Genomic DNA, 243,793 nt, shown 5'->3' on the forward strand with positions numbered 1-243,793 from the left:
CCTTCAGCCCACAATGTTGTGCTGATCATGTAACCTACTCTAGAAACTGCCTAGAATTTTCCTACCACATAGCCCTCTATTTTTCTAAGCTCCACGTACCTATCTAAGAGTCTCTTAAAAGACCCTATTGTGTCCACTTCTACCACCGTCATTGGCAATGCATTCCATACACCCACCACTCTCTGAGTGAAAAACGTACCTCTGACATCCCCCTTGTACCTACTTCCAAGCACCTTAAAACTATGCCCCCTCATGTTAGCCTTTTAAGCCCTGGGAAAAAGCCTCTGGCTATCCACACAATCAATGCTTCTCATCATCTTATACACCTCTATCAGGTCACCTCTTATCCTCTGCCGCTCCAAGGAGAAAAGGCCAAGTTCACTCAACCTAATCTCATAAGGTTCACCCTTCAATCCAGGCAACATCTTTGTAAATCTCCTCTGCACTCTCTATGGTATCCCCATTCTTCTTGTAGTGAGGGGACCAGAACTGAACACAGTATACCAAGTGGGGTCTAACTAAGGTTATAGCTTTAACATTACCCCATGGCTCGTGAACTCAGTCCCATGGTTGATCAAGGCCAACACACCAAACGCCTTCTTAACAACACTGTCAACTTGCGCAGCAGCTTTGAGAGTTCTATGGACACGACCCCAAGATCTCTCAGCTCCTCCCCACTGCCAAGAGTCTTACCATTAATATTATATTCTGTCTTCTGATTTGACCCACCGAAATGAACCACTTCACACTTATCTGGGTTGAAGTCCATCTGCCACTCCTCAGCCCAGTTCTGCATCCTATCGATATCCCACTGTAACCGCTGACAACCCTCCAGACTATTCACAACACATTCAATTTTTGTGTCATCAGCAAACTTAGTAACCCACCCTTCTACTTCTTCATCCAGGTCATTTATAAAAATCACGAAGAGAAGGGGTCCCAGAACAGATTCCTGCGGAACACCACTGGCCACTGTCCTCCAAGGAGGATACAAACCATGTGCAACTACCTTTTGCCTTCTTTGGGCAAGCCAATTCTGGATCCACAAAGCAAGCTCTCCTTGGATCCTATGCCTCATTACTTTCTGAATCAGCCTGGCATGGGGAACCTTATCAAATCCCTTACTGAAATCCATATACACTACATCCACTGCTCTACCTTCATCATTGTGCTTTGTTACATCCTAAAAGTGGGTGAGTGGGCAAATTCATGGCAGATGCAATTTAATGTGGATAAATGTGAAGTTATCCACTTTGGTGGCAAAAATAGGAAAACAGATTATTATCTGAATGGTGGCCGATTAGGAAAAGGGGAGGTGCAACGAGACCTGGGTGTCATTATACACCAGTTATTGAAAGTGGGCATGCAGGTACAGCAGGCGGTGAAAAAGGCGAATGGTATGCTGGCATTTATAGCGAGAGGATTCGAGTACAGGAGCAGGGAGGTACTACTGCAGTTGTACAAGGCCTTGGTGAGACCACACCTGGAGTATTGTGCGCAGTTTTGGTCCCCTAATCTGAGGAAAGACATCCTTGCCATAGAGGGAGTACAGAGAAGGTTCACCAGATTGATTCCTGGGATGGCAGGACTTTCATATGAAGAAAGACTGGATGAACTGGGCTTGTACTCGTTGGAATTTAGAAGATTGAGGGGGGATCTGATTGAAACGTATAAGATCCTAAAGGGATTGGACAGGCTAGATGCAGGAAGATTGTTCCCAATGTTGGGGAAGTCCAGAACGAGGGGTCACAGTTTGAGGATACAGGGGAAGCCTTTTAGGACCAAGATTAGGAAAAACTTCTTCACACAGAGAGTGGTGAATCTGTGGAATTTTCTGCCACAGGAAACAGTTGAGGCCAGTTCATTGGCTATATTTAAGAGGGAGTTAGATATGGCCCTTGTGGCTACGGGGATCAGAGGGTATGGAGGGAAGGCTGGGGCAGGGTTCTGAGTTGGATGATCAGCCATGATCATAATAAATGGCGTTGCAGGCTCAAAGGGCCGAATGGCCTACTCCTGCACCTATTTTCTATGTTTCTATGTTTCTAAAAGAATTCAATCAGACTCGTAAGGCACAGCCTGCCCTTGAGAAAGCCATGTGACTATCAGAGTTTTCCTTCTCCTAGATAAGCTGCCAACCGTGACTGACGAGCCCCACCTGCATGAACCAACTAGTCTCAAGTCACCAGTAGACCACCTTTCCTCCTTCTCCTGTCAGTAGAAACGGTTCCACTGGGATTAGTAGCTTGGCCACATGTGAAGGCCAGGAGTCGGACCTGGTTCACAAAGATTACTTGAGATGCACACCATTGGGAGCATTTAATAGGTAGTGGGAGCTTACCACCCAACATCTCCCTAGGCTATGACAACCTTAAGGAACCATGGGCATTGAATGTTGCACTCCTAATCCTGCTCTTACCCAATGAGACCTGATCAGGCTCTGGCTCCACAGGTGAAGGGCTGTGGACAGCAGGTGCTTAAACTCCAGTCCTTTGATAAAGGACCTGTTTCCATGCTGTTTGACTCAATGAACTCTAAATCACAATCGTCAAAACTCTATGAGGAATAAATCATGACTCATGTATCTACTTCTTCAGGGGGCTAAAGTAATTCAGCAAGTCCCTATCGAGTCTGACCGATTTTTATCGATGCCCATAGAAAGCGTTCCGCCTGGATGCGTACTGACACAGAATGGCAATGGCTCTACCCATGACCGCAAGAAACTGCAGAGAGATGTGGACACAGCACATCACAGAAGCTAGCCTCCCCTCCATGGACTCTGTCTACACTTCTCACTGCCTCAGTAAAGCAGTCAGCTTAATCAAAGACCCCACCCACCTTGGGACAATAAAAAGTGACTTGACTTGACTTGACTTCCCCTCTCTCCCACCAAGCAGAAGATACAAAAGCCTGAAGGCACGGACCACCAGGCTGAAAGAGTTCAAGTTCAAGTTTATTGTAAATGAACCTTGTATGCTACCAAGCTAACAAAGTTCCTCCAGACCAAGGTGTAATTCACAGACAACACATAAAGTAATATTACCGCAAATAAATTAACAAATAATAAAGTGCATATAGAATAAAAGTTAAAAATAAGCAGTGTAACTCTACTGATGCTTCATATGTTGTGAGACCTGGGCGGTGGCAGGGAGTTCAGTCGTCTCACAGCCTGGGGGAAGAAGTTGTTTCCCATCCGAACAGTTCCTGTCCTAATGCTACGCTACGTCCTGCCTGATGGTTGGGGATCAAAGAGATTGTTGGATGGGTGGGAGGGATCACTGACAATGCTAAGGGTCCTGCAATTCCCATACCAGACGGTGATGCAGGTGGTTAGGACACTCTCAAAGGTGTAAAAATTGGTTAAAATAGTGAGGGGGGAAGTCTCACCCGCCACACTCTCCTCAGGAAGTTGAGACTTTCTTGACCAAAGAGGTGGTGTTGAGGGACCAGGGAGATCATCTTTTACATGCACTTCCAGATGCTAGGTACTGCTAACTCTCTCCACAGAGGAGCCGAGTGTGCGCAGTGAGGAGTGGTGGCCTGCACCTTCCTAAACTCCACAATCTTCTCTTTGGTCTTGTCCACATTGAGACTCAGATGAAGTGTCCTGACGAAAGGTCTCGGACTGAATGGCCTGAAACGTCGACTGTACCTCTTCCTATAGATGCTGCCTGTCCTGCTGCGTTCACCAGCAATTTTTATGTGTGTTGCTTGAGACTCAGATTGTTATTCTCACACCATTCCACCAGCTTCTATTCCACTGTTATCAGACTGTTTGAACAGATCTCCTGTATGTTAAGATGAACTTTTGCCCTTACAATCTGGCAGCATCCTGGTATCACAATTAGTTCTGCTGATGCTGGAAATCCTGAACAACACAGACAAAATGCTGGAGAAACTCAGCAGCTCAGGCAGCAACTATGGAAATGGATAAACAGTCGACTTTTCGGGCTGGGACCCTTCATCAGGACTGGAACGGAAAGGGGAAGACGCCAGAATGGAAAGGAGGGTAGCTTGGAAGGTGATAGGTGAAGCCAGGTGGGTGAGAAAGAGAAAGGGCTGGTAGGAGAGGAGAGTGGACCATAGCAGAAAGGAAAGGAGGAGGGCACCCAGGGCAAAGTGATGGGCAGGTGAGAGTTGAAAGGCCAGAGTGGGAAATAGAGGAAGAGGGGAGAAGGAGGGAATTTTTTTTTACATGAAGTTGAAATCGATATTCATGCCATCATGTTGGAAGCTGCCCAGATGGAATATAAGGTGTTGCTTCTTCACCCTGAGGGTGGCCTCGTCTTAGCACGTGTGCGAACCAAAATGGGAATTGGAGTTAAAATGTTTAGCCGCCAGGAAGCTCTGCTTGTGGCAGATAGTGCGGAGGTGCTCGACGAAGCTGTCCCCCAGTTTACGACGGGTCTCACCAGTGTAGAGGAGGCCATGTCAGGTGCACCGGACACAATAGGTTCGCAGGTGAAGTGTTGCCTCACCTGGAAGGACTGTCTGGGGCCCTGAACGAGGGCGAGGGTGTAGTACTTAGGCCGCTTGCAAGGAAAAGTGCTGAGAGGGAGGTTAATGGGGGGGTGGGGGATGAATGGACAAGGGAATCGCAGCCAGGGGTTTAGGAGGGAAGGGTGGAGGGAGGGGAGAGGGAAGGGTGGAGGGAGGGGAGAGGGAAGAAGGGGATGGGAAGGAAAAGAAAGGAAGGAATGGAATGGGAAGGAAAGGGATTTTTTTTATTTACTTATTGAGATAACAGCATGGAATAGGCACTTCCGGCCCTCTGAGCCACGTCATCTAGCAATTCCCTAATTTAATCCTAGCCTAATTACAGGACTGTTTATAATGAACAATTAACCTACTAACCGCTACATCTTTGGACTCTGGGAGGAAACCAGTGGACCGAGAGGAAGCCCATGCAGCCACGGGGAGAACGTACAGACTCCTTACAGACAGGGACAGGAATTGAACCCAGGTCACCTGGACTATAAAGTGTTGAGCTAACCGTGCCGATCCAAGATTCAAAATTATTTATGACATATATATCGAAACATTCAGTGCAAGGCGCTGTTTGCGTTCACAGCCAGTGCATCTAAGAGCTTGCTGGGGCGGCCCGCGAGCAGCGACACTTGCAGGTAGGAAGGAAAAGGAAGGGAGCAGTTTTGAAGAAGCGCCGAAAGTTGCAGGAAGACAAAGGGAGAAGGTTGAGGGGGTCGAGAAAGGACAGTGTGGGAAAGGGAAAAAGGAGGAATGGAAGGGAACTGAGGTCATAGAAGGGCAGAAGAGGATGGAGAGTGGGTGAGGGGAGCTGGAGGTATGAGGTTTCAGGAAGAGAATATTTGCTGACATTCTAAAGTTATGCTTCTTTGCTCTTCTGACTGAGATATGATCCTGACTGGCTTAATTGCACAGTGACTGGTTCTGCGCAATGGAATGTCACAGTTAATCTCTGCTCAATAAAGAAACTCTTGTTATCTTGGAGAGAATTAATTATTTTTTTTTCCTTCTTTAAATCTCTTACCACATTCTTTACAGATAAATCCATTGGTTCCATTACCCAGTGAATAATCGGCATGTCACAGTATTACAGGACTGAAGTTGGCCGGAGACCAGTTTATATTTGAATTAAAGTCAAAGACTCCAAAAGTGTAAACAGCAAGTTCTTTTCAACATCTTATCAACTCACAGGGTGTCTCAGAACTCTATATTTAAGAACCTTTCAGTTGGTGCGCTCTGAACAAGCTCTTTCATCAGCTGGGTTCTTTTCCTGACCTTGGACTTGGATTCAGCTCCCAGATCCCATTGTTGAGTCCTAATCATAGAACATAGAACACTACCCCACAGTTCAGCCCCTAAAGGCCACAATGTTGTGCTGACCTTTGAACATGCTCTAAGATCAACCTAACCCTTCCGTCTCACTTTGCCCTCCATTTTTCTATCTAAGTCTCATAAATCACACTAATGTATTTGCCTAGCAGGGTGTTCCATGCAGCACCAAATCACTGTATAAAAAACCTACCTCTGACACCAGCCACTCCCCACAATTTTTTCCACTCACCTTAAAATTATGCCCCTTTGTATTAGCCATCTCCACCCTGAGAAGAAGCCTCTGCCTGTCTACTCAATCTACACCTCCTATACTCTATCAAGGCACCTCTCATCCTTCTTCGTTCCAGAGAGAAAAGCCCTAGCTCGTTTAACATAGGGAAAGGTTGAATAGCTAAAGATGTTATCCCTGGAGTGGGAATAAAGGAGATGAGGTGAGAGAGGGAAAAGGGGATGGGAAATGGTGAAGTGGGGGGAGGGGTTGGGGGGGCATCACCAGAAGTTTGAGAAATTGATGCTCATGACATCAGGTTGGAGGTGTTGTTCCTCCAACCTAGATGTGGCCTCGTCACAACAGTGGAGGAGGCCATGGATGGACAGATCAGAATGGGAATGGGAAGTGGAATTAAAATGGGTGGCCACTGGGAGATCCTGCTTGTTCTGGTGGACGTAGATGCTTGGTGAAGCAGTCTCCCAACCTATGTCAGCTTTTTCCACTGAGGTTGGGTGAGACTAGAACTGGAGGCCATAGGATAAGGGTGAAAGGTGAAACGTTTAAGAGGAACGTGAGGGGGAACTTCTTCACTCAGAGGGTGGCGCGAGTGTAGAATGAGCTGACAGTGGATGCAGTTTCGATTTGCACGAGCACATGGAAGGGAGGGGTATGGAGTGTTCTGATCCAGGTACAGGTCAATGGGTCTAGACATTGTAATAGTTTGGTACAGACTAGATGGGCCAAAGGGCCTGTTTCTGTACTATAGTGCTATGACTCTATGACTATCCTCGTAAAACATGCTCTCTAATCCAGGCAGCACCCTAGCAAATCTCCTCTGCACCCTCTCTAAAGCTTCCACATTCTTCCTGTAATGAGGTGACCAAAACTGAACACAATACTCCAAGTGTCTAACCAGGATTTTTTATAGAGCTGCAACACTAGCTTGGGGCTCTTGAACTCAATCCCCAACTAATGAAGGCCAACACACCATTCAACGACTTAACCAGTACAGCAGCTTTGAGGTATGTATGAACATGGACCCCAAGAGCCCTCTGTTCCTACACACTGCTAAGAATCCTGTATTCTGTCTTCAAATTTAACCTTCCAAAGTGAATCACTTCAAACTTTCCCAGATTGAACTCCATCTGCCTCTTTCCAGTCCGGTTCTGCATCCTGACAATGTCCTGTTGTAAACTTCTACACCATCTAGGACTCCACCAACCTTTGTGTAATCTACAAATTTACTTACCCACACTTCCGCTTCCTCAAGCAAGCCTTTTACCCTGGCTTAATAACTGGGTCCTATTCCTGGAAATTGTCACTGGTCCCAGCTCCGGGCACCTATTCCAGCATCCTGTTCTTGGAATTCAGCATCTGGTATTGGAATTGGTTTATTATTGTCACATGTACAGACATACAGTGAAAATCTTGTCTTGCATACTGTTCATAGAGGTCAGATTATTACCCAGTACATTGAGATAGAACAAGGTTCCTTAAGTTTGTTATAGCCAGGGATAGTAATGGGGATAAGCTCCCACTCCCACCTCATCAGCTGTGATTGGCAGCTCATCTAGAAGAAGGAAAACTCTGATCTCCAACCCCTTCTGCCTTGCGACTATACCCACTCATGGAGAAGGCTTTGGGAGTAAACCTTGAGGGAAAAATCTGGACCTGGAGTCCCTGAGGAAGTCCTATGTTGAGTTCAATGCTGACCGGCAACTCATGCAACATTGCTGGTGCCAGACTGTATTGGTCTCTGCTGTTCGTTTGGGTTCATCAGATGTGTGGAGAGGAGGAGCCTGCTGCATGGGCAACAGCTTGCTCTCCATATCGCACTGCCCTGGCTTGTGTATCTAGAGAGCTAGGATGCAACGCCTGTGGTCAACCCTGACCAACAGAGGCCTCCGAGATGAGGTAGAATAAGGTTAAAGACAATTACAATGCAGAATAAAGTGTAGCAGCTGCAGGGAAAGTGCAGTGCAGGTAGACAATAAGGTTGTCTACCTTATTATTATATATATTAGATAGTTAAGTAAGTAGTACAAAAATAGAAATGAAAAAAGTAGTGAGGTTGTGTTCATGGGTTCAATGTTCATTCAGAAATTGGATGGCGGAGGGGAGGAAGCTGTTCCTGAATCGTTGAGTGTGTGCCTTCAGGCTCCTGTACCTCCTTCCTGATGGTAGCAATGAGGACCGGGAATGACCTGGATGATGGAGGTCCTTAATGGTGGGCACAGCCTTGAAGATGTCCTGGAAACTACAGAGGTTAGTGCTCATGGTGGAGCTGGCTGAGTTCACAACTCCCTGCAGCTTACTTCGATCTTGTGCAGTAGACCACCACCACCCCACCCCCATCCCCATACCAGATGGTGATGCAGCCAGTTCGAATGCTCTCCACAGAACATCTGTAGAAATTGTTGATTGTTTTTGGTAACATTCCAAATCTTCTCAAACTCCGAATGAAATATAGCTGCAGCTGTGCCTTCTTTGTAGCTGCATCGATATGTTGGGTCCAGGTTAGATCCTGAGAAATATTGACACCTAGGAACTTGACATTGCTCACTCTCTCCACTTCTGGTCTCTCTTTGAGGACCAGTGTGTGTTCCCTCATCTTACCCTTTCTGAAGTCCACAATCAGCTTTTTGGTCTTGCTGACATTGAGGGCAACTAGCTGATAAATCGCTCTCCTGTACGCCCTCTTGTCATTGTCTGAAATTCTGCTAATAATGGCTGTATCATCAGCAAATTTTTAGATGGCATTTGAGCTATGCCTAGCTGTTAAAAAAAGTAGAGCAGTGGGCTAAGCACACACCCCTGAGGTGTACCAGTGGTGATTGTCAGTGAGTTGGAGATGTTATTTCCAATCCGCACAGATTGTGGTCTTCCAGTTAGGAAGTTAAGGATCCAGTTGCAGAGGGAGGTACGAGGCTTAGGTTCTGTAATTTTTCAATCAGAACCGTAGGAATTATTGTGTTAAATGCTGACCTGTAGTCATTAAACAGCATCCTGACATACAGTAGGTATTTGTATTGTCCAGGTGATCCAAACCCACATGAAGAGCCAATGAGAATGCATCTGCCATTGACCTATTGTGGCGACAGGCAAACTGCAGTGGGTCCAGGTCCTTGCTGAGGCAGGAGTTGCTTCTAGCCATAACTAATCTCCCAAAGCACCTCATCACCGTAGACATGAGTGCTACTGGGTGATAGTTGTTAAGGCAGCTCACCCAGCTCTTCTTGGGCACAGGTATAATTGTTGCCCTTATGATTCCTAATTGCCCTTGTAAGGCGCTAAAGAGGAAAGTAGGTTATTGTGTCACATGTGCCAAGGTGCAGTGAAAATCTTTTTATTGCTTACTGTCCGCACATATCATTTCATCACATCAGAACATTGAGGTGAGGCCTCTGTCGGTCAGGGTCGACCATGGATACTGCGCCCTAGCTGTCATATGCAAGCCAGGGCAGTACAATCTCCACCCACCTGATGAATCCAAAGGAACAGCAGGTACCAATACAGGTTGGCACCAGTATCAACTCAGGAGTTGCCAGTCAGAGTTGAACTCAATGTAGGATTGCCTTAGGGACTCCAGCTCCAGAATTTTCCTTCAGGGTTTACTCCCAAAGCCTTCCCCATGAGTGGGTATAGCCGCAAGACAGCAGAGATTTGAGATCAGAGTTTTCCTTCTCCTAGATGAGATGCCAATGAGTCCCATCTGCCCAAAGTGACTGGTTTTAAGGTGCCAGTAACCCACCTTTGCCCCTTCTCCTGTTAGTAGAAACAGTTTCACCTAGCGGCACATGAAGGCCAGGAGCTGGACTTGGTTGTCAGAGCCACATGCCATGGGGATCATTTAATAGATAATGAGAAGTTATCCCTACTACCTCCCCCGGCTATGACAACCATAAGGATCCAAACTGAAGTCACTACAAGAGAATAGTAACAGAATGCAGAATAAAGTGTTACAGTCACAGAGTAAGTGCAGTGCAGGCTGACAATAAGGTGTAAGGCCAAAACAAGGTAGACTGTGAGGACAAGAGTCCATCTCATTGTACTAGGGAGACACTCAATGGTCTTACAAAGCGTAGAAACTGTTATCTCATTCTCTCAAGAGAGAGGGAGAGAAAGAGATTGGTCTGGGCAAGTAACACATCATAACAAATGATTAAAATATTCCTATATACACCAATGAGAGAGACTCGGCCTGGATTATTCAAATCCAGACCAGGCCTGATAGTCTTTACACCCTGAGCCTCTTCAAAGAAGCTTTGGATAAAAAGTCACCCCTGCAAAGGCAGAAAGTAAGTTAGCTTAGGAGAGACATCAGAGGAAGGTTTGTACGCGAAGCACAAATGCACTGTGGGGAACAGTGGCAGAAGCAGATACATACGGGACATTTAAGAGACTCTTGGATAGGCACATGGATGAGAGTAAAAATGGGGGGGTTATAGTTTGTGCAGAAGAGATTTTTAGATTGATTTTGGAGTAAGTTTATACAGATCGGCACAACATCATGGGCTGAGGAGGACATTCTAAACAGACGATACCTCAAGAAGGTGGATTCCATCCACATCACTATCCAGGACATGCCCTCTTGTCATTGCTACCATCAGGGAGGAGGTACAGGAGACTGAAGACACACATTCACATTTCAGGAACAGCTTCTTCCCCTCTGCCATCAGATTCCTGAATGGACATTGAACCCATGAACACTCCCTCAATATCTTCCCTCTCTTTTTGCAGTACTTATTTTTTTATTTCTTATTGTAACTTAGTGATTTTTAAAATTATTTATTGCACTGTACTGCTGCAAAACAGTAAATTTCACAACGTACAGTATGTCAGTGATGATTCTGATTGTCATTCAGCCTATTTGACACTTTAAATCACGCTCTGGGAGAGAATGATACCCGAGTCAGATTGCTGTGATCCAAAATCCTATCAGAAACAAAACTTTGGGGGCGACATTACCATGGAGAAGATGGGAATCAATAATCTATGCTAGCGTAAGCAAAATCTCTCATTAAAATGGGACTAGTTTGGTCAGTTGTCCAGTTGAGCTGTATAGCTCTGTGACGCTATCTAGCCTCCCGTAATGATGTTAATATGTCCTCTTGATCCAGAACCTCCCAAGCACATTCCCAACTCCCATTCATTTTAGAAACATAGAAACATAGAAAAAATAGGTGCAGGAGTAGGCCATTTGGCCCTTCGAGCCTGCACCGCCATTTATTATGATCATGGCTGATCATCCAACTCAGAACACCGCCCCAGCCTTCCCTCCATACCCCCTGATCCCCGTAGCCACAAGGGCCATATCTAACTCCCTCTTAAATATAGCCAATGAACTGGCCTCAACTGTTTCCTGTGGCAGAGAATTCCACAGATTCACCACTCTCTGTGTGAAGAAGTTTTTCCTATTCTCGGTCCTAAAAGGCTTCCCCTTTATTCTCAAACTGTGACCCCTCGTTCTGGACTTCCCCAACATCGGGAACAATCTTCCTGCATCTAGCCTGTCCAATCCCTTTAGGATTTTATACGTTTCAATCAGATCCCCCCTCAATCTTCTAAATTCCAACGAGTACAAGCCCAGTTCATCCAGTCTTTCTTCATATGAAAGTCCTGCCATCCCAGGAATCAATCTGGTGAACCTTCTTTGTACTCCATCTATGGCAAGGATGTCTTTCCTCAGATTAGGGGACCAAAACTGCACACAATACTCCAGGTGTGGTCTCACCAAGGCCTTGTACAACTGCAGTAGTACCTCCCTGCTCCTGTACTCGAATCCTCTCGCTATAAATGCCAGCATACCATTCGCCTTTTTCATCGCCTGCTGTGCCTGCATGCCCACTTTCAATGACTGGTGTATAATGACACCCAGGTCTCGTTGCACCTCCCCTTTTCCTAATCGGCCACCATTCAGATAATAATCTGTTTTCCTATTTTGCCACCAAAGTGGATAACTTCATGTCATCCGCAAACTTGGAGATGCTGCATTTAATTCCCTCATCCAAGTCATTAATATATATTGTAAACAACTGGGGTCCCAGCACTAAGCCTTGCGGTACCCCACTAGTCACCGCCTGCCATTCTGAAAAGGTCCCGTTTATTCCCACTCTTTGCTTCCTGTCTGCTAACCAATTCTCTATCTACATCAATACCTTACCCCCAATACTGTGTGCTTTAAGTTTGCACACTAATCTCCTGTGTGGGACCTTGTCAAAAGCCTTTTGAAAATCCAAATATACCACATCCACTGGTTCTCCCCTATCCACTCTACTAGTTACATCCTCAAAAAATTCTATGAGATTCATCAGACATGATTTTCCTTTCACAAATCCATGCTCACTTTGTCCGATGATTTCACCGCTTTCCAAATGTGCTGTTATCACATCTTTGATAACTGACTCCAGCAGTTTCCCCACCACCGACGTTAGGCTAACCGGTCTATAATTCCCCGGTTTCTCTCTCCCTCCTTTTTTAAAAAGTGGGGTTACATTAGCCACCCTCCAATCCTCAGGAACTAGTCCAGAATCTAACGAGTTTTGAAAAATTATCACTAATGCATCCACTATTTCTTGGGCTACTTCCTTAAGCACTCTAGGATGCAGACCATCTGGCCCTGGGGATTTATCTGCCTTCAATCCCTTCAATTTACCTAACACCACTTCCCTACTAACATGTATTTCGCTCAGTTCCTCCATCTCACTGGACCCTCTGTCCCCTACTATTTCTGGAAGATTATTTATGTCCTCCTTAGTGAAGACAGAACCAAAGTAATTATTCAATTGGTCTGCCATGTCCTTGCTCCCCATAATCAATTCACCTGTTTCTGTCTGTAGGGGACCTAAATTTGTCTTTACCAGTCTTTTCCTTTCTACGTATCTATAAAAGCTTTTACAGTCAGTTTTTATGTTCCTTGCCAGTTTTCTCTCATAACCTTTTTTTCCCTTCCTAATTAAGCCCTTTGTCCTCCTCTGCTGAACACTGAATTTCTCCCAGTCCTCAGGTGAGCCACTTTCTCTGGCTAATTTGTATGCTTCTTCTTTGGAATTGATACTATCCCTAATTTCTCTTGTCAGCCACGGGTGCACTACCTTCCTTGATTTATTATTTTGCCAAACTGGGATGAACAATTGTTGTAGTTCATCCATGCAACCTTTAAATGCTTGCCATTGCATATCCACCGTCAATCCTTTAAGTGTCATTTGCCAGTCTATCTTAGCTAATTCACGTCTCATACCTTCAAAGTTACCCCTCTTTAAGTTCAGAACCTTTGTTTCTGAATTAACTATGTCGCTCTCCATCTTAATGAAGAATTCCACCATATTATGGTTACTCTTACCCAAGGGGCCTCTCACGACAAGATTGCTAATTAACCCTTCCTCATTGCTCAAAACCCAGTCCAGAATAGCCTGCTCTCTAGTTGGTTCCTCAACATGTTGGTTCAAAAAACCATCCCGCATACATTCCAAGAAATCCTCTTCCTCAGCACCTTTACCAATTTGGTTCACCCAATCTACATGTAGATTGAAGTCACCCATTATAACTGCTGTTCCTTTATTGCACACATTTCTAATTTCCTGTTTAATACCATCTCCGACCTCACTACTACTGTTAGGTGGCCTGTACACAACTCCCACCAGCGTCTTCTGCCCCTTAGTGTTACGCAGCTCTACCCATATCGATTCCACATCTTCCCGGCTTATGTCCTTCCTTTCTATTGCGTTAATCTCTTCTTTAACCAGCAACGCCACCCAACCTCCCCTTCCTTCATGTCTATCCCGCCTGAATATTGAATATCCCTGAACGTTGAGCTGCCATCCTTGGTCACCCTGGAGCCATGTCTCTGTGATCCCAACTATATCATAATCATTAGTAACAATCTGCACTTTCAATTCGTCCACCTTATTACGAATGCTCCTTGCATTGACACACAAAGTTGCCTCACAAAGTTGCCATCCATCATGAAGGACACGCCTAGAATCAGAATCAGCTTTAATTTCACTGACACATGTTGTAAACTTTGTTGTTTTGCGGTAGCTGTACAGTGCAATACATGAAAAATCATAAGTTACAACAAGAAATATATACTGTGTATATAAATTAAATTTAACAGTAGTGCAAAAAGAGAGAGAAAAAAGTGAGGCATTGTATATGGGTTCATTGCCGTTCAGTAATCTGATGGCAGAGGGGAAGAAGCTGTTCCTAAAACATTGAGTGTGTGTCTTCAGGCTCCTGGACCTCCTCCTTGATGGTAGCAATGAGAAGAGAGCATGTAGTTCACCACCCAGGACATACACTCTTCTTATTCTTACAGATATAGAATAAACGCATGAACACCAGCATGCATTTACAATGTAAACAGCATTATAAAAGGTGGTTTGCTGTGCAGTGTAGTCAGTGACAGGTGTAATAGATAGAGAAGGGTGGTGCGTCTAAACAGAGTGGTTGATCAGATTAATTGCCTGAGGAAGAAACTGTTAAGGTGGCGTGAGGTTTTTCATTTAACAGCCCCATAGCACTTCCGAGAGGGGAGCATTTGGAAAAGGCAGTTTGCAGGGTGGGTTGTGTCCGCAGCTTCTTTGCCCTGGACCTGTAGTGATGGCAGACTGCAGCCAGTGCCCTTCTCTGCTGGCCTGACGGGCGGCTGTAGTTTCTATATACTGTGAGAGGATGCTGCACCAAACCAATCATGTCTGGTGTGAGGATGCTGGCTATCTGCACTCAACATTCTCAGTCCTAATACAGGCTCTCGGCCATCCCTCTGCCTCCACACATAAGGCCACAAGACATAGGAGCAAATTAGACTATTCAGCCCATCGAGTCTATTCCACCATTCCGTCATGACTGATCCCCGATCCCACTCAACCCCATACACTGGCCTTCTCGCCATATCCTTGATGCCCTGACTGATCAGGAAACGATCAACTTCCACTTTAAATATACCCATGGATTGCAGTCTGTGGCAGAGCATTCCACAAACTTACTGCTCTTTGGCTAAAAGAATTCCTCCTTACTTCTGTTCAAAAGGTCACCCTCAATTTTGAGGCTGCGCCCTCTAGTTCTGATAGCCTCCACCATAGGAAACATCCTCTCCACATCCACCCTAACTAGTCCTTTCAACATTTGGTAGGTTTCAATGAGATCCTCACGCATTCTTCTAAATTTCAGATAGTACTGGCCCAAAGCTGCCAAATGCTCCTCATATGTTAACCCCTTCATTCCCAGGATCATCCTCATGAACTTCCTCTGGACTCTCTCCAATGACAACACATCCTTTCTGAGATATGGGGCCCAAAACTGTTGACAATACTCCATGTGTGGCCTAACTAGTGTCTTATAAAGCTTCAGCATTATCTCCTTGCTTTTATATTCTATTCCCCTTGAAATAAATGCCAACATTGCATTTGCCTTCTTGACCACAGACTCAACCTGTAAATTAACCTTCTGGGAGTCTTGCACAAGGACTCCTAAGTCCCTCTGCACCTCTGATGTTTGCATTTTCTCCCTGTTTAGATAATTGTCTGCACCTTCTCCCCATTTAGATAATAGTCTGCACTATTGTTCCTTTTACCAAAATGCATTATCATACATCTCCCAACACTATATTCCATCTGCCACTTTTTTGCCCATTCTTCCCATTTGTTTAAGTCCTGCTGCAATCACATTGTTTCCTCAGCACTACCTACCCCTCCACCTATCTTCGTATCATCCACAAACATTGCCACAAAGCCATCAACTCCATGATCTTAAATCATTGACCAACAATGAGAAAATCAGTAGTGTCATGGTCCGGTCTGTGAAGTCCGCATTCCAGTTCACGGTCCGGTCTGTGGACTCAGGACGCTGGGTCTTCCAGCTGTCCCTTGTTTTGGTTGAGTTAACCTGATTCCCATCTTGGGGCTTGGAATATAAGTAGCCTTGGGGGCGAGTGTGAGCTGTTGGTTTGACTTGTCAAGATTTCCTGGGAGGAACCTGCCAGTGGAAGGCTAGAGTGGCCACTTGCCATCTTTAGGCCGTGTTGGAGAACCATCGCTTCATGGAGCCTTGCTGTCAGTAGTCAGAGCTGTCTTTGCGGTATGGATTCGGCTGTTTCCTGGGCCAGCTGAGGTTGCTGGCTGAACTGTGACTCGGAGCAACCCGGATGCAGAGATGGAACTGTCTGTTGTTCTTTGGTGTTTGTCTCTTCTTGTCCTCGCCTCCGTGGGGCAAGTCAGGCCGTTCTGCTGTTGCCCTGTGGGGGGATCTGTCTTTCCTTGTCCTTGCCTCTGTGGGGTAAGTCAGGCCATTCTGCCGTTGCCCTGCAGGGGATCTGTCTTTTCTTGTCCTTGCCTCCGTGGGGTAAGTCAGTCCGTCCTGCCATTGCCCTGCGGGAGGACCTGTCCCACCTTGGTGTAGAGATAAAGTTGAGTCCTGGCTTGTCTAAGCATAAGTTCTGGCTCTATGTCTACGTACTGTCCAGTCTCATGTTAGTGTTGTGTTAAAGATGAGTCCCAGCTTTTTGAAGGATAGTCCCAGCTCTATGTTGATGTACAGTTCCAAGTCTGTCTCCAAGCTCCAACCTCAAGAGCCAAGACCGCAGCCTCAAGCCTGAAGCCTCTAGACCCCAGCCACGTCCTGTCCTGTAGTCATATCATGTCCTTGCCTGGTTCCGGGGCCCAAGCCTGAGGCAAGACCCAGGTTCTGGGTCCTTGTCCAGTCTCTGGCTTGGAGCCCAAGCCCAGGCTCCTAGTGCATAATTCCTTGTCCGGGTTCCCTGTCTTGTCCATGTCCTAGCCCAAGTCTGCGTTCTTGTCCCTGCTCCTTGTCTTTATCCTGTCACGTCCCTACTCTAGTCAAGTCCTGTTCCTTGTACTTTAGTGTCTGTGTCTTGCATTTGGGTCTGTTCCCAATGCCCCCATTGTGACAAGTGGTCCCAATACTGACTGCTGAGGAACACTAGTAGTCACTGGCACCCAACCAGAAAAGGCCCCTTTTATTCCCACTTGCTGTCTCCTGCCTGTCAGCCATTCTTCTATCCATGCCAGTATTTTTCCTGTAATGCCATAGGATTTTATCTTGTTAAGCAGCCTCATGTGGCACCTTATCAAATGCCTTCTGAAAATCCAAGTAAATGACATCCACTGCCTCTCCTTTGTCCACCCTGCATGTTACTTCCTCGTAGAACTCTAACAGATTTGTCAGACAAGATTTCCCTTTACAGAAATAATGCTGACTTGGACTTATTTTATCTGGGTTGTAGTCCATCTGGCATAGGAGACTTATCCACCTTCAGATCTTTGAGTTTGCATCGCACTTTTTCCTTTGTAATAGCAATGGCACTCACTCCTGCTCCCTGATGCTCACAGACTTCTGGCTCACTGCTAGTGTCTTCCACAGTGAAGACAGTGAAGTTCATCTCCGATTTCTTGGTCCCATTACTACCTCACCAGCACCATTTTCCAGTGGTCCAATATCAATTCTCACCTCTCTTTTATTCTTTCTATAACTGAGAAAACTATTGGTATTCTGCATTATATTAGTGGCTAGTTTGCCCCCGTATTTCATCTTTTCCCTTCTTATAACTTTTTTAGTTGCCTTTTTGTTGGACTTTAAAAGTTACTTAATCATCAAGCTTCCCACTCACTTTTGCTACCTTATATGCCCTTTCCTTGACTTTTATACAGTCCTTAATTTCCCTTGTCAGCCATGGTTGCCTACTTTTGCCATTTGAGAACAACTTCCTCTGTGGGACATATCTATCCTGCGCCTTGTGAACTATTCCCAGAAACTTCAGCCATCTCTGGTCTGCCGTCATCCCCGCCGGTATCCTCCTCCAATCCACCTTGGCAAGCTCCTCTCTCATGCTTCTGTAATTCCCTTTATTCCATTGCAATACTGATACATGTGAGTTATGCTTCTTCCCCTCAAACTGCAGTACGAATTCAATCATATTATGATCACTTTCTGCCAAGGCTTTCTTTACGTTAAGCTCCCTAATAAGATCTGGGTTATTACGCAACACCCAATCTAAGATAGCCTTTTCCGAGTAGGCTCAAGCACAAGGTGCTCAAAAGCACCTTGTTAGCATTCAACAAATTCCTTCTCTTGCGATCCAACACCAACCTGATTTTCCCAATGCCCTTGCATACTGAAGTCCCCCATTACAATTGTGTCATTACCCTTATTACATGCCTTTTCCAGCTCCCTTTGCAAACTCAACCCCACATCTTGGCTACTATTTGGAGGCTATATATGATTCTCATAATGGTATTTTTACCCTTGCAATTTCTTAACTCCATCCTTTGATGATAAGTTCTCATCTATGGCCTTTTTTCAGCCATGAATCAGTGATGCCCACAATGTTATATCGACCAATCTCTAATTGCGCCACAAGTGTGTCCACCTTATTTCGAATGCTATGCGCAATTAAATACAGCACCTTCAGTCCTGCATTCTTTGCCCTTTTGAATTTTGCCTCTGTGGTACAGTTTAACTCTTTGCTCTGTCTGCATTTGTACCCAGTCATTGACTTGTCCTTCCTTACATTCATGTTACACCCGTCATCTACTTGTAAACCCACTGGCTCATCCTCAGTTCTATCATACTGGTTCCCATCCTCCTGACATATTAGTTTAAACCACTCCCAACAGCTCTGGTAAACCTGACCGTAAGAATATTGGTTCCCCCTCAGATTCAAGTACAAACTGTCCCTTCTGTACAGGTCCCACTTGCCCCAGAAGAGGTCCCAATTATCCAGAAATCTGAATCCCTGCCCTCTGCTCCAATTCTTCAGCCACTCATTTATCAGCCACCTCATTCTATTCCTGTCCTTGCTGTAGAGATTACTACCCTTGAGGTCCTACTTCTCAGCTTCCTTCCTAACTTCCTGTATTCTTTTTTTCAGGACCTCCTCCCTTTTTCTACCTACGTCATTGGTACCAATATGTACTTCTGGCTGATCATGCTCCCTTTTCAGGATATTGTGGACACCTTCAGAAACATTGCAGACCCTGGCACCTGGGAGGCAAACTACCATCCGTGTTTTCTTTTTGTGTCCACTGAATCGCCTATCTGTCCCCTGACTATAGAGCTGCTCTTCAGTATTGATTACCGCTATTACTGCTGCCATCCTCTTCCATTCCCTACCATTCTGAGTCATAAGGTGAGACTCAACACCAGAGGTATTTACCAGAATACTGCTTAGAATAGAGAGCATGTCTTATGAGAATTGTAACATTTTTTTTTAATGTTTTGCACTGTACTGCTGCCACAAAAACAACAAATTTCATGATACATATCGGTGATAATAATCCTGATTCTGATTCTCTTCCAGCATCCATTGCTCTTTCCATCCCATCCTATCCTTTCGTCCTCACGTCTCGTTGACTTCCACTTCTTGTAGCTACCACAGCCAGCAACACCTCCCCCCCACCCCCCAGCGATGATGATGCGTTTCCTGGATGCTCGGCAACAAACGCCGGTAGGGGAGAACAGTCGGAATGTGGGTTGTCGTTCCATGCCAGGAGGAGAGCAGTCATTCAGAATCAGACCCAGATTTACTTATCAGACATACATCGAAACATACAGTGGAATGCGTCGTTTGCGTTAGCAACCACGGGTGTGCTGGGGGTAGCCTGCAAGCTCATTTTTAACAGGCTCTATCCTCCTGTGGCCAAGGCTCTCTGGAGCAGAGCTGGGACTTTGTTTGTGCAGTTCTTGCAGTCAAAGTTGGAATATATCAAAGGTTGCATGGCGTGGCGCCAAGTTAATCTCCTTTAATCTCAGTGTTATGGAGGATGGCTCTCTCTCCACTGGCCGAGGCAGGCTAGGTGCCAATTACATCTAAAAATACCAGCACCATTGCCTGGGGGCCTCAAGTTTTGAAGTCTGTGGTCTTTCAAGGTTGGCTGGGTGCACTAACGTTTTAGCATGCTCTCTCGCTGCTAGTGGCATACAGAAGAATGGAGGAACTCACTGGTCAGGTAACATCAGTGGACAGCATGAACAGTCGACGTTTCCTATCGAGACCCTTCATCTGGTCTGAAAGAGAGAGGGGAGATATCCAGTATAAAGTGGTGAAGGGGAGGGGGTGGATCAAGAATTTTCATACCGGCCATCTCCCCCTCCATTTTTTAGGATCACTTGTCCACTTCCCTCCAGAGATGCTGCCTGACCCATTGAGGGTGGGGAGGGTGGGGTCAGTACTGAAGAGCGAAGCCAGAAGGTCGATCGGAAGTCTGGAAGGAGGTAAAGCGCGAAGGCCGAAGCTGAAGACTGGAGGCCTTGAGGCCTCTCCTAGAGTTGGAGGATTCTCCGTGTGTGTGTGTGGGAGGTTGGGAGGAAGGAATGGGCCTTGTTTAGCCGCTGTTGTTTTGATGCTTGTTGTGCTCTGTGTTGTTCTGCCGGGTATTGTGGGTATTGTGGACATGCTCTGTTGGCGCCGGAATGTGTGGTGACACTTGCAGGACATTGGCTGTTTACAGAAATTATGCATCTCTCCATAAGTTTCAAAGTACATATGATAAATAAAAGAATCTGAATCAAAATCTGTTCCTCCAGCAATTTTGTGTTTGCTCCAGATATCAGCATCTGCTGAATCTTGTTTCTCCCTTGTTGCAAGCCCATTCATTCTGAGGGCTTTTGATTTGCTCTGATTTTCCACCTTTCTCCATCAGTGGTGACACCGCCTGACAGCAGTGATTAAGGGACTAAGTTATACTGAGGGGCTGGACCTTATTCTTTAGGCCACAGGAGACTGAAAGGCAATCTTATAGAGGAGTATAAAATCACAAGGGACGTAGAAGTTCAAAGTACATTTATTATCAAATTACATATATGTCAGCACATACAACCCTGAGATTCACTGTCTTGTGGGCATTCACAGTAAATATAAAGAAACACAACAGCAATAAAGATAAGCAATAAATATTGAGAACATGAGATGAAGAGTTCTTGAAAGTGAGTCCATAGGTTCTGAGTATAATTCAAAGATGGGGAGAGTGAAGTTATCTTCTCTGGTTTAAGAGCCTAATTATTCAGGGGTAATAACTGTTCCTGAACCTGGTGGTATGAGTCCTGAGGCTCCTGTACCTCCTCCTGATGCAGCAATAAGAAGAGAGCAAGGCCCAGCAACTTTTAATTTCTGAGGTCTGAGTCGACCATGGATATCGTGTCCTAGCTGTCTAGATACACAAGCCAGGGCAGTACGATATGAAGAGCAAGCTGTTGCCTATGTGGCAATCTCCCTCTCTCCACACATCTGATGAACCCAAAGGAACAGCAGAGACTGGTACAGTTTGGTACCAGCAGCATCACAGGAGTTGCCAGTCAAATTTGAACTCAATCTAGAACTGCCTTAGGGACTCTGGCTCCAGAATTAATCCTAGCCTAATCATGGGACAACTTACAATGACCAATCAACCTACTAACAAGCATGTCTTTGGACTGCAGGAGGAAACCGGAGCACCCGGAGGAAACCCACATAGTCACAGGGAGAACGTATAAACTCCTTACAGACAGCAGCGGGAATTGAACCCAGGCCACAGGTACTGTAAAGATTTGTGCTCGCCACTTTGCTATGGTTCTTGTGGGCCTACACAGTAAATCCAGGAAGCACAGTGGAATCGATGGAAGACCACACCCCCCAGGACAGACAAACAATCAATGTGAAAAAGACAACAAACTTTGCAAATACAGAAGAAATAATAATAATAATAATAAATAAGCAATGAATATCAAGAAAATGAGATGAAGAGTCTCAATCTTTTTCTTTGAGTTAGGATATCAAGAAATAGAGAGCATATGTAGTTTTGGGGGGAGGGGGGAATATTCAATAGGAACTTGAGGGATAACCTGTTCCACAAAGGATGGTATCGATGTGGAATGAGCTGCCAGATAAAATAGTTGAGCTAGATACAATAACAGCCCTTAAAAGACGGTTGGTCAGATACGTGGATTGGAAAGGTTTAGAAAGCCATGGGCCAAATACTGGCAAATGGGGTTAGTTTAGATGAGGCATCTTGGTCAGCATGGGCCAGATGGGCTGAAGGGCTTGTGCTTTATGACTCCAAAGGGGATAATATAGTCCAGGTAGCTAGGGCTTTTCTCACTGGAGCAAAGGAGGAAGAGGGGTGACTTCACAAAGATGTACAAAATGTTAAGAGGCATATATTGATTGGACAGCCAGAAACTTCTTCCCAGGAAGGAAATGACTAATTTTAAGGCAATTGGAGGAAAGTATAGGGGGTGACAGGGTGAAGATACATCTCTACCAAAGGAGGTGTAAGGCACTCCTTCCCTCCGCTAGCCTGCAGGTCACCATTGGACAAGGTGTAGCACCTGCTTGGCCCCCGATCAGGGTCACATAAAGGCATGGGAGCAGATGGTGGATGGTCATATGAGCAGCTGGTGCAGATCACAAATCCTGGTAATTTGACCACTGACGTCAGGCAGACGCTCTCTGAAGAGTATTGATAATAGCTGGGGTCATCCATCATGTAAGGACACTGTACAGAAGAAGGCAAAGATAAACCATTCCTGTAGAAAATTTTTTCAAGAAAAATCATATTTATGGATAGAAAAGGAAGACCATGATTGCCGATGTCGCACGACACGGCACATAATGACGATGAAGATGACGTCTATAGGGGTGATGTCAGATGTACGTTTCTACACAGAGAGTGGTGTGTGCATGGAATGCACCTGGTGGTGTTAGGGGCAGATACTCTGAGCACATTTCAGAAACTCTTAGACAGGCAACCGGATGAAAGAAAAATGGAGGGCTATGTAGGAAGAAAGGGTTAGATTGATCTTAAGAGTAGTTAAACAGTCGGTGCAACATCGTGGGCTGAAAGGCCTGTACTGTGCTGTAATATTCTATGTCCTACAATCAAAACCCCACCCACCCTGGTTATTCTCTCATCACCGCCACACCCCTTCGATTAGGCAAAAGATGCAAAAGATTGAAAACATGCACTATCAGGCTCAAGACAATTAAACGGACCTCTTGTCGGTTGAAGATGGACTCTTGACCTCATAATCTAGTTGTCATAGCCCTTGCAGCTTAATGTCGGCCTGTGCTGCACTTTCTCTGCAACTGTAACACTTTATTCTACAATCTGTTACTGCTTTTCCCTTGTATTACCCTAATGTACTTACTGTACATTGGTTCCTTCAGAATGTTAAACCAGTCACTTCGGGCAGTTGGGACTCGCCAGCCATGGTTGGCAGCTCATCTAGGAGAAGGAAAATGCTGATCTCAAACCTCCGCTGCCTTGCAACTACACCTACTCATGGGGAAGGCTTCGAGAGTAAACCCCCAAGAGAAAAACCCAGGGCTGGAGTCCCTAAGGCAGTCCTATGTTGAGTTCAACGCTGACTGGCAGCTCCCGCGAGTCTGATGCCAAACTGCCGTTCCTTTGAATTCATCAGATGCATGGGGAGGGGGAGTTTGTACTGCCTTGGCTTGCATATCTAGACAGCTAGGACGTAACATCCATGGTCAACCCTGAAGAACGGAGGCTTCAGAACTTCTGTATGTTTTGAACTGGTCTGGCTGGATGGCACTGTATTTCAGTACACGTTCCAATTCAAATTCCAGTCCCTCGAGCTATTGACTTTCCAACCAGTGCAAACAATTTCTCCTCAATTTATCCATTTAAGCTGCTTTTGTTACCTCTATCAAATTTCCTCTTAATTGTCCCAGTGCCAGGGAAAACATTCCCTGTTTCTCTGCAAGGCATGAACACAAGGGATTCGGCCGAGGCTGAAAATCCAGAGTAACACATTCAAAATGCTGGAGGAACTCAGCAAGTCAGCCAGCCTCTATGGAGAGGAATAAAGAGTCAATGTTTCGGGTGAGAAACTTCATCAGCCGTACATCTCTGGAATGTGTGAGCACCCAGTGAATATCCACATGATCATGGGGTGAACATACAAATGACTTACAGGCAGCATGGGCTTTGAACCCTGATCTCTGGAACTGTAAACCATTACACTAACTATTACACTAACCATTACACTAACCATTACACTACCATGCCACTCATGTGACTTTGTCTTTGCACTGTACTACTGCTGCATAACAACAAATTCCACAATATACCTCAGTGTCCAGGAGTGGAACTCATTGTGGTCTTCTGCTGCTGTAGCCCATTTACTTCAAGGTCTGACACGTGTGCTCAGAGATGATCTTCTGCACACCATTGTTGTAATGCGTGGTTATCTGAGTTACTGTCACCTTCCTTGAACCAGTCTGGACGTCCTCTTCTGACCTCTCTCATTAACAAGGCATTTTCACTCACAGAACTACCACTCACTAGATGTCTTTTAGTTTTTCGCACCATTCTCTGTAAACTCTAGAGACTATTATACATGAAAATCCCAGGCGACCAGCAGTTTCTGAGATACTCAAACCACCCCATCTGGCACCAAGAATTGTTCCATGATGAAAGTCACTTAGATCACATTTAGAACATAGAACATAGAAAATCTACAACACATTACGGGCCCTTCAGCCCACAATGTTGTGCTTACCATGTAACCTACTCTAAAAGCTGCCTAGAATTTCATTACTGCATAGCCCTCTATTTTCCTAAGCTCCATGTACCTATCTAAGAGTCCCCTAAAAGACCCAATGCATCCGCCTCTACCACCATTACTGGCAGTGCATTCCACGCACCCAGCACTCCCTGTGTGAAAAACTTACCTCTTGACAGCCCCCTTGTACCTACTTCCAAGCATCTTAAAACTATGCCCCCTCGTGTTAGCCATTTCAGCCCTGGGAAAAAGCCTCTGGCTATCCACATGATCAATGCCTCTCATCATCTTATACGCCTCTATCAGGTCACCTCTCATCCTCCGTCACTCCAAAGAGAAAAGGCCAAGTTCACTCAACCTGTTTTCATAAGGCATGCTCCCCAATCCAGGCAACATCCTTGTAAATCTCCTCTGCACCCTTTCTATGGTTTCCACATCCTTCCTGTAGTGAGGTGACCAGAACTGAGCACAGTACTCCAAGTGGGGTCTGACTAAGGTTATCATTTTAACATTACCTCACGGCTCTTGAACTCAGTCACATGGTTGATCAAGGCAAACACACCATACACCTTCTTAACAACACTGTTGACCTGCACAGCAGCTTTGAGGGTCCTATGGACATGGACCCCAAGATTCCACTGCTCCTCCACACTGCCAAGAGTCTTACCATTAATATTATATTCTGTCTTCAAATTTGACCTACTGAAGTGAACCACTTCACACTTATCTGGGTTGAACTGCAGCCCAGTTCTGCATCCTATCGATGTCCTGTTGACTATCCACGACTATTTCTTCCCCATTCCGATGTTTGGTCTGAACAACAACTAAACCTCCTGACCATGCCTAAATGTTTGTATGCACTCAGTTGCTGCCACACGGTTGGCTGTTTAGATATTTGCATTAACGAGCAGGTGTACAGGTGGCCACTGAGTGCATGTTAGTAACAATAAACCCGATTCTGATTCATCACCTTTAAAACGGTCAGATCCCAGGATTGGGCCTGATGATCCAGCCCAGGCCTGAACAGTATTTCCAAAATATTTGGAGCAATTCTTTGCCTTTTCCTCTATTTCAGTTAATAAATCCAAGGAGCCAGTGGCCTAGGAATTCAACCACATCCTCCTGCTTGGAAATTGATCTTGCCCAAAGCAAAAATATTTCCAGCTTAAACTGCATCATTCTAGAAATTTGAGCTTCGCTGAGGAAATATTTTTCTAATTCTTGCATTTATTTTGGGGACATGGATCAGCGTTTCCTGCCCTCCAGTGGTACAGCAAGACGAGGAAAAAAACTAGAGACCATAAGACCATAAGATTTAGGAGCAGAAGTAGGCCATTTAACCCTTCAAGTCTGCTCCATCATTCAATCATGGGCTGATCCACTTCATCCAGTCTTCCCCACTCCCCTGCTTTCACCCCATACCCTTTGATGCCCTGGCTAATCAAGAACCTATCTATCTCTGCTTTAAATACACCCAATGACTTGGCCTCCACAGATGCTTGTGGCAAAATTCCACAGATTTACCTCTGACTAAGATGATTTCTCGGCATCTCAGTTCTAAAAGGACGTCCTTCAATCCTGAAGTCATGCCCTCTTGTCCTAGACTCCCCTACCATGGGAAATAACTTTGCCACATCTAATCTGTTCAGGCCTTTTAACATTTGGACTGTTTCTATGAGATCTCCCCTCATTCTCCTGAAATCCAGGGAATACAGCCCAAGAGCTGCCAGACATTCCTCATACGGTAACCCTCTCATTCCTGGAATCACTCTCGTGAATCTTCTCTGAACCCTCTCCAATGTCGGTATATCCTTTCTAAAATAAGGAGCTCAAAACTGCACAGAATACTCCAAGTGTGGTCTCACGAGTGCCTTATAGAGCCTCAACAACACATCCCTGCTCTTATATTCTATACCTTTAGAAATGAATGCCAACATTGCATTCGCCTTCTTAACAACCAACTCAACCTGGAGATTAACCTTTTGGGTATCTTGCACAAGGACTCCCAATTCTCTTTGCATCTCTGCATTTTGAATTCTCTCGCCATCTAAATAATTGTCTGCCCGTTTATTTCTTCTACCAAAGTGCATGATCATACATTTTCCAGCATTGTATTTCATTTGCCACTTCTTTGCCCATTCCCTAGCTATCAAAGTCTCTCTGCAGGCTCTGTTTCCTCAACACTACCCTCTCCTCCACCTATCTTTGTATCATCGGCAAATTTAGCCACAAATCCCTTAACACCATAGTCCAAATCATTGACATACAGGACATGGGTTTAAGGTGAGATGGGAAAGCTTTCATAGGGAGTTAACAGATAACTTCATCATGTAGAGAGTGGTCAGTGCATGGAACAAATTGCCAGAGGAGGTGGCTGAGGCAGGTATGGTAACAGCATTTCACAATCCAAATCAGAATCAGGTTTATTATGCAATGAAGTTAGTTGTTTTGCAGCATCAGTACGTAGGAAAATTACTATAAATTACAATTAGAACATATATTCAAAATAGTACAATATAGAGAAAAATAGTGAGATAATGTTCATGGGTTCATGGACCATTCAGAAATCTGACTGTCCAGGGGGAGAAACATGCTGCGTGTGTGTCTTCAAGCTCCGGAAGCTCCTATCAGATGCTCGTAATGAGACCATAAGACCATAAGACATGGGAGCAGGATTAGACCATCTGGCCGATCGAGTCTGCTCTGCCATTCAATCCTTTTTTCTTCCTCCTCCTCAACCCCAGTTCCCGACCTTCTACCCGTAACATTTGATGCCATGTCCAATCAAGAACCTATCAAGCTCTGCCTTAAATACACCCAACAACCTGGCCTCCACAGCCGCACATGGCAACAAATTCCACAAATTCACCACCCTTTGGCTAAACAAATTTCTTCGCATCTCCTTTTTGAAAGGGCACCTCTCTATCCTGAGGCTGTACCCTCTTGTCCTAGACTCTCCCACCATGGGAAACATCCTTTCCACATCTACTCTGTCCAGGCCTTTCAACATTTGAAAGGTTTCAATGAGATCCCCCCCCTCCTCCTCCTGAATTCCAGCAAGTACAGACCCAGAGCCATCAAACGTTTCTCGTATGATAAAACATTCATTCCTGGACTCATCCTTGTGAAACTCCTCTGGACCCTCTCCAATGCCAGCACATCTTTTCTAAGATGAGGGGCCCAAAACTGTTCACAATACTCAAGGTGAGGCCTCACCAGTGCCTTATAAAGCCTCAGCATCACATCCTTGCCCTGATAATTCTAGACCTCTTGAAATGAATGCTAACATGGCATTTGCCTTCCTCACCACTAACTCATCCTGCAAGTTAACCTTTAGAGTGTTCTGCACAAGGACTCCCAAGTCCCTTTGCATCTCAATTTTTTTGGATTTTCTCCCCATTTAGAAAATAGTCCATGCATTTATTTCTACTACCAAACTGCATGACCATGCATTTTCCAGTATTATATTTCATTTGCCACTTTCTTGTCCATTCTCCTACTCTAAGTCCTTCCACATCCTACCTGTTGCCTGAACATTACCTTCCCCTCCACCAATCTTCATATCATCTGCAAACTTGGCAACAAAGCCATCTATCCCATCATCTAAATCATTTATATACAGCATAAAAAGAAGTGGTCTCAACATCGATCCCTGTGGAACACCTCTAGTCACTGGCAGCCAACCAGAAAAGGATCCTTTTATTCCCAGTTGCTGCCTCCTACCAATCAGCCAATGCTCTAACTATGTTAATAAATTTCCTGTAATACTATAACTTGGTAAGCAGCTTCATGTGTGGCACCTTGTCAAAGGCCTTCTGAAAATCCAAATATACAACATCCACTACATCTCCTTTATCTATCCTACTTGTAATCTCCTCAAAGAATTCCACCAGGCTCGTCAGGCAGGATCTTCCCTGAAGGAAACCATGCTGACTTTGTACTGTCTTGTATTATCTGAGAATAAGGCATGTCCTGGGTGATGGAGATTCTTAATGCTTGATGATGCCTTTTTGAGGCATCGCCTTGCGGAGGTGTCCTCTATGGTGGTAAAGCTAATGCCCATGATGGAGCTTCCTGAGTTTACAACTCTCTTCAGCTGTTTCTGATCCTACGCAATGGCTCCCCGGTACGGCTGTTCTTCAGCCTGGTGGAACGTGCTTTCAGGCTTTTGTATCTTCTGCCCAATGACGGTAGGATAGGGGAGAAGAGAGAATGTTCAGGAGGATTCCACACACAGCAATGACTTGGGTGTGGCATGAGGGGTATATTTGTGGGTTTACTGCCCGTGGAGAGGGGCCTGGGGCCTCATTTTAGCAGGTCACTGAGCAAGGGAAAGAGATCCCTCTCTCAGGACCACACTGGAGAGTGTGTGTCTCATCCGCAGTGTAAGTCTGAAGGAGACACACAACACAAGAGCTTCCACCTTCGATCAGAGGAACCATACCAACAACCATCCACCTCAGTATGGTGTATCTCCTACCTGTGATGCACTGGGATGGACCTCACTTGGGAAGGAGTAAAGGAGGATAAGAAAAGACTTGATAGAGGTATAGACATAGATAGAGTGGACAGCCAGAGACCTTTTCCCAAGATGGAAATAGCTATTAGGAGTGGACATAATTTTAAGGTGATTGGAGGAATGTATAGGGGAGATATCAGAAGTAGTTTTTCGACACAGAGAGTGGTTGGTGCATGGACGCAGATGCATTAAGGATATTTCAGAGACTCCTAGATGGGCACATGGATGAAAGGAAACTGCAGTGTTATGTAGGAGGGAAGGATTGGATTGATCTTGGATTAGGTTAAAAGCTCAGCACAACATTATGGACCAAACAGTAATGTTCTATGTATTCCTTGTACTACTGCCTTAAAACAACAAATTTCATGACATATGTCAGTGATACTAAACCTGATTCTGATTCTGATTCGGTTATAAGACTATTCAATGATCCCTCAATACAATAAGATAAATTCTTGACTTCAACTACCTTGTTACAACCTTACAGCTTATTTCTCTGTAATTGTAGCACTCTGTTCTGTATTATTGTACCTTGTACTACCTCAACTTCATGATTTGATCTGTATGAACAGGAGCTTCTTCCCCTTTGCCATCCGATTTCTGAGTGGACATTCAACCCATGAATATTTTTAGATTTCTGCTTTTGCACTATTCATTTAATTTAGATATTAAATATATATACAGTATGTGTTTATTGTAATTCAGTTTTTTTTCTATATTGTCATGTATTGCATTGTACTGGTGCTGCAAAGTTGTCAAATTTCATGACCTATGCCAACAGTATTAAACCTGATTCTGATTCTGAACAGCATGCAAGACAAGCTTTTCATGTACCGCGGTACCTGTGACAATTATAAACTAGTTTACCAATTAATCATGTTGAGTACCTATTAACCACAGAGTCGGCCACATCTCAGCCGTATCTTCTTGGTTGTGAAGCCCTCGTCCTTGTTGAGACCTTCGGGGAGGCCCGTGACCGAGGGCTCACACACCTTGACCATAAGAAAAACAGCACAATGTAAGAAGACAAAGGGTTTCCTTTCCCCCGCCACGGACGTTAGTCACAGCCCTGTATCATGTTTAAATTGAGAGGCATCCAAATCAGTAATCTCCGCTTGAAAGGACTGGAGCCAGAAACAGATCTTGATTGCAACTAATATTGGTTCCAAGGCATTAAGTCTTTCCAGTGCAGGTTGCTAAGTTTCCACAGCTGTTGCTCTTGACTGCTGCTGTTAGTAATGATCCAGAATCACAATCACTGGCATACAGAACTGTACAAAAGTCTCAGCACAGCGTGGGGATCTCATCAAAACCTACCGAATGTTGAAAGGACTAAATAGGGCAGATGTGGAGAGGATGTTTCCTCTAGTGAGGGTATCCAGAACTAGAGGGAACAGCCTCAAAATTGAGGGGCGACCTTTTACAACAGAGTTAAGGAGGAAATTTTTAGCCAGAGACTACTGAATGTGTGGAATGCTCTGCCACAGACTGCGGTGGAGGCCAAGTCCGTGGGTATATTTAAGGCGGAAGTTAATCGTTCCCTGATCGGTCAGGGCATCAAAGGATATGGTGAGAAGCCAGGTGTATGGGGTTGAGGGGGATCCAGGATCAGCCATGATGGAATGGCAGAGCAGACTCGATGGGCTGAATGGCCAAATTCTGCTCAATTGTCTTATGGTCTTATATATATAGCTAGAGTGCCTAAGACTTTTGCACAGTACTGCATTTGTCGACGTAGAGTGGTGAGTGAGTTTGTAAATCTGGCAGGAGCAATGGATGATGGGAATGGTGAGGGTGGAGCGCCTTGGGAGGGGTGTGGGATAGGTGGCAGAGAAGGAGTGCCAGGGGTTGGGGTGGCGTAGATGCAGAAACGCCCAGTCCTGAGATGACAGGCAAGGTCATTTGAATCTGAACAATTGGTTTATTGATCATTAAAGGATGTCTCTCTGGTGCTTCCGCTCCCTCCCCTCTCCCCTCTCCATTACCTTTTTCCCCAAACATGATTCCCCTCTCCCTGTTCCTCTCCTACTCTCAGTCCACAACAGAGTCACCTATCAAAATCAGGTTTCTGATCACTCACATATGGCATTAATATTTTTTTTGCAACCCATCTATCCGAAGCGACTGGTTTTAAGGCGCCAGTAATCTGCCTTTGCCCCTTCTCCTGTCAGTAGTAACAGTTCTGCCGGGCTTAGGAGCTAAGCCACACGTGAAGGCCAGGAGCTGGACTCAGTTGTCAGAGGTTTTTGAGATGCATGCTATTTGGTGCATTTAATAGATAGCGGGAGCTTATCCCCACTATCACCCCCAGATATAACAACTTTAAGGAACCATTAAAAATATATTATTAAAATTAAATTAAGTAAATCATACAAAAAGAAAGAAAAAAAATACAAAATAATGGTATGTGGTTCATTGTACATTCTTAAATTGGATGGCAGAGGGGAAGAAGCTGTTCCTGAATCATTGAGTCTGTTATTTCAGGCTCATGTACCTCTTCCTGATGATAGCAATGAGAAGACGGCATGTCCTGGGTGTTGGGGGTCCTTAATGATGGATGTCACCTCTTTGAGGCATCGCCTTTTGAAGGTGTCCTCGATGCTGGGGAGGCCAGTGCCCATGATGGAGCTGGCTGAGCTTGCAACTTTCTGCAGCTTTTTCCAATCCTGTGCAGTGGCCCCGCCGTAGCAGACGGTGATGCAACCAGTTAGAATGCTCTCCATGGTGTGTCAAACGTCACAAGCACTATAGTTTGACCAATGATTCCTCTTCTGCTCTCTGTCCATGCTGGGCTCCAACAAGCCTCATACTGAGAGCAGCCTCGAGCATTTGTTGTATTGAACACTTCATCATTGAGTGGAGACACCCAAGGCTGCAGATGATGTAATCTTATGAATCTAATCATCACCTTCCAGCCTCTGTCTCATTCTCCGCTGTCTCTTTTCCTCCACCTCACTCCATCTGTCCGTCATCCCCCCACCTCACCTGGGCCCACCTACCACCTCCTACTTCACCCCCCCCTCTCACTTCATTTTCCATTAAGTCAAGTCAAGTCACTTTTTATTGTCATTTCAACCATAACTGCTGGTACAGAGCATAGTAAAAATGAGACAATGTTTTCCAGGACCATGGTGCTACATGAAACAATACAAAAACTACACTGAACTACGTAAGAAAAAACACAAAAACTACACTAGACTACAGACCTATCCAGGGCTGCATAAAGTGCACAAAACAGTGCAGGCACTACAATAAATAATAATAAATAATAAACAAGACAATAGGCACAGTAGGGGGCAGTAGGTTGGTTTCAGTCCAGGGTCTGGGTATTGAGGAGTCTGATGGCTTGGGGGAAGAAACTGTTACATAGTCTGGTCGTGAGAGCCCGAATGCTTCGGTGCCTTTTCCAGATGGCAGGAGGGAGAAGAGTTTATATGAGGGGTGCGTGGGGTCCTTCATAATGCTGTTGGCTTTGCAGATGCAGCGTGTGGTGTAAATGTCTGTGATGGCGGGAAGAGAGACCCTGATGATCTTCTCAGCTGACCTCACTATCCACTGCAGGGTCTTGCAATCCGAGTTGGTGCAATTTTCGAACCAGGCCGTGACGCAGCTGCTCAGGATGCTCTCAATACGACCTTTGTAGAATGTGGTAACGGTGGAGTGCTCTGTCTCTAAGTCCAAACAAAGGTGTAACTACATAGAATACGGAACATTGAACAGTACAGCACAGGAACAGACTATTCAATGCACAATATTGTACTGAACCAGCTGAAAATCAAATCAAAAGCATCTCTCTCTCTCTCTCTCTCTCTCTCTATCTCTCTATCTCTCTCTGTATCTCTCCATCTCTCTGTCTCCCCCCCCTCCCTCCCTCCCTCCCTCTCCATTTTTGGCGACTTTGAATTGGGGCATCCATAAAATAACAAACACTGAGGTGGACTTAATGTATGCCTCGACTATTTCGATTTTGTGTTTTATATACTGTGTTATTTGTTGACATTTGCAAGATTCATTTTTCTTTGAATGGTTTCCATGGTGTTTCTTTGTTTCAAGGCTGTCTGTGGGAAGAAAAATCTCAGAGTTGTATACTTAATGCAGACTGGACTTCTATAATAACCATATAACCATTACAGCACGGAAACAGGCCATTTTGGCCCTTCTAGTCCGTGCCAAACTCTTACTCTTACCTAGTCCCACCGACCTGCACTCAACCGATAACCTTCCATTCCTTTCCTGTCCATATAGCTGTCCAATTTACCTTTAATCAACAACATAGAACCTGCCTCAACCACTTCTGCTGGAGCTAGCTCGTTCCACACAGCTACCACTCTCTGAGTAAAGAAGTTCCCCCTCATGTTACCCCAAGTACTTCGCAACTTGAAATTGTCATTCAACCATACAGTTGTGTGCATCTAAATGAAACAGTGGCCCTCCAGGGTCAAGGTACAAAACACAGTATATACAGTCATAAACACCAGGAAATCTGCAGATGCTGGAAATTCAAGCAACACACACACACACACGCACAAAATAAATGCTGGTGGTGAGCGCAGCAGGCCAGGCAGCATCTGTAGCAAGAGGTACAGTCGACGTTTCAGGCCGAGACCCTTCGTCAGGACTAACTGAAGGAAGGGATAGTAAGAGATTTGAAAGTGGGAGGTGAAGTGATAGGAGAAGACAGGAGGACCCTCTGTTCTCTCCCACACCACCTCTGATGAATCCTTAGTCAAGGATCGATTTTATTTGCTATATACATTTACATGTATTAAGAATTCATAGCAGTGTGAATAATGAAGGGGGATCTCATTGAAATCTATTAAATATTGAAAGGACTGAAAGAGTGGAGGAAGAGGGCATGTTTCATACGGTGGGGGAGTCTGGAACCAGAGGGCATAGCCTCAGAATAGAGGGATATCCATTTTGAACAGCGATAAGGATGAATTTCTGTAGCCAAAGGGTAGAAGCCAAGTTGTTTTTTAAGGAAGAGGTTGAGAGGGTCTTGATTACCAGAGGTGTCAAAGATTACGGGGAGAAGGCAGGAGAATGAGGTTGAGAAGGATAGTAAATCAGCCATGATGGAATGGCAGAGCAGATTCGATGGGCTGAATGGCCTAATTCTGTTCCTATATCTTATGCTCTTAAACCTTTCCTATCCACGCACTTGTCCAAATGTCAATTCAATATTATAATTGTACCTGCCTCAACCACTTCCTCTGGAAGCTCGTTCCACATTCCCACCACCTTCTGTGTGAAAATCTTGCCCCCTCAGTTCCTCTTTAAATCTTTCCCATCTCACCTTAAACCCATGCCCCTGGTATTCGACTCCCAAGATCGGATTCAGATTCAGATTGATATATCATGTGTGCATCGAGGTATACTGTACAGTGAAATGTGTCACTCGTGTTGCCTACCAGCACATCCAAAGATGTGCTGTGGGTAGCCCACAAGTATCACCACCCATTCATACCAACAATGCATGCCCACAATACTCCAGAGAACAACAGAAGCAGCCCCTTCCCTGGGGAAGTATCTGTGACCATCCATCTCATTTACACACATCATGATTAATATACTTCGAGAAAGTCACCTCTCAACCTCCTACTCTCCAGGGAAAACAGTCCCAACTTATCCAGTCTCTCTTCGTAACTCCCGTCCATAATTCACCAAGAGAACTTTTGGCATTCTAGACCCAAGAGGGCTGAACAGACTCAAAGGCTGTGATTATTAGATAGAGTCATAGTCATAGAGCAATACAGGACAGGTACAAACCCTTCAGCCCAACCAGTTCATGCTGACCATAGTGTTAACCCAGTTTGCTAACTTTTGCAAATCTCTATACACGTACACACAATATTAATTTCAAGTCTTCAAAGCCTTGAGCACATAAGACATAGAAGCAGAATTAGGCTATCTGGCCCATCGGGTCTGCTCTGCCATTATATCATGGCTGATTCAATTTTCCTCTCAGCCCCAATCTTCTGCCTCTTTCCAATCAAGAATCGATCAACCTCTACCTTAAATATACATAAAGGCTTGGCCTCCATGGCTGCCTGTGGCAAAGAATTTCACAGACCCTCTGGCTAAAGAAATAAGAAATTATTGAAAATTGACAACAAAGAAAAATACATTAGAGTAATCAAGTCAATATATCAATATGTATAATAAGAGTCAAACTATTAACCAAACTAACAGTATATCAATAATAATAATTCAAAAGAAATGTTAAAGCTATTTTTTTTGAAAAAAGAAAGAAGGAAAAAAGAACCCCTACTAACTAAAACAAAAAAAAAGCTAACAAACAAAAAAAAACAAGAAAAAAAACCATTTGGAGCACAAATCCGGAGCTATATGCCGTACAAGCTTCTATATATAAAAAAAGACATCAATCCGCCAACCAAATCCATTTACCCAAGAATCAGAAGGGAACCATCTTAATTAACTCAAATCAAATGACAGTAGCAGGCAAAGGAGCCCCACCGTTTCTCAAATTCAAATCGAGGATCAAAAGTTCGACTTCTGATTTTTTCCAAACTAAGATGTAACATCACCTGAGGGAACCATTGTATCAAAATGGGAGCAGAAGCATCTTTCCATTTTAATAAAATAGCCCTTCTAGCCAATAATCTAACAAATGCAATTACATATTGGTCTGATATAGAAATACCATGAATATATTGAGGAAAAACAAAACTGTCAATTTATTAGGTTGTAAATTAATTTTTAAAGCTTTAGAAATTGTAGAAAAAATAGACTTCCAAAACCATTTCAGTACAGAACACGACCAAAACATATGTGTCAATGTAGCTATCTCAGTTTTACATCTATCACACTGACTATTAACATTAGGAAATATTTTAGACAGTCTCTCCTTTGTCAAATGATAATGATGTACAATTTTAAATTGAATCAAAGAATGACTGGTGCAAATTGAAGAAGAGTTAACCAACTTCAAAATTCTCAACCAATCCTCTGTTATCAAGGTCATGTTAAGCTCTCTTTCCCAATCTTAACCTTAAATAGAGGATAATTATCTTGTTGTAATAGTAAATTATAAAGTTTCCCAATAAAACCTTTCACTAAAGGGTTGATTTTTAAAATAGTGTCTAACAGGTCGGACCTGAAATGTCTGACCTGAAGATATTGCAAAAACTGTGAGTATGAAAGAGAGTATTTAGTTACTAATTTCTCAAAGGACATCAATCGGCCTTCTTGAAACAAATCCATAAAGGAATAAATTCTTTTATTCCTCCAAAGAGAAAAGGTAGGATCACTAAGTGAAGGTTTAAATAAATAGTTTTGATAAATTAAACTAAGAAGTTAAATTTTTTAAGATTAAAAAACTTACAAAACTGGTACCAAATTCGTAATGACTGCTTAATCATAGGATTAATATTTAAAATAGAAATTTTGGCTAGTTGTACAGGTAAGGAAGCTCCTAATAACAAACTTAAGGAAAATTGTTTCACAGCTTTCGATTCCAAGTCACCCATGGTGGGCGTTCATTTTTATCGGTCCAATATAACCAAGAACACACATAGCGTATATTAACCGCTCAATAATACATTCCTAAATTAGGCAAAGCAAGACCTCCATCCTTTTTTAATTTTTGTAAATGACATTTTCCAATTCTTGGTCTTTTATTATTCCAAACAAAAGATGAAATAATAGAGTCAACCTGATCAAAAAACTTCTTAGTTAAAAAAAAGGAATATTTTGAAATACATATAAAAATTTTGGTAAGATCATCATTTTAACTGCATGAATTTAACCAACTAACAAAAGTGTAAGAGGATTCTATCTAGAAAATAATTGCTTCATAAAATCCACTAAAGGAACTAAATTAGCTCTATAAAGGTCTCCTGTGCTGGCATTGCATTTTCCTTCCTCATCACAGACTCACTACAAATTAACTTTTAGGAAATCCCACACATGAACTCCCAAGTCCCTTTGCACCTCTTTTTGTAGCTTCTCTCCACTTAGAAAATAGTCAACCCTTTCATTTCTATGAAAGTGCATGACCATACACTTCCCGACACTGTATTCCGTCTGCCATTTCTTTGCCCATTCTCCTAATCTAAGTACCTTCTGTAGCCTCTTTACTTCCTCAAAACTACCTGCCCCTCCACCAATCTTCATATCTTCTGCACAATGTGCAACAAAGCCATCAATTCCATCATCCAAATCATTGACATAGAACGTAGAAGGAATCGGTCCCAACTCAGAACCCTGTGGAAAACCACTAGTCACCGGCAGCCAACAGAAAAGGTACCCTTTATTTCCACACTTTTCCTCCTGCCAATCAGCCACTACTTTATCCATGCTAGTATCTTTCTTGTAATACCATGGGCTGGTAGCTTGTTAAGCAGTCTCACGTGAGGCACCTTCTCAAACATAACATCAGCCGATTCTCTTTTGTCTATCCTGCTTGTTACTTCTTCAAAAAATTCCAACAGATTTGTCAGGCAAGATTTTCCCTTGAAAAACCATGCTGAATATAGCTTATTTTATCATGTGCCTTCAAATACCCTGTGGTCTTACCCTTGACTCCAACATCTTCCCAACCACAGAGGTCAGACTAACTGGCCTATAGTTTCCTTCCTTCTGCCTCTCTCCCTTTTTGCAGAATGAAGTGACAATTGCAATTATCCACTCTTCTGGAACCATTCCAGAATCTAGATCATTACTAATGCCTCCACAATCTCTTCAGCCTCCTCTTTCAGATCCCTGGGGTATACACCATTCAGGTGACTTATCGACCTTCAAACCTTTCAGTTTCCCAAGAACCTTCCCTCTAGTAATGGTAACTTCACACATTTCATGACCCCTGACGCCTGGAACTTCCACCATACTGCTAGTGAAGACTGATGCAAAATACTTATTCAGTTTGTCCGCCATTTCCTTGTCCCCCATGACTACCTCTCCAGCATCATTTTCCAGCCGTCTGATATCCACTCTCGCCTCTCTTTTACACTTCATACATCTGAAGATATAGTCAAGATGGCACCTGTGAACAACACTCCTTTGGTTGATATCTTCTGGATAGATCATGAAACCAGCTTTTTCACTTCCGTTATGTCTTTTACATTTGTTTCTTGGAGGTGATTCTGGAACTGTTGGAGCCCGTGTTTTCCTGTCTGGAGATCGTTTGGGTGTTTGAGTGCTCTGCAGTCTCCAAGAGGTTTCTGAGAAGCAGAGGTAACATGAGCGAACCCCGTGGTGAGAAGGCTGCAGGATGGCAAGCTGATGTTTGACCTCATTTTGCTGGTTACAGCTTCCATTGTTCACCGATTAAAGCATCGAGGGCAATTGAAACATCAAGGCGAGGGCAGAAATTCGGAGATCGTTCGGGTGTTGCAGCGCTCTGCATTCTCCGAGAGGATTCCAGGAGGCAGAGACAGTGTGCGCAAACCTCGTAGTGGGCAGGCTGCAGGACAGGGTGCAAGCCATTGTTTGGCTCCATTTCAGTGATTATACCTTCCATAGAAACATAGAAAACCTACAGCACTATAACAGGCCCTTTGATCCACAATGCTGTGCCGAACATGTACTTACTTTAGAAATTACTATGGTTACCCATAGCCCTCTATTTTTCTAAGCTCCATGTATCTATCCAGGAGTCTCTTAAAAGACCTGATTGTACCTGCCTCCACCACCGTCACCGGCAGCTCATTCCACACACTCATCGCTCTTTGTGTAAAAAACTTACCCCTGACATTTCCTCTGTACCTACTTCCAAGCACCTTAAAGCTGTGCCCTCTTGTGCTAGCCATTTCAGCCATTTCAGCCCTGGGAAAAGGCCTCTCCAGAATTACACCTTTCCAGAATCCGTTTCCCTATCTGCTCCTCGATCTCCCTGTTACTATTGGATGGTCTATTAAAAACACCCAGTAGAGTTATTGACCCCTTCCTGTTTCTAACATTCACCCATAGAGACTCCATAGACAATCCCTCCATGACTAGCTCCTTTTCTGCAGCCATGACACGATCTCTGATCAGCAAGTGCCATGCCCCCACCTCTTTTGCCTTCCTCCCTGTCCTTTCTGAAAAAAAGCCTGGAACTCCAAGTAGCCATTCCTGCCCCTGAGCGATCCAATTCCCTGTAATGGCCACAACATCACAGCTCCAAGTACTGATCCACGCTCTAAGCTCATCTGCTTTGTTCATGATGCTTCTTGCATTAAAATAAACACATCTCAAACCATCGGTCTGAGCGTATCCCTTCTCTATCATCTGCCTACCCTCCCTCTCGCACTGGCTCCAAGCTTTCTCTATTTGTGAGCCAACCACCCCTTCCTCCGTCACTTCAGTTTGGTTTCCACCCCCCAGCCATTCTAGTGTAGACTCTCCCCAATAGCCTTAGCGAAACTCCCTGCCAAGATATTGGTCCCCCAGGATTCAAGTGCAACCCGTCCTTTTTGTACAGGTCACTCCTGCCCCAAAAGAGGCCCCAATGATCCAGAAATCGGAATCTCTGCCCCCTGCTCTAATCCCTCAGCCATGCATTTATCCTCCACCTCACTCTATTCCTATACTCACTGTCGCGTGGCACAGGCAGTAATCCCGAGATTACTATCTTCGAGGTCCTGCTTCTCAACTTCAATCCTAACTCCCTGTAGTCTCTTTTCAAGACCTCCTCCCTTTTCCTGCGTATGTTGTTGGTACCAATATGTACCATGACCTCTGGCTGTTCACCTTCCCACTTCAGGATAACGTGGACACGATCTGAAACATCCTGGACCCTGGCACCTGGGGAGGCAAACTTCCATCCGTGTTTCTTTCCTGCATCCACAGAATTGCCTGTTTGACCCCCTAACTATAGAGTCCCCTATTACCGCTGCCTTCTTCCTTTCCCTACCCTTCTGAGCCACAGGGCCAGATTCTGTGCCAGAGGCGCGACCACAGTTACTACCCCCAGCTAGGACCTCCCCCCACAACAGTACTCAAACAGGAGTACTTATTGTTAAAGGGGACAGCCACAGGGGTACTCTATAGTATCTGACTCTTGCCCTTCCTTCTCCTGACTGTTACCCACTTATCTGTCTCCCCTGGCCCCGGCATGACTACTTGCTTATAGTTCCTCTCTTTCACCTCCTCACTATCACCTCCTAACCAGGCGAAGGTCACCGAGCTGCATCTCCAATTCCCTAACGCGGTCCCCAAGGAGCTGCAGCTCAATGAACCTGGCGCAGATGTGGCCGTTCCGGGAGGCTGGGTGTCTCCCAAACTTCCCACATCTGACACCCAGTACAGAACACCGGCCTCACAGACATACGTCCTGTTTCTATTCCTCACAGGTAACTTACCTCACCTCGACCCGTTATCACCGAAGCCCAAATGAGCCAAAGCCCTACCACTCTGATTCAGATCACTCTGTCGATGACCGCTCAGCTAAGTAATGTCTCCCTTTTATGCCTGAACCTTCTCTGCTATCTAACTCACTATTGATGCTCCAGTTATAGCCACTGATAGGCCAAGTACAACGGACAAACGATCTTGAGGCTCCCTTTTGGAATAACCACCACCAACCTGATAAAGCTCTGTCGACACCGCTGATAGGCCATGTACAATGGACAAACGGTCCATTGTATGTTTTATTCACTAATTAAAGCAACGAAGGAGATTGAAGCATCAAAGCGAGTGCCAACTACTTTTCTTTTCGTCGGTTGCTCTGTACCAGAGAGGGCAGAGCCTGCTCTGAAGAGTGTTGCCCAGGTTTTGTCTGCGTTTTGGATGTGGACTTGGACTATCGACTCTTTTTTTTTCAGATTTATAGTTTTTATGTTCTGTGTTTTTTCGCCCGATCTTCTCGGTATTTTTTGTGCAGGGAGGGGAATTTGGGGGTTGATGTGCTGATGCATTTTGTTAGTTTTTTTTGTGCAGGAGGAAGGATTTGGGGGTTGAGGTGCCTGATCTGTTTTGTTCGGTTTTTTTGTGTGGGGGGAGGGGGAGGGAGTTGGGAGTCGATTGGCCTGATCTGTTCTGCTCGGTTGTTGTGCAGGAGGAGGAATCAGGTGGGTGGCGTGCATGTTCCGTTTTTGTTTGTTTTTTTTTGCAGGGAGGTGGGATTTGGGGGTTAATGACCGTGCTGACATCCTTTTCTTTCTTGGTTTCATGGCTACGCGGAGAATTGAAGAATTTCAGAGTTGTATGCTTTGATAATAAATGAACCTTTTAACCTTTGAAAAAAAATCATTTGGTATCCTCTTTAATATTATTGGCTAGCTTACTTTCATACTCCATCTCAGCTTTCTTAATTACTTTTTTACTTGTTTTTTATTGATTTTTAAAAGCTTCACAATCCTCTAATTTCCCATTAATTCCCATCTATTATATGCCCAATCTTTGGCTTTTATCTTGGCTTTGACTTTTCCAGTTAGCCATGGTTGTGTCATCTTGCCTTTAGAATACTTCTTCCTCTTTGGGATGCATGTATCCTGTGCCTTCCAGATTGGTTCCAGAAATTCCAGACTTGCCGCTCTGCTGTTATCCCTGCCAGTTTTCTTTTCCAATCAATTCTGGCCAACTCCTTCCTCATGTCTCTGTAATTCTCATTGCTCCACTGTAACACTGATACATCTGTCTTTAGCTTCTCCTTCTCATATTTTAGGGTGAATTCAATCACACTCCTAAGGGATGATTGAATTACACTAACCCCTAAGGGTTCTTTTACCTTAAGCTCTCTAATCAATTCTGGTTCACTGCACAACACCCAATGAATTCCCTCGTGAGCTCAACCACGAGCTGCTCTAAAAAGCCATCTTATAGGCTCTAGAAATTCTCCCTCCTGGAATTAAGCACCAACCTGATTTTCCCAATCTACCTGCATATTGAAATCCACCATGACTATTGTAACATTGCCCTTCTGGCATGTATTTTTGAATTCCTGTTGTAATTTGTAGACCACATCCTTATTACTGTTTGGGAGTCTCATCAAGGTCTTTTTACCCTTGCAGTTCCTTAGCTCCATCAACAATGATTCAACACCTTCCAACCCTATGTCAGAATCGCCAAGTATGTGGACACATACAGGGAATTTGATGTCAGTTTCCCTGAGCTCTCACTGTACAGAATCAAAAAGCAAACAAAACAATAGTGCAAATAATTGTGAACTATATACAATGAGGTGTACCTGTGTATGTACAGGTGGCACACATCAAAGTTACTGGTGAACGCAGCAGGCCAGGCAGCATCTCTAGGAAGAGGTACAGTCGACCGAGACCCTTCGTCAGGACTAACTGAAGGAAGAGCGAGTAGGAGATTTGAAAGTGGGAGGGGGAGGGGGAGATCCAAAATGATAGGAGAAGACAGGAGGGGGAGGGATGGAGCCAAGAGCTGCACAGTTGATTGGCAAAAGGGATATGAGAGGATCCTGGGACAGGAGGCCCAGGGAGAAGGAAAAGGGGCGGTGGGGGGAAACCCAGAGGATGGGCAGGGGGTAGAGTCAGAGGGACACTACTTGCCCATCCTCTGGGTTTCCCCCCCCCCTCCATCTTTTCCTTCTCCCTGGGCCTCCTGTCTTTATTCCCTGAAATGTAGGAAATTGAGGGGTGACCTGATTGAGAGGCATAGATTTCTTTGAGGAAATAATATGCAGGATAGACAAAAGAAAGGCACTGGATGTTGTTTACCTGGATTTTCAGAAGGCCTTTGACAAGGTGCCACTCATGAGGCTGCTTAACAAGATAAGAGCCCCTAGTATTACAGGAAAGATAGTACCATGGCAAGAAAATTGGCTGACTGGCAGGAAGCAAAGAATGGCAATAAAGGGGGCCTGTTCCGGTTGGCTGCCAGAAGAGGTGTTCCACAGGGGTCAGTGTTGGAAATGTTTCTTTTTACTTTATATGTCAATGACTTGGATGATGGAATTGATGGGTTTGTGGCCAGTTTCGTGGATGATTTGAAAATAGATGGAGAGGCAGGTTGTGCTGGGGAACCTTTGACAGATTAGGAGAATGGGCAAAGAAGTGGCAAAATGGAATATAGTTTCAGGAAGTGTATGTCATGCACTTGGTAGAAGGAATAAAAGTTAAGACTATTCAAAAATCAGAGGTGCAGAGGGACTTGGAAATTCTCGTGCAGGATTCCTGAAAAGTTGTGGATGATACAAAGATAGGTGGTAGGGTAGTTAGTGCTGAGGAAGCAATGCGACTCCAGCAGGACTTAGACAAATTGGAAAAATGGGCAAAAAGGTGGCAAATGGAATACAATTTTGGGAAATGTATGATAATGAATTTTGGAAAAGGAACAATAGTACAGTCTATTACCTAAATAGGGAGAAGGTTCAAACATCAGAGGTGCAGAGGGACTTAGGAGTCCTCATGCAAGACTCCCAGAAGGTTAATTTATAGGTTGAGTCTATGGTAATGAAGGCAAGTGCAATGCTGGCATTTATTTCAAGGGGAATAGAATATAAAAGCAAGGAGATAATGCTAAGGCTTTATAAGACACAAGTCATGACGCATTTGGAGTATTGTCAACAGTTTTGGGCCCCATATCTCAAAAAGGATGTGTTGTCATTGGAGAGAGTCTTGAGGAGGTTCACAAGGATGATTCTGGGAATAAAGAGGTTAGCATATGGGCAGGGCCGGGGCCCCTGGGCTGGAGGCCCTGATGGGCCCCTGCCGACACCGTAAAATGCTGCTGTTCAAGCAAAAAAAGGCAAGAACAAGACCAAAGGTCGTACTGGTCTAAATATCAACGCTGTGGACCAAGACATTGGTTCAGTACAATGTGTGGGCTATAAACTTACAGGCCTTAAGAGGGAGGACAGAAAGTAATGCAGATTCTTAGCTTGAAGGACAGCATCTAAAGCACTCAAAAATTGACCTGGGCTTAGTTGGCTTAGTAAAGTTATGAGGGAGATGAAGTATGATGTGCCCAGTCTTAAATTTTCATTTAGCTATTGCTGCACATACCATAGGCCTTATTTCTCAAACAATGCCAAAGCATTTCTATCTAGGTATTTTTCTCAACTGTGTGTTCTGAGAAAGTAAAATGGAAATGAGAGACAAAAAGGCAAAGAGATATGGCACTATAGCAAACTAGGAAACTTGACAATACTCCAACAATCTTTTTGAAAAATAAGATCTAGCACATACTAACCTATTGCTGTACTGTGTGGCTTGCAGAGTAAAGACCACTTATTACTTACTAAGTTTGTAAACAGTCAACTATTAGCCTCTTGCCACAAAAACAGGAACAGCACTGACACACAAGCCTAGATATTTACAAAGTCAGATGCTTGTTTTTGAAAATTAAAGCCTAGTTCTTCTGGATTTCTTCGCAGCAAAGTCCTTGATCAGATCCCTAAAATCCAGTTTCCGAACAAGTTCACTTTCGAGTGACATCAGAGTGAGATGACTCAGCCTGCCCTGTCCCATTGTGGATCTGAGCCTATGTAGTTGCCGTTATCAGGCCTGCCAAATGTGTCACTGGAGCCAGGCCCCTCTCGACCAAAACGTTCACAACATCACCACTCTTCTCAATACGTTGGTCCAGTAGACACACTCTGACTGGAACTGTTTTTGCAGTTCTGTATCTATTCTTCCGCTGTCAGACGCTAACGTAACGTAGATCAGTATCGTTTTCCTGTGGTGTTCGCTATTTTCATGCTCTCCTATGCGCTCAGTGGCATGTTTCCAGTGGCTAAAGCCAGTTTCGAAGATGGACTGACAGTTACCATCACTGAAGATGCGGCAAAACAAAACACACAGCCGGTGGGAGGGGAATACAAGAGTCATTGCCTTGATATGTTCTCTCCATTTACCAGCATGCGTTTGAAGTGAAATTTGGAGAAAAAACGTCTCTGCTGTTTGTATACTCATTCCAAAGCTTTGATAGCCACATCCTTAATCTGGCAGGACTCCGGCCCTTTCTTAGCCCAGTATGCTCGGACTGAATCATCTAACGTTTCCTTTCCCCAGCGAGCAGGATCAGTGCTGTAAGGATCCTCAGTAGCGGTAACGTTAACATTAATGGCGGCCCGACTTGGTTGTTCGGAGGCCTCTGTGGTCGGGAATCCCAAAGTCATGTTCCCTGCCTCTTCAACGTTAGCTGCTGACTGTGGCAAGGACGGTGGTCCTGTGCTAACGCTGGTGCTAGTGCTAGATGTTGAACAAGTCTCCGTTTGTCCACCAGTCCCAGACTGTGACAAGAGCGATGGTACTGCTGCACCATCGAGAACAGGTTTAAAAAATTCTGTCAATTTCATTGTCTTTTTTAATGCTTCTTTCTCACGGTCCTCTTGTTCTTGTTTCTTTTTTCTTCTCTGTGCTCCACTCTCGTATTTTTTTTGTTCACCATGATGATAGCTACCTATTTTGGGCCGCTCTGCAGCTTGGGACCCTGGGCTGCAGCCCAGCCTAGCCCTGCCTAAAGTCTGGCCCTGCATATGAGGAGGGTTTGGCAGCTTTGGGCCTGTGCTCACTGGAATTTAGAAGAATGGGTGGAGATCTCATTGAAACCTACCGAATATTGAAAGGACTAGATAGGGTGGACGTGGAGAGGATGTTTCCTATGGTGAGGTATCCAGAACTAGAGGGCACAGCCTCAAAATTGAGGGGTGGCCTTTTAGAACATGGGTAAGGAGGAATCATTTTAGCCAGAGAGTAGTCAATCTGTGGACTGCTCTGCCACAGACTGCAGTATACTTAAAGCAGAATTGGATCATTTCCTGATCGGTCAGGGCATCGAAGGATATGGCGAGAGGGCAGGTGTATGCGGTTGAGTGGGATCCGGGATTAGCCATGATGGAATGGCGTAGAAGACTCGATGGGCTGAATGGCCTAATTCTGCTCCTATGTCTTATGGTCTTAACTTGCAGGCTGAGTCAGTGGTGAAAAAGACAAATACAATGCTAGCATCCATTTCAAGAGGACCAGAATGAAAAAGCAAGGATATGCTGCTGAGGCTTTATAAGGCACTGGTGGGGCTTCATTTGGAGTACGGTGAGAAGCTTTGGGCCCCTTATCTAAGAAAAGGTGTGCTGGCATTGGAGAGAGTCCAGAGGAGGTGCAGGAGAATGAAAGTGTTAACATATGCGAAGTATTTGATAGTTCTGGACTTGTACTTGATGGAGTTTAGAAGAATGAGGGAAGGTCTCTTTGCAACCTATTGAATATTGAACAATCTGGATAAAGTGGATGTGAAGAGGATGTTTTCTATAGAGGGAAAGTCTAGCACCAGAAGGCACAGGATCAGAACTGAGGAACGTCCATTAAGAATAGAGATGAGGAGGAATTTCTTTAGCCAGAGGATGGTAATCTGAAGAACTCACTGCCATAGACGGCTGTGGAGGCCAAGTCATTGGATATATTTAAGGTTGATAGGTTCTTTATTAGTCAGGGCATCAAAGGTTATGGGGAGAAGGCAGGAGAATAGGTTGAGCGGGATAATAATGGTGGAATGTCAGAGCAGACCTGATGGGCCGAATGTCCTCATTTATAGATGAAGTTGTCAAAAGCACATTAAAACGTACAGAGAAACGCATCATTTGCTTCAAATCAAATCAGCGATGACTGTGCTGGGACACAGCCCACAAGTGTTGTCGTGCTTCCAGCGCTAACATACCATGCCCACACAACTCATTAACCCTAACCCGAAAGCTATCATGGTGCCCCTTAGGGCTTACCAATATTTCACCAGCCTGGTCCATAAACTAGAGTCATAGTCAGAATGATTACAGCACAGAATCAGGCCCTTTGGCCCATCTAGTCCTTACCAAACTGTTACTCTACCTTGTCCCATTGACCTGCACCCGAACCATATTACTCCATACCCATGCCATCCACGTACTTACCTCAACTTCTCTTAAATGTTGAAATCTATTCATATAGCATAGAACACTACAGCACAGAACCAGGCCCTTCAGCCCATCTAGTCCATGCCAAACTATTATTCTGCCCTCTCCCGTCAACATCTACCTGGACCATAGCTGTCCAAAACACTCTATTTTTTTGAAATGTTGAAATTGACCCCACATCCACCATTTGCACTGGCAGCTCATTCCACACTCTCTGAGCGAGAAAAGTTCCCCTCATGTTCCTCTCAAACGTTTCACCTTTCACCCTTAACCCATGACTTCAGGCAAGCTCAGTGGGAAAAGCCTCTTTGCACTTACCTATCTGTACCCCTCATAATTTTGTGTACCTCTGTCAAATCTCTCCTAATTCTTCTGCGCTCCAGGGAATATAGTCTTAAAGTATTCAACTTTCCCCTATAGCTCAGGCCCTCAAGTCTCAGCAACATCATATGTTCTTCTAATTACAAGGAATCCACCTTACCCACCAAATTTTTTTTAAACCACATAATCGGTGTTGTTATTTGCTTTATATTTTGAATTATTCATACAGCTGCCTTCCCAGGGACGAAATAAAAAACTGCTAACTTTTAAATGTCACCTTATGAGCACTTTGCACAATGCTTGTTTGATTTAACTCACATTCCGCTGACTTTGTGTGCCTGAGCCCTGGCAACGGATGAATAGAGCCAGTTACAAGATTGTTTTTAATTCTTCCCCAAGTTTCTTTTGATGGCGGGCCTCTCGAGGCCTTGCGCTGAACTAACTTGGCCCAGTTCGCTGCCCACTTTCAGACTGCCAGTTCTGGCTTGGCTCATTTCTCTCACCCCACCCTCCAACCTCCTCGCCTCCATCCCTGATATTTTTGTCACAAATAAAACACGAGCTTCAGGGAAGTTATATTTTCATACTTCCTTACTGCACTGAAGACCAATCAGCCCATCAAGTCCTCCCAATCCTTCTCCCCCTTCCCACTGCAACTTAATCTCTCTTTCAAGACTGACGATTATTCGATGTCATTCCCGTTACACGAGTGTAAAGGAAACCAAAATAATTGTTACTCCGGATCCGATGCAGCACAAAAAAAATAAGGCAAATAAGGCAATAAAATTATTGCAGCACGATATGATAAAGAACACAATAATAATTAAAGAAATAAATGTAAGTATGTAAGATAGCTTATAGGCATAGATTGATTGTATGTCCGTAAAGTGACGCTAGACACAGGAGTCTGTATATAAGGTGACTGACAGGAAATGATTAAGTGCTAATAAAGGGCCTCGGCCCAGAACATCAACTATTTATTCAATTCTATCGATGCTGCCTGCCCTGCTGAGTTCCTCCAGCATTTTGCGTGTGTTGCTCTGGGTTTCCAGCATCTGCAGAATCTCTTGTGTTAGTGACAAAGTAAGGCTGGTGGGGGAATATGGAAGGGTGGGTTAGTGGATAGAGACATTGATTAGCCTTACTGCTTAGGGGAATTAAATACCCACCCTCATACCATTTACATGAGGGGCAATTTACAATTAACTCACCAACCAATGTGCCCTTGAACTGTAAGTGAAAAGAAAATAAAAATGTCGAATTTTTCCTCCTCGACCCGAGGAGCTGGAGTTGAATGTTGGTGTTGATTTGCCAACGTAAATCACAAGACCGGGATGATCACTGACCAGCACTTTCTGAAGGGTTTACACTGGCTTCCTTCCACCTTTCATAAAAAAAACAATTGCCCCCCCGGAGCCCTCTTAGTCTACACCCAGAAGCAGCAACAGGAGTAGGCCATTCATCCCATCTGCCTCTACCTTTCAACTGAGTCAACATGGAACATAGAACAGTACAGCACAGGGACAGGCCAATAACCAGCTAAAAAATAAATCAAAACACCCAAACACTAATTCCTCCTACCTACACAATGTCCATATCCCTCCACCTTCCTCATATTCATGTGCCTATCCAAACTTCTCTTAAAAGCTTCTAATGTATTTGCCTCTACCAACATGCCAGGTAGCTCATTCCAGGCATCCATCACACTGAGAAAAGAAACTTACCCCTCACATCCCCCTTTTGAACCTACCCCCTCCCACCTTCAAAGCATGCCCTCTGATATTAGACATTTCAACCCTGGGAAACAGATACTCCCTGTCCACTCTATCTATGCTTCTCATGATCTTGTAAACCTCGATCAGATCTCCCCTCAGCCTCCAGCACTCCAGAGAAAACAACCCAAGTTTATCCAGCCTCCAGTGATAGCAGTCAGTCAGTGGGTGCTGTCCCGAATCTGGGATTGGCGGCTATGCACCTCCATCTTCGATCTTACAACAGCACCGAGTACAGCCTCTCCTCCAGTTTGTTCTCGCTGGCCACCTTGGCACCGCCCACCGCCGCCCCCACCGAACTCGAGCCCGAGGCCGTATTGGCCTCCAGCCGTGGCCACTTCTTCGAGCTTGGCCCTTCCTTAGGCGGAGGCCTTGGGCAGGTCCAGGCACACGGTGCAGCGCCCAAGTTCATCATGTCTCTTCTAACTAGGTGCATAGCATACGATTCGTAGATACGTGGTGAGGCTTTAATCTCTTCCACGGAAGATGGCCCTTGGCTCACAAGGAGCCCATCCACCCTTTGTCAGGTCTTGTTTTTTTCTCAGTCCTGCTGGCTGTCCTCACACCTTCCTCACCAGACTAAGTCCAGTGGGGGAGCCGGCCCAAGTCGCCGACCACTTGACCATGGCCCCCGCCTGAGCGCCGGGCGCCCACTCCTCACCAAATTGCTCGGAGCATCCGGCGCCCAATCGAAAACCATGGTCGAGCGGCCGGCGACCAAACCTAGTGATAACACATGCCTTCTAAACCATGCAGCATCCTGGTAAACCTCTTCTGCACCCGCTCTGAAGCCTCAACATCCTTTCAATAGTGAGCAACTGGAACTGTGCGCAATACTCCAGATGTGGCCTAACAAGAGTTTCATAAAGTCGCAACATAACCTCTTGACTTTTGAACTCAGTGCCTCGATAAATAAAAGCAAGCATTCCATGGACACGTTGATGTCATTGAGGTCATCTTCAACAGGCTGTGCCTCAAGACGGCGCATCCATCATTCAGGATCCTCACCATCCAGGACAAGCCCCTTTCTCATTACTACTGTCAGGGAGGAGGTACACGAGCTTGAAGAGACACACTCAATGTTTTAGGAACAGCTACTTCCTCTCCACCACCAAATTTCTGAACAGTCCACGAACCCACGAATATGACCTATTTGCACTACTTGTTTAATTTTATATTTATCGTAATTTATTGCACTGCACCGCTGCCACACAGCAACAAATTTCACAGCATATAAACCCGGTTCTGAGTCTGAGACGGGTACAGAGTGGTCTGCATGGTCATGCTGGATTGACTGGCCTGCTTCTGCCCTGTGCAATTTTGTGACCGGGCATTCACTGAACAGACCACTAGAATGAACTGGTCACCTACACTTCCCACCCCACTCTCTCTGCCCTGTCTCCATCCCGGCAAAGTACCCTCAAGTTTGTTTGTTTATTTATTGAGAAGTACGGCATGGTATCCGACCCTTCTAGCCCAACGAGCCCGCACCACCCAATCACACCCTTGTGACCAATTAACCCACCAACCAGTACGTCTTTGGACTGTGGGAGGAAACTGGGGCACCCAGTGGAAACCCACATACTCACGGGTAAAACATATAAACACCTTACAGGCAGCGACGGGAATTGAACCCGTGTCGCTGGCGCTGTAAACCATTACGCTAACTGCTGCGCTACCGTGCCGCCCCACCATTCACTTTTCTCCCACAGAGTCCTTTCATTCCCTTTGGAAAACAACTGAACCATTTCATTCAAATGTTTTCTGTAGAGTCACATTCCACGTTCGCCCCACTCACTGAGCAAAGAAGTCGCTCCTTATTTCCGAAAGAAATCACTCCTTATTTCCCCGTTACATTTTTTTTTGTGTGCACTTTCAGCCACAGGTTGTAGAGGCTCCCACGAGAGGAAACACGTTCACCACATCCACCCTGGCCAACGCCACCTTGATCCTAACAACCCCTGTTTGTCTCCTCTTCTCTGTAAACAACCTCCAGCCTAGGTGACCTTTCTCAAATGGCCGTGACCTTTCCAATCTGGCAGCCGCCTCGCAAATCTTTCTTACATTTCCTTCAACATTCTTTCATTAGTGAAGAAAAATATGCAGGGCACAGAGTTCATGCCATCAGAACCTTACACGGGTTAAATGGGACTTCTGTTCCACCAGAAATACGTCCCAATGATTCAAAACTTGGAATTTCCTTTATTCTCTATTTATTATTATTATTAATCTTTTTCTCTATTGTACCTGCACAGTTTGTTGTCTTTGCCTGTCCTGTTAGGTGGAGTCTTTCACTGATTCTATTGCGTTTCTTGGATTTACTGTGTATGCGCACAAGTAACAAATCTCAGGATGACATATATGCACAGTGCTTTAATAATAAATTTATTTGTTTATTTATTGAGATACAGAGCAGAATAGGCTTTCCGGCCCTCTGAGCTGTACAGCCCAGCAATCTCCCAATTTAAAATCACCAGACAATTTACAATGACGAATAAATCTCCCAATCGGTATGTCTTTGGAATGTAGGAGGAAACCAGAGCACCTGCGGAGCCCACGCAGTCACAGGGAGAACACACTAACCCCTTACAGAGAGCGGCCGGAATTGAACCTGGGCCGTTACCACTGTGAAGCATTGTGCTGACCACTGTCTTGCACTTTGTAACTTCCTCTTATTCCCCTGAGAGTAGGGAAAATGGCAAACATTAACAGGACAGATCAGCGGCTCAGCTGGACTCACAGCTCGTGTGACCTAAGTTCGATCCTGACCTTGGGCGCTCTCTGGATGGGATTTTGCACATTCTCCCTGCAACACCTTTGGCCAAAGAGGAACTGGTTGGTAGTCTAAGTCAAAGTCAAGTTTATTGTCACCTGCACAAGTCCATGTGTGCACAGGTGCAATGAAAATCTTACTTGCAGCAACATCACAGGCACGTGGTATCAGATAATCAGCGTTCACAAGAAAAACATAAATACAATTTTTTACATGATTGGAACAAAAATAACATTTTAGTGAAAAGTGGTCATTGTGTTGCTAAACTGCAGTGATTAGGCTGGTTCCAGACCAAATTCAAGAACACGAGTGGCACAATAGGGAGGGGGAGAGCTTGTACGTTCTCCTTGTAACTGCGAGAGATCCCTCCGGATACTCCGGTTACCGTCCACATTCTAAAGATGTAAGGGTTAGGCTTAGTAAGTTTCGGGCATGCTGTGTTGGTACCGAAAGCTCGGCGACACTTGCGGGCTGCCCCCAGCACATCCTCAGACTGTGCTGGTTGTTGATGCAAACGACGCATTTCACGGTCGGTTTCGATGATTCACTGGACAGGTGACAAATAAAGCTAATCTTTCTTTTTGAATAGAATAGCTGTTCTTGAACCAGTTTTTTTTCATGACGTTCGGGCTTCTATACATCCCACCCAGTGGTAGTTGTGAGAAGATGTCATGGCCTGGACGGTGGGGAACAGCTTCTTCCCCTCTAAAATCTGATTTCTGAGTGGGCATTGAACCCGTGAACACTATCTCACTATTATTATGTATTGCATTGAACTGCTGCTGCAAAGTTAACAAATTTCACGTCACATGCCGGTGATAATAAACCAGATTCTGATTCTGCCTCCTGCAGATACTGCCGATGGTGATAGACTCAAGTACTGCTATCGGCTGAAATGGTGAAAAATAATGATGTTGTTAAATTGAAAAATGATGTTAAGTTGGAAATTAGTTCAAAAATAGGAGAGGCTTCTGTGATGTAGCCAGTGGACACGGTAAAGGGGCCAGTACAAAGGTACAGTGTTGCTTCCGACACATCACATGGTAATCTAAACATCCCTCCACACATATGGACTGAAAGCATCAAGATGCTTTAAACGTTCAAAGCACTGTTTTATTTAATTCATTGAAAAGCCCCATTGATGAGGCCTTGCCTCATAGCCAAAAAACATTTAGCATCCTTTCAAAAGCATGGCAAGGTATATTTTGGGAGTCTTTGATTACGAACTGACACAAAAAATGGCTCAGTTATGAACCAGCCTTTGTAAGTGAGCCCAGAACATAGTAATATGGGTTAATTTTAACCCAGAGTCCAAACTAATTCCCTGGTAGTTGATGTGTCCTGCGAAGACAGAACAGGAAGGATCCTTGGGGTTCTGACGTTCTCTGTCATTCATTCTTTTTTTCTGTGTCTCTCTGTTTTGTGGATGTCTGCAAAGAGTCAGGATTTTAGGTTCTATACAGCATACATTCTCTGATGTGAAATCAAACCCCTTGAACCATATTGTGAAGGGGCGGATAGAGTCTGAAGAAGATATGATTTCCTTGGAGATGATCTCTGTTTTGACCAGAACAAAGCAGAAACCAATGATAGTCCTCATAACCAAAAATTATTCTGATTTTCTTTATTTTTATGGGCAAAGGCAGATGAGAAGTGACTTGATAGAGAGGTATAAGATTACAAGAGGAATAGATTGATTGGACAGTCAGTGCCTTTTTCCCAGGGTAGCAATGCTCATACGAGAGGACATAATTTTAAGGTGATTAGAGGAAAGTTTGGTGGGGGGGATGTCCAAACTAAGTTTTTTTACATAGAGAGTGATGGGTGTGCGGAACACACTGCTACGGTTGGCGGTAGAGGCAGATACATTAGGGTTATTTAAGAAACTCATAGATAGGCACATGGATGATAGAAAAATGGATGGTTATGTGGGAGAGAAGGGTTAGATTGACCTTAAATAAGGCTAAAAGGTCGGCACCATATCATGGGCTGAAGGGCCTGTATGGTGCTGTACAGATCACAGACCCATGGCATCATTTGTTCTATATCCTATAGGTGGTGAATTGGTGAAACTATGTTGTGGGGAGTTGGAGGAAGGTCATAAGAACGTAGGACTAGGAGCAGGATTCAGCCATTTGGCCATTGAGTCTGCTCCACCATTCAGTAAGATCATGGCTGATCTGCTGTGCATTCGGCTCCACTTTTTCCCCATAACACTAAACTCCCTTTCTATGCAAATATCTATCTAACTGTGTCTTAAATATATTTAATTAGCTAGGCTCTACTGCTTACCCAGGGATAATCCCACAGGTTCACTACACCCTGGGAAAAGCAGTTCTTCCTCATCCCTGTCTGAAATCTACTCCCATGAATCTTGAAGCCATGTCTCCTAGTCCTAGTCTCACCTACGAGTGGAAACATCTTTCCTATCTCTATTTTATCTATTCCTTCCATAATTTTATTTGTTTCCATAAGATTCCCAGTGAGTACAGTTCTAGGTGACTCAACCTTTCCTCATAGGTTAACCCCCCCCTTATCTCTGGAATCAACCTGGTGAACCTCCTCTGCACCACTCCAAAACCAAGACATCTTTTCTCAAGTAAGATTGTCAAAAAATGTAGAGGAGGCTTGACCCAAAAGCGGAGCAGTGGAGATGATTTAGCAGAAACAATATTTTACTAATAAATTGCAAAATAACAAGCCACGAGGGGCCACAATACAGGAGAGAATGAATACTTTGCATGACAACGCAACAAGGCAACTGAAGGTTTGGAGCAGTTGGTTGAGGCTGACTGGTTTGATGGGTGAACAAAGGGCTGTGACTGGGTTTAAATAGGCTGCAGGTGATGAGTTGGAAACGAATGGTAAGAGACTCCTGTTCATTGGGTGCAGACTGGGAGATGCCTGCCTGTTCAGGCCTGACAGCACTCACCCCCTCCTATAACAAGCACACGATGGCCCACGACAGTCCAGGTGGGCCTAGTGAAATTTCTCAATGAGCAACAGATCCAAGATGAAACTGGATGACACCCAAGACCACTCCTCTGCACCATAACGCACTATACTAAGGGGGAGGAGAAGATGGCGGCGCAACGCAGCGTGCGCGGCCGCTCCGAATTGATATCGTATTTGTGAACTAGGATGCCATGCACAATCCTGATTTGATGGAGACAGACATGAGAAGCACAGAGGAAAATCTGGAGAAACTTCTGAAATGCCTGCTTCGCTGCCGCTGCTAATGTGCGATCGAGAATCTCCAGAGGGAAGGCCCCAAATCCTCAGCTTTGCCTATTGCCTGTTGCCAGGGCCGGGGTCGAAGCGCTTGACAGAGACGGTGCTCAGTGCTCGGTGTCAGAGAGCCGGTCGGAGGCTCAAAGTTTTCAGACGGACTCGGAGTTGGACTGTGGTCGGGTGCTTCCAGGGTGCTGCATCGGCAAGTTTGCAGCGCTGGAGGTTCACGGCAGGAAGAGAGTTTCTCTTCCTTCTACCGTCTGCATGAGATGATGGGACTTTCGACAGACTTTGAGACTTTTTACCGTGCCCATGGTCTGTTCTTCTATCAAATTACGGTATTGCTTGCACTGTTGTAACTATATGTTATAATTATGTGGTTTTTGTCAGATTTTTTAGTCTTGGTTTGTCTTGTGTTTCTGTGATATCATTCTGGAGGAACATTGTATCATTTCTTAATGCATGTATTACTAAATGACAATAAAAGAGGACTGCGTGTCCTCATAATCTAATCTAATAACCCTGTCCACAACAACATGTATCCATGTGAACCATGTACACTGGACTACCTTCCACTGTCCTAGGCTCCAGAGGTGCAGGCTCAGCTGGGTTGAGTGGTCCAAGGACATGTGGAAGCTAGGTGGCTGCTGGAGATGGTAAGATACTGGATTGATGCAATGGGTCACCTTAAAGCGACCAATGAACAAGGGCAGATATTGGGTGGACAGCCAGACGTGAGCCCCAGGCCAGAGAATCTGGCTGGGTGCCAATGGTGGTTAGCCCGCCAGCAGTAAGTGCAGTTAGGGCAGCCTCAATACCTTCTTCAAAGTATTCCAGCATCAGCAAATGAGACCTCCACTGTTTGCTCCTCCGTGGGGCACAACGGATGTTGGTAGCCATGGTAGCCACTTCAAAGGCAGAGGAGGTGTGTAGACTGTGGTACAGTTTGGTTCAGAGTAGATGCCACTTCCATGTGGAAGGCTTAGAGGTGGCAGAGCGTCCCAGAAACTTCTCCGGTTGCCGATTGGCCGTTTCTGGTGGACTGTTGGTCCACGGATGACAGTCAGAGGACAAATTCACTGACGCGCAGAGGAGGGAGCAGAAGGCTCACCAGGAGTTGGAGGCAAGTTGTGGGCCCCGGTCTGAAACAATGTCCTGAGGGAAACCGTGGAGGTAAACTACATGTTGGAGATGTTTGGGGAAAGCAATGAAGTGGGCCACCATGGAGAACTATTCCACCGCTGCCATGATCACCATGGCCCCATTAGATGGTGGCAAACCCATGATGGAATCCATGGTGCTTGGGGACCACAGGCATTTGGGGACCAGGAGCCCAGAGGGCTGCTGGCTGGAGGAACTGGACTGGGCACATTGACGTACATCTGCGATCCTGATGGGTCACCAGAACCGGAGTTGTAGAAGATCCAGGGTCTGACATGTGCCTAGATGGTGGGAGGGTGGTGAGCAGTGGGCCCACTGGAGTGCCTTTCTAATGCGCAGTCACCGGCACGTACATTCGGTTGTCATTTGTGTCAGCAAGAGCAGGCTAATGCTATAGGGCCTGGCGGACCTGCTTCTCAAAATCCCAGACAATCGGGGCGAGGATCTGAGGGGATGGATTAATGGGCTGAGGGTCGATCTCTGTTTCAGCTGTTGTGACAGGGCATCCGCCTTAGCGTTCTTGGGGCCAGGTAGGCAGGCGATGATGAAATTTAATTGCTCAAAGTAAAGGGCCCTGCGAGCCTGACGTGGGTCGAGTTGGCAGGTCTGTTTTATTGATACGACATTCTGATGGTCAGTGACAGCCAATATTGATCAGCCAATATTCCCATTCCTCCAGGACCCACTTGATAGCAAGTAGCTCCCTGTCTCCTACTCCATAATGGCACTGTGTAGAATTGAACTTGCACAAGAAGAAGGCCCAAGGGTGTCTCCTCCAGTGCAATCCTCACTGGGAGAGGGGAGCCCCAGTACCCATGTCAGATGTGTCCACCTCTACCACAATAGGTCCAGAGGAGTTTGGATGGCAGAGAGTGGGAACAGTGGCGAAGCTTCTCCTGAGCTCCTCAAAACCATGGTCCATGGCAGCAGGCCAGGTTATCCTTGAGGTACGTGATTTGATGAGGGAGATGACTTGGCTGTAGTTTCTAATGAACGGGCAGAAGAAGCTCAAGAAGCACTGTAGCTGTTGGGTCCATTCAAAGATGGCATGCACTTTCTCTGGCTCTATGGTTATGCGTTGGGGTGAAAGAGTGTAAGCCAGGAAAGGAAATGACTGCATTGTGGAACTAGCATTTTTCTAACTTGCAGTAAACTGGCTTTCACGAAACACTGAAGGACTGTTGTGACAGATGCAGTCTTGAGGGCCCTTGGAGAAGATGAGGACGCCATCAAGGTAGACGAACACATAACTGTGTAGCGTGTCTCAGAGGATCTCATTGGTGAAGGCTTGGAAAATGGCTGGAATGTTAGAAAGTCTGAAAGGTATGACTGAGTACTCGTAGTGGCCATGAGACTATAAGACCATAAGATAAAGGAGCAGAGTTAGGCCACTCAGCCCATCGAGTCTGCTCTGCTATTTCATCATGGCTGATCTATTTCCCCCTCAGCCCTATTCTCTTGCCTTCTCCCCGTAACTGTTGATACCTTGACCAATCAACCTATCAACTTCCACTTTAAATATACTCAATGACTTGGCTTCCACAGCCCTCCGCAGCAATGAATTCTACAGATTCACCACCCTCTGACAAAAGGAGTTCCTCCTCATCTACATTCTAAATGGACATCCCTCTATTCTGAGGCTGTGCCCTCTGCTCTTAGACTCTCCCAGCACAGGAAACATCCTCTCCACATCTACTCTAGGTCTTTCAGCATTTGATAGGTTTAGGTGACTCCCCCCCCCCCACCCCCCTGTTCTTCTAAATTCCAGCGAGTAAACACTGGAGCCAGTAATTGCTCTTCATATGTTAACCCTTTCATTCCCAGAATCATTCTCGTGAACCTCCTCTGAACCCGCTTCAATGTCAGCACATCCTGTCTCAAATAAGGGGCCCAAAACTGCTCACAATCTTCCGACTGAGACCTCACTCATGCTTTATAAAGCCTCAGCATTACATCCTTGGGCAGTGGGTGTTAGAGACGGCATCTTCCACCCATTCCCCCAGCAAATGCGGATCAGGTTGTACGCGATCCGTTTGGTGAAGGTCTGTGCCCCGCAGAGTGTTTCAAGTGCACCATTCATTGAAGGGAGAAGGCAAACACGAGGAAACCTGCAGAGGCTGGAAATTCAAGCAACATACATCAAAATTGCTGGTGAACGCAGCAGGCCAGGCAGCATCTCCAGGAAGAGGTACAGTCGACGTTTCGGGCCGAGACCCTTCGATGCCCCGTCACAACAGCTGAAACAGAGGTCGACCCGCAGCCCATCAATCTATCCCCTCATATCCTCGCCCGGATAGTCTGGGATTTTGATAAACAGATCCGCCAGGCCCTACAGCATTAGCCGACCCTTGCTGACACAAATGACAACCGAATGTACGTGCCGGTGACCACGCATTAGAAAGGCGCTCCAGTGGACCCACTGCTCACCACCCTCCCACCATCTAGGCATGTGTCAGACCCTGGATTTTCTACAACTCCGGTTCTGGTGGCCCACCAGGATCGCATGTGCCCAGTCCAGTTCCTCCAGCCAGCAACCCTCTGGGCTCCTGGTCCCCCAAATGCCTGTGGTCCCCAAGCACCATGGGAGGACTAACGTTAGTCCTGACGAAGCTCGGCCCAAAACGTCGACTGTACCTCTTCCTAGAGATGCTGCCTGGCCTGCTGTGTTCACCAGCAACTTTGATGTGAAGGGAGAAGGTAGCAGTTCTTAATGGCAAATTTATTGAGTCCACAGTAGTCAACGCAGGGACAGAGATGCATCTTTTTTTTGACAAAGAAGAATCCTGCACCAGCTGGGGACTGGGATTGTCGAATGAAGCGTGCTGTAGCGCATTGGCGACATAGTTATTCATGGCTTGGGTCTCAGGAGGGGAGAGGGAGAACAGACGGTCCTGGGACGGGGTGGTGCCCAGGTGGAGGTTGACCACGCGATCGTGTGATCTGTGAGGTGGCAGGGTGCTGCCTTCCCTTATGGTGATGGCTAGGTCGTGGCTTTCCTGTGGGGGTTTGGTGTGGTCGAGAGATTCCTCCGTCTCCATGGATTTACAGGGTGAAGTCACCTGAGCTTGTAGGCAGGTGGTCTGGCGAGAGGGTCCCCAATTTAGGATGACCTGGGAAAGTGGAGAGCCAGGAGTAACCCCAGATCTGATGGGCGTTGGATGAGTCAATACGAAGAAACAGAATGGACTTGCGGTGCTCTCTGATGCTCATGTGCATTGGCCTTGTGCGCACTCTGACTATCCTGGACCCCAAGAGATGTGTCTGTCAATGGCCGTGAAGGGGTAAGAGATAGGTTTGGTAGAGAGTCCAAGCTGCACACACAGAGTGAGGTCCAGAAAGTTGCCCGCTGCGCCGGAATCTTCCAGATTCTCCAGGTCACAGAGCCATAGGGGTGTAGAGGACAACAGAGAAACTGGGTCAGGCTATGGTGCTGGGGGAGCTTACCAGATAGAAAGTCCCTCATCTCTACCTGGTGATATTGTTTCCTGGACCCAGTGTGCATTTGATGCACGGGTGACTGGCAACTCCGCAGTTAGAGTACAAGTTGTTTCATGCGCCCTTGGAGTGGTGGGATGGTTAAGGGAGCTCTCCCTACATGTATGGATTCTAAAAGCATTGCTGAGGAGGGTGCTACAGCCTGAAATGGGACTGCGGTTCTGGCTGATGACCTGAAGGGTTGTTCCATGAGACGCTTAACATTTCGGAGGGCCAGAGTGATGAGGCTTTCTCATCATGCAAGTCCTCCGACAGACAGTGATGGTAATAGGCAGCAGCACCTCTGCATTCCAGTCGCACTCTGCTATGAGGGTCCTGAATTCCACGGTATAACCCAGCACCGTTAAGTGAGCGGCGACGTATCCGATCGGCTGCCCTCTTCACTTCCCAGATGGCATCTCGGCAGGAATATCTTCATATTGGTTGTATATGAGGATTTTATTGTCCCAATTAGCGGTGTCCCAAGTCAGAGCTCGCCCAGTCATGACAGAAGTGACAAAGGCAACCTTGGCTACAATGCAGTGATGGCTGGAGCTCAAAATGTAAGACGCATTGGGACAAGAAGATGCGGCATCAAGTTGGGGATCCGATGAAATATTTGGGCACCAGAATCCAAGGGTCCGTGGGAGGAGGTTGACTGGTGCAAGGTTACGGTATCAAAATGGAGAGCTGGTTGAGAGTGGTGAGCAGATGGTCAATGGTTTCCCGCGGCTCTGGGATTGTGTGCTCCTATCAATGGATGACCTCCTTGAGGTGAGCAAACTCTGCTGGGTCAATCGATGGTTCATCCATCTTGTCAGGAAATGCAGAGGCAGCTTAATCCCAAAGCAGATCAGTGGAAATGATTGAGCAGTAAATGATATTTTTGCTAATAAACAGCAAAATAACAAGCCACAAGGGACCACAGACAAGAGGGAACAGATATTTTACACAAGGCAACAAGGCAACCGAAGGCAAGGAGCTGGCTGGTTTGATGGCTGAGAGATGGGTTTAAATAGGCTGCAGGAAACAAATGGTGGGTGACTCCTGCTCATTGGGTGAAGACTAGGAGGTGCCAGCCTATGCAGGTATGACAGAGGTTGCCTTAAACAAAACTGCCCTGTCCTCAAATCCACTTTCATGAAGAGAGGTATAGAATGAAAACAGGCTCTTTGCCCCATTGAGTCCAACCTAAACATCAACCATCCATTTATGTCAATCCTACATGAGCTGTACAAGACATTGGTGTGTTGCATTTTGAATATTATGTTGAGTTCTCATCTAGGACAGATATTAAGCTGGAAAGAGTGAAAAATGGATTGATGAAGATGTTGCCATGACTCAATGGACTGAATTATGAAGAGAGGTTGAGTAGGTTGGGACATTATTTATTGGTGTGTCAGAAAACGATGGGTGATCTTATGTAGAGGCTTATAAAATTATGAGGGGCATAGGTATGGTAAATGTGTGTAGTCTTTTACTCCAGGATTTGGGAATCACAAATGAGAGAGCATAGGTTTAAGGCGAGAGGGGAGAGATGTAATTGGAACCAGAGGGTCAAACTTTCACTCAGAGGACCAGTCCTGGACCAGCTTCACTCGCCTCAGCACTGAACTGGCTCCATGGCTGTGGACTCACTTTCAGGAACACTGCAGTTCATACTCTGAGTATTATAGAAACATAGAAACCCTACAGCACAATACAGGCCCTTCGGCCCACAAAGTTGTGCCAAACATGTCCCTACCTTAGAAATTACTAGCGTTACCCATAGCCCTCTACTTTTCTAAGCTTCATGTAACTATCCAGAAGTCTCTCAAAAGACCCTATCGTATCCGCCTCCACCACCGTTGCCGGCAGCCCATTCCACACACTCACCACTCTCTGCATAAAAAACTTACCCCTGTATCTACTCCCAAGCACCTTAAACCTGTGCCCTCTTGTGGCAGCCATTTCAGCCCTGGGAAAAAGCCTCTGACGATCCACACAATCAATGCCTCTCATCATCTTATACACCTCTATCAGGTCACCTCTCACCCTCCATTGCTCCAAGGAGAAAAGGCCAACCTATTCTCATAAGGCATGCTCCCCAATCCAGGCAACACCCTTGTAATTCTCCTCTGCACCCTTTCTATGGTTTCCACATCCTTCCTATAGTGAGGCGACCAGAACTGAGCACAGTACTCCAAGTGGGGTCTGACTGGGGTCCTATATAGCTATGTTATAAAAACCATAGAAACCATAGAAATTACAGCACAGAAACAGGCCCTTTGGCCCTTCTTGGCTGTGCCGAACCATTTTCTGCCTAGTCCCACTGACCTGCACACAGACCATATCCCTCCATACACCTCCCATCCATGTATCTGTCCAATTTATTCTTAAATGTTAAAAAAGAACCCGCATTTACCACCTCGTCTGGCAGCTCATTCCATACTCCCACACTCTCTGTGTGAAGAAGCCCCCCCTAATGTTCCCTTTAAACTTTTCCCCCCTCACCCTTAACCCATGTCCTCTGATTTTTTTCTCCCCTTGCCTCAGTGGAAAAAGCCTGCTTGCATTCACTCTATTTATACCCATCATAATTTTATACACCTCTATCAAATCTCCCCTCATTCTTCTACATTCCAGGGAATAAAGTCCTAACCTATTCAACCTTTCTCTGTAACTGAGTTTCTCAAGTCCCGGCAACATCCTTATAAACCTTCTCTGCACTCTTTCAACCTTATTTATATCCTTCCTGTAACTTGGTGACCAAAACTGAACACAATACTCCAGATTCGGCCTCACCAATGCCTTATACAACCTCATCATAACATTCCAGCTCTTATACTCAATACTTTGATTGATAAAGGCCAATGTACCAAAAGCTCTCTTTACGACCCTATCTACCTGTGACGACACTTTTAGGGAATTTTGTATCTGTATTCCCAGATCCCTCTGTTCCACTGCACTCCTCAGTGCCTTACCATTAACCCTGTATGTTCTACCTTGGTTTATCCTTCCAATGTGCAATACCTCACACTTGTCAGTATTAAACTCCATCTGCCATTTTTCAGCCCATTTTTCCAGCTGGTCCAAGTCCCTCTGCAGGCTCTGAAAACCTTCCTCACTGTGTACTACACCTCCAATCTTAGTATCATCAGCAAAATAGCTGATCCAATTTACCACATTATCATCCAGATCATTGATATAGATGACAAATAACAATGGACCCAGCACTGATCCCTGTGGCACACCACTAGTCACAGGCCTCCACTCAGAGAAGCAATTCTCTACCACCACTCTCTGGCTTCTTCCATCGAGCCAATGTCTAATCCAATTTACCACCTCTCCATGTATACCTAGTGACTGAATTTTCCTAACTAACCTCCCATGCGGGACCTTGTCAAAGGCCTTACTGAAGTCCATGTAGGCAATATCCACTGCCTTCCCTTCATCCACTTTCCTGGTAACCTCCTCGAAAAACTCCAATAGATTGGTCAAACATGACCTACCACGCACAAAGCCATGTTGATTCTCCCTAATAAGTCCCTGTCTATCCAAATGCTTGTAGATTCTGTCTCTTAGTACTCCCTCCAATAACTTACCTACTACTGATGTTAAACTCACCGGCCTATAATTTCCCGGATTACTTTTCGATCCTTTTTTAAACAACGGAACAACATGAGCCACTCTCCAATCCTCCGGCACCTCACCCGTAGACAGCGACATTTTAAATATTTCTGCCAGGGCCCCCGCAATTTCAACACTAGTCTCCTTCAAGGTCCGAGGGAACACCCTGTCAGGTCCCGGGGATTTATCCACTTTAATTTTCCTCAAGACAGCAAGCACCTCCTCCTTTTCAATCTGTACAGTTTCCATGGTCTCACTACTTGATTCCCTCAATTCCATAGATTTCATGCCAGCTTCCTTAGTAAATACAGGCGCAAAAAACCTATTTAAGATCTCCCCCATTTCCTTTGGTTCTGCACGAAGCCGACCACTCTGATCTTCAAGAGGACCAATTTTATCCCTTACAATCCTTTTGCTCTTAATATACTTGTTTATTTGTTTACATTTTTTATTGTTTGTACAATTTGTTCTTTCTTTGCACATTAGGTGTTTGTCAGCCTTTGTTGTTCAAAGTTCAAAGTAAGTTTATCTTCAAAGTACATATATGACAAAGTTTTTAGATGTCATGCTGAATCTTTGCAAACTCCTAAGGAAGTGGAGGTGCTGTCGTGCTTTCTTCGGAATTGTACTTACATGCTGGGCCCAGGACAGGTCCTCTGAAATGATAACACTGAGGAATTTAATGTTGCTGAACCCACCCCCCCCCACAATTAGGAACGGCTCATGGACCTCTGGTTTCCTCCTCCTAAAGTCAATAACCCACTCCTTGGCCTTGGTGACATTGAGTAACAGGTTGTTGTGACAGCACTCAGCTAGGTTTTCAATCTCCCTCCTATATGCTTATTCATCAGCTATGCCTATTGCCTGCTGCCGGGGCCGGGGTCGAAGCGCTCAGCAGAGATGGTGCTCGGTGCTCGGTGTCGAATAGGTGGTCGGAGGCTCGGAGTTTTCGGACGGACTCGGAGTCGGACTGTGGTCGGATGCTTCCGGGATGCTGCATCGGCAAGTTTGCGGCACTGGACGTTCACCGTCTGCGTGAGATGATGGGACTTCCGAGAGACTTTGAGACTTTTTTACGGTGCCCATGGTTTGTTCTTTATCAAATTACGGGATTGTTTTGCACTGTTGTAACTATATGTTATAATTATGTGGTTTTTGTCAGCTTTTCAGTGGGTTTGTCTTGTGTTTCTGTGATATCATTCTGGAGAAACATTGTATCATATCTTAATGCATGCATTACTAAATGATAATAAAAGAGGACTGCGTGTCCTCATAATCTAATCTAATCTAATCACCACCTTTGATTCGGTTAAGGACAGTGGTGTTGTCTGCAAACTTGAATAAGGCATTGGAACTGTGTTTAGCCACACAGTCACAAGTATAAAGCGAACAGAGCAGGGGACTAAGCACACAGCCTTGTGGTTTACCCGTGCTGATGGAGACTATGAAGGAGATGTTGTCAATGCTTTCTTGGATTCTGACGAAGCGTCTCGGTATGAATTATCGACCGTTGATTCTCATCCACGGATGCTGCCTGACCTGCTGAGCTCCTCCAGCATTTTGTGTGTACTGCTCTAGATTTCCAGCATCTGCAGTACCTCTTGTGTCTTTCTTAGATTCTGTTGTGTTTCTTTGTGTTGTGGCTGTCCGTAAGGAGATGAATCTCAGGGTTGTATACTGTACACATACTTTGATAATAAATATGCTTTGAACTTTTGAACTTTGAAGGAGCAGCAGAGGAAGTGACTGAGGCAGGTACAATAACTACATTTAAAAGGTAATTGGACGGGTTCATGGATAGGGAAGGTTTAGAGAGATTCAGGCCAAATGCCGGCAAATGGGACTACGATAGATGGGTCAGCATGAATGGGTTGGGCCAAAGGGCCTGTTACTGTGCTGTATGACTCTGGGTTAAATGGATGTAAGGAGAAATCTGCTGGAGGAACTCAGTGCACTGAGCAGTGCTGTGGGTTGGGTAAAGGATTTTTGCGGTGCTTTGGGTCAAGTTTCAAGTTGAAGTTTAATCGTCATTCATCCATACCTGAACACCCATGAATACAGCCAATAAAACAGCGTTCCTCCGGGGCCAAGGTGCCAAACACAGTACATACAATCACTCACAGTTGGATATAGGAGCAGAATTAGGCCATTTGGCCCATTGAGTCTGCTGTGCCATTTCATCATGACTGATCCATTTTCCCTCTCAGCCCCAGTCTCCTGCCTTCTCCCCGTAATCCTTCATGCCCCGACTAATCAAGAACCTGACAAGCTCTGCCTTAAATATACCCAATGACCTGGCCTCCACAACTGCCTGTGGCGATGAATTCCACAGGTTCACCACCCTCTGGCTGAAGAAATTCTCCTCATCTTTGTTCTGAATGCATGCCCTCTATTCTGCATCTATGCCCTCTTGTCCTAGACTCTCCCACCACAGGAAACATCCTCTCCACATTCACTCTATCGAGGCCTTTCAACGTTTGATAGGTTTTAATGAGATACCCCCCACCCTTCTACATTCCAGCAAGAACAGGCCCAGAGCCATCTAAAGCTCATCATATGGTAATGCTTTCATTCCTGGAATCTTTCTTGTGAACCTCCTCTGAACCCTCTCCAATGTCAGCACCTCCCTTCTAAGGTAAGGGGACCAAAACTGCTCATAATACTCCAAGTGAGGCCTCAGCGGTGCTTTATAAAGTTTCAACATTACATTCTTGCTTTTATATTCTAGTCCTCTTGAAATGAATGCTAACCTTGCATTTGCCTTCCTCACCATGGGAGCCTGATCCATGCAACAACCGAGACTACACAGCTCCCCCACCGCCGGTCTCACCATCCGAACCAGTGATCCAGCAACTGGCTACAGTGGTGTGATGGTCCTGGTGAAACAAGGAGATGAACTTGAGAAATGGAGCCTCATTCCTTGGCAGTTCGAGTCAGTGTTGTACAACACTTGAATTGGCTCATCCCTAGTTGTCTCTGGATCTGGTGATTGTTAAGAAGGCACTGTGGGGTGCAGGTTGTTTAATGGCCGTGGATGGAGTGGTCATTCTTTCCCTGGGCTCAGTAACAAGCACCCTCACTCACCAATGACTCACAGGAGCAGCAGGTGTCAGTGAGGATAAACCAAGATCCTGTGGTGGGGCGACGACCGCACAGGATTGGAAAAAAGCTGCAGACTCAGCCGGCTCCATCATGGGCACGAGCTTCCCCAGCACTGAAGACACCTTCAGAAGGCGATGCCTCAGACCCCCATAATGAAATGGTGGAGCAGACGCACTGAGACAAATGTCATGTCATAGACACCGCCTGACCTGCTGTGTTCCTTCAGCATTTTGTGTGTGTTGTTTGGATTTCCAGCAACTGCAGATTTCTCATGTTTGGGCCTAATTCCCCTCCTATGTCTTATGGTCTTTTGGTCAATCAGGGCATGCTCTCTTCTTATTAATACCATCAACGAGGAGATGCAGGAGACTGAAGACGCACACTCAACATTTTAGGAATAGGTTCCTCCCCTCCTCCATCAGATTTCTGAATAGGCAATGAATCCATGTACACTACACAATATTTTTTGCTGTACTTATTTTACTTAATTTTTTACAAACATATTTCTTACTGTAATTTTTAGTTTATTATTATATATTGCAATATATACTGCTGCCAGAAAACAACAAATTTCCCAACATATGCCAGTGATATTAAACCTGATTCTGACTCAGGCTTTGCGAAGTGAATCGTCGTCGCACGACACGGAAACAGGCCTCTCCAGAGGCACCACAGCTTGGCATGGAAAACAGCTCTCCCAAAGATCACAAGAACATGCAGACATGGCCAAGAGATTCAGTCGTTGTTCAGACCAAACATCAGGATGGGGAGGAAATGTGGTCAAAGTGACCTTGACCGTGGAATGGTCGTTGGTGCCAGACGGGGTGGTTTGAGTATCTCAGAAACCGCTGATCTCCTGGGATTTTCACCCACCCCAGTCTCTAGAGTTTACAGAGAATGGAGCAAAAAACAAAAACAGCACCCAGAGGGCAGCAGTTTTGTGGGCAAAAACACCTTGTTAATGAGAGAGGCTAGAGGAGAATGGCCAGACTGGTTCAAGCTGACAGGAAGGCGACAGTAACTCAAATACATGTTACAACAGTGATGTGAAGAAGAGCATTTCTGAAAGCGCAAGCCCATCGAACCTTGAAGTGGGTGGTCTACAGCAGCAGAAGACCTCAAACATACACTTAGTAGCAACCTTATCAGATACATGAGATGCCTAATAAAGTGGCCACTGAGTGCAAATGGAATGATCTGTCTGGATGGCAGGCAAACAAAAGCACTTCACTGTATCTCGGTCTAATGAACCTATACCAACACCCTTCTACACACCATATCTATGTACCCATCTATACTAATCTCACTGACCAGAATTTGATCAGAAAGCAACTTTTTCTACAAAGGCAGATGCAATGATATAACGCTGAGGCTTTATAAGGCATTGGTCAGACTACATTTGGAGTATTGTGAGCAGTTTTGGGCCCTTTATCTAAGAAAAGATGTTCTGGCTGTCACGCAAGGTGCGTGCTGACAGACGACTGAGCCCAGGTGTGGAGTAACAACAGACTCCCAGGTAGAGACAGAACAAGAGCTTATTCATAGGAATTCCAACATAATGTCAGTGGCTCAACCAAGCGACACTGTGGAACAAATCATTTTCTAGAAACACACAAGGACCCCACAATAAGCATGAATCAGGAGTCTGCTTTAAATAATGACAGTACACTGAAAACCCCTGCCAGTCAAAATTAATTTGACAACATTAAACAGAAAGCACAAGGGCTTAACAACTCTAGATTAGGCAACAACAGGGGCAAAGGCCTGCAGAACTCATGACGCTGACCCTGGAGAGGGTTCAGAGCAGGTTCACAAGAACGATCCCAGGAACAAAAGGGTTATCATATGAGGAGCATTTGATGTCTCTGGGTCTGTACTCACTGCAGTTTAGAAGAAAGAGAAGGGATATCATCAAAACTTAGCATTTTTTGGAAGGTCAGGAGAGAGTGGACATGGAGAGGATGTTTCCAATAGTGGACGGGTCTAGGATCAGTGGGCACAACCTTAGAATAAAGAAGGTGGTGAATCTGCGGAATTCATTGCCACAGACGGCTGTGGAGGCCAAGTCACTGGGTATATTTAAAGGGGAGGTTGATAAGTTCTTGATTAGTCAGGGTGTCAATGCAGGAGAATGGAGTTGAGAGGGATAACAGCTATGATAGAATGTTAGAGCAGACTCGATGGACCAATGCTCCAATGTCTTATGGAAGCTGAAGTTATAAAGGGCAGTTTGAGTAAAGGGGGCTCCTGTGTTGCAATATGTTCAGGGATGATACATTCGCTTCCAGCGGATCCCACCACGCTTCAAGAATCCGTGATAACTCATGCTCATAGTCACTCTCTCCCAGGAGATTACTTTGCCCCAGATATTCTGGAGGAGCGAGAAGGTGAGGAGGCGGAGGCGCTGCACCCGAAGAAGAATCATTAACAATCATTTTGAAGGCTGATTTTCCCCATCGTCAGCCCTCAGTCTCCGAGCTCCAGGAAGATTAATGAGCCTACAGCTTCGAATCTCATTATCTCATTAAACCTACTTGCATACTTAATCATTCCTAAAATTAGATTCTTCTCATACAGAAATACATCATAGACTTTGCAAATAGTGTTAAACTAAACATTGGACGTCAAGTACAGAGGAGAAATGCAGTGCCCTGGTTTCAGAACTTGCTGATCTCACATCTCTTTCACATCCTGGCTGCTCCCAACGGGCCAAGAAATAAAGAGTGCGTTTACATGGTGCCTTTTGCAGTACATTGGCCTTTGTTGGGAGTTAGGTACGAGGGGGTTTTAATACAGTTGTACAGGGTGTTGTTGAGGCCACATCTGGAATACAGTGCAGAGTGTTAGTAGCTTACATAAATCATAACACCATAAAACATGCAGGAGCAGCATTAGGCCATTTGGCCCATCGAATCTGCTATGCCATTCTACTGCACAAGATTGAAGGAAGTTGCAGAAACTTGAAGCTTGAAGGCCCACACTGTGATTCAGGAACAGCTTCTTCCCCTCTGCTATGAACATTAATCCCGTCAACACTACTTTTTATTTCTGCACTACTTACTTAATGGACATATATATACTTACTCTAATTCAGTTTTTTCCCCTATATTTATTTATCATAGATTTCATTGTACTGCTGCTGTTAAGTTAACAATTTTATGACATACGCCGGTGATATTAAACCTGATTCTAATTCTGATTCATGGCTGATTTATAAAGCCTCTGGACTCCATTCTCGCGCCTTCTCCCCGTAACCTTTGACACCCTGACTAATCAAGAACCTATCAAATTCTGCTTTAAATATACCCAGTGATGGCCTCCACAGCCGTTCATGGCGATAAATTCCACAGATCCACCACTCTCTGGCTAAAGAAATTCCTCGTCTTCGCTGTTCTGAAGAGACACCCCTCTGTTCTGAGGCTGTGCCCTCTGGTCCTAGACTTTCTCGCCGTCGGAAATATCCTCTCCACATCCACTCTATCTACGCCCTTCAGTATTCAGTAGGCTTCAATGAGATCACCCCTCATTCTTCTAACCTCCAGCGAGTACGAGCCCAGAGCCACCAAACACTTCTTAGACATTAACCCTTTCATTCCTGGATCGTGCTCCTTAACTTCCTCTGGACCCACTCCAATGTCAGCATGTCCTTTCTTAGATAAGAGGCCCAAAACTCTGAGGAGGAGTAAACGAGGATATAGTCCCATTGGAGGAAGCAGTGCCGAGGAGGTTCTTCGACAGACGCATGAATATACAGAGAATGAATTGCACGCAGGCAGAAAGGATTCATTTAACTTAGCCTCATGATCAGAACAGAGAGAGAAAATAAAACATACAACTCGACAGCACAGTACAGGCCCTTCGGCTCACAAAGTTGTGCTGACCCTTTAACCTACTTCAAGATCAATCTACCCCTTCCCTCCTGCGTAGCTGTCTATTTTCCTATCATCCATGTGCCTATCTAGATGTTCCTAATGTGTCTGCCTCTATCACCACCCTTGGCAGTGTGTTCCACACACCCACCACTCTCTGTGTAAAAAAACCTACCTCTGACATCCCCACTATACTTTCCCCAAAACACCTTAAAATTATGTCCTCTTGCATTAGCTATTTCTGCCCTGAGAGAAAGGTTTCCGGCAGTCCACTCTATCTATGCCTCTTATCATCTAATACACCTTCACAAGTCACCTCTCATCCTTCTTCTCTCCAAAGAGACAAGCCCTAGCTCGCTCAACCTGTCATAAGGCAAGCTCTCTAATCCAGGCAGCATCCTGGTAAATCTCCTCTGCACCCTCTCTAAAGCTTCTACATCCTTCCTATAATGAGGCGACCAGAACTGAACACAATATTCTAAGTGTAGTCTAACCAGAGTTTTATAGAGCTGTAACATTACTTCACAGCTCATGAACTCAATTCCCAGACTAACAAAGGTCAACACACCAAACGCCTTCTTAACAACCCTATCAACTTGCGTGGTAACTTTGAGGAATCTAGGGATGTGGTGGGTGGCGGGTTGGAGATACATCTTTACCAAAGAACATGTAAGGTGCTCCTTCCCTCTGCTAGCCTGCAGGTCACCCTTGGGCAAGGTGTAGCACCTGATTTACACACCCAGTCCCCCCACCCCCAATCAAGGTCACGTGAAGCCATGGGAGCAGGTGGTGAATGGTCGTACGAGCAGCTGGTGCATATCACAAGTCCTGGTTACGTGACCACTGATGCCAGGCAGACAATCTCTGGGGAGTATTGATAATGGCTGAGTCATCCATATTGTAAAGACACTGCCCAGAAGAAGGTAAAGATCTGCCAAGAACAATCATGGTCATGGAAAGACCATAATTGCCCATGTCTTACAATGCGGCACATAATGAAGGAACGATGGATGTAGACCCCCAAGATCGTTTTACTTCGCACTGCTATTAATCCTGGCATTAACCTTGTACTCGGCTTCAAAGTCAGCCTTCCAAGGTGAATCACATCACACTTTTTCATATCAAACTCTATCTGCCACTTCTCGGCCCAGCTCTGCATCCAGCAGCCATAAGACCATAAGACAAAGGAGCAGAAGTCGGCCATTTGGCCCATTGAGTCTGCTCCGCCATTTTATCATGAGCTGATCCATTCTCCCATTTAGTCCCACTCCCCCGCCTTCTCACCATAACCTTTGATGCCCTGGCTACTCGGATACCTATCAATCTCTGCCTTAAATGCACTCAATGACTTGGCCTCCACTGCCGCCCGTGGCAACAAATTCCATAGATTCACCACCCTCTGACTAAAAAAATTTCTTCGCATCTCTGTTCTGAATGAGCGCCCTTCAATCCTTAAGTCATGCCCTCTCGTACTAGACTCCCCCATCATGAGAAACAACTTTGCCACATCCACCTTGTCTATGCCTTTCAACATTCGAAGTGTTTCTATGAGGTCCCCCCTCATTCTTCTAAACTCCAAGGAATACAGTCCAAGAGCGGACAAATGTTCCTCATATGTTAAACCTCTCATCCCCAGAATCATTCTAGTGAATCTTCTCTGAACCCTCTCCAACGTCAGCACATAAGGAGCCCAAAACTGCCCACAGTACTCCAAGTGAGGTCTCACCAGCGCCTTATAGAGCCTCAGCATCACACTCCTGCTCCTATACGCAATTCCTCTAGAAATGAATGCCAACATTGCATTCACCTTCTTCACCACCGACTCATCCTGGAAGTTAACTTTAAGGGTATCCTGTACGAGGACTCCCAAGTTCCGTTGCATCTCAGAACTTTGAATTCTCTCCCCATTTAAATAATAATCTGCCCGTTTATTTCTTCTGCCAAAGTGCATAACCATACACTTTCCAACATTGTATTTCATTTGCCACTTCCTTGCCCATTCTCCCAATCTATCCAAGTCTCTCTGCAGACTCTCTGTTTCCTCAGCACTACCAGCTCCTCCAACTATCTACCTATCTTTGTATCATCAGATGCCAAACCAGATGTCGGAAGTCTGGAGAGGAGGGGGTCTTCAATCAGGTCCACTGCCTGAGGATAAAAAGGCAGCAGCAGGTCATGGCAGCAAAAAAGAGCTTTGACCAGCGATCAATCAACGTTTGGGATTGATTAGTAAGAGCAAATTAAAGGAGGGCAGGACAAGAGCAATGGCCATTGTCTGAGTGGACATAATCAGAGTGGTGATCTTGAGACTTCAGTCAGAGAAAGCAAAGGAAAGAAAAGCTCGAGTATTTTTCCTCCTCTTCTTTATATCTGCTCAGTTAGGACAAGAGAGATGCCAGGCAAGGTAATGGAATGCTCTTCTTGTGGGATGTGGGAAGGCAGGGAGACCTCCAGTGTCCCTGACCACTACAACTTCAAGAAGTACATCCAGCTGCAGCTTCCAGCACTCTGTGTTAAGGCCTTGGGGCTGGAACTGAGGGCTGATAGATAGGACATATAGAGAAGTAGTTACACCCAAGGTGCAGGCCACAGGAGATGGGACGATTGTCCTGAGATCACAACCCTGGAGGCCCTGCCCTTTAACAAATCCCTTGTCACCACAGAGTGCTGCTTCTCCCCCACTTCCCTGTGGCCATCCCCCTCAACAACAGGTATACCACTTTGGATACTGTTGAGGTGGATGACCAAACAGAGGAAAGTCACAGTGGTCGGGTCTCTGGGACTGAGTCTGCCTCTGTGACTCAGAAGGGAAGTGGGGAGAAGAGGCACACTGTGGTGATAGGGGATTCATTAGTTCGAGGTACAGACAGGAGGTTCTGCGGGCGAGAACGAATTCGCAGATGGTATGTTGCCTCCCTGGTGCCAGGGTCCAGGATATCTCGAATCGAGTTCTTAGTATTCTTAAATGAGAGGGTGAACAGCCAGAAGTCATGGTCAAAGTAGGTACTTATGACATGGGTAGGACGAGTGATGAGGTTCTGCAAAGGGAGTTCAGGGAGTTAGGTGCTAAGTTAAAGGGCAGGACCTCCAGGGTTGTGATCTCAGTATTTCTATCCATGTCACGTGCAAATGAGGCCAGAACCAGGAAGATTATACAGTTTAATACATGGCTAAGGAGTTGGTGTAGGAGGGAGGGCATAAGACTTTTGATCATTGGGCTTTCTTCCAGGGAATGTGGGACCTGTACAGAAGGGACGGTTTGCACCTGAATTGGAGGGGAACTAATATCCTAGCGGGAAGGTTTGTTTGCCTGCACGGCGGAGTTTAAACTAGAGTTGCAGGGTGATGGGACCAGAACAGTCAGTGGAGAGGTTGCGGAGGCAGATGTTGGTGAGACCTCAGACAAAGTTAGGAATCAAAGGGTTGAGCATGGTGCGACTAGTGTCCTGAGCTGCATATATTTCAATGCAAGAAGTATCGTAGGAAAGGTGGATGATAGTGCTGAAGATGAGGCAGCTGGTTTACAAACAGATGCAATGTGTAGTGAGGAGAGGCTGTTGACAGGGTAAAAATGCATTCAACAGGATGAGTTGCAATGTAAAACACGGACAAAATCAAAAAGGGTGAATACAAGACTAATGGTGTATTTGAATGCGCACAGTATATGGAATAAGGTAGATGAACTTGCAGCACAGTTGCAGATTGGCAGTATGATGTTGTAGGAATCACTAAACCATGGCTGAAAGATTATAGCTGGGAGCTTAATGTCCAAGGATACACATCCTATTGAAAGGATAGGCAGGAAGGCAGAGAGGGCGGCGTTGCTCTGTTCGTAAAAAATGAAATCAAATCATTAGAAAGAGGTGCCCAAAGGTTAGAAGATGTTGAATAGTTGCGGATAGACCTAAGGAACTGCAAGGGTAAAAAGACCCTGATCGGAGTTTCATAGAGAACCCCAAAAAGTAGTAAGGATGTGGCCTGCAAATTGCAACGGGAGATAGAAAATGCATGCCAAAAGTGCAATGTTACAATCGTCATGGGGGGGCTTCAATATACAGGTGGATTGGGAAAATCAGGTTGGTGCTGTATTCCAGGAGGGGGAGTTTCTAAAATGTTTATGAGATGGTTTTTTAGAGCAGCTCATCATTGAGCCCACTAGAGCACCAGCTATTCTGGATTGGGTGTTGTGCGATGAATGAGAATTGATTAGAGAGCTTAAGGTAAAAGAACCCTTAGGGGTAAGTGATCATAAGATGATAGAATTCACCTGGAAATTTGAGAAGGAGAAACTAAAGTCAGATGTATCAGTATTACAGTTGAGTAAAGGGAATTACAGAGGCATGAGAAAGGGGTTGGCCAGAATTTTTTGGAAAAGAACACTGGCAGGGATGTCGGCAGAGCAGCAAAAGCTGGAACTTCTGGAAGCAATTCAGAAGGCACAGGATATATACATCCCAAAGAGGAAGAAGTATTCTAAAGACAAGGTGATACAACCATGGTTAACAAGAGAAGTCAAAGTCAACATAAAAGCCAAAGAGAGGGCATATAATAAAGCAAAATCTAGTGGGAAGTTAGAGTTTTGAGAAGCTTTTAAAAGCCAACAGCAGGCAACTAAAAAAGTCATTAAGAAGGTTAAGATGGAGTACAAAAGTAAGCTAGCCAATAATATTAAAGAAGATACTAAAAGTTTCCTCAGATACATAAGGTGTAAAAAGGAGGCGCGAATGGATATCAGCCATCGGAAAATGATGTAGAAATGGTGGACGGATTGAATAAGTATTTTGCATCAGTCTTCACTACGGAAGACACTAGCAGTATGATGGAAGTTGCAGGTATCAGGGGTCATGAAGTAGATAAAATTATTACAACTAGAGAGAAGGTTCTTGGGAAACTGAAAGGTTTGAAGATAGCAGGACCAAATGGTCTGCACCCCAGGGTTCTGAAGAGACGGCTGGAGACATCATGGAGTATGGTAACCCTTTCATTCCTGGAATCATTCTCGTGAATCTTCTCTGAACCCTCTCCAATGTCAGTATATCCTTTCTAAAATAAGGAGCCCAAAATGGCACAAAATACTCCAAGTGTGGTCTCACAAGTGCCTTATAGAGCCTCAACATCACATCCCTGCTCTTATATTCTATACCTCTAGAAATGAATGCCAACATTGCATTCACCTTCTTCACCACCGACTCAACCTGGAGGTTAACCTTTAGGGTATCTTGCACAAGGATTCCCAAGTCCCTTTGCATCTCTGCATTTTGAATTCTCTCACCATCTAAATCATAGCCTTCCCATTTATTTCTTCCACCAAAGTGCATGACCATACACTTTCCAACATTGTATTTCATTTGCCACTTCTTTGCCCATTCCCCTAAACTATCTAAGTCTCTCTGCAGGCTCTCTGTTTCCCCAACAGTACCTGCTCCTCCACCTATCATTGTATCATTGGCAAATTTAGCCACAAATCCATTAATCCCATAGTCCAAATCATTGACATACATCGTAAAAAGCAGCGGTCCCAACACTGATCCCTGTGGAACTCCACTGGTAACCAGCAGCCATCCAGATTAGGATCCCTTTATTCCCACTCTCTGTTTTCTGCCGACCAGCCAATATTCCACCCGTGCTAGTAACTCCCCTGTAATTTCATAGGCTCTTATCTTGCTAAGCAGCCTCATGTGTGGCACCTTGTCAAAGGCCTTCTGAAAATCCAAGAACACCACGTCTACTGCATCTCCTTTGTCTACCCTGCTTGTAATGTCCTCAAAGAATTGCAGTAGGTTTGTCAGGCAGGATTTTCCTTTCAGGAAACCATGCTGGATTTGGTCTATCTTGTCATGTGCCTCCAGGTACTCCGTAATCTCATCCCTAACAATCGATTCCAACAACTTCCCAACCACTGGTGTCAGGCTAACAGGTCTATAGTTTCCTTTCTGCTGCCTCCCACCCTTCTTAAATAGTGGAGTAACATTTGCAATTTTCCAGCCATCCTGTACAATGTCAGAATATGTATATTGATTCTTGAAAGATCATCGCTAATGCTTCCGCAATCTCTCCAGCTACTTCCATCAGAACCCTAGGGTGAATTCCATCAAGTCCAGAAGATTTATCCACCCTCAGACTACTAAGCTTCCTAAGCACCTTCTCAGTCATAATTTTCTCCGCACAAACTTCACTTCCCTAACACTCTTGAATGCCCGGTATACTGCAGACATCTTCCACTGTGAAGACTGATGCAAAATACCTCCATTGTCATTTTGTATTGGTCCTATGTCTACCCTCGGCTCTCTTTTACCTTTTATATACTTAAAAAAGCTTTTAATATCTTCTCTGATATTAGTCACCAGCTGCCTCCCATAATTCATCTTTTCCTTCCAAATGACCCTTCTTAGTTTCCTTCTGCAAGTTTTTAAAAGCTCCCCAATCCTCTATCTTCCCACTAGCTCTGGCTTCCTTGTATACCCTCTCTTTTACTTTCACTTTGGCTCTGACTTCACTTGTCAGCCACGGTAGTGTCCTTCTTTCCTTTGAAAATTTCTTCTTATTTGGAATATATCTGTCTTGCACTTCCCTCATTTTTTGCAGAAACTCCAGTCATTGCTATTCTGTTGTCCTTTCTGCAAATGTCCCTTTCCAGTCAACCTCAGCCAGTTCCCTTCTCATAGCATTGTAATTTTCTTTGTTCCACTGAAATACTGACACACTGGATTTTATTTTTTCCCTCTCATTTCCAGCATCTGCAGAATCTCCTGTGTTCCTGAATATGCAAGAGAATTAATGGGTCACGTGTGGGGAAGCGATTTGGCATCATGGTCAGAACAGAGATGTTAAGCAGCAGTTCCTGTTCTGTATTATCCTAGGTCCCATGCTCTGTGTTTCAAGTCCCATGTCCCCTACATCCTGTGTTCTGTGTCCTATGTCCTGTATCCTGTGTTCTTCATTCTGCATTCTTTGTCCTGTGTCTGTGCTCTGTGTTCTGTGTACTGTATTTTGTGTCCTGTGTTCTGTGCTCTGTTCCTATGTCCTCCGTCCCGTGTTCTGTGTTTTATGTCCTGTATTCTGCGCTCTGTGTCCCGTGTTCTGTGCTCCGTGCGCTCTACTCTGCATTCTGTGACCTGTGTTCTATGTTCTGTGCTCTGTTCCTATGCCCTGTGTCTTGTGTCCCATGTTCTGTGCTCTGTGTCCTGTGTCCCATGTTCTGTGCTCTGTGTTTAATGTCCTGTATTCTGTGGTCTTCGTTCTGCGTTCTTTGTCCTGTGTCTGTGCTCTGTGTTCTGTGTTCTGTGCTCTGTGTCCCGTGTTCTGTGCTCTGTACACTCTGCTCTGCATTCTGTGACCTGTGTTCTATGTTCTGTGCTCTGTGTTTTATGTCCTGTGTTCTGTGCTCTGTGATCTGTGTCCTGTATTTCTGTCCTCTGTGTTCTGCATTCTGTGTTCTGTCCTGTGTTTTGTGCTCTGTGTTCTGTGTTCTGTGTACCCCTTTCTGAGTTCTCTGTTCTCTTGGCAAATTTTTCTACATAAGTGGTTTACCATTGCCTTCTTCTGGGCAGTACCGTTACAAGGCGGGTGACCCCAGCCATTTCAATACTCTTCAGAGATTGTCTGCCTGGTGTCAGTGGTGGCATAACCAGGACGGTGTTGGGGGGGGGGGGAGGTAAAGCAGGGGCTACACCTTGCCCAAGGGTGACCTGCAGACCTGTAGGGTAGTGAAGGGAAGGAGGGCCTTATCCCTCCTTTCCTTTGCTGAAGACGTATCCCCACCCCAGCACCCAGATTTATAAATTAAGTAAGTAGTGCAAAAAGAGAGCAAAAAAAAGTGGTGAGGTAGTGTTCGTGGGATCATTGTCCATCCAGAAATCTGATGGCAGAGGGGAAGAAGCTGTTCCTGAAATATTGAGTGTGTGTCATCAGGCTCATTTACCTTCTCTTTGATTGGTAGCAGTGAGGAGAGGGCATGTCCTGGGTGGTGGGGGTCCTTAACGATGGATGCCACTTTTTTGAGGCATCACCTTTTGAAGGTGTCCTCGAATGTATTTGTCTAGAGATCTGAAGGTCGCTAGTTCGAGCCTCAGCTGTGGCAGCGTGTTTGTGTCCTTGAGCAAGGCACTTAACCACACATTGCTCTAGTGTCTGTGCGAGGAGTGGCGCCCCATACAGACTTCCAATCTGCGCCTTGTAAGGCATGAAAATGCCCGACGCAGGCCTCTCACGGTCTGAGTCAACGTTCCCTCCCTCCCTCGATGGTGGGGAGGCCAGTGCCCATGATGGAGCTGGCTGGGTTGACAACTTTCTGCAGCTTTTTCCAGTCCTGTGCAGTGGCCCCTCTACACCAGACAGTGATACAGCCTGTTACAACGTTCTCCACAGTACATCTGTAAATCTGCGAAAGAAGTTTTCTACGTGCAGTGTTCTGTGATCTACGCTCTACATTTTTGGAGGCCAACACTGACGACAGAGCGGCACTCCCCCAGCATCAACCTGGGACCTCTAGAGCTGGGGCTGGCATATAAAACTGTTGGGATCGAATTAACCACCCACATAAACGTTCTGAAATCCGGCTCGAACTCTACATTCTGGACATTCTCTGCCTTGCAAACCATGATTGCTCTCTGTGTAGAGAAAAAAAATCCTGGAATGTTTTAACCCGACAGAAACACTCCACATAAGGTAACTGTGGCTCAGAGAGGCAACACAGAAAGTTCCCTGGCAGTGATCTGACTGCTTTTTTGATTGTGCTGTGATAAACCGTGTGCTGTTCCTGTACATATATGGTCTGGATTGTCAGCACTCCCAAGGCCAATAAGTCTCCCCATTTTATTGTCCTGCTGGCAGACTTTCTGCCAGATGCCAGTGCAACGGGGAGTAGGTAAAAACACAGTGAATCGATGGTCAGCCATGTTGGCTCTGCCAAACACATTCTGCAGACTGGGGCAGGCAGAGGGAGTGAGGAAGAGATAGAAGAGAGAGAGAAAGAGGGAGAGAAAGAGGGAGGGGGAGAGGGAGAGAGAGGGAGAGAAGGAGAGAGAAGGAGAGAGAGGGAGGGGAGAGACTGGGAGACAGAGCAGGAGAGAGGGGGGGAGAGTGAGGGGAGACAGAAGGGAATGGCAGATAAGGGGAGAGACCAGGAGAGAGAGGGAGAGAGAGAAAGAGGGAGAGAGAGAAAGAGGGAGAGAGAGAAGAAGAGAAGGAGAGAGAGGGAGGAGAGGGAGGAGAGAGAGCGAGGGAGAGACCGGGAGAGAGAGGGGGAGAGAGGGATAGAGGGGGAGAGAGGGGGAGAGAGGGGGAAAGAGGGGGGAGAGGGGGAGGAGGGGGGAGAGGGGGAGGATGGGGGAGAGGGGGAGAGAGAGGGGGAGAGAGGGGGAGAGAGGGGGGGGGAGAGGGGAGAGAGGGGGAGGGGAGGGGGAGGGGAGAGAGGGGGAGGGGAGAGAGGGGGAGGGGAGAGAGGGGGAGAGAGGGACAGAGAAAGAGAGAGAGGGGAGAGAGAGAGGGGAGAGAGGGGGAGAGGGGGAGAGAGAGGGGGAGAGAGAGAGGGAGGGGAGAGAGGGAGAGAGAAAGAGGGAGGGGGGGAGGGAGGGGAAAGTAGAGAGAAGGAGATGGGGAGAGGGGAGAGGGAGGGGGAGGGGGAGAGAGGGGGGAGAGAGGGGGAGAGAGGGGGAGAGGGGGGAGAGACAGGGAGAGAGAGGGAGAGAGAGGGAGGGGAGAGAGGGGGGAGAGAGAAAGAAAGAGAGAGAGGGAGGGGAGAAATCGGGAGACAGACGGGAGAGAGAGAAGGAGAGAGGGGGAGAACGAGGGGATAGAGAAGGGAACGGGAGAGAAGGGGAGAGACCGGGAGACAGAGCGGGAGAGAGAGGGAGGAGAGAGAGGGTGGAGAGACTGGAAGAGAGAGGGAGAGAGGGGGGGGAGAAGGGGAGATAGAAGGGGGGGGAGGGAGGGGGGAGAGAGAGTGGGAGAGAGAAGGGGAGAAAAAGAAGGAGCAGGAGAGAAAGAAGGAGAGAGGGAGGGGAGAGACCAGGAGAGAGAGAAAGAGGGAGAGACAGAGAGGAGAGAGAGGGAGGGGAGAGAGAGGGGGAGAGAGAGGGGGAGAGAGAGGGGGAGAGAGAGGGGGAGAGGGGAGAGAGCGGGAGAGAAAGGGGGAGAGGAAGGGGGAGAGAGAAAGAAGAAGGAGAGAGAGGGGGGAGAGACCGGGAGACAGAGTGGGAGAGAGAGGGGGAAAGAGAGAGAAGGAGAGAGGGGGAGAGCAAGGGGAGAGAGAAGGGAACGGGAGAGAAGGGGAAAGACTGGGAGAGAGAGGGAGAGAGAGAAAGAGGGAGAGAGAGAAAGAGGGAGAGAGAGAGAGGAGAGGGAGACAGAGAGAGGAGAGAGAGAAGAAGAGAAGGAGAGAGAGGGAGGGGAGAGACCGGGAGACAGAGCAGGAGAGAGGGGGAGAGCAAGGGGAGATAGAAGGGAACGGGAGATAAGGGGAGAGACTGGGAGAGAGAGGGGGAGAGGGAGAGAGGGGAGAGAGGGAGAGAGGGGGACAGAAGGGGGGAGAGAGGGGAGGAGAGAGGGAGGGAGAGAGAAAGAAGGAGAAGGAGAGAAAGGTGAGAGGGAGGAGAGAGACCAGGAGACAGAGCAGGAGAGAGAGGGGGAGAGAGGGAGAGAGGGGGGAGAGGGAGAGAGGGGGGAGAGGGGGAGAGGGAGACAGAGAGAGGAGAGAGAGAAGAAGAGAAGGGGAGAGAGAGGGTGAGAGAGTTGGGGGGAGAGACTAGGAGAGAGAAAGAGAGAGAAGGAGAGAGAGAGAAGGAGAGAGAGGGACAGAGAGAGGGGAGAGAGGGGGAGAGAAAGGGGGAGAGAGAGGGGGAGAGGGAGGAGAGAGAAAGAAGGAGGAGAGAAAGAAGGAGAGAGAGGGAGGGGAGAGACCGGGAGGCAGAGCGGGAGAGAGAGGGGGAGAGAGAGGAGAGAGAGGGGAGAGAGAGGGGGGAGAGAGGGGGGAGAGAAGGGAGAAGGGAGACAGTAGAGAGGGGAGAGAGGGGAGAGAGAGGGAGGGGAGAGGGGGGAAGAGACCGGGAGAGAGGGGGAGGGGGGGAGAGAGGGGGGAGAGAGAGAGAAGGTGAGAGGGAGGGGAGAGACCAGGAAACGGCAGGAGAGAGAGAGGGGAGAGAGGGAGAGAGGGGGGAGAGAGAAAGAAGGTGAGAGGGAGGGGAGAGACCAGGAAACAGCAGGAGAGAGAGGGGGAGAGAGGGAAAGAGGGGTGGAGAGGGGGGGAGAGAGGGGGAGAGAGGGGGGAGAGAGAAAGAAGGAGAAAGAGAGAAAGAAGGTGAGAGGGAGGGGAGAGACCAGGAGACAGAGCGGGAGAGAGAGGGGGAGAGAGGGAGAGGGGGGGAGAGGGACAGAGGGGGGAGAGGGGGAGAGGGAGACAGAGAGAGGAGAAAGAGAAGAAGAGAAGGGGAGAGAGAGGGTGAGAGAGATGGGGGGAGAGACTAGGAGAGAGAAAGAGAGAGGAGAGAGAGAGAAGGAGAGAGAGAGGGACAGAGAGAGGGGAGAGAAGGGAGAGAGGGGGAGAGAAAGGGGGAGAGAGAGGGGGAGAGAGAAAGAAGGAGGAGAGAAAGAAGGAGAGAGAGGGAGGGGAGAGACCGGGCGACAGAGCGGGAGAGAGACGGGGAGAGAGAGGGGAGAGAGGGGAGATAGAGGGGGAGAGAGGGAGGGGAGGGGGGAGAGAGGGAGGGGAGGGGGGAGAGGGGAGGGGGTGAGAGGGGAGAGGGGGAGATGGGGGGGAGAGAGAGGGAGGGGAGAGACCGGGAGAGAGAGGGAGGGGGAGAGAGAAAGAGGGAGAAAGAGAGGAGAGGGAGACAGAGAGAGGAGAGAGAGAAGAAGAGAAGGGGAGAGAGAGGGAGAGAGAGGGGGGGGAGACCAGGAGAGAGAAAGAGAGAGAGAGAGAAGGAGAGAGAGAGGGACAGAGAGAGGGAGAGAGGGGAGAGAGGGGGAGAGAGAGGGGGAGAGGGGGGAGAGAGAAAGAAGGAGGAGAGAAAGAAGGAGAGAGAGGGAGGGGAGAGACCGGGAGACAGAGCGGGAGAGAGATGGGGAGAGAGAGGGGAGAGAGGGGAGAGAGAGGGGGAAGAGAAGGGAGAAGGGAGACAGTAGAGAGGGGAGAGAGGGGAGATAGGGAGAGAGAGGGAGGGGAGAGAGAGGGGAGAGGGGAGGGGAGAGAGAGGGGAGAGGGGAGGGGGTGAGAGGGGAGAGGGGGAGAGGGGGAGATGGGGGGAGAGGGTGGAGGGTGACAGAGGGAGATAGAGAGGGGAGGGGAGAGGGAGGGGAGAGAGAAATGCAGAGTTTGCAGATTGAGAGTGAAAAGAGAGAGAGAGAGAGATTGAGGATAGAAAGCAAGAGAGAAAGAGACCGAAATTCATGGATGCAGAGCGAGGTTAGAAAGAGGGACGCCTTTTGGAAGGTGGGAGGAAGGGACAGAGAATGAGATGTTATGGGTTCGTCTTTAAAGAATAAAAAATAAGGATTAATTAAAGAGAAATCAAAGATGAAAAAGATGAAAAGATGAAAAATTATCTTTATTTGTTACATGTACATTGAAGCAGCGAAACACAGTAAAATGCTTAGTTTGCGTCAATGACCAACACAGTACACGGATTGTGCTGGAAGCAACCAGCAAGTGTCACCATACTTCCAGCACCAACATAGTTTGTCCAAAACTCACTAACCTTTATTGACTGTGAGAGGAAACTGGACCACGAGGAGGAAACCCATGCGGTCACTGGGAGAACGTACAAACTCCTTACAGACAGCGGCAGGAATTGAAACACAATGAGTGGCATCGTAAGTCATTCTGCTAACCGCTACACTACGGTATTGCCACTCTCCTCTCCTCCGCCTAGCGCCCCTCTCCTGGATCCACCCATCACCTGCCAGCAACCTCTTTATACCAGCCCTCTCCCTCTGCTCTTTCAGTGCAGGTGAAGGGTTTCAGCCTGAAACGTCTACTGTTGATTTCTCTTTGTCAGTGGCGTCTGACTCACAGAGTTTCTTCTGCATTTATTGTTATTTTATAATATTTACACAGGACAGGCCCTTCTGGCCCAACGAGCTGCACCACCCAGCAACGTACCGATTTAACCCCAGCCTAATCGCAGGACAATTGACACATGACCTACTAACTAACTGGTATGTCTTTGGACTGTGGGAGGAAACTGGAGCACCCGGAGGAAACCCACACATTCCACAGGAGGGTCGTACAAACTCCCTACACAGGACATTAGAATTGATCCCCAGAATGTCCTGAGCTATAACAGCATCGTGCTAACCGCTACCCCATTGCTGGCCGGTGGTGCGGTGGGATTCGCACTGGACCTCGAGGTGAGTGGTCCCGGTTTCGAATCCGGTGGGTTCCTTGCACGCTCTCCTTCTGTGCTGGGTTGAGAGTCGAACGAGCAACTCGGCCTTGTGAAAACCAGACAAATACCAAACAAACGGCAAGGTTGCCACCGAGGCGCCACAAGGCACGGAGAGGAATTTTTAAAGAGAAGCTACCCTACCGTGGCGTCCATCTTGTTTGCCGCTCCGCATTTGAGTACCCGCAATCTCTCGGGACTCCCAATCACTGACGCAGCTTTGATCATCAACAGAAATGATGACAGACCTGCTTCTGAAATGAATGACAAAAGTAATGAATTTATAATCTCTAGACAATGAGATCATTAACAGAACAATTCCATCCCCCATTTCTGGCTTCTTAATCATCACCATAATGAATAGGCAGCCCGCAACACACCCTGGGCCCAATTAGTCACCCATCCATTCTCTTCAATTTCGAATTTCACATTTTATGGCTGACAGCAGATCTTATTTTCCTGCCCTTCAGTGTCAGAAAGCAGAGAGTTTTCAGAGAGAGGGGCCCCCGTTAGACAAAACAAATCCACTTGTTTTGATTTACTTGTTCAGAGATACAGCACGGAACAGGCCCTGCGAGCCACACTGCTCAGCAAACCATCTATGTAATCCCAGCCTAATCACAGGACAAGTTACAAAGACCAATTAACCTACCGACCGATACGTCTTTACACTGTGGGGAGAAACTGGAGCACCCGGAAGACACCCACACACTCACGGGAAGGAACGTGCAAACCTGCTTATGGCCAAACTCTGATGCCCTGAGCTGTAATAGCATCGCTCTAACCTCTACGTTACCGTGGTTCCTCGACGCTCACACGCCAAAATAATTTTGGACTTCATCTGTTTCACCTTCATTCTGAAGGAATTTTTAATTAAATAAAGAATTTACAGAATTTATAATTTACACAAAATGCTAGAGGACACGAGGAAATCTGCAAATGCTGAAAATTCAAGCAACACATACAAAAAATGCTGGTGGAACGCAGCAGGCCAGGCAGCACCTATAGGAAGAGGTATAGTCGACGTTTCAGGCCGAGACCCCTCGTCAGGACTAACTGAAAGAAGAGATAGTAAGAGATTTGAAAGTGGGATGGAGAGGGGGAGATCCGAAATGATAGGAGAAGACAGGAGGGGAGGGGTGGATCTAAGAGCTGGAAAGTTGATAGACAAAAGGGATACCAGACTGGAGAAGGGAGAGGATCATGGGACGGGAAGTCTGGGGAGAAAGAGAAGGGGGGAGGGGAGCCAGGAGGGTGGAGAGCAGGCAAGGAGTTACAGTGAGAGGGACAGAGGGAGAAAAAAGAGAGACAGAAAAACAAAAAAAGGGGGGGGGGGATAAAAAAAATGTATTAAATAAATAAATAAGGGATGGGGTGTGAAGAGGAGGAGGGGCATTAACAGAAGTTAGAGAAGTCAATATTCATGCCTTAAAATGCTGGAGGAACTCAGCAGGAACTCATGAAGTCCTGATAAAAGGTCTCAGGCTGAAACATCGACTGATTATTCCTTTCCATAGATGCTGCCTGGCCTGCTGAATTCCTTCAGCATTTTGTGTGTACTGCTTTGATTTCCAGCATCTGCAGATTTTCTTTTGGTCGTGAATTAATTTTACAAACCTCCTAATTTAAAAAAAATTATTATAATTAACTTTAATTAAAAATATTTATTTAAAATTTAATTTGACTTTTAATTAATTAAAGAATTCAACTAAAAATCTTGAGGAAAACCATAGGATACAGGTGCAGAATTAGTCCATTCAGCCCATCGGATCTGCTCCTTCAAGGCTAGTTTTGTTTCTCAACATCATTCTCCCATCTTCTCCCAGGTTCAAGAACAGCTACTTCCCTTCAGCCATTCAGTTCTTGAACCATCTGGCACAACTATAAAAGCTTCCTCAGTTTTAAGACATAAGACGTAGAATCAAAATTAGGCCATTTGGCCCATCAAGCCTGCTTTGCCATTGCATCATGGCTGATTTATTATCTCTCTCAACCCCATTCTCCTGCCTTCTTCCTGTAACTTTTGATGCCCTTACTAACCAAGAACCTATCAACCAGCACTTTAAATATACTCAATGACCTGGCCTGCACAGCCATCTGTGGCAATGAATTCCACAGATTCACTATCCTTTGGCTGAAGAAATTCCTCCTCATCTCTGTTCTAAATGGACGTCCCTCTGGGCTGAGGCTCTGTCCTCTGGTGTAGACTGCCCCACTATAGGAAACATCCTCTCCACCTCCACTCTGTCTAAGTCTTTCAATATTCGATAGGCTTCAATGAGATCCCCCCCTCATTCTTCTAACCTCCAATGAATACGGGCCCAGAGTCATCAATACGCCTCATATATTAACCCTTTCATTCCGAGAATCATTCTCATGAATCTCCTCTGGACCCTTAAAGATTAAAGACAAATACTATCTTTATTTGTCACATGTACATCAAAACATGAAAACATACATTGACAAACAAGAGAAACTAGCGGTTGGACAAACTGGGGTTGTTTTCTCTGGAGCGGTGGGTCTGAAGGGAGACCTGAAAGAGATTTATAAGATTATGAGGGTTATAGATAGAGTAGACAGACAGTCTCGTTTTCCCAGGGTTGAGATGTCTAATACCAGAGAGAATACATTGAAGATGAGAAAGGGCAATTTCGAAGGAGATATGATTGCTAACTTTTTTTACACAGTGTTGGGTGCCAAGAATGCTGGGTCCAGTGCTGGTGGTAGAGGCAGTAGCATCAGGAACTTTGAAGAGATGTTTAGATAGGCACAAGAATGTGAGGGAAATGGATATTGTGTAGGCACGGGGGATAAGTTTCATTGACCATTTAATTATTAATATAATTGGTTTGGCACAACATTGTGGGCCAAGGTGCCTGTTCTTGTGCTGCACTGTTCTACGCTCTAAATTCTAATAAGTTTTTAAAAATTATAAGGTTTATAAAATTATGAGTCATATTTAGGGTGGACAGTCAGAATCTCTCTCCAGAAGTGTCAAAAGCTCAAGAAGATACATTCAAAATGAAAAGTGAAAATGTTAACATCTTAAATACACCAAATAGCATGGCCTCTACAGCTCTCCATAGCAACAAATTGCACCAAATCACCCATCGAGCACATCCACGAGGAACGCTGTCGCAGGAAAGCTGCACCCATCATCAAGGACCCAATGCTATCCAGGCTATGCTCTCTTCTCACTGCTGCCATCAGCGTCTGAACCAAAGGAGATAACTTCACTCACCCCAACACTGAAAGCACAGGAGCAGGTGGTAGATGGTCGTATGAGCAGCTGGTACATATCACAAGTCCAGGTTATGCGACCACTGACACCAGGTGGACAATCTCTGAAGAGTATTAATAATGGCAGGGCTCACCCATCTTGTAAAGACACTGCCACAAAGAAGGCAATGGCAAACCACTTCTGAAGAAAATTTGCCAAGAACAATCACGGTCATGGAAAGACCATGATCGCCCATGTCATACTATGGCACATAATGATGATGATGATTGAACACAGGACAGGCCCTTCAGCCCACAATGTAGTGCTGACCCTTTACTCTAATGCGAGATCAATCTTAACCCTCCCTCACACATAGCCCCTCCATTTTTCTATCATATGCGTGCCCATCCAAGAGTCTCTTAAATCTCCCAAATGTCTCTGCATCTACCAGCACCCCTGGCAGCGGTTCCACCCACCCAACACTCTGTGTAAAAAAAAAACCTGCATCAGACATCCCGACTACACCTTCCTCCAATCACCTTAAAAATATGTCCCCTTGTATTAGTCATTTCTGCCTGGGAAAAAGTCCGGCTGTCCACTTGATCTATACTTCTTATCATCTTGTACACCTCTATCAAGTCACCTCTCATCCTTCTTCGCTCCCTAGCTTCTTCGCCCTAGCTCGCTCAACCTTTCCTCAACAGACATGCTTCTAAATCAAGCAACATCCTGGTAAAATTCCTCTGGGCCCTCTCCCAAGCTTCCTGGGCAGGTCAACAGCTTCAAGAAAGCTCCCTGGCAATGACATCATTCCAATCTGTAGCTTGTTGCCCCCTGTCACAGACCATCCTGAAAGAGGGGCAAGGGGGAGTCGGGTGTTTTAGAATGGTTCCTAGAGAGGAGGGAGGACGGTTTCTGGCAAGCAGACCTCAGCAGAGACACAGTCCTGTTCTGGCTACCTGATTGTGTGAGCAAATCCAGGGAAAATGGAGCCTGTCTCAGCCCTGGTGCCTGACTGGGGCCATACTGCCCTCTGCTGGGTACAGCAGCAGACATGGGAAAGGGAGGTGAAGAAAGCATTTGGCACACTGCGTTATAAGAAAGTGAAGGATGTGGATGTTTTAGAGATTTTTCAGGATCGGAGGGTATTTCTTATGAGGTAAAAGTGAGATATCTAGAGCTCTTCTGTTTGGAGAGGAGGAGAATGAGAGGAGACTTGATTGAGCTGTACCAGATGATGAGGCATAATTCAAGTGGGCAGCCAAGGACTTTTTCTCGAAGCAGAAATGGGTAATAAGGTGATTGGAGGAAGTATAGGTTGGGGGGGGTGATGTCAGAGATAGGTTCTTTACACAGAGTGGTGGGTGTCTGGAACGCCTGCCAGGCATGGTGGTAGAGGCAAATACATTAGGGACACTTAAGAAACTCTTAGATAGGCATATTGGTGATATTAAAATAGAGGGTTATGTGGGAGTGAAGTGTTATATTGATCTTACAGTAAGTTAATAGGTCAGTACAATATCATGGGCCAAAGGGCCTGTATTGTGCTGTAATATTCTATGTTGTCTCAGTTAGGGCAATGAAAGAGAAAATGTGAAAATATTCAACAAGTCAGCCAGCATGTGTGGTGAAAGAACGGGCTAATATTTCGGGATCAGGCCCCTCAGAACTGGGAGAGAAATATCAATAGTTTGGGGTTGAATTTTCACAGTGAATGGTTGGACTCTGAAGAGTGTTAGAGAACATTGAAATACCGAAAGGCCAAGATAGAGTGGATGTGGAAAGGATGTTTCCCATGGCGGGGGAGTCTAGGACCAGAGGGTGTAGCCTCTGAATGGAGGGATCACCACTTAGAACAGAGGTGAGGAGGAATTTCTTTAGCCAGACGGTGGTGAATCTGTGGAATTCATTGCCACAGACAGCTGTGCAGGCCGGGTCATTGGGTATATTTAAAGTAGAGGTTGATAGTTCTTGTTTAGTCAGGGCATCAAAGGCTATAGTGAGAAGGCAGGAGAATGGGGTTGAGAAGGATAATAAATCAGCCATGATGAAATGGCAGATCAGATTCAATGGACGGAATGGCCTAATTCTGCTCCTCTACCTTATGGTCTTATAGAATAGAGTGACCCAGGAGTACAAGTACATAGTTCTCTGAAAATTACATCACAGGTGGCAAAGCTGGTAAGAAGGTGTTTGGTAAGTTCTCAACTGAGAATGGACGTTGGGAATTTATGTTGCTCTTATCACACTGTATTCTGCATGTTTATTGTTTTATGTTATTCTACCTCAATGTGCTGTGTAATGATCTGACCTGGATGAACAGCATACAAGCCAAGCTTTTCACTGTATCTTAGTGTATGGGACAATAATGGACTAATTTCAATTGTGCAACGAGGCCACCCTCAGAATGGAGGGACAACACCTTATATTCTGTCTGGGTAGCCTCCAGCCCAAGGCATGAATATCGATTTCTCCTTCCAGTAAAAAAAATTTCCCCCCCCCTTCCCTCCTCTTTTATTCCCCACTCTGGCCTCTGACCTCTTCTCACCCAGCTACCACCTCCCCCTGGGTCCTCGCCTCCTTCCCCTTCTCCTATGATCCACTCTCCTCTCCTATCAGATTCCTTCCTCTCCAGCCCTTTACCTCTCCCACTCACCCGGCTTCACCTATCACCTCCTAACTATCCTCCTTCCCCTTCCCCCACCTTTTTACTCTGGTGTCTTCCCCCTTCCTTTCCAGTCCTAAAGAAGGGTCTCGGTCCAAAACGTTGACTGTTTATTCCTCTCCATAGATGCTGCCTGACCTGTTGAGTTCCTCCAGCATTTTGTGTGTGTTGCTCTGGGTTTCAAGCATCTGCAGAATCTCTTGTGTTTCCAACTGTACAATTCACTGGTGCAGCTATGTTTTGAATATTGGACATACTTTTGGTCACCCTGCTGTAGGAAAGATGCCATCGAGCAGGAAAGAATGTAGTGGAGATTTACAAGGATGTTGCCAAGACTAGAGGGTCTGAGTTATAAGAAGAGGTAGGGCAGAATAAGGTTTTATTCCTTGGAACCTAAGGGGCCAAGGGGTGATCTTTTAAAGATGTATAAAATCATGAGGGACACGGATAGGGAAAATTCATACCATCTTTTTGTTAGGGATAGGAAATCAAAAACTACAGGGTGAAGGTTAAGTTTTTTTTTACACAGCAGTGAAACCTGGCAGCATGTTACACACAGAAAGTCACTGGTGCCTGGAATCCGCTGCTAGGTGAGGTAGTGGAAATGACAAGCTAGAGAAAGTGGCAAATGCTGCCTGTAAGGAGTTTGTACTTTTCCCCTGTGACCATGGGGGTTTCCTCCAGGTGCTCCAGTTTCCTCCCACAGTCCAAAGATGTACCAGTTGGTAGGTTATTAGGCATTGTAAACTCTCCCATAATTGGGCCTGGGTTAAATCGGGGGTTGCAGGGCAGCACAGCTCGGAGGGCAGGAGGGCCCACTCCATGCTGCTTCTCAATAAATGAATAAATATAAAAGTGTGACTGAAGCCAAATGGTCGCATGGCGAATCGATTGGGCCTCCTACTCGCAAGAGGTTCTCCCTTTTTCTGGACGGGCTTTTTTCATCTCACATTCATATTCCCTCACTGCAAGTTGTCTGGTGTGTACTCAGTTTGATCATAATATTCCACTCTGCTTTTCACACACACTTAACGGAGATGAACAGGCAACAATATGCATCCTATGCAAGCAGATGGGATCAGGTCTGTTTGGCATCATAGTAGCAGGATCCCCCTCTCCACGCATCTGATCAACCCAAAGGAGCGACAGAGACTGATAGTTTGGTACCAGCGGCATTGCAGGAGCTGCCAGTCTGCGTTGAACTCAATGTAGGACTGCCTTAGGGACTCCAGCTCCGGATTTTTCCTCAGTGTTTATTCCCGAAGCCTTCCCCATGAGTGGGCAACCACTGCTGATGAGCCCCATCTGCCCAAAATGACTGGCTTTAAATGACTTTGCCCTTTCTCCAGTTAGTAGAAGTGATTCAACCAGACTTAGTATCTAAGCCACACATGAAGGCCGGGAGCTGGACTTGGTTGTCACAGGCTATTTGAGACGCACGCCATTTGGTAGTACAGTATTTAGTAGGTAGTGAGAGCTTATCCCCATTACCACTCCCAGCTATACAGCCTTACAGAACCAACAGGATGATGTAAACACAAACAACAGGAATTCTGCAGATGCTGGAAATTCAAGCAACACACATAAAAGTTGCTGGTGAACGCAGCAGGCCAGGCAGCATCTGTAGGAAGAGGTACAGTCGACGTTTCAGGCCGAGACCCTTCGTCAGGACTAACTGAAGGAAGAGTGAGTAAGGGATTTGAAAGTTGGATCTCCCCCTCCCCCTCCAACTTTCAAATCCCTTACTCACTCTTCCTTCAGTTCGTCCTGACGAAGGGTCTCGGCCTGAAGCGTCGACTGCACCTCTTCCTAGAGATGCTGCCTGGCCTGCTGCGTTCACCAGCAACTTTTATGCGTGTTGGATGATGTAAACAATTAGTTTTAGCAACCTTGATTTGGAGGATAAATATTGATGTGTATGATCATATTAACATTACTATTCAGAATACTTTTAGAACAGAGATACCTCAGTTCAACACACAACATAAAGGACAGACCTGACAGTACAGCACTTACATTAGACTGAGACTGGAGCGAGACCTGGGCCAATTCCCATTTTGCTGTGAAGTGTGACATCCAATTCCAGAGTATGACTGACAGAGTGTGACCTCAGGAAGGGGGTGGTGCACACACCCCTGTCTACATCAATGGTGCTGAGGTTCAGAGGGTGAGAACGTCAAGTTCCTAGTAGTGAACATCACCAACAGCCTGCCCTGAAGCAACCATGTTGATGTCATGGCCAAGAAAAGCTCACCGATGTCTCTACTTCTTCAGGAAATTCAGCATGTCCCCATTGACTGTTACCAACTTTTTATTAATGCACCATAGAAACATTTGGAGTCAAATGACCTTGCCTGGGGTCTCAGGCTGGGTCTGCACCTGCACCACACCACACACCCAGCACTCCTTCTCTGCCACCTGTCCCACACCCCTCCACACTCGCCATTCTCAACCTCCTTTGCTCCCACCAGATTTCCAAACTCTCGCCATTCCATGTTGACAAATGCAAAAGTCTTAGGTACCTTAGCTAAATAAATGCGTGCCCAAGACTTTTGCACAGTACTATACATGTACAGTGTTGTGCACCTTGATCTGCAGGAATCTGGTTTCATTTGGCTGTATACATGTATATGGTTGAATGATAATAAACTTAAACTTGAACTCTAAGGTCCCTTTGTTCCACAGCACTCCCCAAGGCCTTGACATTAGTGGTTCACCTGATGAAACATTATCACTCTCCACAGATGCTGCTCGGCCAGCTGTGAATCCTGATGAAGGGTCTTGGCCCGAAACGTCGACTGTACTCTTTCCCATAGGTGCTGCCTGGCCTGCTGAGTTCCTCTAGCGTTTTGTGTGTGTTGTGAATTTCTATGTTCTCTCTTTTTATTTCAGATTCTCAGCATCTGCACATACTTTGCTTTTGGAGACATGGTTTGCCCGAAGTCAATAACATGACCATGAACGATTAAACCAAGTCCAGGAGGTAGACGACTGATCGTGAGTATGTGTGGAAGGGAGGGTAGAACGGGGCTGGTTTCCCTGTTGTTTTAGGGCTTGTTGTGTTTTGTGTTGTTCTGTCAAGTATTGTGGGCATGAATTTTGGTGCTGGAATGTGTGGTGAAACTCACGGGCTGCCCCCAGCACATCCCTATGTTGTATTGGTTGTTAATGCAAACAGCACATTTCACTGCTTCGATGTACGTGTGATAAATAAATCTGAACCTAATCTAAACTCCACATTAAGTTCCCTCTTCAATTTACAACAGGCTACGAGTTAAATTACGAAGCATTTATTAAATAGGCAATTAACAAGCAAACGGTAATAGTTATTTATGTACAGTAGAACATTCTTCACCTTCTCCAGTCGATGTGGTAATGATGGAGCACAAGCACTAATCATATCCTTTAATACCTGGTACGTAAACATTCAACCTATTGCTCTAACTAGCAGGAAGTTGTTCACTCTGGTTCCTAGCACTCTTATCTCTTCAGACTATCTTTTCATAGTCTCTACTTCCCAGCAGTCACCACCAATTCCTGCAAAGGACCTGTTAATTCCAGCAGAGAACCAGCCATCCCAGAAGAAAACAATCCATCCCAGCAGAGAACTGCCCATCTCAGTAGAAAACAATTCATCCCGGCAGAATCCAGAAATGCCCTCTGGAACTGTTCCATCAGAACCCCAGCAGAGTTTCCAGATCAAATACTCTGACACAGAGAAACTGTTCTCCCCGAATGTGGGGAAAGCACAGGACCGGCTCCCACGGGGATGAGTTGAGGAGAAGCTGGATCAATGCAGGAGGGAGAGAGGACTTGGTGATGCTTGGGAAAATCTGTGTGGATGGCCTCCAAACCCACCAATTGGTGGCAGGTCTTTCAGCTGCCATTTGTTTCCCCACAGAACAAGAACCCTAGGAGAGTAAACATTTAAAACTTACCGATTGAGGTTGTAGAAACATCTTCTTGTTAAATCTAGAGAGGACCAATCCACAGAGGAATTCCAACCCAATGTTTGGGACTTAATAAATTTAAGATATTGATTCCTCAAGACATAAGAGGAGGCCATTTCACCCATCAAATCTATGCCAGCCCCCAGTACATTCCCAAACAATTCTATTCCCCCCTTTCCTTCCCACTAATCTATTCTCTCTCACACGTCAACCAATTCCCCCCCAAGATCAACCCCTCAGCTACACACTAGGGACAACCTACAACAGCCAATAAATCCCCTGACCCACACACCTTTGGGATGTGTGAGGAGACTGGAGCACCCGGGATGGGGAGACCCACGCAGTCACAGGGATAATACGCAAACTCCACACACACACACACACACACACACACACACAGAGGCTGAAGTCAGGATTGAACTCTGGAACTGTCGACCTTCCAGTACAGTACAGAACTCCAGACAATAATGCGCCGGGTTAAGTTTCTATGGTGAAGGGCTGTGCGTCCCACCAAGCAGGGGGTCAGTGAAGACTTCAAAGCCTGAGGTTGGCGTGGTTCTTTGTCAAGTGGGGGTATTAAGGGTGACAAAACTGATACGGCAGTTGGAGTTAAGAAACGTCTTCTGACTAAAAGGCATGATAGCCTCGACAGGTTGAGGGCCTCTTCACAACTTTAACCTCCATGGCATTCATCTGCCCGGAATGGACTGCCAGCCCATTTCAGAAACCAGACCAGCTTCTAGAGCAGAAAACAAAACTGTTGGAGGAGCTCAGCAGGCCAGGCGGTATCTGTGGAGGGAAATGGGATTGTCGATGTTTCGGGCTGCATCCCTTCATCTGGATTGAAAGGGTGGGGGGGATAGCCGGCATAAAGAGGTGAGGGGAAGGGATGGAGCAAGAGCTGGCAGGTGATGGGTGGAGGAGGAGGGGTGAGGGGAAATAGTGAGTCTGGAAGGTAATAGAGGTATCCAGGTGAAGAGAGGCAATAGGCAGATGGAAGGGACGGGGGAGAGAACGGAGATACAGACAGAGGGTGGGAGGTGATAGGTGGATCCAAATGAAGAGAGACAATAGCCAGATGGAAGAGGGGAGAGTGGAGATAGTGACAGAGTCTGGGAGGCAATCGATAGATCCATGTGAAGAGAGGCAATAGGTAGATGGAAGGGGAGGAGAGTGGGGATATGGACGGAGGGTAGGAGGTGATAGGTGGATCCAGGGATCCATGTGAAGAGAGGCAATATGTAGATGGAAGTGGGGAGAGTGGAGATACAGAGGGTGGGAGATGATAGGTGGAGGCAAAAGAGGGTACAGATGCTGAAATCTGATAGGAGAGGAAGGTGGAGCATCAAACCAGCTAGGGGAGGTGGGTAGATCAGATGGGAACAGAGGGGTAAGGGGACCAATGGGACGAGTATGTGGGTGATGGGAAGATGGAGTGGGCAGAGGAGGGGAAAGAAATGGCAACAGGGAGCTGGAGTAGAAGTATGATGAACTGGGAAGATAAGGAGGAGGTGGAAGAGGACATGAGGGTGCAAGGAGTTTACCTGAAACTGGAGAATTAAATAGGTGGCAGAATGTGAGGTGATCGTCCAGCAGATTGTTTATTGCTCCAGATTCCAGCACCTGCAGTCTCCTGTGCCTCCAGTCTACCTTTGATCTCTGGCTGAGGAGGCTTAGTTATTCCAAGGACAATCAACATGGAAGCAATCCACACAATACACACAAAACGCTGGAGTAACTCAACAGGTCAGGCAGCATTTATGGAGAGTAATAAACAGCCAATGTTTCGGGCCGAGACAACTCACCAGGGCTGGAGAGAGTAGAGAAGAAACCAGAATAAGAGGCTAAGGAGGACAAGCTGACAGGTGATAGGTGACACCAGGTGAGGACAGGTGGGTGTGTGGGAGAGGGGAGATGAAGTAAGAAGCTGGGAGCTGGGAGGACATATATTCTATCAGGGAAGCCTCCAGTCTGATGGCATGAACGTCAACTTCTTTAACTTCTGGTTACTTCTCCCTCCTCCCTCCTTCCCTCTTTTTCTATTTTTCATCTGGTTCATCCTCACCTGTCTATCACCTCCCTCTGGTGACCCTCTTCCTTTCATTTCTCCCATGGTCCACACTCCTCTTCTATCAGATTCGTTCTTCTTCAATCCTTTCCATATATCATCTCCCAGCTTTTCACTTCATCCCCCCTCACCTACCGTCTGCCGACCTGTACTCCTCCCCTCCCTCTACCTTCTCATTCTGGCTTCTTCCACTGTCCTTCCCAGTGCTGTTGGAAGGTCTCGGCCTTAAATGTGGATTATCTATGCCCACTCAAAGATGCGGCCTTTGCTGCTGAGTTCCTCCAGCATTTTGTGTGTGTTGCTCTGGATTTCTAGCGACTGCAGAATCTCTTGTGTTTATGCTTTACTGTCACTGAACACAGCAGGTTAACGTACAGACATAACACAGTGGTCCATGTTTCCTTGGCCTTCCATTCCGAGTGCTCCAACATTGCCCAGCAGAGCGCAACAGGAAAAGGAGGCAGCTTTCTGAACCCCGGTCTCTGCCTCCTTCTCTTTTATGCAGAGAGGAGGCCTCAGATCTCAGCAGGTCGGCCGCACCCCTCACTATTTGACAAACAGGTGGGCAAGTATAGCAGCTGCCACTGTTTAGTGCACCCAAGATACAGCAGGTACCTCACATTCAGACCATGGGCCTAATCCATAACATGAAATAGCAAACGGCTCCCAGTGGCGAAGAGGAAGGCGACTTTAGTTAAGTGTTACGGTGGAACAGGATGCAACTCGGAATAACCAGGCACTGGTTCCTGGCCGCCACGGGATAATGTGCAAATGAAGCTAAACAGCGCAATTGCCGCAGGCCCGGTGCAACAACACAGTCAGCGTTGGAGCGGGCGGGGAGGGGTTACAGGAGCCTCCCGAGGATCACTCCCTGCGGCGTCGAAGCCTCTGCCCCCGGCAACTCCAGGAAGCCCAAGCTGAGGTGGAACTCCAAGCCCTTCTTGTCACTGGCCTTCAGTTCACAGAACACGCCCTGGGAACCTGAGGAGGAGAGAGACGGAGGGAGTGAGAGGCAAGAGAGGGAGAATACATAGGAGGGAAAGAGGAAGAGGGACACAGTGAGGCAGAGAGACAGAAGAGGAAGCCTCAGACATAGGTAAGAGGGATAGAAAGTGTGAGGGGGGAAGAAGAGAAAGTGAAAGGGGGAAATGGGAAAGGAAGTGAGTAAGAGAGCAAAAAGATAGAGGAGAGAGAGAAGAGGGGGGGAGATAGAGTGAGAGACGGTGAAAGGGGGAGAGAGAGTCAGAGAGTGAAAATGATGGAGAAAGAGAGGGTGTGAGAGAGGTGAGAGAGGGATAAAAAGGATGAGAGGGGGAGAGGGTGAAAGAGAGAGAGGAAGACAATGACAGAGGGAGAGAGGGTGAAAGACAGAGAGAGGAAGACAAGGAGAGAGGGAGGGGGAGGGAGAGAGAGGATGAGAGGGAAATAAAGAGAGGATGAAAGCAGGAGGTGGGGAGTGAGAGTGGGAAAGAAAGGAAGAAAGGGAGAGAGGGTGAAAGAGGGAGTGAGAGAGAGAGGGAGAGGGAGAGAGAGATAGAGAGAGAGCAAAGATAGTGAGGAAGAGAGAGAGAGAGGTTGAGAGAGGGAGAAAGAAAGAACGACAATGAGTGAGGGGGAGAGACAAAGAGAGAGAGAGAGAGCAGGAAGGAGGGAAGGGTAGGGAGATCAAGAGAGAAAGGTTGGGAGAAGCAGAAAGAGGGAAGCGTAAATAAAGAGTAAATCATAAGCCACACTTGGGAAAATATTTCTTTACTGACTTGCTTTTGTACATTGAGAGTACCATCAGAAAGGTTTGAACTGTGTATGAGTGTTGTTGAGCATTTAAGATCTGAGTGTACCATGGGGTATAGGTTTACACAGAACACATAACCAGTACTGTACAGGGACGGCCCCTTCAGTCCACATTCTCTGCACTGAACACAATGCTGAATTGAACTGAATTTCTTCTGCCTGGGGAAAAACAACTGCTCTGTATGAACGGTATAAGACATGGGAGTAGAATTAGAGCATTTGGCCCATCGAGTTTGCTCCACCATTCAATCATTGCTGATTTATTTTCCTGCTTAAACTCATTCTCTTGCCTTCTTCATGTAACCAAAAGTCCACAAGGTATAGGAGCACAATTAGAGCATTTGGCCCATCAAGTCTGCTCTGCCATTTCATCATGGCTGATCCATTTCCCTCTCAGCCCCGGTCTCCTGCCTTCTCGCTGTATCTCTTCATACCCTGACTAACCAAGAATCTATCAATCAATGTCTTAAATATACCCAATGACTTGGCCTCCATCATCCTCATCTCTGTTCTAAAGGGTCATCCCTCTATTCTGAGGCTGTGCACTCTGGTCCTACACTCCCACACGTCCACTCAATCTAGGTTTTTCAATAATCAATAGGTTTCAATGAGATCCCCCATTATTCTTCTAAACTTCAGCGAGTACAGGCCCAGAGCCATAGTACATTAAACCTTTCATTCCGGGAATCATTCCTGTAAACTTCCCCTGGACCCACTCCAATGCCAGCACATCCTTTCTTAGATAAGGAGCCCAAAACTGCTCACAATACTCCAAGTGCAGTCTGACCAATGCCTTGGAAATCTTCAATATATCCAGATGCCAGAAGGAAATGCCAGCATATTCTTTCTTAGATATGGGTACGCAAAACAAGTTTTTCATTATGCGTCGGTACTTGTGACAATAATAAACCAGTTTATCACTTTATGTCCAGCTTGGATAATAAATCCCACACTTAGCTTCAACAAGAAGTGGAAGTGACCACCTCAACAAGAGTGGAAGTGATTTAGAGGAAATATGAAGAAGTCAGTTGCCTTCCTCAGGGAACTTAGTACCAGAGACAGATACCAAAGGAGAAAACTGGATATGGTTCTGGAGGTAGAAAAGTTGGAGGGGTATTAGGAGTTGGGTGAGGGAGAAGGGCTGGAGAGATAAAGGGAGCAGGGTCAACACAAAGATACAGAGGGATGTGGGAGGTAGGGTGAGGGAGAAGGGTTGGAGATACAGGGAACTGGGCTTAAGATTGTTTATTGTCATTTCCTGTACACAAGTGTAAGGAGAATGAAGTAATTCTTTCCAGATCCGATGCAGCACAAAAAAAAGAAACTCTAAAGATAAAGAACACAATCATAATAATAAAAAAACACACAATATAAGTAGGTAAGATAGCTTATATACATAGATTGATCGCATGACCATCAAGTGACACTAGGCGGTAGGGAAATAATAACGTAGCAGTGGAGTTATGGTGAAAGGGATGGACGGACACAGAGAGCAGTCTGGGAGGAAAAGTTGGAGCGATGCAGTGCATAGGTGGACGGGGACAGAACACCTTACCATTAGCCTTCAGTGCAGACAATACGCAGATAACTAAATTCCGAGCCTCGCTGGGATCTGACATCTTTGGGTGGACATCCAGTTGGATAATGGACGGGAAGTGATAGAGCAGGGAGTCGGAGAAACTGGGAGTCTTCCTGTAGAAAAACATCATCAGCTCCTGAAAATAAACAAGAAGAAAGGAACAACTATGGACTTAGCTGTCTGGCAGCATGGCATGAGGTTTACAAGGTAAATAAACTGCCTCAGATAATGACATGCATTCAGCAAAATATTTATCCCATCCTCTTCTACCCCTCACCCTTCTTTATCCCAACCTTCAGACAAAAAGGCAGCATCCATCATGAAGGACCCCCATCACCCAGGACACGCCATCTTCTCATTGCTGCCATGATGGAAGAGGTACAGGAGCCTAAAGACACACACTCAACATTTCAGGAACAGTTTCTTCCCCTCTGCCAACAGATTTCTGAATAAACAATGAGCCATTCAGTTGGAGGTAACACTACGTCACTATTTTTGCACTTCTTATTTATTTCTTTTATATATTTCTTAATATCATTTATAGTATATTTTATGTATTGCAACATACTGCTGCCATTAAACAACACATTTCATAACATAGACCGATATTAAGCCTGATTCTGATTCTACATCCACTACGCTCTTTGTCTGTAAATACTGTTGGCCAGAAAGAACAATGGTCTACAAATCAATGAATTTAAATGAATCAAAGACAGTAGAAGCAGACAGATCAATTGCCTTTGTTCTTGCTGTGTGCTTGAAGGCAATAGAGGCTGCCATTTTGTGAAGTTTCCCTGCATCCTCCATTCTGTGAACCGAAGTTACTTGGCTTGATCGGTGTTTTAAAGTAGACATAATGATGCTTCAGGTAATCTGCTGGGCTAGATATCATTTCCAAATATGAAGTTATTTGCGAGATGGTCTTTGATATAACATAACATGCAGGTTTGTGAATGATGTGGTCTGTGTCCATTCTGATTGATTCGAGCTGGTTACTAGTTTGATCCAGAGTTGAAGAGAATGAACAGCCTTAAATGACTAGTTGTCACTTGCAGAAGAAGGGCATAAATGGATGCTGGTTTGGGTTAGAGCCAATAAGAAGGATTTAAAGATCAGTCAGATGACCCGTAGCCAATAACACTGAAATGTAACATTTGAACTGGTAAGGAATGAATATAAAAGTAGATGCTTCCAGTGCTCTAGCAGTGACAATTCTGTTTAGAGACCTACATCATAGATGTGGAGGACATCAAAGACACGTGGAGATACGGGGAATACATGGCTAGCAAAGAATCCTTTTACTGGTATTACCGTTTCTATTCTTTACCGTTTCTATTCATGGAAGGTCAGGAAAACTTAGTAGGTAGACACACAGGTACTTGTTGGGTAAATTTACGTGTTCTTCCATTGAGACAATAAAGGTAATTGTCGGTAATTACAGATTCTCTCTGAGCCTCTTTGATCATTATTACTAAGGGTTAGATCCTTGTAACAATACTTTGATTTTAAAATTCTCATGTCTAACTACCGTTTTGATCTCACTCCTGTCTATCTTGGGTTCCCAGCTGGGATCCATGGATCCTTTGGTATTGGTCCATTGCATAATAAAGGTTGGGAACTCCTGCACCTCAACCAACCCGACAACCCAATCAAAGTTTGAGATTGCTTCAGATCAGACCTGCCTCTATAGTCTTCTTCCCTGTTGTCAAAGTTCTTGAACCATCCTGTAAAGCCCCAACACAATCTTGGACTACATTTACTTCTCATCTCAAATTGCACGAATACTGTTACGTTTTAATTTAGTTTGTCGTGTGAGTTATGTATAATTTATGTTTACGTGTACATGTTTTTGCATAGTGGGGGAATTAAGGATTATGGGGAAAAGACAGGTAGGTAGAGATGTCCATGGCCAGATTAGCTATGATCTTATTAAATGGCGGAGCAGGCCCGACGGACCAGATGGCCTACTCTTGCTCCTATTTCTTATGTTCTGATATTACCCCCATCGGTAGTATCTATATTCCCAGGAACAAAAGGGTTAATGTATGAAGAAAGTTTGATGGGTCTGGGCCTGTACTCACTGAAGTTGAGAAGAATGAGTGGGGATCTAATTGAAAACTATAGAATATTTGTCTGGTCAGGCAGAGTGAAGAGGTGATAGAGAGGATCAATAGGCAGGTAGTCACATCGGGGCCTCATGAGACAAATAAGTGGGAAACAATCAGGAGAGGGAAGGGCAAGAGTCAGAAGCTAGAGCGTACCCCTGTGGCTGTTGTCCTTAACAATAAGTACTCCATTTTGACTACTGTTGGGGGGTGTCGGCCTACCTGGGGAAAGCAACAGTGGCATAGTGTCCAGCCCTGTGGCTCAGAAGGGTAGGGAAAGGAAGAGGATGGCAGCAGTGATGGGGGACTCTATAGTTAGGGAGTCAGACAGGCAATTCTGTGGACACAGGAAATAAACACAGATGGTAGTTTGCCTCCCAGGTGCCAGGGTCCGGGATGTTTCTGATCATATCCATGATATCCTGAAATGGGACGGAGAACAGCCAGAGGTCGTGGTACATATTGGTACCAATGACATTGGTAGGAAAAGGGAGGAGATCCTGAAAACAAACTACAGGGAGTTAGGAAGGAAATTGAGAAGCAGGACCTCAAAGGTAGTAATCTCGGGATTACTGCCTGTGCCACGAGACAGTGAGTATAGGAATAGAATGAGGTGGAGGATAAATGTGTGGCTGAGAGATTGGAGGAGAGGGCAGGGATTCAGATTTCTGGATCATTGGGACCTCTTTTAGGGCAGGTGTGACCTGTACAAAAAGGACAGGTTGCACTTGAATCCTGGGGGACCAATATTCTGGCGGGGAGGTTTGCAAAGGCTATTGGGGAGAGTCTACACTAGAATTTCTGGGGGGTGGGAACCGAACTGAAGAGACGGAGGAAGAGCCAGTTGGCTCACAAATAGAGAAAGCTTGGAGACAGTGTGTGAGGGAGGATAGGCAGGTGACAGAGAAGGGACGCACTCAGACCAATGATCTGAGATGTGTCTATTTTAATGCAAGGAGTATTATGAACAAAGCAGATGAGCTTAGAGCGTGGATCAGTACTTGGATCTATGATGTGGCCATTACAGAGACTTGGATGGCTCAGGTGCAAGAATGGTTACCTCAAGTGCCAGGCTTTAGATGTTTCAGAAAGGCCAGGGAGGGAGGCAAAAGATGTGGGGGCGCGGCACTGCTGGTCAGAGATAGTGTCATGGCTGCAGAAAAGGAGGAAGTCATGGAGGGATTGTCTACGGAGTCTCTGTGGGTGGAAGTTAGGAACAGGAGGGGGTCAATAACTCTACTGGGTGTTTTTTATAGAGCACCCAATAGTAACAGGGACATTGAGCAGCAGATAGGGAGACAGATTCTGGAAAGGTGTAATAATAACAGGATTGTTGTGGTGGGAGATTTTAATTTCCCAAATATCGATTGGCATCTCCCTAGAACGAGGGGTTTAGATGGGGCGGAGTTTGTTAGGTGTGTTCAGGAAGGTTTCCTGACACCATATGTAGATAAGCCTACAAGAGGAGAGGCTGTACTTGATCTGATATTGGGAAATGAACCTGGTCAGGTGTCAGATCTCTCAGTGGGAGAGCACTTTGGAGATAGTGATCACAACTCTATCTCCTTTACCATAGCATTGGAGAGGGATAGGAAGGGACAAGTTAGGAAAGCGTTTAATTGGAGAAAGGGGAAATATGAGGCTATCAGGCTAGAATTTGGAAGCGTAAATTGGAAACAGATGTTCTCAGGGAAACATACATAAGAAATGTGGCAAATGTTCAGGGGATATTTCCATGGAGTTCTACATAAGTATGTTCCAATGAGACATAGAAAGGATGGTAGGGTACAGGAACTATGGTGCACAAAGGCTGTTGTAAATCCAGTCAAGAAGAAATGAGCTTACGAAAGGTTAAAATAAAATAGATAATGATAGAGAACTAGAAGATTATAAGGCTAGCAGGAAGGAGCTTAAGAATGAAATTAAGAGAGCCAGGAGGGACCATGAGGAGGCCTTGGTGGTCAGGACTAAGGAAGACCCCAAGGCACTCTACAAGTATGTGAAGAGCAAGAGGATAAGACGTGAGAGAATAGGACCAATTAAGTAAGACAGTGGAAAAGTGTGTATGGAACCGGAGGAGATAGCAGAGGTACTTAATGAATATTTTGCTTCAGTGTTCACTACAGAAAAGGATCTTGGCGATTGTAGGGATGACTTACAGCAAACTGAAGTGCTTCAGCATGTAGATATTAAGGAAGAGGACGACGTCCTGGAGCTTTTGAAAAGCATCAAGTTGGATAAGTCACCGGGACTGGACTAGATGTACCCCAGGCTACTGTGGGAGGCGAGGGAAGAGATTGCTGAGCCTCTGGTAATGATCTTTGTATCATCAATGGGGACAGGAGAGGTTCTGGAGGACTGGAGGGTTGTGGATGTTGTTCCCTTATTCAAGAAAGGGAGTAGAGATAACCCAGGAAATTATAGACCAGGGAGTGTTACTTCAGTGGTTGGTAAGTTGATGGACAAGATCCTGAGAGGCAAGATTTATGAACATTTGGAGAGTCATAATATGATTAGGAATAGTCAGCATGGCTTTGTCAAAGGCAGGTTGTGCTTTATGAGCCAGATTGAATTTTTTGGGGATGTGACTAAACACATTGATGAAGGTAGAGTAGTAGAAGTAGTGTATATGGATTTCAGCAAGGCATTTGATAAGGTATCCCATGCAAGGCTTATTGAGAAAGTAAGGAGGCATGGGATCCAAAGGGACATTGCTTTCTGGATCCAGAACTGGCAAGGAGTGGTTATAGATGAGTCAAATTCTTCACGGATGTCGGTGACCAGTAGTGTGCCTAAGGGATCTGTTCTGGGCCCCCTACACTTTGTGATTCTTATAAATGACCTGGATGAGGAACTGGAGGGATGGGTCAGTAAATTTGCTGATGACACAAAGGTTGGGGTGTTGTGGATAGTGTGGAGGGCTGTCAGAGGTTACAGCAGGACATTGATAGGATACAAAACTGGGCTGAGAAGTGGCAGATGGAGTTCAACCCAGAGAAGTGTGAGGTGGTTCATTTTGGTAGGTCAAATATGATGGCAGAATATAATATTAATGGTAAGACTCTTGGCAGTGTGGAGGATCAGAGGGATCTTGGGGTCCAAGTCCATAGGACACTCAAAGCTGCTGCGCAGGTTGACTCTGTGGTTAAGAAGGCATACGGTGCATAGGGCTTCATCAATGGTGGGATAGAGTTTAAGAGCCGAGAGGTAATGTTACAGCTATATAGGACCCTGGTCAGACCCCACTTGGAGTACTGTGCTCAATTCTGGTCACCTCACTACAGGAATGAGGTGGAAACCATAGAAAGGGTGCAGAGGCGATTTACAAGGATGCTGCCTGGATTGGGGAGCATGCCTTATGAGAATAGGTTGAGTGAACTCGGCCTTTTCTCCTTGGAGTGACAGAGGATGAGGGGTGATCTGATAGAGGTCTGTAAGATGAGAGGCATTGATAGTGTGGATAGTCAGAGGCTTTTTCGCAGGGCTGAAATGACTAGCATGAGAGGGCACAGTTTTAAAGTGCTTGGAAGTAGGTACAGAGGAGATGTCAGGGGTAAGTTTTTTTTACGCAGAGAGTGGTGAGTGTGTGGAATTGGCTGCTGGCAACGGTGGTGGAGGCGGATACAATAGGGTCTTTTAAGAGACTCCTGGATAGGTACATGAAGCTTAGAAAAATAGAGGGCTATGGGTAACTCTTTGTAATTACTAAGGTAGGGACATGTTCGGCATAGCTTTGTGGGCCGAGGGGTCTGTATTGTGCTGTAGGTTTTCTCTGTTCTACGTTTCTATATTGAAAGGCCTAGCTAGAATGGATGTGGAGAGGATCTTTCCAATAGGGGGAGAGTTTAGAACCAGAGGGCACAGACTCAAAATAGAAGAACATTGCTTTTGAACAGAGATGAGGAGGAATCTCTTTAGCCAGAGGGTGGTGTATCTGTGGAATTCCTTGCCACAGATAGCTGTGGAGAACCAGTCATTGGGTATATTTAAAGTGGAGGTTGATAGGTTCTTGATTATTCATGGTATCAGTTATGGAGAGAAGGCAGGAGAACGAGGTTGAGATGGATGATAAATCAGTCACAATGACGGAGCAGACTCAATGAGCTGAATAGCCCAATTCTGCCACTATGTCTTGAGGTCAACATCCATTATCAAAACTCCCCTCCATCCAGGCCATGTCATCATCTTGTAGCTACCGTCAGTCAGGAGGTACAAGAGTGTGAAGTTCCCAAAGGCAGGTTCGAGAACAGCTACTTCCCTCCAACCATGTGGTTCTTGAACCACCTGGCAAACCCCAATCACTACAGCACTGTGACCACTTTGAGCAGTTAATATTAAAATGGATTTTGTGTTTATTAATTTGTGTTCCTCTTCAAAAATTTGTGCATAATTTTGTTTAATTAATGGTGTTCTTGTGAATGCCGCTTATCTCATGCAATGTGCCTATTATGTTGCTGGTTCCTTAAGGTTGGTATAGCCGGTGGTGGGGGGGGGGGAATTAGGGAGTTAATGGGGATAAGCTCCCACTACCTATTAAATGCTCCTAATGACATGCATCTCAAATAGCGTCTGACAACCAAGTCCAGCTTCTGGTCTTCACGTTTGGCTTAGCTACTAAGCTCAATAGAACTGTTTTTACTGACAAGAAAAGGGACAAAAGTGGGTTACTGGTGCCTTAAAACCAGTTGCTTCGGGCAGATGGGGCATGTCAGCCGTGGCTGGCAGCTCATCCAGGAAAAGGAAATCTCTGTCCTTTAACCTTTGCAGCCTTCTGTGTATATCCACTTATGGGGAAGGCTTCGGGAGTAAACTCTGAGGAAAAATCTGGAGCTGGAGTCCATAATTCAGTCCTGTATTGAGTTTACCGCTGACTAGCAAATCCTGCGACACCGTGAGCGCCGAACTGTCTGGGTCCCTGCTGTTCCTTTGGATTCATCAGTTGCGTAGAGAGGTGCAGCCTGCTGCATGGGAAACGGCTTGCTCTCCATATTGTATTGCCTCGCTTGTATATCATGTAGGCAGCTGGGATGCAACATCCATGGTCAACAACAACCAAAGGAGGGCCTCAAGTAATGCAGCAAGCTTTTCATTACACCTCTGCATACGTGTACAGAAGTGTATGATAACCATGTCATGTGTGTAATGAACTGTTTTCCCGATCCTGATTCTGTTTTTGCTTTTCCTTTGCACTACACTACCTAAAATGATCTGGAGCAACACACACAAATGCTGGAGGAACTCACCAGGTGAGGCAGCAGCTATGGAGGGGAATAAATAGTTGATATTTCCGGGCCAGACCCTTCATCAGGACTGGAGAGAAAGGGAAAAGCAGCCAGAATAAGAAGGTGGGGAAGGGGAGGAGTACAATATGGCAGGCGATAGTGGGAAGGTGGGTGGGGTAGATGAAGTATGAAGCTGGGAGGTGATAGGTAGAAGAGTTAAAGGGTTAAAGAAGAAGGAATCTGATGGGAAAAGAGAGTGGACCATGAGAGAAGGAAAGTAGGGGAGGAGAAGAAAAGGTGTAAGAGGGGAGCCAGAATGGGAACTGGGCAAAAAGAGAAGAAGTGGGGGCAGAAATCACCAAAAGTTAAGAGAAGACAATATATGCCACCTTTGTCACCATTTATTTTCCTCACCGTAGATGCTGCCTGACTTGCTGAGTTCTGAGTTCCTCCAGTACATATATATATATATATATATATATATATATATATATATATATATATATATATATATATATGTATATGTGTGTGTGTGTGTGTGTGTGTGTGTGTGTGTGTGTGTTCTGGATTTTCAGCATCTGCAGATTTAAAAACAATTTATTTGATTATTGGTGTTTTGTGGAATCTGGCTGATGAGCTTCCTATAATAAATTTCATACATTCATCAGGAATTTCATTGCACCCTGTTGCATATGACAATAAACTGTTCTGACCGTAAATCTGAAATATTTCAATAGCTGTTTAAGAATGAAGGGGACACATGGGAGTTTATAAAAGGTGTGATACAAATGCAGACATTTCAATAGGAACACAGGCAAGTGGCCCCAAGTGTGCAATGGACCTCTCCCCACTATGATGTCCCAAGGCGTCACCTGAGTCGGAGTTAGGCTTTCGAGAGCTGTAGGTTTGGAGTATTTCTCCTGCATGGCAGGAAGCCACACTGCCTCAGTCCCCTTCAGGAATGCCTTGACCTCCAAGGCTCCACACACACAGCCACAAACTCCATGCTCGTCCTCCAGCACAAAGCAGTAATCCGGGCACAATGTCAGGAAGTGGCCCAGGAACCTAAAGGAAAGCAGCAAGTTCAAGTCCAAGTTTATTCCTACCTGATGTACGTATATACAACCGAACAAAATAATGTTCCTACGGACCACAGTGTACACACAGTACATATACATATGTTACAAACCCACAGATTTTGTTTACTGTGGACTGTCGCTTTAAACACCTGAGTGAGGCGGGCCTATGACGTCAGTCACAGGGTGAAGCAGTTTGCTTCAGATTTTTACACAGACAGAGAGAGAGACACCTTCAGTCGCAGTAGAGAGAGAGAGGAGAGACCAGCTGTCCGGACTTCGGCTGGTCACTGTGACGGTTTGGAACTCTTTTAAGCCCAAAAGATTGGGTTAAACATTGGCACATGGTGCACAACAAATGTGTGACTGTCACTTCATATAATCCCTAGGAGTGGATTTCGGGGATATCCTGTGGGACCACTTGTGTTAACCCCTGCCTGGGTATGTTGTGTGGTAACCACTCGAAGACGATATTCCTGTGACAAGTCACTTTTGGTGATAATTCGTATGTGGACGGATTCTACGGACAAGATCTTCGGCGAATATTACTTTGTTTACCTGACAAAGAACCTGTGGAATACTTCGTACTTACCTTTTCTCTACGTTTCACCTTGAATTACAAAATCTTTCTCTCCCATCGTTTATTCCATGGATGACTGAACTTTCCTACTTTACCATCTCAAGACTCTAAGCCTTGTTCCCCCAAGCTCGATAGTTTGGGAGCTATATTTACACACATATATACACCTAACACAGTTAACTTTTGTTTATCTTGGTTGAGTTACTATATTATGAGTAGATACTAATAAAGATAGTGGTTTTAACATTAAAACCTGACTCAGTAAACAGTTCGCTGTCCTGGTGATGAGACCTTGGTGGTGGCAGGGTATTCATTAGTCTCAAAGGTTGAGGGAAGAAGCTGTCATAAGCTAGTGAAAATGGCCCTTTAGCCCAGCTCAGCAGAGCCATAGAGCACTACAGAACAGAAGCAGGCCCTCCAACAAATCTAGCCTGTTTTCTGCTAGTCCCATTGACCTGCACCTAGACCATATTCCTCTCATCCATTTCTTATCCAAACTTCTCATAAAGTTCTCATCCATCCCAACCAAATTGCCTGCCTGAGCTGAGCGCCGGGCCGGATCGATAAGGTCAGGGTGTTGATGCCGTAGGTGAGGGACAGGCCAGTGTTCAGCTTGCTGCTCAGTGAGGTTTACTCCACTCTCCACTGAACTGAGGCTGTGGCCTGCAACAGAGTCAGCTGTGACTGGCTTCGTGGGTGCCAACTCACTTGTGTGAACTTTAGTTCTGAATGTTATCTGCTTACTTTTTATGGTTTGCACGACTTGTTCCTTTTTTTTCACATTGGGTGTCTGACAGTTTCCTTTTTTTAATGGGCTCTTCTGAGTTTGTTTTTGGCTGCCTGTAAGGAGGCAAACCTAATGGTTGCATAGAGTATACATATTCACCTTCTAGCTATTCTCCTTCCTCTTCCCCCCACTGGTGTCTTTTCCCTTCTTTTGCAGTCCTGAAGGGTCTCGGCCCAAAACAACTGTTTATTCATTCCCATTGATGCTGCCTGACCTGCTGAGTTCCTCCATCATTTTGAATGTGATACTTCAATAATAAATGTACTTTGAACTCGAACTTTGAACTCTCAACCCTTTTGTTCTTCACCTGCCCATCACCTCCTTCTAGTTCCTTTCCTTCTTCCCTTTCTCCCATGTCCACTTTCCTCTTCTATCAGATTCACTTTTCTTCAGTCCTTTACTTTTTCCACCTATCACCTCCCAGCTTCTTATCTCATCCTCCCTCCCCCATCCACCCCACCTTCTCCCTCAGCTGGTCTCACCTATAACCTACCAGCTTGTCCTCTTTCCCTTCTCCCCACCTTTTTCTGCCTCCTTCCTTTCTAATCCTGATGAAGGGACCTCACCTGAAACGTTGACTGTTTATTCCCCTCCATTGATGCTGCCTGACCTGCTGAGTTCCTCCAGCATTGTGTGTGTGTTGCTCAGGGCTTTCATACGGATGTAATTGGGTGGTGCAGGCTCATTGGGCCAGAAGGGCCTGTTGTTGTGCTGTATATCCAAACAAAAAAAAAAGATCTGCAGAATCTCTTGTGTTTCTGACAAGAAACTCAACTTGACTTTGTACAATGTAAGCCATGCCCAGTAGGTGACAGCAGTGCCCACACTGAGGGACCTCCAGGCTCCTTACCTGTCTCCAATCAGGTCGGGGTGGCAGTTTGTGTCATCCTTCCCTTTCACCTTGCAGACATAGCTCTCCAGGCACATGGAGTACAACACCCTCTGCAAAAGGGGGGAACAGACAACAAAAGCAAATTACAGCAACAGCTTAGAAGATGTGTATCCAGTATTTTCAAAATTCAAAGTAAACTTGTTATCAAAAAATCACTATATAGAACCCTGAGATTAATTTTCTTGTGGGGATTCACAATAAATACAGGAACCACAGCAGAATCAATGAAAGACCACACCCAATGGGATGGACTTACAGCTGGTGTGCAAAAGTCAACAAACTGTGCAAATATAAAAGATAAATGAAGAAGTAACAATAAGAAATAAATAAGCAATATCAAGAATATGAGATGAACAGTCCTTGAAAATAAGTCCATTGGTTATGAGAACATTTCAATGATGGGGCAAGTGAAGTTGAGTGAAGTTATCCCCTCTGGTTCAAGAGCCTGATGATTCAGGGGTAGCAACTGTTCCTGAACATGATGGTGTGGGTCATGAGGCTCCTGAATCTTCTTCCTGAAGACAGCAGTGAGAAGAGAGCATGGCCTAGGTGGTGGGTGTCCATAATGATAAATGCTGCTTTCCTGTGACAGTGCTCAATGTAGATGTACTCAATGGCGGGGAAGGCTTTACCCGAGATGTTAGCTGCCCGCAAAATGTCACTGTATGCTACCAGTGCCATTTTTAAAACCCTACCACCCAGGCCATGCCCTCTTCTCACTACTACCATTGGGACGAACAAACAGGAGCCGTCGGTTCCACCTCACCAGCTTCAGGAACAGTTATTACCCTTCAACCATCAGGCTCCTAAACCAGCGTGGATAACTTCACTCTCCATAACACTGAACTAGTTCCACAGCCTACTGACTCACTTTCAAGGACTCTTTACAATTCACTTTCCCTGGATTTTTTTTTTGTTATTTGCACAGTTTGTCTTCTTTTGCATGTTGGTTGTCAGTCTTTGTCATAAATTCTATTGTATTTCTTTATTTTCTTGTGAATGCCTGCAAGAAAATGAATCTCAAAGTACAATATGTTAGCATATACGTACTTCAATAATAAATTTACTCTGAACCTTACGTAAAGGGAATTGCTTTTCCAACGTCACTCGCAACCCAATGCCTTGTCTGCTTCTGTCGTGAGGCAAAATCTGATGCAGATCCACGCAAAGGAAACTTAAGAGAGGTAGGTCTTATGAGGACAGTGAGAGAGGCAGGTAGGAAGTTATTTAGGTAGAAATGTTTCGGTAGGAAATTCCAGACCTTATTGCCCATGAATAAAATGACGTAATTTCAAGTTCAATGGAAATCCCAAATATACACACATGATTCAACATTCAAAATCAAAGTCAAAGCAAATAAATTATCAAAGTATATATACATCACCATATACTACCTTGAGATTCACTTTCCTGCAGGCATTTATAGGAAAATAAAGAAATACAGTAGAATTTGTGAAAACTATACATAAACTAAGATGGCACTGTTAAGTAGCAACACTTTGCGTGTAGCTCTGATGGGAATCATCAAATATTCCCATTTAGGACGACTACTGCTGAAATCCACAGATGCAACCTTGGGTACTTCAGTAAGCAACATTGTATTAAGATGTTTAAAAAAAACTGTTGATCTTCAAAATCGACGGATCCCAGACTGCAGACTTAGATCGCAAGTGCAGTTCCCCCTCAAGAAAATGGAAATGTGGAAATTCAGCCAGTCTACAGGTACAAGTGAAGGGCCGAGGACTTAGATACCACCCCCCCCCCACCTCCCTAATATCTTGCTGGTGAATGTACAGTCTTCAGAAAATAAAATTGCCGACCTCAGAGCAAGATTGCAGTATCAAAGGGACATCAGGAACTGCTGTGTACTTTGCTTCACAGAAACATGGCTGCTGTTCATTGATTCTAGCTCAGTGCTAAACACGTTCATACTCTCAGTTCTATTCAACAAGCTCAAGACCTGGGTCTCTGTACCTCCCTCTGCAGCTGGATCCTCGACTTCCTCGACCCGTCGATTTAGATTCTGGACTAGTTCCTGAGGATTGGAGGGTGGCTAATGTAACTCCACTTTTTAAAAAAGGAGGGAGAGAGAAACCGGGGAATTATAGACCAGTTAGCCTAACGTCGGTGGTGGGGAAACTGCTGGAGTCAGTTATCAAGGATGTGATAACAGCACATTTGGAAAGCGGTGAAATCATCGGACAAAGTCAGCATGGATTTGTGAAAGGAAAATCATGTCTGACGAATCTCATAGAATTTTTTGAGGATGTAACTAGCAGAGTGGATAGGGGAGAACCAGTGGATGTGGTATATTTGGATTTTCAAAAGGCTTTTGACAAGGTCCCACACAGGAGATTAGTGTGCAAACTTAAAGCACACGGTATTGGGGGTAAGGTATTGGTGTGGGTGGAGAATTGGTTAGCAGACAGGAAGCAAAGAGTGGGAATAAACGGGACCTTTTCAGAATGGTAGGCGGTGACTAGTGGGGTACTGCAAGGCTCAGTGCTGGGACCCCAGTTGTTTACAATATATATTAATGACTTGGATGAGGGAATTAAATGCAGCATCTCCAAGTTTGCGGATGACACGAAGCTGGGTGGCAGTGTTAGCTGTGAGGAGGATGCTAAGAGGATGCAGGGTGACTTGGATAGGTTGGGTGAGTGGGCAAATTCATGGCAGATGCAATTTAATGTGGATAAATGTGAAGTTGTCCACTTTGGTGGCAAAAATAGGAAAACAGATTATTATCTGAATGGTGGCCGATTAGGAAAAGGGGAGGTGCAACGAGACCTGGGTGTCATTATACACCGGTCATTGAAAGTGGGCATGCAGGTACAGCAGGCGGTGAAAAAGGCGAATGGTATGCTGGCATTTATAGCGAGAGGATTCGAGTACAGGAGCAGGGAGGTACTACTGCAGTTGTACAAGGCCTTGGTGAGACCACACCTGGAGTATTGTGTGCAGTTTTGGTCCCCTAATCTGAGGAAAGACATCCTTGCCATAGAGGGAGTACAAAGAGGGTTCACCAGATTGATTCCTGGGATGGCAGGACTTTCATATGAAGAAAGACTGGATGAACTGGGCTTGCACTCGTTGGAATTTAGAAGATTGAGGGGGGATCTGATTGAAACGTATAAGATCCTAAAGGGATTGGATAGGCTAGATGCAGGAAGATTGTTCCCGATGTTGGGGAAGTCCAGAACGAGGGGCCACAGTTTGAGGATAGAGGGGAAGCCTTTTAGGACCGAGATTAGGAAAAACTTCTTCACACAGAGAGTGGTGAATCTGTGGAATTCTCTGCCACAGGAAACAGTTGAGGCCAGTTCATCGGCTATATTTAAGAGGGAGTTAGATATGGCCCTTGTGGCTACGGAGGTCAGGGGGTATGGAGGGAAGGCTGGGGCGGGGTTCTGAGTTGGATGATCAGCCATGATCATAATAAATGGCAGTGCAGGCTCGAAGGGACGAATGGCCTACTCCTGCACCTATTTTCTATGTTTCTATGTTTCCTAACCAGGAGACCATAGTCTGTGTGGATTGGAACTAACATCTCCTCTTTGCTGACTATCAACACTGCTGCACCTCAAGGATGAGTGCTTATCCCACTACTCTACTGTCTCTACACTCATGACTGTGTGGCAAAATTTCAGATGTTGACAAAGAGGCATACAGGAGCAAGATAGATCAGCTGACTGAGTGGTGTTGCAATAGCAACCTTGCACTCAGCGTCAGTAAGACTAAGGAATTGACTGTGGACTTCAGGAAGCAGAAGTCGAGGAAATACACACCAGTCACTACCGAGGGCTCAGCAGTGGAAAGGGTGTCAACATGTCTAAAGGTCTATCTTAGGTCCAACACATTGATCTAATTACAAAGAAGACACAACAGTGGCTATATTTCATTAGGAGTTTGAGGAGAACTGATACGTCACCAAAGGAAAAAGGAAAGGTACATCCCATCTGGAGTTTCTCCGGTTAGCGGACGATTTCCCTCCACACCTCGCTGACGTAGTGGGGAACCGCGTACGAGGCAAGTTACAGCAGTGGTTTGCCATTGCCTTCTGCCGGGTGAGTTTCCAAACAGATCACCAGCACATAACCCAGCACGGATGGAACGCGTGCAGGGGAGCCAGCTGGATTTGAATATCATGCCAATGATATTGAACCTGATTCTGATTTTAAAACAAATACTGACAAACAACCAATGTGCAAATGAAGACGTATTCTACAAATTAAAAAAAATAATAATACTGGAAACATGAGTTTTCATGTGAATCCATAGGTTGTGGAGTCAGTTCAGAATTGAGGTGTGTGAAATTATCCACGCTGGTTCAGGAAGCTGATGGCTGTCGGGAAATAACTGTTCCTCAACCTGGTGGCACGGAATCTAATGCTCCTGTACCTTCTTCCTGATGGTAGAAAAAATATCTCAGGGTAATATATAGTGACATACAGTATATGTACTTTCATAATAAATTTACTTTGACTTGTCCTTGTTCACATTCTCCCAACACAGGGACAGCTCAGATTAGGTACAGAGTACAGCTCCCTCAGCACTGAGCTTAGTAATGTGCCCCTTATACACTGCCCATTAAATGCACAGAGCACATTGAAACTTCATCTGATGATTATTCAGGGCATCATTCAAACTGAGACAGGACCACAGCAGCCATCTCCCTTGGTCCTCGTGAACCCTGCTTTTATCTGAATACCTTGTCCTTCTGGTCAAAGGGCCTGATGGTGTACGCTTTCAGCGTGGGGAAGACCGGAGGGGGCTGGTTAAAGAGCTCACTGCTGCTTGTGATCGGAAGCATCATCTGTAATACAAGGAATAGCAATAATTACAGAACTGAACCCAGCAACACAGTGGAAGGTGAGTAACTTGATGTCCTTGCACTGTAGTGCAGTCTCTCGAGTCAAGTATGATGTTCTCCTCAGGAGTTACTGTGTGTGACTTTGTTTAACGTGGGGAGGCTGAAGAACAGGCAGCCATCACACGGTCTTTGAAAGATAGGGGTCAGAGTCCAGTGGCATGGAAAGCAAGATGACTGGGGACCCTTCACTGCCTTGGAATGTGTCATCATCTTCTGCCAGCCCCACCGTTGAAGTCTTGGTCGGATTGCTCATTGTGTGAAACCTCCCCCTTGATCGTACCTCCATGGGTGACCCTACCAGGAGCTAAGCTCCAGACGGCATCACTCTCGGGATCTCAGGAATTCACAAGCTGATGATCCTCGGAAAAGGATGCACTGTACTGCTACACCAAGCAACATATTTCGTGTCATCCAAGTCAGTGCATGGTCGTCCAGTAGTTACTGCCACACTTTAGAGCACCATCTATAAAATTGGGGTTCAATTCCCGCCGCTGTCTGTAAGGAGTTTGTACGTTCTCCCCGTGTCCGCGTGGGTTTCCTCCCACATTCCAAAATACGCTTAGGGTGAGTGAGTTGTGGGCATGCTATGTTGGTGTCAAAGGCATAGTGACACTCGTGGGCTGCCCCCAGCACAGTCCGTGCTGATTTGACTTGACAACTGTATATTTTCATTTTTAGTGATACAGCACGGTAACTAGCCCTTCACGCCCAGTGAGCCTGCGCTGCCCAATTTGCACCCATGTGACCAAATAACCTACTAACCAATGTTCCTCCTAAGGTGCTAGTAATCTGTACATCTTTGGGATGTCAGAGGAAACCACAGTCCCATGATGAAACCTACACGGTCATGGGGAGAACGTACAAACTCCTTACAGATAGTGGCAGGAAGTACATTTTAAACTTTTTTAAAATTGAGATACCACACGGAATTGGCCCTCCAGCCCTTCAAGCCACACTGCCCAGCAATCTCCAATTTAGCCTTAGCCTAATCATGGGATCTCTCTCTCTCTCTGGCTATCCATCCTATAGGATGATGACGGTTCCTTTCAGTCAGTTAGTGGGGTTGACCCCACTCCTCAGAAAGGAACAGCGTGTGTGTGAATGGATTTTAGGTGAGTAGGGGTTGCACAGGTTCAGACCCACCCTCTCGACATCCCCTCCCAGATCCAGTGGCATGGTGGGGTCCAAGTCGGCTGGGGGAAGTTCTATGGCAGTGAATGGCCAGACCAAGCTTCGATGCAGGGGATGTCCTTTCCGCGCTTCACGGCACGTGTTTGCTAGATGGCCGTTGACCCTATGAGAGGGTTCATCCGCTCTCTGACAGGTCTTGTTTTTCGTTCTGCAGGGTGTCTAGCCACCCTCCTCACCAGGCAAGCCTGGTGGGGGAGCCGGTTTAGTCGCCAACCACCCGACCATGTAACAGGTAGTATTGGGTTACATGGTACCAGTAGCACTCAGGCGAGTGACCTGACCCTAATTATGGGATAATTTACCTACGACCAATTAACCTACCAAACAGTATATTTTTGGACTGTGGGAAGAAACCAGAGCACCCAGAGGAAACCCATGCAGTCACGGAGGGAACATACAAATTCCTTACAGCCAACAGTGGGAGTTGAACCTGGTTGCTTGTACTGTAAGGCATTGTGCTAACCACTACACTACCATGCTGCACCACATGTGACAAATAAGGTTAGTATTTAAGATCTTTAAATCTTTAAAATAAATCTAATTCTGTAAAGTTCTTTTCTTTGACAAATCCTTAGATTTGAACAAAATTACGTGCTGTGAGCAATAGATTCAATTGAAAAGGAAGAGAGGAGGGTGATGTTGCATTAATGTGCAAGCGCATTACCTGAAACTCTCCCACAAGCCCGCCTCTGTAAATCCAAGTCTCCCCCTCTGTTCCTAAGACAACAGGAGTACTGTTGGTACGGCACCCTAGAACACAATTCACAACATGATTAACTTTAGCAGGATGTCTGCATGCTTTATTGAAATGAATGATGTCACAAATCACACCAGGAAAGCAAAACACTGCAAGTGTCATAAATCTGAAATAAAGCCAGAAAATACAGACTGTTCAACATGCACAAAATTCTGGAGGAACTCAGCAGGTCAGGCAGCATCTATGCAGGGAAATAAACAGTCAACATTTCACGCCGAGACCCTTCAACAGGACTGGAAAGGAAGAAAGGAGATCCTCGCCACAAAAGGCAGGATCTCTCGGTGGTAACCGATTTCAATTAGAACTTGGAGAAAGAATAAGGTAGATGGGGAGAAATTATTCCTGCAAGCTGAGGGGTTTGGAGGCCAGGGGTTAGAGTCTAAGAACTGAAGCAAGGGTTTTTCTCAGGAGTAAGAGTTTTAAGATGGTTTAAAACTCTGCCGGTTTAAGATGGTCCTGGTGGAACTCAGCGACTATTTGCTGGTGGCCAATGAAACAAAATAAACAACTAAATACTTTTTTATTCACACTTTTTCTGGTAAATGATCACCGTAAATAATAAACTGTAACTTCCCTTTGAACTTGGACTTGATTCAATGTGACAGAACCATGGCAAGACAAGGCAAAGCAGCACGCCCGTTGCCGGAGCAAGAAAGGTCCCGAGCTTTGATCGATTTAAATGTCAGGCCAAATCGAGGCAGCATGGTCCAGGTCCCAGAGCATATCAAAGCGACAGAACCCGATGTTTGGATGACCAGTTAAACATCAGGCCAGATTGAAAGGGTCAGGGTGTCGGGGCCCAAGGCAAGGGAAGGGCCAGTTCAGTTCACTGGCTCTGTGCCACTTTGAGGCTGTAGTTTATGGAGACTCTCTTTGTGAACTTCAGTTCAGAATGCTACCTGCTTGCTTTTATTGTTTGCATGATTTTTTTTCTCTGCACATTGAGCGTTTGACAGTCATTTTTTTAATGGGTTCTTTAGGGTTTCTTTGTTTTGTGGCTGCCTGTAAGGAGACAAATCTCAAGGATGTATAATGTATACATTCTTCGATAATAAGTGTACTTTGGACTTTGAACTTTTCTTTTGGAGTGAGGGTTTTTCCTTTAGGTATACAAGATGATAAGAGGCATAGATTGAGTAGATAACGAGAGACCTTTACCCAAGACAGAAATGGCTAACACAGGGGGGCATAACTTTAAGGTGATTGGAGGAAGGTATTGGGGGGATGCCAGAGGTTTTTTTTTTACACAGAGTGTGGTGAGTGCATTGAATGCCCTGTCAGGGGTGGTGATAGAGGCATACACATTACGGATATTTAAGAAACTCTTAGATAGGTGCATGGATGATAGAAAAATGGAGGGCTATGTGGGAGGGAAGAAAGGGTTAGGTTGATCTTAGAATAAGTTAAAATGTCAGCACAACATCATGGGCTGAAGGGCCTGTACTGTGCATGAAATAAAGGAATTATTTCTAGGCAGAATAATTTGGAAGACTTCCACAGATGGTAATAGATACCAAGTTCATTGTAAACATGGTTAATGATACATTTCTGTTTGGCAGAAGAATAAAAGGATGTGAAATAATTAAATTGGGACCGATGGTACCTGTGATCTCACTGAAAAGGGAAGCAGACGTAAGGAGCTGATGATTCCTGGCACAGTTGAACAGAGTGCCAAGCACATCAACGTCCTTTAACAAGAGCTCCAGGAATCTGCTGATGGCTGTGTAAAAACCCTGCTATTATTTGTTCCTTTCCTCTCAGCAGGAGAGAAAATAATCCTAACAATTCTGATATTATCAATAAATAATAATCCTGTTCCTATTATCACTAAGGCTCATGTGGTGATAACAGACAGTCCACTTTGATATGCAGCGTGTTTAGCCATCAACACTTCATGACCTTTGGATTTTAGAACTTGTGTATACACCACCCTTCATAACTACAGGATATCCAGATGTGCTTTCCAGCCAATAAATGAAGCCACACGTGTAAGGTGAGGAATAGACAGAAGGCAAATAGATTCATAAATTTATAAAAACAAACTTGTTGGGTGTTAGTAGTGTAACACTTTACAGTGCTGGATGATCAGGGTTCAGTTCCCGTAAAGAGTCTGAACGTTCTCCAAGTGACTGCATTGGTTTCCTCCCACACTCTAAAGACGTATAGGTTAGGGTTAATGAACTGCTGGCGTGCTGTGTTGGCACCATAAGCCTAATGACACTTGCCGGCTGCCCCCAGCACAATCCTTGGACTATGTTGGTGGTTGGCACAAAGGACATATTTTACTGTATGTTTTGATGTATTATAAAGCTAATTTAATCTAATCACATCACTTTGTTCATTCCATGTACGAACCATCCTCTGGGTAAAAAAGGTTGATCTTCAGTTTGGTATTAAACCTACCCATCTATACTGGGCAGCATGGTAGCATAGTGGTTAGCACAATGCTTTACAGTACAGGCGAACCAGGTTCACTTCCCGTGCTGCCTGTAAGGAGTTTGTACGTACTCCCCATGAATGCATGGTTTCCTCCAGGTGCTCCAGTTTCCTCCCACAGTCCAAAGACGTACTGGTTGGAAGGTTAATTGATCATGTTAAGTTGTCCCGTGATTAGGCTAGCATCAAAATTGGGGGACTTGGCTCGAAGGGCCAGAAAGGCCTACTCTGCGCTGTATCTCAATAAAAAGATAAATAAAATACAGTCGGCCCTCCTTATCTGCGGGTTCCGCATGCACGGATTCAACCAACCGCTGATCGGGAAAACCCAGAAGTTCCCTCTCCAGCACTCGTTGTTTAAGCATGTACAGACTTTTTTTTCCTTGTCATTATTCCCTAAACAATACGGTATAACAACTATTTTACATAGTATTTACATTGTATTAGGTATTATAAGTAATATAGAGATGATTTAAAGTACAGGCAGTCTGTAAGTCAGATTTGTACATAAGTCGGAACAGGTACATCCAGTATTATTTAACGTCAGTTAGTCAAACGTTTGTCTTAGTATATAGTATATATTTTACCTTTCTATGCACATAAAACACTTAAGAAACGTATGTATTTCAATAATTAAACCACTGCGTTGCTTAGTAATAATTGTAGCTTTCATCGGGGCAGGGCCTTTCGCATGCTCCATTATTCTCACTTTATCCTTTAAAATTGTTCCGATCATTGACCAACTGTAGTCTAACACTTTTCCAACGACCGATGGCATTTCACCTCTTTCCGATCGCTTTATTATTTCCACTTTATTTTCAATCGTGATCATTTTCTGCGCCGCGGGCAGCGGGTCCTGAGCTCTGCCGGGACCTAAAGTCCACCACACTAAGACTGGTTAAATAAGGTCCGGAGCTCTGCTAGGTCCTAAAGTCCACCACACTGAGACATGTTAGTAAGGGACTTGAGCATCCGCGTTTTTTGGTATTCGCGGGGGGTCCCGGAACCAATCCCCCGTGGATAAGAAGGGTCGACTGTACCACCTTAAAAATATGCCCTCTGCTTCTTAATTCCCCATCCCAGTGAAAAAATCTGTGTGCATTCATCGTATCATGGTTACACACCTCCATTATGGCTGTTTGTTTTGGTAGAAGTTTAAGTTAGTTATTCTTTGTCCTTCTCAGATGTGGAAGTATTCATTAATATAACTAATTGCTTGGCTTGAAGGGCCAGAAAGACCTACTCTGCGTTGTATCTCAATAAAAAGATAAATAAAATACCACCTTAAAAATATGCCCTCTGGTTCTTCATTCCCCATCCTAGTGAAAAAAATCTGTGTGCATTCACAGTATCATGGACATACACCTCCATTATGGCTGTTTGTTTTGGTAGAAGGTTAAGTTAGTTATTCCTTGTCCTTCTCAGCTGTGGAAGTATTCATTAATATAACTAATTGCTCATCTAGTATTGTTAGTTATCACAGTTATTGGATACCTAGAATCCCTGCTAGCTGACTGTATAGTTTCCAATGGGTGAGCAATGGGAGTCAGGGATCGGTAAGGGTTCAGAATTGAATGAGCAGGGGGATCTTTGATGGTTCTTGGTTTGGAGAAGATTATAGGGAGAGGAGAAATATTGCAGGAATTTTCAAATGAGTATGAGAATTTAAGTGAGCAACATATACAAAGTGCTGGAGGAACTCCACAAGTCAGGCAGCAGGAGTCCTGAAGAAGGATCTTGGCTCGGACCATCAACTCCTTTATCCCCCTCCGTAGATGCTGCCAGACCTGCAGAGTTCCTCCTGCATTTTGTATGTGTTGATCCAAGATTTCTAGCATCTGCAGGAATATCTAGCCGTTACCTGGCGGTCAACATGATGATCTGGGGATGTGTGTGCACGATGTATAGAGGCTCCAATGTAAAGGGTTCCAAGAAGCTGCAGAGGGTTGTAAGTTCAGCCAGCTCTATTATGGTCACAACCTTCCCCCACCATCGAGGATATCTTCAAGAGGTGGTGCGTCAAGGGGGCAACATCCATCAGTAAAGACCCTGACAACCCGAAACATGCCATCAGGGAGGAGGTGCAGGAGCCTGAAAACCCACACTTAGTGTTTGGGAACAGCTTCTCCCCCTCTGCCATCAGATTTCTGAACAGTCCATGACCACCACCTCGCGATTCCTCTTTTGCACTAATTTATTTATTTTTGTTACCACCTATAGTAACCTAAATGTAGGTCCATGGTCTCTTCTACAATCACAATGAGACCACACTCTGGTTGGAGGAGCAACACATCATATTCTATCTGGTAGCCTCCAAACTGTTACCATGAACATTGATTTCTCTAACTTCTAGTAATTTATCCCCCCTCCCCCTTCTCTCCTTTTTAATCCCCCATTTTGGCTTCCCTTCTCCTCACCTGCCTATCACCTCCCTCTGGTGTCCTTTAGCCTCATGGTCCACTGTAACCTATCAGATTCCTTCTTCTTCAGCCCTTTACCTCCTCCACCTATCACCTCCCAGCTTCTTACTCCATTCTCCATTCCCCCCACATCCACCTTCCCACTCACCTGGTATCACCTACCACCTTCCTTCCCCACCCCCTGCTTTCTTATTCTGGCTCCTTCCGCCTTCCTTCTCAGTCCCAATAAAGGGTCTCAGCCCGAAACGTTGACTCTTTATTTCCCTCCATAGATGCTGCCTGACCTGTTGAGTTCCTCCAGCATTTTGTGTGAGTTGCTCTGGATTTCCAGCATCTGCAGAACCTCTCATGTCTATAGTAGTTATTTTTATTGTGTAGTGCTGTCACAAAACAATGAATTTCATGACATAAACACAAGAGATTCTGTAGATGCTGGAAATCCAAAGCAACACACACAAAATGCTGGAAGAACTACTGTGCTCAGTTCTGGTCGCCTCACTACAGGAAGGATGTGGAAACCATAGAAAGGGTGCAGAGGAGATTTACAAGGATGTTGCCTGGATTGGGGAGCATGCCTTATGAAAACAGGTTGAGTGAACTCGGCCTTTTCTCCTTGGAGCGACGGAGGATGAGAGGTGACCTGATGGAGGCGTACAAGATGATGAAAGGCATTGATTGTGTGGATAGTCAGAGGCTTTTTCCCGGGGCTGAAATGGCTGCCACAAGAGGGCACATGTTTAAGGTGCTTGGGAGTAGGTACAGAGGAGATGTCAGGGGAAAGTTGTTTTTCTTTACGCAGAGTGGTGAGTGTGTGGAATGGGCTGCCAGCAATGGTGGTGGAAGCGGATACAATAGGGTCTTTTAAGAGACTTTTGGATAGGTACATGGAGCTTAGAAAAATAGAGGGCTATGGGTAAGACTAGTAATTTCTAAGGTAGGGGCATGTTTGGCACAACTTTGTGGGCCGAAGGGCCTGTATTGTGCTGTAGGTTTTCTATGTTTCTATGTTTCTAACTATGGTCATTGAACTTGTGAACACTACCTCACTTTTTTAATATATATTATTTCTGTTTTTGCACGATTTTTAATCTATTCAATATACATATACTGTAATTGATTGATTGATTTTTTAAATTTATTTTTCTTCTTCTTCTTCTGTATCATGTATTGCATTGAACTGCTGCTGCTAAGTTAACAAATTTCACGATGCATGCTGGTGATAATAAACCTGATTCTGATTCTGATTCTATGGAAGTAACTAGATAGTCGACAAATTGGGCCAAGAGCGTTCTTCAGCACACATTTCATGACATATGTCAATCATAATAAACTAACAATCTGATTCTGAACTCTGGATCACTTTAAGTAGAACCTGGGAGGCCAGTCAGGAAGAGGATAACGACAAAAAGGCATTTTCTCAGGCACAGGGCTTTCTCAGCTTTTGAGAGGAATGGTTTTGAGGCCAACAATCACAGATCTGTTCATGGTTCGCAACATGATTAAAACATAACAATACTCACACTGGAAGCAGTTCATCCAAGAGTTAAAGGAGAAGGTATTCTTCTCAATACGGCCATCTAGGGGAAATAGAATTAACGATCAGAGAGCTGTTGTAGTTGGCAGAATTATCATCCGTGTACTCGCCTGTTTGATTAGACTATAGTTATTAGTGTCCTTGAAGTTTAACTTTCTTATGCTTGGTTGTATTTTTATATAATTACCTACAGTATTTATACACAATTGTTCAGTGAGTTTCCTAGTGGTTACAGTTCCTCTATATCTTTCTGGAAGTTTCTTGGTTCCAGCGCTGGGTATCACATGATTAGAATGTGGGCTATGTTATTGGCTAATTCAAACAACAAAATCTGAATGGAATATCCACTATGGATGGAAATTTAATGGAACTAGCAAACTGGTATAAGCATAAGACCATAAGATAGAGGAGCAGAATTAGGCCATTTGGCCCATTGAGTCTGCTCTGCAATTTCATCATGGCTGTTCCATTTTTCCTCTCAGCACCAATCTCTTGCCTTCGCCCCGTATCCATCGTGCCCCGACCAATCAAGAAACTATCAGCCTCGACATTAAATATACATAAAGATTTGGCCTCTACAGCTGACTGTGGTAACAAATTCCACAGATTCACCACTCTCTGGCTAAAGACATTCCTCCTCAACGCCATTCTAAATGGACGCCCTATATTCTGAAGCTGCTTCCTCTGATCTTAGACTACCCTACTATAGGAAACATCCTCTCCACATCCACTCTACTGAGGCCTTTTCAACACTCGATAGGTTTCAATGAGATAGTCTTAAACTACCCTACTATAGGAAACATCCTCTCCACATCCACTCTGTTGAGGCCTTTCCAACATTTGATAGGTTTCAATGAGATGTCCCCTTGTTCCTCTGAGTTCCAGTGAGTACAGACCCAGAACCATCAAAGGCTCCTCATATGACAAACAGTTTAATCCTAGAATCATTTTTGTGAAGCTTCTTTGAAGCCTGTCCAGTTTCAGCACATAAGGGACCCAAAACTGCTCAAAATGCTCTAAGTGAGGCCTCACCAGTCTCAACATTACATCCCTGCTTTTATATTCTAGTCCTCTTGAAATGAATGCTAACATCACATTTGCCTTCCTCACCACAGACTCAACCTACAAACTAACCTTTAGGAAGTCCTGCTCAAGGACTCCCAAGTCCCTTTGTGTCTTAGTTTTTTATATTTTCTCTCTATTTTGAAAATAGTCAACCCTTTAATTTCTTCTACCAAGGTGCATGACCATACACTTCCCACACTGTATTGCATCTGCTGCTTCTTTACCCATTCTCCTAATCTGTCCAAGTCCTTCTGTAGACTCTCCACTTCCTCAAAACTACCTGCCCCTTCAACAATCTTTGTATCGTCTGCAAACTTTGCCACAAAGCCATCAATTCTATACTTCCAACAAGTACTTCTTTGCTCTTTCCCTGCCACTCTTTCACTTTCTCTCCTCCTCATGCTTCATTTTCTTTCTTGTTTTGTTTTTGTCACGCTTAATCAGCTATCATAAGTAACAAGTTTTATGCATTCTTGACATCCAAAGAACCTTCGTTCACAGAAACATCAGAATTTAGCACCCCTTTGGAGCCCAAAAGGTTACCCACCAACAGAGTTAAATCAAATTTCTTGAGATGTGTCTCACCATTCTTTTCATAACCACGACCATGAGCCTGACCTTGCAAAACAAGTCTCAACCTCACACCTTAAAAAGTGTTGGGATGATGGTGCAGTCCATCTTGAAATGATTCTGCACTGAGATTGGGCTAAAACCATGTCTTTCTGTCACTCAATCTTCAGAGTGGTCATGAAACATTTTCCATTACAGGTAGTGGCAGAGAGAAAGAAGGGGAATAATATTTTCAGCATTTTCCCTGTTTTCATCCAGTGTTGACTGGGTCAGCATCACTGGAAAAAGTAAAGTATGTGCTTACACAGTAGTGTGGCAGTTAGCATGACACTTTACAATGCCAACTGCGAGATCGAGGTTCAATTCCAGCCGTTGGCTGTGAGGGGTTTGTACGTTCTCCATGTGACTGCTCCAATCCCCTCCCACATTCCAAAGGCACACGGGTTAGGGTTAATGAGTTGTGGGCAGGCTATGTTGGCCTCGGAGCATGACAACACATGTGGGCATCCCCCAGCACATTTTCAGTGCAAATGATGCACTTCACCGTTATTTCAATATTTCAGGTGCAGACACACACAGCCCTGAGACAGCAGGTAAGGTCATTTGATTCCAAACAATTGGTTTACTGATCATTACAGAATGTCTCTCTGGTGTTCCCTGCTCTCTGCCCTCTCCCTTCCCCTTTTATCAACCAGGATTCCCTTCTCCCTGCCCCCTAATCACTTTCAGTCCACAAAAGAGAATCATATCAGAATCAGGTTTATAATCACTCAAATATGTCATGAATTTTGTTTTTTGCAGCAGCAGCAGGAGATCCAGGAGGGAGCTCTGCCACACAGGAGATTTCAGAGCTGTGGCAATCCGGGAGGGAGCCCTGCCAGACAACAGATTCCAGGCACAGCTGCCCCATTGCCTCAGCCTCGGGTTTAATTGCCCACACACATTCAAGACAGGCGACACCTGGTATGGTCTACTTTAATCGCAACACCTTTTGAATGACACCGTGCCGGTGGTCAGTACAGGTCTAAGGCAAACATTTTTTTCCTTTTTTCTGGTCCAGCTGGCTCCAAGCTACGGTGTTCGTCGAGATCATGGCTCAGCCTTCGTTGATTTTGAAGTCGTAGGATGTCTCTTAGGGATGGAGAGGGGTGTTAGGGGTCAGGTTAGGATTTGGGGACAGGGATGTGGGGAATTAGGCAACATATTAGGGTTTACAGAGAGAGCTGTGGGGAGTTAGAGGTACAAATAGGGTTTAGGGACACGGATATGGGGAAGTAAGAGGTCAGAATAAGGTTTAGGGAAAGGGATATGGGCGAACTAGAGGTCAAATTAAGGTTTAGGGACAGGGATGTGGGGAGTTAGAGGGCAGGCCTCTTCTCCGTGCTGGAAGGCCAGTGATATGGACATGGGACAAAGGACATCCAAAGTCACGGCCACCACTCTGCGCTTGATGGCAAGCACATGGACGTGTGATGAAGGACATCCATGGATATTGGACTGTCCTAGGTTGGTTTTGTCCTAGGATCAGATGTCCATGCGAGCAGGAGCACAAGCTGTCATGAGGTCTGGTCAGTTGGGAAGCCCAGAGTTCGAGTCTGAAGTTCGAGATCTCTAGTCTGGGGCTCAATACCAAAGATCAAAGCCCGATGGCCAAAGCCTGGAATTCAAAGTCCGTTCTGCTATTGCTGGCCTGAGCCTGGAGCTAGATTTGGAGGCATGGTCTGGAGTTAGATTTGGAGGTATGGCCTGGAGTTGAAGTTGGAAGCCTGGCCTGGAGTTGAAGTTGGAAGCCTGGCATGGAGTTAGATTGGGAGGCCTGGCCGTGTGCGTACAAAAGTGGGAGGGAGCAAAGGGCTTGTTTTGCTGATGCCTCGTGTTCTGTTCTGCCGAGCATTCTGGGCATGCTGTGTTGGTACCAGAATGTGTAGCAACATGTGCAGGCTGCTCGTAGCACATTCCTTTGTTCTTAACACAAATATTACACTTCACCATATTTCCATGAATATGTGATAAATAAATCTGAATCTGAATGTTGCCTCACTTTCCCCTTCGTGTACAGTCTATACCTGGGGCCCAACCCTCCTCACCAGTGATAAATGGAGCCGTTCACTCACCCAGCCACATCACAAAAGCCTTGGCAACGAGGAGTGTGTTCCTGATGTCCCAGAGGTAAGGGTAAAGGTCGTAGACAATCGCCCTGTTCGAGCTTCTCATGAACTGCCGGTAGAGTTGGACAATTCCATCACACCAGAGCTGGAATGTTTGCGCGCGTGCTTTCCACTCCTCTGCCTGGTGGGGATGGGGATGAGGCAGATCAGGACAGTGGATAGCATGTCATATGTACAATATTTACCACATCACCCACCTCACTACCAAACACAGATTTCCAGATCCGAACCAATCCCTGTTATTCCTCCTGCTCAATAATCCATCCATTCCTCTATTGCCATCCCTTCTTCAACAATCAACCCTCCCACTCTCCAAAATTCAAGATTCAAGATTGTTTCATGTCATTTCCAGTACACGATTGTAAAGAAGAATGAAATGTTACGCCAGATCTGATGCAGCACAAAAAATACAATAAGGTAAAGAACACAATATTAATAAAAAACAATAAATACACTATATACACAGATTCATTGTATGTCCATAAAGTGAAGCTAGACACAGGAGTGTCTGTATATAAGACGATTCTGATAGCAAATGATAAAGTAGTGGTAGTTGGGGGTTTGGAGAGGTGGGATATTGGGTGCTTACTGCTTGGGGAAAGTAACTGTTTAAGACCATGAGAGATAGGAGCAGATTTAGGCCATTCAGCCCATTGAGTCTGCTCCGCCATTCCATCATTATTATACCTCTCAACCCCATTCTCCTGTCCTCTCCATGTAACCTATGATGCCCTGATTAATCAAGAACCTATGAACCCTCTGCTTTAATTATACTCAATGACTTGGCCTCCACAGCTGCCTGTGACAAGGAATTCCACTGATTCACTACCATCTGGATAAAGGAAGTTTCCTCATCTCTGTTCTAGATGGATGTCCCTCTAGTCTGAAACCGTGCCCTCTAGACAGTCCCACTAAAGGAAACATCCTCTCCACATCCGCTTTATCTAGGCCTTTCGATATTCGATAGGTTTCAATGAGATAGAATATAGAACATAGAACAGTACAGTCCCTTCGGCCCACAATGTTGTGCCGATCGTTAAACCCGGCCTCCCATGTAACCCTCCACCTTAAATCCCTCCATATACCTGTCCAGTAGTCTCTTAAATTTCACTAGTGTATCTGCCACTACCACTGACTCAGGCAGTGCATTCCATGCACCAACCATTCTCTGAGTAAAAAACCTTCCTCTAATTACTCTATTGGGAGTATTCTATAGGCCCCCTGGTAGCAGCAGAGATAACGAAGAGCAGATTGGAAGGCAAATTTTGGAAAGGTGCAAAAATAACAGGTTTTTATCATGGGTGACTTTAACTTCCCTAATATTGATTGGCACCTGATTAGTTCCAAGGGTTTAGACGGTGCAGAATTTGTTAAGTGTATCCAGGACGGATTCCTGTCACAGTATGTGGACAGGCCGGCCAGGGGGAATGCCATACTAGAACTAGTAATAGGTAACGAACCGGGTCAGGTCACAGATCTCTCAGTGGGTGAGCATCTGGGGGACAGTGACCACCGCTCCCTGGCCTTTACCACTATCATGGAAAAGGATAGAATCAGAGAGGACAGGAAAATTTTTAATTGGGGAAGAGCAAATTATGAGGCTATAAGGCGAGAACTTGCAGGAGGGAATTGGGATGATGTTTTTGCAGGGAAATGTACTATGGACATGTGGTCAATGTTTAGGGATCTCTTGCAGGATGTTAGGGATAAATTTGTCCCGGTGAGGAAGATAAAGAATGGTAGGGTGAAGGAATCATGGGTGACAAGTGAGATGGAGAATCTAGTCAGGTGGAAGAAGGCAGCATACATAAGGTTTAGGAAGCAAGGATCAGATAGGTCTATTGAGGAATATAGGGTAGCAAGAAAGGAGCTTAAGAAGGGGCTGAGGATAGCAAGAAGGGGCATGAGAAGGCCTTGGCAAGTAGGATAAAGGAAAACCCCAAGGCATTCTTCAATTATGCGAAGAACAAAATGATGACAGGAGTGAAGATAAGACCGATTAGAGATAAAGATGGGAGGATGTGCCTGGAGGCTGTAGAAGTGAGCGAGGTCCTCAATGAATACTTCTCATCGGTATTCACCAATGAGAGGGAACTTGATGATGGTGAGGACAATATGAGTGAGACTGATGTTCTGGAGCATGTTGATATTAAGGGAGAGGAGGTGTTGGAGTTGTTAAAATACATTAGGATGGATAAATCCCTGAGGCCTGATGGAATATTCCCCAGGCTGCTCCACGAGGCGAAGGAAGAGATTCCTGTGCCTCTAGCTATGATCTTTATGTCCTCGTTGTCCACGGGAATGGTACAGGAGGATTGGAGGGAAGCGAATGTTGTCCCCTTGTTCAAAAAAGGTAGAAGGGATAGTCCGAGTAATTATAGACCAGTGAGCCTTACGTCTGTGGTGGGAAAGCTGCTGCAAAAGATTCTTAGAGATAGGATCTATGCGCATTCAGAGAATCATGGTCTGATCAGGGACAGTCAGCATGGCTTTGTGAAGGGCAGATCGTGTCTAACAAGCCTGATAGAGTTCTTTGGGGAGGTGACCAGGAATATAGATGAGGGTAGTGTTGTGGATGTGATCTGCTTGGATTTTAGTAAGGCATTTGACAAGGTTCCACACGGTAGGCTTATTCAGAAAGTCAGAAGGCATGGGATCCAGGGAAGTTTGGCCAGGTGGATCCAGAATTGGCTTGCCTGCAGAAAGCAAAGGGTGGTGGTGGAGGGAGCACATTCGGATTGGAGGGTTGTGACTAGTGGTGTCCCACAAGGATCTGTTCTGGGTCCTCTACTTTTTGTGATTTTTATTAACAACCTGGATGTGGGGGTAGAAGGGTGGGTTGGCAAGTTTGCAGACGACATAAAGGTTGGTGGTGTTGTGGATAGTGTAGAGGATTGTTGAAGATTGCAGAGAGACATTGATAAGATGCAGAAGTGGGCTGAGAAGTGGCAGATGGAGTTCAACACGGAGAGTGTGATGTGGTACACTTTGGAAGGACAAACTCCAAGGCAGAGTACAAAGTAAGTGTGGAGGAGCAGAGGGATCTGGGGGTACATGTCCACAGATCCCTGAAAGTTGCCTTACAGGTAGATAGGGTAGTTAAGAAAGCTTATGGAGTGTTAGCTTTCATAAGTCAAGGGATAGAGTTTAAGAGTCGCGGGGTAAAGATGAAGCTCTATAAAACTCTGGTTAGGCCACACTTGGAGTACTGTGTCCAGTTCTGGTTGCCCCACTATAGGAAGGATGTGGAAGCATTGGAAAGGGTGCAAGAGGAGATTTACCGGGATGCTGCCTAGTTTAGAGAGTATGCATTATGATCAGAGATTAAGGGAGCTAGGGCTTTACTGTCTGGAGAGAAGGAGGATGAGAGGAGACATGATAGAGGTATACGATATATTAAGTAGATAGAGTGGACAGCCAGCGCCTCTTCCCCAGGGCACCACTGCTCAATACAAGAGGACATGGCTTTAAGGTAAGGGATGGGAAATTCAAGGGGATTATGTATTGCATTGAACTGCTGCTGCTGTTAACAAATTTCACGTCACATGCCGGTGATAATAAACCTGATTCTGATTCTAATTCTAACTCTGATTCTAACCTTTGACGCCCTTTCTAATCAGGAACATATCATCCTCCTCTTTAAATATACCCTAATGATTTGGCCTCCACAGTGATCTGTTGCATGAGTTCCACCCTCTGTCTAAGGAAATTCAGACTCAATTGGCTGAAAGCCCTAATTCTGCTCTCATCTCCTATGGTCTTCCTCAAAGGTCCAAGAGAACATTTGACTATCAAATTTATATTTAATAGTATTTGATCAGGCTTATTATCACTGACATATCACTGAAATCTGTTGTTTTCTGGCAGCAGTTCAGTTCGAAGGTACAGTGCAGAGCAGCACAGTAGCATAGCAGTTAATGCAACACTATTACAGTGCTAGTGACCAGGCTTCAATTCCTGTCGTAGTCAGTAAGGAGTATGTATACTTCCCCGTCACCTTGTGTGTTTCTTCCAGGTGCTCCGGTTTCCTCTGACATTCCAAAGACATACAGGTTAGCATGCCATGTTGGCACCGGAGGCATGGCGATGCCTGGGGCTGCCTCCGGCACATCATCAGACTGTGTTGGTCATTGACGTAAGAGACTCATTTCAGTGTATGTTCCGATGTTTCAATATACATATGTCAAATTAATCTAATCAGACATTAAAATCTATAAATTACAAAAAATAAATAAATAGTGCAAAAGAAAGGAATAATGGACCATTCAGAAATCTTATAGTGGATGTAAAGTTCCTGAATCGTTAAATGTGGGTCTTCAGGTTTCTGTACTTTCCCACTTATGGCAGTAATGAGAAGAGGGCATGTCCCAGATGGTGATAAGTCTTTTCTGATGGATGCCACCTTCTTGAGGCACTGCCTTTTGGAGATGTCCTCTACAATGCGGAGGGTTGTCCCTGTGATGGAGCTGGCTTAATTTACAACTCTCTGCAGCCTCTTGCTATCCTGTGCACTGCAGTCTCCATATGCAGTGATGCAGCCAGTCCGAATGCTCTCCACTGTACATCTAGAAATTTGTGAGAACCTTTGGTAACATACCAAATCTCCTCAAAGTCCTAATGAAGTAGAGTTACTGGTGTGCCTTCTTCATGAATGCATCAATGTGTTGGGCTCAGGGTTGATCATCTGAGATGCTGACACCCAGGAACTTGAAGCTGATCTACTTCTAGGAAGAGAGCCATTTGAGTGCCATAGGAAGGCGACATTCATCACTGAGGACACTTATCATATGGGACACGCCCTCTTCCTGTTACTATCATCAGGGAGAAAGTATAGGAGCCTAAAGACTCACACTCATAGAATCATAGGGCACTACAGCACATAAACAGGCCCTTCAGCCCATCTAGTCCATGCTACCAGGTTTTCTTTTGTCCCCTCTACCTGGACCCAGACGATATCCTTCCAAATCCCATCCATGTACTTATCCACACTTCATATAAACATTAAAATCGAACCCGCATCCACCACTTCTGCTTGTAGCTCCTCTTGCACATGCAACACCCTCAGAGAGAAGTTCTCCCCCAGGTTCCCCTTAAATATCTCACCTTTCACCTTTAACCTATGTCCTCTAGATCTAGTGTCACCCAAGTGATTAGTTATTTGTCACATTTACTTATTTTTTATTTGATTGAGTTACGGTATGCAACAGGCCCTTCTGGCTCTTTGAGCCGTGCTACTCAGCAACCTCCGATTTAACCCTAGCCTAGACACAGGATGACACCACCTCATTTTTCCTTTTTTAAGACCATAAGACTATAAGATTTAGGAGTAGAATTAGGCTATTTGGCCCATCAAGTCTGGTCTGCCATTTCATCATGACTGATTCATTTCCCTCTCAGCCCCAACCTCCTACCTTGTCCCTGTAACCCTTCATGCCCTCACTAATCAAGAATCTTATCAACCTCTGCCTTAAATATACCCAATGACTTGGCCTCCACAGATGCCTGTGGCAACAAATTTCACAGATTCACCATCTTTCTCATTTCTGTTCCAAAAGGACATCCCTCTATTCTGAGGCTGTGTCCTCTGGTCTTAGATTCTCCCACCATAGGAGACATCCTCTCTACATCCACTCTATCAAAGCCTTTTACCATTTGATAGGTTTCATAGTCTACTCTTATTCTTCTTGTTTTGCAATATTTATTTATTTTTGTGACTTCTTTTAAGTCTTTGCACTACTGCAGACTTCATGACATACAAGTCAATAACAACAAATTTGATTCTGAAAAGGGAGTATAGTAACTGGTCTGTAAGTCACTGCTTGGGCTACTTGAGGAGCGGAAACCAGAGGAGATAGATTTAAAATATTTAGTCAAAAAACCTGGGATCTGAACATAGAACATGGAACAGGCCCTTGTGTCCATAGTGTTGTCTGACCTTTTAACCAATCCTAGCACCTTTCTCTCTTCCATTTTTCTATTATCCATGTGCCTATCTAAGAGCCTCTTAAATGTCCCTAATAGCCTCTACCATCACCCCAGCAGTGTGTTCCATGCACCCACCACTCCCTGTATCAATAAACAACCTCTGACATCCCCCTTATACTTTCCTCCAATCACCTTAAAATTACACCCTCTTAATATATCTGCCCCTACCACCACCATACAGGTGCATCCCATACAGCCACCAATCTCCGTGTAAAAAAAACTACCTCTGGACATCTTCAATTTACACCTCCTCGCTAGATATTAATTGATGTTTTTTTTAAATGAATTATTGTGAAGGTGGAGATAGATTCATCAAAGCTCAAATTTCAAAGTAAGTTTTATAATCAGAGTACATATATGCTATCACATACAACTCTGAGATTCCTTTTCCAGTGGGCATACTCAGCAAATTTATAGAATAGTAACGATAACAGGATCAATGAAAGACCAAGTAGACCATAGAAGACAACGAACTGTGCAAATGCAAATATAAATCAATAGCAATAAATAATGAGAGCATGAAATAACAAGTTAAAGAGTCATTGGTTGTGAGGACATCTCAATAAATGAGTGCAGTTATCCCCTTTACTTCAAGAGCTTGATGGTTGAGGGGTAGTAACTGTTCTTGAACCTGGTGGTGCAAGTCCTGAGGCTCATGTACCTTCTAGAGGTTCATAATAGATATATAATAATTTAATAATTCTCATAATTCAGGGGCAGCACGGTAGCATAGTGGTTAGCACAACACTTTATAGTACAGGCGACCCAGATTCAATTCCCACCGCTGCCTGTACATTCTCCCTGGGACCGTGTGGGTTTCCTCCGGGTGCTCCGGTTTCCTCCCACATTCCAGAGGCGTACCGGTTAATTGGTCATTGTAAATTGTCCCATGATTAGGCTCAGATTAAATCGGAAGGCTGCTGGGCTGTGTGGCTCAAAGGGCCGGAAGAGTCTATCCCACATGGTTACTCAGTCAATCAATATATATTATTATTCACGAGCAAACGTCAGGACAAAATTCGGCACAACAAAATCCATAAAACTTGGAAGCAAGAGTCTGACTGGGGTGACCTTTGCAACACACACAAAATGCTGGAGGAACACAGCAGGTCAGGGAGCAGCTATGAAAATGAATAAACAGTTGACGTTTCAGCCGAGACCCTTCGTCAAGACTCTTTCTGAAGAGATGACCACTTTCTGTGCAGGACAACGTACTAGCCAGTGCTCTGCTATGTCCTTCTTCTCGCCCACCTCTCCACCACCCCAGCCCACTGCACCCCCCTCATCTTACCTTCTGGCTGTCAACCTTGGTGTTGGCACTCACGCAGTCGGTGTTGGCCTTGAGCCACTGGAACTCGCGCAGCCTTCGTGCTGCCTCCTCGCCGTGTTCGTATGGCAGGTGAAAGAGATCTACCATCAGCCGCAGGTCATCCAGGCTCAGGCTGGGTGAGCAGCAGCCCCCTCCCTTCACCTGACCAGAGCCACTCACAGCCTGGATCCCGTCAGCCGCCTCCATCGCTCCGCTCCTGAGCCCCACCAGCTCTGGGAGTCTGTCAGTCGACTGGCTGGTCCCTGCCGATTCCACCTCCGTTTTCCCAGGAGCCTCCGGAGTGCTCTGGGTCTCAGACCCGCCCACTCCAGGACCATTGCTCTCCACCTCCCGGCCGACGTCCGTCACCGGGCGCTGGCTGCCGCTGCCTGCCTCCAAATCCTCGTGAGCTTCCGCTTTCACCGGCACCTTCAGTGTGCCCTGTTGGTCAGAGTTTACTGCTTCCGGCTCCCCGGTGCCTGGTTCACCCTTTCCATTTAGAGTAACCTCGTCAGTAGGTTGGATCACCAGCCCTCCCTCCTTTTCTTCCTTTAGGAGCTGTCTGCCTGTGAGGAGAACAAATAGGAAAAAGTTAACCCCACCCTTACTAATGCGGAGATGTCCATTTTCTTCCTGATCAGTCTCTTTCTGGTTCATTAGGGTTGTCATAGCCAGGAAGGCGGTGAGGATAAGCTCTCACCACCTGTTAAATGCTCCCAATGGCCTGCTTCTCAGATAGCCTCTGACATCAAGTCCAGCACCAGGCCTTCACGTGTGGTTTAGTCACTAAGCCTGACAGAGCTGTTTCTACTGAAAGGAGAAGGGGCAAAGGCAGGTTACTGGCACCTTACAACCAGTCACTTCAGGTGGATGGTGCTCTTCAGCTGTGGTTGGCACCTCACCTAGGAGAAGGAAAACTCTGATCTCCAACCTCTGCAGCCTTCCAGCTATACCCATACTCATGGGGAAGGCTTCAGAAGACAACACCGGAAAACCGGTTTATGCCCATTATGCAGCCCTACATTGAGTTCAACGCAGACTGGCAACTCGCATGATGCCACTGGAGCCAAACTGTATCAGACTCTGCCTTTCCTTTGGATTCATCAGCTACACAGTGACATGGAGAGGGGGAGTCTGCTGCATAGGCAACAGCTTGCTCCCCATATTGTACTGCCCTGGCTTGCATATTACAGGTAGGATGCAACATCCAAGGTCCATCTCAACCAACGAAGGGTCTCCACAATCTCTATTTCTCCACTTCATTTTGGCTGTGCAGACTCGGACTTAATTCCTTGGAGCATAGGAGGCTGAGGGGTGACATTATTGAGATGTATAAAGTCAAGAGGGATATGGATAGGGTGAATGCATGTAGCCTTGTTTTTCCAGGAGAACGTAGAATATTGAATAGTACAGCACAGGAACAGGCTCTTCGGCCCACAATGTTGTGCCGAACCAAATAAATCAGTATCCATATCCTTCAACTTCCCTCATATTCATGTGCCTATCTGTTATTCGACCATCGTTGACGTCGATGAGGTGCATATATGGAAGAAGCTGCCAGAGGAAGTGGTTGTAGCAAGTTCAATAACAATGTTTAAAAGTAGATGGACAGGGCAGACTTAGGGGGAAATGGGCCAAGCGCCAGCAAATGGGACTAGCTTGGTGGCCATCTCGTTGAGTCCAAAAGGCCTGTTTCCATGCTGTAGTACTCTATTATAAACGTTCCCAAGGAGACGGATGTTTTACTGCAGACAGGAGACTGCAGAGGCTGGGTATGGAATAGCAAACAGGATTCTGCAGGAATTCAGTGGGCCAGGCATTTTTCTCTGTAACTGTAACACTATACACACACAAAATGCTGGAGGAACTCAGCAGGCCAGCAGGTGTCTATGGAGGGGAATAAACAGTCACTGTTTCAGGCCGAGACCCTTCATCAAGACGGGAAAGAAAGGTGTGAGATACCAGAATAAGAAGGGAAGAGGGGGAAGAGTGCAAACTAGAAGGTGATAGGAGAAGCCAGGTGGGTGGGTGGCAAGGGATGAAGTGAGAAGCTGGGAGGTGATAGGTGGAAAAGGTAAAGGGCTGAAGAAGGAATCTGACAGGAGAGGAGGGTGGATCATGGGAGAAAGGGAAAGGTGGGGGGGCACCTAGGGAATGTGATAGGACAGTGAGAAGAGGGCAGAGTGGGGGAATGAAGAAGAGGGAAGGAGGACAGGAACAATTATTTTCTACATTTTGTTTTTATTACCTTATGTGTGTAAACAAAAGCTTTTCACTATCTCTCTGTATCACTGGCCAATCTCTGTACCTCTGTTCACTCTATCACTATATGCTCAGTAGCCACTCTATTAGTTACCTCCTGTACCTATTAAAGTGGCCACTGAGTGTATGCTCATGGTCTTCAGCTGCTGCAGCCCATCCACTTCAAGATTTGGCATATTGAGCATTCAGAGATGCTCTTCTGCACATCACTGTTGTAAGGTGTGGTTATTTGAGTTACTGTTGCCTTCCTGTCAGCATGAACCAGTCTGGCCATTCTCCTCTGACCTCGCTCATTAACAAGGTGTTTTTGCCCACAGAACTGCCATTCACTGGATGCTTTTTTTTGTTGTTTTTCACACCATTCTCTGTAAACTCTAGAGGCTGTTGTTATTGAAAATCTCAGGAGATCAGCAGATTCTAAGATACTCAAACCATACCATCTGTCACCAACAATCATTCCACGATCAAAGTCACTTCGATTACAAATCTTCCCCAATCATTGTTTGGTGTGAAGAACAACTGAACCTCTTGACCATGTCTGCATGCTTTTACGCATTGAGTTACTGCCACATGATTGGCTGATTAGATATTTATATTAATAGTTGGGTACATAGAAAAATAGAGGGCTATGGTTAAGCCTAGGTAGTTCTAAGGTAAAGACATGTTCATCACAGCTTTGTGGGCTGAAGGGCTTGTATTGTGCTGTAGGTTTTCTATGTTTCTATGTTAACGAGCAGGTGTACAGGTGTACCTAATAAGGAGGAGGGTGGATCATGGGAGAAAGGGAAAGGGGGGGGCACCTAGGGAATGTGATAGGACAGTGAGAAGAGGACAGAGTGGGGAAATGAAGAAGAGGGAAGGGGGACAGGAACACTAAGTGTATGTCTATCATTGTATGTGACATCAGCAAAACAATTAATAATTTGTCTCTACGGAATTTTAACACTTCACACACAATGAATTATGTGAAAAAAAAATAGATTCCAAATAACAACAAAAGGGTTGAGGTTCATGCACCATCCTGGCTGGGAAATATATCGCTGTTTTCTTCATTGTCACAGAGTCTAAATCAACTTTCAGCAATTTTTATCAATGCACCGTAGAAAGTATTCCATCTGGATGCATCTCAGCTTGGTATGATCATAAGATATAGGAGCAGAATCAGGCATTTCATCATGGCTGATCCATTTCCCTCTCAGCCACATTCATAAGAACATAAGAAAAAGGAGCAGGAGTCGGCCATCTGGCCTGTCGAGCCTGCTCCGTCATTCAATAACAGCATGGCTGATCTGGCCATGGACTCATCTCCACCTACCTGCCTTTTCCCCATAACCCTGAATTCCCCTACTATGCAAAAATCTATCCAACCTTGTCTTAAATATATTTACTGAAGTAGCCTCCACTGCTTCATTGGGCAGAGAATTCCACAAATACACTACTCTCTGGGAAAAGCAGTTCCTCTTCATCTCTGTCCTAAGTTTACTCCCTCGAATCTTGAGGCCATGTCTTCTAGTTCTAGTCTCACCTATCAGTGGAAACAACTTTCCTGCCTCTATCTTTTCTTTCTCTTTCATAATTTTATATGTTTCGATAAGACCTCCTTTCATTCATCTGAATTCCAGCAAGTACAGTCCCAGATGACTCAATCTCTCCACATAGTCTAACCACCAATCCCCCATCTCTGGAATCAACCTGGTGAACCTCCTCTGCTCCATCTCCAAAGCCAGTATATTTTTCCTCACATAAGGAGACCAGAACTGCACACAGTACTCCAGGTGCGGCCTCACCGGTTCCCTGTACAGTTGCAGCATGACCTCCCTGTTCTTAAATTCAATCCCTCTAGCAATGAAGGCTAACATTCCATTTGCCTTCCTGATAGCCTGCTGCACCCGCAAACCAGCCTTTTGTGATTTATGCTCAAGCACACCCAAGTCTCTCTGCACAGCCTTCTCCCCGTATCACTTCATGCCCTGGCTAATCAAGAATCTATCAACTTCTACCTTAAATATACCCAATCCACATATTCACCACTCTCTGACCAAAGAAATACCTCCTCATCTCCATTCTAAAAGGACACCCCACTATTCTGAGCCCCTGTCCTCTGGTCTTAAGACTCCACACCATAGGAAACATTCTCTCCAGTTTAATAAATACTTTTCCCAAGACAGCAAGAAAACATAGATATTTGTGGTCACAGCTCAGCACATCTTGGAAACCAGCCTCCCTCCATGGATTCTGTCTACACTTCCCATTGCCTTGGTAAAGCAGAGTGCATAATCAAAGACCCCTCTCACCCCAACATTCTTTCTTCTCACATCAGGAAGAAGATACAAAATCCTAAAACAATGTGCCACCAGGCTCAAGGACAGCTCTTATCCTGCTGTTGTAAGACTATTAAATAGTTCCCTCATACATTATGTTGGACCTGAACTCACAATCTACCTTGTTAGAACCTTGCACCTTATGGTCCATCTGTACTGCACTTTCTCTGTAGCTATTACACTTTATTCTGCATTGTTATTGATTTACTTTGTATTACCTCAATGTACTGTGAGGCGATTTCATCTGTATGAACAGTCATAGAATCATAGAACACTAAAGCACAAAATAGGCCCTTCAGCCCATCTAATCTGTGCTGAATCATTAATCTGCCTTGCCCCATCCACCTGCACCCGGACCATAGCCCTACGTACCTCTCCCATCCACGTACCTATCCAAATTGCTCTTAAGTGTTGAAATCGACCCTGCCCCCTCCACTTGCACTGGCAGCTCACTCCACACTCTCACCACCCTCTGAGTGAAGAGGTTCCCCCTCACGTTCCCTTTAAACATTTCACTTTTTACCCTTAGCCCATGTTGTGGTCTCACCCAACCTCAGTGGAAAAAGCTTACTTGCATTTATCCTATCTATACCCCTCATAATTTTGTATAACTCAATCAAATCCCCTCTCAATCTTCTACGTTCCAGGGAATGAAGTCCGAACCTATCCAAGCTTCCTCTATACATCAGGTTCTCAAGTCCTGGCCACACTCTTGTAAATTTTCTCTGCACTCCTTCCTGTTGGTAGGTGACCAAAACTGCACACAATCCTCCAAATTAGGCCTCATTAATGTCTTATACAACTTCAACAACTTCTAAGGTAAGGACATGTTCGGCACAGCTTTGTGCGCCAAAGGGCCTGTATTGTGCTGTAGGTATTCTAAGTTCTAACATAACATCTCAACTCATGTACTCAAGACATTGCTTTATGAAGGCCAATGTACCAAAAGCTTTCTACCAAAAGCTTTCTTTACAACCCTCACACTCGTCTGCATTAATTTCCTTCTGCTATTTTTCCAGCTGGTCCAGATTCCACTGTTGGCCATGATAGTCTTCTTCACTGTCCTCTACACCCCAAATCTTGGTGTCTTCTGCAAATTTGCTAATTCAGTTAGCCACATTATCATTCAGATCGTTGATATAAATGACGAACAACAGTGGACCCAGCACTGATCCTTGCGACACACCACTAGTCACAGACCTCCAATCAGAGAGGCAAGCACCTACTACCACTCTCTGGCTCCTTCCATGAAATCAATGTTTCATCCAATTTACTACTTCATCTTGAATGCCAAGTTACTGAACCTTCTTGACCAAACTCCCATGTGGGGCTTTGCCATGTCGACACCAACTATTGCCTTGCCTTCATCAACGGTCCTGGTAACTTTCTCAAAACTCTATAAGATTGGCTAGACATGACTTACCACGCACAAAGCAATGCTGACTACTTATAATCAATCTCTGTCTACCCAAATACATACATACATATATATATATATATATATATATATATATATATATATATATATACGGTCCCTCAGAATACCTTCCAATAACTTTCCCACTACTGATGTCAGGCTCACCGGCCTATAATTTCCCAGCTTATTCTTAGAACCTTTCTTAAACAATAGAACAACATTAGCTATTCATCCGTGGCTAGGAATGGTTTAAATATTTCTGCTAGGGCCCCTGGAAATTCTGCACTTGTCTCCAACGTGGTCTGAGGGAACATATTGTCAGGCCCTGAGTATTTATCCATCCTAATTTGCCTCAGGACAACAAACACTTCCTCTTCTGTAATCTGCATAGAGTCCATGATCTCACTGCTGCTTTGCCTCACTTCTATAGATTCTGTGTCCATCTTCCGAGTAAATACAGATACAAAATCCATTTAGGATCACCCCCATCTCTTTTGGCTCCATGCATAGATTACACTCCGACCTTTCGGAGGACCAATTTTGTCCCTTGCTACCCTTTTGCTCTTTATATATCTGCAAAAGCCCTTAGGATTTTCCTTCACCTCGTCTGCTAGAGCGACCTCATGCCTTCTTTTAGCCCTCCTGATTTCCTTCTTCAGTGTTCCTTTGCTTTACTCATACTCCTCAAGTAAGTAATTTGTTCCTACCTGCTTATGCCGGCAATGCACCCCCTTTTTTCCATAACCAAGACCTCAATACCCCTAGAAAAAAAATGTTCCCTTGCCTTTTATTCTGATAGGAACATACAAACTCTGTACTCTCAAAATTTCACATTTGAAGGCTTCCCACTTACCTTGTCAGAAAACAACCCCTCCCACTGAAGACTTGCCAGACCCTTTCTGATACCATCAAAATTGACCTTTCTCCAATTCAGACTGACCCCAAGGTGACAAGGTCCTATCCTTTTCCATTATTACTTTGAAACTAATGGCACTATGATCACTAGATACAAAGTGACCCCCTACACAAACTTCTATCACCTGCCCGGTCCCGTTCCTTAATAGGAGATCCAGTATGACACCTTCTCTAATTGGGACTTTATGCATTGATTCAGGAAACTTTGCTGAATATAACTGACAAACTCTTTCCCATTCAGCGTTTTTACAATATGGGAGCCCCAGTCAATATGTGGGAAGTTAAAAACACCTCCTATTACAACCTTATGTTTTTGCAATGGTCTGCAACCTATCTACAAGTTTGCGCCTCTAAATCTTGCAGACTGTTGGGTGGTCTATTATATATGGGATTTGTTAGTTATACCCATAAAGCCTCACTAGACGAGCTCTCCAGGCACTGAACATTTTCCCTGACTAGAAATGCCACCTCTCTGCCTTTAATCCCTCTATCCCTCTCACTTTGTCGTGACCTTGTCCCTGCCACCTCTCCCCCTCTAATCCTTCCCACTCTATCACATCTAAAACAACGGAATCCAGGTACATTGAACTGCCAGTCCTGCCCCTCCTGCAACCAAGTGTCACTAAAGCTAGAATGTCATAATTCCATTTGCCCTGGGCTCATCTACCTTTCTTACAATACCCCTTGCATTGAAATATACACAGCTCAAAAATTTAATCCCACCATCCCAACCTTTTGATTCCTGACCTTGTAGGTAGGCTTAACAACATCCTTCTCCCCAGCCACTCTACTATCTGTTCTTCCACCAACTCCACCCCTCCCAATCCCCATACAAGTCTGCAGGACAAGCTTTTAACTATAGGCCAGTTCTTTTAACAATATTAAACCAATTCCAACTCCAATTACATTCTTAAAGGTTTTTAAAGATTAGCTTTATTTGTCACATGTACATCAAGACATCGAAACATACAGTGAAGCAAGTCGTCTGCGTTTGATCAAACCAGCCAGTTCATGCTGGAGACAGCCTGCAAATGTTGCCACATTTCCAGCTCCAACATAGCATGTCCACAACTTACTAAACCGAACCCATACACGTCTGGAATGAGGGAGGAAATTGTGGAGCACCCAGAGAGAAACCACAAGGACATGGGGAGAATGTAAAAAAACTCCTTACAGGTAATGGTGGGAACTGAACTCCGATCTGTGCTGTAATAACATTACACTAACCACTGCACTATTGTGCGACCAGAAAACCCCTCCCCAACAGTACACTTTATTCTGTATTCTGATATTGTTTTACCTTGTTCTACCTCTATGTACAGTGGAATGATTTGATCTGTACAATTATGTTGAGTGCTGGGGTGGAGATACGTCTCTACCAAAGGAGGTATAAGGCACACCTTCCCTCCGCTAGCCTGCAAGTCACCCCTGGGCAAGGTGTAGAACCTGCTTAGCCCCCGCACACCCCCCCATACAGGGTCAAGTGAAGCCATGGGGGTAGGTGGTGGATGGTTGTACGAGCAGCTGGGGCATTTCACAAGCCCTGGTTATGTGACCACTGATACCGGCTGACAATTTCTGAAGAGTATTGATAATGGCTGGGGTCACGTGTCTTGCTAAGACATTGTCCAGAAGAGGGTAATGGAAAACCACTTCTGTAGTAAAATTTGCCAAGAACAATCCTAGTCATGGATAAGACCCTGATCGTCTATATCACACATAATGATGATGATGAACAATCTGCCAGACAAGCTTTTCACTGTATTTCAGTACAGGTGACAATAATGAAACAACTCCATTTCCAAACCCAGAACTCCCTTCCCAACAGTATGCTGTATTCTGTATCTTTATTGTTATTTTATTTATTTATTTAAAGATACAGCGCAGAACAGGCCTCATGACCCAACAACCGCCCACCAATTTAACACTACACTATGGCCTCGGAACCTTTTTTTATGGCATGGACCCCAACCATTAACCAAAAAGAGTCCGTGGCCCCCAGTTTGGGGACTCCTGCAGTTGACTAATCACAGGACAATTTACAATGACCAATTAACCTACTAACTCCCTCCTGGCACTTATCCGTGTAAGCGGAACAAGTGCTACACATGCCCTTACACTTCCTCCCTTACCACCATTCAGGGCCCCAAACAGTCCTCCTAGGTGAGGCAACACTTCACCTGTGAGTCGGCTGGGGTGATATACTGCGTCCGGTGCTCCGGATGTGGCCTTATATATATTGGCGAGACCCAACACAGACTGGGAGACCGCTTTGCTGAACACCTACGCTCTGTCCGCCAGAGAAAGCAGGATCTCCCAGTGGCCACACATTTTAATTCCACATCCCATTCCCATTCTGACATGTCTATCCACGACCTCCTCTACTGTAAAGATGAAGCCACACTCAGGTTGGAGGAACAACCCCTTATATTCCGTCTGGGTAGCCTCCAACCTGATGGCATGAACATTGACTTCTCTAACTTCCGCTAATGCCCCACCTCCCCCTCCTACCCCATCTGTTACTTATTTTTATACACACATTCTGTCCCTCTCAATATACCCCTTGCCCATCCTCTGGGTCCCCATCCCCCTTGTCTTTCTTCCCGGACCTCCTGTCCCATGATCCTCTCATATCCCTTTTGCCAATCACCTGTCCAGCTCTTGGCTCCATCCCTCCCCCTCCTGTCTTCTCCTATCATTTTGGATCTCCCCCTCCCCCTCCAACTTTCAAATCCCTTACTCACTCTTCCTTCAGTTAGTCCTGACGAAGGGTCTCGGCCTGAAACGTCGACTGCACCTCTTCCTAGAGATGCTGCCTGGCCTGCTGCGTTCACCAGCAACTTTTATGGTGTAACCTATTAACCAGTATGTTTTACTCTGTGCTACCTCAATGCACTGTGTAATGATCTGATCTGTATGAACAATATTCAAGAGAGGATTTTCACTTTTTCTTCGTACATGTGACAATAATAAACCGGTAACAATTCCAAACCTGGAACTCCCTTCCAACAGCACCCAAAGAGAACCTTCACCAGGACTGTACCGTGAGGGAACCTTCACCAGGACTGTACCGTGAGAGAACCTTCACCAGGACTGTACCGTGAGAGAACCTTTACCAGGACTGTACCCCGAGAGAACCTTCACCAGGACTGTACCGTGAGAGAACCTTCACCAGGACTGTACCGTGAGAGAATCTTCGCCAGGACTGTACCAGAGAGAACCTTCACCAGGACTGTACCCCGAGAAAACCTTCACCAGGACTGTACCATGAGAGATCCTTCACCAGGACTGTACCGTGAGAGAACCTTCACCAGGACTGTACCGTGAGAGAACCTTCACCAGGACTGTACCCCGAGAGAACCTTCACCAGGACTGTACTGTGAGAGAACCTTCGCCAAGAGTGTACCGTGTGAGAACCTTCACCAGGACTGTACCGTGAGAGAACTTTCACCAGGACTGTACCCCGAGAGAACCTTCACCAGGGCCGTACCCCGAGAGAACCTTCACCAGGACCGTACCCCGAGAGATCCTTCACCAGGACCGTACCCCGGGAGAACCTTCACCAGGACTGTACCGTGAGAGAATCTTCGCCAGGACTGTACCAGAGAGAACCTTCACCAGGACTGTACCATGAGGGAACCTTCACCAGGACTGTACCGTGAGAGATCCTTCACCAGGACTGTACCCGGAGAGAACCTTCAACAGGACTGTACCCTGGGAGAACCCTCACCAGGACTGTACCGTGAGGGAACCTTCACCAGGACTGTACCCCGAGAAAACCTTCACCAGGACTGTACCCCGAGAGATCCTTCACCAGGACCGTACCCTGAGAGATCCTTCACCAGGACTGTATCCTGAGAGAACCCTCACCAGGACAGTACCCCGAGGGAACCTTCACCAGGACTGTACCATGAGAGATCCTTCACCAGGACTGTACCCCGAGAGAACCTTCACCAGGACTGTACCCTGAGAGAACCTTCACCAGGACCGCACCGTGAGAGAACCTTCACCAGGACTGTACCATGAGAGATCCTTCACCAGGACTGTACCCCGAGAGAACCTTCACCAGGACTGTACCCTGAGAGATACTTCACCAGGACCGTACCGCAAGAGATCCTTCACCAGGATCGTACCCCGAGAGAACCTTCACCAGGACCGCACCGTGAGAGAACCTTCACCAGGACTGTACCGTGAGGGAACCTTCACCAGGACTGTACCATGAGAGATCCTTCACCAGGACTGTACCCCGAGAGAACCCTCACCAGGACTGTACCCAGAGGGAACCTTCGCCAGGACTGTATCATGAGAGAATCTTCACCAGGACTGTATCCCGAGAAATCCTTCACCAGGACTGTACCCCGAGAGAACCTTCAACAGGACTGTACCCTGGGAGAACCCTCACCAGAACTGTACCGTGAGGGAACCTTCACCAGGACTGTACCCTGAGAGATCCTTCACCAGTAACCGTACCCCAAGAGAACCTTCACCAGGACCGTACCCCGAGAGATCCTTCACCAGGACCATACCCCGAGAGATCCTTCACCAGGACCGTACCCCGAGAGAACCTTCGCCAGGACTGTATCGTGAGAGAACCTTCGCCAGGACTGTACCGTGAGAGATCCTTCACCAGGACTGTACCCCGAGAAAACCTTCACCAGGACTGTACCCCGAGAGATCCTTCACCAGGACCGTACCCTGAGAGATCCTTCACCAGGACTATATCCTGAAAGATCCTTCACCAGGACTGTACCCCGAGAGAACCTTCACCAGGACTGTACCCTGAGAGATCCTTCACCAGGACCGTACCGCAAGAGATCCTTCACCAGGATCGTACTCCGAGAGAACCTTCACCAGGACTGTACCGTGAGGGAACCTTCACCAGGACTGTACCATGAGAGATCCTTCACCAGGACTGTACCCCGAGAGAACCCTCACCAGGACTGTACCCAGAGGGAACCTTCACCAGGACTGTATCCCGAGAAATCCTTCACCAGGACTGTACCCCGAGAGAACCTTCACCAGGACTGTATCCTGAGAGAACCTTCACCAGGACTGTACCGTGAGAGAACCTTCGCCAGGGCTGTATCCTGAGAGAACCTTCACCAGGACTGTACCGTGAGAGAACCTTCACCAGGACTGTACCATGAGAGAACCTTCACCAGGACTGTACCATGTGGGAACCTTAACCAGGACTGTACCCCAAGAGATCCTTCACCAGGACCGTACCCTGAGAGAACCTTCACCAGGACCGTACCCCGAGAGATCCTTCACCAGGACCGTACCCCAAGAGATCCTTCACCAGGACTGTACCGTGAGAGAACCTTCACCAGGACTGTACCCCGAGAGAACCTTCACCAGGACTGTACCCCGAGGGAACCTTCACCAGGACTGTATCCCGAGAGAACCTTCACCAGGATTGTACCTCGAGAGAACCTTCACCAGGACTGTACCCCCAGGAATCCTTCACCAGGACTGTACCCCGAGAGAACCTTCACCAGGACTGTACCGTGAGAGAACCTTCGCCAGGACTGTACCCCGAGAGATCCTTCACCAGGACTGTACCATGAGAGAACCTTCGCCAGGACTGTACCCCGAGAGATCCTTCACCAGGACCGTACCCCAAGAGATCCTTCACCAGGACCGTACCCTGAGAGAACCTTCACCAGGACTGTATCCTGAGAGAACCTTCACCAGGACTGTACCGTGAGAGAACCTTCGCCAGGGCTGTATCCTGAGAGAACCTTCACCAGGACTGTACCGTGAGAGAACCTTCACCAGGACTGTACCATGAGAGAACCTTCACCAGGACTGTACCATGTGGGAACCTTAACCAGGACTGTACCCCAAGAGATCCTTCACCAGGACCGTACCCTGAGAGAACCTTCACCAGGACCGTACCCCGAGAGATCCTTCACCAGGACCGTACCCCAAGAGATCCTTCACCAGGACTGTACCGTGAGAGAACCTTCACCAGGACTGTACCCCGAGAGAACCTTCACCAGGACTGTACCCCGAGGGAACCTTCACCAGGACTGTATCCCGAGAGAACCTTCACCAGGATTGTACCTCGAGAGAACCTTCACCAGGACTGTACCCCCAGGAATCCTTCACCAGGACTGTACCCCGAGAGAACCTTCACCAGGACTGTACCGTGAGAGAACCTTCGCCAGGACTGTACCCCGAGAGATCCTTCACCAGGACTGTACCATGAGAGAACCTTCGCCAGGACTGTACCCCGAGAGATCCTTCACCAGGACCGTACCCCAAGAGATCCTTCACCAGGACCGTACCCTGAGAGAACCTTCACCAGGACTGTACCGTGAGGGAACCTTCACCAGGACTGTACCCCGAGAGAACCTTCACCAGGACTGTACCCCGAGAGAACCTTAACCAGGACTGTACCGTGAGGGAACCTTCACCAGGACTGTACCCCGAGAGAATCTTCACCAGGACTGTACCGTGAGGGAACCTTCACCAGGACTGTACCCTGAGGGAACCTTCACCAGGACTGTACCCTGAGGGAACCTTTAGCAGGACTGTACCCTGAGGGAACCTTCACCAGGACTGTACCGTGAGAGAACCTTTGCCAGGACTGTACCGTGAGGGAACCTTCACCAGGACTGTACCCCGAGAGAACCTTAACCAGGACTGTACCGTGAGGGAACCTTCACCAGGACTGTACCCCGAGAGAATCTTCACCAGGACTGTACCGTGAGGGAACCTTCACCAGGACTGTACCCTGAGGGAACCTTCAGCAGGACTGTACCCTGAGGGAACCTTCACCAGGACTGTACCCTGAGGGAACCTTCACCAGGACTGTACCGTGAGAGAACCTTTGCCAGGACAGTAGCAATTCACTGACATTTAATGATGGGTAATAATTACTAATAAGTTATAAAAGGCACAAACTCACTCACTTGGGAACAAAGGCCTGTTGACTTCTTTCACCCAGTCAGCCAGTGCCAATTTCAGAGCTTCATTGGGACAGTACGTCTGGCTGGTCTCAGCCCTCTCATCGGTATCTAAAAATAAAGTTAATAGTATCAGTTATAATCACAAGAGACTCTGCAGATACTGGAAATCCAGAGTAACATGCATAAAATGCTGGAGGAATTGGAGGAACCCCCTTGCTACCAACCATCCTTCCACAGTCAAAGCCACTTAGATCACATTTCTTCCCCACTCTGATGTTTCATCTGGAGGACTGAATCTCTTGACCATGTCTGTAAGCTTTACACGTCTGTATGCACTGAGTTGCCACCACATGATTGACTGATTAGATATTTGCATTAAAGAGCAGGTGTACAGGTGTTCCTAATAAAGTGGCCACTGAGTATTACAGTGTCACAGAGAAAGCTGCCTGGACTACTTAGCAACACACAAAAAATGCTGGTGGAACCCTGCAGATCAGGCAGCATCTATGGAAAAAAATAAAGAGTCAACATTTTGACTGAAACCCTTCAGCAGTCTGAAACGTCAACTATTTATTCCTTTCCATAGATGCTACCCAAACTTCAGAGTTACTCCAGTACTTTGTATGTATTACTAATGGTGTTAGTTATTTGTTGGAGACACCATCCCTCAAATCGGCTCCAAAATTCTTGTTCCACTCAAGCTCACTGCTCACATCATCCCCTGCAATCACCAAACCTACAAGGCATGTGGCTCATTGCAAACTGCAATTGATCTCAGTGATTCGCTGTCCCTCAAGTTTTGGTCGGAGTAAACAGTTGCAGAAACAACACCTTACGTTCCGTCTGGGTAGCCTCCAACCTGATGGCATGAACATTGACTTCTCTAACTTCCACTAATGCCCCACCTCCCCCTTGTACCCCATCTGTTATTTATATACACACATTCTTTCTCTCACTCTCCTTTTTCTCTCTCTGTCCCTCTGACTATACCCCTTGCCCATCCTCTGGGTTTTTCCCCCCTCCTCCCTCTTTTCCTTCTTTCTGGGCCTCCTGTCCCATGATCCTCTCATATCCCTTTTGCCAATCACCTGTCCAGCTCTTGGCTCCATCCCTCCCCTTCCTGTCTTCTCCTATCATTTTTGATCTCCCCCCTCCCCCTCCCACTTTCAAATCTCTTACTATCTCTTCCTTCAGTTAGTCCTGACGAAGGGTCTCGGCCTGAAACGTCGACTGTACCTCCTCCTAGAGATGCTGCCTGGCCTACTGCATTCACCAGCAACTTTGATGTGAGTTGCAACTTATCTTGTGTTTCCATAAATCAACGGAACGGTAGTGGTTAGCGTAGCATTATTACAGAGCCGGTGATCAGCGATCAGTAATAGGGGTTCGATTCCAGTTGCTGTCTGTACATTTCCCTGTGATCACGTGGGTTTCTTCTGCTGTTTCTTCCCACATTCCAAAGACATAGGAGTTAGGATTAGCAAGTTGTAGGAATGCTACGTTGGCGCCAGAAGCATGGCAACACTTGCGAGCTGCTCCCAGCACATCCTCGGACTGTGTCCATCCTTGGCGCAAATGATGCATTTCACTTTAAATTTTGATATACATGTGACAACTAAAGCTAATCTATTTAAACATTTCTCCTTCCCCAACTTTGATTACAGTTAGTGTTCTGGGATGGAACGCTTCAGCAATAGCGGGTGAATAAGCTGGGTTGGTTTGCCTCCAAGCAGTGAAGGCTTTCTTTATAACTCTGGAAATTATACCTTTTGACACCTACTTACTCTGTGAGAAAATCTGATAGTGGCTAGTTAACCTACCAGCACAGGTTGGGATGTGAAAGAAGACTGGAGCATACACGAGATACACAGAGAACGTGCAGACTACACACAGGTATCCAAAATTCAGGATCGAACCTGGGTCACTGGAGCTCAAACAGGTGGGCCACCATCTTGCCCTTTTTTTTGGTGATGTTTGTTCATGGAGTGGAGTGGATGGAGAATTTCAGTTGAGAGACACAGTACGGTAACAGTACAATGAGCTCACGCCATCCGATTACACCCATGTGGCCATTTAACCTACTAACCCGTACGTCTTTGCGATGTGGGAGGGAATGGGAGCACCCGGAGGAAACTATGGGGAGAATGTACAAACTCCTTACAGACAGCAGTGCGGACTGAAGCTGGGCCGCTCGCACTGTAAGAGCATTGCGCTAGCCGTGCTGCCCACTGAAGACCCACATTCATTTTAGGAATAGCATCTTTCTGTCCGTCATCAGATCTCTGAATGGTCCATGAACCCATGAAAACAACCAGTAGTTATATTTAATTAGGAATTTGATTTTTTTGTCACCAAAAACAGTTGCAGATTCCTACAGATGTACAGACTGCACAGGATCAAAGAAAGCTACCGAAAGTTATAAATTCAGTCAGGTCCATCTTGGGCACTAGCCTCCCCCCAACACCTCCAAAAGGCGATGCCTCTAAAAGGCGGCATCCATCAGTAAGGACCCACATCACCCAGGACCTGCCCTCTTCTCATTGCTACTATCAAGAAGAAGGTACAGGAGCCTGAAGACACACACTTAACATTTACAGGAACAGTAATGCATATATATATATATATATATATATACACACACTAATTTAATTTATAGTTTTTATTATCAATTGCAATGTAATGCTGCCACAATAAAACAAATTTCATGACATATGCTAGTGATATTAAATCTGATTCTGATTCCATTGAACTTTTGAACTATTTATTTATCTTTGTAACTTATAATCATTCTTTACATCTTGTACTAAACTGCTGCCGCAAAACAACAATTTTAGTGACATATATCAGTGCCAATAAACCTGATACTGATTATGTTTTAATTCAAACCAGGCCTGGGTTGCGTAGTGGCTAACATAACACTGTTACAGCGTCAATGACCCAGGGTTCAATTCCTGCTGCTGTCTGTAGGCGGTTTGAACATTCTCCCTGTGACTGTGTGGGATTCGTCCAAGTGCTCATGTTTCCTCCCACAATCCAAAGATATATTGATCACATGGGTAAAATTGGGGCAGCACAAGCCCAGTGGGCTGGAAGGATCTGTTACCCTACTGTAAGTCCCTACAAATCTAAATTTGGGGGTGGCACACTAGTGTAGCAGTTAGCATAATGTTATTACAGTGCTAGCAACCCGAGTTCAATTCCACCCTCTGTAAGGAGTCTGTCTGTTCTTCCAGTGAAGCTACCGGAGCAGCAAAGTGGCTTCAATGCTTAAAAGTTGAGCCTTTTCCAGGACCTCATTGTTGGTGACACGATCCTTCCTGCTGATGCCCATGATGGAGCGGAGAGAGCACTGATGGAAGCACTTGAGCAACCGGATTTGCTTACAGTACAAGACCTAGGCTTCAGAGCCATCTAGCAGTGCTGTGACGACAGCAGCCCTGTACAACAGCCCTGTGGACAGACACAGCTCGTGGTTCTTTCACACGTGTTTCTGGAGGTACCCAAAGGCACTGCTGGCTCTGGCAAGTCAATTACCAATGCCCCTTACTACCATAGCATCGTTGAAGGTAGGTGAACTGCTCAACTGTGGTGAGAGGGTGGTCATCAATGGTGATCCGAGGAGGGCTGTAAATGCCACGAAGAGCTTTCTGATGGAGGATCAATGTTTTCTTCAGACTGACTGTTAACCCGAAAGCCCTTGCAACAATGGTGAACTGAGTGACTGTAGCCTGTAGCATGTCCTCTGCATGTGTGAGAAGAGCACAGATATCCACATATAGTAGCAAAGACTGGTTTGATGGAAACAGCGTTGAAATTGGGAATCTGCTCCAGAAGAAACGCTCCTCCCATCAAGTCGTGCTGTCTAGATCTGATGACTAAGCAGCCAAGGCAGAATGCATGCAGCACCTCCAAGTCAGACTGAGACAGATGCAAAACAACTGGTGGACTGCCGTAGCAGAAAAAATGCAGAACTCTTCAGAAACCGGCAACACTCGAGCCTTCTATGAATCGCTGCGCATAGTGCATGGTCCAACTTGTCAGATTCAAGCCCCTCTATGCTCATCTGACGGTCCAGCCTGCTGACAAACAAGGAAGCCATTGTGAGGCAAGGGACAGAGCACTATGAGAGCCTTTCCAGGAATGACGGTCAACTACAAGAAGCATCCATTGAAATGATCCCCCAGCATGAGGTCAGGCTTAAGCTTGTTGAGTCTGGATGGGATCAAAGCTGCTAATTCCAACGTGAAATGCCATAAAGCCCCAGGCATTGATGGGATCCCAGCAGAAGCATACAAAATGGATGGTGACATTCTCCTGAGCAAACTCACAAACCTGTTCACACTCTGTTGGGAGAAATGTTCAGTCCCAAGTGACATGTGTGGCGCTGTAACTGTCTCTTTGTAACCGCGCCAGATACAGGAGAAGTCGTAAGCCGAACACAGGACTGTACGTGGTGTTTATTGACCTGACCAAGGCCTTTGATTTAGTCAGCTGCGATAGTTTTTGGAAGATCCTGTCAAAGCTCGGCTGTCCCCTGAAATTCCTCACCATCCTGTAGTAGCTCCTTGAAGGCCAAAGCGGTCAGGTTAAACATAACAACGACATGTCTGACCCATTCGCCATCAGTACCAACACGAAACAAGGCTATGTTTTGGCACCAATGCTCTTTTTCAATATGATGCTACGGGAAGCGAAAGAGATCGGCTCGGAGAGCATCTGCATTCAGTTCCGAACAGATGGAAAGATCTTCAAGCTCCACCATCTTCTCGCCCGAATAAAAATCATGCAAGACCCCCTTCTCAAAATACACATATGTCATCATATACTACCTTGAGATTCATTTTCTTGCAGGTATTCACAGTAAGTACAAAGAAACACAATAGAATCAACGAAAAACCACAAATAAATTGGACAAACAAGTATGTGCAAAAGACAATGAACTGTGCAAACACAAAAAAAAACAAAATAAATATCGAGAACGTGGGATGAAGAGTCCTTGAAAGTGAGTCCATAGGTTGTGGGAACAGGTTGTGTTGGGGTGAGTGAAGTTATCCCCTCTGTTCAAGTGCCTATTGGTTGAAGAGTAATAACTGTTCCTGAACCTGGTGGTGTGGGTATTGAGGCTCCTACAACTCCTACCTGATGGCAGCAGTAAGAAGAGAGCATGGCCTGGATGGTGGCAGTCCTTGATGATGGACATTGTTGTCCTACAACAGCGCTCCTTGGAGATGTGCTTGGTGGTGGGGAATGCTCTATTGGAATCTGTCTATATTTCCCACGGCCTCAATAAAGCAACTAGCATATTCAAAGACCCCCACCGCCTTAGACATTCTCTCTTCTTTCCTAATCCCATTAGGTAAAAGATACAAAAGCCTGAAAGCAGAAACCATTAGGCTCAAGGAGAGCTTCGATCTCACTGTTATGAATGAGCCTCTTGTGTCTTGAAGAAGAACTCTTGACCTCACAATCAATCTTACTACAGCCCTTGCACCTTACTGTTTACCTCCACTGCACTTTTTCTGTAAGTGTAATGCTTTATTTTACATTCTGTTATTGCTTTTCCTTTGTACTGCCTCAACATACTAATATTTTAGCAATGATCTGTATGGATAGCAGAGTTTTTCACTGTACCTCAGTGTACGTGTCAACACCAACCTCTCATTATAACCCAGCCTTGCCCTCCCTTTACAACCCGAGGAGCCCATGCCACGTACCTGACTCACTGGACCCTTCTGTCCTCAGGCCGCACTTGTACCAGGTGCCCAGCGTGTGGATAGGTATGTAATTGGCCTCCAGCTCACAGTTGGGATTGAGCAAGATGCCTCTCAGCTTGGAGACCAGGCTGGAAGGGCGTCCTTTGTACGGTCCCAGGAACACCCGACGCTGGGCATAGTCGTTGGCATGAAGGTTGTCCCAGATCAGCGGTCGACGTTTAATGACTTCTTCAACCTCCGACACCGATTCGGCAGAGATCTCCTTGGAGATAACTGTGCTGCCTAAAATACACAGAGATAAATACTGCTTATAATTAACTCAAGAGATTCTGCAGGTGCTGGAAACCATGAGCAACATACACAAAATGCTGGAGAAACTCAGCAGGTCAGACACCTGTGGAGGGGGACAAACTGTCAATGGTTCGGGTCGAGACCCTTGGAAAGGAAGGGGTAGAGTCCAAAATGAGAAGGTGGAGGGAGGGGAAGTTTTCTTGCAAAAATCCACCTGGGTGCTAATGCCCTGCTAAGGGATGGAATTTCCTTTCCTTAGAGTCGTAGAGCACTACAGCACAAAAACAAGCTCTTCCGACCATCTTGTCCATGTCAAATTGTTATGCTGCCTAGTCCCATCAACCTGCACCTGGAGCATAGCCCTCCCATTCATGCACTTAATCAAACTTTTCTTAAATTTTGGAATCAACCCTGCATCTACCACTTCCACTGGTGGAGCAGATTCGAGTCCACACTCATATCACTCTCTGAGTGAAGAAGTGCCCCTTAAATATTTCACCTTACACCTTTAACCTATAACCTCCAGTTCTAGTCTTACACAACCTCAGTAGAAAAAAATACAGCTTGCATTTACCCTATCTATACCCCTCACAATTTTGTATATCTCTGTCAAATCTCCCCTCATTCTTCCATGGTCCACTGAATAAAGCCCTAACTTATCCAATCTTTCCTTATAACCCAGGTGCTCAAGTCCTGGCAGAATCCTTGTAAATCGTATTGATATCTTTCTTGTAGGTAGGTGAGCAGAACTGCACACAATACTCCAAATTAGGTTTCACCGTCGTCTTATACAACTCCTGTACTCAGTGCCCTGATTTATGAAGGCCAATGTGCCGAAAGCTCTCTTTACGACTGTGTCTACCTGTGACGCCACTTTCAAGGAATTACAGAGCTATATTCCCAAATCCCTGTGTTTGACATTCCCAGATCCCTTCCCTTGCCTTTATGTTGCCAATTGCAATGTTTGGAGGTGGAAGAGCCTAGCAAGCCTTTAATTCAAGAGCAATAAGCAGGGGTTTTGGTAGAAATGTCTCTGTCCAGTGAATGGACAAGCACACAGAGCAGTGAAGCACTCAACCAGCTGTAGACACTCCAGCCCTCACCTGTCCAGATGACCCCAATGCCAGGGTGGAGGTTGTCTCCTATAATTTTCAGATAGTTGGACATCTTGAGACTTGGGTAGCACAAGGAACCACAATACTCTGAAAAACATCCCAACAGCCAGAGAAAACCAGTGAGAGGTTTGCTTACAAAGATTACTTTTTCCATTTTAACTGCACTAAAAGCCGTTACCAAAGCAACAATATTGGGTTCTGCTGGGAGTCTGAGAGAACAGGGCCAAGGACTGGAGGCCCAGGTGCAGCCTGGGATTGGTGGTGGTGGTGGTGTGTGTGTGTGTGTGTGTGTGTGTGTGTGTGTGTGTGTGTGTGTGTGTGTGTGTGTGTGTGTGTGTGTGTGTGTGTACATGAGAGAGAGAGAGAGACAGAGAGAAAGGGGTTTGTTTTGCTGTTGTTGTTTTGTTCGTTCTGTTGTTCTGCTAAACGTTGTTGGCGCCGGAATGTGTGGCAACACTTACTGGCACACCAAGTGCGTTGACTGTTAAAGCAAACGACACAATTAGCCGCATGTTTCGATGCACATGCGATAAATAAATCTGAAGCTGTTTATTTGGGTGGGTTCAGAGCTATCTGTCAACCAAAGCATAAAATACATGCAACAACGCCAGAGAAAAGGGGAAGAGATGGAAGAGGGTGACCCAGAATTCACAATCAGACCATAGTCACTTCTGTTAATTTTTATACTGCACAACAATTTTTCAGTCTGTTTTTCAGTTATGTGGAAGGATTGTCCCTCTACTTTACTCCCACCTAAACGGGCCATCACTGTGGGAGGTCTGTAATGCCACCCAGTTGACCCTGGCACTGAGCACTAGAACAGGTATCAATGAGTTGCCCAAAGAGATGTCCCATTTACCAGAGGTCTCTCACAGTAAATGTATTGTATGAATTTGAGAAAGCCTCGCAACCTGTGCACTACTATAATAACAAATTTCACAACATATGTCAGTGATAATAAACCTGATTCTGATGTCGACCTTGGTAAAGCAGCCAGCATACTCAAAGATCTCACCCACCAAGACGTTCTTTCTTCTTCCCCTTCATTGGGCAGAAGAAACAAAAGCCTGAAAGCACGTACCACCAGGCTCAAGGGCAGCTTCTATCCCACCGTTATCAGACTACTGAATAGTCCCCTAGTATGACAAGATGGAGTTTTGACTTCACGGTCTATCTCGTTATGGCTTTGCATCGTATTGTCTACCTGCAATGCATTGTCTCTGTAACTGTACACTTTATTCTACATTCTGTCCTTATTTTACTTTTTTCTACCTTGATGAACTTGAGGAACCATTATTACCCCTCAACCATCAGACCCTTGAACCAAAGCGGATAACTTCACTCAACTTCACTTGCCACATTATTGAAATATTCCCACAACAAAAAGACTCACATTCAAGGACTCTTCATCTCATGTTCTCAAAATTTTTGTTTATTTATTTATTGTTATTATTTCTTCTTTTGTATTTGCAGAGTTTGTTGTCGTCTGCATTCTGGTTGAACGCCCTAGTTGAGAGGTCTTTCATTGATTCTGTATAGTTATTATTTTATAGATTTGTTGAGTACCTCCACAAGAAAATGACCTTCAGGGTTGTACGTGCTGACCTATATGTACTTTGACAATAAATTTACTTTGAACTTTTGTAATGAAATAATCTGTATGGATGGCATTGAAACAGAGTTTTTCACTCTACCATGGTACATGGGATAATAATAAAGGATGTAGTCTGATTGACACTTTTAAACACCAGCTCAAAACCTAATTATTTAACCTTGCTTTTAACTGACATCTTTTTGCCTTTTATTTTCCTGTTTGCATTTTACCCAAATGTAAAGTACTTTGAACTACATCATCTGTATGAAAAGTGCTCTATCAATAAATTGTTACTCTTAATGAAACAATTTAAAAGGCCATCTTATCCTTGAACGGTGAGAGGAATTAAGAGTTGCAATCAGGTGAGAGAACTGTCAATGATTTTAATAAATACACAATTCTAACCTACCAGTAGGACAGAACAAGAAGACCGGAGGCTCCCCCAAGTACTGGTAGATCTCATTGGACACTGAGATCTGAGCATCGGCGAATGAGCTGAAGGCCTCTTTGTCGGTGGGGCACATGGTATGGTCGATGTCGTCGAACAGGATGGCGAAGGCCATGCAGCCAAACCCCTTGACCTGTGGTAGAGCAAAATGTTGTTTGAGAAGTCGGCAGGAGACCAGTGATGGGAGACCCAACGCTGGTAACATTTCCCTACAACTAGGGGTCTCCAGAGAATCTTTTAAACTTGGAGCGCAATGGTAATATAGTGGTTAGCGCAATGGAATTACAGCTCGGAACATTGGAGCTTGGAGTTCAATTCTGGTGTCCTTTGTAAGAAAGTCTGTATGTTCTTCCCTTAAATGCATGGGTTTTCTCCTGCAGTCCAAAGTCATACAAATTAGTAGGTTAATTGGTCATTGTAAACTGTCCTGTGATTAGGCTAGGGTTAAATTGGTGCCTTATTGTTATATAGACCATAAGACCATAAACTATAGGATCAGAATTAGGCCATTTGGTCCATTGAATCTGCTCCATTTTTCTCTCAGCCCCGATCTCCTGCCTTCTGGCCATATCCCTTCATGGCCTGATCAATCAACGATCTATCAACCTCTACCTTAAATATATCCAGTGACTTGGCCTCCATAGCTGTCCATGGCAATGAATTCCACAAATTCACCACCCTTTGGCTAAAGAAATTCCCCCTCATCTCCAGTCTAAATGGATTCTAAAAATAGGTGGGTTGCTGGGTCTGTGTCTCATTGGACCAGAAGGGGCCACTCCGCGTTGTATCTCTAAACAAATAAATAAGTGTTATCTGTTGTTTTGGGCACCTCACTTGTGCACTTAGCCTGTCAGGGTGGGCGCAGAGTGGATTGCCAAATTAGATATGCATGAGGCTTTTCCTATGGTACAATGGAGAGATTACTGCACCGTATCTTTGTGTGCTCTCTAGAATGGAGCTTGGAGACATGACTGTAAGCAAAGGCACGCACCATTCATTTATTTTTTATATATTTCTTACTGATAGTAATATTTCCAAAAACTCCCTTATAGAAAGTGATATAGTGCTATTAAAACAAACCTTCTCACCATTTTAAGTTTCTTTCTCAAGGCAGATAATCCGATCAACCATTCTAGTTATCCTTCCCAGCGCCCTCTATCTATTAACCCACCACCACCACCTCCAACACTGCACTGCACTTTATAACACTGTTACATTGTAAATACATAATGATATTTATTTATTTCTGTATGTTTTTCCATATCCAGCTTTTAAACTCCAACATTTTTACATATAATTCTTTATAATTGTTGAATGTTGTTTTTTGTTGCATGTTGCACCCTGACCAACACACCACAGTAAATTCCTAATACATGTGAATGTATATGGTGAATGAAGTTGATCCTTGATCTTTTTTCCTATTGCACTATATGAGTTGTGGGGTGGAAATACATATCTACCAAAAGAGGTCCTTCCCTCCACTGGCCTGGAGGTCACCCTTGGGCAAGGTGTTGCACCTGCTTAGTCCCCTGATCAGGATCATGTGAAACCATGGGAGCAGATGGTGGATGTTCATGTGAATAGCTTGTGCATGTCACAAGTCCTGGTTATACAACCACTGACACCAAGCAGATAATCTCTTAAGAGTACTGATGATGGATGGGATCACCCGTTTTGTAAAGACACTGCCCAGAAGAAGGCAATGGAAAACCACCTCTGGAGAAAAACATGCCAAGAATAATCATGGTCATGGAAAGTCCATGATCGCCCACGTCATACGATACGGCACATAGTGATGGTAACAACTGGTATATATGAAGGTGGGATCTCCAGGAGAGACAGGAATGATTCACTCACTCTGTATTACTATGTTATACCTTGTCCTACACTGTATTGTTGCCACAAAGAAACAAATTTCAGATTCAGATTCAGAAGAAACAGAAAATGGGCCTCATCAACTGGGAATGGTCAAGTCAAGTCAAGTTTATTGTCATTTAACTATACACATGCACACCGTCAAACGAGATGTTTCTCTGAACCAGGGTGTAAAGCACAGTAGTTCACATAACACATAATAACACAGGATAATGTCTACAGATGAATTACGTATAAATAAACAAAGTGCATAAGTTAAATATTGTAAGGTACTGAACAAATTAACGAGTGACACTTCAAATGTGATGCAGCGGGGAGTTAGAAACCTAATGGCTTGAGGAAACAAACTATTTCCCTTCCTGACCGTTTTTGTCTTTATGCATCAGAGACTCCTGCCTGATGGTAGAAAGTCAAAGAGGATGCTGGATGGATGGGTGGGATCCTTAATGATACTAAGGGATCTACATACACAGCCATCCTGATAAATGTCCCCGATTGATGGGAGGGAGACCCCTATGATCCTCTCAGCTGTTATCACAGTCCTTTGTAGGGACTTCAGGTCCGATGCTCGGCTGCTTCCGTACCAGATGGAGATGCAGCTTGTCAGGTGCTCCTATAAAATTCAGTTAAGATGGGGAGGGGGGAGGTAGCTTTGCTTGCCTCAATCTCCTTAGGAAGTGGAGGTGCTGCTGCACAATTGCTCTGTTAACTGAACCCCTGTTGGCCCGGGTTTCCGGTAGAGATCAATATTCACACTACCTGCCTCAGTTTCTGCTTCAGCAAGGCCAGGTCACACGAGCTGGAGAAGGTGATATCCTGTCCCGGTGAGATTGCATACACAAACTGAACTCCACAGTCCTGCGCACCCAACACCAAGGCTTTGAGTTGGGCTGTAAACGAAAGGGAAGAAAAAAGTTGAGAGCACAATAGTTGTCGAGACCAACAATTCATTAGCTAAGTGATAGTAACATGCTGGGGACGTGAGGTTACTGACAGGGGAAGGAAAAACACACTACTTTATAAACTCATAGAGTGAAACAACAACTTGAATGTGACAACTCTGTGGGATCGTGCATTGGCAGTCTATCAGTATCATCCCATTTACCCCAGCAACTGAGCTGCCGAGGACCCTCTCCACCACTCTCTTTTGGATAAGCTGTGAGTTGTCTGCACTACACTTTCCCTGTAACTGTAACACTTTAAGGACATAAGACATAAGAAAAGAATTACAGGTATGTCATTCAGCCCATCAACTCTGCTCTGCCATTCCAGTATGACAGATTTATTATCCCTCTCAACCCCATTCTCTTGCCTTCTCCCCATAACCTTTGATGCCCTGATTAATTTATATTTGTTCTGCATTCTGTTATTGTTTGCCCTTGTTCTACCTCTGTGCACTGAAGTAATGAAATGATCTGTATGGATGGTTTTAGATACTGATGTGTTTGATCCAGGGTTCTTCAGAAGTCAAGAATGAGGCAGAAAACTTGTCATTTATGATCGTTTATTAAGCACTACAAGAATGAAATGAGGAGAACAGAGATGGTAAGAGAGTGAGAAGGAGAAAGAATGACAAAAAGAACCAAAAAGAACAATGACAAAAAGACATCGAACCAGAATGATTTGGTCCTGTTATACCAATTTGCTAATTCTACTGCATTCCCATAGGTAACAAACATTCTATTCGGATTCTGTTTCTTAAATTAACCAATCAGATAACCCACATTCAAGCAATGTGATACCCGCCAGTGGAACCAAAAAGCTTCTGGAAAGACACAGAGGAACTGTGGCCACCAGGAAATACACTGAACAATTGGACATCCATACTGTAGGTAATTATACAAAAATACAAGCATAAGAAAGTTAACTACAAGAAAAATATCAATTATACAGTCCAATCTAACAATGGCATTGTTTTTCACTGTGTGCAGGATCTTTTCATGGTCCCCTCACCTTCAGTATCAATACTCACTGCAGTTTACTTATTTACTGAATTACTAACAAACTCCATAGAGAAAGTCCATGTTGGCTCCCATCAGTCCTATTCTCCCTCTCCCAAATTCCCTGAACTCCTCAACTTATTCTTACATTCCCTTTTGGTTCTTTTGCCAATTACCTGAACTGATGGGTAATTTACAGGCCTCCATAAAGCAGATGTGGAGAGGATGTTTCCTATGATGACAGAGGCTAAGACCAGAGGACACAACCTCAGAATAGAGGGACGTCCTTTTAGAATGGAGATAAGGAGGAATTCCTTTGGCCAGCGAATGGTTAAACTGTGAAATTCATTGCCAGAGATGGCTGTGGAGGCCAAGTCATTGGGTGTAGGAGTTGATAGATTCTTGATTAGTCAGGACATGAAGGGAGATGGGGAGGAGACAGGAGATTGGGGCTGACAGGGAAAATGGATCTGCCATAATGCAGATGGAGCAGACTTGATGGGCCAAATGGCCTAATTCTGCTCCCATATCTTATGGTCTTGCAGCAGTAATTGAACCTACCAATTGCACGTCTTTGGGATGCTCAAGGTTCAAAGTAAATTTACTATCATAGTACATATAGTCACCATATCCTACCCTGAAATTCTACTTACTTGCAGACATTCACATTAAATACAAAGAAATACAAAAGAATCTATGAAAAACTGCACACAATAAGATAGACATAGAAACATAGAAAAAACTACAGCACAATAAAGGCCCTTCGACCCACAATGCTGTGCCAAACATGTACTTACTGTAGAAATTACCTAGGGTTACCCATAGCCCTCTATTTTTCTAAGCTCCTTGTACCTATCCAGGAGTCTCTTAAAAGACCCTATCGTATTCGCCTCCACCACCATCACCTGCAGCCTATTCCACGCATCACCACTCTCTGCATAAAAAACTTACCCCTGACATCTCCTCTGTACCTACTCCCAAGGAATTTTAACCTTTGCCCTCTTGTGGCAGCCATTTCAGCCCTGGGAAAAAGCCTCTGACTATTCATATGATCAATGCCTCTCATCTTATTATACACCTCTAACAGGTCACCTCTCATCCTCCATCGCTCCAAGGAGAAAAGGCCAAGTTCACTCAATATGTTCTCATAAGGCATGCTCCCCAATCCAGGCAACATCCTTGTAAAATGTGCCAATGTGCAAACAATCAATGTGCAAAAGACAACAAACTGCAAGTACTAAAAGGAAAAAAGACTAACAAAAATAATAATAAATAAATAAGCAATAACTATTGAGAACACGAGATGAAGAGTCCTTGAAAGCGAGCCCATAGGTCGTGGGAACATTTCAGTGATGGGGTGAGTGTGGTTGAGTAAGGTTATCCCCACTGGTTCAGGAGCCTGATGGTTGAAAAGTAGTAACTGCTCCTGAACCTGGTGGTGTGGGTCCTGAAGCTCCTATACCTCTTCTTGATGGCAGCAGCAAGAAGAGAGCATGGGCTGTGGCGAGGGTCCTCAATGATGGATGTTGCTTTCCTGCAACAGCACTCCGTGTAGATATGCTCAGTGGTGGGGAGGCTTTATCCGTGAAGGATTGGGCTGTAACAACTAGTTTTTGGTCACATGGGTGTAATTTCGTGTCATGGGCCCATGGAGCCAGAAGAGCAAGTTATCATGTTGCGTCTCTAAGTAAACTACATTTATATTAGCCTATTTATATGAGTAGTGTAATGCCCTGGGTAAGATTTCTACTGGTATGCTGTGAGGTAGTTTATATTAGCAGTTTTCTGTAAAAGCAGTGAGCCATGCTGGAAAGTGTGTTTTGGCTTTGGCTTAGATAAGGATTCCTGTTGTCCAGCTTAGGAATGTGAGTCAGTCAATCAGCTTTGTGGGATGTGAGAGAAGGTTTTAGAGAGCTGTGGGAAAGAGTTTTCTGAAGGACAGTAGTCTGGTTTGGGGGCTTTTGGCGGGATTTGCAGGGTTGGATAGAAGGGAAGATGCCGCAGAATTCTGTGAGAAGGTGAGTCCCCATTGCAAGAAGTGCTTTGTGCAGATGAATGGCTCCAAGAAGGAAGGACAATAAAAGAGATAGAGATAGAGAGAGAGAGAGAGAGTGTGAGTGTGAGTTGCTCAAGATGTTCTTTGAGGTGAGTTCGAAAAATGCATGGGTAAGAGATACATCCCCAAATACCCAGTTTTGGAAGAGATGAGCCTCAATGGACTGGTTAACTGCAATGGGCCCTTTTCTTTTCTTTTTCCTAATGACTGTTTGATAAAGATGAAATTAGTAAATATATTTTCTTTACAATTTTATGTGGTGTACGATCTGTTACTTCTTCCTGACCTTTCACCCTTAATCTAGTTCTCATCTCACCCCAGCTCAGTGGGAAAAACTTGCTGACATTCACCCTATCTATAGCCCTCACAATTTTGTACACCTCTATCAAATCTCCCCTCATTCTCCTACACTCCAGAAAATAAAGCCCTAGCCTGTTCAACCTTTCCCTGTAACTCAGGGATTACAGGATATGAGGCAGAGGATAAATGCCCTCATTCCAGCAGGTTCCTGTTGGAAAGATGGAATGAGACAGTGTTCCCAGTCCAAACTCCACCCCTGGACTGGAGAATAATGAGGGATGAACTCTTTGAAACCTATCGAATATTGAAAGGCCTCAATAGAGTCGATGTGGAGAGGATGTTTCCTATGGTGGAGGAGTCTAAGACCAGAGGACACAGGCTCAGAACAGAGGGATGTCCATTTAGATGAGGAGGAACTTCTTTAGCCAGAAAGTGCTGAACCTGTGGAATTTGTTACCACAGATGGCTGCGGAGCCCAAGTCATTGGATACATTTTAGGTAGAGGTTGATAGATTTTTGATTAGTTGGGACATACGGGGGGAAGGCAGGTGATTGGCGTTGAGAGGGAAAATGGATCAACCATGATGAGATGCCGGAGCAGACCCAATGGCCTAATTCTGCTCTTATATCTTATGCTCTTATGGTCTTACCTGACTCTTCCACTGAATATGTCTCCCTCCATAACAGTCGGTGCTTCAGGTCATCCTTGGGGCCGTACATGTAAACGTTTAGCCCCCACTTCTGCATCCTGAGGAAAGGCAACATAAATTTGTTAGCGGCAGAGAGCAGGAGGTTCACATCCATACACCTCCCACAAATAAGGGAATGAACCCTTCGGATACTAGTAGGAGGCTGTGGATTCAAGCCCCACTCCGAGAAAAGAAAGCTTGAATCTCTTTGTCATCTGTCAAATGTTTCAAGTCCAATAACAGATAATTTAAAAATGGAGACACAAGAGACTGTAGAGGGTTTTGAACTCAGCCCAATACATTATAGACACATCCATCCCCAACAAGCATTGTATTTGCATCAGGTGCAGCCTCAGGAAGACTACTTCTAAAGATTAGTTTTATTGGATTGGTGGTGAATATTGGTAGTGCAGGTTGAGGTGTTTGATTTTGTGGTGTTCACCGAGCTTGGTAATTAGCTTGCAAACGTTCCATCACCAGTCGACGTGGCATCCTCAGATAAATTGATGCCATCTATGAACCCCTAAGAGCCAAAAAAACACAAACCAATAGGTTTCAAAGGTCAACTGAAGGATAGCCAATCAGGACCAAGGCAAGCAAATGGGGGTCTATATAAACATGAGCACTCCCAGAGAGAAACACCAACAACTGTGCACTGAGGATGTCACCTTGACTGGTGTTGAAACATGTGCAAGCTAATTGACAAGCTCGGCCAACACTGCAACAATGGCTTTGTTTTTCACATGAACATTGAAGCATACAGTGAAATGCATCATTTCTCCCCGTGACCATGTAGGTTTCCTCCGGGCGCCCCAGGTTTCCTCCTACAGACCAAAGACTTATGGGTTAGTAGGTTCATTGGTCACATGGGTGTAATTGGGCAGTGTGGCCTCACTGGGACAGAAAAGCCTGTCATCGATCTGTGTCTCCAAATAAATTAAATAATTTTTAAAAGATTATTGAACAGGAGTTGCTTATCGGTGGGAAAAACTGTTACTGATGCACTGATGCAGGAGTCTGTACATGCAGGCATTTCTGCAGAGTCTGGAGAGAATGCAGCATATTGCCTGGATTGGAAGACTTTCATTATTGGGGAAAGATTGGATAGGTTAGACCAGTTTTACCTGGAACAAAAAAGGGCTGAGGGGTAACCCTGTAGAAATACATAAGGTTATATGAGTCATAGATACGGTAGATAGTCAAAATTTTTTCTCATGAGTTCAAAGTTCAAAGTATATTTTATTATCGAAGTATGTGTGCTATATACAACCTTGAGATTCATCTCCCTACATGCAGCCACAAAACAAAGAAATCCAATAGAACCACTGAATAAAAGACTGTAAAACACCCAATGAAGGGGAAAAAAAAACAAATTGTGTGAAAAATAACACTAAGCAAATAACATTCAGAACTGAAGTTCACGAAAGCAAGTCCACAGACACAAAGCCAGTCACAGCTGATTCAGGAGCTTGTTAGTTGCAGGCCACAGCCTCAGTTCAGCACAAAAATGAGTAAACCTCGTGGAACAGCAAGCTGAACCAGTCCGTCCCTCACCTCTGGCCCTGACACCCTGACCTTTTCAATCTGGTCCAGCGCATAAATCATTCAGTCCTCAGGTCATTTCTCACTCTCAGACCCGGCCCTGCCACCTCGGTTCAAGGTTCAAGTTTCAAGACTCAATTATTATCAAAGTAAACGATTCTGAAATACTTTTTCTCCAGATAGCCATAAAACCAAGAAAGAAAAGAACAGCAGCATGCTCGTCAACCCCCAAATTCCTCCTACCTGCACAAAAAATGAACAAAAATGGAATAGGTATATCGACCTCCAAATCCCCCTCCTCGCGTACAAAAAAAATGAGAAAGATCAGGTGAAAAATACAGAATACAAAAAAACCATAAGACTGATTTAAAAAAAGTGCACAGTTCAAGTCCACATCCAAAACGCAGAAAAGCTGAGCAACATTCACCCTCTCCGTAGTATAGTGATCTCACCGCTACAAAAAGACAGTATCCTCTCCCCCTAGCAGAGCGATCTCACCAGCGATAAAAAGGCAGTCTCCCCTGTCTATTGCAGAGCGATCTCACCAGTGATAAGGCAGGCAGGCAGTCGGCAATTCAATCTCCCTTGTCACTTTAACTGGTGAACAATAGAAGCTTTAATCAGCAAAATGGAGTCCGACATCGACTCACAACCTTGTTACCATGAGGTTCCTGCACACTGCCTCTACCTCCCGAAATCAACTCAGAGGCTCCAACAGTTCCAGAATCACATTCAAAGTGAAAAAGACATAGTGAAAAAGTTAAAGACATAAAAGGAGTGAAATATGTGGTTTCATGATTTACCCAGAAGATGTTGACCAAAGGAGCACTGTATGCAGGTGCCATCTTGACCGGAAGTACGGAGATTTAAAAAAACAATTTGCTTCTTAAAGGGGATCTGAGGGATAGGTCACCTTACACAGAGAGTGGATATAGAGTCAAACAGCAATGCAACATGGATACAAGCCCATCAGCCGATCCAGTTCATGGTGAACATAGTGCCTATCCAGGGAGGCCGAATAGTTCAATAGTTCCATTTAATATCAGAGAATGTATACAATATACAACCTGAAATTCTTGTTCTTCACAGACATCCATGAAAACAGAACAGTGCCCCAAAGAATGAGTGACAGTTAAACATGTTAGAATCCCAGACATCCCACCCTATAAAAACTCATTTCAGGGAGGTAGCACCATCAATTTGCGGGAGACTCCTGGAACTTCCGGGAGAAGTGGGATGTCTGCAATAGAGTAGCTCCTTAGCAGCTAGCCAGCAGTTTAAATAACATTAGCTATGCTAATGAACGAATGACACCTGTTAAACTCACCCCAATATGTCTTTTACAGTCTTAACCCACCATGGGCAATAGAAAAGTCATTGCTGCAAACAGTGCAGCGAGCAACACTGTCACTATTTTTGACCCCTATTAGGCAGGGGTACACTTTAGTGTAGTCTGGGGTGACGTACATTTTATATTTTCTTTTTTTGGAACACTGCCATGGCACGCCCTTTCTCTCTCGCTCTCTCTCTCTCGTGGTCGCTCTCGCGCTCTCTCTCTCACGCGCGCGCGCTCTCTCTCTCTCGTGGTCGCGGTCGTTCTCACTCTCTCTCATGCTCTCTCTCGCTCGCTTTCTCTCTCAAAAAAATTGATTTCTGGGACATTATAATTTGCGGGCATCAGGGAGCCACTATTAATATGCGGGAGACTCCCGGAACTTCCGGGAGATGTGGGATGTCCGGAATCCCAAAGCCCCCTACTCCCCACTCCTATGCACAAGCAGCAGAACAACAACCCTCTCCCTCCCCCCTACTTAGTCCAGTAAAGTATCAGCACTCTCCATCCACCAAACAAGCAAAAGCAAGGCCCCCAAAAAAGTCCATGATCTGCAGTATAACAAAATCTAATCGTTCACCTGACAATTCGACATGCCATGGACTCCCCTTCCCCCTTAATAAAGGGACAGAGAAGTGTCCCCTTTCACAGTGAGAGGGGAGACTAACGAAACAAAAAGAACACTCATTGATTTACGGTGTTAAAGTCTACCATATCGCTTCCCCCCCACCCCCCGAGTTCAAGGTATACAAAATCATAAAGAGTATAGATAGTGCAAATGCAAGCAGCATTTACCTAACTTTAACTCTTTTTTCACTGAGGTTGGGTGGGACTGCAACCAGAGGTCATGGGCCAAGGATGAAAGGAGAGAGGTTTAGGGGAACAAGAGGGAAAACTTCTTCACTCAGAGGGTGGTGAGAGTGTGGAACGAACTGCCAGCACAAGTGGTGCATGTGAACTCAGTTTCAAAGTTTAAGAGAAGTTTGGATGGGTACATGGATAGTAGGGGTATGGAGGAATCAGAATCAGGTTTGTTATCACCCAGATGTGACGTGAAATCTGTTAACTTAGCAGCAGCAGTTCAATGCAATGCATAATATGGAAAAGAAAAATGAATAAATAAAATAAAATAATAATAAATAAACAAATTACAGTATACGTACATTGAATAGATTTAAAAATGTGAAAAAATCAGAAATACTCTATATTAAAAAAAAGTAAGGTAGTGTCCAAGGGTTCAATGTCCATTTAGGAATCGGATAGCAGAGGGGAAGAAACTGCTCCTGACTCGCTGAGTGTCAGGCTTCAGGCTTCTGTACCTCCTACCTGATGGTAACAGTGAGAAAACGGCCTGCCCTGGGTGCTGGAAGTCCTTAATAATGGACGCTATGGTCCGAGTGCATGTCAATGGAACTAGGCAGGTTAAATCTTTCAAGCACAGACTAAATGGGCCAAAGGACCTGTTTCTATGCTGTATTTTTCTGTGACTCTATGACTCTTGGAAGTGATGAAAGTGGGCACAAAAAAAATGTTGTTGAAGAAATGAGCAAGTCAGGCAACATCTGCGGAGAAAAATGAACAGTCGCTGTTCCCCGCCAAGACTGTTTACTTCATTCCATTGATCCTGCCTGACTTGCTGAATTCCTCCGATATTTTGTGCATGTTACTCAAGACTTCCAGCATCTGTGGAATCTCTTGTGCTTATTAAGTATTAATGACGTGTGTTTCCCTGCCCAGAGCCTGCGCACAGGACAGGGTAGAGAGACTTACTCTGTGTCTAACCTGTGCTGCCTCTCCCCTGGAAATGACAGGACAGTGCAGAGGGAGATTTACTCTATATCTAACCTGTGTCTAACCCATGTTTTGTGTGCTTTTCGGAATTGTGATAGGATAGTGTAGAGATTTAGTTGGTAAAACCTGTGCTGCCCCTACCCTGACAGTGTGTCACGGGTCTGGGTACGTAGGGCTTTACTCTGTATTTAGCCTGTTCTTCTTGTGTCCTGTGAGTGTGTGTCGTCGGACAGTGCAGAGGGAGATTTACTCTAAATAACCTGTTCTCTGTGCTCTGGGAGGAGGCGCGTTATGGGACAGCGTAGGTGAGGCTTTACCGTGTCCATGCCACACGACCTGTGGCCAGGAGTGCTCCATATCCGCTCGCCTCAAACAGCACAACAGCACACCATGTAAAATTCAGTACTGTTACTGACAACTGAAGCATTATCTGTACACAGAATGAGATCGTCATCACTCAGACTAAGGGCTTAGCTCCATTTTCAGAAGTAGGTCATAGCTCCCACCAATCATTCTGATCTGCCAGGAGGTATAATTACCAGGAAGGCTTGTTTGGAAATGTATGTTAAAGCTTGTGCTCGAGGCAGCGTTTATCTACTCAGGCATTCAACCTTCCTTCAGAACCAATTTTCTGAGGCTGGTTTTAGATCTGTTCTTTTATTTTAATTGTTCGTTAATGTGCTGAGCACTCCGTGCCCTCCCTGCTCCTTGGGATTTTGCTTTTGGTACAATCAGTAGGACTCTGCTGGGACCCGCTGTTATTTATTATTGCATTTTTGTCTGGTGGCTTCACAGCATCAGAAGGCAATGTGTAGAATCCACAAACAGAGCAGGGTTCAAACAAAGAAGTCGATGGGACACGGCACAGCGATTCCCGTTGGAACCCTCCTCCCAGAACTAACATCACTTATTCAGAAACACAAGAAGTTCTGCAGATGTTGGAAATCCAGAGCATTGCACACACAAAATGCTGGAGGAACTCAGCAGGTCAGGCAGCGTCTGATGAAGGGTCTTGGCCCAAAACATTGACACTTTATTCCTTTGCATAGATGCTGCCTCACCTGCTGAGATCCCCCAGCATTTTGTAGGTGTTGCATTAGCTATCTGTGTTATCGCTGTTAGGTAGCAAGATGTCCCAAGATGTTTCTCACAAACAAACCAAACATAGAACAATAGAACTTAGAAACAGGCCCGTCAGTCCACAATATTATGGCAAGCTAATTAAACTAGTACTTAAACCTTTAACTAAACTAACCCTTTCTGCCTACACTCCATATCACTCCACTGTCTACACATTCTTGTGCCAACCTAAAAACCAGATATTCACCTCTGTCGTATCTGCTTCTGCCACCACCTTTGGCAGCATATTCTAGGCACCCACCACTCTCTGTGTGGGAAAAAAAATTTCCTTTGAGCTTACTTCTCTCACCTTAAATCAGGAGTTCCCAACCTTTTTTTTAATGACATGGACCACTACCATGAACTGAGATGCTTGTGGATCCCACGTTGGGAACCCCTGCATTAAATGCATATCCTCTAGTATTAGACATTTCAATCCTGAAGATTCTGTTTACCCTATCTATGACTTCCACAATCTTATAAACTTCTATCAGATTTTCCCTCAACCTCCTCTGCTCCGGAATCAGAACCAAGTTTATTATCACCATAAGACACAGGAACAGAATTAAGCCATTCAGCCCATTATGTCTGCTCTGCCATTTATAGAAACATGGAAAATCTACAGCACATTACAGACCCTTCGGCCCACAATGTTGTGCCGACCAGGTAACCTACTCTAGAATAATAGGCATCCATTAGTCTCATGAGACCATGGATTTGCGCCTTGGAAGGTTTCCAGGGCGCAGGCCTGGGCAAGATTGTATGGAAGACCGGCAGTTGCCCATGCTGCAAGTCTCCCCTCTCCACGCCACCAATGTTGTCCAAGGGAAGGGCACTAGGGCCGATACAGCTTGGCACCGGTGTCGTCGCAGAGCAATGTGTGGTTAAGTGCCTTGCTCAAGGACACAACACGCTGCCTCAGCTGAGGCTCCAACTAGCGACCTTCAGATCACTAGACTGACGCCTTAACCACTTGGCCATGCGCCAACACACCTACTCTACTCTAGAAACTGCCTAGAATTTTCCTACTGCATAGTCCCCTATTTTTCTAAGCTCCATGTACCTCTCTAAGAGTCTCTTAAAAGACCTTTGATAATTTGATAATACCTGATTTATTTTCCCTCTCAACTCCATTCTCCTGTCTTCTCCCTGTAACCTTTAATGCCCTGATGAATCAAGAATCTATTATCCTCCACTTTAAATATACCCAATGACTAGGCCAGCACAGCTGACTGTAGCAATTAATTCCAAAGATTCACCACCCTCTGGCTAAAGAATTTTTTCCTCATCTCTGTTTGAAAGGAACATCCATCTATTCTGAGAATCGGTCCTCTGGTCCTAATCTTTCTCACTATTAGAAATATCTCCATGTCCACTCTGCCTAAGCCTTTTAATATCATTTCTGCCTCCTACCCAAGATCCACAAACCTGCCTGTCCAGGTAGACCCATTGTCTCAGCTTGCTCCTGCCCCACCGAACTCATTTCTGCATACCTTGACACTGTTTTATCCCCCCTTGTTCAATCCCTTCCCACCTATGTTCATGACACTTCTCACGCTCTGAATTTTTTCAATGATTTTAAGTTCCCTGGTCCCTACCGCTTTATTTTCACCATGGATGTCCAGTCCCTATATACCTCCATCCCCCACGAGGAGGGTCTCAAAGCTCTCTGTTTCTTTTTGGATTCCAGATCTAACCAGTTCCCCTCTACCACCACTCTCCTCCATCTAGCGGAATTAGTCCTTACTCTTAATAATTTCTCCTTTGGCTCCTCCCACTTCCTCCAAACTAAAGGTGTAGCCATGGGCACCCGTATGGGTCCCAGCTATGCCTGCTTTTTTGTTGGTTTTGTGGAACAATCCATGCTCCAAGCCTATACTGGTATCTGTCCCCCACTTTTCCTTCGCTACATTGACAACTGCATTGGCGCTGCTTCCTGCACGCATGCTGAGCTTGTTGACTTCATTAACTTTGCCTCCAACTTTCACCCTGCCCTCAAGTTTACCTGGTCCATTTCCGACACCTCCCTCCCCTTTCTTGATCTTTCTGTCTCTATCTCTGGAGACAGCTTATCTACTGATGTCTACTATAAGCCTACGGACTCTCACAGCTACCTGGACTATTCCTCTTCCCACCTTGTCTCTTGCAAAAACACCATCCCCTTCTCGCAATTCCTCCGTCTCCGCCGCATCTGCTCTCAGGATGAGGCTTTTCATTCCAGGACAAAGGAGATGTCCTCCTTTTTTAAAGAAAGGGGCTTCCCTTCCTCCACCATCAACTCTGCTCTCAAACACATCTCACCCATTTCACGCACATCTGCTCTCACCCCATCCTCCCACCACCCCACTAGGAATAGGGTTCCCCTTGTCCTCACCTACCACCCCACCAGCCTCCGGGTCCAACATATAATTCTCCGTAACTTCCGCCACCTCCAACGGGATCCCACCACTAAGCACATCTTTCCCTCCCCCCCTTTCTGCTTTCCGCAGGGATGGCTCGCTATGCAACTCCCTTGTCCATTCGTTCCCCCCCCCCCATCCCTTCCCACCGATCTCCCTCCCGGCACTTACCCTTGTAAGCAGAAAAAGTGCTGCACATGCCCTTACACTTCCTCCCTCACCACCAGTCAGGGCCCCAGACAGTCCTTCCAGGTGAGGCGACACTTCTCCTGTGAGTCGGCTGGGGTGATATACTGTGTCCGGTGCTCCCAATGCGACCTTCCATAATTTGGCGAGACCCGACGCAGGCTGGGAGACCGTTTTGCTGAACACCTACACTCTGTCTGCCAGAGAAAGCAGGATCTCCCAGTGGCCACACATTTTAATTCCACGTCTGATTCCGATTCTGACATGTCTACCCACGGCCTCCTTTACTGTCAAGATGAAGCCACACTCAGGTTGGAGGAACAACACCTTATATTCCATCTGGGTAGCCTCCAACCTGATGGCATGAACATTGACTTCTCTAACTTCCGTTAATGCCCCACCTCCCCTTCGTACCCCATCCGTTATTTATTTATTTATCCTCCCCCCCCCCTTTTTTTCCCTTTCTCTTCTTTCTCGTTCTGTCCCTCTCACTATAACTCCTTGCCCATCCTCTGGATTTTTCTCCCCCTCCCCACCTTTCTTTCTTGCTAGACCTCCCGTCCCATGATCCCCTCCCTTCTCCAGCCTTGTATCCCTTTTGCCAATCACCTGTCCAGCTCTTGGCTCCATCCCTCCCCCTCTTGTCTTCTCCTATCATTTCAGATCTCCCCCTCCCCCTCCCACTTTCAAATCCCTTGCTATCTCTTCTCTTAGCTAGTCCTGACAAAGGGTCTCGGCCCGAAACGTCGACTGTACCTCTTCCTATAGGTGCTGCTTGGCCTGCTGTGTTCCACCATCATTTTTTGTGTGTGTTGCTTGAATTTCCAGCATCCGCAGATTTCTTCGTGTTTGTGTTCCTCTTAATATTCAGTAGGTTTCAATGAGATCCCCCTCATTCTTCTGAAGTCTGTGAGTACAGACCTGGACAGGATGAAGTACAGGAGCCTCAGGACTCATACCACCAGATTCAGGCACAGTTATTACCCTTCAACCATGAGGCTCCTGAACCAAAGTGGATAACTTCACACTACTTCACTTGCCCCATCATTGAAATGTTCCCATAACCTACTGGCTCACTTTCAAGTACTCTTCATCTCATATCCTCAATACTTATTGCTTGCCTATTTATTTATTATTATTTATTTATTTATTTTTGTATTTGTACAGTTCGTTGTCTTTTGTACACTGGTTTTAACGCCCAAGTTGGTGCAGTCTTTCATTGCTTTTATTATGGTTATTATTCTATTATGGATATATTGAGTATGCCTCAAGAAAATGAATCCCAGGGTGTATAACAAGTTAACAAATTTCACATCACATGCCGGTGATAATAAACTTGATTCTGATTCTGAACCTGATATATGGTGGCGAGTTTTAGACAGGGATGACCATAAGACACAGGAGCAGAATTAGGCCAGTCGTCCCATCAAGCCTGCTCCACTATTCCATCATGGCTCATTTATTATCCGTCTCAAACCCATTCTTCTGCCTTCTTCCAGTAAGCTTTGACACCCTGACTAATAAAGAACCTGTCAACCGCCGCTCTAAATATACCCAAACTCTTGGCCGGCACAGCCATCTGTGGCAATGAATCCACAGATTCATACCCTCTGGCCAAAGCAATTCCCCCTCAGCTCTGACTTAAAGAAACATCCTTGTATTCTGAGGCTGTATTCTCTGGTACTAGACTCCCCCACTATAAGAAACATCATCTCCACATCCACTCTACCAAAGCTTTTCAATATTCGATAGGTTTCAATGACAGAAGAGTGTAGGGAGAGATTTACTCTGTACCTAACCTGTGACCCCTCATTTTTCTAAACTCCAGTGAGTACAGGGCCAGAGCCATCAAACACTCCTCATAAGTTAACTCTTTCATTCCTGGAAATGCTCTCATGAACCTCCTCTGGACCCTCCCCATGGATAAGGGCCCAGAGCAGACAGAGAACATCAAAGTGGTGGAACATCGAAGATTGACACACTGGAAGAGGATAAGGATCAAAGGAGTGCGCAGATTTTGGAAAGCTGATGGAAATTACAGAAATAGCACCATGGGAAGAATGGAATTAGAAATATCTTGGCATTAAATCTAAGCAGGATGGGAGCCAGCAAGCTACCTCTATACAGTTTTGCAAGCAAAACAGTGATGAATGAAGAGGAATTTAGTACAGGATAGGGAAAAGGCAGCATAATTTGAGATGATGAGCTCCTGGAGGTCAGCCAGAAACAGCAAAATAACCAGTAATAAGAGAAAGTACACAGAGAGTTGTACTCTGTATTTAACCCATGCTGTCCCTGCCTTGGGAGTATGTGATGAGACAGCGTAGAGGGAGATTTACTCTGTATCTAACCTGTACTGTCCCTACCCTGGGAGTGTGTCATGGGACAGTGTAGAAAGAGCTTCAGTCTGAATCTATCCATTGCTGTAACTGCCCTGGGAGTGTATGATGGGACAGTGTACAGGAAGCTCTTTGCTCTGTGTCTAATCCATGCTCTCCCTACTTTGGGATTATGCAATGGGGCAGTGTAGAGCGAACTTTTCCCTGTGTCCAACCCGTGCTCTCCCTGCCCTGGGAATGCACAATGGGAGAGCATAGAGCAAGCTTTTCTCTGTGTCTAACCCATGCCATCCATAAGACCATTAGACATAGGAGCAGAATTAGGCCATTCAGCCCATCGAGTCCACTCCGCTATTTCATCATGGCTGGTCCTGGATCCTATTCAACCCCATACACGGGCCGTCTCATTTTATCTCTTGATGCCCCAACCAATCAGGAATGTATCAACTTCCACTTTAAGTATACCCACTGACTTGGCCTCCACCAAAGTTTGGGGCCAAGCATTCTACAGATTCAACAGTCTTTGGCTAAAATAATTTTTACCCTCCTCATCTCTGTTCTAAAGGGACATCCCTCTATTCTGAGGCTGTGCCTTCTGGTCCAAGACTCTCTAACTAATGGGAACGTCCTCCCCATGTCCACTCTAGGCCCTTCAATATCCAGTAGGTTTCCACTTATGTCTCTTATAAGACCATAAAATATAGGAGCAGAATTAGGCCATTTGGCCCACCCAGATCCAATCAATAAGATCTGCCCTCGTTCTTCTAAGCTCCAGTGAGTACTGGCGCAGAGCCACAAACACTCCTCAGAGGTTAATCCTTTCATTCCCGGGACCATCTTGTGACCCTCTCCACATCCTTTTCGATACAGGGCCCACAATGCTCCAATGGGGTATGACCAATGTCTTATAAATCCTCAGCATTACATCAACAGATGCTGCCTGACCTGCCGAATTCCTCCAGATTTTTGTACATTTTTCCAGACTCCAGCATCTGCAGTCTCCTGTGTCACCACAATAAAAGAATGCCCATTTAAGAATGCACTGCCTTTTAGCTCAATTTTAAGGTGCATATGAGGTTGCAACAACAGGGTTCCAAAATAAGAAGAGATTAAATGTTTGCAGATGGCAAACATTCAAGTGGTGACTTGGTCCTGAAATGTGATCATTTCCTCAAACCTTTTCGATTTGTTTTCAAACAGAGTCACAACTACACCCTGGGTAGGATCTACATTACCACTTGAAGAGCACCATCCGTTGTTCCATGGACCATGGTCTGCCATAGAAACCTATAAATAAACACAGAAGCACCCATTAGTAGCTGGCTGAGGTTCACATATCTCAATATCAAGCAGGATGGAAGCAGGCAGCAGAGCAAATACGATACTGGGAGAATTAACCACTTGGCTCTGAGTTCACACTATGATGAGAAACAGAATTCTGATTAACTCTGCATTTAATGGCAGGCAAAAAAAAGTCTAAAAGTAAATAAAAGAGAAAATTTACAAGGATGTTGCTGGGTCTGGAGGACCTGAGTTACAAGGAGATATTAAATCGGATAGGACTTTATTCTTTAGACCACAGAAGATTGAGAGGAGATTTGATAGAGGTATACAATGGGGTATAAATAGGGTAATTGCAAGCAGGCTTTTTCCACTGAGGTTGAGTGGGTGTACAACCAGTGGTCTTGGGTTAAGGGTGATAGGTGAAAAGTTTAAGGGGAACGTAAGGGGAACCTTCTTCACTCAGAGGATGGCGGGAGTGTGGAATGAGCTGCCAGCATAAGTGGTGGATGCGAGCTCGATTTCAATGTTTAAGCAAAGTTTGGATAGGTACATGGATATTAGAGGTATGGAAGGCTATGGTCCTTTGGGAGTAGACAGTTTAAATGGTTTAGGCATGTTCCAGAAGGTCTGAATTTATTTTTATGCTGTACTTTTCTATTACTCTATATTGGGGGATAAAGGAAGGCAAGGATTTGATAGTGGAATTAAACAGTGTAGTCTCAGTCAAAGTTAAATTTATTATCAAAGTACGTACCTGTATTTGTTACCATATAGTACATTTTCATGCAAACATTTACAGGAGTATAAAGAAATACAAAAGAATTTATGAAAAACTATAAAGACTGACAACCAATGTACGAAAGAAGACAAGTTATGCAAATTTAAAAAATACTCAGAACAGGAGTTGTAACAGCATTATTGAAAGTGAGTGTAGATTGTGGAATCAGTTCAGGTATGTGGTGAGGGAAGTTATCCACACTGGTTCAAGAGCCTGGTGGTTGAAAGTTAATAATTGTCCCTGAACCTGGTGGTGTGGGAGCTAAGATCCTGTATCTCCCTCCTGATGGCAACAGTGAGAAGAGAACGTGGCCTGGATGGTGGGGGTCCTTGACGATGGATGATGCTTTCTTATGGCAGCATTCTTTGTAGACGTGCTTAGGCGGGGAGGGCTTTTCCTGCAATGGACCGAGCTGTGTCCTGGACATTAGTGTGATTAACATGGCTGTGCTTTAGTGAGCGTCCTTGTCTGTGTAATCTTCAATTCTCTAATAAATTTCCCTTTGAGGAGGAAATCTTTTTTTACCCTTGGGTTAATGCTGTCTTAAAGCACAGGAACCAGAATTGAATACAATATATTCTAGTTGTGGTTAACCATTAACTAGTAAAGATTCATGATGACTTCATAGACCATAGAACAGTACAACACAGGAACAGGTCCTTGATGATGGATGCTGCTTTCTTGTGGCAGTGCTCCTTGTAGATGTGCTCAATGGTGGGGAGAGCTTTTCCTGTGATGGACTGGGCTGTATATGATGTATTGTGTAGACTTTTCCATTCCTGAGCATTGGTGTTTCCATGATAATTAGGATATTCTCTGCTATCCCCATATATAGAAGACCTATATAGTGTCGACCAGGGAGGGACAATCTGAGTCCATTGAAGTGCAACTGTGTTGAATACATATTATTTTCATATCTCTGCTTGTTATCAGTGTATCTAATGAGAACTATTTTTATCTATCTTCACCCTACAGTGGTACAAAACAGCTCAACGACTTAAACCAAGGACCACCATATCAAGTCAATGCTTGAGGGATTTTAAAAGTATGTGTGAGGGATGTAGGAGGAGAGAATCAGGGGGTGGTGTATGTTTTAGAAGTGCGCAAGTGGTCACAGTGTCTTACAAATCAACATCTAAGACCTTGTGACAATGCAGGGATGAGGTTATTAGCACTAAACCAGTAGGCATCTACTGTACACTTATAATCTAATACTAAACACAAGAAAGTCTGCAAATGCTGGAAATCCAGAGCAACACAGACAAAATGCTCGAGGAGCTCAACAGGTCAGGCAGCATCTATGGAAATTAATAAACAGTCAATGTTTCAGGCCAAGACCCTTTTTCAGGACTGGAAAGGGAGGGAGAAGATGCCAGAATACAAAGGTGGCGGGCGGGGAAGGAGGATAGCTGGAAGGTGATAGGTGAAGCCAGGTGGCTAAGAAAGGTAAAGGGCTGGAGAAGAAGGAATCTGACAGGAGAGGAGAGAGGACCATGGGAGAAAGGGAAGGAGGAGGGGACCCAGAAGGAAGTGCTAAGACAGGTAAGAGGCCAGAGCAGGGAATAGAAGAAGAGGGAAGGGTGGGGAAAATTGTTTAACCGAAAGGAGAAATCTATATTCATGGTAAGAGGGAGAGAATTGGAGGGGATCCGAGCAGAGTTTTTTCAGCTAGAGAGTGGTGAATACCTGCCTGAGAAAATGGTGGAAGCAGAGTTGCTGACATAATTTAAGAAGTCTCTAGACTGGCAACTGAATCACCTGGGCAGAATCAGAGTCAGGGTTATTTTCAAAGACATATGTCATGGAATATATTCTTTTATGGCAGCAGTACAGTGCAAAACATAAACATTTCTACAAATTATAATTAGAACCTGAGTTATAGGGAAAGGTTGAAATGGTTACGGCTTATTTCCCTGTCGCATAAGAGAACAAGGAGAGATTGAGTAGAGGTATACAAAATTGTGACGGGTATAAATAGGGGAATGAAAACAGGCTTTTTCCACTGAGGTTGGGTGAGACTAGAAGTAGCAGTCATAATAGAGTCATAGGAAAGTACAGCTTGGAAACCATCCCTTTGGCCCATCTAGTCCATGCCAAACCATTTAAATTGTGGAGTCCCATCAAAAGATGAATAGGAAGTTGGATGATGACGTCGACTCAGACCTGAAAGGCCAGCATCGGGCATTTTCATGCCTTCCAAGGCGCAGTTCGAAAGGCTGTGTGGGGCACCACTCCTCACACAGACATTTCGCAGTATTATTTTACGGGGTCGAGTTGTGAGCTCGACATCAACCCGACGTGAATGGAGAGCGCGCACGGGGGCGGTCTGCCACTGGATCGAACTCAGGAACCTCCGTTCTCAAACCCGGCGCTGATTTCACTGCGCCACCAGCCGACAATGGATGATTAGGAAGCTTTTAAAATCCAACAAAAGGCATCTAGAAAAGCTACGAGAAGGGAAAAGATGAAAATGTGAGGGCAAACTAGCTGATAATATAAAGCAAGGTACCAAAAGTTTTCCAGTTATATAGGAGTAAAAGGAAGGTGAGGTATTAGACCTCTGGAAAATGATGCTGGTAAGGTAATAATGGGGTCAAAGAAATGGCAGATGAACTTAATGAGTACTTTGCATCAGTCTTCACTGTGGAAGACACTAGCAGTGTGCCAGAGGTCTCTGAGTGTCAGGCAACAGTAAGTGCCATTGCTATTACAAAGGAAAGAGTGTTAGGCAAATTCAAAGGACTTAAGGTAGGTAAGTCACCTGGACTGGATGGACTACTCCCCAGAGCCATGAGAGACGTTGCTGAAGAGATAACAGATGCATTGGACATGATCTTTCAAAAATTAGTTGATTCTGACACGATCCTGGAGGACTAGACAATTGCAAAAGTCACTCCACTCTTTAAGAAGGGAGGAAGGCAAAAGAAAGGAAATTATAGGCCAATTAGCCTAACCTCAGTGGTTAGGAAAGTGTTGGAGTCTAATATTCATGATGAAGTTTAGGGGTACCTGGAGACTAATGATAAAAGAAGTCAAAGTCAGCATGGCTTCTGACAGGGGAAATCTTACCTGATAATTCTGTTAAGAGATCTTTGAGAATGTAGCTAAGAGAGCAGACAAAGGAGAGGCAGTGGATGTCATTTACTTGGATTTTCAGAAGGCATTTGATAAGGTGCCACACTTGAGGCCACTTAACAAGATAAAATCATATGACGTTACAGGAAAGATACTGGCATGGATAGAGGAATGGCTGACAGGCAGGAGGCAGTGAGCGGGAATAAAGAGGGCCTTTTCTGGTTGGCTGCCAGTGACTAGTGGTGTTCCTCAGGTCAGTATTGGGACCGCTTTGTGGCAAAGTTTGCAGATGATACAAAGATAGGTGGAGGGGTAGGTAGTGCTAAGGAAGCAATGCAATTGCAGAAGGACTTCAACAAATTGGAAGAATGGGCAAAAAAAGTGGCAGATGGAATACAGTGTTGGGAAAATGTATGATAATGGATTTTGGTAAAAGGAATAACAGTGCAGACCACTATCTAAATGGGGAGGAAATTCAAACATCAGAGGTGCAGAGGGACTTCGGAGTCCTGGTGCAAGACTCCCAAGAAGGTTAATTTACAGGCTGAGCCTGTGGTAAAGAAGGCAAAAACTATTTTGGCATTTATTTCAAGGGGAATAGAATATAAAAGCAAGGAGATAATGCTGAGGCTTTATAATACACTGGTCAAGTTGCACTTGGAGTATTGTCAACAGTTTTGGGCCCCATATCTCAGAAAGGATGTGCTGTCATTGGAGAGGGTCCACAGGAGGTTCACAAGGATGGGTCCTGGAATGAAGGGATTCCTTCATATGAGGAACGTTTGGCAACTTTTGCCCATACTCACTGGAAGTTAGAAGAATGCAGGAGAGATCTCATTGAAACCTACCAAATGTTGAAAGGACTAAATAAAGTGGATGTGGAGAGATGTTTCCTATGGTGGGTGTATCCAGAACTAGAGGGTACAGCCTCAAAATTGAGGGGTGACCTTTTAGAACAGAGGGAAAGAGCAATTTTTTTAGCCAGAGAGTAGTGAGTCTGTGGAATGCTTGCCACGGACTGTGGTGGAGGCCAAGTCCATGGGTATATTTGAAGCAAAAGTTGATAGTTTCCTGATTGGTCTGGGCATCAAAGGATATGGTGAGAAAGCAAGTGTATGGGGTTGAGTGGGATCCAGGATCAGCCTTGATGGAAAGGTGGAGCAGACTCAATGGGCTGAATGGCCTAATTCTGCTCCTATGTCTTATGGTCTAATGGTCCCGTGGACCTGCACCCGGACTTTGGTGTATGATTTTATTCTTTGGAAAGGAGAAGGTTGAGAAGAGATTTGGTGTTAACGATGAAAGGTGAGATACTTCAGGGGAACCTGGGGAGACCTTCTTCACCAAGAGTGTGGTACGAGTATAAAACAAGAAAGTGATGGATGTGGGTTCAATTGTAATAGCAAAGAGAGGTTTGGATAAGTACATTGATGCGAGGGGTATGGAGGGCTAAGGTCCAGGTGCAGGTACAGGGGACTAGGCAGATTAACAGTTTGGCACGGACTTGATGGGCCAAAGGGCCTGTTTCTGTACTATAGTGCTCTATGGGAGGCAGGGTGAAGCTTAGTCTCTACCGAAGATGTGTAAGGCGCTCCTTCCCTCCGCTAGCCTGCAGGTCACCCTTAGGCAAGGTATACCACCTGCTTAAGGCTGATTTATACTTGTGCATCAAACGGACGCCGTAGGTACAGCATAGCCACGAACCCTATGCAGTATTCTACGCAAACCCTACGCCGTAGCCTAACACACACCTCTCCCAAAACGTAACTATGTGTCGCGGCAACGCAGACCAAAACAACTGTGATCGGTCCACTTTGCAGCACTGCATTTCCTCCTACGCTGCAATAGCTTCCCATCTGGCGACTGAAGGGCAGGGAAGGAACTCTGGCTGCAATGCTTTCCATAAAACTTTACAGACTTCCGAAATTATGGAGGACACATTTCCCTCTTACGAAAGACCTACACTAGTACTTGTTTTCATTAACCGAAAGAGGATTTTCGCTTTTACGAAAAAAGACGCTCACTTCAAACTTGCTTGCCCTGAGAAAGACTACCATGACCATGAAGCCTTGTGCGGGCAGGTGTGTGCGCATGCGTGACGTGCCAATTTTTTTCGACATATCGATTTTTGGCTTAAAATTCTCGATTCTGTTAAGTGATACTACACTGTACATACAGAAAATTCACCCTCCTTCAGTTTCAGTCGCCATTGTTTGAAGTTTGAGTTTCTTCGTGTTGAGTTTCAACATGAAGAAACTCAACACAGTGGCATAGAAACCCCACCACCAGCTAGCATTTTGGCGGTGAATTGCAGAGCGACGCAGACACACCAACACACAAGTATAAGTGCTCACAATGGCGTAGTCCACTTGCATAGGCTACAGTGTAAGCTAGTACGCACAAGTATAAAGCAGCCTTTAGACCCTCTCCACCCCACCTCCCTGATCAGGGTCACATTAAGCCATAGCAGCAGGTGGTGGTGGATGGTCGTATGAGCAGCCGGTGCATATCGCAAGTCCTGGTTATGTGACCACAGATGCCAGGCAGACAATCTCTGAAGAGTATTGATAATGGCTGAGGTCACCCGTCTTGTAAAGACTTTGCTGGCAAACTACTTCTGCAGAACTTGCCAATAACAATCATGGTCATAGACCATGATCACCCAAATCATACTACACAGCACATAATGATGATGGTGAGCGCTCTGTAACTATGACTGCAAGTCCCAGTTGAGAGAGTTAAACACAGAAACTAGGCGCCAAGCTGTCATGCTACTGTCCTCTCCAGAGGCTGGAAGAGTCCCCATAGACAACTCAGATGAAGAACAGGTGTGTCTTCACTGTTCCAAAGTACCCACAACCTTGTAAACTGCTGACGTTCAATGCTACCTTAACCATCACTGTACTGTTCACCCATCACCATACATATGGTTCACTCCTAAAAAACAATTCTTCACTCATCCTTTCCAAATCTGTGTAATCTCTCATTCTTCGCCATCTCAGGGATTTTTTCCAGTCTGTAAAACACTTCCACAATATCTGTATTTTTCATTCAAGCCTCTCCTCATGCTTGATTTTTATTACGTAGATGCCACGGCCAAGAAAGTAGTACCATAGTTGTTACAGCACCAGTTGTAAGTTCCCACTGCTGTCTCTAAGGAGTTTGCATGTTCTCCCCATGACCGTGTGGGTTTTGTCCAGCTGCTCTGGTTTCCTCCTGCTACTGCCACACTTTCTCACTGCTGCCACTGCACAGGGGGTACAAAAGCCTTAAGTTCCAAACTCCCTGTTGAAGAACAGTTATTTCCCTTCAACCGCAAACACGAGGAAATCTGCAGATGCTGGAATTTCAAGCAGCACACATAAAAGTTGCTGGTGAACGCAGCAGGCCAGGCAGCATCTCTAGGAAGAGGTACAGTCGACGTTTCGGGCCGAGACCCTTCGGCCTGCTGCGTTCACCAGCAATTTTTCTGTGTGTTACTTTCCTTCAACCACTTGGCTTAATGTCCTGGAGTGGTCAAATCAGAGTCCAGACCTCAATCCAATTGAGAATTTGTGGCTGGACTTGAAAGGAGCTGTTCACTCATGATCCCCATGCAATCTGACAGAGCTTGAGCAGTTTTGTAAAGAAGAATGGGAAAAATTGTGGTGTCCATAGATGCAAACCTGATAGAGACCTATCCACACAGACTCAAGGCTGCAATTGCTGCCAAAGGTGCATCTACTAAATACTGACTTGAAGGGGTTGAGTAATTATGCAAGCAAATATTTTGTGGTCATTAATTGTAATAAATTTAGACCAATTTGTAGAAATCATTTTCACTTTGACACGAAAGAGTCTCTTTGGTTGACCCATGTCAAAAAAGCTAAATTAAATCCACTGTGATTCAATGTTGTAAAATAATAAAACATAAAAACTTCCAAGGGGGGAATGAATACTTTTTATAGGCACTGTATATAGCTGGAATACCTAAGACCTTTGCACAGTACAGCATTTGTCAACGTGGAGCAGAGCGCGAGTATGTAAATCTGGCGGGAGAAAACTGCATTAGGAACGGTGAAGGTAGAGTTCAGCGGGATGGAGTGGGACATGTGGCAGAAGAGTGCCGGGGCCAGGGAGAGGGGTGGTGCGGGTGCAGACACGCCCAGCCTTGAGACACCAGGCAAGGTCATTTGATTCCAAACAACTTGTTTACTGATCTTTGCAGAATGTCTCTCTAATACTTGCCGCTCCCTCCCCCCTTCCTTCGCTTTTTCCCAACCATGAGTCCCCTCTCCCTGCCCCCTTCATACTCTCAGTCCACAATAAAGACCCACACTAGAATCAGGTTTATCGTCACTCACATATGTCATGATTTTTTTTTGCAGCAGTACAGTGCAACACATAAAATAATGATATAGCTAAATATATGTACCTAAGACTTTTACACAGTACTGTACTTATGTATACGACAATAAATTTGACTTTGACTTTTAGGTGGGTGGTGGGAGAATTCAGGAGGTGTGTGAGGGTATATGTTTCAAGGATATGAGAAGAAGAATGGGGCTAGTGGGATTGTGCTGTGAGGTAACGTGGGCTTGATGGACCAAAAGACCTCCTTCTATGGTGTGAGGAAACATGAGAAGACAAGAAAGCCTTGGTCAAATTCCTATCAACTGAGGTTTGTCAGTCATGCCTGCATTCCAGATACAAATAACAGTTTTGTAAGAATCACAGGCAGGTCCAAGCAAGGATTCCTGATCAGATCACCAGGCAGAAGAGAACAAGAAACAACTAACCCAGCCTCCCTGATCACAAACGTGCAGTGAATCCTAAGGCCGATTGGTTAGGGTCGGCCACAGATGTTGTGTCCTAACTGCGTATGTAATACATAAGCCAGGGCAATATGATATGGAGAAAAAGCTTTTGCCCATGCCTTTGTCCCTCCTCCTTTCAGTAGAAATGGTTCTGCCGGGCTTAGTAACTAAGCCTCACCTGAAGGCCAGGAGCTGGGCTTTGATTATCAGAGGCTATTTGAGGTGCATGCCACTCAGGCCACTTAATAGATAGTGGGAGCTTATCCCCACTACCACACTCCACCCCCTGGCTATGACAACCTTCAGCCCAGATCACTCCATTCAGCCTCTTTTCTTCTTCCCTACCTCCCGACCACACTCTCACTTCTTCCCCCTCGGCCACTAACCTAGTCACCACACTGGCCTTATCGATCAGGACACTGAGCGCAGGAGTAGGGACATAATTTCAAGTTCAAGTTTATTGTCATTCAACCGTACGCATGTGTACCGCCAAACGAAATTATGTTCCTCCAGACCAAGGTGCACAACACAGTACAGATACCTCACACACACAACACATAAAGTAATACTACTGCAATAAATTAATAAATGATAAGGTGTATACACGGCATAAGTGATAAGGTAAACAGTACAACACTACTGGTGTTTCACATGTGGCGAGACCATGGTGGAGGCAGGGGGTTCAGTAGATTTACAGCCTGGGGGACGAAGCTGTTTCCCATCTTACCAGTTCTTGTCCTAATACCACAGTACCTCCTGCCTGATAGTAGGGGGTTAAAGAGATTGTTGGACAGATGGGAGGATATAAATCAAAATAAACTTTATTCAAATAAAAAAAATTATTTAGAAGAATAGTACAATCCCTTGTCATTTTTTGCATTCACAGTTGATACTTTCCATACTGTTCTTTCACATTTCAACACATCAATAGCACTGGTGCCACTCCCGTGACCACCTGGGGGGGGTGGTACACTGGGGTAGTAAGGATGTAATTCTGAAGTCACTAGCAGGCATCACTTTGAGTATTGGGCCCCTTATCTAAGAATGTGCTGACATTGGAAAAGGTTCAGAGGAGGCTCACGAAAATGATTCCGAGAATGAAAGGGTTATTGTATGAGGAACGTTTGATGGCTCTGGGCCCGTACTTGCTGGAGTTTAGAAGAATGGGGGGGGGGGAATCTCATTGAAACCTATTGAACATTGAAAGGTATAGGGAGGATGTTTCCCCTAGTGGGGGAGTCTAGGACCAGAGGACGCAGACTCAGAATAGAGGGACATCCATTTGGAACAGAGACGAGGAGGAATTTCTTTTGCTTGAGAGTGGTGAATCTGTGGAACTCATTGTCACAGGTGACTGTGGAAGCCAGGGCATTGGGTGTACTTAAGGCAGAGGTTGATAGGTTCTTGATTAGACAGGGTGTGAAAAGTTGGAGCAGGCAGGAGAATGGGGTGGGGAGGGAAATGGATCAGCCATGATGAAATGACAGAGCAGACTTCATAGGCCAAATGGCCTCATCCTCCCTCTGAGTTTAATGGTCTTACTACTATAATAATTGAAGGGCTTCCTCCCTCAACATCGTCTCTCCCTCTCTGGTAGCAGAAACACTCTACTCTATGGTCCTCTCTTCACCAAGCCGTTGCAGTGGTTGCACCAATCTTCAGTGCATCCCTCATCACGTACTCCTGCAGTCTGGAATGTGCCAGTCAGCAATATTCCTCCTCGCCCGCAGGGGTCACCATCCTGGGCTCCACAGACTCCTTGCTTTACAATATTGGTCCATGGCATAAAAAAGGTTGGGAACCCCTGTTTGAGGGACATCTCAATGTCCTGACACACCAAAGGATGTCTTTCACCAAGTTGATGGTGTAGGGGGCACACACAAAATACTGGAGGAATTCAGCAGGCCAGGCAGCATCTGTAGAAAAGAGTACAGTACAGTCAATGTTTCAGGCCAAGACTCTTCAGCAGGACACTTCACCCTCCTGCTGAAAAATATTGATCTGAAATGTCAACTATACTCTTTTCCATAGATGCTGCGGGGCCTGCTGAGTTCCTTTCTGCATTTTGTGTGTGTGTTGCTTGGATTTCCAGCAGCTGCGGATTTTCTCGTTTGTGATGGTGTGAGGAAATAAATTTGCAACTGTACAGGGAGACTTCTGGGAGGCCACACCAGCAGTATTGTGTCCGGTTCAGTAGACGTGGAGAGAACGTTTCCTATAGTGCAGGAGTCTAGGCCAGAGGACACAGCCAGTTCATTGACGTTTTTCCCAGTTATAGGAAAAACATCATTTAACTGGAAAGAGTGCAGAGAACATTTACAAGAACGTTGCCAGACCTGAGGGCCTGAGTTATAGGGAAAGGTTGAGCTGGGTAGGATTTTATTCCTTGGAATGTAGAATACTGAGGAGTGACTTAGGGAGGCGTATTAAACCATGAGGGGCATAGACAGGGTGAATGCAGTCAGTGTGTTTACCAGGGAATGGGAAACAAAAACTATAGATTAGCTTTATCCATTACATATACATCAAAACCTACAGTGAAATGTGCCATTTGTGTCATGTCCACATCTAACCCTAACCTGTACGCCGTAGGAGGGAAGTGGAGCTCCTAGAGGAAACCCACGTGGCCACAGGGAGACCATACAAATTCCTCACAAACAGCAGGGGTATGGGACCCGGGTCGCTGGTGTTGTATTAGCGAGCATTGGGGGCATAAGCTTAAGGTGAGTGGAGAAAAATTTTAAATAGCCCTGAGGGGAAACTTCATGCAGAGAGTGGTGTGTATATGGAACGAGTTGCCAGAGGAAGTGGCTGAGGCAAGTTCAATAATTATGCCTAAAAGATATTTGCACAGATACATGGACAGGAAAAAAATAATAATTATTATTTATTTATAGAGCATTTTTCATTAGACGATGTAGTTCAAAGTGTTTTACAAGTGCAAACATGAATATAAAAGACAAAATAATGTCAATTAAAAGCAAGGTTAAATAAATAGGTTTTGAGCTGGTGTTTAAAAGTGTCAACCGAGTCTGCATCCTTTATAGTTTTAGATATTGAGTTCCACAGTTCAGGTGCGTATGGGCCAAACGCATGTAAAAAGGACTAGCTCAGGTACCTGGGTGGGCATGCACATGTTGGGCTGAAGGGCCTGTTTCCATGCTATCCCCTCCCAACATATTCCCGCTATCTCACAAAGCAAGCACCGAATCCTTACTGCTTTACAAACGACACTGGCATGCCTCACTGCCACAGATCACTGACTGGTGGATTTCAATCAATTGCCAATTTGGCGAGAATATCAGCGTGTCAACCGCGCTGGGCATCATATCACAGCGATCCCTCCCCCCACCACGAAACAAAAGGCAGAATTATTTGCAGTCCATCAAAGACCCTCTCTTCACCATCTACAACTTTAGTTTGACTGATTCCCAAGGGCTTTGTCACATGACCTCTTCCACACCCGAAAACCTCGCCTGGTCATTCTCTCCCTTTTCTCCAGTATTGTTATAACTAATAATACAAACATGTTCAAGGAACCCCCGAAGCAAGTATCTTTTAAATTGCTCTGCGATCTTTTTTTTCCCCTCTATCAGCCTTTGCTTGCCGCAGTCGCCAGAACATTAAACTTTAATTCCTACAGACACCATGACAACCGGGCTTCTCGCTTCATAATGCAGGGAGTAAGGGACACTGTCAGTCCAGAGGCTCAGCAGAACTGCGTCGCAGCGTTTGTGCTTTCAAAATTTGCCTGTAAACTAATATCTTAATGCAGCTGTCAGCTTTACACAGTCTAAGAGGGGCTCTCGCTGCGAGGTTTCTGGGAGAGAGAGGGCAGGGGAGGGGCGGGGGTCGCTCTCACTGACCTTCCACAATGCCACAGATGAAAGGCGGCTTCTTTTCCATGAGGCGCCCAGCACACGGCCTCCCAACTGGCAGTGGTTTCGATTGCTGGAGAAGGAGGGAGGGAGCGAGAGAGAGAGAGAGAGAGAGAGAGAGAGAGAGATAGGAAGAGAGGAAAGAGAGGGAGGGAGGGGAGAGATATATAGAAAGAGAGAGAGGGAGGGAGAGAGAAAAAGAGAGGGGGAGGGAGGGAGAGCGATAGAAAGAGAAAAGGGGTAGGGAGATAAAAGGAAGGAGGAAGAGCCAGGGAAAGACTGAAAGGGGGATGAAATGAGAGAGGGGGAAGGGGAGGGGGAGGGGTGAGATGATGAGGGGGGAGGGGAGATGAGGGAGGGGAAGGGGGAGATGAAGGAGGGGACAGATGAGATGAGGAGGAGAGAGGGGAGACAGTGAGATGAGGAAGGGGGACTAAAAGGGGAGGGGGAGAGCAGAAAAGGGTGCAGGGAAGGGAGGAAGGGGAGAGAAGACAAGCAGGGGAATGTGGAGAGACATTGAAATGTGGAGGGATAGGAAGGGAGGAGGAGAAAGTGAGGGGCAGGGAGTGGGGAGAAAGGGGAAGTGGCAGAGACGGGACAGAGGCAGAGGGAATGTAGGGGATGGAAAGGACAGCAAGTGAGGAAGAGTAAGAATGGGAAGCGGGGGAGGAAATAGAGCAGAAAACAGGAGGGGAAGAGTAAAAGGGGGAAGAGGAGAAAGAAAAAGAAGGGGAGGTGAGGCTGAAAGCAATGTGCACCGAGAAAGGTGGAAGTGATGTGTAAAGAAGGAAGAAAGGTTGGGTGAGGGATGGACAGGGAGTAGAAATGGAACGGTCAATGGTCAGAGCGGGAGAGAGATAGAGAGGGGGAAGGGATGCAAAGGAGGAGAGTAGGAGGGAAGGAAATGGGTAGAGTAAGGACAGAGAGTGCAGAGAAAAGACAGGATGGGGTAGAGTGAGGCATAAGATAGGAAGGGGAGAGAGTAGAGAGGAGGAAGACGGAGGGGAATGGTAGAAAGGTATGGGTAGTTTGGAGAGAGGGATGGGGGGTAGGGGTGAGACAGGAAGACATGATGTGATGGAAAAGGGTGGGGGTGGGGTGAGGGGGAGAATGAAAGGGGATAGAGGGATTGATAGGGGGCAGCTTGTGGAGGGAGAGAGGAGGGGAGGTAGAGTTGAAGACAGGTGATCAGGAGCAGGAAAGGTTTGGGAGAGACTGTGGGAAGGGAGTGCACAACGAAGGGAGGGAAAGAGTGTGAATGAGGGAGCAATTATAAAGGGCAAAAGAAAAAGGGATTGGGAGACAGCAAAGAAGAATGGAGCAGGAGTCGAAGAAGGAAAAGAATGGCATTAAGAAAGAAGGGTTGCAAAATAAGCACAAATATTAGCTGCAAACCTCTGTGAGTAAACCTAATCAATTAGAATGTAGGACATTACAGCAAAGTATAGGCCCTTCAGTCCATAATGTGTTGCCAACCTTTTAACCCTTCCCTCTTCCATAGCCCTCGATTTTTCTTTCATTCATGTGTTATCTAAGAGTCTCTTAAATGTCTTAATGTATCTGCCTCTACCGCCACTCCTGGCAACATGTTACACGCACATACCAACTCTGTAAAAACTATCCCTGACATCCCACCGTATACTTTTGTTCAACCACCTTAAAATATGCCCTCTCATATTAGCCATTTCTGCCCTGGGAAAAAAGTCTGTGGCTGTTCATTGATCTATGCCTTTTATCATCTTGTACACTTTCTTCAAGTCACCTCTCATCCTCCTTCAGTCCAAAGAGAAAAGCCCTAGCTCACTCAACCTATCCTCATAAAACATGCTCTCTCTCATCCAGAGAGCATCCTGGTAAATCTCTGCACAAGAGATTCTGCAGGTGCTGGAAATTCAGAGCAACACACACAAAATGCTGGAGGTACTCGGCAGAGCAGATAGCTTCCATGAAGGAGATTAAACAGTCAACGTTTCGGGACGAGGTCCTTCATCGGGATTGCAAAGGAAGGGGGTAAGAAGCCAGGATAAGGTTCATTGTCCTCTCATATTAGATTCCTTCTTTTGCCCTTTAACTCTTCCACTTACCAACTTTCAGCTTCTCACTTCGTTCCCACTCCCCAATCCATCAACCTTCCCCTCATCCGGTCTCAGCTATCACCTACCAACCTGTACTTCTTTCCCCCCCACTTACCTTCTTATTCTGGGTTCATCCCCCTCCCTTCCCAGTCCTGATGAAGGGTCTCAGCAGAAGGCAACTGAAAAGGTGATAAAGAACGTTTATGAAAACAAGCTAGCCATTAATATTAAAGAGGATACCAAAAGTTTCTTTAGATATATAAAGTGTAAAAGAGAGGTGAGTGTAGATATTGGACTGTGGGAAAATGATGCTGGAGAGGTAGTAATGGGGGGCAAGGAAATGGCAGATGAACTGAGTAAGTATTTTGCATCAGTCTTCACTGCGGAAGACACTAGAAGTATGCTGGAAGTTCGAGAGTGTGGCAGGCAGAAATGTGTGAAGTTGCCATTACTAGGGAGAAGGTTCTTGGGAAACTGAAAGGTCTGAAGGTAGATAGGTTACCTGGACCAGATGGGTTTTCACCCCAGGGTTCCGAAAGAGGTGGCTGAAGAGATTGTGGAGGCATTAATAAGAATCACTAGATTCTGGCATGGTTCTGGAAGACTGGAAAATTGCAAATGTCACAAACGGGAATGGTCAATTACTAGGCACATGCCATAAGATTAAGTGTAGAATTAGGCCATTCAGCCCATTGAGTCATTCAATCAGGGAGCAAGGCAGAGGAAAGGAAATTATACACCAATTAGTTTAACCTCAGTGGTTGGGAAGATGTTGGAATTGATTGTTAAGGATGTGGTTTCAGGGTACCTGGGGGCACATGATAAGATAGGCCAGAGTCAGCATGGTTTCATTAAGGGATATTCTATTGGCAAATCCATTGGGATTCTTTGAAGAAATAACAAGCAGGATAGACAAAGGGGAATCGGTAGATGTTATGTACTTGGATTTTCAGAAGGCCTTTGACAAGGAGCCACACATGAGGCTGCTTAACAGGTTAACAGCCCATGGTATTACAGGAAAGGTACCACCATGGATAGAACATTGGCGGATTGGCAGGAGCAAAGAGTGGCAATAAAGGGAACCTTTTCTGGTTGGCTGCAGATGATAAGTGGTGTTCCACGAGGGTCCTTGTTGGGACTGCTGCTTTTACATTATATGTCAATGATTTGGATGATGGAATTGATGGCTTTGTGGCCAAGTTTGTGGATGATGCAAAGATAGGTGCAGGGGCAGGTAGTTTTGAGGAAGTAGAGAGGCTACAGAAGGACATAGACAGATTAGGGAAATGGGCAAAGAAGTGGCGATGGAATACAGTGTTGTGAAGTGTACGGTCATGCAATCTGGTGGAAGAAATAAAAGGGTAGACTATTTTCTAAATGGAGAGAAAATTTAGAAATCTGAGATGAAACGCAACTTGAGAGTCCTCATGTAAGATTCCCTAAAGATTAATTTGCAGGTTCAGCCAGAGGTGAGGAAGGCAAATGCAATGTTAACGTTCATTTCGAGAGGACTAGAATATAAAAGCAGGATGTAATGTTGAGGCTTTATAAGGCACTGGTGAGGCCTCACTTGAGTATTGTGAACCCCTGATCTAAGAAAGGATGTGCTGACATTGGAGAGGGTTCAGAGAAGGTTCATGTAAATGACTCTGGAATTGAAAGGTTTATCATATGAGGAGCATTTGATGGCTCTGGGCGTGTACGCAGTGAAATTCAGAAGAATGAGGGGTAACTTCATTGAAACCTATCAAATATTAAAAGGCTTCAGTAGAGTGGATGTGGAGAGAATGTTTCCAATGGTGGGGGAGCCTATAGCCAGAGGACACGGCCTCAGAATTGAGGAGCATCCTTCTGAAACGGAGATGGGGAGGAATTTCTTTAGCTAGAGAGTGGTGAACCTGTGGAATTCGTTGCCACAGGCAGGTGTGGAGGCCAAGTCATTGGGTATATTTAAGGCAGAGGTTGATTGATTCTTGATTGGTCAGGGTATGAAGGGATATGGGAAGAAAGCAGGAGACTGGGGCTGGGAGGGAAAATGGGTCAGCTATGATGACATGGCGGAGCAGACGATGGAGCAAATGGCCTAATTCTGCTCCCATATTTTATGGTCTAAATCTGAAACTTTGCCTCCTGCACCAATTCTTCAGCCACACATTCATCTGCCAAAACAACCTATTCTCACCCTCATTGGGACATGGCAAAGGCAGCAATACAGCGATTACTACCCTGGAGGTCCTGTTTTTCAGCTTTCTACCCAGCTATCTACAATCCTTCTTCAGGACTTCAACTTTCCTACCTATGTCATTGGTCCTGATCTGTACCATGACTTCTGGCTGTTCACCTTCCCCCTCTAGAATGCCATGGACCCGATCTGAGACATTCATGACCATGGAACCTGGGAGGAGACGTACCATCTCGGTACCTGTTTCACATCCACAGAATCTGCTTTCTGCTCCTCTAATTATGGTATCCCCTAACACTACAGCACCTCTCTTTTCCGCCTTCCTTTTCTGAGCCACAGAGCCAGACTCAGTGCCAGCGATCAGGTCACTGTGCCTTCCCTTTGGTAAGTCATTCATCCACCCCCCCCCACCCTACAGTATCCAGAGCAGTATACCTATTATTGAAGGGAATGGCCACAGAGGTAAACGACATTGGCTGCCTATTCTCTTTCCCTCTCCTGACAGTCACACAGGGGCCTGCCTCCTGCAATTTAGGAGTGACTGCCCCCTCCCCCCAATAGCTTCTGTCTATCACCTCCTCCTTCTCCTCCATGAGCAGAAGGTCATCTGGCTGCAGCTCCATTTCTTTAACACGGTCTCTAAGGAGCTACAGCTCAATACACTTCGTGTGGTTGTAGTTAACAGGGAAACTGGAGGTCTCCCGGAGCTCACACAAGGAACATCCATCTACCTCCTCATCCATTCCCAGAGCACTGGCCATGTTCTAACAAAAAAACTCACCAGAAATTTACTTTCTTTCTTACTTAGAACTTCCACCTGTGTTTGCCCAAGCCTGTAATATTCAATGACTGGCCTTCATAGCCGTCTGTGGCAATGAATTCCAGATTTAACACCTCTAACAAAATAAATTTCTCCTCATCTCTGTTCTAAAGGGACATCCTTCCATTCTGAGGCTGCGTCCTCTGGTCCTAGATGCCCCCACTATTGGAAATATCCTTTCCACACCCACTCTATCTAGGCCTTTCAATATTCAGTAGGTTTCAATGAGATCCACCCTCATTCTTCTAAACTCCAGCAAGTTCAAACCCAGAATTATCAAACACTCCTCATATGATAATCCTTTCATTCCCAGAATCATTCTCGTGAACCTCCTCTGGGCCCTGTCCTAAGTCAGCAGATCCTTTCTCAGATAAGAGGCCCTAAACTGCTCACAGTACTCTGTCTTATAAAGCTCCACTCACTTCAAACAGGGGAATGGTCAAATACTAGGCATGTGCCATAAGATTAAGTATAGAATTAGGCCATTCAGCCCATTGAGTAATTCAATCAGGGCTGGTTTTGTTTTTCAACCCCATTCTCTTGCCTTCTCCCCGTATCCATTTATCACCCTGGTCAATCAAGAACCTCTCAATCTCTGCCTTAAATACACCTAAACTTGGTCTTCACAGCTTTCTGTGGCAAAGAATTTCACAGATTCACCACCTTCTGACTGAAGAAATTCCTCGCCATCTCAGTTTTCCTTTCTTCTAAGGCTGTTCCCCTGGATACCAGACTATAGGAAACATCCTCTCCACATCCACTCTATCCAGGCTTTTCAGAATCCAGTAGGCTTTCTGCATCCAGGGAACTTCAACGCAAGTGGTGTGTTGATGTGAAATCATTGATATGTGGGTGAATTCAAGAACCCATCCACACACAGCAAGATCCAACAAGGAAGTAAATAATGTTAAATTATTCTGCTTTGGTATTTGGCATTGGAGTTAGTTTATTATTGTCACATGTACTGAGGTAAATTGAAAAGCTTGTCTTGCATACTGTTCATACAGATCAAATTATTACACAGTGCATTGAGGTAGTACAAGGTAAAACATACACAGTGCAGAATAAAGTTTAACAACCACAGAGAAAGTGCAGTGCAGGTATAATCCAAATAATCTAATCTAATCTAACAAAGTGCTCTACAATAACGAGGTAAATTGTGAAATTAAGAATATAAAATCAGAGTATATAAATGAATATAAGATCAGAGCATGACTATTGGGTGTGATTATAAGTGAGGGAGCGTGGCAGGGTGGAAATATGTCTCTACCAAAGGAGGTGTAAGGTGCTACTTCCCTCCACTCACCGGTAGGTCACCCTTGGGCAAACTATAGCATCTGCTTAGCACCTCCCTCCTACCCCAAGGGTCACGTGAAGCCATGGGAGCAGGTGGTGGATGGTCATATGAGCAGCTGGTGTATATCAGAAATCCTGGTTATGCGACCACTGACGCCAGGCAGACAACCTCCGAAGAGTATTGATAATGGCTGGGGTCACCCGTCTTGTAAAGACACCGCCCAGAAGAATGCAACAGCAAACCACTTCTGTAGAAAAATTTGCCAAGAACAATCATGGTCATGGAAAGACCATGATCGCCCACGTCATATGACACGGCACATAACGAATGAATGTACAAGGATTAAATGAACAAATAATAAATAAATAGATAGATATATTATTATTACATGTACCAAGTTACAGTGAAAAGCTTTTCTTGCAAACTGTTCATACAGATCAATTTATCACACAACTACATTGAGGTAGAACGAGGTAAAACAATAATACCACAGAATAAAATGTAACAGTTAAAGAGAAAGTACAGTGCAGGTAAACAGTAAAGTGCACTATCATACGAGATAGATTATGAGGTCAAGAGTCCATCTTATCATATAAGTGGACCATTCAGTCGTCTTATAAGAGCGAGGTAGAAACTGCCCTTGAGTCTGGTGGTATGTGCTTTCAAACTTTTGCATTTTCTGTCCGATGGAAGAGAGGAGAGAATTGACAGCTTTGCTGCTGTCATTAAGATCACCCAGATTAACAGCTTTCCAAACCAGCATTGCATGTGCAGAACAGACTCCTACAACACCACTACACTGCTGTGAAGCTTCACCTTCACTCCAGGGTGGCTAACACAGTTAGAGTTATAAACAAGACTACGTTGAAGGAGGCCATTTGGCCCGTCATGTCAATGCTAACTTTTTGCTAGAACTAACTATTATATTAGTTCTGGCAAAAAGAATTAATTTCCTCAAATTTTACCCAATAGCCCCAACAAGTTATTTTTGAATGTCTACTGCCATGACAAAGTGAAACTTGGGTAACTTGGGCAACATCTTATATTCCATCTTGGTAGTCTCCAACCTGATAGCATGAACATCGATTTATCCAACTTCCAGTAATTTCTCTCTCCCTCCCTCCTCCTCTTTTTCCATTCTGGTTCCCCTCTCCTCTTATCCTCACCTGTCCACCACCTCCCTCTGCAGCCCCTCCCCTCCCCAATCCGATTCCTACTTCTTCAGACTTTTACCTTTTCTACCTGTCACCTTCCAGCTTCTCACTTCATTACCCCTTTTCCATCCATGAACACTACCTCACTATCTTTTTCTTTTTTTCATTCTCTTTCTGCACTACTTAATATATTTTTTACTGTAATTTAGTATTTTACTATTGGGTAAAGATCGAGGGGAGCAAACCTAGAGAAAGACCTCGGCTTATGTACATCAAAAGCATAGCCAGGTGGCTACACATTGAGGAAATGGAAGTCATCCAAAAAACGAAGGATAGATCTATATGGAAAACCATGGTCACCAAAGTCCGCATCGGATATGGTACCTAGACAGGCAGACCGTTGGGTATTGCACTGTACTGCTGCCACAAAACAAATTTCACGACATATGCTGGTGATACTAAACCTGATCCTGATACCTTTGTCTAAGCCAATATTTGGGTATGTTCTTGTGTGGGAAGAGACAGTTCAACTTGTTCCACCACCTCCCAAGGTTCAAATACACACGTCACTCCGTCTCCCAAGTCGTGCACCTGCCTTAAACATGGGACCATTTAGTTTACACTTTCCTCAGCTTCCCTACCAAAGGAAACTACAAACGTTTGTAGTTAATGAGGGAAAGATGATTGAATGTCTCCCTAGTTTATTAAGGACTCTTGACCTCACAATCAAAATTCAAATGTTCAAAGTAAAATTATTATCAAAGTACATATATGTCATCATATTCATTTTCTGAGATTCATTTTCTTGTGGGCATACCCAATAAACCTACAAACCAATAACCATAGCAGAATCAACGAAAGACTGACCAACTAGGGTGTTCAACCAGACTGCAAAAGACAACAAAAGAAGAAATAATAATAAATAAATAAACAATAAATATCGAGACCATGGGATGAAGAATCCTTGAAAGCGAGTCCTTTGGTTGTGGGAATGTTTCAATGATGGGGCAAGTAAAGTTGACTGAAGTCATCCCCCTTGGATCAAGAGCCTGGTGATTGAGGAGTAATAACTGTTCCTGAACCTGGTGGTGTGAGTCCTGAGGCTCCTGTACCTTCTTCGTGATGGCAGCAGCAAAAAGAGAGCATGTCCTGGGTGGTGGCGACCCCTCTTGATGGATGCTGGTTTTCCTGCGACTGCGTTTCACGTAGATGCGCTCGATGGTTTGGAGGGCTTTACCAGTGATGGACTGGGCCATATCCACTACTTTATGTAGGATTTTCTGTTCAAGTGCATTGGTGTTTCCATATCAGTATTACAGCTTGCGGCAATCCGCAGCTCAGAGTCCAATTCCAACGCTATTCAGTAAGGAATCTCTGTACGTTCTCCCCATGGAGCATGTGGAATTTCCCGGGTGCTCCAGTTATTCCCCCGCCTCCCCATAATCTGAAGACATACTGGGTAGGTTAATTGGTCATTGTAAATTTTTACTTGATTAGGTTGGGGTTGACCAGGTTTATCAGGGGCTGCTGGGGCAAAGTGGTTGGAAGGGCTGAAAAGGACCACTCTGTGCTGATTTGCTAAATAAATTCTACCTGCAGTACCCTTTGTTATTACTTTACCTTATTCTAGCTTAGTGCACCTATAATTGTCTGAGACTCTTTGCAAAATGTTAAACAAACATAGAACAAATAAGCTCTTCTCAGGCTTCCAACCAGGTACAAATATTAATTTCAACCAACCTTTCGATGACAGACTCTGTCACCTTCATAAGGGATACAAAGAACAGTACAGGCTCTTCAGCTGACAATGTTGTGCCAACCTTTTAACCTACTCCAAGATCAATCTAACCCTTCCCTCCCACATAGCCCTCCAATTTTCTGTCATCCATGTGCCTATCTAAAAGTTACATAAACGTCCCTAATGAATCAACCTCTACCACCACACCTGGCATTGTGTTCCATGCACCCACCACTTCCCTCCAATCATCTTAAAATAATGCCCCTTTGTATTGGAATCGTGCTGTGCACACATACTGCTATATGCTGCCGAAGGGTCTCGGCCGAAACGTCGATCGTACTTTTTTCCATGGATGCTGCCGAGCCTGTCGAGTTCCTCCAGCGTTTTGTGTGTGTTGCTTGGATTTCCAGCATCTGCAAATTCTCTCTTGATTGCCCCCCCCCCCTTGTATTAGCCATTTCTGTCCTCAAGGTCCATATAGGAGTTCCCCCTGGGATCATCACCACACAGCTATTCTCAGGGATCTTGCTGTGGACACAGACTGCTGAACCAGGAGCAACACGCACAAAATGCTGAAGGAAGTCAGCAATTCTGCTAAACTAGGAGCGTTTTTGGCTTTCTTTGCAGAATTTTAAGGGTCCCTGACTGGACAACCGCCGGTGGTGGGATCTCAAGTCATCCGGCTGCCACCAACACTGCTGTTCGTGGGTTCTTGCGGCGCACAAGCACCGAAGCCGGAAATATCCCACACCGAGATCCAGCCCTTCCCACTTATTGACCTTAAAGAAGGGATAGACGCGGCACCTGACTGAAGGTCACCGTATCGTCATCGGTGGCACGACGTGAGTAGACTAGAGAGAGCGCCCAGCGGTCCCGCGCATGCGTTCATCACCACCACCGACTGCCTCCTCTTCGTCGCTACGGCAACGTGACTGCAAAACCAAAATGCCTTGCAGGAAATTATTTTGACCATATTTAAATAACCATGTATGCAAGACTGTTGTTATGGCATCAAGATAATAGTTTTAAAAAGAGCCTGCCGCTTGAGGTGACGTTTGATGGGCGGGGTTTCTGTAGTTGCCAAGGTGACGGATGTTTGGCGCGGCCTGAGGCCAGCAGGTGAGTTCTCAATAACCGCAAATCCCTCGCCGGAATATCTCAGCCACAAATGATCCATAATCGAGACACCAGGGAGAGCTTTGTGTTGCTGACTATTCCATGTTTATTGTCATTTGCAGTCGGTAGAAATTAGTTGCAGCTCCTTGCGAAGAGGGCTGGCGGCTGCCGCTTGGTGGTTGGGAGGTCCCAGGTCAGCCTCTGCGCTGCTGAAACTTTCGCACGAATTGTAACGTGGTACCTGGTTTATTATCCCCTCTCAACTTGGTAAATTGCTTGATTATCTGTCTATGTGTCATTAAGGACATACTGTATATACAGAAAGGTGCCGGTAACATCATGAAGGATCCCACCCACCCAGCTCATAGACTGTTTGTCCCACCCCCATCAAGGAGCATACACACCAGAACCACCAGACTCAAAAACAGTTACTTTCCCCAAGCAGTAAGGCTGATCAACACCTCCACCCACTAATTCCACCACTACTTTTCGTTCCCGTTCCGACGTGTTGGTCCACCCTCAGAGTGTCTGGCTGGATAGCTTCCAACCTGATGGCATGAATGTCGATTTTCCCTTCCAGTAAAAAAAACCCTATCCCTCCCCTCTTCTATTCCCCACTCTGGACTCTTACCTCTTCTCACCTGCCTATCACCTCACCCTGGGTCCCTTTCTCCTATGGTCCACTCTCCTTTCCTGTCAGATACCTTCTTCTCCAGCCCTTTACCTTTCCCACTCACCTGGCTTCACCTATCACCTTCCAGCTAGCCGCCTCCTCCCCACCACCTATTTATTCTGACATCTTCCCTCTTCTTTTCCAGTTCTGAAGAAGGGTCTAGGCCCAAAACATCAACTATTTTTCTCTTTTCCACAGATTCTGCCCGACCTCCTGAGTTCTTCCAACATTCTTTGTGTGTTACTCTGGATTTCCAGCATCTGCCGACTTTCTTATGTTTACTGTGTTATCATTTCCTGTCAGAGTCACCTTTCCCCAAGCAGTCACCCACTAACCCACCCCTACACACCCCCAGCCACCACTACTTTATCATTTGCTGTCAGAGTCACCTTATGTGCAGACACTCCTGTGCCTAGCGTCACTTTATGGACATACATTTAATCTATGTATATAAGCTATTTTATGTATTTATATTTATTGTATTATTATTATTGTTGTGATCTGTATCTTTTGTGTTGCTTTTCTGTGCTGCATCTGATCCACAGTAACAATTATTTTGTTCTCCTTTACACTTGTGTACAGAAAATGACATTAAACAATCTGAATCTTGAATCTCAACTTGGCAAACTGGTTCCAAACAAGAGAAAATCTGCAGATGCTGGAAATCCAAGCAACACACACAAAATGCTGAAGGAACTCAGCAGGTCAGACTTGCCGAAGAGTCTCGGTCCGAACCATTGACTGTACTTTTTTCCATAGGTGCTGCCTGGCCTGCTGAGTTCCTCCAGCATTTTATGTGTGTTGCTTGGTAGACTGGTTTATTATTGTCACATGTACTGACCCACTTACTTCCTGCCTGTTATGCCGCTGGCATTTAGGGCAGCAGTGAAGGTCCTTCATCTCTGGTGGTGTTCAGGGCTTCCTTCATGAGGTCAGTATGAAGTTTACAAGGTTTCACCTGATGAAAGGTCTCGATTATTCATCTCCCTCTGGCCCCTCTGAGTTCCTCTGGTAGCTTATTTATTACTTCAGATTCATTTATTTATCACATGTACATCGAAACATACAGTGAAGTATGTTGTTTGCATTAACGACCAACACATCCAAGGATGTGCTGGGGCAGCCCACGCATTCTGGTGACACAATTACCAATAAACCAAATACCAATATACACATGCTTGGAATTTTCTGCCAAGCCTCTCAATAAATTTCCTTTTAATACAGAAAAAATTAGATCCTGTGTTGGTTTTCTGATGAAGTGTGTGTCAGTGTGCACAGCGAGGGTGGGGTGCTGTGATCTCTCCCTCTCACCCTGGTCAGGTAGTTTACTGAAACTCATGGCGTACACCCATCTGGAAGGAATGGCGATTTGATGAGGAGGAGGAGGGTGGCATGGGCAGGGCAATCACAGCAGGGGGCAGAATGCTGCAAAGGATGGGTATGCCACTTGATGGCTCTCAGCATGTACTCACTGGAATTTAGAAGAATGAGGCGTGATCTCATTGAAACCTATCAAATATTGAAAGGCAGAGATAAAGTGGATGTAAAGAGGATGTTTCCTATAGTAGGGGAGTCTGGGATCAGAGGGCACAGCCTTAGAATAGAGGGATGTCCATTTAGAACAGAGATAAGGAGGAATTTCATTAACCAGAGGGTGGTGAGTCTCTGGAATTCATTGCCATGGAAAGCTGTGGAGGCCAAATGATTGGGTGTACTTAAAGTGGAGGTTTATAGGTTCTTAATCAGTAAGGGTGTCAAAGATTACAGGGAGAAAGCAGGTGAATGGTGTTGAGAGGGATAATAAATCAGCCATGATGAAACGGCAGCGCATATTCAATGGCCCGAATGGCCTAACTCTGTTCCTGTGCCTTAGGGTCTTATACGTGGTGTGAGGGAATTTGTGAGGGACTGTTTAATATTTCATAGATAGGCTTGCCAAAGCTAACTTTCTATCAACACTCCCACACAGAAAAAGAAATAAACGGTAACAAGAATGTCGAAGAAGAAGACGGGACGAGGTGAAGCTAAGAGCAAGCCTGTGGGGATGGAACAGGATGTCCTGGCTACAACCACAGACCGAATTGTCACCCTGCAGAATGAGTGAGACCACTGACCTTTAGTAACGGGGCTGGTGATGGGTAAAGGGATGAGGGTGAGTGTGGGGGGTCTGCAGAGTGGAGAGTGAACCTCAGAAATGGGATGAACGTGGTTCCACTTGAGTATAAGAGTTAGGAAGTCATGTTGAACTGTACAAAACTTTGGTTAGGCTGCACTTGGTGTACTGTGTGCAGTTCTAAGCATTTTAGGAAGGAGGTGGATGCTTTGGAGAGGGTTACCAATACGCTGCCTGGATTTGACAGCATGAGCCGTAAGGAGAGGTTAGACAACCTTGGGTTGTTTTCTCTGAAGCGACAGGCTTAGGGGAGATCAGAAAGAAGTTTACCAAGTTATGAGAGGCAGAATCAGAATGAGGTTTAATATCACTGGCATATGACGTGAAATTTCTTGCTTTGTGGCAGCAGTACATTGTAATAAAATCTATAAATGACTAAGAAATATATATATATATAAATAAGGAATGCAAAAAGGGGGAAAAATGTTAAAATAGTGAGGTAGTGTTTCCTTGTCCATTCAGAAATTTGACGGGAGGGGGAGGAAGCTGTTTCTAAATGTTTGAGTGTGTGTCTTCAGGTTCCTTGATGGTAGTAATGAGAAGAGGGCATGTCCTGGGTGATGGGGAACCTTAATGATGGATGCTGCCTTTCGAAGGTGTCTCCAAAGCATTGATAAGCTATTAAGGTCCTGAGGCAGAGAATTGACCGAAACCTTTTGACAATTCCTTTTCTCCTGCAGAAGCTGCTTGATTCGTTGGATTTCTTTAGCAGGTTGTTTGCTCCAAATTGCAATCTCTTGTGTCCGCAAGTGAGAGGGAGTGAGGGTTAGAAAACTCAGGGTTTGCTGGCAGAGTTGAGCAAGAGTTGGTGGGATACTGGGTGGAAAGGCTTTGGAGAAAGATTTTCAGGGCATGTGACAAAGGAATTATGCCATAAATCAAAGCAAGACTTTGATTGTTTTTCCAAACTCTTCATGGTATTTGTTTTTATTTTTAAAGGTATGATGAAATTGTCAAAGAGCTTAAGCAACTGAAGTTGAAGACTTATGAACTGTATCCTTTACAGAGTTCCATGAAGTGGGGCTACATTTATGGTTCTTTTCAATGTTAACCATATATAATCATATAACAATTACAGCACGGAAACAGGCCATCTCGGCCCTTCTAGGCTGTGCCAAACTCTTACTCTCACCTAGTCCCACCAACCCGCACTCAGCCCATAACCCTCCATTCCTTTCCTTTCCCGTCCAAACAGCTATCCAATTTTACTTTAAATGATAATATCAAACCTGTTCTTTTTTTTTTGCCCGTTATGCCGCTGGTGTTTAGGGCAGCAATGAAGGCCTTCCATCTACAGCAGCGTTCACGGCTTCCTTCATTGTGTCTACAGCTTTCCCTTGGTTTACTGTCAGTCATGTGAGTCCTGGGAGGAGACTCAGGAATACCGTCGCACACTGATGTAGAAGGATCCTTCATTGTTGTTTCTGTAACAGTTTTGTTTGACCAGTCAGGGTTGTTAGTCCTAAGCTGAACCCCCAAACCTGGAGCATTGGTGGCGTCTCCCCTTTGACCTGTTTGGCATGAGTGATCCTACCAAGAGCTAAAGTACAAAGCCCTGACTCCTGCCATTATAGCTCTCCGGGTCATTGAGGCATGCAAAGCCACGGCAAGGTTGTGGGCCACTTTGAGGTCTTTCATTATGGGACCTGCCTTTTCTGGATGGTCCCAGGGGTGATATTTAATGTTGTCAGGATCAGGTTTGTTATTGTTTAATATGTTGTATAATTTTATTATTTATCTATTTAAAGATACAGTGTGGACAGGCCCTTGCAGCCAATGAACCACACCGCACGGCAACCCACCTATATTTAACCCTAGCCTAATCACAGGAAAACTTACAATGGCCGGTTATCCTACTAACATTTTTGGAATGCTTAAGGAAACCGGAGCACCCAGAGGAAACCGACACGTTCATGGGGAGGAATGTACAAACTCCTTACAGACAACGCCATAATTGACCTCCGAACTCTGACGCCCTGAGCTGTGATGGCGTTGCACTAACCATTTTTTGTTTCGAGGCAGCAGTACAGTCAAAGACATAAAATAGACTATAAGATATAATAATAATAAAAAAAGGTGAAATGTTTAAACGATACCAGCGGGGGAACCTCTTCACTCAGAGGGTGGTGAGAGTGTGGAACGAGCTGCCAGTGGAAGGGGTGGACTCGGGTTTGATTTCAACACGTAAGAGAAGTTTGGATAAGTACGTGGTTGGGAGGGGTATGGAGGGTTGGGACAGATCAGCCATGATCTTATTGAATGGCGGGGCAGGCTCGATGGGCTGGATGGCCTACTCCTGCTCCTATTTCTTATGTTCTTATGTTCTAGGCAGAATAATAGTTTGGCATGGACTAGAAGGGCCAAAGGGCCTGTTTGTGTGCTGTAGTGTTCTACAACTCTTATAACTAAATAATACAAAAGAGGAATAGTGAGGTAGTGTTCATGGAACTGTTCAGAAATCTGATGGTGGAGGGGAAGAAGCTGTTCCTAAGAGTTTGAGTGTGTGTCTTCAGGCTCTATAGCACCTCCCTGACGGCAGTAACGAGAAGAGGGCATGTCATGGATGATGATGGTCTTTAGTGATGGCTTCAAAAGGCAGCATCCATCGTTAAGGACACCCATCACCCAGGACAGCCCTCTTCTCATTGCTACCATCAAGGAAGACATACAGGAGCCTGAAGATGCAGACTCAATGTTTCAGGAACAGTTTCTTCCCCTTGGCCACCAGATCACTGAACGCATTTTAAATCTTTTTTTATTAATTATTATTGAAAATCAACAACAAAGAAAAATACATCAGGATAACCAAGGCAATATGTAGAATAAGAGTTAAACTATCAACCAAACTAAACAGTATATCAATAATAATAAAAAAATGTTAAAGCTATTTTTTTTGGAAAAAAGAACCCCTACTAACTAAAACAAAAAAACCCTAGTAACAAAAAAAACAAGAAATAAAAAACCCATTTGGAGCACAAACCTGGAGCTATGCGCCATACAGGCTTCCATTTAAAAAAAGGACATCAATCCGCCAACCAAATCCACTTACCCAAGAATCAGAAGAGGATTATCTTAACTAACTCAAATCAAATGATAATAACGGTCAAAAGAGCCCCACCTTTTCTCGAAGTCAAATCTAGGATCAAAAGTTCGACTTCTAATTTTTTCCAAACTAAGACATAACATCACCTGAGAGAACCATTTTATCAAAGTGGGAGCAGAAGCATCTTTTCAGTTTAATAAAATAGCCCTTCTAGCCAATAATGTGACAAATGCAATTACGTGTTGGTCTGCTGTAGAAATACTGTGAATATATTGAGGAATTACACCAAACAAAAACTCTCAATTTATTAGGTTGTAGATTTCTGAATGAGTGAACCCATGAACACTACCTCACTATTTTGTCACTCTGTTGCACTATTTATTTTTGTATACCTTATATAAATCTTATTTTAATGTATAGGTTTTTTTTATTATGTGTTGTACTGTACTGCTGCCACAAAACAACAAATTTCATTGCATATGCCAGTGATATTAAAACTGATTCTGATTCAAATTCCATCTTCTTGAGGCATCATCTTTTGAAGATGTCCTCAATAGTTGGGAGGCTCTCCTGATCTTGTTTGACAGAGAGTCTCTCCATCCTGCATCCACAGCAGCGACATGCTTGTGGGGAGGGAACAAAAGATGAGTTAAAGGTGCTCCCTCACCATGCAGTTGTCATTGAAAACACAATATCTTTTTAAGATTCAAGTTTTGCCAATGACTTTCTTTAGCTGAGGCATTCCAGACGGAAAGAGAATGACTTCCTAGAGAAGGAAGCACAGCAGACTCGTCTGGAGACGGTAAGCAGATGGCGGCAGACAGACTTCTGGAGCAGTGTGGCACTGGAGGGCTTGAGTGATGAGGAGAGACTGGATGGCCTGGGGAAGTTTTCCCTGGAGCACAGGAGGCCTGAGGGATGACATTATGGAGGTTTATAAATGTATGAGGTTTATAAAGTTAAAGATAGGGTGTGAAGATTAGGAGAAAAATTAGCTTTATTTGTCACAGGTACGTCGAAACATACGGTGAAATGCACCATTTGCATCAAATTGAATCAGCAAGCGTACCCACAACTCCCTAACCCTAACTGTCCATCTTTGGACTGTGGGAGGGAAGGAGGACACCTGGAGGAAACCCACGTAGTCACAAGGGGAACATGCAAACTCCTTACATACAGCAGCAGGAATCAAACCCAGACCAGTAATCACTTGCACTGTAAAGCGATTGTGCTAACTGCTACACTACCAGCCTGTCAGAGATATTTTCCCAGAGTAGAGGAGTGTAAAACTGGAGGGCATAGGTTTAGGATGAAAGGGGAAAGGTTTAAAGGGGCAAGATTTTCACACAGGGGACAGTGGGTATATGGAATGAGCTAGCAGAGGGAGTAGTAGAGGCAGGTACAATTACAATGTTTGAGATACGGCTGAATGGATAGAAAATGTTGAGAGGAATGTGGGCTAATGGCAGGCAAATCATAATAGTGCAGATTGTCATTTTGCTGGCATGGATGAGCTGGGAGGATCACAGGGCCTTCTTTTATCCTTCACGTCAAAGGAAAAGACCTTAGCTCACTCAATCTATCCAAATAATACTTGCTGTCTAATCCAGGCAGCATCCTGGTAAATTCCATCTGCACCCTCTTTGAAGCTTCTGCATCTGTTCTATAAGGAGGTGACCAGAATTGAACACAATATTCCCTAGTGTGGTTTAACCAGGGTTTTATAGAGCTGTAACATTACCTTGTTGCTCTTGAACTCAATTCCCTGACTAATGAAGCCCAACACATCATTCACCTTCTTAACCACCCTATCAACTTGCACTGCAATTTTGAGGGTCTTCTGTTCCTGCACATTGCTAAGAATCATGCTATTAATCCTATATTCGGTCTTCAAGTCCAAAGTGAATCATTTTACACTTTTCTGGATTGAACTCCATCTGCCACTTTTCAGCACAGTTGTGGAAGTTAGCTGACTAGAACGAGAGTAACACACACAAAATGCTGGTGGAACACAGCAGGCCAGACAGCATCCATAGGAAGAAGCACAGTCAACGTTTTGGGCCGAGACCCTTCGTCAGGAGTAGAATGAGAATCAGCTTTGTTATCACTATTATATGTCTTTATTACTTGTCCCAGTCCCATCAGGGAGGAGGCTACGTAGCATCCACACCAAGACCACCAGGCTGAAAGACAGCTACAGTACTTTCCTCAAGCAGTAAGGCTGATCAATACCTCTACCCATTAACTCAGCCTTCCCCAACCACCACTACTTTATCATTTCCTGTCAGAGTCACCGTATGTACAGACACTCCCGTGCCTGGTATCAATCTATGTATATAAGCTATCTTAGGTGTTTCTATTTATTGTGTTTTTATTAGTATTGTTGTGTTCTTTATCTTGTATTTTTTTGTGCTGCGTCAGATCTGGAGTAGCAATTATTTCATTCTCCTTTACACCTGTGTACAGGAAATGACATTGAATTTTGAAATTTGTTGCTTTATGGCAGCAATTTGTGCAAAGTCTTAAAATTACTATAAATGACAAAATTAATCAGTTAAAAAAAGGAATGATGAAGTAATGATCATGGGTTCTTTAAAAGTGAGGTAGATTTAGTGATTGAGGGTGTGGGATCGGGCACAGAGCAGATGAGGCCTGGGACAGACTTCTGTAGATGTGCAGTGGAGAGTATATTGATTGGCTGTATCATAGTGTGGTATGGAAACACCAATGCCTTTGGATGGAAAGTCCTACAGAAAAGTAGTGGATAAGACTAAATCCATCACGGGTAAAGCCTTCCCTGCCATTGAGCACATCTACACGGAACATGTGCAGGAAAGCAGCATCCATTATCAGGGACCTCCACCAACCAAGTCATGCTCTTTTCTTGCTGCTGCCATCAGGAAGAAGGTACAGGAGACTCAGGACCCACACTACCAGGTTCAGGAACAGCTATTACCCCTCAACCACAGGCTCTTGAACCAGAGGGGATAACTTCACTCAACTTCATTTGCCCCATCACTGAACTGTTCCCACAACCTATGGGCTCACTTTCCAGGACTCTTCATCTCATGTTATCAATATTTCTTGATTATTTATTTACTATTATTATTTTTTTTTCTTTTTTTTATTTGCATAGTGTGTTGTCTTTTGCACACTGGTTGTCCGCCCTGTTGGTATAGTCTTTCATTAGCTCTATTATAGTTATTGGATTTATTGAGGTTGTATATAGTGACATATAGGTACTTTGATAATAAATTTACTTTGAACTTTGAAATTGTATTGATGGGCCGAATGGCCTACTGGTGCTCCTATTTTCTCGTGTTCTCTCCCTCTGACAGCACTGGAACGCCTTCCCAAGGAGGCTTCCACCAGCAGGCTGTCACCAGCCCTCATCTCTTTCCTTGGCTCAGCCCTCGGGTCTGTGGTTTTTACCCTGTCAAGTACCTTCAGGCATTTTCTTGTGAGAACTGGCGTGTTGTTTCTGGCTCCAGTTCAATGAATGGGCTGTCGCAGTACTGCTTCCGGCCACACGAGGGAAGCAGATGGCTTTGTGATTTAACAGGAATTCAATTACCAGGCCGCAAATGCCCAATTTATGGACACCCTTACATACAAAGGAACTCTTATTGTATTAAATTCCAAAGTCCATCAAGCATGCATACACTTGTTAATGCAAACTACTTCCTCATGATTTTTAAAAATTGTTCTTTTTAAATTGGTTTTGGTTTATTATTGTCACATGTACCAAGATATAATGAACAGTTTTTGCTTAAGTGCCATCCAGGCATGTCATTCTGTACATAAATACATCAAGGTAGTACAACAGGAAAAGCAATAACAATTTATTTATTTACTTACTGAGATATAGCATTTTCAAACTCTCACTGCTACGGTCAGAAGTTCCAACCTACTTCAAAAAGGCAACAATTATACCAGTGCCTAAGAAGAGCAGTGTGCGCTGCCTTAATGTCTATCACCCAGTAGCACTCAAATCTACAGTGATGAAATGCTTTGAGAGATTGTTCGTGGCTAGATTAAACTCCTGTTTCAGCAAGGACGTGGACCTAGTGCCATTTGCCTATCGCCACAATAGGTCTACAGCAGATGTAGTCTCAATGGCTGTTCACACTGCCTTAGATCAACTGGACAATACAAACACCTATGTCAGGATACTGTTCGTTGACTAGCTCAGTGTTCAACACCATCATTCCCACAGCCCTGATCAATAAGCTGTCGAACCTGGCCCTCTGTGCTTCCCTCTACAATTGGATTCTTGACTTCCTAACCAGAAGACCAAAATCTGTGCAGATTGGTGATAACATCTCCTCCTCGCTGATGATCAATATTGCCACACCTCAAGGATGTGTGCTAAGCCCACTGCTCTTCTTCCTCTATACCCATCACTGTGAGGCTAGGTATAGCTCAAACACCATCTATAAATTTGCTGATGATATAACTATTGTTGGCAGAATCTCAGATGGAGACGAGAGGGCATACAGGAGCAAGATATACCAGCTAGTTGAGTGGTGTCACAGCAACGACCTTGCATTCAATGTCAGTAAGACCAAAGAGCTGATTGTGGACTTCAGGAAGCATAAGTTGAGGGAACACGAACCATTCCTCAAAGAGGAATCAGAAGTGGAGAGAGTGAGCAATTTCAAGTTCCTGGGTATCAAGACCTCTGAGGATCTAACCTGGTTCCGACATATTGATGCAGCTATAAAGAAGGCAATACAGTGCTATAAAGAAGGCAATACAGTGGCTGTATTTCATTAGGAGTTTGAAGATATTTATTTTTTCACCTAAAACACTCAAACTTCTACTGATGTACCATGGAGAGCATTCTGACAGGTTGCATCACTCTCTGGTATGGAGGTGGGGGCTACGGCACAGGATCGGAGGAAGCTACAGAAAGATGTAAAATTAGTCAGCTCTATCTTGGGTACTGGCTTCTGTAGTATCAGAGACATCTTCAAGGAATGGTGCCTCAAAAAGGCAATGTCCATTATTAAGGACTTCCGTCACCCAGAGCATGCCCTCTTCTCATTGTTACCGTCAGGAAGGAGACACAAAAGCTGTAAGGCACACATTCAGCAATTCAGGACCATCTTCTTCTCTGCTGCCATATGGAGATTGAACCCATAAACACTACCTCACTTTTTTAATATATTATTTCTGTTTTGCACTATTTTTAATCCAACTATTGGTGGTTGGCATCTGTCTGTCTCAAAGCACAATGGGTGATGGTCATCATCATCACAAGCCTGGGTGGAAGGTACAGAAATCCTGAGATCCCCTTCTCGGCCTCACCAGTGCAGTCTAAAGGAATGTTTATGAAGCATTATGTTTGGTACCAGCTTGGCTGCAGGAGCTGCCAGAAGGATGTTCAATGATGTCCAGCCGCCTTAGGGGCTCCGCTTCAGCTTTACTCCCGCAGCCGTCATCTCTCTTGAGGCTACCCAGAAGGCAGTGGAGCTATTTACCCATAGCTGGAGACCTGGTTCATGAGCACCAGGGCATGTTCACACACTGGTGGGCCTGTGCAGGGACGAGACATCCTCCCTGGCCTCTGTAGTTCAGCCCAAGTCTGGAGGGAATTCAGTTTCTGTGTGTCGCCAGTGAGGAGGCACTACATGAGGCTTGCTGTTGGAGAGGCTATGTACTAGCAGTGGGAGACTTACGCATTCAGCTCTCTTTTTCGCTAGACTAAAAGCCAGCATTGGAAGCTGAAAGTGAGAGCAGCAAGCACTACCCACTACACTTCCACACTAGACGCATCACAACAACCATTTTGATAGTAAATGGTGTCAAAAGTTAGACCCCATCTATTTCATATACATATATTTACTTACTGTAATTTATTTATTGTTCTTCCTTTCTATATAATCATATATTGCATTGAACTGCTGCTGCAAAGTTAACAAATTCCACGTCACATGTCGGTGATAATAAACCTGATTCTGATTCTGAACGGGCCCTTCCAGCCACACTGCCCAGCAATCCCCCAATTTAATCCTAGCCTAATATAAGGACAATTTACAGTGACCAGTTAACCTACCAACCTTTGGATTGGATTGTGGGAGGAAACCGGAGCACCCGGAAGAAACCCACGCGGTCACGGGGAGAACGTATAAACTCCTTACAGGCAGCGGTGGGATTTGAATCCAGGTCGCCTGTACTGTACTGCTAATCACTAGGCTACTGTGCTGCCTAATGCAGAATGTAGTATTACAGTTTTAGAGAAAGTATGTGTAAACAGACAAAGAAATGTAAATAGCCACATTGATATAGGCTGAGAGATCAAGAGTCCATCGTTACTGTACAAGAGGTCAATTCAACAGACTAGTATCAGAGGGTGGAAGCTGTCCTTCAGTCTGACAGTACGTATCCACTGCTTGAGGGGAGAGAAGAGAGAATGTCCAGGGCGGGAAGAGTCCATGATTATGTTAGCTGTTTCCCCGAGCCAGAGGTGAGTGTAGACAGTCTGTGGAGGGGAGGCTGGTTTGTGTAATGGGCTGAGCTGAGGTCACAACTGTCTGCGGTTTCTTGTGGCCTTGGGCAGGGCAGTTACCATACCAAGCCATGATGCATTGCATCCAAGCAGGATGTGTTCTATGATTGTTTTGCAGTCTCATGTGTTTTTGATGTTTTAGGGCACCATCTTAGCTCTATTCAGCTGTTTCAGCGAGGGGCATTCCAAGGTTTGGAGTTGAGCTGCAGTGTTGCCTGTGAGGAGTTGTATGTTCTCCCCGTAAACCGCGTAGGTTTCCTCCAGGTGCTCTGGCTTCCTCTCACAGTCCAAAGACGTACCGGTTGATTGGTTAATTAGCGATTGTAAATTTTTCTGTGATTAGGCTAAAGTTAACTAGGTGGGTTGCTAGGCAGTGCAGCTTGGTGGGCCAGAAGGGCCTGCTCCACACTGTATCTTTAAACATATAAATATTCATTGCAATACAGTGGAGAGCTGGTTGTCATATCAAATAATTTTTGTATACTTTCCGACCTACAGACAAAATCGTGTGTAGCCCTTAAGCTACCCAAAGACGGTTTGCCATTGTGGACCTCCAATAGGATAGAAACATATTCAGGAGGGTTAATAACCAGGGAAATATGGAACTAAGCAGTCAGCAACTTCTGATTTCAGTCTCTATTATGTTCACTCTGCTCCTCCCTCTTCCTGCTGTCCTCCGTTAGAGTCATAGAGCACACAAACAGGCCCTTCAGTCTGTGCCAGCCTGGCTTTCTGCATCATCCTATTTACCTGCTTCCAGACCATAGCCCTCCATTCCCTTCCCATCTGTATACTTATCCAAACTTCTCTTAAATGCTACAATTGAACTCTCAGCTACCACTTCTACTGGCAGGAGAATGGGGTTGAAAGCAATAATGGATCAGCCAAGATCAAATGGCAGAGCAGACTCGATGGGCCAAGTGGCTTAATTATGCTTCTATGTCTTATGTTCTTTTAGTCTAGCTCTTTCCACATTTGCAGCACTCTCTGAGCAAGACCATAAAATATAGGAGCAGAAGTAGAGTCTGCTCCACCATTCAATTATGGGCTGATCCAATTCTTCCAGTCATCTCCAGACCCTGACTTCTCTGCATACCCTTTGATGCCCTGGCTGATCAAGAACCTATCTATCTCTGCCTTAAATACACCCAATGACTTGACCTCCACAGCCAGTCATGGCAACAAATGACATAGATTTACCACCCTTTGACTAAAGTAATTTCTCCACATCTCTGTTCTAAATGGACGTCCTTCAATCCTGAAGTCGTACCCTCTTGTCCTAGACTCCCCTACCATGGGAAATAACTTTGCCATATCTAATCTGTTCAGGCCTTTTAACATTCAGAATGTTTCTATGAGATTTCCTCCCCCCACCCTCATTCTCCTGAACTCCAGGGAATACAGCCCAAGAACTGCCAGATGTTCTTCATGTGGTAACCCTTTCATTCCTGGAATCATTCTCATGCATCTTCTCTGAACCCTCTCCAATGTCAGTTTAAAATAAGGAGCCCAAAACTGCAAACAATACTCCAAGTGTGATCTCACGAGTGCCTTGTAGAGCCTCAACATCACATCCCTGCTCTTATATTCTATACCTCTAGAAATGAATGCCAACATTGCGTTCGCCTTCTTCACTGACTCAACTTGGAGGTTAACCTTTAGGGTATCCTGCACAAAGACTCCCAAGTCCCTTTGCACCTCTGCATTTTGAATTCTCTCGCCATCTAAATAATAGTCTACCTGTTTATTTCTTCCACCAAAGTGCATGACCATACACTTTCCAACATTGTATTTCATTTGCCACTTCTTTGCCCATTCCCCTAAACTATCTAAGTCTCTCTGCGGACTCTGTTTCCTCAACACTAACTGCTCCTCGACGTATCTTTGTATCATTGGCAAATTTAGCCACAAATCCATTAATACTGTAGTCCAAATCATTGACATACGTTGTAAAAAGCAGCGGTCCCAACACTGACACTTGTGGGACTCCACTGGTAACAGGCAGCCAACCAGTATAGGATCCCTTTATTCCCACTCTCTGTTTTCTGCTGATCAGCCAATGCTTCACTCATGCCTTCCCTGTAATTCCATGGCTCTTATCTTGCTAAACAGCCTCATGTGCAGTACCTTGTCAAAGGCCTGAAAATCCAAGTACACCACATCTACTATATCTCCTTTGTCTACTCTGCTTTTTATTTCCTTAGGCAGGATTTTCCTTTCAGGAAACCATGTTGGCTTTGGCCTATCTTGTCCTGTGCCTCCAAGTACACTGTATTCTCATCCTTAACAATTGATTCCAACAACTGCTCTGCTGTCCTTTTTGCTAGAGAAAATTAGTCACCCATCAGATTCCCCTTAAATATTTCTTCTTTCATCCTAAATCTATGACCTCTAGTTCTAGTCTCACCCATCCTGAGGGAAAATGCCTGCATGCTTTCACCCTATCTATACCTCTCATAATTTTATCTATCAAACCTCCTCTCATTCTCCTTCGCTCCAGGGAGTAAAGTCCTAACCTATTTAACATCTCTTGATAACACAGGTCCTCAAGTCCTGGCAACATTCTTGTAAATTTCTTTTGTACTCTTTCAATCTTATTGACATCTTTCCTGTAGCTAGGTGACCCTAAGAGCACACAATACTCCAAATTTGACCTCACCAACATCTTTTACAACCTTGACATAACATCTCAACTCTTGTACTCAATACCTGATTTATGATCGGGGGAGTATTAATAGGACCATAAGACATAGGTGTAGAATTAGACCTGCTCTGCCATTCTATCATGGCTGATTTATTTTGCCTTGAGGCCACCCTCCTGCTTTCTCCCTGTAACTTTGAAGTCCTAATTAAGAACCCACTAACCGCTTTAAATATATGGACGCAATGGCTTGGTCTCCACAGCCTTCTGTGATAATGAATTCCACAGATTCACTACTCTCTGCCTAAAGAAATTGCTCCTCATGTCTATTCTAAATGGACATCTCTGAATGCTGGGGCTGAGCCCTCTGGTCATAGATTCCCCACTATAGGAAACATCCTCACCACATCCACTCTATCCAGGCTATATCTCGTATTCCTATAACTATATATATCTATATTCAATAGGTTTTAATGAAATCCCCCCTCCCATTCGTCTAAACTCCCGCCAGTACAAGCCCAGAGCCATCAAACGCCCCTCATATGTTAACCCTTTCATTCCCAGGATCATTCTCATGAACCTCCTTTGGACCATCTCCAATGCTAGCATATCCTTTCTTAAATAGAGGCCCAAAACTGCTCGCATTACTCCAAGTGAATTGAATTGAATTGACTTTATTACTTACATCCGTCATATATACATGAGGAGTAAAAATCTTTACGTTATGTCTCCGTCTGAATGTGCAATGTGCAATTTATAGTAATTTATAATAAATATTATGTACAACAGGATAGTCAATATATCATAGAAATACAGTTGTGTCAGCATGAATTAAGCAGTCTGATGGCCTGGTGGAAGAACCTGTCCCGGAGCCTGTTGGTCCTGGCTTTTATGCTACGGTACCCTTTCCCAGATGGTAGCAGCTGGAGCAATTTTTTGGTTGGGGTGACTTGGGTTCCCAATGATCCTTTGGGCCCTTTTTACATACCTGTCTTTGTAAATGTCCTGAATAGTGGGAAGTTCACATCTACAGATGCGCTGGGCTGTCTGCACCACTCTCTGCAGAGTCCTGCGATTGAGGGAAGTACAGTTCCCATACCAGGCAGTGATGCACCGTTCCCATACCAGGCAGTGATGCACCCAGTCAGGATGCTCTCAATTGTGCCCCTGTAGAAAGTTCTTAGAACTTGGGGGCCCGTACCAAACTTCTTCAACCGTTTGAGGTGTAAGAGGCGCCTTTTTCACCACACAGCCAGTGTGTGCAGACCACGTAAGATCCTCGGTGATGTTTATGCTGAGGAACTTAAAGCTGTTCACCCTCTCAACCCCAGATCCATTGATGTCAATAGGGGCTAGCCTGTCTCCATTCCTCCCGTAGTCCACAACTAGCTCCTTTGTTTTTGCGACAACTGTGGAGATTTCTTCTCTGTGGGCTGCCACATTATTATTTGAGATTAGGCCAATCAGTCTGTTGTCATCAGCAAATTTAGTTAGCAGATTGAAACTGTGGGTGGTGACACAGTCATGGGTATATGGAGAGTAAAGGAGGGGGCTTAGTACACAGCCCTGAGGGGCACCTGTGTTGAGGGTCAGAGGGGCAGAGGTGAGGGAGCCCACTCTTACCACCTGCCAGCGATCTGACAGGAATTCCAGGATCCAGCTACAAAAGGCAGGGTGAAGGCCAAGGTCTCTGAGCTTGTTGTTGAGCCTGGATGGAATTATGGTGTTGAATGCTGAACTGTAGTCCAAGAACAGCATTCCCACATAAGCATCCTTCTTCTCCAGATGTGTAAGGATGGTGTGTAGAGCTGTGGCTATTGTGTCATCTGTCGATCGGTCTTGTTGGAGGTGAATTTTAGGGGGTCCACAGTGGGTGGTAGCATGCTGCCCATGTAGTCCTTGACCAGCCCCTCAAAGCATTTGCTTATTATTGAGATGAGCATGACAAGACACCAGTTGATCAGACACGTTACCTTGGTCTTTTTGGGTACTGGAACAATGGTGGATGTTTTGAAGCAGGAGGGACAGGGAGAGATTAAAAATGACCCATGCCTTATAAAGCCTCAACATTATATACTTGCTTCTGCAGTGCCTAATCTCTCTCTTCCTACAAAGATATTTCCCTATAGGCATGCTCATTTGATCACACAGTGGTAACAAACTGACTATTTCCTGGTAAGCCCTCCTGTCATCTTAACTTCTGGGTTCAGCTCTGGAAAAGCAGTCTTATGATTCACAAAAAGTGAAAGCAGAGACAGCCAGAAATACTTTGCAGTTTAGACCATGTGCAGGAACGTACAAAACTGCAGAGAGTAGCGGACCATCATGGACACATCCCTCCTCATCATTGTAGTATCTACAGGAGGTGCTGCCTCAAGAAACCTGTGTCTATCAAAGATCCCAACAATGCAGGTAATGCCATCTTCTCACAGCTACCATCGGGCAGGAGGTGCAGAAACCTGAAGTCCCATATCACCAGGTTCAAGAACAGCTATTTCCCTTCAACTATTCAGTTCTTGAACCAACTGACACAATCCATATTGACTACAGTTTAGCAATTCTGAGTCTGTGCCATCTGGTCCTAGACTACTCCACTATAGGAAACATCCACTCTATGTAGGCCTTTTAATGTTCAATAGGTTTCAGTGAAATCCCCCTCATTCTTCTAAACTCCAGCAAGTACAGGCCCAGAGCAATCAAATGCTCCTCACATATTAACCCTTTCATTCCTGGAATCATTCTTGTGAACCTTCTGTGGACCCCCTCCAATGCCAGCACATCTTTTCTTAGATAAGGGGCCCAAAACTGCTCACAATACTCCAAGTGGGGCCTCACCAGTGCTTTTTAAAGCCTGAGCATTACATCCTTGCTCTCATATTCAAGTCCTTTCAGAATGAATGCTAACATGGCATTTGCCTTACTCAATCTGCAAGATAGACTTTAGGGAATACTGCAAGAGGACTCCCAAGTCCTTCTGCCCCTCTGATTTTTGAATTTTCTCTCCATTTAGAAAATAGTCTATGCCTTTATTCCTTCTACCAAAGTGAATAACACTACATTTCATCTGCCACATCTTTGCCCATTCTCCCAATCTATCCAAGTCCTTCTGCAGACTCCCTGCTTCCTCAGCACTACCTGCCCTTCCACCTATCTTTGTACCATCTGCAAAGTCGGCCACAAAGCCATCAATTCCATCATCCAAATCATTGACATACAAGACCAAAGGATATTAGAAGCAGAATTAGGCCATTCAGATAATCGAGTCTGCTCTGCCATTTTATTATGGTTGATCACGGATCCCACTCAACCTCATACACCTGCCTTCTTGCCATAACCTTTGATGCTCCGAACAATCAAGAAATAATCAATTTTCATTTTAAATATACCCTCAGACTTGGCCTCCACAGCTGTCTGTGACAGAGCATTCCACAGATTCACTACTCTATGGCTAAAAAAATTCCACCTTAACTCCGTTCTAAAGGGTCGTCCCTCAATTTTGAGGCTATGCTCTCTAGTACTGGACACCCCCACCACAGGAAACAACCTCTCCACATCCACCTTATCTAGTCTTTTCAACATTTGGTAGGTTTCAATGAGATCCCCATGCATTTTTCTAAATTCCGGTGAGTACAGGCCCAAAGCTGCCAAACGCTCCTCATATGTTAACTCCTTCATTCATGGAATCATCCCCGTGAACCTCCTCTGGACTCTATTCAATGATAACACATCCTTTTTGAGATACGGTACCCAAGACTGTTGACAATACTCAATGTGGCTTGACTAGTGTCTCAGAAGGCCTCAGCATTATCTCCTTTCTTTTATATTCTATTCCTCTTGAAATGAATGCCAACATTGCATTTCCCTTCTTTACCACAGAACCAACCAGTAAATTAACCTTCTGGAACTCTTGCACAAGGACTCTTAAGTCCCTTTGCACCTCTGATGTTTGCATTTTCTCCCTGTTTAGATAATTGTCTGCACTTTTGTTCCTTCCACCAAAATGCAAAACACTGTATTCCATCTGCCACTTTTTTGCACATTCTTCCAATTTGTCTAAGTCCTGCTGTAATAACGTTGCCTCCTCAGCACTACCTACCCCTCCACCTTTCTTCATATCATTTGCAAACTTTGCCACAAAGTCATCAATTCCATTATCCAAATCATTGACAATGTGAAAAGTAACAGACCCAGTATTGACCCCTGAGGAACACCACGAGTAACTGGCAGCCAACCAGAAAAGGCTCCCTTTATTCCCACTTGCTACCTCCTGCCTGTCAACCATTCCTTTATCCGTGCCAGTATCTTTCCTGTAATGCCATAGGATTTTATCTCGTTAAGCAGCCTCATGTGTGACACCTTATCAAGTGCCTTTTAAAAATACAATTAAAAGATATCCACTGTCTTTCCTTTGTCCACCCTACTTGTTACTTCCTCAAGGAACTCTAACAGATTCATCAGACTAGATTTCCCTTGACATGCTGACTTTTATCATTTGTCTGAAACCTCATCCTTAATAATAGACTCCAATACTTTTCCAACCACTGAGGTTAGGCTAACTGGCCTATAATTTCCTTTCTCTTGTCTTCTTCCTTTCTTAAAGGGTGGAGTGACAATTGCAATCTTCCAACCATTCCAGAATCAAGTGATTCATGAAGGATCATAACCAATGCATCTGCTATCTCTTCAGCAACCTCTTTCAGAACTCTGGGATGTAGTCCAGGTGACTTATGCACCTTAACACCATTCTTAGCAATTTTTCCTGCAAGGGCCCTCACTCCTGCTCTCTGACAGTCATGGACCTCTGGCACACTGCTAGTGTCTTCCATAGTGAAAACTGATGCAAAGTACTCATTAACTTCATCTGCCATTTCTTTTTCCCCTATTACTACCTCCCCAGCATCATCTTCCAGCAGTTGAATGTCAACTTTCACCTCCCTTTTACTCTCTATAACTGAAAAATCTCTTAGTATCCTGCTTTATATTATTGGCTAGTTTGCCCACATATTTCATCTTTTTCCTTCTTATAGCTTTTTAGCTGCCTTTTGCTGAATTTTAAAAACTTCCCAAACATCCAACTTCCCACTCACTTTTGCTACTTTATATGCCCTTTCCTTGGCTTTTATGCAGTCCTTAACTTCCCTTGTCAGCCACAGTTGCCTATCCCTGCCATTTGAGAACTACTTCTTCTGTGGGATATATCTATCCTGTGCCTTGTGAATTACTCCCAGAAACATCAGCGACATCTGCTCTGCCATCATTCCGCCAGTATCCCCCTCCAAAGCACCTGGGCAAGCTCCTCTCTCATGGCTATATAATTCCCTTTATTCCATTGCTATACTAATGCATCTAACTTATGCTTCTCCCTCTCAAATTGCAGTACAAAAAAGCCTTGCAGAGGGTGGTTAGGGGAGCAGAGAAGGTTATTGGGGTCTCCCTACCTTCTGTCCAAGACCTCTTTCAGAGTCGATGCCTCCAGAAAACACGATACATCATTAAAGACTCCTCACACCCTCTCCATGAACTGTTTGTTCTTCTGCCATCAGGCAAACGTTACAGGAGCATCAAAACTAAAACCACAAGGCTACTAAACGGCTTCCTCCCACAGGCAGTCAGACTGCTAAATAGCTGCTCTACCTGACTCTGCTTTGGACACTTTTAACTTGCACTGGACACTTATAACTGATTTTAACGGACATGTGTCTGTTGTGTTTTACTATTTATTGTTACACTTATTATTTAGTGTTGCGTTTGTTATGTTATGATTGCACTGCCCCTGAGAAACGCTGTCTCATTCTGCCCTGCAGAGCTGATGTACGGTTAGAATGACAATAAAGTTTTTTGATTTGATTTGATCACATTATCATCATTGGCTCCTAAGGGTTACTTTACCTTAAGATCCCTAATAAAATCTGAATTATTAGACAACATCCAATCTAAAGTAGCCTTTCCCAGAGGAGGCTCAACCACAAGATGCTCTAAAAAGCAATCTCGTAGGCATTCAATAAATTACGATATCAACCTGATTTTCCCAATTCCCTTGTATATTGAAGCCCCCCCCCATTGCAATTGTGACATTACCCTATTACATGCCCTTTCCAGCTCCCTCTGCACTCTTAGCCCCACATCTTGGGTACCATTTGGAGGCCTATATGATTCCCATAATGTTTTTTTTTACCCTTGCAATTTCTTAACTCCACTCACAAAGATTTGATATTCTCTGACCCTATGTCACTTCTTTCTAAGTATGTAATTACATCTCTTACCAACAGTGCCATACCACTGCCTATCCTTTCAATACAAAGTATATCCTTTGATATTAAGCTCCCAACTATGTCCTTTCAGCCACGACTCAGTGATGCCCAAAATGTTAATCCCTAATTGCACCACGAGGTCATCCACCTTATTCTGAATTCAATGTGCATTTAAATACAGCACCTTCAGTCCTGCATTTGTCGCCCTTTTGAATTTTGCATCTGCGGTATAATTCAACTCCTTGCACTGTGCATTTGGACCCAATCATTGGCTTGCCCTTCCTTACATTCATATTACACCCATCATCTACTGGTAAATCTGTTGGCTCATCCTCAGCTTTATCATACTGATTCCCATCCCCCCCGTCATGCTGGTTTAAACCACTCCTGACAGCTTTAGCAAACCTGCCTGCAAGGATATTGGTCCCGCTTGGATTCAAGTGCAACCCATCCCTTTTGTATAGGTCACACTGCCCCAGAAGAGGTCCCAATGATTCAGAAATCTGAATCCCTGCCCTCTGCTCCAATTCTTCGGCCACACATTTATCTATCACTTCATTTTATTCCTATCTTCACTGTTGCGTGGCATAGGCAGCAATCCTGAGATTACTACCTTTGCGGTCCTTCTTCACAACTTCCTTCGTAACTCCCTGTGTTCTGTTTCCAGGACCTCCTCCTTTTTTCTACCTATGTCGTTGGTGCCAATATGTACCACGACTTCTGGCTGCTCACTCTCCCTTTTCAGGATATTGTGGACGCGCTCAGAAACATCGCGGACCCTGGCGCCTGGGAGACAAACTACCATTTGTGTTTCTTTTTCGCATCCACAGGATCGTTTATCTGTCCCCCTAACTATAGAATCCCTTGTTATTGCTGCCATCCCCTTCAGTTCCCTATCCTTCTGAGCTAGAGGGCCAGACTCAGTGCCAGAGGCACTGCCACTGCTGCTTCCCCCAGGTAGGTCATCCCACTGCCCCCCAACAGTATTCAAATTGGAGTACTTGTTGTTAAAGAGGACAGCCACGGGGGTGCTCTCCACTATCTGACATGTTCCCTTCCCTGTCTTGATAGTCACCCATTTATCTGCCTCCTGTAGCCTTGGGATGAGTACCTCCCTGTAGCATCTGTCTATCACCTCTTCATTTTCCCTAACAAGCTGAAGGTCTTTGAGCTGCAGTTCGTTCCCTAACATGGTCTCTAAGGAGCTGCACTTTGGTGCACCTGGTGTAGGTGTGGTCATCGGGGAGGCTGGAAGTCTCCTGAAAATCCCACATCTGACACCCAGAATAGTACACTGTCCCTGCAGACATACCCCCTATTTTTCAAGAGTTAAATAAGAAAAATAAATAAGAAATAAACTTAACTACTTACCTTGCCTCCACTTTTTCTTGCCTGTTAAGCCAAAGCCTTACCACTCAGACTCAGACCACTCCAACGATGGCCGCTCTGCTAGATGGTACTCCTCTTTTATGGAGACTGGGTTTTCCCAATAGAGACCGTGTTAGGGAACTGGAGCTGCAGCTCGATGACCTTCGGCTTGTTAGGGAAAGTGAGGAGGTAATAGACAGGAATTATAGGGAGGTAGTCACTCCAAGGCTACAGGAGACATATAATGTGAAAAGAAATGGTCCCAACACTGACCATTGCGCAATACCACTAGCCACTGGCAACCAACCAGAAAGGGCTCCCTTCATTCCCACGCTTTGCCTCCTCACAATCTTCTATCTATTCTAGTATCTTTCCTGTAATACCATGGGCACTTCTCTTGTTAATAGCCTCATTGTCAAAGGCCTTCTGAAAATCCAAGTACACAATCCACCAATTCTCTTTTGTCTTTCCTGCCTGTTATTTCCTCAAAGATTTTCCAAAAGATTTGTTAGGCAGGATTTCCCCTTCAGGAAACCATGCCAATTTTATCATGTGCCTCCAAGTACTCTGAAACCTCATCCTTAATAATGAACTCCAACATCTTCCCAACCACTGAAGTCAGGCTAACTGGCCTATAATTTCCTTTCTTCTGCCTCCTTCCCTTCTTAGGGTGAAGTGACATTTATAATTTTCCACTCCTCTGGAACCACTCCAGAATCTAGTGATTCTTGAAAGATCGCCACCAATACTTCCACAGTCTCTTTAGCTACCTCTCTCAGAATCCTAGGGTGTAGTCATTCTAGTCCAGGTTACATCCACCTTCTCCTTAGTAACAGCAACTACACTCACTTCTGCCCCCTAACAATTTCGAATTTCTGGCATACTGCAAGTGTATTCCACAGTGAAAACAGACATAAATTACTTATTAAGTTCGTCTGCCATTTCTTTGTCCCACGTTACTACCTCTCCAGCATCCTTTTCTAGTGGTCCAATATCCACTCTCACTTCTTTTTTTACTCTTTATATATCTGAAAAATATTTGATATTCTCTTTTATATTATTGGCTAGCTTACCTTAATATTTCATCTTTCTTTCCTTATGGCTTTTTAGTTGCCTTCTGTTAGTTTTTAAAAGCTTCCCAATCCTCTAACTTCCTGCCAATTTTTGCTATATTATGAACAATATCGAAAGGCCTAGATGGCGTGGATGTGGAGAGGATGTTTCCTATAGTGGGGAGTTTAGGACTAGCCTCAGAATAAAAGGACCTTCCTTCAGAACAGAGATGAAGATGAATTTCTTTGGTTAATCTGTGGAAATCATTGCTACAAGTAGTTGTGGAGGCCAAATAATTGTGTATATTTAAAGCAGAGGTTGACAGGTTCTTGATTAGTCAGTGCATCAAAGGTTGCGAGGAAAAGGCAGGAGAATGAGTTTGAGAGGGATAATAAATCAGCCATGATGGAATGGTGGAGAAGACTCGATGGGCTGAATGGCCTAATTCTGCTCCTATGTCTTATGGTCTCAAATATCTAGTGATAAACAGAGAGATGAGGACTAACATTTTCCCTGCATTTTTAATTAACAAAATACTTTTTCAATTTTGTTTGAAAGAATGTAAATAGCACCATGTGGTTTAAATAATTATCGCAGATATAAGCTATGAAATCTCCTCAGTACATTCCTGGAATACCATTTTATAGATTATAATTCTTATTGCTATCCTTTCTCTTGGGAGCATTCTGTTGAATTTTTCTTCCAATCCCACTTTCAGCAAGAATATATCCAGCAGATGGCAAAGAGGTCGGACAAAACGCAGAATCAAATTATCAGCTTGAGTGACGAAAACCAGAGGAAACTAGAAGAAATCAGGAATGCAAAGGAGAAAATATTGGCTGACTTTGAGTCTCAGAAACAAGGTTTGGTCAATTTCAATTAACGTAGTGCAGAGGCTTAAACTAAAGATCAGAGCAGTAGGACATTGGAATTTCAACCCAATTAACTCAGTAATCTGGATTGGGAAGTGATTGGCAAGTAAACAGTATGGTGGCCTGTATTATGACTGAGTTACAATACAGCAGTAGATATGTCTCACTGTAATTATCTAAGGGTTGGGCAAATCACATTTGAGTATTGTGTACAATTTTACCCTCTTTATCCAAGAAAGCATACACTCATTAGCTACTACCCCCTGTACCTCATAAAGTGGCCCACTGTATGTATGTTCATGGTCTTCTGCTGCTGTAGCCCATCCACTTCAAGGTTCAATATGTTGTGCGTTCAGAGATGCTCTTCTGCGCACCATGTGGTTATTTGAGTTACTTCCTGTCAGCTTGAACCAGTCTGGCCATTCCCTTCTGAACTCTCTCAGTAACAAGGTGTTTTTGTCCACAGAACGGCTGCTGACTGGATGTTTTCTATTTTTTACACCATTCTCTGTAAACTCTAGAGACTGTTGTGCGTGAAAATCTCAAGAGATCATCCGCTTTTGAGATACTCAAACCACCCTGTCAAGCACCAACAATCATTCCATGGTCAAAGTCATTTAGATCACACTTTTCTTCATTCTGATGTTTGGTCTGAACAACAAGTGAACTTCTTTGACTATACATGCTTTTATACATTGAGTTGCTGCCATATGATTGACTGATCAGATGTTTGCATTAACAAGCAGATATACCTAATAAAGTACCCACTGCGTGTATGTCTCATTGTAATTATCTAAGGGTTGGGTGAACCACACCTGGAGTATTGTGTACAGTTTTAGTTTCTTTATCTAAAAAATGCTTATACTTGCAATTGAAAGGGTGCAGCAAAGATGCTCCAGACTGGTTCCAAGGGTTGTTGTATCAGGAGAGATTGGGTAACTGAGCCTGTATTCTGCAGAATTCCTCGTGTTTGCTTTTTTAAAAGAGCCTGTATTCTCTTGAGCTGAGCAAAGATCCCACCAAAGCTTATAAATACCTACATGGCTAGGTCAGCAAGCTACAGGAGGGTATCCTAACACTACCTTATAAGCTTGTGACAACACTTCCCGGCTGCCCAGCGCCAATCTGTCTTAATGTAAACGATGCATTTCACTGTATGTTTCGATATACATGTGACAAATAAAGCCAATATCTTTGAATCTCTTTGACTTTATTTCCTGGAGCATAGGAGAACGAAGGGCGATTTATAGATGTATACAAAGTTATGTGGGTATAACCCTATAATAAAGGCGTGGTGTGTTTTCTAAATGAGAAGCAAATTCAGAAATCGGAGGTGAAAAGGGCCTCCTAGTTCAGGATTACCTAAAGGTTAACTTGCAGGTTGAGTCGATAGTAAGAAAGGCAAATGTAGTGTTGGCATGCATTTCAAGAGAACTAGAATATAAAGCAAGGATGTAATGCTGAGGCTTTATAAGGCATTAGTCATACCACACTTGGAGTATTGTGAGCAGTTTTCAGCCCCTTTTCTAGGAAAAGATATGCTAGCATTGGAGAGGGTGCAGAGGAGGTTTACAAGAATGATCCAGGGGATGAAAGGGTTAACGTATGAGGAGTGTTAGATGGTTGTGGGTCTGTACTGACTAGAGTTTTGAAGAATGAGGGATGATTTTATTGAAACATGACAGATATTGAAAGGCTTGGATGTGGAGATTATATTTTCAACAGTGAGGGAGTCTAGGATCAGAGGGGACAGCCTCAGAATAGAAAAACATCCCGTTAAAACAGAAATGAGGAGGAATTTCTTTAGCCAGAGGGTAGTGAATCTGTGGAATCCATTGCCACAGACAACTATGGAAGTCAAGTCATTGAGTATACTTAAAGCAGAGGTTGATAAGTTCTCAATTAGTCAGGACGTCAAAGGTTACAAGGAGAAGGCAGAAGAATGGAGTTGAGAGGGAAAATAAATCAGCCATGATCAAATGGTGGTGCAGACTTGATGGGCTGAATAGCTTAATTCTGCTCCTAAGTCTTATGGTCCAAGATAGTTCAGAAGATGGAGCTGAAGTGTGAGATTATGTATGGATGATGTGGCAAAGGGTAAATGGCCAATTCCAGTTTCTGTTTCCGATGTTCTTATTAAAAACAGTTATCAGTCTGGTGAATATAAAATGTCAGATTGATACAAGACCAATCTGCCTCACCAATGACACTAATGACTCTACAGTGGAGCAATCTGTGTGTGGGTCCTCCCACACAGTACAATAATGTTGTTGACTCATTTCTTCACCGAAAGTAATCCAACTAACCAGAGTTCAAGGGTAAGTAGTGATGGGTGGTAAACATTGGCCTTGCCATTGTCAACCACAATCCTCAAGTCATCAAATGCTCCTCATACATTAACCCTTCCATTCCCGGAGTCATTCTCCTGAACGTCCTCTGGACCCTTTTCAATGCCAACACATTCTTTCTTAGGCACAGCCTCAGAATAGATTTACATCCCTTTAGAACAGAGATAAAGTGGAATTTCTTTAGACAGATCATGGTGAATCTGTAAAATTCATTGCAATGGACAGCTATGAAGGCTAAGTCTTTGGGAATACAGTATTTAAAAGAGGTTGATAGGTTTTTGGTAAGTAAGGGTATCAAAGGTTAATGAGACAAGACAGAAGAACAGCTTTGAGAGGCCTAATAAACCATTCATGATGGAGTGACAGGGCAGACCCAATGAGTCAAATGGCCTAATTTTGCTTCTATCTTATGGCCTTGTAGATACGGGACCAAAAATTGCTCACAATATTCTAAATGTAGTCTGACCATTCATTGCCTTACAAAGGTTCTCACATGACATCTGATACTTTGTGTGGTGGTTGCATCACAGGTTGGTATGAAAACACCAATGCCCTTGAATAGAAAATCCTTCAAAAATAGAATCCGAATCAGGTTTATCATCACCAGCATGTGAGGTAAAATTTGTTAACTTAGCAGTAGCAGTTCAATGCAGTACATAATATAGAAGAAAAAAAACACAAAATAAAATAATAATAAATAAATAAAATTACAGTATACGTATATTGAATAGATTAAAAATCGTGCAAAAACAGAAATACTACATATTAAAAAAGTGAGGTAGTGTCCAAGGGTTCAATGTCCATTTTAGGAATTGGATGGCGGAGGGGAAGAAACTGTTCCTGAATCGCTGGGTGTGTGCCTTCAGGCTTCTGTACCTCCTACCTGAGAAAAGGGCATGCCCTGGGTGCTGGAGGTCCTTAATAATGTTGCCTTTCTGAGACACTGCTCCTTGAAGATGTCCTGGGTACTTTGTAGGCTAGTACCCAAGATGATAAATATCTCAATATGTATTGCTTACTTTTTATTAATATTCTTATTATTCTTTTACATTTGCACCGTTTGTTGTTTTCTTGCATGTTGGTTGCTTGTCCGTCCTGTTGATGTGGTCTTTCATTGACTCTACTATGGTTCTTGTATTTACTGTGAATGCCGACAAGAAAATGAATCTCAGGGTTGTATATGGTGACATATGTGTACTTTGATAATCAATTTACTTTGAAATTTGAATTTACTTTGAACTAGTCATCTCAGAATGAATGATAACATTGCCTTTACCTTCCAACTACCAACTCAGCATGCAAGTTAACCTGAAGGGAATCCTGAACATAAAACATAGAAATCTACAGCACATTACAGGCCCTTCAGCCCACAATGTTGTGCCGACTATGTAACCTATTCCAGAAACTGCCTAGAATTTCCCTACTGCATAGCTCTATTTTTTTAACCTCCATGTACCTATCTAAGAGTCTCTTAAAAGACTCCCCACCACCATCACTGGCAGTGCGTTCCATGGACCCTCCACTCTGTCTGTGAAAAACTTACCCATGACATCCCCTCTGTACCTACTTCCAAGCATCTTCAAATAAAAGCCCCCTTGTGTTAGCCATTTCAGCACTGGGAAAGAGCCTCTAACTATCCACACGATCGATGCCTGTCATCATCTTATAGACCCTCTTCAGGTCACTTCTCATCCTGCGTCGCTCCAAGGAGAAAAGGCCAAGTTCACTCAACCTGTTCTCATAAGGCACACTCTCCAATCCAGGCAACATTCTCAAAATTTCCTCTGCACTCTCTCTATTGTATCCACATCCTTCCTGTAGTGAGATGACCAGAACTGAACACAGTACAAGTGGGGTCTGACCAAGGTTTTATATAGTTGTAACATTACCTCACAGCTCTTGAACTCAATCCCGTGGTTGATGAAGGCCAATGCACCGTATGCCGCCTTAACCACAGAGTCAACCTATGTAGCAGCTTTGAGTGTCCTATGGACTCAGACCCCAAGATCCCTCTGATCCTCCACACTGCCAAGAATCTTACCATTAATACTATATTCTGCCATCATATTTGACCTACCAGAATGAACCACCTCACACTTACCTGGGCTGAACTCCATTTGCCACTTCTTAGCCTAGTTCTGCATCCTATCGATGTCCTGCTGTAACCTCTGACAACCCTACAGACTATCCACAACACCCCAAACCTTTCTGTCATCAGCAAATTTACTGACCCACCCTTCTATTTCCTTATCCAGGTCATTTATAAAAATCACAAAGAGGAGGGGTCTCAGAAAAGATCCCTGTGGAACACCACTGGTCACCAAACTCCATGCAAAGTATGAACCATCTACAACCACCCTTTGCCTTCTGTGAGCAAGCCAATTCTGGATCCACAAAGTAATGTCTCCTTGGACCCCATGCCTCCTTACTTTCTGAAGGAGCCTTGCATGGGGCATCTTATGGACATGGTAGAGGATTACAAATACCTGGGGATACGAATTGACAATAAACTGGACTGGTCAAAGAACACTGAGGCTGTCTACAAGAAGGGTCAGAGCCGTCTCTATTTCCTGAGGAGACTGAGGTCCTTTAACATCTGCCGGACGATGCTGAGGATGTTCTACGAGTCTGTGGTGGCCAGTGCTATCATGTTTGCTGTTGTGTGTTGGGGCAGCAAGCTGAGGGTAGCAGACACCAACAGAATCAACAAACTCATTCGTAAGACCAGTGATGTTGTGGGGATGGAACTGGACTCTCTCATGGTGGTGTCTGAAAAGAGGATGCTGTCTAAGTTGCATGCCATCTTGGCCAATGTCTCCCATCCACTACATAATGTACTGGGTGGGCACAGGAGTACATTCAGCCAGAGACTCATTCCACCGAGATGCAGCACTGAGCGTCATAGGAAGTCATTCCTGCCTGTGGCCATCAAACTTGGAGGGTCAGACATCCTGAGCCAATAGGCTGGTCCTGGATTTATTTCATAATTTACTGGCATAATTTACATATTACTATTTAACTATTTATGGTTCTATTACTATTTATTATTTATGGAGCAACTGTAACAAAAACCAATTTCCCCCGGGATTAATAAAGTATGACTATGACTATGTAATCCATACACACTACATCCACTGCTGTACCTTCATCAATGTGTTTTGTTACATCCTCAAAGAATCCAATCAGGCTGATAAGGTACAACCCTTCCTTGATAAAAGCCATGCTGACTATCCCGAATCAGACTATGTCTCTCCAAATGCTCATAAGTCCTGCCTTTTAGGATTTTCTCCCACAACTTGCCCACCACTGAAGTAAGACTCACAGATCTATAATTTCCTCGGTTATCTCTACTCCCTTTCTTGAACAAGGAAATAACATTTGCAACCTTCCAATCCTCCAGTACGTCTCCCATCCCTATTGATGCAAAGATCATTGCCAGACACTCAGCAGTCTCCTCCCTCACTTCCCACTGTAGCCTGGGGTATATCTCCAGTACCGGCAACTTAACTAACTTAGTGATTTTTGAAAGCTCCAGAACTAGTCCCTTTGAACCTCCAATTTCTGAATACTCACCCCATTTAGAAAATAGTTCTATTTACTCTATTCAAAACCTTTCATCATATTGAGAAGCCCATTAAGATTGTGAGTCCGTTCTCCATTTAACTTTCAACTTGCTTGAATCAGTAACCATTCGACTCTCTGTGTCCTCGACACCTTTCCCAATCCGTGCGTGGAGTTAGCCTCGTTCAGCACATGGACCATAGCAGGGACAGTTGCAGAGTTTTGACAGGAAAAAACATGTCTATTCGGAGAGTATTCCCTCACAACTAAGCAGTCCGTGCAGGGTAATACCAGGAAGTAGTCTTCCGTGTAAATGGTGAAAATGTGGAAACTATAGTCAGTTAAATGTTATGAAACTGCGACTACTTAGGGAAATGATAATATGGTAGCCATGTTACAGGCAGAAAGAGAACTCAAATTCATTGAATCAAGTTGGAACAAAACTCTAGTTCTTTTTTTTAATGCATTCATTTGTTGGACGTAGACATCACTGCAGGACCCAGCATTTCCTGCAACACAAAAAACTCAGCAAGCCATCAGTGTCAATGGAGGGGGATAAACAGTCAACGTTTCTGGCTGAGATTCTTCATTAGGGTTGGAAAGAAAGGGGGCAGAACCCAGAATAAGAAGACGTGAAGAGGGGAAGGAGTAAGCTGGAGGGGGGAGAAATTACTGAAAGTCAGAGAAATCAATGTTCATGGCATCAGGTTGGAGGCCACCAGAGAGAATATGAGGTGTTGCTCCTCCAACCTGAATTTGGCAACATTGTGGCAATAGAGGTGGCCATGGACTGACATGTTAGAATAGGAATGGGAGATCAAATTGAAATGGGTAGCCACCTGGAAATCCCGCTTTTTGTGACAGAGTAGTTGTTTGACAAAACCGTCCACCAACCTGCGCAGGTGAGTTAGTGTCACCTACAGACTTATTCTTGATATTGGTATTGGCTTGTTATTGTCACATGTCCCAAGATACAGTTCTTGTCTTGTATACTGATCAAAGATACAAAGTACAATTATTATCAAAGCATGCATGCAGTATACAACCGTCCCACAGACAGCTGTGAAACAAAGAAACACCACGGAACCCATTCAAAGAAAAAATGTCAATCCCCACCCCCCCTTGCGCAAATGGCAGCAAAAAAAAAGAATATAAAACACAAAATCAAAGCAGTCCAGACACATTCATTTCGCCTCAGTGTTTGTTATCTGCAGGTCACCCCAGTTCAAAATTGCCCAAAATAGCAACAAAAAAAGTAGCAACTAGAATCTAGAAACACACCATAACGTAATCCATCATCCAGACTCCAGTCCACAAACAACACTGTTTAAACCTTGCCCAAGACCAGAAATCTAGCACCACCCTCTCAGAGTATCGAGAGAAAGGGAGACCATACTGTTCATGCAGATCAAGTCATTACACAGTGCACTGAGCTAGAATGAGATAAAACAATAACCATGCAGAATAAAGTATAGAAGTGAATAAAACCACTGAAAAAATGTAGTGCAGGTAAATGACAAAGTGCAAAATCACAATGAGATAGATTGTGAGGCCAAGAGTGCATCTTATCGTACAAGAGAGCCATTCAAGTATCTGATAACCCTGAGCCTCGTGGTACTTGTTTTTTAGTTATTTGTATTTTCTGCCTGATAGGAGAGGGGATAACACATTCTCTTCCATATCTTTAATAATTATGACAAACAACTAAGGATTCAGCACTGATGCTTGTGGCAGAAGGGATTTGGTCTGATTAGCTTAATTAGTTTAGCACAACATCCTGGGCCGAGGGCACACTCCTGTGTTGTATGTTCTGTTTCCTGCCCATGACTATATGGGGTGTCAGGGAGGGGTAGCACCTCTGGTGGGGGAACATGTCGCGTCCTTTTCAGGGCGGTTAGTCCACCTTTGGTCCCCACCTGGCACTCAACTCTCACCTGTGGCTCTCCGTAGCTGTTTGCATGCGACAGCGGCCACACCCCGGGCAACGGCTTCGACAAGCCGGCTAAACCAGGTGAGGGTAGCCAACAGGTCTCAAACCCTCGGTGAGATAGGGAGTTGTCTATCCCAGCATGTGAAGACAGACTCCGGCGAATTGAGCGGACGAGACCAATGGAAGGTCCAACGGTCAAGGAGGCGGTCTCTGCAAGCGTCGTGGAACGTGTAGAGCAGGACAAGACACAGAAGATGTCCTGGTCATCCACTGCGCCTGTCCCATCTCCAGCCGTATAGACTCTGTTTGCCACTGGACCCAGATGGGAATTGGGAAGAGAGAGTGAGGCTGATGCTGCGCAACTCTCCCTCACTTAAATCCAAATCATGCGCTAGTCTCGACACCATCATTATGGTGTTGAGGTCCTCATCGACGTCAACGATGGACGAACAACTGTAAGTGGAGAAGAAACTTTCAAGTTGGTGTTGAGGACTTTGAGTCCATGCCTCAGATTGACACTGGAGGGTTGGGTAGCACAGAACACTGCACAAACAACTGCCTACATGGTTATCCTGACTCATCCACATGAGAGACCCCATTATTGTTATCCTTGAATGACTGCTGAGCAGATAGCTGAGGTACTTAATGAATACTTTGCTTCAGTATTCACTATGGAAAAGGATCTTGGCGATTGTGGGGATGACTTACAGTGGATTGAAAAGCTTGAGCATATAGACATTAAGAAAGAGGATGTGCTGGAGCTTTTGGAAACCAACAAGTTAGATAAGTCTCCAGGACTGGACGAGATGTACCCTGGGCTACTGAGGGAGGAGATTGCTGAGCCTCTGGCAATGGTCTTTGCATCATTAATGGGGATGAGGCGATTCCGGAGGATTGGAGGGTTGTAGATGTTGTTCCCAGGAAATTATAGACCAGTGAGTCTTACTTCAGTGGTTGGTAAGTTGATGGGGAAGATCCTGAGAGGCAGGATTTATGAACATTTGGAGTGACATACTATGATTAGGAATAGTCAGCATGGCTTTGTCAAAGGCAGGTCATGCATTACGAGCCTGATGGAATTTTTTGAGGATGTGACTAAACATGTTGATGATGGTAGAGCAGTAGATGTAGTGTATATGGATTTCAGCAAGGCATTTGATAAGATATCCCATTCAAGGCTTATTGAGAAAGTAAGGAGGCATGGGTTCCAAGGGGACCTTGCTTTGTGGATCCAGAATTGGTTTGCCCACAGAAGGCAAAGAGTGGTTGTAGACGGGTCATTTTCTGCATGGCGATCGGTGACCAGTGGTGTGTCTCATGGATCTGTTCTGGGACCCCTTCTCTTCGTAACTTTTATAAATGAACTGGATGAGGAAGTGGAGGGATGGGTTAGTAAATTTGCTGATGACACAAAGGTTGGGGGTGTTGTGAATAGTCTGGAGGGCTGTCAGAGGTTACAGCGGGACATCGATAGGATGCAAAACTGGGCTGAGAAGTGGCAGATGGAGTTCAACCCAGATAAGTGTGAGGTGGTTCATTTTGGTAGGTCAGATGTGATGACAGAATATAGTATTAATGGTAAGACTCTTGGCAGTGTGGAGGATCAAAGGGATCTTGGGGTCCGAGTCCATAGGACACTCAAAGCTGCTACGCAGGTTGACTCTGTGATTAAGAAAGCATAGGGTGCATTGGCCTTCATCAACCGTGGGATTGAGTTTAAGAGCCGTGAGGTAATACTACATCTATATAGGACCCTGGTCAGACCCCACTTGGAGTATTGTGCTCAGTTCTGGTCACCTCACTATAGGAAGGATGTGGAAACTATAGAAAGAGTGCAGAGGAGATTTACAAGGATGTTGCCTGGATTGGGGAGCATGCCTTACGAGAATAGGTTGAGTGAACTTGGCCTTTTCTCCTTAGAACGATGGAGTATAAGAGGTGACCTGATAGAGGTGTATAAGATGATGAGAGGCATTGATCGTGTGGTTAGTCAGAGGCTTTTTTCCAGGGCTGAACTGGCTATCATGAGAGGGCATAGTTTTAAGGTACTTGGAAGTAGGTACAGAGGAGCTACCAGGGGTAAGTTTTTTTATACAGAGGGTGGTGAGTATGTGGAATGGGCTGCCAGCGATGGTGGTGGAGGCAGATACGATAGGGTCTTTTAAGAGACTCCAGGATAGGTACATGGAGCTTCAAAAAATATTGGGCTATGGGTAACCCTAGGTAATTTCTAAAGTACATTTTAGGCACAGCATTGTGGGCCAAAAGGCCTGTATTGTGCTGTAGTTTTTCTATGTTTCTAATTGCCAAAGTCTTGATTAGTAAGGACTTCAAAGGTCTAAAGGCAGACCTGATCACCTACACTTCACACAGTCTGCTCCAATCCACTCAGTGTGAAATTTGCTCTGTGATTCCCAACACTTATTTGAAACAAGCTGAAGTCACGGAGTTTTAAGTGTAGCTTAATTCTGGCACAGATCCTGGTCAGTCTGCATTCAATCCTGTCCAATCCAATAAATTTCTTTTACTCTTTCCCTGCAGAACTGAAAAATATTCAGATTGAGAAAGAGACTGAGCTGGTTCAGATTAATAAGGAGATCGAGAGCCTGAGTGAATATAAAGTAAGTGAGGACTTTCTCATTGCTTTGATTGGAACATAAATCAAGTGTGTGCTCACTGGAGCACAGAGTCATGGACTCGTATAGCGTGAGAACAGCTCTTTCAGCCCAACCACTCCATGCTGACCAAAATGCCAAGCTAGTTCCATTTACCAGTATTTGGTCCATATCCTCTAAATCACCATTTCCCAACCTTTTTTTATGCCATAGGCCCCTTCCATTAAGCAAGGGATCCATGGACCCTATGTTGGGAACTGCTGCTCTTAACCTTCCATATCCATGTGCCTGTCCAATTGCCTTTTAAATGTCTGCCTCAATCACCTCCTCCGTAGCTCCTTCCAAACAGCTACTACCCTTTGTGTAATAAAAAGTTGCCTCTCAATCTTTCCCCTCTCACCTTAATTTTGTGCCCTTTAGTTTTTAATTCTCCAGCCTTGGGGTAAAAGACAGTGTGCATTCATCCTATCTCTACTCCTCATGATTTTACTCTTCTACAAGATCACTTCTCAGTCTTCTATGGTCTAAGGAATAAAGTCCTGGTCTGTCTAATTACCTTCCTTGAACAAAGGAATAATATTTGCCTCTCTCCATTCTTCTGGTACTACTTCTGCAGCCAGTAAGGATGCGAAGGTCATCACTAAAGACGCAGCAATCTCTTCCCTCACTTCGGTTAGTAACCAGGGATATATCCCTTCTGGCTCCAGGGACTTATTTATCCTAATAGTTTTCAAAAGTGCCAGAACATGCTCTTTCTTAACATCAATACTTTCCAGCATATCAGCCTGCTTTACACTGTCCTCACAAATGTCAAAGTTCCTCTCACTGTTGAATACTGAAGTAAGGTATTCATTAAGGTTCTCACTCACCTCCTCTGACTCCAGGCACATTTCTTCTTTTATCCTTCATGTACAATGCCCTCTCCCCATGCAGTACAAGCTGAGTACTGCCTACATCTTGGGCGAGCCTCCAGGAGGCATCAGTTGAGTTGTGGACCTCAGGTGTTAAGGGAAAGTGAGAAACCAATCTCTGTGTTCTGTGTTTTCTCCCCACCCCCACTCTGACCCCTCCACCATCTCCACCCTCCTAATCGAGGAACTGCGGGAGATACAGCTAGCCAGGATCCAAGAGCTGGACAAGCAGGTGATGGAAGCCCGGGCCTTGCACTCTCAGAAGTTGCACAACCTCATGGTCAAGTTCAACAAAGAGAAGGCTGAGTACAAACAAAATGCCAAAAAGATGGTGAAGCAGTTAGAAAAAGAAGCCAACGAGGTGAGGAAGATAAGGCTTGGCAGTTCAGATAGCTGTCATTTATTGGTGGTGTTCCTCTGTGTGTCACCCACTATAACAACCCAACAGCCATTGGCAATTTCCCTACATACTATATACTCCTCTCATTCCTGCTGTTTCTGGTGGGGTCTGTAGCACAATCCCACCCAAAAGATTCCTCCTTTTATTATTCCTAGTTTGACCATTTGACTTTGCTGCTACAGGAACATCCTTCCTAATTACTGCTGTGGTGTTTTCCCTAAACAATATCCCAATTCTATCTACTCACTTACCTCCTATCCCTCTTAATGCATCTGTACTCCAAACACTGAAGGTCCAGTCCTGGCCTCGACAAACAAGAGAAGATCTGCAGATACTGGAAATCTGAGCAGCACACACAAAATGCTGGAGGAACTCAGCAGGCCAGGCAGCATCTATGGGAAAAAGTACAGTCGATGTTTCGGGCCGAAACCATTCGGCAGGATGGGAGGAAAAAAAAGCTGAGGAGTAGATTTGAAAGGTGGGGGGAGGAGAGAGAGAAACACAAGGTAATAGGTGAAACCTGGAGGGGGAGGGATGAAGTAAAGAGCTGGGAAGTGATTGGTGAAAGAGACAGAAGGCCACGGAAGAAAAGGGGGAGGAGCACCAAAGGGGAGGCAAGGAGATAAGGTGATAGAGGAAAAAGGGGCTGGGAAATGGTGAAAGAGGGAGAGGTGGGGTGGGGGTGAGGGCATTACCGGAAGTTTAAGGAATCGATGTTCATGCCATCAGGTTGAAGGCTCTACCCAAACGGAATATAAGGTGTTGTTCCTCCAACCTAAGTGTAGCCTCATCATGGAAGAGGCCATGGATGGACATATCGGAATGGGAGTAGAAAATGGAATTAAAATGGGTGGCCACTGGGAGATTCCACTTTTTTCTGGCAGACAAACTGTAGGTGCTCAGAGAAGCAGTCTCCTAATTTACGCCGGGTCTCACCAATTTACAGGAGTCCACACTGGGAGTATCAGACACAGTATATGACGCCAACAGACTCACAGATGAAGTGTCGCCTCACCTGGAAGGACTGTTTAGGGCCCTGAATGGTAGTGAGGGAAGAAGTGTAGGGACAGGTGTAGCACTTGTTTCACTTGCAAGGATAAGTGCCAGAAGGGAGATCAGTGAGGAGGGACGAATGGGCAAGGGAGTTGCATAGGGAGCGATCTCTGCGGAAAGCAGAAAGTGGGGGGGCGGGTGGAAAGACGAGTACGGTGGTGGGATCCTGTTGGAGGTGGTGGAAGTTCCGGAGAATTGGAGAATTATATGCTGGACGTGGAGGCTGGTGGGGTGGTATGAGGACAAGAAGAACCCTACCCCTGGTAGAGTGGCAGGAGGATGGGTTAAGAGCAGACGTGCGTGAAATGGAAGAGATGTGGTTGAAGACAACGTTGATGGTGGAGGAAGGGAAACACCTTTCTTTGAAAAAGGAGGACATCTCCTTCATTCTAGAATGAAAAGCCTCATCCTGAGAGCAGTTGTGGCAGAGATGGAGGAATTGAGAGAAGGGGATGGCGTCTTCCCACTAGATAGGGTGGGAAGAGGTATAGTCCAGTCTATGAGAGTTCTCCAGCATTTTGTGTGCGTTGCTCAGTGTTAATTTTCAGGCTTCTTGCATTAAAGTAAATACATTTTAGATTATCAGACCTTTTTATGCTCCCTGTCCTGCCTACTGGACTTGCTTTAATCTGCAATTGGAAATGGGATTATTATTATTAATTGATTTTAAAATTTAATTATGTAATTATATATTACATAAGTGTACAATATAATAATATAAGACTGTATTATATTTAAATCAGAATCAGATTTAACATCATCTGCACCTGTGAAATTTGTTAACTTTATGGCCGTAGTACAATGAGGGACACGATAAATGTAGAGAAAAAACTTAATTACAGTAGATATATATATGTCTATTAAAAAGTTAAAACAGAAATTAAAATGTAGTGAGGTAGTGTTCATGGGTTCAATCTCCATTTAGAAATTAGACGGCAGAGGGGAGGAAGCTGTTCCTGAATCAGTGAGTGTGTGCCTTCAGGTTTCTGTAGCTCCTTCCCAACCGTAACAGTGTGAAGAGGGCATGTCCCGCGTGGTGAGGGTCCTTATTGATGGACACCGCCTTTCTGAGGCACTGCTCTTTGAAGGTGTCTTGGATACTATAATTAAAACTATATCATATTATCATTAATAATACTTAATAATTTATTTATGTATTTTGAGATTAAGCACAGAACAGGCTCTTCTGGGCAACGAACTGCCCCCCCCCCACCCAAGCAACCCACCTATTTAAGACTAGCGTAATCACAAGACAATTTACAATGACCAGTTAACCTACTAACTGGTACGTCTTGGAACTGTGAGAGGAAAACAGTGCATTCATACGGCCATGGGGAGAACGTACAAACTCCTTACAGACAGTGCCAAGATTGAACTTCAAACTCTGGAACAACCCGAGCTGTGATAGCATTGCGCTAACCACTAAAATAATAATATATTAAGTGTTTAGCATAACACTATTACAGTGCCAGTCACCCAGGTTCAATTCTCACTGCTGTCTGTACATTCTCCCCATGATTGTATGGGTTTCCTCTGGGTGCTCTGGTTTCCTCCCACATTCCAAAGACATATGTGTTAGTAGGTTAATTGTTCACATGTGTGTAATTGCGCAATGTAAGCTCATTGGACCAGAAGAGCCTATTATCATCCTGTATCTCTAAAATAATATAAAAATAGATTTTAAAAAGGCATTGAGACTGTTAAAGGGAGTTGGTGTTCCTCTGCCTCTCCACAGGAGGCGGTCTGCTGCCTGCTCCAGCATATTGAAGCAATCAAGAATGAGAACCAGGAGATGCGGGATGAGCTAGTTTGCCTGATTCGTCGCTCCCGTGTCCTCCGCCAGCAGCAGCTGGAGTTGGAGGAGCAGCAGGGCCAGTTGCTCCGGGAGAGGGAATACTGCACCAAGCTGAGGGCGCTGAGGCACAGGAAGCATCTCGGTGAGTACTCCCAGCTCCAGACCAAGGAGGCAGACCAGACCCAAGGAGAAGCCAAGGATTCAGGAACAGCCAGAGACTCAGCTGCAGCCAGCACTGGGGAAGGCAACAGGGTCAGAGGGAGTGAGCGACGGAATGGAGATCGAAGAGGCGGAAGTCAAGTAGCTGGAGGATTTGGAGGGAGTTGAACCAGCACAGTGTCCGATGATGACCTTGACAGATGACTCCCCTCCACTTTGGCCAGACAAAACATGGGAAACCTTCCTCGTTCCAGGGATTGTCTGATCATGTAGCATTTTCTATATCACATACGTCTTCAACTTTTGATTCTTTTGCAAAATTTGTATCTTATTTTTCTTTGTCGATGAATATTAAAGTACTTTGGGTACAAGTCATTTCTTAGAGGAAATTTCATTCCTTTAGCCCTACTGCTGGGTAACCCCATTGATTTCTCCAGCTCTGTGCAGCCACGCCTTTTACACAGCTAAACAGTGCAAGCTGGTCTTAGATAGTGGGATGGTTCTGGGGCAGACTGGTGGTATTGGCAAAGCAGCAGGTTCTGGGATAGGCAAAGAAAGAGAGTGGTGGAGGATCAGACAATGAGATCAGATCATACACTCCAGAACTTTTATAGGAGAACTCCCCCCCTCCCCCATTACATGTGCTGAGATGGGGGGGGTGGACACATTACTTGAAAATGGTACATATCACAATCTTCTGCAATGCATCAAGGAATGCAAGTAAGCAAATCTGTGTTTACTTCTTTAGTTTTTTTCCCCCACATAACTTCTCTTGGGCAAAATTTTTATTCCCCATCTGACTTATTTTGAGTAGTGATTTGTGAATTGTGTAAGGGCAAACCTCCGTTACCTGTACTTTCTCTGGCAACACATTCAACAGACATACAAATCTTTGTGTAAAAAGTTGCCCTTCAAGTTCCCATTAAATCTTTCCCCTCACACCTTAAACCCAAGTCCTCAAGTTCTTAATTCCCCAACACTGGGAATAAAACTGAGTGACTATACCCCTGTCTATACCCCTTATGATTTTATATACTGCTATGAGATTATCTCATTCTCCCACGCTCCAAGTCATCGACTTCCCAGCCTCTCCTGATAATGTAATCCCTCAAGTTCTGGCAATATCCGATGGAAATTTCTTCTGCATTCTTTCCTGTTCAATAATATCTTAACCAATAGCAAGATGACCAAAACTGAACTCAGTACTCCAAGTGGAGCATCACTAGCATCCTGTACAACTGCACCATGCTCTTGCAACTTTTATACCCTGTTTTCATGCTGTATGACTCTATGACTCCGTACCACCTCAGGACAGCTGACACGTGCATGGAACCGCATGATTTGATTTCAAAGCAGTCTCACCTTGATCCAGTTAGATCTCAGTTGTCTGCAACGCAGGAGCAACCTAAACTTTAAAAGCAGTGATAAACCACCTAGAAACAGATTCCTTATTACGCGAGATATTTCAGTTGTGAACAGATTGAGTTGCCTTGAACCAGCAGATTGCTGTTCATAACAGAGACAAGGCTGTATATTATGAGTACTCTGTGGTACTACTGGAGCAATAATGAGAAGATGGCTGTTCTTCAGGAAGAACAGAATGCCATAAGACAATAAAGCATAGATGCAGAATTAGACCATTCAGCCTATCAAGTTTGCTCTGCCATTCTATTATGGAGGATCTATTATCCGTCTCAACCCCATTCTCCTGCCTTCTCCCTGTAACCTTTGACTCACTTACTTATCAACTTCAGCTTTAAATATACCTAGACTTGGCCTCCACAGCCACCTGTGGCAATGAATTCCACGGATTCACCACCCTCTGGATAAAGAAATTCCTCCTCATCTCTGTTCTGAAGGAACATCTTTGCTTTCTGACACTGTGTCCTTCAATCCTAGGCTCACCCATTATAGGAAACATCCTCTTCCACAACCCCCAGCAGACTCCTCTCCCACACCTCTTCATTTTGAGAAGACTCCAATTCATATTTCATAGGGAGAATTCTCTTTTTTTAAAAAAAGACAGAACCCAAGGTCAAAGGTGAAATATTTAAGGGGAACCTGAGGGGGAATTTCTTCACTCAGATGGTGGTGAGAGTGTGGAACCAGCTGCCAGTAGAAGTGGCGGATGTGTGTTTAATTTCAACACTTTAAAGAAGTTTGGATAGTGTGACGACAAACCAAGTTATCAGAAGATTGATGCTGATGAGAGAGATAAGGGAGACAAATGGAGAAACGTTCAAAATGTTAATGAGAGAGGAGAGAGAGATAACGAAAAGAGACACCAGTCCGAGTATTGATAGACCGGTTGCTTTGAACCTGAACTGTTTGAAGTTTGATGGACAGGTGATACCCCAGCAGTGGGATAAAAAGAACAGGTTCGCTAAGGCACGACACACCACGAGATAACGAGACCCTGGAAGAGCGGTGTGCCCCCACAAGTTGGTGGAAGTTGGAGGTCTGGTCGCGGGAACCGACCATAGACGCACAGGGTGAAAGGGTACGATCGGTGGGAACCTGGTGTGTGTGTCCGCCCTTGCTTGGGTGCTGGGTTCACCGTGGAAGAACGGTCATATCCGGAATGGAGGGGTCACAGTCAGTGACCACAGAAGACATTAAAGGGGTTCGCCCGAAAGCTAACTGCGAAGAACAAAGGTCTGTCTGAATCAGATTTGCATATTATCTCTCTCTCTCTCCAACGGCACAACAGCGATTACTGCGAACTGTACTAAGCTGAACTGAACTCTGCGTCACCTGAGACTGATCATTTTACCCCTGGACTGTGATAGAGCTTGATTGATTCCTATTATCCTAGTTCTGTGTACATGTGTGTTTTATTATTGCTAACCTGTTGCATTTATATCCTTACGATTAGAATACTGTGATGCTCATTTCTTTAATAAAACTTTATTAGTTCTGTTAAACTAGACTCCAACTAAGTGGTCCATTTCTGCTGGTTTGGCAACCCAGTTACGGGGTACGTAACAATAGGCACATGGATGGGAGGGGTATGGAGGGCTGTGATCCAGGTGCAGGTCAATGGGACTAGGCAGAATGACAGATCAGCACAAACTAGATAGGTCTGTTCCTGTACTGTAGTGCTTTATGATCCTTTGAGTCGCATCTCATCTCAGACAGCACATACACCTATACCTTATGATCAGCCACACTAGTATTCTTCAATTGGACTTGGACCACTGTCTAGCAGGGGTTCCCAAGCTGGGGTCCACGGATCCCTCAGTTAATGGTAAGGCTCCATAGCGTAATAAAAATTGGGAACCCTGGAGCAAGAAGTTCTGATGGTTATTGAAGACATCTGTACAACTTAAGCAAATCCTTGACTGTGGCCAGATCATGGTGCACGTGGGAATTCATGTTAAAGAAATTATAGCCTCACTGCAGCTGACCATATGATTACAGTAGAGCTGCCATGTTAATCCCGCGATGATTGTGTATAACCTCCAAAGTTAAGCTGATCACTACCTGGTAACATGCATAATATGCTGGAGGAACTCAGCGGGCCAGATAGCATCTATGGAGAGGAATAAAAAGCCAATTTTTCAGGCTGATCTGTAGATGCTATCTGACCTGCTGAGTTCCTCCAATATCTTGTCACTCAGGATCTTAAGCATCTGTAGAATCTCTTGTGTTTGTCACTACCAAGTGATTCCTATGTCCTGCTTGTTCTAATCTTTCAATATGCATGGTCATTTGAAAAGGAGATAACTATGAGGGAGGTTGCATGGTGAAACATCTGCTGTTATTACAAAAGGCAATGAATTCTAAAAGTCTGATTAGGTGAAGCTAACATGGATTTCTGGAAGGAAAAGTGTGTGAATAAACCAGATACTCCTTTCATATCGGTGCCTTGGAAAAGAAGCCAACCTAATCAGAGACCCCACTCCCTCTGGACATTTTCTCTTCTCTCCCACCCATTGGGAAGAAGAGACAAAATCCCAAAAGCACATACCATCAGGTTCAAGGACAGCTTCTACCCACTGTTATAAAACTATTGAATGAACCTCTTGTAAACTGGGGGACTGCTTCATCAAGCACATCTGCTAAAAGCAGAACTTCCTGGTGGCCAAATATTCTAATTCCCATTCCCGTTCCAACATGTTGGTCTATGACCTCCTCTTGTACCAAGGTGAAGCCACACTCAGGGTGGAGAAGCAATACCTATGTTCTCTCCAGGTAGCCTCCAAATTAATGGCACAAATATCAATTTTTCCATAAGACCATAAAATGTAGGAGCAGAATTAGGCCATTTGGCCCATTGAGTCTACTGTGCCATTTCATAATGGCTGATCCATTTTCCTTTTCAGCCCCAATCTTGTACCTTCTCCCCATATGCCTTCTGCCCTGACTAATCAAGAATCTATCAACCTCTGCCTTAAATATACCCAATGACTTGGCCTCCACAGCTGCTTGTGGCATCGAATTCCACAGATTCACTCTTCTCTGGCTAAAGAAATTCCTCATCTCTGTTCTAAAAGGACACCCCTCTATTATGATACTGTCCCCTCTGGTTTTAGGCTCCCCCACATCCAATAGAGGCCTTTCAACATTCTATAGGTTTCAATGAGGATGCCCTCATTCTTCTGAATTCCAGTGAGTGGAGGCCCAGAGCCATCAAATGCTCTTCATATATCAAGCATTTCAATCCCAGAATTGTTTTTGTGAATCTCATTTGAACCCTCTCCAACATCAGCACATACTTTTTTAGATAAGGGACCCAAAACTGCTCACAATACTCCAAGTGAAGCCTCATCAGCATTTTATAAAACCTCAATATTACATCCTTACTTTTATATTCTAGTCTCCTTGAAATAAATACTAATATCGCATTTGCCTTCCTCACCACCAACTCAACCTGTAAATTAACCTTTAGGGAATCCTGCACAAGGACTCACAGGTCTCTTTGAATTTTCTCTCCTTTTAGAAAATAGTCTACCTTTTTACTTCTTCCTCCAAAGTGCATGAACATACACTTCCTGACACTGTATTCCATCAGCCACTTTTTGCCCATTCTCCTAATCCGTCTAAGTCCTTCTGTAGCATACTTCCTCACCATTACCTGCCCCTCCACTATCTTTGCATTGTCCACAGACTTTACCATAAGGCCATCAATTCCGTCATCCAAGTCATTGACATCAGCTTCCAGTTAAAAAAAAAATCCCCCCCCCCACTAGTCTTTTACCTCTTCTCACCTGCCTATCACTTACTCCTAGGTCCCTCCTTCTTCCCTCTCCTCTCCTATCCGACTCCTTCTTCAGCCCTTTACCTTTCCCACCCACTTACCCTCCTTCCCCTCCCCCTACATTTTTATTCTGGCATCTGTCCTCTTATGGTATCTTCCTTTCCGGTCCTGAAGAAGAGTCTCGGCCTGAAATGTCAACTGCAGTTATTTCCATAGATGCTGCCTGACCTGCTGAGTTCCTCCAGCATTTTGTTTGTGTTGCTCTTGTATGATAAGGTAGACTCTTGACCTCCAAGTCTATCATGGCCTTGCACTTTATTGTCTCTGTTGCAGTTTTTCTGTAACTGTAACACTTCATTCTGCATTCTGGTTTCCCTTGTACAACCTTAATGAACTGATGCTGAGCAATAATCTATATGGATGGTATGCAAAACAAACTTCACTGTACCTCAATACATGTGATAATAATAAACCCGTTACAGCTCCCTCCACACTCCAGTACTCTTAACTCTTGGAAAGGCAGAAGAAAGGAAACTGTAGGGCAGTTAGACTGACCTCAGTGGTCGGGAAGATGTTGGAATTGATTTGTTAAGTATGTGGCTTCGGGGTACTTGGAGTTATGTGATAAAATGGGCCATGGCATGGTTTTATGATGTTGTGTACTTGGATTTTCAGAAGGCCTT

The 243,793-nt window shown here is 45.0% G+C and overlaps 2 protein-coding genes across 5 annotated transcripts; one reads left to right on the plus strand and one right to left on the minus strand.

Moving 5' to 3' along the window:
• Nucleotides 1–92,731: 92,731 nt before the first annotated feature.
• On the minus strand, nt 92,732–198,263 carry LOC140196870 (protein O-GlcNAcase). Of its 3 annotated transcripts, XM_072256763.1 has the most exons (18): nt 198,242–198,263; nt 188,160–188,244; nt 175,596–175,647; nt 163,613–163,710; nt 159,426–159,556; nt 156,753–156,924; nt 154,738–154,836; nt 153,344–153,625; nt 147,633–147,737; nt 133,783–134,366; nt 126,453–126,627; nt 122,690–122,746; nt 116,221–116,306; nt 114,204–114,308; nt 109,451–109,542; nt 107,030–107,222; nt 98,807–98,966; nt 92,732–96,441 (listed from the first exon to the last, which is right to left on the minus strand). In XM_072256763.1, exons 2-18 carry the CDS (start codon nt 188,197–188,199, stop codon nt 96,305–96,307), a joined length of 2,568 nt encoding a protein of 855 aa, XP_072112864.1. In that variant the 5' UTR covers nt 188,200–188,244; nt 198,242–198,263; the 3' UTR covers nt 92,732–96,304. The 3 variants fall into 3 exon arrangements, with proteins under 3 accessions (XP_072112864.1, XP_072112865.1, XP_072112866.1); XM_072256764.1 differs by lacking the exons at nt 154,738–154,836; nt 198,242–198,263 and having other exon boundaries at nt 188,160–188,265; XM_072256765.1 differs by lacking the exons at nt 92,732–96,441; nt 98,807–98,966; nt 107,030–107,222; nt 198,242–198,263 and adding an exon at nt 109,210–109,311 and having other exon boundaries at nt 188,160–188,265.
• A 258-nt stretch (nt 198,264–198,521) lies between these two features.
• Nucleotides 198,522–240,786, plus strand: ccdc166 (coiled-coil domain containing 166). 2 transcript variants are annotated; one of them, XM_072254816.1, is made up of 8 exons: nt 198,522–198,556; nt 201,196–201,326; nt 202,339–202,392; nt 205,190–205,244; nt 222,985–223,129; nt 233,519–233,598; nt 234,688–234,864; nt 237,692–240,786. In XM_072254816.1, exons 2-8 carry the CDS (start codon nt 201,220–201,222, stop codon nt 238,076–238,078), a joined length of 1,005 nt encoding a protein of 334 aa, XP_072110917.1. In that variant the 5' UTR covers nt 198,522–198,556; nt 201,196–201,219; the 3' UTR covers nt 238,079–240,786. The 2 variants fall into 2 exon arrangements, with proteins under 2 accessions (XP_072110917.1, XP_072110918.1); XM_072254817.1 differs by lacking the exon at nt 198,522–198,556 and adding an exon at nt 198,740–198,820.
• Nucleotides 240,787–243,793: the final 3,007 nt, after the last annotated feature.

Source organism: Mobula birostris, chromosome 4, assembly GCF_030028105.1.
Source record: "Mobula birostris isolate sMobBir1 chromosome 4, sMobBir1.hap1, whole genome shotgun sequence".
Taxonomy (NCBI): Eukaryota; Metazoa; Chordata; class Chondrichthyes; order Myliobatiformes; family Myliobatidae; genus Mobula; species Mobula birostris.

Coding starts and splice junctions, on each gene's coding strand:
- LOC140196870 (XM_072256763.1), bottom strand. CDS start 188,199: ATGGAAAAGAAGCCGCCTTTCATCTGTGGCATTGTGGAAG. Junction 153,626..154,737: donor CATTGGGGTCATCTGGACAG/GTGAGGGCTGGA, acceptor TGTGTATTTTAG/GCAGCACAGTTATCTCCAAG. Junction 107,223..109,450: donor CCCGACCTGATTGGAGACAG/GTAAGGAGCCTG, acceptor GCTTTCCTTTAG/GTTCCTGGGCCACTTCCTGA.
- ccdc166 (XM_072254816.1), top strand. CDS start 201,220: ATGTCGAAGAAGAAGACGGGACGAGGTGAAGCTAAGAGCAAGCCTGTG. Junction 201,327..202,338: donor ATTGTCACCCTGCAGAATGA/GTGAGACCACTG, acceptor TTATTTTTAAAG/GTATGATGAAATTGTCAAAG. Junction 202,393..205,189: donor AAGTTGAAGACTTATGAACT/GTATCCTTTACA, acceptor GAGGCATTCCAG/ACGGAAAGAGAATGACTTCC.